Below are 235083 nucleotides of genomic sequence, written 5' to 3'. Positions count from 1 at the left end.
TTTCATGGAAATCTGAAGGTAATTGAATGTAATTGTTTAAAGAATTGAATTATTTAAATTATAGGGTAATGCTTGAAATAAAATGACAATCTGTGGCAGTTTATTAATGTTGGTAGTGGATGGAGAGCAGTGGAGCACTGTGTGCCATCCTGCCTGATGTGAGGCTGCAGGGCTGGGCGTGCCAGGAGCTGGCGGCTGGGGAGGGACGATGGCATGAGCTCAGGATCTGGCACACTCCTGTGTGGGTGGAAACCCTCCGGGATGCTCATCCCTCTCTGGGAGAGCCAAGCCATGGCCTGGTTTGTCCTCCATTTGAAATGGCCTGAGCAGTTCAGCAAGAGCTGGTGGGTCACTTTCTCTTTGAGGGTGTTTCATAGATATGGGGGGTAACAGAGATTACTGTGGGGATCACGGCTGTTGTCCTACCTGTTCTCCATTGCCACATTGATGGAGATGGGCTTCTGCAACCGCAACCAATGTTGTTAGCAAAAGAGGAGCCCACAGCAGACAGCGGGGCAGGACTTTGGTGTGGCTGTTGGTACTTCAGATGTGACTTTAGGTGGCCAAGGGTAAAATTTATGTATGTGGCACAGAAAAATACCCAGCTGGTCTGGAAGCAGGCAAGCAAACCCCTTGCACCAAGAGACTAGGCAAGCTAGGGGTTAATCCCGCACTGAAAACCTCATCTCCAAACCCTGTGCATCAGGCTGCCTCCCAGCTGGTCATTAAAGCCCTGGTCCTGCACCCCTACCTTGCCTTGTCATTGCCTGCCCCAAAAGCTTCAATCCTGCATTTGGGATCTGTTCCTGCTCAGAGGAGACTGTGAGGACAAGCAGCAGAGGAAAGGGTTGAAAAATAATCAGTAGAAAATAGGTGAAAGACAAACACCAGGACACTGATGAAAGAGTGTGGAGGGGGATGGAGGACACAATGAAAAAGATTTGTGTTTTAAAAAAATAATTTTGGAGATTGATGGTGGCTCATGGTTCAAATAGTTGGAGAAGCAGCAACAGGAGGCAGGAGACTTCAGTCATGCTCCTTGCTCTGCTATTGTCTGCCTCTCTGTGCAGAGATCCTTCATATTTCTTTGCAGTATTGTCTTCATTTGCAAACCCTATGCTACAGAGGAAAGTGTCTGAGCATTTTTGAGGCTAGCTGACACCCAGAGCCTCAGGTAAACAAGACATTTTCTTTTCCCCCACTTTATCACTTTTTTCATTTCTGTTAGTAAAAGAAGCAAGTGATTACATCCCTCAACCATGTTTCTATTGTTTGGAGGGCAGATTTACCCAGGCAGCAATATAAAGTTCCCCACCTCCTCCCTCTCCCCCCCTGCCCTGTAGTCAGGCACATCTTTCTGCATGTGGGAGAGTGGTGTGGGCAAGCCTCAGGCTGGAAGGGCCAGCTTTGGGTTAAAGCCACCAACAGGTGACTATGGCCACTCACTTGGGCCCTGGCGCTTGCCAGAGCATGCCATGAGTGTGCAAAGAGACCCTTCCCCTGAACTGCCCTGGACAAAACCTTCCCCTCAGTCCCACCTCTGGTTCATCTCTCTTTGCCCCTCACACCCATCCTGGGGTGCCCAAGATCAGGAAATGAGCCCTGCATTTGACTTAATAGCAGATGCAAACGCTTTGAACCATTCTTCCAATGCTATCTCATCTGCCCGTGCTTTTGGTCATAAGTTAAGCTGCCCTATAGACCAACTGTATGTTTTAAACCAAAACTCAAGACTCTTTAAATTAAATTTTAAATTCAAGGCTGTCAGACAAGCCCTGCAAAGAGCATAGTCCAAAGAACTCTACAATCCTTAACTGAACAAACTTGCCCTGAAAGCAGTGGGGAATTGGCTGGTTTGAGACCTTCAAAATTATGCATGGCATTAATAACAGCAACAAAAAGAAAATTTTCCAATTCCCTCCCCAACACTTTGCTATTGTGCTGCATTGTATTAATATAATATTTTTTTGCAAGAAGTCGCAGCCTATGCCTCAGCGCTGTGCTGTTGTGCCAACCCGTTACATCAGTAACGTGGTGTGACACAACCAACAGCACTGGATCTGACAAGCCACTGCAGCAACGCATCTGCTCAGGCAATGTGAGATGACAGGGGTGGCTAAGACTCATGCTCAAAATTTCAAACAGCTTAAAAGAGAAGACAGGGTTTTTCAAAGATCCTGTCATGTTTTCTCTTAATGACTAATACTTTTCCCTATATATGCTATTACAGAACACAAACAGGAATTTGCATTGTGCTCCAGTTCCCGTTCCCTCCATTTCACTCTGGTGTGGGAATCCATAAGTGCTGGCCCACTGACCTTGATTTTTGTCAAAAAAAAAAAAGAAAAAAGAAAAGAGGGGAAAAAGGGGAATTATAGATCTTTGCCAGGATGAAGGTTGGGCTGAAGAGTGCTTGGGTGCTTCTTTACCCGTTGTGTTTGCGAGTACCAGGGGTTTCATATACCAGTAGCAGAAGACTGAAGACAGTTTTTCCAATTCTGTGCTGATAATACATATTTTCACCTCTACTCTGTCTGTCAAGTTTATAGCAATGCAAGAAAAAAAAAAAAAGAAAAAAAGCTGTCTTGCTGCCTTGTTTCTCCTGGCTCTACCAAACTTTATTTTTATTTTCTTTGAAGGTACAAAGTTTTTCTCTAGCCATGATTTTAGGAAAGAAATAAACACCCCAGCCATCCTCCTGCCCATATTCTTCTTGCAAAAGACCAGTGGTGTGAGCTCAAGCATCTCACCTTGCTGGCAGTTGCTGGTGGGCAGGTGCTTGTCCTCCTTCTTGCAGCCAGGGAAGGGCACTGGCAAAGCCCCAGCTCTTACTGGTACGAATGACCCGGGATCTGAGTTTTCTTGCTTTTCCTCTTTTTCCTCAGTAAATATAACAGGCTTAATGCTCATCTCATCTTCTGTGTTGACAAGCTGAAAGTAACTCCCCTAAAACCTGTAAAACCAGGCTAGCACAAAACGGGTGTGCAAGAACCACGAAACCAGTGACTGCGGATGCAAGCCCGTCTGATGAGGCATTCACAGGACTGGAAAGAAAGAGAGGTGAGGAGCACATTTTGGCTTGCGATAAATACCAAGTAACAATATATGTGAGCATGTGAAGTGGGCAGTGGGGAGCTGTGCAACACTCTCAAACAACTGTGACAAACCCCTTTGCTGAGATAATTTGATCTAGCACAGTCAGTGGAGCATAGCAGGATTATTATGATGGTTATTTATTATATGCATTTCAGATTTTTTTTTTTTTTTTTTTTTTTGGTAGTAAGGGCTGCTATTGCTGTGCTAAGGGCAGACCTGGTGCCTTCTGTGAGGAGTGACTGGAAATATAGTGAAAAGCCACAGCTGCATCCTGCCAAAATGCCATGGCATGGCTGCGATAACTGATATTTCTACATGTTATGGGTATCACTGCCTGGGCATACCTGTAAAATTACCTACACAGCCAACTCTGTGTGTTTGTGTACAGGGGTGTGTGTGTGTTCTTGAGCAATGCTGTAAAAGCACACCTAGTGTTGCTGGCAAAAAGATCCCAAGCACTATTCCCCTGATTTCCACGTAAATTATCCAAACTGAAGTGACTGGTCCTTCCCATCTGTGGCATCACGTAAGCTCAGCATCGGGCCGGGCTGCTGCAGGAGTGGGACAAAGGGCTGATGCTACAGTCCGGTTTCCATGGCAACAGAGGAGGGGTAGTGAAACCAGAAATGTTGCAAACACCCCTTCTGCTCATCGCAGCCCAATGCATGGTATTGCAAAAGATACTGCTATTGGAGGGGTGGGGGTGGGGAATAAGAGCCCAAATGCCTTTACCTTTCAGCTTGCAGAGTTTCTGAAATAAAAAGAAACATCAATTTTTTTTCTCGGTGTAGCTGCGAAGAGAAAGGAAACCCGATGCACAGGCCTCGTTTTCTGCGTGTAAAATGTGTGTGTTCTTTAAAAGGCAGTGGTTGGCTGCTTTTCCGGACATGATGTGGTTGAAGCTGTCATCGTAATGGAAATTCATTGCTGTAGCTATGGTAAATCGAGTTTTCTGCCTGTGCTGAATGCATTAGTCTAATGAGATGTTTGCAGCTGGAGAGCTGAGCTGCTGGAGACTTACACTGAGCTAAGAGACAGGGAGAAGATGGCTTTTGCTGGTGTCTGTGTGACTGTGCTGAAAGTCCTCTGCCCTTTGGGTCCCAATGCCCGGGCTCTCTAAAGACACTGCTCAGTGTTATAACCTAAGCAATAGGTAAGGGGAAAGCATGCTTCTTCTTCTCTGCCTGATCTTTGTCATTGAGCCTTGTTGGAGCAGTTCTTGTTCTGCTTGTCTGTATGATAACTTTACAGCTCCTCAGTTGGAGACTCTTCACCAAAGCGCACTCTTACTTAGCCCTGGAAGCAGTTTGTGTGAGGAGAGGGGCAGCAGAGCAGCGTGTGCCGCCGACTTGTGCTGTGTGGTGGAGGGAGCTTCTCTCTGTGTGTGTGTGTGTGTGTGTGTGTGTGTATGTGTGTGTGAGCACTAGTTGATGAAGACTTCTGACTACAGAGCACTCAGCATGCAGAACGGCTTCGGGCTTTTCCAAACCTGAATCTAAGCGTGGGGTTTTTGCTGCCAGGTAAATGCCTCTTCCATTTTAAAAGCAACTTATTTTGCAATATACGTAGCAGGCAGTATTTATATCACAGATTTTGAGGTTTAGTATAGTTCATAGATCAATGAGTTTAATTATAATCTCATATCTTCAAATCAGATGCTAAATTGAATTTTTTTCCTTAATTGAAAACCTAAGGGAGTGACACTGTTTATATGCTGGGTTTTTCCTTCAAGGCTAACAGGCATCTAGGTTATGAGAGATGCCGAGGAGCATACTTTAGCAGAATTGTTTATGTTTGTCTTTCCAGGTGTTTTAAAGGTAACTTTGCGAGAGGACTGAGCACGGGGATGAAATGCATGTGGGCACCTGTCTAGCCCTGCCAGTCCCTGCCTAGCTCCCCGAGGCTCCGCTGTCTCCCCAGCACCAGCCCGCAGCCCACCACTCACTGCCAGAGGGTGAAGCCTGGCGTGGTTCAGTGAGTAACTCAGCCTTTGAGATTTGGGCACTGCTTCCCTTTCCATAGCTGGTGAATGGCTGTGGGCATTGGGTTTCTTTGCCTCGGGTTCTTCTGCTGGCAGCAGTCTGGCAGAAAGAAGTTGGGTTTGGTTTTGGTGCATGTGAGGGTTGTGGCAGGAGTGTAAAGTTAATCTGGTGAGCTGCAGAAGGAGAGTTGTTGGAATTCTCTACTTGGTGGGGGATTTCTGTTTAATCTTGGGTTTATTTCACAAGGCTTCTGAGGACACTTTTCTCAAGGATAGACCAAGGGCTTTTCAGATTGAATAAAGGCACAATGAAAGGATGTAAAGGAGGGCTTAAATAGCAAATACTTGGAAAGCGTGGGGATGTTGTTATTTGTGGGAGCAGTGCTGGAGTCTAAAAAGTGTCTTTGTGCTACAGGAGTACTTACAGCATCCTCCACCACACTGTGCTGCCTGTCCCAGGTCCAGCTAAGCACTCTGGGCTCAGTTAGCCAGGGGTGCAAATCAGTGAAACTCCCTTGGCTCCAGCCTCATCTGACACCAGCTGAGGATATGGCTTGGAGATTTCCAAGTTCAGGTTTTGTGATCTTATTTAGATGAGGTGTGTCCCAGCCCTCTCCAGCTGCAGGTGACTTTTTCTTTTAATTCAGATGTCACACTGATTTTCCCAATAAGGCAGAGCCTCTCTGCCCCCTCATAAAAATTATTTAGCTGATGCACGTGTTCTTCAGATTAGAAAGGCTGGCAGGGGCACGAGCTTCTTAATGATGGAGTGTGGAAGAGGAACAGGAAAAAAAATCTACCAGCAGAAAAAGTAGATGTGCTGAATCGGGTCAGAAACTCCGCAGAGGATATACCTTGATAAATGCTTCGCTGATGTAGCATAGTATCTCTGATATTTCTGTTATTTTGTATATTGGAAATGTTTAATGAGTACTTTCCTATATTTTGTGGAAAAGAGTGGGTAGAAAGAGGCAATCAGCACCTTGCCCTGAGGTTTCTCACCTGCTGGGAACACATGACTGTACAGGTGCTTGATGGTGGCTACAGTGCCTAGAAGGAAGAAATTGCAGTAGTATGCTTTTCCCTCAGCCATTCCCTTATCTCTGTACTTGATACAAAAATTTGTGGTTTTGATACATATATAAAAAAAAAAAACCCTTTAAGAGGGAAACAGCATAGAGCACCCCATTGTGGTACGTGGGTGAAACTCTAAGCTGCTGGAGGCTGAGATGTGACCTTACACAGATGTCTCCCTGACACTTTTCCTCCCTCAAATTTAAGGTAACATTAAACAAAAGTAAAAAGCAAGAGAGGGCACAGGTTATAGGGTGAAGCGGGGTGTGGGATGGTTGGCCATTCAGAGCCTGGGAACAGGAGACAGGCAAGCCCTGCCAGCTGGCCTCCTGCCCGCTCCCTCTCCCAGTCCCACTGGGATGAGGCAGCTGAGCAAGGGGCTTGCTGCTGGGATGCGGGCTGCCCTCGGTGGGGACATGTCCATCCTCCTTGACCCTGGCCATACCAGGACCTTTTTGGCACTCTCGCAGGCTGCCCCAGCGCCCAGCTCTGGCGGGAGCTGACCCGAACACCACCAGTAGAAAAGGGGATGATTTAACATATTATTTAACACCAGCATCACCACTTCTCACTGGGCTCTGACCAGAGGTATCCAGGGGCTCCTTTCCTACAACAGACTGAAATCACATCACTAAAGCTAGCCAATATCCCTAGCATTAGTTTCAGAAAATCCAGATTACTTCAAACCAGAGACTGAGGCACAGTCTCCTCCTGCAAGTGGCAGGGAACCCATGCAAGCCTAGCAAATAAATACAAGGTATACAAGCACGGTTTGGGTAAGGAAGACCCTCAGGAAATAGTTGGTGAGAGTAAGACAGCAATGATTTTTGTTAAAAATTGAATGAGGCAAAAATGTTTATATTGATAACACTGAAGTTAGCAAAGCCCTGTTATATTCAGGGGATTTTAGTTCACTTTCATAAAGCATATTCAGTGACATCATGGTGTTTTTTAAAAGAAAAATATAATGAGGAGAAAGAATACCCCAATTCCCTAAAATCTTGCCCTACTTCTCTCCCTACAGCTTTAAAATGGTGCAAAGGAGGAGTCAGTTTTATTTACATAAAACACTCCCATCTGAGTTTTCCAGCTGACCATTAAGAGCAGCTACAGCATTTAACAGGTGACGGTCACAGCCAGGCTCCCTGCAGTGAGAATGAACAATGATTGGTTTACTTATGCAAAGAAAAATATTCCAGGCTCACCTTAATGGGAAAAATTATGTGTATTAATTCTGTCATAACAAGTTACCTCATGAGAAATTGGTTTCCTGTGCAACGGAATCAAAATTTTCTCTTTATTTTGCTGTATATTAAAAAATACCTCATTCAAAATCGTGTGTCAGGGGATTACATACTGCTCTGCCAAACAGAATCATGATATATGGGTGCTGTAAAGGTACTGGCTAAATTTGCTATTGACCAATAAAATTGAAAATAATTTATAATCTAAGCAACACCTTTGTACCAAGTCTTCCTGTTGATGAGAATGAAGGAATTGACAAAAGAAAAGGTGATGTGCAGTGCGGTGAAGGTGGAGTTACAATTTACTAATTAAAGATCTAAATTTCTGATATTAGTTTTTTTAATAAAGCCTTATAAAGATGATGAAACTGTAAGTTGTTCATTAAGATTGACTGGTCCTTTTAGGAATTTGGCCCGAATAAAGACTTGCCCAGAGAGAGTCTGGATGTGTAATTATGTTCCACTGAAGGATGAATAATTCCTCTTGAACTGAACACTTTGCTGTTGCCCTGCAGTTTATCCTGACCCCATCATTAAAGGTGATTCTCATCGTATGGTAGAAATGGTGCTATAAATGACAGCCTTTTGATCTCCACTTGTTTGAATTTGTTGCTCTGTTCAGTTCAGGTGTGGGATGCAAAGGATGGGATTTCCTTTCTATCCTCCATTGGCAGCAGGGCCAGGAATATGCCTCTGGTTTCCTGCTTCTCTTACCTGGCACGTACGCGGATGCTGGCGTGCTCAGCATTAGACATGTCAGACCTACAAAAGCTTTTGCAGCTTTTGCCAGCTGTTGCTCTTGTTGCTTCAAATTTTTATATGTGTGGGACTCCCAAGAGTATTCCCGAGCATTTCCTAGATTTACAAGAGGTGTGACTGAATTTGAGCGTTTAGGGTTGAGCCCTAAATCGCTTTTGGTTACCATACTCCTCGCAGTGGATCTGCTATCGTGGCACACATGGACCCTGGGTGCTCACGAAGCACACTGCTGCAGCTGAGGGCAGGAGGGCAGGGGACTTCACTTGGCTCAGGGCAGGGGAAATCCCAAGGTTGCACTCCTCCATTAACCCTACCCTAAATGCATGACAGTGAATGCGTGTTTCTCCACATCTGGAACTGGGACTGCACCCAAAGTGGTGCCCAGCTCCATACACCAGCTCCCCCCTTGGCACAGGGTGTTGGGGAGCAGTCGCAGTTCAGTTGTTGGAGCTCTGCCAGCACCTGTGCAAGCCTTGCTTTCCCAGGGAGACCTGCAAAGGGTTAATCCTGAACACACGCAGCAATAGACAATTCCTCACAACATCCTACTACAACTTCCTCCGTGATCTCAAGCAGCAAAAGTAATTTGTAAAATATCGGCTATATTTCTCTTTGATGTGCTCCTTGGACATGAGCAGTATGTGTGCATGTGCCTTTTGCTGAGGGACTGGACTCTGAGAGCTGCTCTACTTCTCTGTTTTGTAAATACCTTTTTTAGGTATGATGATTGCTTCCATCTCTCCACACTTCTGCTTGTGTGTTAATGGTGTGAAGGAAGTACCACAAAATGTGGCATGTTTTACTCGGTGGGCAGGTGCAGGGGAGGCATGAGATGCTTTCTTCTTTCATTCCATCTTCCTGACGGTGTCATGCACTTGAGGTTTCAATACAGAAGCTAATTGTGAGTGCTTTTGCTTTCAAAACTGATCTAGATTTAATGGCAGGTGAGGACACACTATCCCCACACCCCAAGCCTTGCAAGGCAGACTCCTGAGAGCTACTTTCTCCAGGGCCAACAAGGCTCATTGAGGGCTGCAATGAGCATTTCCTACAAGGAAAGTCCTCCCAAAACAGCTTCCCAGAGGAAGATGTTGCCCTGAGATGTCTCCAAGCTGAGCAGTCTGGCTGGCAGGCAGCTGTTCGTGTGAGCAGCTCTTGGAGGCGATGTGCATTAGCCTCCTTCCACTAGCAGAAAGAAGCTGTCACGTCCCCATAACACAGGAGAAATTCTTGTTAACCTGAAATCCTCTGAGCAGCATTGGTCCCCAATGATTTCTTTCTGCCTGTCTGCCAGGGAGGACACCACAGGCAGGTAAGTTTTTAATCCAAGACCTTGTCTTGTGACACAGGGAGATCTACTGAGAATTATAGTCATTGTCACCCTGAGATGCTCCAATGAATGTTTAGGCACTCCATAAACTCATGGTCAGAGGGAAAGTGTCACTCAAACACTGAAAGACTATCAACCCAGGAGAGGGGAAAGGTGCGAGTGTGGGACGACCACTGGTCCTGTTTGTTGGGTGTCCTGTTGCCACCTCCCGTTCCCTTGCCACAAAATCAGTTTCTCATGTACCCTCCTGCTCCCCAAGTGCCTCCCACTGCTCCCTGGCCCCCAACGCAGCCTGGATTTGGGGCAGAGCAGGCACACCTGAACCGTGAGGACAGCACTGTACCCTGCAAGGGATGGTGAAGACTCTCCTGGGGATGCAGCAGAGGGGCGCAGCTATGCTGGGATGGGCACAAGCAGGTTTAGGGTGGGGGCTCCGTTTTATAGAGTCATTGTGTAAAATGATCTGATTTCCAAAGTGTATACAGACATCTGCACCTGTGGGCACCGTGCGGAGAGAAATGTTTGTCAGAGGAGAGAGCAAAGATTCGGGAGGGACCTTCAAACCTGGCCAGAGACAGTACTCAGAAGAGATTTGGAAAGGAGAGGTAGTCACTGAACAGGGGAAAAGCTCTGGGTCTTAGCTGAGGAGGGCAAACCCAAAGGGCAACTTTACAAGAGGGGATTCCCTATTAAGGACAGAGATTGCTTGGTATTTTTCATCTCTGCTATTATTTTTGTTGGGGGCTGAGCTGCCGCCATGACTGGCCATTGTGGGCTGTCCTGCCAGGCAGCCAGGCAAGCATGGTGGTGATGCTGGACACTTTGGCTTGGCTTGCACCTGGCTGTTCAGTTTGATGCCTGCATGCCCTCACTGCTGCGCCCGCAAGCTTGGACAGATGCACCAGCCCAGAGCTGACACGGGGATGCTGGAAAGAACTCCCGGGTTTGTTGTGACTCCTACAGAAAAGCACCACAGCATTCCATAGGGACGCAGCCCACCAGAGTGCTGGGGAATCTAATGGTAGATAAGGACTTTTAATATATGTATCTGCATTTTTCCATGAGCATGTATGTGCACAGGAACCATCCTATTGAACTGTGCAATAGAGATAGAGAATTTTTCCTTGTTTTCCATCTGAAAGAATAAGAAAGTGAATAAGTGTTAATTATTACAACCAGAAAGAAAAGTCTTGTAGAGGACACATCCATTTGGCATGACATCTAAAAATCTTACACGAGGAACTGAAGAAGGACTTCAGTAACACCATATGTGATGCATTTTTAAGATCTGTTTGTTCATAGGTGTCTTTCCTCTGCCTCAGAAAAGCACAGACCTGGTGAGGGCTCTTGTTTTACAAATGCCCGGTTCAGGTTCTCAAGAGAGTACCCATGAAAAGAAACGGCACGAAAGGCTTCCCACACCTTTTCTACACCAGGTGCTGTTAAAGAAAGGACTTACATTTGGGTGCCAGGAAAAGAGGGAGCTTCAGGGGGTGGTCCATCTTTTTAAGGTGAGCATGTTCCCTTCCTGCAGCTTGGGCAGATGCCAAGGAGGCGGTAAGTGAGTGACCGAGGACGGTGCAGGGCTCTGCTCTGTCCCAAGGGGACGGGAAGGACTCCAGTGCCACCAGCAGTGCAACAAATAGAGCTTCATTGCAGATGTGTACTAAAGACACGCACAGAGTAAAAATAAATAGAAGAGAGGATGTCTTCAAGAAGCTGTTTATGATCATTATTTATGTATGTGAGGAGACTCAGTACCCTTTCCCCTGCTGCCTTAAAAAATGTTTATAGCATTTATCTCCCGATTTCATCTGGCAGCCTCCATCTATTTCCCCATAAACGATGAATGAGAGATGTGCCTAGTAACTGTCTCTTATGGCTCAGTAAATACTTGAATTTATTTGCATATTAAGTCAGCCACGTTTAGATTGCGCTCGCTAAATGCAGCAACACGAAATACTACACAGAGGAGACTAGCCGGCCATTAATGTGCTGAGGATTTATGTGAATGACTCCCTTTATCATTAATGGAAGTTATCTATACAAATCGCCTTCCAATGGGGGAATAGACCATAATGTATGTAAATACATATTACTCACTGCCGTTTAGTCATTCAAGAGGATGCTTAGCAGTCTAAAACACCGCTCTGGTGCTGATACTCGATCCATTTTCCTTAAAATATGGGAAGAGAGGGTGCTGCCTCTGTAGGGTGTGTGTTACATCTGAGCTGGCACACACTTGGAGGTAGCTATGGTTCCTCAGGTCACGGAGGAGAAAAGTTTTACAGGGTTGAGTCCTTGCTGAACCAGTGTCCCATGTGGGAGCGGTGGCAGCTCTGCTGGGTGGGATGCAAGAGCTGGGAGAAGATGGGTTTCTCTGTCCCTCGTGAGCTTCCACTGGGGCTGGGTAAGCATTCCTGGTTTCCCACCCTCCCTGCTGCACATACCCATACTGCTGCCTTTCAGGAGGAGTTGCAGTGACCCTTTGGTTTTGTCAGGCTTGGATCTCCTGCTGTTTACTCTCTTGCCTAGGAGGCCACATTTGTGCGGGTCAGTGAGCAGAGTGGCTGGGCTCTACCCATGCATGTGGTGTATTATATGTCCCTTCCCCAAAAAAAAGGATGTACCCCCTGCAACACCGGGATCTTTGCTGCCAGCTGCCTGGAGCCCCTGGGAGCTGCTGGACTGGCCCTGCCTTGCTGTGGAGGCTGCAGACATGGGCAAGGTGTGCTCTGGGGAGAAACCAGCTTTGCTCTCCCTTGGCGTGTCTGGTTTTTGCCTTTCCCGTCTGGGTGAAAGGCAGTGGTGTGTCTGAGGGGTGCAAGTCCTGTTGCACCTTCAGCTTGGCTTAAAACCCTTTCCACAACCAGGGCAGGAAGGGTCCATGGTGAAGGCTGAAGCTGGGTGTCCTCAGCCTGCCTTGGGGCAAGAGCCCTTTTGTTACCAACCTGCCACTCAGCCCTGTCTGCTCCCTGAGGTGGCTGAGTTGAGGAGAGCAGCTATTTGATTTACTTATTTGCAATTGTGTGTCCGATTTTGGGCTGGGAACTGGGGCTTCTCTCTGGCTTCCCAGCAACACCAAAGTGAAGGGCGGTGGCTGTGACAGAGTTTCACAGTGAATGTTAGAGGGAGCCCATGGTGCTGATACTGAAAACCTTCAAGTCTCAGTGAGGTGGAGCTGTGCTGCGTCTCAGAGGCATGTCATAATCTGAACTTGCCCTTTCTACAGCTCCCTGGGCGCAGCTTGCCTCCTGTGGACCTTTGCTCCATTAACATGGATGGATGTATTGCCCCAGGGCCAGGATGGGAAGCCCCACTCTTGGCTTGCCAGTGAGGGCTGGGACTGGAACTGGGACTGGGTGGCGAAACTTCAGCTGCAGTTGCTGTCCTCTTGTCTGTCTTGGCTACAGGAGAGCAGTGAGCTGAAAAAGATGTTCTTAGGTTTCTAGCCATTCTATCCTCCTTGCCAGTGCTCCCCCTCAGCCACAAACCCCTGTGCAGTGCTAGGCATCTTCTTTTTCCTATCGGCCAGAGGAAACAGAAGCCAGGCAGGAGAACAACAAAACCTCGTGCTCAGAGGGCAAGTTCTGGGGTCATCTTGACCCTTGCATGAGTGCACATGGCACTGCTGCCCTGCTGCTCAGGAGGAACCTTGCAGTCCAGGGATATTTATCACTTGTTGTTTTTTTCTTGACTGTGTTTATTGGACACACATTAATGTGTTTTGTTCCTCATGTGATTGCTGTAGTTGTATTAGGACACTGAAGTTAAGCCTGTGCAAATACCCTTTATGCCCAGAACATGGGATTTCTGGGTGATGCTAAAGTAAAAACAGAAAACATAGCTCTTCTGTTTTTTACAGCTGACTAGATGAAGATATATTTGCTCTGAAACAAAAGAGCAAGTGGTTAGGATAATGAGACTGATCACAATGTTAGTATTTCAGCCTGCTTTCCATGCAGTCACAGCTATTGCTCCAAATCCCCATCTGATGCTGGAGGTGGACTCAATACCCAGCATTACATTAGGCAGTCTCATGTCCTTGCCAGCCCGGCAGGGTACCCAACACTCCTCATCCTGGGCTCAGTGCTGGGCAGCAAAATCATCCCTCATCCCAGATCCAGCTGAGAAGACCTAAACCAGCAAAAATGCAGATTTGCTGCCATAAGAGACTTATGTGCCAGGACATTTGCTCCACGTAGCACAGCTGAGTGGGTAGTGACATGTCACCCCATTCCCGCATGGTCACAGGTTTGTGTGCTTGCTACACAAGCACTCAGGAGCTCATGCATGGCAGTGCACCCTGCATCAGACACAAAGATGTGCCAGTGGCCCTGCTGGTCCTCTGGGTTTGTTGGTTTTGAGCTGTGTGGTATGGGGGGAGACTCCTGGGAGAAACCTTCAACTTCAGAGACATTTTTATTAACAAGAATATTAGAGATGGTAAAATTCCTGCAATCTCAGGTGTTTCAGAATTTATATTAAATTTACCTGCCACGTTTGCTATCTATGATTTCTAATTAAGTGAGGTTGTTAAACTGGGAGACAATATTGCAAAAATTATGATTGATCTTTTATCCTTACCCATTATTTTTACACACTTAGCAGTGGCAGTCTCTCAACAACAGGGACAGGCGCTGAGCTGGTAAAGAAACTCAATTACTTGTCACTGCTGGAAATGAAAGATCTGCTCAGGTGAGCTACCATTAACCTTGTGCTAAGGATTTTGACTTTTCATCAGCTCAGATCATGTGAAGCAACAGGGTCTGTCCAGGGAAGGACTGGTGTTCAGTGGTGGACTTGGCAGTGTTAGGTTAATGGTTGGACTTGATGATCTTAAAGGTCTTTTCCAACCTAAAAGATTCTATGATTCTGTGTTTCTATGATGCAGGTTTTTATTTACCTGGGTGGGCAGGAGGCTGCCTCATGCTGAGAAAAAAACAAAGGGTGGTTGGGGTGTGCAGTCTGGAGGGAGGCACGCAGGAACATCTGTCTGCAAAATGGGGATAGGAGGACTGATAGATGCTTCTGGTGGGTGATTAATTCTAATTAATTTGGAAGCTGGGGAGTTCTCCCAAACTCATTAATGTCTAGCTCTGCAGAGACAGAGGTCTTATGCATGGGGACATACGGGAGGGGGTGATGAGCCTAGCGTCCTGCCTGGGTGAAAGCTTCAGTGCAAGCAGGGAACTGGGAGGGGAAAGACATGAGGCTCCAGCCCCTCTCAAGTGCCCTCGGGGACTCAGGGCATAGATTGGCAAGTGCAGCTGACAGTGAACCCTGCGGGAGGATGTGCCAGGGGAAATGGTCCCCAGGGACAAAGAGGGGGAGAGCTTGCCAGAGCAGGCAAAAATTGCTGTGCATGCCCAGCTGTGTGCTTCAGGACATCACATGAGGTGGTTTTCCCAACCATCGTGTGAGATTATAGAAACACATGATCTATAGGTCCAACGGTGAACAGGACCATGCTTGCCCCTGAGTTATTTCTACCATCAGTGCCAGCACGTGGATACACGTGTATCTGTGGGGGCACTCCTGTCTGGCACTTTAACAGCTAAGTGAAAGTGGAGAGGGACTGGAATGGAAATGGTGGTCTTGCCATATGCTTAGCCTGTGTCCCAGGCTGCAACTGCAGCCTTAATTACTGTTTGATTAAGAAGTGTTGCTAATCAGAGATATTTTAATGATTACTGTTAGTAAGTCTGGGAAACAGTGCACTACTTTTTTTTTTTTTTTTTTTTTGTGTGTGTGTGTGACAGAGAAATAAATGCCAATAGAATAAATAAATAATGTCAGCCTCTGAAAAGGTCATATTTGCCTACAGTCACAGCCAACGTGCCAGTTTCTTATGCTAATTTTGGGACAGTGAAAAGCTTGACACTATGGCCCTGCTGCCTGGTGATTGCTAGAGAGGGCAGCTCAGGCTGGTCAACAAGGGGTATTAAAGCATCAGACGAGAAATGATGTGCATGCTCCATAAGGGAACACAAAATTACAGGAAAGCACAAGGAAAATGAAATAAATAAAGGCTGAAATCCCTCCAGGTACTCAGGAGGCTCCATTCATCATGTGCTGTGGATGGCACCATGCCACAGGCTCTTGCAGGCTCCCTGCAAGCATGGAAGATCTCTCCGAATAAAGTACGTTAAAATCATCTCTTCACAGAGATGATAAAGGAGCTAAGAAAGCTTGAGGAGAAAAATAGGATAAACTCTGAGTGGGGAAAATGGCTTCAGACAAAGAATTTTCGGCATAACAATGACATGGGTGGTGTTGGATCCATATGAATTACAACACAAGAAAGTAAATCTGACTTTGGGCTTTAAGTTGCAGAGGGAGGAGTCTGCAGTGTGGCACTTTGCCTGTTCTACTGTGGGCATCTGAAACACACCTGATGCACTGGTATTTAGAGACTGCCTTGGATTTCCAAGAGAGTTACAAGGAGCTTTTCAACCTGACATTTTCTTTCCTTTGCAGTTTCACAGAGATTTAATGAAGAGATATATACTAATTGTCTCAAACACCATATTGCCCCAAAGAGCTTATAATGTGTTCCTGAGTGATGTGGTCACACACAAAAAAACAACAAAAAAAGATGACTTACCTCTGTCCAATATCCCCATCCCCTATGCCCAAGCAGGCAGAATGAACTGTGACCTGCAGATATTTTATCTGTCTCATAATCACTTGTGCTTTCTCACTGGCAGAAGAAAGGGATTAAAAGCTGAAACATTTTATTGAACAATTCTGAAATGATTCTGCAGGGGAGAGATGTACCTGGGACCTGGAGGTGCTTATGAAGGCTTCTAGGTTCAGGAGATTTGTGGGATGGGGGAGCAGACCAGACCACCCTCTTGACCAGGGCTCATGCAGGCACACTGAGCACTTCTCACTGAGCACCCACTGTGCTCAGGAGGTGGTGGAGGTCTCCCTTCCGGAGGGAAAGTGGGTGCCACCAGTCATGACTGTGTGTTGCTTCTCTAGTGATTCATGTACTGGGACAGTCCTCAGACACAAGTGGCTCCTGGAGCTGCTGCTGCCACCAAGCCTGAAAGCCTCTGTGCTAAATCACAATATGAGGCAGAGGATGGCTGTTGTCAGGCTCAGACTGCTGTGTGCCCCCCAGTCTGGGCATGGAAACATTTCTTCCTTGGCAGCCTCAGGTATTTCCATAGAGCTGTGATGAGTTGTCTTTGCTACTCAAATTGTTGTCCCAATTAGAGAGGAGAAATGTAGCCAGGAATGGAAGACGTTGCCATTCTCTGCTAGAAATCTCTTGCCAATTTTGTGATACAGATACAGAAAATACAAAAATAATGACATCTTGAGATGCGTTGTGGGGAAAAAAATCACCATGTGCAGGGGACGGGTAACCAATATGAGCTCTTCTCTGGTCCCAGAGAGTGCTGTTTTGGGGATTTAAGATTGACTGCAAGAACATATATGCCTTCTTCTAGCATTCTCTGTTGTTCTCCCAATTAGTGTTGGAATTATATGGGGGGCCAAACTCTGTGATTAGTTTCTATAACATGCCTGAAAGCCTCTTGTTAGTTGCCCTCAGAGCTGGTGTGCAAGTGTGCCTTCTACTGACAGGCACTTGCAAACGCAAACCAACTGTAAATTCATTCAATGGGACCTTTTATCTGGGGTGTGTTTTTTAAAGAACAGTGAAAGCAGACAATTTTGCAAAATATATAACCCAAGGTACGCAGACAATGACACACAAGCCAGCTGGCTATTGAGTTTCTAGGTGATGAAAACAGGGTTGTTGCCAAACACAATTTAAAAATCCAGAAAACAGGAAATGGTGGTTCGTTGGAGGGCGAAATGGATCAAAACAGCTCTGAAAAGCGAAGGTTATATGTTTATTTGAAAAATGAATTACAGATATAATCAAATGGGGGCAAACTTTACTCTTGGCTGCTGCATGCTTTAGTAACCAGCCCCAGTTAGCAAAGCTTTGCTCCCTAGTCACAGTGAAACAAACCTTGCTAACTTGCCACATGGTGTTCCCACAGTTCAGTCTTAGGTCTGGGATATTCTACAGTTTCCCAGCATGTTTTTATTCCGGATGTGTCCACTCTGCATGTTGAGAGCCACCTGCAGCCTCCCCGAAAGACAGATCCAGTGTCCAGGCAGACAGCAAGCCTGTGAGTGGCCAGAGCTCACCTTCCCAAAGAGGGGTGTGCCAGGGCAAAATCACAGCTGCTGGTCTGAAACACCAACAGCAACCTCCGTCAGCCTATCCAGTGGTCACTTAGGCACCCGAGTTTTTCTTCTGGAGCAGGAAGGAGTAGCAGTGGGGTGACTGTCTAGTTCCCAGGCAGTCCTGGGTAACATGAAAGGTTCTAGTAAGTGATATACATGCTTTTCTTGTTCCTGAACTTAACGATTAAATGAATATCCTTTTATTTATGCTGTGCAATTATAATGTTAAAATGTGGTTTGAATATAAACACATCTCTCGTGCATGGAAGTGAAAGCTTTGAGCATTTTCAGAAGCTGTGGTCCCTTAAGTCTCTAAAGACAGAAACGTAAGAGCTACTCTATATGCCAGAAAAGGATGAATCTTTTATAAGTATTATTTCTCAAAATGTAATATAAAAGTGCAGCAGGTCCCTAAGGAATAAGGATAACTTTATGTGAGAAATGTGTGAAATTCCTGCCCTCTGTCTAAGAAAAGATATTTCCCCATTGACATTTGTAATATCGCTTCCTCAGATTTAGAGGGTTCATTTATTTCCTGGGACAGATATCTGTGGTTGGCATATCAGCTGGTATGCACGATCCAGTCCAGTGTGTTGGTGTTGGAGAGAAATCATCCCAGAATCAGTGGCTGGCTATTACTGGTGACAGAAAGGGAGGCACAGTATGGGGTGATGCAGAAGAAGGGGGACCAGACACAGTTTCTAAGCCCCCTGGGGGTTACCAGCACACTGCTGGGATATTATTTGTGTGGGATAGAAGAAGTAGTGGACTGCACCTTTGGTGCTAAAACTGCCTTTTAATGGGAAAAGGGAGTGTCCCACCTCTTTTTCCAAAGTGGGCACATTAGCCCTTGTGATTTCATGCAGTAGACATAATTTGGCACAGAAGTTTTATTCCATATTGTGGGCTCAAGAAAGATAGGGAATGATGGTGGTTGTACCCAGGACAGAGGTTGTCTCTGTGTTAAAAATGTATTTACTTGGCAAAGTAATTGAGGATGATAGTATGTAAGCCATAACAAAATGCCTAGAGTAGCACAGGAGGCAATAAATGCCAGCAAAACATATCCGGACCACCACAAGCTGCTTATCATGACAATTTTCTCTTTTCCATTATAAAGTTTGCAGGTATTTCTTATTAAACCAGTGGAGGTCCATTGGATCTGGGGAAGACAGGCTTTTTTTCAGCTTGACCCCAGTTTCTGTGCTAGTGACTCTTTCTGCTAATCCTAGATGGTTTCAGGGATCAGCCCAGGTCGTGCAGCCCAGGTTGGCTGCGTTGCGACAGGCATTGGGAAAGGCTGGGGCTGGGTTCAAGCAGATTGCTGTCCTGTCAGTGTTTTGCGGGTGGAAAGTTCTTTCTCATCCCACAGTGGGTTTAAATCACAGCCATTTCAATGTGCAGAGCAGAGTCACCGAACCAGTGCCCTCATATCCAACATGTGAGGTCGGGATGGAGTTGTCCTGTGATGAACACACACAATGTGGGAGAGCCATGACAGAAGACAATGAGAGGCTAGGACCTCACACTGGGTAAGAGTCTGACATCAAGGGGCTGTCTCATCGTAACAGAGGACCCCATTTTACAAATAGAAAAGAGGGGCAGCTCTCAACCTTCTCTGCTCTGCTTGATATTAGCATCCTCCCTGGCTCTCATCAGGGCTGCTCTGTCCAACTATCCCAAGACAAATCGGCAGCTCAGGCCAACCTTAGCCATGTGGATGCAAGCTGTGCTGTGCCCCTGAGCCCTGGAGATGGACATTAGTTCTGCTCCTCTTCTATTTAGTAGTATAACTGTAGTTAGAACGAATCCTGTTTGGTCCTGAGTGTGACAGGGACTGGAGTTTCATGCTCCCATATGCTGGGGAGTGTCTAGCCAGGGATGAGTGGGGCTGGGGTGAGTTTGCCTCTTTTGCTGCTTTCCAGTTCTTTCACCCTGATGCAAACTCTTTTGCCGCTTTTCAACAAAAGTTTTGTTGCGCCTTGCTCTTTAGTGCAGTGTTCACCTAAAAAAGAATTTTTATACATTGTGTTTTCCAAAAATTCCCAGCCAACTCTCATTGCAGTGTGCACCAGGCAAGTGAGATAAGCATCTCAAATCCTTGCACATCTGCTTGTTTGTGTCACATTGATGAGAATCTCTCTGCTATTTCTATTTGCTGTCCTCCATTACCTCTATAGAAATGTGTACAAAATCCGTCCTCGACTTCTTCTGTCCCAAATGCACCCCAGAGTGATTCTGTGTGGTGAGAGGGCACATAGGATATAGAAAAATTAGAAGTGTGGGACAATTGCCTCTTTTCCCTGCCCACCTCCCACCATCTGACTTGAATACATTGACCTTCTCTGAGTTAGGTACCTGCTCCTTCTTCCTGTTACATACAAATGTCACCTCTTTTTTTTTTTTTTCCTGCAGGAAGGGCAATGCATAGCTGGTTCAGGAAAACACTGGAAGCAGTTCAGGGAAATTATCTAGATATTTGGATCCTCAGAATCATAGAATCATGGAATAGTTTTGTTTGGAAGGTACCTTTAAAGGTCATCTAAACCAACCATCCTGCAGTGAGCAGGGACATCTTCAACTAGATCAGGTTGCTCAAAGCCCTGTCCAAACTGACTATGAATGTTTCCAGGGATGGGGCATCCTTCTTTGAAGTGAGCTGGAAGATTTTTGAGGTTTACCATTTATGGAAAACACTGGTTGAAGAGGTCCCATAAATGTAAAAACTATAGAAAATGGGGTAGGTATGGGGATGAGGGGCAGGAGGGAAAAAGGCAAGCAGTAATAAAAGAAAAGGCCAGAGTACTGCCAGACAAGTGAGAGGGAAAAAATATGAGTATTAGCCAATTACAGACTCAGCTGGAGAACTGAAATGGCCATAATATAAATGTTGCTCATTTCACATTCATTTGTTCCAAATCTTTGCCCCTGAAAATTTAACAGAGAGCAGAAAGGATCTGTGGCTTGTGGGTGATGAAAGCAGCTGGTTTTTGTGCAAGACACAGAAGATGAGAAAGAAAGTAACTGCATTCAAAAGAGAAGTTAGTGCTTTCTTTGCTGGTCTGAAGGTTGTAGATAAATAAGATACTGCTTTGTGTGCCTGTAGTTCAAGGAGGGTTAGCTTGTTAACCGTGCAAGTTCCCTGGTAACAAAGCTAATGGCGGGAGGGGACTTCTGGAAAGCAACCTGTAAATTACACTGACAAAGTGTGTGATCAGAAACAAAGGCGTCTCAACCAGCAATCGCTTGGCTGAATATGTGAAACGGGACTTGCTACAATACAAAGCACAATTTAAATTTAATTGCTGGTTCAGAATCACAGCCTGAGTTTTACGGGCTGAAGCCCTATCAGTGCTACAAACATTCGTGTATTTAGGGAAAGATTTTTCCCAGTGTCATCTAATTAATTAATAACAGATATCCTGGACATCTTTGCATCTCCAGCATTTGGGGTTTGAGCAGGGGAAACTAGAGCTGGAGGATCTTGGTGTTGGAAGTCACGTCCGGTAGTTCAGGGAGAAAAGAGCAATGTGCTCTGCATTACAGTCCTCCTGGTAGCTGGAAAAGTCATTTGGTCCTGGACTGCAGATGGCCAGAGGCAGGTCAGCAGGGAAGCGCGTGGAGGTCCTGTGGGATGTATCTTCAGCTGATTGCAGTCTGGAAAGGCAGCAGCCCTCCGTTATACCTCCCTACACCCAAAGAGATGCTGGTGTGGGATGCAGCTCCCCATCTGCGTCCTGAGCAGGAGCGTAATGGCCTGTGGAGGCAATGGGGGAGAGGACCTACCTCCTCTGGAAGCTTGTCAGCGCCAAGGGGAGGGCGCTCAGATGTGGTGGGGAAGGTGAGGAGATGAAGTGGAGGTAGGCTGATAGGAAAGCTTGGCAAACAGAGATTGCAAGTCTGCAGGAATAACTACTTATATAATAAATACCAAACTTGTAATACTCAACCCTCAGCCCCAGCTCTCCATCCTGCCTCTCTGAGCTTGCAGAGGCAGTTTTGCACAGTTCCTGCACGGCTCCACCAGGAGTCGCCTACATTTTACCATCCTCAGGACTTCAGGACAGGGGATGTTAATATGCTCTTTTTAGCAAACCGAAATGTCACCTATGCATACCCAGATGCTGAGGCAGGAGATTGCAGGGTAGTGAGGGGAGGGACTCAAGTTGTTTTGCTGGGACTTTGTCTTGCAAATGGGAAGCCACAGTCTGAGGCAAAGACCTGCAAGAGGAACTCCACCCTCTCCTACAGCTCATCGAGGTGGGAGACTGAGTCTATGCACTGTTTTTCCTGTTTCTCTGCAATATCAGAAGAGGTGCTATTAGCTCCGCAAATGAGAGAGAGAGAGAGAAGGAAGGAATTGCCTTTATTTTCTCCCTTTTTTGTGCGCATTTGGCTTGACCACCTCAGAAGAGCAACCCTTGCCACTCACATGGCCTCATCGCATCCATTTTTCACATCTTTCTTTTGGTGCTCTGCCTGCACTCGCTCGCTCTCCGTAACGTTTCATTTCCTCAACTCCCCACCACAGGCTACTTGTCTGCAACAAAAATGTCAGGCCAAATGAAGAAAGGTAAGATCAGGAGGCGAGGCTGGCCTCAGCTGCTCCTAGGGGTCCCATTCTCACCAGGGTTTTCAAGTTCTTCTGGCTCATTAAGCAACCCTGAGTGAGAAGGGGCACGCAGCTACTTCTCTACCTGCTGTCACCAGAGTGCTATCCTTCAAAAGAACACCTCCTCAAGGACAGCACTGTCACTTCTGCTGAATTTAACTTAAAAAAAAAATAAAAATCAGGCTGTGAGATGACACTGGGAACCATTTTTCCTTTCTTTTGCTCTTAGAAATAAGGAAAGGAGCAGACACCATCAATACTTTTTGTCTCGATTTTGAAGAATAGTGTGCTATTTCCTACCAGCTCTCTGCCCCTTCATTAAGGCACCCAGATGGTGAGAGGGAAAAGAGGGCAGGGTACAGCACTGGATGCTGCTTGCACGATGCCTGGGCCTTTATTACGCCGATGCAATGACTGTGAAAATACCAATCACAGATCTGCAGGACCTGCTCTCAGCAGCTGAAGAGCAAGCCTGCTGCAGGGCCCCTTCTGAAGGGGCTCTGCCACTGGTGAGACTGGAGCAGCCAGCTGAGCACCCATGGCAGAGACACTTGCTGAGTTTCTGCTGCACTGGGACATGTTTGTGAGAGTAAATAGATGTTTTCTTATTTGAATCCAGTATGATTTGGATCCTCTGGCAAATTATTTCATAAAAACCCATGCAATTGGTATTGTAATGTAACCTTCAGTGCATTTTACAGCTGGAGACATGCAGATAAAAGGGGCTGAAACTAGCTGCAAAGAGAAATATGCTATTTCCTGAGATGTGAATAGCCGAGCAGCAGTGTGCCAGCCATGTCTGGACTGGCTGCTGCACCTCCTTCAGTACCCATGAAGCAGGGGACAAACTCAAACATGGAGCAATTAAAAGAACAGCCCTAGGTAGTTTCCTGAGCAGAGGAAAGAAGGATGTTTTGTTTTCTATAGATTTGTGCCTTGTAACTATTCTGGTGTCTGAGAGGGTGTCAGGTCTGATAAGAGCTTTTCCCAGGATAGAAGCTTTTATATTCTGTTTTCTGCTCTCACTGTCTCATAAAACAGATGGCCAAAAATGGAGGGGCACAACTGGGGTCTCACATCTCTGTCTTTTACACATTTACACTACACCTGCAAACTTTTGTACCCCTTGCTTTTGTGCCCCATCAGGTTTGTTTGAAATAAGTGAACAAGCCCAAAAGTCATATGAGGAGTGAAGGAGAGCATGAGTTTGTGAATACATGAACTCTCATTCTGCAGGAAAGCAGACTACAAAAATCTACCACCTTTATGCCATGCATGTCTCAGGCAGAGAACAATGTCACTGAAGGAAAATTTGACCATCTCACCCTCACTGGTGCTGCCATCTCCCAAGGCTCTCTGGCTCACACAATGGCTCTGAGGCAAGGTAGACAGAGTCTATGCAGTGACTGATGCTGGTATATGTTGTTTTGGATACTGCTCCTACTTTCAGTTCTATCAAGGAGAATTAAATCTCTACTGTGCTGCAGGGAGATAATGATATATGGCTACCAGCTCTAACAGAAGATTACAGCTCATTAGAAATCCATGTTTTTACAGCCCAGAACAAAAAAACCCACATTCACTCCTCCTTGTATCTGCTTACAGGCTTTGCTGTAGCACTGCTACATGTGCAAAAACTCACAAGCACTTCTCTTTAATACCTAAGGATCAATATCCTTGGGAGTGGCTCCAAGCAGAAGAAAAGGTGTTTGTATTTTCTCCAGTCTTTTCTAAACTGCTTGTGAGAATGTTTAAAACATGGGGTAGCTGGCAAAATTCAACTACTCTAGGAACTAAGAGGGGTAACAAATTATTTTGTCCAAATGAGAGGTACTGAAATATTTTGCCCACTTTTCCTTGAGAATCGACATGTAGCAGTGGTTGGGGTATGGGGAGCCTGAGGAGCCTGGACACTGCCATCAGCTGGCCTTGTCCCGAGTGAGTTGCTTTTCATGTATGGTTATCTTCCTGGCTCCTGGAGGGGATGCTGTGGGACATGTGGGAGAAGTGAGACACTGAAAGGGTAGGAAGTTCCTCACTTGAGACCTCACAGGGAGGCTGGAAAAAGCCCAGGAATCTCAAATCTTTCTTACCTGTGAAGCTTGAATTTCCACTTCCAAAAATACAATGTGTTCTGCAATGCAGTGTACTATTAACCAGAAATATCCTGAACATGGGATGAGACAGAACTGGCCATTGAGGGTAAGCATGAGCAACCAAGTGTGGGATTCACCTGGGCATTCTATATATCTAGATATGAGCTTGATAATGAGCTATATCCTTGGCTCGTTCTGTAAACGGAAGAAACATATATACATAGGACATGATTAACCTCACCCTTATGTTGGTTATGAAGTAGACAAGTCAAACCCAACTTTTAGAAATGGGATTAGTTCTGGATTAAGACACATAAATACAGGTGTCTACAAGGAAGTGACAAAGCTCCCATGATCATCAAATTGCACCTGGTCAGTGGACCCTAGAGCCTCTGAGCCCACCAACAACTACATCTATATCTTGCCAGTTGAATGGCTGCACACCTTCAACCATATCGGCTAGATCTCCACTGATGGAAGGTGGTGGTCTCTACCATGGAAGGTCACACATCTAGCACACACAGAGACACCTCTGTATAAGGGTCTGGATGTAGGCATTTAGGTGTCTTAATCTGTTATTGAATATTGACTATAGCTAAGTCTGTTTGCCTAAAATAGTCATCTAATGCCACTTGAGATGATCTGAGGTGCCCAAGACATTTTAGCAGATGTGACATGAGGTGTAAGAGAGATCACATCTGAAAAGACTGGAGGCACCTATACTGAGATGACGGACAAACTGGGGTTTGAAATTAGGTGGAGTGAATTCCATTCTTGGTTCCCACAGCTAGCACAGATATTTGTGTTGTTTCTTTATCGATTGGGAAAATGGGCTTTTCTACTCAGATCCCATTGGCTGGTCAGTCTCAACGATTCTATGTAGAAATTCTCTTCCTGGGGCCAAAATGGGCAAGAAAGTCCCTCAGAGAAGCAGGAGCACTTCTCACTTCAGTCCTCAAGGCATAGGCAAGAAAAGAGAAGAGCTTTGCGGAAGAACTTCATGCTATGGCTGAAAAGTTATACTAACCTTTCTTTAAGCAGTGGTGAGATGGGTACTCTCCATGCAATGTCATTAAACAATCACATCCAGAAATGCAGAGAATATTGATTCAATGCTTTTATTAGCAAAAATTCCTACTGTCTGCTTCACTAAACACTTACCTTTCTTGTAGTATGTGGTGCTGTTTTGATATTCATGATGAAGACATGTATAACACCTCACATCCCTGAATACTGCCCAAGAGGAGCACACAGGTATAAAGCTTTGCTTCCAGATCACGCAATGCTTCTCATCTTGCTCACCTACTCTGCAGGCCATCACCTCGAAGAGGTCACAGTCAAAGGACTGCCCTGCAGTTCACAGAGAAAGAAGGGAAAATGGTCCTGTTACTGCCTGAAAAGTATCCCTTCACTCCCATTTAATAATAAGATATTCTCCTGCAGAGTGTGCTTTCCTGAACAACAGCTGAAAGAAGGACAGACAAGATTACAAGAAGTTTATAACTTTTCCACATTTGGCTGTTGAGTATGTAGATCTAGGAGATGGGAAGTTCTGCAGCAGTCAAGAGTTGGAGGCAGGGCTGCAAGAGCTGGCAGGGACTCCTGGGTCAGAGTCCTTCTGCAGTTGGGACCAGTGGCTGTACTGGGAGTGAAGGGATTCTCCTTCAGCTGCACTTTTGCACCTTCCTTTGACTTGAGGCATGAATTGCTTCCCTAGGCATCATCCCTGTGCCAGTTCAGGCACAGGTTTGTGTGAGACCTGATGTAAACTGAGTTTAAATGATCATCCTCTGGAATTACTGATATAAAATTTAATGTGATATTTTAACTTCAGCCCTTGCAGTTACTGGAGCGCAGGTTAAAAGCTGCATTTATTGCAGGCATTTATTTTTATTAAGAATGGATCTTTGCAGTCCATCAAAAATACTTGTCTTGGGAGGAAATGCACTGTAGCTCCCTCCACTATCAGCTATAGTTGTTAATCATAGAGCACATACACCAACACATGATGCAGGGAAAGCACAGTGAAAAGCATGGACTGTTAGAAATATCCTAAAGGCCATGTTTTTCTCTCCACCCCTGGATTTCCACGGGGCCAGTCTGCTGTTCACAGGGTGCTCCTTAGGTTCCTCTGAAGTCATGGCAGAACTCCTGCTTCCCAGAGGAGACAAGACTTGACCTTTCCTGCAGCACTCACGCAGGTGGTGGGGTGAGGAGAAATGTTTCCCCACTGCCTCCTCTCTGGGATCTGATGGGGCAATGTGGAAGGCAGGGCTGGAAATTAAATTTCCAGATGGCAATGTTTGAGAGACAAGTAAGGGAAGGTTATCCTGTAGCTTGCCCTGCATTAAGTGATGAGAACCCATAAATGTAAAGCATTTTCCTGCTGTTATTTTTAAACTGAGAGTAGGAAAGTGATAGACCCGAGGTCAGACTGAAGCTGCACCATCCTTGGCTGTCCATAGCTAGTGCCTTAGGAAAAGTACAAGGACAGGGCAAATGTATACTAATTTCCCTCCCAAAATACTCTTCCAGGCTATTTGTACTACAGTGATTTCCTGAACTGAGGAGGTGCCTTTGTTAGTAGCCTGTAATTTGCTTCCTTGAATTTGCCCTTAAATTGCATCAAGTTCTCTTAACTTGCCTTGAAACCACCAAGCTTTCCAGAGGCTGAGTCATGGGTCAAGCACAGGCCATGGCAGCAGTTGGAGGTGCCCCAGGTGTCCTGCCGAGGTAACACCCTGACTTTGTCAGGAGGCAGTCAGATGTGCCCTGCATCCTTTTGTCATCTCTGGCCAACCTGCAATTTGGCTGCATGTTTTTCTTGCCTGCTGTCTTCCTCCACTGCTGGGGAGCACGCTTGTCTTCCAGGATCTACAACAGCGTAACCCAGTAGATGTCACCAAAGGTGCTCTCTATTTCCTTTAGCATACAAGAAAGGAGAATCAAGTCACAGTTGGGCTTGTAATTAAGTGTAATAACAACAGCTTGTATACTGCAGTTGACTTCTTGTCTTAGCTGTATCAATTCAAATACGTTACATTGAGATCATTTTGTGCACAGTCCAGTTGGGTCTTGTGTGTCAGCATGCGGCAAGGAGTTTTAAGAGGTTTTGCCAAAGCACAGTGTCACAAGTGTTGAGAGCAGAGAGGATAAAAAAAATTGTGATTGCTAATATTTAGTGTGTTTCCTGCTCATCACATGTTTAATACTTCACCAGTTGCAAAAGAAAGCAATGTTTCAGTCGTAGAAGTGCTCTAGGTCAGCACTCCGGGAGCTGTTAACTCTCAGGGTTTCTGAAGTGCCACCAGCTACCTTTACCAACAAAGGAGACTAAGACAAAGGCAATGAAGTGTGGTGGTCAATGCAGGCACATAACCTCTGTTTCACAGCCTCATGGCCACCAGTGGTCCCCCACTGTAGGAAGCACTTCTCTTTCCCAGGCAGGGAGCAAACCTGGACTGGGCTTGACTTCCTTGGCCCCTGCGAAGCTCCTCCACGAAATTTTGTGTTGCCAGGCTTTGATTAAAGCAGACCAAAATACAAAGCCTGAAGCACTGGGGTTTCATAGTGGGGTTTTGTGACAAATCCAGTGTAATCCTTGCATTTCTCTTCCCTGCTGAACTCTCCGTCTGTAGCCAGCCAGTAACGTAAAGTCCCAGGGACGTTTTGTTCTGGGAGGTGGAAGAAGCACCGGGGGTGTCCCTTAGAAAGCACTATGGGGAGGACAGCGCACACTGACATTAAAGACAGAAGAAAAGCAGTGATGCTCAGGATAGACAGAGGCTTTCCATTTGACTCCTGCTGTGGCAAGCCTGATGCTTTAAACCCTGAAAAGTATACTCTCTGCAGTCACATGAGACTTGTATTTGGTAAAAATCAGAGCCCCATGGCAGGATTTCAGGTGGTTCCCAAGCTGGCTGAGCATGACTGGAGAGTGCAAGCACAGTGGCCCTGGACAATACAGTAAATTAGGCACTGCAGGTTTGCTTTGATCTTATGTTAGACAGTCAGTTTTTGCATGAGAGTTTTAGAGAGTTGATGATGAAAACTGTACATTTTATAGTCAGTCTGTAAGTCCTGTCGTATGTAATGGATCAGTCTAAACTGAGCGGATAGCCCTACTGTTATTTAAAACCCTAAATTTTTAATATATCGCAGATAAATGCATTTGCTGGAAGGCAGGGCTGGGACCTCTCTATTCTTCTTATTCTACAGCATACTGTATAAACTACTGACCTGATGAGAAGTGAGTTGCTTGTTAGCCAGTCATGCTTACAAACTAGACAAAACATCCTTTCCTTGGAAGCAGAGAAGTCGCCAGCTGCAGACACTTGTCGCCAGAGGCTCCTATCAAATGGTACCCTTCCCACTCTGTGGGTGAGCAACTCCGATTTCATTCCCAGCAATGTCAGCTCTGATCAGTCTGATCACACTGGGTTCTGAAAGTGTGAGATTTGAAGTGTAGTGAGAAATTTGTAGATTTTATAGTTCGTAGATTTTGTAAAAACTTGTAGTTGTCTGTGGTAATAAAAAAGCCTTTACTTGCTTTATGTTTTTTGAGCTCAGAGGATGCTCTTGGACCACATCTTTAGTCTTTTCTCTGTAGCTGAGAAGGCTATGAGTCTGTTCTATAAAAACGGATAGCAAGGAGTCTTCCATTATCACTGGCCTGAGGGAGCATGAAATTGAAAACATCAGCCATTGCAAGGTTTATCATAAAAGCATGAGAATTGCTTAGACCCTTATGTCTAGCAATGTATGCAGGCAGGACTGGGACTAGTATTCTGCCCACGTGCAGGAAAGCATATGCCTGGACAAACCAACATTTGAAAATGTATTTCTGCAGTGTTTTTTTTATTGACCTTTGTTAGCACATGACCCTTGCCAGAAGCTGTGAAGAATGCTGCATATTCCCTTGGTACTCTGTGTATGGTTGTATATTATTTTTCTCTGTTAAAACATGGACAGAGGAAAATGGACCAGATTTCAGTCCATTACCCCTGCTCAACATCATCAGCTGCATGGAGTTGCAGTGAAATAGCAGCTTTTGATGGAGTACATCCAAAAGCCCACTACTAACATGCATGGTAACAGATGCTGTAAAACTGCAGAGAGTAAACGTTTGGCAATTCTGCTCTAACGTGGCTACCTTGTGTCAGCAGCCACACGGTTCAGTTCAGCTTCTCCACTAATGAGTGCTGTGCATGAAGCTGAAGGAAGTCTGCTGTGGAATTGGTAGCGCTTCCAAGGTGAGGGAGAGAGGATTTGCAGAGCCGCAGAATTCAGGAAGAACATCAGGTCGGCAGGGACCTCAGGAGGTCATCTACTCCAAATCTCCTCTGAAAGCAGGCACTAACTGATGGATGTGAGCTCATGCCTTCATCACACTCATCTGCAGAATGTAGAGTTAAGGTGGATTCACCATGTTGTGGGATCCACCTATTAGACATCTGCAATAGAGGCCTTGTCATCTCAGCCAGCTCTCTGTACTGTATTCACTGCCCATGGAGAGAAACGGGCATGACAAGGGTTTTGTCCCACTTTGGAAAAGATGAGCCAGCTGCAGTCAGGTGAATCCCACCAAGGAGTGCACACCTGTAGCATATTTCTTTCTCCTTTATGGCCGACGGTAACAGGGAAAATGACAGCATAAGAAAACTGCCTGCAGATGAAAAACCTAAAATGAAAAATAAATAAAAAGCACTTTTTTTTTTTCTTTTTTTTCTTTCCTTTTTGGTTGATCGGCAGGCCTGGGGCAGATGAGCCACGTGCCGTGCCTGCCCACCAGCCTGGCCCCTGGGGAGATGCAGTCCCCCAGAATGGCGGGGAGGAAGCGAGGGCGGCCCCCGCTCCAGCCGGCACCCATCAAAATGGCTGTTCACAACCTCTACTCGGCACCGGCTGGCGCTTTGCCAGTCGTGAAGATCCCAAAGAAGAGAGGGAGAAAACCCGGGTACAAGGTAGATATGTGATTTTCACACTCCTTCTCCACCTCCTGGTGGTTTTAATACATTTTCTCCTAGAATTTCAGGTGAAGTAACAGGAACAGAAGCAAAATTGTGCAAGCGTGGGGCACAGCAATGTAAAAAAAGTAAGAGGAGACTGTTTCTCTTCTACCCGAGCTGGTGAAAAATAGAGGGAATCTATTTTTTATAAAGTTACAGTTATTTTAGTTTGAGTTTTTTGAAAATAACTTGCCTCTCACAATGTTTTGTGAGATGGCTGTGGACCTTGTGGGAAGTGTTTCTCTCTCATTTATCACTTTTTTCTTCTCTCTCACTAACTGTGATTAGAAATGAAACAAAACGAAAGAAAAAGGAAAGGAATACGGGGGAGTGGGAATAAAAGGAGTAAAATAAAGCTATTTTTGAAAGGAAAAAAAAGGAACATTTTAGAAAGTAATGACGTTTCACTTATTGAGGGGAAGGTAGTTTTGGTTATTTGTCTTGCTCACTTTGGGGGAAAATCATGCCCAGGTCTCAGTGTGGTCCTGGTGGGGAGGCAGGGCTACAGAAAGAAACCCTGAGCTCCTTAAGCCCTTTACATGCTGCCGGCGGGCTGGGGCTCTCCCACCATACACCATTCCCTGCCACCTGGCGGGCTCAGCACCAGCAGACGTGGGGCCACTGGCATGCCTCAGGCCAGGCAAGAACAGGACCACGAAGCTGAGGGGTGGGAATTTTATTCTGGGGAGTGAAAGTGAGTTACATTGTAGTGAGGGGTCTTGTTGTCAGTAGATTGCTCTGTAATTTTCTCCATCTTTGTCCCCAGCCAGGTAGGGGCACTGTACATTTTTGCTATGCCTGTTCCTTTTTTTTTAATGGGAACAGGTACAGATGCGCAGTCTGTCACACAAGGAGGGCAAGTTGCTCACTGTTAGAAAATAATAGCTGCTTAAATTCCTGATGTCAAAACAGAAAAGCGAGTAACAGAAGTGGTGCAGGCACAGGGCCTGCCCCAGCTGTCCCTGGAGAAGGTCTTGGCCCCCGGTGTTGCCCTGGGTCTCTCCTGGTGCATGGGAAGCAGCAAGGCCCCATGCACAGTGCTGCCGGCTGAGCCTCAGGCACAGGAACTCGGGTTTGGGCTTTATCAAGAGCAGGCTACCCTTATTGTTGCCCTTCTCTCCTTTTCACCCCTTGCCAGACCTTCTTTCTCCCATCGTCCCACCTCCATCCTTCCTCTTCTCTCTTCCAAGCAAGCCCTCCTCACCACCTCTCTGCATCCCATATCCAGAATCACCTACTATTCTGCATCCCCCTGTGCAACACCTGCTGCAGAAGACGTCAGTACCCCAGCCCTTAATGCTTTCTTCTCATCTTCTGCCTTCTCCCCTGTCTCTTCATGTTCTCCCTACTTCATCCATACCCTTCTCTGCTATGGGGGCATATTCTGAAGTGCTTTAGTGTGTGCTGAAAATAGACCTTGCATGGCTAACAAACACTTCCAGCCGCAGTTTCCCATTTCTTCTGAAAAGCCTTAACTTTGGTGACTTGAATGATATAACAGCAGCGGCCAAGCAGAGCCAACCTGACAGCAGGCTCAGCTGTCCCTCTTGGGAGTACCTCTGATTTTTATAGTGGTAGGCAAAAATAGAACTGCATGTCCAAGCTAAGAGTGGGGCAAATACTCTAGTATTTTGTAAAATGTGGACTATGGAAAAACTTACTATTTTTCACTTCAGTATTAGGTTAAAATTCTGGGACAGAAACATCTGAATTATTTTACTTGAGGTACTTGTTATTGCAAGTTTATTATTTATTATATTTCTTTTTCTTTATTTCAAGTAAAAATTTAAATTTCTATCAATAAAGCTGGGTTACTTGTAGGCTCTTTTGATCAAAACAATCAAAATCTGGGTTAATACTTTGGAGATATGGTGAAATTGAGTCCCTGAAATGATTAAGTGATTTCCCAAATACCATAATGACCTTGTATGCAGAGTTTCATCAGACCTGTCCCTTCTGCCCCTGCTTGTCTTATGACCACCATTTCTTACTCCTGCATTTACATTTAATTTTTAATTTGATTAAAAAATATAATGCTGGGGAGTATGTTCTGTTCCACCAAAAATGCACCCATCCATCTGTGAAAAAGCCTCTCACCAACCACCACATATTTGTAAGTGGGAGAAGTGAAAAGGGAGACTTAGATTTCCTAAAATACTGTACTAACATTGCACTTCAGACCTAGGTGACTGAGCATTTGACTGCTATTGTCTCTTCTTCTTCTACGGGGAAGCTTTTCCCCTGGCTGGGTACCACACATGCCTCCTCCCCGTCCCCAGGGATTTTTCAGGGAGACGACACCGTCCCTCCTTTGGTAGTGAATCTGCAGTGATGTTACTTCTTGGTGAGTGACAGCGAGTAAAAAGGCATCCCTTTATAACTGATGGTTTGAGTTGCTGGAGCTGACACGTGTGAGCTGTAGCATCCGTGGCATCTGGCCTGGTGCTGTTTATTTGCACTATAGGATTTGTACAAGGAAGTGATGTTTTCTGTGAGGCGCCTTTGTACGCTGTGTGCTCAGCTGAAGTGAACCCCTTTCCATCAAAAATACTTCCCCAGCGTGAGTCAAAGATTGCATTTTTTGATGGGGAACTCTAGCTTGATTTAATTAGCTTGCTAATTGTATGACTTTCAGATACCATGAGACTTAAACACATTTAAAAAAATGACTCCCTGCCCAAATGGCAGACGACCAAATTCTTTATAGCAACCAGATAGCTGAATTATTACAGAACAGATGGAAAAATACTTCTGAATTTTTAGCAAACTAGGAATTTACAGCCTAGATTTAAATTTATTTTGACTGAGATGTGAATAACAGATACTTTTAATCACATGCTCTTTATAGCCAGATGACCCATCGCCTGTTTTCATTGATATTAAAGCAAGTATCTGTGTCTTCCTAAGATGACATTTCATCACGCTTCACCACCAAGCAAAGTCCTTTTCCTCGCTATCCTGTTTATTTTTTCACAGCTTTGGTTATAAAATTTCATCAGCTGTTTTTCCAAAAACTGTTTTGTACCTGATGTGGAGCTATTTGCCATAAAATGTTACATTTTCCCTAAACACAATATTCTTCCTGACTGTCTAAATCTCTAAGAAAAAGCCTATTCTGGCAGCCAAGGGGGAGGTTAGTAATGGATCTGTTTTAATTCTCTGGCTGTAAGTGAGAGGCAGCCCCGAATAGCTGCCTAGAAAGCCTTTTCGAGGGAAGGCTTTGTTAGCATCAGGGGGGGATTTGCGGTGTTAGAAGACATCAGAGTGACATGTGCATGGGGCAATGCTGCAGCAAAGACCTCCACATCCCTCCCAAGAGGGCAACAAAGTGACCGCCCCATCTGAGCAGCCCAAGGGTAGTTTGTCCCTTTGTGCTACTGCAGCAGCTCCTGCCTGGGGAGGTGGCCACAGCCCAGGGAGAGCACTTGGCCAGGACTTTGCAAGCTTTTGCCAGGTGGAGTGGGCAGTGAGAGTCACCCTTGCATAGGATGGCATGTAGAGTGACAATTTCCATTACGGGTATAGGATTCCCCTGCTGCCCTGGAAGTCACTATTAATGACGACAAATAAGCAGTCAGGATTTGAACACACTGGGATGGAGATTGCACAGACAACCTTAAAGTGCCCTGATTATTCACCAGACCTGTGATATAGCTTTGGATTTCAAGGTTGCATATGTTCCTCTTAAGGTTACCTGCCTCATTCACTGCAAAACACTTAGGGGATGTAGAAGGCCGAGTGCAGACTCCCCTGCATCATTTGCTGTGAGGAAGAAAGTTATTGCATGACACAAGAAGTAACAGTGGAAGTGTGTTTTGCCTTTACCAGCACAGAGCTGACTCCTCTCTGCTCTGGCAACTGAGCTGAACCCTGTCTTGCCTCTTGCTGAGCCTCCTCACCCACAGCCAAATGCACAGAAAGTGTGAGGTATAGCCAAGGACACCAAAATATATACTCAGAAGCTCTGTGCCTCCCTGGTGCAGGTTTAATGACACCTTTCTGCCCAGTCATTGGAAGCCCACACGGCAGGACCTGTCTGGCCCAGACACTCACCTTGGTGCACATCCGTGTGCACATCTGCAGGGGCTGGAGGTGGTTTTTCTCTCCAGCAGCAAAAGCTCCCATGGCCAGGAGGTGCCTCTGCCTTTCTGGCTGGAAGAACGCAGGCCCACAGGGATGGGGTGAACACCAGACTTTTCTAGCAAATGTTTTGTCAAGGCAAGGAACAACCAGTACAGGGGAACTAGGATCCATAAAGATGAGGACCTGTGATCTAAGTGGCTTAAAAAAAGTACAGGGAAAGTTTGCATTGTGGTGCATCTTGTTTCTTTATTATACAAGCTGGCAGAGAAGTTGTACAGAAGAAAAAAATAGCTATCTGGGAAATGTTCTTTCCCCTCTTTCACTTTTTTTGGTGCGGAATGACAGAAATACCAGCTAGATGAATCCTGACTGCTCCAAAGGGGTGTGTAGATCCTAACAGAAGCTTCAGGACTCAACAGGGTCCTCCTCATCTTCAGTCACTGCATACTCAGACAAGCCTGCAGCTGGCACAAAAGCCCATGCTCTCTCTGTGTCTAATGCACTGTGACTTTGGTGAAGTAGACACACTTATTTCCTAAGTCCCTGATCAGCTTTCTCTGATCTCTTTTCCATGGTAGAAGGTCCATAAGAGTGGAGGGGTTGGTCGTACATCTTGTTTTAAAGCAACCATTGCCTTTTATATCTCATGCTGTGTATATTAAAACTTATGACACTTGATATTCAAAAGTTGATCTGAATGCCTTACCACGAGGATCTCCCAAAGTGCTCTGACAGATTTTCCCTGTCTCATTTTCTCTCTCCCTTTCTCTCTTCTTCACCGCTTTTCTTCACTTTCATGCGTATGTGCTCTCTACTGCCAAGCTCTCAGTCAGTCAGCTGGTTGGTTGGGTTGGCTTTTTCATAGAGAAGAATCAGTCCAAGAAAAGACATCTTTAAATTAAATAGCTTGAGAGTTACACTTAGTGATATTCAGGGACTACCCAGGGTTTCGGTGGCCAGGAGGTATTTAAGCCGTGTTTGCTAGTGTATTGTCCCTTGTAATCAGGCATTCTTTTATTATGATCTAATGAAGGCACATTCTCTGCTACCCCTAATAAAATGGCATTTATCTGTATCCAGAGGCTGTAGAGCACATACTGTTGCAATTAAGTTTGCAGTAAACTGTTCACTAAAACAACAAACTGTCAAGAAGGGGCTTCCAAGCTAGAGAATTTACATAAGTCTTGCCCTCTGTTTATTTACTCTTGAACATAAGCCTTCCTGGGCCTTCAAGAGCCAAGGAACAGGCAGAGAAAGAGGTCTACCGGGTACTATCTCACCTCCACCAGGTTGATAGCGCTGATGCACACTGAGGTGGTGCATGAGGCTCAAGGGCTGGAGAGGGGACTTGTGTGCCTGTGTTTGGGATCACAGGGCTGTGAGCCAGTAAGGACATTAAGAAGCCAACATGAAAGTTAAACAGAAGTTATTAGGTGTGCTGTCTCCAAAACAGTATCTATGTAGATGTGTGCATGTGAGTGTGTATATATATATATATATACAAGTATGTATATACATCTCTATAAATGCATATACTATTATATCTGTGTATATAGTATATACAAACACACATATGTATATATGCATTTATACATATATTTATGTGTATACATATTTTTATATATATATATATGCATATGATCAAAAGCAAACCCAGAAGCCTACCATAGGGGCTACCCAAAGTTTCACAGTGCCAGCCCACTTCACTGTAGAAAAGTGAGTCATCAACATGTTGCTACAGAAAATAACAAATCATGTTGCTTCTTACCATTTCACATGGGATAAACCTCAAACTGGATGGGAATGTTGATTTTTTAATCCTTGTTTTCCTCTGGTTTATTTTAATCGCTTGGAAAACAAACCAACAGCACTTTGCTGCTGGCCTTTACTGATCACAATCTAAAGGCAAGGCAACCCTACAAAAACAAGACAACACAGGCAGGTGAGGACTGACACTAGGCAGGGGCCAGCTCAGGGTCCCTAGTACCCTATGGCTGCCATACAGCAGGAGGCCAAATCCATAGTTTGTCTTAGATTCACTTATTGAATATTTTCTCCCTTGTTCAGGGGAGGGGATGCAGTGGCACCATGTGGATGGAGGTGGTGCCTGGCACTTCTGAGGCAGGTGGGATACAGCCTCTCCCCCAGGCATGAAACAGTGTCCTCCAGGGGATGGTGCCTGGATGAGGAGCCAGCTTTTATTTCCATTTGGGTTTATCGTGCCCATCTTTCCGCAGAGGCTGCTCTGAGGAAAACTCTAGGAGCAAGTTCAGGAAGTGCTTGGTGGAGGTCAGGGAGGCAAAAATTACACCCATCTCCACAAAGATGGCCTTTCTGTTAATTCTGATAGGTACCATCCCAGTACAGGCTACCATGCTACAGAAAGCAAGAGAGACCCTGAACTCTCTTTTAGTGAAGCCCTTGCTGTGACGATCCTGTAGTTGGGGAATGATACAAACTCCTAAAGATTTAGTAATTAAAACCTCGCTTGAATGGCACCAAGTCCAGCAGTCCTCCCTCTCTGTTCCTCAGCTTTCTGTTTTTACCGTTACACTGAAACAGTGATCATTATGTTAGACAGTCGTAATCATAATCACAGACAACATGAATATCCAAAATTACTTCTCTCCACCAGGACTTGCTCAAGGTTTGGTTTGTAGGTAGCGGTCTGGCTTCATTTCTACCTCAAATGAACTTTGTACATTATTGCCAGCTGAGGCGTAAGCTTTGAGAGAAGTGATACTCTGAAGATTTAACAGGACTAAATATTTCTTTTCATTCTTACACTTGTCACTTATAACATTTTCATATTTGGCCATTGAAAAACAACAACAGAAAAATCACCTGCCAGAAGACCATATATATATATATGTAAATATATAAACCATTCAGCTGTGTGCTTGGCTCTCTGCTTTCACCCTGCTTCCCTTTGTAGCAAAAAGGAAAAACAAGAGTGGTACCTTCAGGTCACATCAGTCACGTCAGCCCTTTATAATTATGAGGGCCTGATCATCACTTGACTGGTGAGACGCTGCCAGGTACTGGAAGCGTAAAGACATAGTGATATTGCAACGTAAATTCCCATCATGTTTCACTTCTCCAAGCTGCGTTGCAGGTCAATGAAGATTACTGGGTGCAACAGTGCAGCAGTTTGTATTTACTACCCGGCAATAACACACTATGGACCACGGTCTGATCTTATTTACATGGGTGTCTGCCCGAAGTAGCCTCTTGGTGCCACTGGATTTACACAAGATTTACACCCCTGTAACCAAGAGCAGAATTTGAACCTAAATTATGATGTAGTTAAAGAGCCCATGTTTCCGAGTTGAGGAGAATTGTTTACACCCACATGAAATGGGTCGTAAAATGCCATTGCGCTGATTTGTTAGAGTGTTAGACCCAATTTGCTCAGGTGTAAATAACTACCCAGTGGGTGGCATAATATTTGCATCCTGTAACTTAAGGCGTTGCTGTCTGCGGCAAATCAGTCAGGCTTCAGGCTCCAGTATCCTCCTGGGAGCAGAACGGATGCTTCTGGCCTGGAGAAAGTGATGCAATAGCAGATTGCTAATGAGTGGGAGTTCATGGGGCATGACATACATGGAATAAAATTGGAATATCTTGTGTATACTTTCATTACCCAACTGGTTATTTTTTGCAGCTGAAGTCTCGCGTCCTGATGACTCCCTTAGCAATCTCTCCACCGAGAAGCACACCAGAGCCGGATATTAGTTCAATCCCCCAGGATGCAGCTATGATACCCAACTCGGCCACCCCACAGGCTCTCACAGGTATCCAGCCTCACGTGTTCCTTGGCCAGGGGATGAGCAGGATGCTGTGCTTTCCAGAATAGGCAGAGGTCATGAAAATGGGCGTTTGCAGATTAGGCTGGAGAGCAGTGACAAAGAACAGAGATGTCCTGCAAGACTATATTTTGACTGCCACGTGTCAAGTTTAATGAAGATGTCAGACCCATTCCTCTTGAAATGTGGCCATCAACATCCCATGAATGCTGCCATTTTATACCCAACACTCACCCCATCAAATGTGTTGCAATGACCAGACTAAACCCCAGTGTGAACATGATGCATCTGTTCCAGCTGTGGGGAGAAGGACAGAGAAGTCATGGTCTGACTGTAGTCAGGGTTACCAGCACATAAACCCCAATGCCTTATCACAGCAGCAGACCTGGTCATTTTTGACTAGGGAGGAAAAACACAGCCTTATTCTTTTTTTGCTTATATTACCAGAAGTAACATAGGTCAATGTTTTTAAACTGATGTAAATGAGAAGAAAACCAACAAGGCAGTTGATTTACCCTGAGATTTCAGCAGAGAAATGGATTAGATAACATTAGAATCTAAACACAACACATAAATCCCATTATTTCTTAGCTGGGATGCACAGAGGAGAAGTTTTCCATCTGCTCTGGTAGCAGAATGATACTAAATGTAGTGATGATGGTGACAATAATATATTTTATTCTCATTTATCCCTTCACATGCGAAGACTGCAAAGTGCTTGGCAAGCATCAGTCAAATGGCGTTTCATAGCACTGCCCTGAGAGGTGTTCCCAGTGCCGCTTTCCAAGGGGGACAAGCAGGCACAGTCCACCAGCCCCACTACATCACTGGGGTGGCCGCAGAGGCAGACGTCCGCGGGCTCTGCAGATGTGACACCCCGCCTCTCCATCTGCCTGTCCCTGTGCCACCGACACCTTTTCTCCCAGCACCTTTCCCATGATGCGTGTAGGCTGCCACCAGACCAGGGTTTGCAGGAGGTGGAGGAAGGCTTAAGCCAACTTTTACCTCCCTATCTGTGCTGGAAAGATCCATAGGGGCCCCTGCTCCCCAGGGAAGGACGCAGCATGCTGCCTGCAGGCTGCAGAGTCTCTCCTGCAGCTGAGCCCTGGACAAAACCGGTGGGTTGTCACAGCAGAAGCCACATCCTGCAGATTTGACGAGGTTTGGTACGGTGGCACACCAGGAAAGATGCACCCTGACAGCCCTTTGCAATTCATGCATGCTGCTGCTGTCTTTCAGTGCATTATCCCTTTGTTTGTTTGGCACTTGGAAGGTGTAAAGTGTTATGTAATGATAAGTATGATTGCTATTATCCTCCTGTTTACCCAGGATAAACTGCTTGAGCCTCTTCTGCTGTTCAGTGAGGGATGGGATAGCAGAGTGCACTGTGACAGTCGCACTAGATTTTCATTACAGTGATAACTGTAAATTATTTCCAACTTTACACAGCTGTCATCATGTCCTCCACTCTGCTTGATGTTTTTTTTTGTCACATATCTGATTTCTGTCAGAGGATAATGTTATATTGTCTGAAAGATGACAGCGTGAGCACACTCAGCCAGCTATTATAATATGTCTCACTTTAGCCTGACTTTAGGCTGTGTCTTAGTCACCCTTAGTTACCACAGCGTTATCTCCGCTTCCTCCAAGATGCAGTTAGTCTCAGCCAAGCTTAAAATAAGTTTATGCTAGCGAGAGGAGAACACTGATTTTTTGGCTATTGCCGGCAGGCCTGATGGCAAGTATTAAAATTGCCTTTGCAGGCAATGTCATATGAGAGGAGGCATGCAGGGCTTGGCTGCGGAGAGGTTGGGGCACCCCTCGCAGACTCCCTCTGTGGCACAGTTGCATGGCTGTGGTCCCAAATGGGGATTTAGCACTACACATGATGTACAGTTTCCCTTGAGGTGATGCTGGGTTGGACATGAAGGGTCAGAAAGCTCCCAAAGACCAGAGTCTCTGCCTTTGCAGTGTGCAGCTCAGCACAGCATAACCCTCCAGAAATTATGCTGCATTAAGGTCAGAAGCAGCAAGGAACCAAAGTCTCCCAAAACTCATCTCAGAGCAGTGCTTCTCAGAGGGCCTCTCAATGAACCAGTCTAAAAACACAAGAGAAAAAAACCAAACACAACACACACCTCAAGCTGGAGTTTATCCATTGCTGTAAGGTCACCCCTGCTAGTCACGGTCCTGCACTCCCTGGGCAATTTTTCTGGTCTCTAGCTTCATAGAGAAGATAGTCTGCAAGACAGCAGACCCCAGGCACACACAGGAGCTTCTTTAGTTTTATGTAGCTTATCCTCACCTGTGACACTGAGCAAGGCCTAAACTCAGCTCGCTTCACTTAGGCAATGGGTGATCAGTGCAAGGAAGAATAGCAGCAATTCACCGGTGAATGGAAGAGCTTGTGACATAAATAAAAATGTATAGGATTTGCTAGGATGCTCTCAGGGCCATTCTGTAATAACCTTCTTGGGATTTTGTGTCTACAGTCTGCATTTACGTCAACAAACAAGCGAGTCTGGGGCCATACCTTGACAGAAAAAAAGTGCAGCAGCTCCCAGAGCACTTTGGGCCCGAGAGACCGTCGGCAGCCCTGCAGCAGGCTGTTCAGGCCTGCATTGACTGCGCGCTCCAGCAAAAGGCAGTCTTCTCACTCATCAAGCAGGGCTACGGAGGCGAGATGGTGTCAGGTAAAGCATTTCTGTAAAGGGTTTGTGGCCAACCTGGGAAGTGCTTGAAATCTTAACCTGATCCCCAGTCCCGACCGTCCTAGCTGTCCTGTTCACATCAGTGGGCTGGCAACCACCTTTGAACATGACTTACGCCTTTGTAAGATGAGCTGCTGCAGGAATTGCCTTGGTGTCAGATCTTGGCAAAGAGCATCGCAGCAGTGATTCAGAGGAGGAAAAGGGCTAGCTCCAGAGCGCCGCACTCATTGCTCTTTGAAACAGTGCTGAGACCACGCCTGTGAGCTGAGTTTGTCATGCAGCTGTACAAGGATGAGCAGCACCACAAGCCTGCTTTATGGCACATGTTGCTGCCATGTGTTGCTCTAAAGGAAGCCTCGCACAGAGTTCAGCTGCTGGTGTGTCCTCCGCCTGCAGTTCATAAGCCAAATCCGTTCTCAGGTTAGGAACTGCAAAAGTCCCATGGCAATTCCCCATACAGCAGGTCTCTACAAATACATCAGAGAGAATCAGAGATCAGAGGGAATTTCCCAGGGCCTTCTCATCTTCCTGCAGTGACACTTTTTGCTGTGTCCTCTTGAGTCTCCCGTGTCCCATGCTGAATCCCCTGGCCCGGCTCTCAGACTGAACATGAACTTTTCTTTTAATAACAGCAAGAGTTTTATGTCGCAACATTGTTTTAGCACATGGGGATGCACTAAGAATAAAACAATTATGGAAATATGGGAACAACACTCTCCAATGAGTTGCCACAGATGAGTCAGGCATGAGCACGAAGCCAAGGACCTCAAGTCCAGTCAGTTTATCAGGGACCATGGCAGCTCAGCTGTGCCGGTGGGACTCTCTTGTGTGGGAGCCCAGGCTCTGGCCCTCTGTGCAGCATATAAATCGTTCTTTCTCCCTCTCCTCTGTTTCTCTCTAACCACAGGTGTGTCTTCCCTAAGGGACATAAGAACTACTGTAAGAATGATCCAGATTTGTTCACAGAAACACAAAACTGAAGCATTTTAGTGCACAGCTTCATTTCTGCCTGGTTCTGTGCTGCATATATGATTTTCATTACAAGCAGGAGAGTCATGTTGTGCACCAAGCCTGCCAAACCCCTTTAGTCTCACTTCCTTTGAGCTGGCTCAGCTTCAGGTAGCTGAGCTAAAAGCACCTGGTCAACATTTCTCCAACTTCATGCCTCTTCTAATCATCGAGGAAGGGTGAATGCTCTCCTAGTCACTGTGTGGCTCCGACATTGCAGCTGACCCCCAGCCCAGCAGCAGCACAGACAAATTTTGTCATGTGCTTTCCAATCTACCCATGGCTTGTCTCACAGATGTTCAACTGGCTGTGGAGCATGATCCGTTACAGCAGCTTAGGCCAGCGGGAAATCTCTGAAGTTATCCCAAAGATTATAAGCCTACCATTGCAATTTATACTTGCTAGTAGTGACTGGAGGCTGTAGGACTGGAAAAAGCCTTCCAGGCAGTAGAGTTCAGGCAGCCATATCATGTAGTCCTCCCTGCAAACCTGTTGACACCTGAATGTGTTGTGCTACAACTGATCCTGGTGGGTCTATTGTGACCCCTCCACCTCCCTCATGGCTTGGCCCTATGCCCTTTTGATGCCTGGCTAAATATATTCCCTGACAGTTTTGTCCAGGAATTTTAATTGCTCTGCACTCACTCTTGAATTCAATCTTAGATATATTTCTAGAGAGCAGTCCTCATCCTGCTAGGCTGAAATACACAGTTTCTTTCAGGTCCTCTCTGCATCATGAGGAAGATTACTGGAGCAGTGGAAGAAGTGCAAGTGTCTTCCCACAGCCCCATGTAGCAGAGATGGTGATCGCTGCAGTGCTACAGGGAAAGTTTCTGCTCCCTGAGCATTGCTGTCACCTGCCTGTGCACCTCGTCAAGTGTGAGTTCACCCTTCTTGAGCCTGCATGACCTGAATGGTGCCCATCAGTGCAGCTCAGGTTTCCCCAGGACTTTATACAGTGGAACTGAGACTCCCTTGCCTCTCCTGGAAATGCTTTGTTCAATACTTCCTTGAAATATATCTGACTTTTTTATTGCTGTGTCACCTTAGTGGCTTATGGGCATCTAGTGAGCCTGTCCTATCATTTCTCCTCCCATCAGGTCATGTTGAGCCTCCTCAGAAAAGTTATGGATTGCTATGTACTTTCTAGTATTTCTTCCACCATTTTTTATTATTGCAGATCTCAAGACCAGCCAACCCTTTGTGTGCAATCTCCCGGTTCCTTCTGCACTGATAATGCCAGCATGGACCACTGCTGGTTCCTCTCCAGTTCATGGGGTCTCCAGCCAGCAGAGCCTGTTGTTGTCTCCTGACCCACCCTTCATATGCAATCATTCTCAGTTTAATGAAAGATTGCTCATACTTCACTGAATACCAGATAGACTGCCAACCTTCCCTTGCTTATAAATGCAATTAAATCAGTAAATAAAGATCCATGATGAAGCTTGTAGCTCTCTCTTCAGACAACCCTGGTACCTTTTATTCATTCACAGCCATGTCTTTAATTCTTGTCTCCCCATTATCTTTTAAAACTTTGGGTATTGCTGAAGTCAGCCTAATAGCCCATCACCGACAGATCACTTTCTTTCCCCTTCCTTAGACCAGGGTATCATAATTGCCTCCTTCAAATCATACAATACAGTTTTCAGTTGGATGCATATATTAGAAATCCTTGCACTGCTGGCCATGCCAGCCAGCATCTTTCAGCACTCCAGGGGGAAGGTGATCTGGGTCACACAAACTCAGCTCTTTAATCTCCTCCAGTTTGTTTTGTACTTCTGGTGGGGTAATTATGTAAAATATTTTAAGACATACAAACACTTGTGCAAAATCTTCTCCCCTGCTCTCATTTTCCCCCCTGCTATGCATCCCCAGGGATTTGAATTGCTCCTGCTTGTTTTCCAGTTTCAGCTTCTTTTGAGGGGAAGCAGCATCTCCTGAGCCTGCTGGTAGTGAACAGCATTGGGTATGTCCTGCGCTTCCTGAAGAAGCTCTGTCGCAGTCTCTTGTGTGACAATCTCTTCAGCAACCAGCCTTTCCAGCAGTACAACACCGTGTCAGAAAGCCCAGAAGTGTATGAAAACAGACGGATGGAGGCAGGTAGGCTGCTTGATCAGCTTGGGCTCAAGATTTCATTGGGCTGAAGAAATGACTGTCTCTTTTTGGGCCTGTACTGTATATGCTAGAGGACTGCAGATATCTGTAGGACCATTCCAGAGGGAGGCAGTGGTCTCATTTGCCGTATTTCCCCCAGTGGCTATAAAGGAAGCTTTTGGGTGAGAACCACTGTGTTGAGGAGCCCCAGCAGCAAGTGGGATAATTTTTTTTATTATTTTATATCTGTTTCTTTTATCTCTTTTCCTAAGGAAACAAGGCTCATATGATCCCACTGTCCTTGTTTCTGTCAATTCTGTCGCACAGCTTCTGGCTTCCACAAGTGTACCTGGTCCCGGGGTAGAAGCCTCAAAGGGACTACGTTCCTTCGAGTTTCAGGCAGGCAGGAAGGTAGAGGCAGAATTTCTCTCTCTATCCAACTCAACCTCCATATTAGACACAAGGATCCCCACTGACCACTAAGCCTCCTCTGCTTGCAGACCTGCCGCAGAGCGTTATCTGTCCCGGCTCCCCAGACCTCTCTGCTCGTGCACTGCCTTGGCTCATTGGCTGCAAGGAGAGGTGGGAGGCCGGGTGAGTGTGTGGACCCCAGCCCACCCTTCAGTGTCACTGTGGCATGAATAGGAAATCACTGCTGTAACGGGTATGCTCTGACCCAGCACTGCCCCAGCACTTCATTACCTGTGTGCTTCCTGGCTTGCACACTGCTCATTTTAAGGATCACCTGTAAAGCAGCATGGTCTGCCTTCACTCTTGACTGGGTGAGGAGAGAGAGCTGCTCACAGCAATGCAGTTTTGGGTCAGTGCTGTTAGCATAAATCTAAGTTAACGTTATTAGCTGTAGCGCAATCAGCCTGGATCTCGATCTATCCCCTCCACGCATGAGCATAAACCTAAATGAGAGTTGTGACTGCTAAGGGGTTTGCTTTGCTGCTTGCAGGAACATTTGTCCTAGCTTAAAATGCCTGTGGGCCCAGCAAGGTCCCTGCCTTAGTGCCTGACTGTGTGGGGTGAAGCCTGGGGGGGCTGTGACATGGGGCAGATGAACCCTGGGATGGTGGTGGTCTGGAGAGGCACCTGCCCCAAGCAGCACCAGGCTCCCAGGTGGGTGGCCTGCCTGAGCTTCCTTCCTGCCCACCCTCCAGTGTGTTGGGATGAGGTGCTGGCTCCCTGCAGCCCCCGTGGAGCTGGGACATGCCTGCAGCCTCCATCTGCAATAAGTGGCTGGAAAGCCCCCCTGGGGCCCTACTATGGACATTGCAAAAGTTTAGAAAAAAAGAAAGTTGAAAAGTTACAGCCCCGAATCTCCGTTGCACCTGCAGGCTTCCTCCTGATTTAAATTATTTTTCCTTCTCTTTTATTAACAACACTTGGGTGTTTGGGGAGCACACTGCCTCTTATGCATCCAGTTTAATGGCAGATACATGCTGGCAGCTGAGAAAGGTGTTTTAGTGTCCACAATTATGATCCATGAATTGCTGGTTTGCCAGGAAGACCCTAAGTGTGTGCTTTTCTCACCAAAGCTGGGAGTCGGCTGTGTACACAGTGCAGAAATTGCCTTTTAGTGCAAAGAAATCCTGCTACCTCTCTTAGACATAGGGTAGGAAAGGCAGGAACCCAGATTCAAAAGCAATAATTTTTTTCATTTGGACTAGGACATTTGCAGCAACCTGAATGTTTCTGAGAGGTCAAGGGATTTCTGTAGCACTGAGTGCAGCCCAGGAGGCCTGGCATTTGCATTTTCATTTGCATTTTAATTTGCACATACATTTGCATTTACTTTTGCACAGCAAGTCTGTATGTGATGGAAGGCAACTCCACAACCAGAGTTTTTACAGTGGCTGTTACACTCTGAGCATCTCCTTCCCTATATAATTTCAATGTAGATGTCCCTGACACCATTCCCACTGGGTCTGACCAGCCACTGTGGAAAGGGCAAAATACTATTTTTGCCACAGACCAGGCAGGAGATGTGGATGTAGGGAAGGCTTCTCTTCCCTGGCTCTCCTACTGCTTAGGGGCAGCTATTAATTGCCACCCCTGGAGGCAGCATGGGCTGGGCAGCCTGGGCTAGTCAGGGCTAGTGTTGGCCTGGGCTCTCCTCCCCTCTGCCTGGGAGTGTGATGGGAGAAGAGACAGTGGCTCTTGGGGCTTTTATAACTCCATCACCAGCAGTGCTGTGGTACAGTGGAGAAAGTGAGCTGTGAAATAGCTGAGGGCAGCAGTTATACACAGAGTTAAAACTCCTGCATCAGGGTCCAGCTTGCTAACCCTGGGATCTGATAGTCACTGGCCTGCTAGGCAGAGAGCCGTAGCATGGGTCAGCATGACCTGCAGAGAGATTCGGGTGCTTCCCTGTCAAAGTGGAGATGTGGGAGAGGTGATGGGGGAGCCATCTGGTCCCGCAGTGAGGGAGGTTGAGATGAGCAGCGCCATTTCCAGAGCAGCTGGGTGCTCAGGTGTGTCTCTGAGCTGGCAGCCCCAAAAGGGGACGCTCCTTCTACCAAAGATGAACAGAAATGGAACGAGACAGTATTTGAGGACACTTTCAGCACTCTGCTGTCCACTGACCTGGTGTACCAGATTTGGTGAACCTGGGTTGCTCTGCCGAAGCCTGTCCAAGGGTCTGGGGGTGGCTGTGGGGAAGCTCATCAGCTTCACCAGCTAACCCGCTGGCTGCATCACTGCAGGCCCCAGGATGCAGGCTGGAGACATGGGGCTGGTTTCAGTGCAGCCAGGTAGTTGTTTGAAAAACCCACCTACAAGATTACTGCTCGGCACCAGAACACACATGGAGCCACATAGAGCCCTTGAAATGGGGAATTTTGGACAGGGGAAAAGCTGCCTCTTCGCCAGGGCAATTCATGCCCAGCTCAGGAGCTGTCTGTCCGTGGCTGTGCGTCAGAGGAACTGGAGTGATGGCCTCACACCCTTCATGCTGCACTCAGCCGGAGTCGGGCAGATACATAATGTTCCTGTTCATCATGTCAGGCTGTATTCAACAGCTATGTTGGCACCAGTGGAATAACTCCAGTTTTAGGCACTGAGGCTTGAGCCACTGAGTCTATGTTTAATGCTGCATTGCCTAAATCTCCCTCCATCTCCCCGGAAGCCACAATTTCTTTGCAGTAAGGTCAGCACAGGGGGGACCTCTGCTGCACAGAACAGAGACAGGGTTTCCCTGTAGTGGCAATAATAAGGAGGACAGTAGGAGCTCTTCTCACAGATGAGTCTGCGAGGGTGCCTGGTGGGACAGAGCTTGCATGGAAAGAGCAGGGCCATAATAAAGCACTACAGGTAGCCATGCAAAGCAGCCACATTTTTCATTGTTTCTGTTCTCCAGCTTGTAATCGAGATGTTCTTTCTTTTAAAATCATGTGCTTTTCAGCCCTTGTGCATCAATGAATTTAATGCATGTATTGACTTCAGTGCAGTTACTCTTGATTTACACTAGCAGAAGTGAGAGAAGAAGCCGGCATCGTGTCCAGTCATATTAATCCACTTACACCATACAGGAGCCACCTTTTAACCTTGCCCTGAAGCACATGCCCCTAAGCCATTATTCACCTGTGCTCACAGCAAAGTGCCAGATGCTAATGGCTACGTACAGGCCAGGTGGGATTTGTTGATGTATGCATATATCACTTACAACGATGTTTTACACGTCTAAGTATGCACTCACTGGGCTGTACACAGCACTGGCCTCTGCAATGACCCTTGCTGGCTATACATTACCCTCCCCACACCTGAGCCCCTGCGCTTTGCCTGTCTTGCCAACACCTCTCACCAGCATACAGTGGCCCCACACATGGAGCGAGGGTCCCTCTCCAGCCCTCCCCCAATATCAGTGGCTTCACTGCCTTGTCTTGGCACATTTGGGGATATACCCCATGGCTTTTTCTCAGCTCTGAGGGGACTTTCTGGATCATGAGAGCAATTTGCGTGGAGCAGCTGAGGGATGACTTCCAGCACTTCACCCAGGAAGTGCCTGGCCTCAGGTCTGCATCACAACCAATCCTGAGATATTACCTGTCCCCACAGCACCTGGGTTCAAAGCATCTTTGGACCTGTACCCCAGAATTTTCCATGAAAGTGGTAGTGCGGTTTGAATTAAAAGGATGACAAGATCTGGGTGAACTCTGCAGAAAATACTGTGAAGTGTGCCAGAAGCTACAAGGCTGGGAAGCCAACAGAGATCCTGTGAAGTGTCTCCCTCCACACCTTCTGTGTTCAACTTCCATTAGTTGTCCCATGCTGAGCTAAAGTAGGCTTGTATGTGAGCATGGGAAAGCAACATTTCTGGAACACCTACATAGTGTTGACATGCACCTATGCAATGTTAGACTCTTATTTTTCAGAGGAAAGCATGTTTGCTATCAAACTTCTTGCCAACCTGGTGGTGGGCACAGAAATTAAAGTAGTTTTTCATAATGTGGGAAGTGTCAAACTTGATAAGCATCTTCTTTCTCCTTTCAGTTAATCCTTTCCTTGCTCTTTCTATCCTGAACCTTGGGGTTTGGTTATTTTGTGCCGTTAGACAATTGCTGTGCTCCATGCAGAGCATGGCTGCATGTAGCTGCAGCAAATTATGCAAAGAGTCCTGTGGCTACCCTGTATCTTTGTCCTCATCAGGGGGAAGACAGGAAAGTCTGTGAATAAGGTCCCCAGCCTTATTCCTCTCCCCACAGCCATGTCAAATTTGTATGCATAGATTCCATATGGTGTCCCCTACCACTGTCCACAGGAGAAAAGCACCTCTTCCCATGGTAGTGGCTGGAGGTAGGGCCCCGTATGGAGCAGAAGCACAGTAGTATGTAGAGGTACCCCTATGCTACATCAGTACTTCTATATATAGGAAGGTGGGCTCTTCCTATCTACAAGCGCTTGAAAAGCTGGTATGAGAGGTGCTATAGCAATGCACTACAGGAGTGTGACTAGTACGCAAGACACTAGGCTGGGAGCTGGATTTTGCCAGAGACTTTCCCATTGATTGTGTGGGCAAGTCACCCTTCCCTGCTGTGCCTTTATTTGAGCATCTGTCCAAGGAGGGGAATAATCCTTGCCACATGTGCAAAACCCTTCTAAAACAGCTAGGAAAAAACCTAACGTGATAGAAAACCACATATTATTACAATCAATATTTTCTGTTCCAAGCACCAAATAAACAGCAGCTCAGAAATTTCAAGCCCTGAGAGGGCAAGAAAAATGTTGTCTTTCTCCTTTCTAGTACTGTGGCTTGTTTAATCTTGTCTTGTTGCATGCTGTGAGGAACAGTGCTCCTGGCTTCTAAGCATACTCAGAATAAATGGCTTTTACAGCTATCAATAGCCTCAGCTCTTTAGCATTTAATTACCTGCAAAGGCCATTTATTGCCTCATATATTCCTCTACCATGAACATTATCCTTTAAACAATAAATAAAATATTAAGGTCACTCTTAAAGAGGGAGCAGAAAACTTCACAAGCCATCCAATCACAGCAAAGTCTAATATAAAAAGTTTGTCTGGTCTTTGGGGCATTTGAATTGATGGCAGAGCCTGAAGTAGAGCAGGGAAAGGGTGGGATGGCTGCAAGCCTTCCTTCCTTCCTTCCTTCCTTCCTTCCTTCCTTCCTTCCTTCCTTCCTTCCTTCCTTCCTTCCTTCCTTCCTTCCTTCCTTCCTTCCTTCCTTCCTTCCTCCATCCCCCCTTCCCTTCCCTTCCCTTCCCTTCCCTTCCCTTCCCTTCCCTTCCCTTCCCTTCCCTTCCCGTGCATCCATCATCAGTCTGGCTGCCTCCTCCTCCTCCAGACCCACCCAGCCAGCCCCAGGGCAGGGTGTCCCACCGAGGACTCCCACACTGAGGTCCTGTCTGCAGCTGGAGCACCATCTCCTGGACTGGCTTCCCGAAATGAAGTGTCCAGGGTGGTAACTCTGTGGCAGAGCAGAAAGAGAGGCAACTGCAGCTGGAGTTGCATGTTGTCATTCAGAAATTTGGGAAGGGACAGGAACAGTTTAGGATGATGCAAGAGGTAGGAAGCAAAAGCAGAAGGGTGAAAGAAAAGAGACAGTCAGGCAATGCTCCTGTGCAGAGGTTTCATGAGGGTGGTAGTAGAGGCTTTAGCACTTAGGCCCTTTAATCCTAGACCAGAAGAAACTAATGAAATGTATACTAAAGGCCAAATCCTGGCAGGAAAAAAAAAAAAAAAAGATGAAATTCACCTGTGATATAAATTGCCTGGATTCTGTAGAATTGGCAGAATTGGATAAATTGACCCTCTGACCTTTAAGTGGTGTGATTACTGTTTGCTAACTCCCAGGTGAAGAAAGAGACCCTTTCTGTTCCTTTAAGTTTATGAAATTGTATCTCCTTGTGGATGCTAAGCAATGAAGCTATAAGCAAATATCCCTCCAGCAGTCAGCCCAAGGGAAATCCTCCTTTACACCTTCTGCTGGGCTGTTTTACCTCCATGGTCTTGAGGGGGTGCAAGAAAATCCATCCCTTTTGAAAAGCTGTACCCCAGGGAGCTAGGTATTCTGCTCCCAGTGGTGGATGAGACAAAACCCAAAGGCCCTTCTGTCCTTCAGCCCAAGATGTGGTCAGACCCATGGCACAGTCACTGGCAGGGCTGGAGATTGCCTGAGCTGCAGCCATGGAGGTTACAAGAGAGAGCTAAGCTATGAAATGGAGTTTAAAGAAGGAAAAAAGATGCTTTATTTTTCCATATCGAAAAGTATGCATAACGAAAGTGAATAAAATGATAGGCATAAATGAATGAAGCATGATGGATGAGACCATATCCACTACAGAAAAAAATACCCCTGAGTATAAGCATTTAATTTAAGCTTTACATGTGCAGTCACATGGATGAAGCATCGACACTCTTTCAGTGCCCTGGTCAGGTAAATCATATGATTGTAACTCTGTTTTAGCTTCAGTTTTAACTCTGCTTTATCTGGTTAAGACTTTTCCACAGAGCTATATGATTTTTTTAGGAGATGTCTGAAGTAAGGAGTCCAGGCTTTGATTTTAAATAGTTTGAAGATGAAACAGGAATTTCCATTCCTAAATTTTAAAAATATTGATACAAATACCTGTGATCCGATATACTCATATTTCAAGCAGTCAGATCAGCAGGCCACAGGCCAGACCTGATGATGAAAAACCTATGTCCATCCAAGTGCGGTGTGCATTAGCCAGCATGACCCACCAGATTTTTCATAGATGTGAGGGTGGAAAATACATGATCCCCAAGTTCCTTACCTTGTTCCAGTTCAAGCGACATTAGATAGTATCACCGGGGAGCTGCATGCAATGTGTCAGTGTATGCTCTGACAGCCCATGAAAACTGTGGGCAATTAGATGCGTAGCTCCTTGCTGTTGGCTTGTCCCAGTCAGGGTAATAGTCCCAGTTCAGTGTAATAGGAAGTGCTGTCCCAGTCAGGATAATAGAAAGATTGATGAGGGCAGTGGAAGGAGCTATGAGAGTTAGCAAAGCCAGCATTTACTAAGTAAAAGTCAAAAGAAGAAATGTTTCGGAAGAGAGATGAACAGTTGCTCTTGTTTTGTGAACCCAGATGAGAGGGCCCTTGCTTCCAGGACTGCCTGGTACATGGCACCTACAGCAGAGCCTGGCCTTGCACCTCCATGGGAGGCAGCAAACCCAGCTGAAAGGAGGGAAAAGGGAGTCTTGTGTTTAAACTATTTCCATTTAACAGGTTTTAAAGCAGATCCAGAATTTTTTTTCAGGGGATGTTACTGATTTTTACTTGGATATTCTTCTAGTTTTTCTCCTCCCCCCATGCTGATCTCTTTTTTAGCCTTCTAGATTAAAATATTTCAAGGGTCTTCATCCTTTATCTGTCTTTATCTACCTTCTGTTTCTTTCTATCATTTTCCAGTTTACTACAAAATAAATGGAAACACACACACAATGACATTTCCAGTTCCATGGAAATAAAACATCCATTTTTTTCTTGAAAAGTCTTGGTTGTTGTTTAATCAACAGGGCTCCCCAGATCCTTAGGATGTATTTGTTTGTGGTAATTATAGAGAGTACATCAAAGTGCCTTTCAGAAAGTAGTAACGCACAGCATCTGCCTGAAGAACATTCATCTGTTGGCAAAATGAGTGCAGAGCAGGAGATTAAAGCAATTAAGAGAGTAACAGAAGTGAACTGTTGGTGGTGATGTGCAGTGTGGTTTTGTGCTGGGATGGTGCTGGCCACGGGCAACAATGAGAAAGGTAAGGGTGTAAGGTGAGGATCTGTGCCACCAGCAGCTGGGCAAGAGAAATACGTCCCCAACTCTCACTGAAAATAAGCTGCAAATGGAGGTTTGGGGAATCAGTTACTTTATGGTGAGTTTCTTCATGTAAGAGGTAAGGCTACAGAACTGATTTAAACAAAAAGGTGGCAGAGGCTTCCTAGACTTCAGCAGAGAAGCTAAAGTTAAGGAAGATGTGAGGCTGGGGGTGAGTCCTGGGATGAGGTTCTGGGGCAAGCCCAGCTTCCTGGTGGCACAGCACAGTGCAGCATTCCGGTGTGAAGGGAAACTGGCTCTGTGGGATCATGGGGAGAGGAGGGGATAAAAAGACCTGCCAAATGGGAACTGATGAGTTCCCAACTCTGGGACTGAGATTGGCCAGGGATGTCAGAAGCATCAGGAAAAGAAAGGATTTGGGAAGGGGAATTAAGGCCTTAGGGAGCAGTTCATTTGTATTTGTATGGCAAAAGAAACCACAGAAGAAATATCAGAAAGTTCAACTGAGCTGCAGCACTGGGCAGGAAGAAATGAAGCAAAGACTTTATAAGACTTATGTCTATGTATTAACACATTCACAGGCTGATTATTTATATGTACTCTACCTAATTTCTGGATAAGATTATTAGTTGTAACGGGAAAATGCATCTTATTTTGCAGTTACTGCACTTTTCTCCAGACATCTCACTTCTTGTGTCTCAAATTATTTGTTTTTCAAACAAAAAATTGCTGTTAAATATTTTAAGCCACTACTAAGCAATATAATTCAGGGAGATTCATCATGGTGGTAGCAGAACAGAAATGCACTAAGTACTTCAGCTGCTTAGAATCCCAGTGTATAACACCTTGAAATTTTCAAATAACACAGTCATTCTCATCTAGCCTATTCTATACACAGTTTTTTGTAACCTTTATCAACACTGATTTATAAGCATAGAGTACATTATTAAATACGTGGATAGAAAAGCCCCTCTAGATACTGCTAGAAGCTGTAGACAGGTTGATCACAGCCTCTCCCATCTCCCTCTGCTAGTGCGGAACTATTGTTGTGCTAAGACACAAACCTATACAACCCTGATAAATCTCCTTTTCATCATGTACAATTTGGTATAACATAAAGTCAAGGGAGAAGAGAATGGAGGAGCAGGTCTGAAATCAGGAGGAAGAGACCAAAGGAATACTTTTTGTAAAGGCTAGATCCCTGTGTCACTGAAATCCCTTTGCCGTCACTTGTGGGTATGCAGTGCCCAAATTTGCCTATGCTGTAAGATAGGACTAAAACCTCTCCACTGCAACACAAGACATTTACTCAATCATCCCCAAGCACTTAAAAAAAAATCCTCCATGAGTTATTTATACACACGAGCACCTTTTATTATTCAATCTAATATATTTGTCAGCAGCTAGCTTGTGAATTTACTCTACCTTTTTACTCAGTTTGGACAATAAAACAGACAACAGTGTTGATCTGTTCCCAGCTGGTTTCATTCCCTGGTTCTACTGCATTAAACACAATGTGGCTGTTGTCTGGGCTGCAAACACTCAAGGGAAATCGTTTAAATAATGAAGAAAAAAAAAAAGCCTATGCTGAAGTCCTTGTAATCAGGACAACATTGGGTTTTGGAAAATTCTCTAAAAAATTTAGATTCTTGATGCTAACTGACTGGCAGCTTCTCCTCAGGGGATTCGGCATTTCAGTTACTGCAAAATAATTTTTAGTAGCTAGGACACAGCGAGATGATACATGGTGCAGTAAAGCCTCAGACTAAACCCTGGAGAATTCACTTCAGGTTTTATCTCCACAGTGTGACCATAGTTTCGGTGTTCATAATATCTACATTCACAACTGGATGAGGCTTATTTACATTTTCCTCTTCTGACTGACTACTACCCCTGCTTTTTCTCCTCTGTGGATGCAACTGCGCATTCCTATAACCCAAATGCAGAAGTTATCCTGTAGACTGAAAAACACCGGCGTGACAGCCCTGAACCACTGTCAGCCAATGCCCTGGGCTGCCTGCTCACTCGCTGCCTCTCTGCAGCAGCCTCAGGGATGCTGTGGCTCCTCAGGGACATGTCTCCATGCCACTCTGTCTTGGAGAGCTGCAAGCAGCTCAGCTCTGCTGCCACGAACCAGGTGTTGCTCCCTGTAAGATTTTCCTTGCCCAGCCAAACTGTGGCAGCCATAGGCTGGCGCGGAAAAGGCCTGGTCCTTGCCCGGCCCTGCAGGGTGCAGATGCTTGCACCAGAGAGTAGTGTTGACAAGGTGTAGGAACACCTACTAAGGGGTAACATCATTTTTGTTGTGCTCCATGTCTGGATGGGAGGTGGAGCTAAAAGGAATGGTTTGGTGTTGTAATCCCAGAGTAAATCACAGCAGGCAGAGCTGGTAAATCTTAATCCATCATAGGAAACTCTTATCTTTAGATAGATGCATGCAGGCTCAAGCTACAAGGAAGATAAGGTGCATGGTCCATTTCTGACTGGACAGAAATGTGTGAGGCTGTTCGGCAGACAAAGAAAAAGTTACTTTTTAACCTTTTAAGAGCTGATGTTAAAACAGAAGATAGCAGTTCAGAACCAAGGCATATCTTTCACACTCTTAAATACTGTTTAGATCTCTCTGCTCTCTCGCTCTCTGGCTTATACTAAAGTGAACTCATAGTTAAACTCACCTGAAGTATTCCCTGCTGCATTTTTGCGTTTGCTTTTTTTGTTCCTCACTTTTATTTTTCCTTCCATGAAGGCTGAGATGCAGGGTTTCTAACATCCACAGCTGCTTAAGACTGTCTCTTCCCACTCACCCTCACTGCCTCCCAGACAGGGCAAATGCCATCCTTGTGTGAGGAGCTGGAGCCAAGCTCAGCAACTATAAAATACAGACAAAGATAAAACCATACAAGGACCCTCTCAATATGTTTTTGACAGTGTGGCTGGCTCCTCTCAAAATGACTGGGAGATGAGAAAGGGCTGGTCCTGGCTGGAGGAAAGGAGAGGTCTGAGGAAGCTATGATATCATGCTGCTTAAAATATGGAGTTCACATGTGGTCAACCCATTATAGAAAATATATGGTAGCACTTAAAAAGGTACAGGGAAGGGTCAGAGGGCAAAGTCCATCACTAAACAATATGAGGAATAGGAGACAACACAAAAAAGGAAGAATAAGGGAGGAGAAGAAAGAAAGAAAGAAAGAAAGAAAGAAAGAAAGAAAGAAAGAAAGAAAGAAAGAAAGAAAGAAAGAAAAGAAAGAGAAAGAAAGAAAGATTGACTGTGAGGAAAAGAAGTTAATGGGGAATTTAATTAGAGCAAATACAAATGATCGAGCATTGCATGTGGTGGAGTAAAAAATTATAAAATGATACGAAAGTATTGGCCCAGAAGGAGGGGCAGTTGTCCCAGGAAGCTACTGGTGTGTAAAAGAGGACCTCCCTGGTTTGGGGATCAGCGTCTGGTGTGCTCAGAGGTGGGGGTGCTCGTTTTCATTGGTGCCCTGCGCAACCTTCACCTGGATGCAGCCATTCCATGGCTGTGCAGGGAATGGGGACCCTAGTCCCAGTTCACTGCCTTGACCTCAGGTTGTGCTGTCCAAGCAGCAATCTGGGAACAAACCCGGAGAAAAGCATGAGGTATCAGGGAAGGGAAAGCTGAATGAATGAATGAATGAATGAATGTATGTGTGATATGGATGGAAGGGGAACAGCCTGAGGAAGAAATGGCTACGTAGGTCAGCAGTGCAGGAGAAGGGAAAATAGAAAAGGGAGATAGGAAAAGAGCTGGCAAAATGGGAAAAGGGTGATGCTGCTGGTGTGGGAAAGCAGCATTAGAGTGAAGTCAAGATGGTGGGAATATGACAAAAGAAGCAGTAGGAAGAGATCATGGGGAAGAATAGAGGGAGGAGGAGGAGGTAGATATAAAGGAAGGAAGCCTGAGACAGGTAAAGGGAGAGAGGGATATAACACAACAAGTGATGTGGGAGCAGCAGCAGGTGAGGAAAGTGGCACAGGATGTGATTGGCCTGGGAGAAGAGGAGAGAAAGCAGACTAGAGAGTGTCTCTGAAGAAAGAACTTTTATCTATAGGAGACATTTTAGCAGAATCAGTTTGTTTGATATTTTTTTTAAGATTAAAAAAAAAAAGCAAGAGATTAGATCTGCTCAGGAAAACATCAGCTAAGGATCATGTTTCCTGGGTATACACTCTTCTTCATTTCCTGCTTGACTTGAAATTGATTTTCATTTGCTTTCCTAATGCACAATGGGAGACATAATTTTTTTGTCTTTCTGGAGAGTCTCTATTCCCAGACACTACCAAAGGTCATTCACACATGCAGTATGCATCCATGTGGCATGCTGTAGTGGCATACAGATACAGCCAAGGCAAAAGATTTAGTATGTCATAGAGGTGAGACAAGTATTTTTCTTCATCCTAATGGAGAACTGGGGTGCAGAGATGACTGATGACCTGACCAAGGTCACTCCAGAGGTCTGCAGCACAGCTCAGATGTGAGATGCAGGTTCTCATGCTGTTTTAACTCTCAGCTGACCCATCTTCAGGAATTTGATTAGGAACCATACAGGTTACTACTTTAAAGAAACTCAGTTAAAAAATGTGCATTTTTAAATTGAGAAAGCAGTTGTTTGGGTTTTTTTCTCTTCCCCTTTGCTTCATTTTAATGTGTGCTGGATGTAACAGCCTTGGGCTTTTCAATCCAGATGCCTGTAGACCATTAATGGAAAGGAAAACTATGCCAAAATTGCTTGAGCATCTCAGGGTGGTGAAGAGTTGTAACAGAGACTACTGTGCTCAAAGGAACGGCTCGAAGCAGCTTTCTCATAAATCCTGCTTTAAAAAATTGTGTACTAATTTCTCACTAGTGTGTGCCCTTCTGCTGACTACCTAGAAAATAAAATACAGGAGTGTGACAGAATACAGAAGAGCTAAGCTACAGATTTATGAAACTGTTGCATTTTAAACCTCAGTAGAGAGTTATATTTTCTTCTATCGTCTTAGAAAACATGGTTTTCCCTAATTGGCCAAAGTGGGATTAGGAGCTGTGAAAGCTGTACACTTTACAAGGCCTTCTGGGAGGTTACAAAATGCAGATATTTTCATGCATTGGTGGTGTCCCAACCCATGCAGCTTCTCTGTGGTACAAACTAACAAGGAGCTGAAGAAATATGACCACAAAATGCTTCCACAGTCTTTTGTAGTTTTTGGACAGTGGAGCCCGGCCCTCCCACTGCCTCCTGTGCCACTGTAAGGGGTCCTGGACCCCTCACACGAGCCTTTGCCACAGTCCTTTCCCACCCTTTATGGCTGCTTTTTGGAGTGAAGAAGACATCAGTCACAGGATTAGAGGACAGTTCATGTGGGACCAGAAGATTGGACCAGACCCCAGGAGGTCTCTGGTCCAATCCCTTACCCAAAAAGCAGGGTCAGCTATGTGGTCAGACCAGGCTTTGTGCAGTTGGGTCTAGAAAATCTCCAGTGCCAGAGCCTGCACGGTTTCTCCAGGCAACTTCTGCCACTGCCCTGCTGTGCTCAAGGGGAAAAGGTTTCTTCTTGCATCCAGCCTGAAGATTTAATTTCAGTTTTTGCCTGTTGTCTCTTGTGCTCCTGCTGTGCACCACAGTGAACAGCCTGGCTTCATCTTCTTGGTGACCTCCCCGTGGGTTCTGTGGGGCTGCTGTTAGGTTCCTACCCTCAAGCTGCCTCTCCCCCAACCTGAACAAGCCCTGTCCCCCAGCCCCTCCTCATGGGGCAAGTGCTCCCAGCGCCAGGCATCTTAATGGCCCTTTGATGAACTCATGCATTTGTCTGTATCTGTCTTGTATAGCAGAGACTAAACCTGGATGCCAGGTTAGATCCCTGTAGTATTACACTTTTTACTGGCCTCCATTAACTGGGTGCCATTAACTGTCACTCACTAAACCTGATTATCCGACCAGTTTCTCACTCATCCCAACCATAATGTTCTAACTTGGTTGCAAGAATATTGTGGGAGACACAAATCCAGTTGCTTTATGATAGAAGGCAACCAGGTTGATCAGGTGTGACTGATCCTGGATGAACCCATACAGTCCCCCATCACCTCACCTCCTCTGCTGCTGGGAGGGGGATCATGATGCCTTCTCCTGCAGATGTCTTCTCTGCCCTAAGGTGTCACTGGGGACTGTATCACCCCTCAGGGGCATAATGGATCTCTCTGAAAGTCCCCTGCACCAGCCTGCCTTTCTTCCTCCATGTGGGTCTCTCCTGAGGGTGGGTAACTTGTTGCAGGGCATGGGCTCATAGAAACATGGTGCTCAACGTGCATCAGCTCCTCAGTTTTACAAAGCAGCCTGCAGTCAGCAGGGAGCACAGAGGCTGACCAGCCCTTTTTAAAACTGTGTAATTTAAAACCTGTAACCACACATACTTGAATGCAGAGTCTCCTTTTTCCTAATCTAACTGTGACCTGCATTTCATCATGAGCTTCTTTTGGTCAGGAGGAGGTGACTTTGATGAGTTGCTCTTGTAATCTACTGACTGCTCATGTCAACTTGAAGATCAGGAGCTCTGAAAAGGCTTGCTTAGAAACCTGGTTGCTTGAGATGATCCCTGCTCTCCCCTGTCCAATGAAGACATGAATATGACTTTTCAAATTCCCAGAGCACTTGTCACTGGGGCATGTTTCAAACAGTAATAAATGAAGGCTCCTGCTTGGTCTGTGGCAATAGACATCATTACTCCCATTTTGGAGCCCAAAGTAGAGACATGTGGAATAAATTGATCTAGATCAAGGGAAGAGTCTTAGGCAGGGTCAGGAACAGAACTGACAGTGTCTGGCTCCTCGACATAGTCTCGTACACAACTCACGGGTTTCCTTCCACAGGGAAATTTCACCCACACATGTCTTATTTCACAAAGACTACTGCGAGAGTCTGACATGAGTCAAAAAATCCCTGGTGCCTGATCACAAATTTTGGAGTCATTTATATCCATAGTAATAAAAGTTGTATGCTGTTTATTTAGCAGGGCTCTTTTAATGTGCTGTTTGTTGTTTTGATAGTCTGTGTCTTCTTCATATTGTAATCATATTAAAAGAGAGTTCTTTTCCTGGAATAAAGAGGTAATGATTCACAAGAGGGATAATTATTCCATGCAGTGCAGGCAGGATGCTGCAGAAAGAGCTGTCTTCTTTATGCATAAGAGGCTTTTATTGCAAGTGTTCTACACAGTAATTAAATTCCTTTGAATGAGGAGGCTTGATTGGATTTTCTTTGGTTTATTGGGAGGAGTCTGAAAAGCAAGGTATTTAGCTCAATTGCTATACAATTTTGGCATCTGTTGAAGGTTAGGGAGAAAGGTTCAGAGTGCCTGATTCCCATTTCTCTTATGCTAGTGTTACATTAGCTGAACTCTGTTGAATTCAATTGAATTACACCCTATCTGTATTTGTGTGAGAATCAAGCACAGAAATCCCTGGCAGAAAACAGCAGGATACCTGAATGCATGCTCTAAGAATCCAAATTATCTAAAGCAAAAAAAGTCTTGCTAAAGGAACATTACTTGCAGTTGCAAAAGCAAGGGCCCAAAAGCAAGGAAACTTCACATTTACAACTGTCCTTCAGAGCTGATGTTTGCCTTATGGAGAGTCCAGCCTTGGCCCAGAATGGGACAAAGTTTTAAAAGACAGCAGCAAGAAAATGAAAAGCCAGTCAATCATGTAACAAAAATCTGTGCTGTGGCTTGACACACGAGCCAGGATGCTGGCATGACACAACTCTTGAGTATTTGAGTTGTCAAACTAAATCATGTTTGTTTAACATCAACTACTGTACACAGCTGCCAAGGTTTTGGGTTTTTTTCAAAGGAAAAGAGTAAAAATGTAAATTAAAAGGGAAACTATTATATACAGCCTCAACATCTATTAGCAATGGGATTTGAGTCTTGTAGCATAAATTACAGCATAAATTCTTTCTGTTACTCAGTAAGGCTACACAACACATCAGGGGGAGACCATTGCTCAGGCAGGGGAGGAGATGTGCAACACCACGGGAGTAATTTCACCCTGCTCAGATGTCTCTGGAGGAGAGTACGCGTGATGAGAAAAGTGGCATTTTTAACAGCTCAAAGAAACATCTTGGGGCAATGGGAGGCACTTTCCTAATCTAGGGTCTCCCTGCCTGCCAGATGTGATCACCTAGTTTCACACAGTGAGAGTGGGAATCTCTGAAACACAGGTTGCCTGTATTTGTAGGGATTATGTGAAGGTTTGGTTGTCAGAGATGTTTCGAGGGGCTCTGCTTGTATCCCAGTGGTGGTGGTCATGGTGGTGGAGGAGAGGATCCTGGGGCTGGGTGAAGGGACTGCTGGTTTTGCAGGAAGAATGGCAGTGGGAATGAGGAGAAGGAAGAGCTTTGACTATGTTTTGTGAAGACAAAAAAGGCAAGTATGAAGAGCTGGGCTATTAAGACCTGTTGGGAGGAGACTGGGACTGGCTGGAGGAGGACAATGACACAGATACAGAGATTGCAGTCCAAACAGTGAAGCAAGATGGGCCTGGACCTAGGTCTGAGGGGAACTGGCAAAAAAAGTCTGTGTACTGCAAATTATGGGGCTAAACCTGCTTCATGCCTGTGCGTTAGACCCCTAAGCAAAGTGGAATATAGGTATCTAAAATAGGTCTGTAAGTGCAAATTCTGGTTTAATGGGAGAAGTCTGAAAAGCAAAGTGTTTATCTCCTACACGGTGTACAAAGTACAACGCAGAGGAGGAGAACCAGAGCAATGGTTTGCAGTCATCCATGATGCTGGCACGTGTGTCTGAACCTGAGACAGGTCTGGGTGACTCACTCACACATCCCTGCCTGTGATAAACCATGGGTGTTCTTGTCAGCCATCAAGCCTCTTCTCCTTGCTGGCTACCAAGCCTGATGGATGTCTGCAGCTGAGGATATTTTCTGATTAATTTTAGTAATTGCAGCCAGAACGCTTTGGTTTATTACCTTCACTGCCTTCTACTGGCTGCCAGGTGTTATGAACCCAACAAACTTCTGTCCTGTTGTCCTCCTCTGCCTTCTTCCATTTTCATGTTTTTTCAATGAAAGACAGAGCAAACAATAGCTGCACAATCCTCCAGTCTCAGTGGTATATGGGGAACACCATGAGACAATTGGGATCCACCAGTCAGTGGCCGAGGACTTTATGAAGAATATTGCTGTAAGCTGCTGCGGATGAGTCACATCAAGCCATAGTTTCCCTGCTGTGACTCTGCAGACTTCTGAGTGGTTGTGCTTCCCTTCATTATTTGTTAATTCCCATCAAGGACCCCTCCTGGAGCCAGCTGTCTGTACAGAAAGTTGGAAACGAGGTTAAACTTTTTGCCAAAAAAAGGGAATTTTAGTGAAAATATACATATAAATTTTTTTCAAGGGCCAAATTAAAAATGGTTATGTTTTACTGATGTTTCTTTTGTGTCTTGGCTTCCTGAGCAGAAACAGTTATACCTGAGGACTACCTGACTGATCCTGTGAACATGAAGCGATACAGCATGGATCCTGCCGATTCTGCCTTTGGTTGCATGGGCTCCATGTATGCCACGCGGCAGAGTCCTGCAGATGGACGCCCTGCTGGAGGCTCCTCTTCCTCCTGTAGCCATCGTCCTGCCCAGATGTCTTCAGGGGGATCCTCGTCTACTGCCCTGCGGCAACAGAACTCCAGCCCGACGAGGAATGGGGCCTATCTTGAAGGAAACGGAAGTGGTAATATAACCATTTAGTAATGTGTGTTGCTATGCTGGTGCCATGCTGGAGTCTTAACTCACTCCCAAATTCCCAGGAAAATTAGTGAGGTGGCTCTAGGTTCACATCCATCCAGACCACTCACTCTTCCATTTAGAAGGAGAAATAATAACCTATGTAAACACAAAATCAATCCGTTCATCATTAAGTAAAAAGGTGAATGTTTTCTAATGCTGTTATTAATTATGTAAACATATGTATTATGTATAATTGTGTAGCAATCACAACTGTTATTATCGACTTACACATATAAATATTAATATATAAGGCATTCCTCCCAAAGATTGATACTGCCTACAGGCAGGTACCTGTTATTTGTGGGACACCAGCTATGTACAAGATATGATGCAGAGCAAATCCAAATATTAGTACCTACCTCAAAGCATTTTAGCAAAAGGTTTTGCTTTCTGGTTGTGTGATCCATCTTGCCCCTTTAATTATGAACAAAGACAGATTTTACTTGAAAAAGGCTTCCCAGCAAAACATATTTTTAGAAATCATCCAGCTTGCTTCTCAAGGCTCTTTTATCCTTCAGGAAGCAAAGTGAAAAGAAGTTTATCTGCAAATTCAAGGGATGCTATGGGAATCATTGCATTCAATAATGCATCTTTTCTCTCTTTGTAATTTTGTCCAGTTACCCTGCTAGGATTTATGTTTGCTGGGTCGGTCACTCTGCCCATTAGCTATATTCCCTATTAGCCATGACACTTTTTTTTCTCTAGAAATGACTTGGGTTCATCAAATGGGTTAGATAATTCCCTGAACTTCCGTTAACTTTGTCTTTGTTTGCATTTTCCAAGTTCTCCATTAAGAGGTCTTTATCAGTAGTGATTCCAACAGTGTCTTCACCCTTTACTAATTATTCAAACTTCGTTTATGCATTTTTCATCTTGAAGATAGATCTAACAAAGGACTTGAGTGTCTCAGCCATTTTTAAGTCATTAATTTCTTTCCCTTCCTCATTTATTAATGGAATCTACTGTCATTCTACTATTATTTTTTTAAAAATCTTGATATATTTGCAGAAGCCTTGCTAGTTCCCCTAGCCCCTTTGTCTACCATTAGCTCTTTATACTGTCTTTCTGCCCCTGCATTTCTCCTGGAAGCTGCAAGTGATTCTGCATATTGTTGCTCAGTAGCCACCCCAGGACATCTTTCTTGTAGCTGCAGATCTTTGCATAATTCCTTCACATCCCTCACCTCCCCAATGCCTGTATTATTTCTTGTCATTTCACTATTTAATATTTTAGAATACTATTCTTCCCAAATATGTATTACCAGTATTTATACTTGTATTTATTTATCTAAGTTTGCTTTCTATAATGTTCAGTACCTACTCAAAACCATCACTCACTTTTTGCTATTATTTTCACACACTTGTTTCCCTAGTTTACCCTTGCGTTACTCTATTACACAGACCACACATAAGTGTTCAGTTCTCATCATTATTTTTTTCGTTACTTACAGAGTCAACTTTACTCAAAAGCAAAGTGGATAGTATAGAAATGTACTACTGCAAACAACTTGTAAAAGCTTGTCACTAAGAACTGGGGGCCTCAGTTACAAAGAAAAGGAATTGAAAAGCCCTTTCTTTCAGATCTTGTTCAGTGCCTCTCGGGTTGGCATAATCAGGTGCTGGGAGGACAAGAGGCTTACTGTGCACAGGAATCATTTTCCTCTCTCCCACTGCTTCCCTAGAGCCTCCTAGCAGAACTGGGACCCTTTCGTCAAGCTTTTTAGTTGGCAGCTGTGAGAAGCTAAGATTTAACAATGTTGTTGCTTGCTTTGAAAATCTTTATCATTCTGCTTGGGATCGGTCATTATCTCTTTGTATAGGGGTCAGAGCAGTTCAGAGCAAAGGTCTGCCTAGCCGCGCATCCCGTCTCCAGCATGAGACAGCAGCACACCCCCAGGAAAGAGATCAGTCCAGAGATGATGGTGCTTCCCCACTACCCTCTCCACCTTCGGAAATTTGTGGCTCAAGGGTTTCCTGAACCAGAAGTGGTGGATTCATATTTAGTAACCCTTCATAGATTTTTCTTCCCTGAATCACCCAATGGCTTATTGAATACTTTGTGCTTTTTCAGCATCCACAAAATACTGTGGTAGAGTTCCTGTGCTTAAAAATTTGTTTGTGTGGAGAAAAGCCTTGGTATCAGGGGTTTGAATCTATATTCAAGGGACTGAAGTATAAAATCAGAGGTCCTTAGGCCTGCTTATCCTAATGACTTTCCTTTCTTGTTTCTGACTGTGAATGCCACTGTTTCCTTGTGTTAGAAAAGTCATGCAGTGGTCATGCAATAGTCTTTGCAGATTCCTATATATCTCTAGCTTGAAACATATTAAAGCACTTTGAGGAGCAAAGAGGAAGAGATTGCTTTTGGACTGGCACCTGTGATACTTGGTTGTCTTTGAAGCAGTTAGAGGTGACTTTAAGCTGCTACATATGACACTTCGGGTTAACAGGACTCATCCCAAAACCACTTAGCATTGACATGCATCTGACACTTGCAAAGACTAGCTCATCTGGGACCTCAGGGATATTTGGCCAGCTCAACAGTAAAGGCTCCCTAAAACTGACAGTTACGCAGTGAACACAATGAAAACAGTTAATCTGTTGATATTGATGATTTATAATTATTAACAATTTATTAGTCCCATTATCATCCATTATAGATTAGGGTCTGCCATAAAGGTGCATATGGAGATGGGTTTGCTGTCAAGGTCTCCGACAGGAGGAATAGCAATCCCCTGTGCTCTACCAATATGCACGACTACATCAGCACAAATGGCTAGTGCATGTCTGTGCCACCACCATCCATCATACTTACTCTGATCCACTCAGCTGCTTTCTGGAGCCTTCAGCAGAGAGTGTCCCACAGTCCACGGCAGGAGCTGGGTCCTCTGAGGCAGTGGAGAGGCGTTTGCTCTCAGACACAGCTAGGCAATTTTCAGTGGCTGTGATGTGCAACATACTGGCATCCATGAAGTCAAGGTGCCCACAGATTCATTACAATATCAGTTCTAGCATTAAAGAAACTCTGCTGTTTCCAGTCACAGCCTGGCTTCATCTCATACTCTGTGACAGTGTCAGCTCTGTAACACAGGAATTCTAACTGTAGAGTCCTACAAAGCACTGCCTGCTCCTCCTTAAAATTAGGGACTGTATTTCTTTGCAGCTATCATACTTTCACACACCATGCTGTTCCCACTTTTACTGGCAATCCCAGTCTTTTAAAATACACATCTTTCTGCAATTGCCTTAGTGCAACCACACTGGAGTTTGATTACTGTCTGCAAAATCTCTCTTGCAAAGGTCTTTGGAATCTGCACTTTCACTATGATGTTTCTGCGTGTTTTATTCCTCTTTCTAGGGATAATTTATATGCTGCTGAATCATAAGTGAGCAAAGATGAGTAAGTAAGTGGTGCATGCCAGTTTCTGTTCTTATCCTCTTCAGTTTGCATACTTACAAGGCAGGGATGGGCAGGACTCATTAAAAAGAGGAATAATTTCTCTCTGAAACCTCAAACCAATCCTCTTTACTTATGATAGTTTTGAAAAATAGCTTGCCTTATTTGTCATGGTGGGCAAATATCATGGAAAAAACCATAACCATAAAACATATCTCTGTGCATAGCAGAACATGTCTTTCAAGCGGAATGGATGAGATTAAACCTCAAAGCTCTCATTAATGCGATTGGAAGCTTGATGCCTAATTCTTCATGATTATGCTAAAAAATTCCAAACAAACAAACAAACAAAATCTAATTTCAGAAAGCCAGTTGAGGCTGCTAACAGATAAACATGTACTTTCCTGTCATCATTTGCCAAATTGAAGCTCTTAAATCAGGGAAGGAAGTCAAGGACATCATAAACCTTTCCAAGCCTGCTTACATAACAAACAAAGCCTTTATTCCAAGTATGAAGAATTGCATGTTCAACCACAATATAATAACCTTAACCTTGCCCTGTAGCTTATTATTTTTATGTAGATTTTATTATCCAATATTAGCAGTTAATTATTATTACCTGAGGGCTTTTGTTGAAGACGCAATCCTGCTTACTGATATATTTATTTCCTGAAAACGTTTGGGGGCGCAGGGTTTGAAGTTTTTCTTTTTCCAGAATAATGCTGCAAGCACCGTGTGGGGGCCAGATCCAGCACCTCCCCAAGGCGGTGGCAGCAGAGCTGCTGATGGCATTGCGGGGCTCATTGCTGGGTACCACTTATTCGTCAAACACAGCCTGCCTGTTAATTTTTGAGGACATTAACAGCCTGAAAGTTTTGATGCTTTCAGTGATCTGCTTGCTTTTTTTTTTTTTTTTTTTTTTTTCCCCGTGAAAAAGAGAGGTAAAGAAAGAAAAAAACCCCAAACAAATAAATATTTAATGCCAGCCCAAGGCCACATCTCATGCAACTGGATGCCGGGCTGCTCTTGCAGCGGGTGGAGGAGCACCTGCGATGGTGCATGCCCAGGCAGTGCACGCTGTGCCGGGAGCAGGAGCAGCCGCCTCGCTGGTGGGACAGGGACTCTGCTCTGCTCTGCTGTGCCACGGGGCTGAGGCCACAGCCGGGTGGCACATGGCATCTCCCGCAAGTGCTTGCCAGTGCAAATTGATGTGCTAAGCCCAATCTTCTTTCCACAGCTTTCTGCTGATCGTGGCTCATCAAACCCCTCTGCACTCATTAAATACCCTGTAATTGTGTTCTCCCACACGCATGCTTTCTGATGCCGCTCCTCTTCTCCTGCTTGGTGTGCCCTAGACTTTTAGAAAAGTGTCTTCTACAAAGCCTTCCAACCTGTCCTTGCTTATAGAGGGAGATGGTTTTTTTTTGTGAAATAATTCTTATTTCTCTGCATCTTTGAGGGTCTGCTACTTCTGCTTTCAATAGATTTGCTGCTCCTTATTATCTGCTCCAGTGCAATCAGAGAGAACCTTTTAAAATTTCATTCCCACCCCCTTTCCCCTGAGGCAAAGAAATCATTTAGGCCCGCAGCAATATTAAAGTTCATCTGTCACTCACTTTCCACTCTTATCTATCAATGACCGTACTCCCTCTGGGCTCTGTTTGTTTGCCAAGAACATATTTAGGGAGTCTGTTATTTATCTTTCCTTCTTTTGCAGGTTTAACTCCATTTTAGCATCGGATTTCCTTGTCATGCCTCTGCAGCCATTTGGGCATTAGCTTTCTCTCACTCCATCCTCCTTCTCAGTAAGGTCCAAGGCAAGAGGCAGAGGGGCAGAGAAAAGAAGCCAGACCATGTCTTTCCATCACCTTTGTCAGGCTTTGGCCACTAACCCAGTATTTCTAGCTGTTTCTGCACAGGCAATGGTCTCGACTGGGATGCCCTGAGACTTTTCCCTGCAGAGGAACCTCTTCACTCTCCTTCCCTAATACTGCTTCAGGCAGGAGGGGGAAGTGCTTCCCTCTGATTACCTAAATTTCCATATCCCATTCCATTAATTTGACAAATTTTTGCCACCTGTCAAAAACAGGAAATTGGATTTGACCTAGATTACGATCTCTAAAAATAATTATTGGTCGCGAGCACTCCCATCTCTTTGTAATCTGAGTATTCATTATCATCTTGATTAATTCTGATGACAGGATGGCATAGGATACCCCGGAGACACGAGACTTCCCCATTTATCTAGTTCTTAGGTTAAGTGTGAATACCTTCAGATAAGAAAAAATGTATAGTACTTGCCCTTTTGCCATCAAACACTTTTCTGCTTACTATAATGTTTCAGCAAAGTGATGCTATTGAAACAAACCCCATGCCTTTGTGTAGACATGAAATGATTTATTTTCTTTCATAAAGAGATTACACTTAAATGTATAAACTATGATGTTAAAAAGCCAGAGTAAATTAAACAACAAAGTACATTTTTAAAATAAAATAAAGATAAAGAAAAACAGATTGTTTCCAGACTCACCAGCTACTAACTTTTCCAACTGTTTGTCTGTGAGGTGGTGGCATCCCAGTTTTACTAACAATATTTAAAGGTAGCCCCTTACACACAAGTAAAATAACACATCTTAATAAAAAAGCAGCAGAGAATCCAGGACTTGATTCTGGGCAGGTAAATAAAGACAAAACAATATTTGAAGAGCTAGTATCTACACATAATTCTTATTTTTATGTTATTGTATTATACCTCAGGTAGGGATCTGAAAGGGTTATCTGCACCTGCTAGGGCCTGGAAGAGTTCTAGCCATGCAGTCTCTTTAGAAAGGTCATTTATACATTTGTCTTTAAAAAATCAGATTTATGCTATTGATTGCTAGATTGTGAAGGAGTGAATAGAATTCCCTTGTCATTTCAACCTTTTCTTCCCCTTTCCTTTCATTACAGATATTTCCAATACCTGTGAAGGCTCCCAACGGCTCTCAGGGCTCTCTGTTCCCCTTTGCCCTTTCCTGGCATTTCTGGAAGCAGCGGGTTGCAGGCAGGAGTCACTGGGCCGGAGGCTGCTCTCTCTGTGCCCAGTGTGAATCCCAGGCTGAAGCCCCTGGGCTTTCCTTACATTCATACAAATTTAAGGGAAAAAAATGTGATCCTCAGTAGTGGCACATCTCTCCCGACCATGTTATGACAGTAGCATAGAAACTTCTGCAATCCTTTAGGCACGGCCAAACCTTTCTCTCCCCCCTCTATTTTCTGGCTGGTTTGTGAAAGCCTCTTTTTCTCCCTAACCTTTGGTTTGAGGTGCCGATGTCCTGATAACTCCACACATCAGCTGGCATCCAGACCATCAGCAGATCAGGTAGGGGAGAAATACCCCTCTGGCTCCAAGACAAGTCTCAGTTCTTCCACTTGTCACTGACAAAGTTACTTGATGATACTGATGAACCAGGGGTTGTCCAACATTACCCTGCTCATTTTGCACTCTTTGTCTTCATCGTCTCATGCCAAAGGCTCCAGATGGTGTCTGTACCATTGTGTATTGCATTTATTCTGTGAGTGGAGCCCAGGGTCGTCTGAGTCCATATGAACACCAATCCTCGCTGTCTAATTAAGAGGACCTGCGGCTATTCCTTGTCCTTTATATCCAGAACAGTGACTTAGCAAATGAGAGTGTAATTATCATGATATTTACATCACATCCCATTATGAAGCCCATTGACCAGATTTGCACATTCATAGCTCTGCTGCTTTCTGGAGTTCATCCTTTGTAACTGCATTGTAACCTCATTACATTATACCATAAGATATGCATGGCAGCAAGAAAAAAAATCACCAATATGCACATAAAGCTGTTATTGGGCATATATGGGCAGAGCCTCATCTAATATTGATCAGCACAGCTCTACTGAAGTCAGTGGAATGACAATCTACATAAGCCCACACCCAGCCCACTACATTTACTCAGCACGCATTAGGATCATGTTTTGAGTCATGCATGGGAATTCTCATACATTTCACCTGTCTCTATAAGCTCAGTATTTCTCTGGAGAGCTCAGCTCTTCTCTCAGCAGCTCTGATTGCCCTCTTGGCTACCTGGGGCTTCTTCAGGACCCAGTTTAGGTATCTGTGGTCTCTCTCTACTTGCTCTCTTCTGTTCCTTTTTTTTTTTTTTTTTTTTTTTTTTGTCTTCTGCAGTGTCTGCTTGCTTACCATTTGCATCTCTCTCATTTAAAATTGGGCCTTAACAGAAAGACATGAGCAGATCTGGGCAAGTTAACATTTTATACACCTGTGTGCTGCTGCCTGCTAATGCAAAGTTTGCTTGGTCTGGATATAAACAAATTTAAACAGCTTCCTGTAACCTAGCATAACATAGTTCTTGTAACAGTGAAGCAGCATAAGTGGGGATGCAAATTATATTCATGTGGAGGCTGAGATTTATAATTCTGCAGAGACTAAGAATAAAAACATAAATGCACTTTCATTGCAATGTGCCTTTATTCACTTGATTTAAAGCTACAGCAAGCCAAAGTGACCTTAAATCATCCAAGGTTTATACCGTTAAAAAGTCACATGTGCAATGTTCATCTTCGCATGTTTTAGTAGCTTTCCGAATAGGCATTCATTGGGGACCATCAGCTTCGTGAGAGCCTAAGATTAGGAGGAGATGGGCTAGAAACCTTCCTTTAAGCTCTAAGATAAGTCTGAATATCTGAACACAAAGAAAAAAAAATGCTGTTTGCTCAATCCTGATTTTATCCTCTAGCCTTCACATTCAATGGCAAACTCCTTTGTTTAGTGCTGAAGCATCTTCTCTCCAGGTGGGAGGGTGGTGTGGTGTCTTCTTGAGCCAAGATCCCCGCTGCTTGCAGATCAGACAGCAGGGGCAGCTCGGTTTAAGAGCCTGGCAGCTGGCACATTTTTCCTTCCCCAGCAGGAACCTGAGGGTTTCATGTTTTTTAACGCAATTCACCAGCTGGGATCAAGTCTCCCAATAAGCAGTCAGATCGGAAACTGCTCCAAGTTCCCTCCTCTCCCCACCCCACCATCTCAGGCTGATACTTGCACATACAGATCCAATGTCCAATGTCACAGTGAGGCTGCCATAGTCCTGCACTCACAAACCAAGGAAACCTCTGTGTGCCATTGTAATGCGGTGTTGTGGGCTTTTTTGTACCAATAGCCTCAAGTTCTTCACCAGAACAACAAGATGCAGCTCGGCCATCAAGCAAGAATCCTTTGACCTGGACAGTGGATGACGTGGTTTTGTTTGTGAAGGATGCAGACCCTCATGCTTTAGGTCCCCACGTGGAGCTCTTCAGAAAACACGTATGTAGAAGGCTGCCCTTACCACTTCTGGGTAATTCAAGCCAAGTGCATGGTCAGTCCCAAGAGACAGCCAGTACACGTCATGCACCTGCCTCAGATAGCTTTGGCTGCTCTAGGCAGTGTTTGTGCTCGGCCAGGTTGAACACAAGGCCCTGCAAGGAGTTCAGCACCGCTGGGGGGTTTGGGCTGAAGAATGCTCACTTATTACTCATGAAGGTGGTAAAACACTGGAATAGATTTCCTCGAGAAGTGGTCGATGCCCCAGTCCCATCAGTGTTTAAGAGGCATTTGGATATTGCCTTTAATAGCATGCTTTAACTTTTGGTCAGCCCTGAAGTGGTCAGGTAGTTGGACTAGATGATCATTGTAGGTCCCTTTCGACTGAAATTTCTATTCTAGTCTAGTCTAGTCTATTTATCCTTCAATGGGGAGACTCTAACAATGTCTTCAGAAAATGCTCACTATTTGCTCCCCACTACGCCAGTGTAAATTGTTTCTATGCCAAGCCTAAGAGAAAGCACTGAGGATGTGGTGCTCATTTTTCATTGTCAGATTGGCACAAAAAAGCTTTGTCTCAATGACAATTTCTTCCCAGGATACCTATGATTCTTCTCTGAAGAGCATTTTTTATGTACCTCTAGATATTTAGCATTAGAAACCCAAAACAACTAAACTTTTAATCCTTTCCCCCTCAGTATTATGTAGCTACATAAACAAATTTAAGACCTGCTGACTCACTGGAGAATATGATAGTTGCTTTTTCTAGGCAATCTCCAGTGGTGAAAATGATATTATCCTTAATTAGTAAAGGGGAAGACTGTAAACACACATCTGATCTGGAGTTTCTTATTCTGCTGCTATATATGGAGTTGGCACCAATGCATCTAACAGCATCTTCAGCCTCCTCCTCCTCCTCCTCCATCTCTTCTTGACCATTTCAGCCTGGCTATGAAAATGGATTTTACCCTAAACATGACTTGTCTGAGTTCAGCTGGAGGTCATAGCTTTGAATGTAAGTGCCTGGATCTAGGTCTAAACAAGAACTCCCCAGCTCTGACTCTTGAACAGCACCTCAGGTTGCAAAGCGAAAGGGCTTGATCACCAGGTCCCACTCCTTGCCCATGTGCCAGCAGGGATGAGTGGGAATGCAGGACTGTGGACAAGAGCTGAGGGAGACAACTGATGCACTTCCAGCTACACCCTGGATGCAGAGTTTCCAGATACTGAGGAGAGGAGGTGGCTGAGGAGCAGATGAAACTGAAGAACACAGGCCTTGGTGTCTGCTCACCCTAGGCAGGTACTGAGGCCATCTGCCTTTTTGCAAACAGGTCGGTGGGATGGGAATAACAGAGCAGACACAGAGGTGTTAGGACCAAATCTGCAATTACAGGTCAGGTGCCAGCCTGCCTTCTGCAAAGTCAGATATGCCTTATAAACTGATAATGAAAACATGATGGCCATGTAGATAACCAGGCAGATAAACGAGTCACCTTCAGATTTAAAAGAACTTGCTTTAGGATGAGTTTTTGAGACTATCGGAAGGGGCTGTGCATCAATAGAAAACTCTTCATGCAAGGGAGAAAGAATTGCCATGGCCTGAGGCGTAAAGGTACATGCCAAGGAAAACCAACATTTAAAGTTCATCTTGTAAATATGGACATTGCAAAAGCACCATTTTTGTCTAGTTTCTACTTATAGCAAAAGATGGCACAACGTGCTCTTATTTAGCAACAGGGTAATGACACACTCCAGGCAGTCATGAGCCAGCTGCTCTGTGACCAAGAGATCAGGTTAAATTGCCCCTAAAGACTGTCCCTGTCATCCTTTGTTGAACACCCAGAACCCATGGGCTCTACTTATCATTGGTTTCCTTGTAAAATATGCCATAGGTGTGAGAACCTGGGTAAGATTACCACACAACTCAATTCAATTACATCTTTGAGTTATGTATGTCCCTGCAATTTTTCAGCCTTCAAATCTCATCTGGATTAGCATGGAGACCCCAAGGGTGAGAGACAAGTGATTAGTCCATTAACCTTAGCCATATCTTCCTCTGTGTTCAATCTTTCTATGAAGCAGGTGCATAATTTACTTAGAAGCACTTACTGTCATTGACAAGGCCCAGCTATCACCTGAAATCGTTGCACTGGCAATCAGCTCATCAGAGCTATGACACTGGGAGGGAGAGGGTGGTGGGACCACCAGGCAGAGGAGGCTGGGGGAGGTATCCTGCATGCAGGTAGTGCTCTTTCTCACTGCTATACTAAGCCATTTAGTTGTTGACCACAGCCCCTGCAGCCAGCTGCCCCAGCATGCAGTAACGAGGTGCATCCCACACCTTCCACTACTGCAAGTTGTTGCAGGATGACCTGGCTCTGTCTCTGCTCTTCCCACCAGGAGCAGAAGCTTTCCCTCTTGCCAAGACACCCAAGGAGCTTTGTCAGAGGCGGCTTCTGAGAATGTCCACCAAAGACCGTGAAATACCTGCTACCTCCCCTCTGCTGTTCCCTGCTCTCTCACCAGGGCTGTGTGCCAAGGAGAGCTGAGACTGTAGCTGATAGATCTTTTGGCTTCATGCAAAGGAGCTGTCAGCCTGGCAGGGACCTCATAGTGGAACTGCATGAGAGCCCCATGCAGTGCTCTCTCAGCAAGAGAGACTTGCTAGAAAGACTTGATGGAAAGACTGGGGGAAGGGAAATGGAAGAGGGGAAAGAGTTACACAGGGAATTAGCAGGTAGAAGACTCAAGCTGAGAGGGATCAAAGCAATGTTACGGTCTGACAGTTTACTTATGGCCAGTGATTGGCAAATGCATGTATGAAGGAGACAAAAACCTTTGAGTTTAATATAATTAATCCAATTTATTCAAATAGCAACCCGTCTCTGCCAGCACTAGACACCAGACCTGTGAACATGCATCTTTCTCTAGAGCTTCATCTCGAGTATTTGAGCACTGACCGCCAAGCTGCCACTCACTGCACTCCTGTCACAGGTGGTGGCCTTACCAGGGTTAGGGTCCATGAGATTGCAGAATACAAAAGAAGGGATCTATCTATCTATCTATCTATCTATCTATCTATCTATCTATCTCAAGTAGGATATAGGTCCTGAAGTTGTTGATTTTACTCAGAACTAGATGCTTAAACACCAATGAAGATAGGGACTTTTGTCTTTCTCATTAAAAGCCTCATCCTGGAGGACATCCACAGCCAGGTGCAATTCCTGTTTGCATGGCACACAGTTTGTTTAGGGGCTACTCTGCTCTTTGGACAGTATCCTCAGAAAAAGTGCTGCAAGAAGCCAGCACAAACAGATTCATTCTTGCAGATGAAATCACCTTCATTCCTGCAGGTGAAAGCTGTATGTTTATACCCCCTGTATCATGACCTTGCAGCTCATACATTTGCTGCTTCCATTCCCTTGCAGGAACATGGCAATGTTCTGCAATATTCTAACTTGCAGTGGGCCAGATCTCAATTCATGTGAAACAAGCGAATTGTGTTGATAGCACTGAATTTTACCAGCTCCAAATCTGGATCAAGATCTTCTGGTGGGACTATTGCAGACTTGGGGACCATGCTACAGAATCCTTCTTTTAAAAATTATTTTTTAAAAGGGCTGACACAGTAATACTGTAGAGAAGTCAAGCCAACAATCTGCACAGGGACATGGCTAATATGGGATATTTAATTGGATATGAATGCTCCCTCTGGCATACTCTTGTCATGGAGTTTAATTTTGACCCCTACACAGTAATAATAAAGAAATAATAAAATGCTGAGCTCAACATTTAGAAACAGCTGCCTCCGCACCAAACCCTTGACAGTGTTTTTACCCTATGGCATCACAGTTCCAGGAGTTTGTTTTTCTTTCTTATGCAAATATTAATGTAATACTTATTCTTACTTTATCTTATCTTCCTTAAAATAATGGGAAGGAGCGGGGGGGAGGGTGAAGAGAGTTTCTATTATGGATAGTGTGGGGGTTGCAAAATGAAGAGCATTAATTGATTGAGTTAATCAGAAAGTGACCTTAACTGCTCATCAGCTAAATCACCTACTGAATGGAATAATAATGATCAGGGCAAATGAGGATCCATAGTATTGCTTAATTAGTAGGTAATGGATCACAGAGGAAAGACCTGACCATCAAAATCATGGAATACAATATATACAGCACTAGTGCATGTGTGTAAGTATGCACACACCCACAGCACTAGTTATGTTTTAGCTCTGATTGTGTAAGTGTGGTGGAGACTGCGGGGAGGGGTAGTATTTTTTAGCAGTTGTTCTAGAATAGTCAGAAAAAACAGACAAGCTCAGGATCCAAGGAAGGACAGCTGAAATCTTCTGTGTTTTACAGCCCATAGTAAAACAGAGTCTGTTTCTCTGTGCACACAAGCTACTCTGTGCTCAGTACAGAACTCCGTCATTTCAAAAGGTTTTCAAGCCAATGAGTCTGGGATAAACAACTGAAGTTTGTGACAATTTCCTCCACTTACATGAGGGTTAAATTAAATTTGAACAAATTTTATTAATAAATGCAACAAAACAAGTAAGTTACTACTATCTTTCAATTTAAGAAAAAGAAACAGATATATATCAAGTGTAGTGGAGATATGTGAAACATGAAGATAACCAGGGATAAAGCTGAAACTGAGATTCAGAGGTGCACTATTAGCAGTTCATGAGGCCACATCCCTCCCTCCCTCACTCTGTCACTCATTCCTTTCTTTCAAGGCTGAATAGCTTTTCTCAGAATTGAGCTTAGAGTAACCCTGATTTTTAAAATAATCCTCATGTTTTAATTGCAAAATAACTGAAAACGTAGACAAACCTTATACTGCCTTGAAGAATAAGACGTATTATTTGAATGTTTCCTTTAGAGTTTCCTTCTGTCAAACTGCAGATTTCAATTTCTTAAATGAAATTTCAAAATGCATGACATTTTAGCTAGTTCTACTCTAAAAGACATGCTGTTTCTGATTCACCTTGTTTAATGTGTCAGGACAAGCACTGAAAGGGAGTTAATACATTTTTATTCTCTTTCTCTCTTTTGAAATCAGGAGATTGATGGCAACGCTTTGTTGCTGCTGAAAAGTGACATGATCATGAAATACCTGGGGCTGAAACTGGGACCTGCACTGAAACTCTGTTATCACATTGATAAGCTCAAGCAATCCAAGTTCTAACAACTTCTTGAACAACAAAACCTAAATCTAGATGGAAAACTAAAGGTAACATTTGCCTTACAGAAATGCATTCATTTGCAGATTGTTTTTCCTTCTTTTTTAACAAAGACTTTGTCTTTTTTAACATTTCTGCATCGTCACCTTTTTTTAATCCAGTGGGCTCTTTTGGGCTGCTTTGTGTTAATGATTTGCCAAAAAGTATATAATTACAATAATTATTTTGTATCATTAATATTATTATTATTATAGTAAGTCCTATTTTTGTAATCAGAAGTGAGAAATCAAAACCAAACACAGCTAGGCTATATGCTGAGGACTGCTGGAAGACTAAGCAAGAGCTCCTCACTTGCCATGGGTCTGCCTCGGAAGAGTAACTGCTGACCTGCATTGGCTGGGCTCCAGCTCCACCACTGACACTCAAGGGCTGGAAAAACGCAGCGTTTGGTCACCTGTTATCTGATGGGAACTGCCTCATGTCTTGCACTATCTGGAAAACTTGAATTCTTCAGTTAAAAAAAAAAAAAAAAAAGAAAAAAAAAGAAAAAAGAAAGTTTTTTTAAAAAAAGAAAATATGGGGAAAAGGTTTTTTTTGCAGCTAAAGTACTTTTTCCCACTAGAGGGAGCAGCCCTAATATATTTGAGTCTAGAGCTCTGATGCCATGGTGCTTTCTGTCTGATGAGTTTTGACCATCACGACTCTCCTGTCGAGCACATCTATAAACACCGACAAGGAATCGCAGGCTCCCAGCAGGATAAGCCCGTCACCGTTTACAGATAATTAATTCAAGAAAAGCCCAAATGCAGAGAGTGTTTCTGACAGGATGTTTCCCGTTACGCTGAAGAGGGGGTGGATGGCTCCCACAGTGTCTGGCATGCTCGGCTGTCGGCTCCCTTCCATGAGCCATTTCTGTCTGGCGTACAGTTAGTGGCACTCTAAGAAAAAGCAGAATTTCTGGTTTCGGCTTTGTTTGAGTTTTTAAAAAGCAAAGGAGCAGGGCAGGAGCTTTCCCCAGATGGAGCTGACAATACAGGGCATATCTCTGCACTTCAGTCGGTGATGGTCAGGTCCAGGTTGGACTCTGTAGCGTCGGTTCCTGATTTTGCTCTGGCTTTCAGCACATAGGAGATGTGCCGGGCTTTCCATCTCAAGTGGATTAAAAATAATGCTCTTCTGCCTCTCACACAAATACAAAAGGTGCTCATTGATACTCTACATAGCCAGGCACGAGAGGACAGGTCTCAGGCTCTCCTCACAAAGGGATGATGAAGGGACATGCCCGTACAGTTTAAACCCTTAGTGCGTGACAAGGAGTGGTAGCAAATGTTTGTAAGTCATGCAGGTTATTTTAGAGCTAGCCTCAACTGAATTGAGAAACGGGGTCCTAATAATATGCAAGACCTCATACTGTCCGACCCTGTTTATGCAGAACAGAATATTACCAAAAATACCTCATGGAATAGAATTCAACTTGATGCATGTTGCTAGACTAGAACTCCTACAAAAAGATGCCAGTTCAAGACCTAATCCTGTAAATCCTTGACAATATGAGAAACCATATCCTACAAGACTTCCACTAAACATTTGGGGACTACTCCCCCAGATTAAAAGAGTTGTCTGCATGTTTCCAGGACTGGGTCTTTACAGGACTAAAGAGCTTTCAGCAAATCCTTCCTGAATGATGAAACAACTTTAATAGGAATAGCCGAACAAGTGTGTTAAAGTCGTATACTATCCAGTGATGTAATATACTGAACCCTAAACATGCAGATGCTTGGAAGGTAACACCCATCTGCATCACTTTGCGTCCATGGTGTAGAGAATGGAGAGCTGTTCAGTCGGCTGTCTGGTTGACGCAGAGATGTGACTTCACGTCAACATGAAACCTGTACAGTTCATTTTTCACTCTTGCATCTTTAAAAAAATGAATCTAGTTAATCTTTTCGCCACAAAGATCCCCAAAATATGTAAAAATCTTGCTATATTAGTAATGTCACCTTCAGAGAGTCCTCAAACAAACTTCCCTCTCCCTGCCCCCCACCATGATTTTAAGCTTAGTTAACCTCTTTTTTTTTCAAAAGGTGATTTTAATCCCTTCACTTAGAAACTCACCTGGCTGCAGTATATCAGCAGTCAGAACTGGTTAAAATTTATCAGATGGCTTCAATGCTGGAAAATCCCACTTTGTCAAAATCAAAACTCTTCATGGAAGCATGTCACTTTCTAATGTAAAATTCTATTTAACTGAAACTACAGCTTTTGGTAATGTCAAAACACAATTTTGACATTTTGGAAATGGAACATTTTTGTTCCAAGAAGATTTTTGCATTTTATTGTATTTTTCTGGAGAATCTGTAACCTCACATTTTGTTCTGAGAGTGGGAAAAAACCCCCTACAATTACAGACTTTACCGAGAAAGTATGCTTCCCATTGAGCTCTGTGTCTCACCCTGCCCTACTCCAGACATTACAGCTCAGAGGGCTGTTAATACCAACACAGTATTTATAGACTCCTTAGTGGCAATGATGTTTCCACATTTAATATGTTGAAATAGTTTTCATGTATGTATCTGATGTATACAGTCAGTGGTACTATCTCATTTGATATGACACTTGTAGGTACAACAGGACTGTCCAGGCCATGATATTTAACATTCTGTTTTTCACAGGAGAGGCAGTTAGTGGATTCATTTTACATGTAAGTAATACTTAAAACAACAGTTTCTCACTGCATGTTTGTTTGTTTGTTTGTTTTTTTCCACTGAAAGGCAATTAGGAGGCAAACATTACTGCAGTAATATTGCAGTTATAACTAATTTTTCTCTTTCAAGTCTTGTCGGTGGGGGTAGTTAAGCACATCTGCTGTGTCAAAGGTGCAAGGCCATTTCCTCAGAACAAGCACTAAAGAGTCAGAACATGCATGTCAGCCACTTCTCCATTAGCTGCTGCTTTAGACATTGCTTGTACAAATTACTTTGCTTGCTATTCTGTTGGTAGCTCTGGGTTCAGACTGCAGCCAACCCAGTTCCATCTTTGAACTGTTCCCAACAGGTGGGTGAATGTGCATAACCTTCAAAGCCTCTTTTCTACTTCTAAGCATTCATAGTTGGATCAAGAGCCACCTTGGTTGCTTCAAGCAATTTCAATACTTTGTGAATATTCACAAAAAAAGCAAGCAGGCAAAGTCTAAGGATTTGGGCAGAGTTCTTCCCTTGCTCAAGTGCCAGGCATTAGAAGGACAGAGCCAGTGGTCCCAGGCTTTCTTGCATCTAGCATGGCTGACCAGCTCAGCCTCTGCTGCGACACAGGTCAGCCATGCTGCCTTCCCACCCACCTGCTGTCACGGCCGCTTCTCTCACACTGACAGATGCCTCCTTCCCTGGACAGACATAACTGAGTTTCAAGGAATGCCCGTGGGAATGCCTCCACCTCTCTGAGTGAGCCTACTGTCTTGCTTGGCAGGCTGAGGAGCACAGCGGCCTTTGCAGCATTAGCAGCTTCGCTCAACGTGATTAATGCAGGCAGACACCCTTAGGACTGGCATGTAAAGCATCACTCTAGCCCTTAAACCCATCACCGGATTTCTATATGTTGTCAGCAGTCTTCATGAGTTACACTTTTTTCCTTCTTAAGGAAAGGATGACAGTGAGAGATTAAGTAGAACATTATTAGCAAAACCAGCAATAACCAGCAAGACAATAAGAAAATTACTAATGAAGTTTTGGCGCAAAAAGTTGCTTCTTTTGCAGTAGTGGCAGGAGCACAAACTACCCTTCAGTTCAACCAATGCCACTCGGGCAAGGCAGGATGAAAGGACAGAGCAGGAGTAGGGGTACAGGTTTTTTCAGAGAGGAAGCAGCTCTGAAGCCTGGCTGTGACTCTGAGGCCACGGATGGCCTTTTCTCTCACCCTGGCACAGCCACCCCATGGCCCCTTCCCACCCACAGCATGCAGCATCTTCCCCTTCCCAGCTGCACTGTCTGGGGGCTGAGCAAGCTCAAGGAGGAATTTATCAGCAATTACCTTCCCAAAACATACCTCCAAACCTTCAGTTAATTAGCTAGTGCCTTATTTTTTTTCTTCCTCCTCTCTCTCTCTCTCTCTCTCTCTCTTTTCTTTTGAATGGCTTCTATTCTGAGAAAGACATCAGGAGGGGGAGACCTCAGCCCCTCCAGGAACCCCTTGTTGATCCCCCCAGCTCATCCCTTGGAGGAGCATCTCTGGGGTCACACATCCACCAGAATGTAACTGGTCCTGCCTTGGCACTGGGGAGGGAGGTGAGAATGAATTGCCCCCTTTTTATTAATTAAAATAAAATGCTTTTCGGGCACTCTCCCTCTCAGAAGTGCAGCCTCCCTCCTGAGGGCTGGTTGCTTGGCTCTTCCCATGCAGCAAGGAGGGAGGCAGAGGAGGTGCCCAAATGGGCTGCCTGCTGATTGCTGGCCCAGCGGGGTGGCAGGCATGGCAGGACCAAAACCACCCACTACCCTGGTTTGAAAGAGGTTGGCTGGAGAGAGGTGTCATGCCCAGGGTTTCAGTCTGGGGGATTTTGCTGTCAGGTTTTGTTCACAGGTTGCACCCCAGCATTTCAGTCTGCATGCTCAGTCTGTTGCTGTGTGGATTTTGTCTCTACATCCACCCTCTTGAGCTTGTGTTAGGGGATTGCTCTGCTGGCACAGGCTTGATGCTTCCACATCAACAGGCTTGGGGTTGCTAGGGAAATAAGTCATAATAAGCACTTTTGGGGGGCAAAAATTTCAGAGAAATGGCAGGTCGTCAAAAGTCTCCCTCCCTTCTCAAGCACTTCTGTGCACAGAACCTTACTGTGGCAGCTCCAGGATGGAGTCCACACATCATTACTCCCTGTTGCTGGCAATTGGGTCATACAGAGCCATACGGATTTTCCTTTTCTTACCAAGACATATGGTCCCAAATTCACACACCTTCAACAGAGAAAGCAAGCAAGTTGCTGTACACATTTCCTCAGATGCCTTGCAATAGTTAGGTGCCGCTCTCTAATCCATGCTCCCTTCATGGACAATTGGAAACTGATTCCTTTGGAAATCTAAAATTTTCCTTGAAAAATAATCACTTTTATTCACTGCCATGAGTTAAATATTATGGAAACATGTCTGCTAACAATTTGCTTTGTGTAATTTGTACTAATGCTAATAAGCAACAGCTGCAGAGCTTCCTGTTGTAAATTCTTTTGTGGTTGCAGCGGTATTATCACATCTGTACTTCACAAATCTGATAGACTCTAGCACAACTCGCTCATTCTGGCCCCAGCTCCAGCAAATCCCCGTGCCTCAGAAGTACAGCTATGCAAACGTGAATTTACAGTCTTTGTGTCCCTTGGCTCCCAGAGCCTCCACTCCCCACCAGGTGCCTGGAGCTAGAGGGGTGGTGGGGATGCGGTGGCCGGGAGGTCAGCCAGTGCATGCACGGTGTGGTCGGTGGGGATTGCTTTCAGCAGAGACGTCACTGACCGGCCAGGTTTACTGCAGTTCAAGTAGACAGGTTTTGGTCAGAGGCTAAGTGCAGGAGAAATGTGATTTATTAAAGAAAAAGAAAGAAACAGGAGTGTGCAATACACTGCCACCATAAGACTTAAGCTGAAACCCAAGAATCTTTCAACTGTAATCTAAAGAAAAATGTTTCCCTCACTCAAGACGCGAAATAAAGCATATTAGGCCAAACCCAGGTCCCACTGAGGTCTGTGTAATTTTTTCTATTGAATTCATAAGACCCAGGCTTGGCTCATAAACCAGATCAAGCTTCAGCCTTGTCCCACAGCAACTAGAGTCTAAAAAGCTCTTTCATCGTCCCATACAAAGAGCGAAGACAGCCACCGCTGGCCAGCTCCCTCTCCCCTGCTCCTGGGAGAGTCGCTAGCTTCCTGGTAGAGAGCTCTTCCAGCTGCACCTCTACCTGATCCCAACACCTTCTCCAGTTAGCTTTGTGTTTTAGCTACGAGTTTCATGAAGGGTGGTTTGGGTTTTCCACTTCACAGCAAACCAAAGCCCATGCGCTGAGGATTTGAGCCGTGCCACTAGGCAGAAACTTGCCCCGATTTCAACATGACTTCACTGGGAGATTTCCACACATTCCTGAGGCGAAGCCCTAGGTGGAATTTAAAAATAAAACTTTTCAAAATCAGTCCCAGTGACCCACAATTTTTGGCTCCTTCAGCATCCATGGCACTTCATCATACTTCAAACAGTTGAGTCTCTTGGTAGTGCCATAATCAGACAGGAATAGCTCACAGGATTTCAGAAAAGGCTCCATCTCTGACTACAGAGTCTTCCTCCTCTTGGTCTGTGGGCAGCTGCCAAAAGGCAGCATTTGAGGCTGGACAGGAGGGTGTGTGCATGTGTGTGTGTTGCTCAGAGAGGCTTGCCTGCATGCACAGACAGGCTGTGAAGCGAGTGAAATAAGATCAGGGCAGAGCAGCTATTAAGGATGGGCTTCAAAAATGGGCAAGTCCCAGGCTTCATTGGGGTTTCCATGGAGTTTGTGCCATGTCTCCAGGTTGTATTGCACTTTCCCTGTGTAGAGCAGTATGTCTTTATTACTCAGAGTTTTCCCTTGGTGTAATGTAAAACTGGGATCATGCTGCCCTTTTGTTTTTGAACATGAAATTTGGGCAACCATTTTCTTATTGTTAGGGATGTCTAAAAGAGTGGGGAATGGGAAAAACCTGAAGTCCAAGCAGTACAGGAATGAGGACATTACAGAATGGAGCAGTTTCATAGCTTTCAGTGTCTTTCAGATGAAACATAGGAGAAGGGGAGTAAAAGGACTTCTGAATTTCAGTGAATCCAAGCCGGTGAAAGACTAGTGATTAATTTTATCCCTCACTTTGATGGTTTCCCGATCTGTAATGTGTTTTATGGCCCTGAGCATTTGCTGCAGTGGCAGTATTGTGAATTGATCCATGTATCCAGGTTCCACTGGAACCAAATGACTGTCTCTAAAACCTATCTGTCTTCTTCATGGCTTTTCTAATGTGCTGTAGCATCCAGAAGGCTTCTGATCAGCTTGGTAAGAGTCAGCATTTAAAGAAAAATATCTTTTTTTTCTTTTTCTTGTAGAACAAAAACTTCAGAAAGTAGCTGTTGCCATAGCTGGGTAGCAGGTCAACATACACCAGCTTTTCATTTTATGTCTCTCAGAAACATAGAAAGCTTATTGCTTACCCAGTCTATATACTTAAAAGAAATCAACCTAACTTCCAGTCTTCCATTGACTCTGCTGTAAATTTAGAATTAAAATTAGAATTATTCCACCTTTTTACCAGTGTAAATGAGATCAGTACCTGATCTACCCTCTGACAATACTAACAGTTCAAATAGAAGCATGCTTGGCTGATGTTATCAAAACTCCCTGTCAGTATTTGTGCCACAACGACATGTAGAGATTGTGACTGGCACTGTGCAGGTATACTATGAGACACTCAACCTGCCCTAAAGAGTTGACAACGTCATGAAGCAAAAGGGACAACCTAAGGAGAAGGGTTTCCTAGAGGCAGTTTTCCTTCCCTGTTGCAGATAAATGCTGAAAACAGATAGAAGTCAATGGCATGAATTTCCCATAGCCATGTGAGGGGAAAATATCAGAACACTGAGCAAAAAGGAAGCAAAGCTTCCATGAAGGTGAACTGTATTACCTCCTTCCCAACATTGTTAAACCTGACCTTTGGTGAAGCCAGTAGTTTGAACCCAGACCTCCTGGTCTGAATCTAGTGCCTTACACACAAGACCATCTGCTCTCACTGTATTCCAGCCTTTCTCCCCGTGCTGTCCACATCTGTCTTACTCCTCACACAGCCCTTGCCTACATCTTCCTTATACATCTGAAAAACACCACGAAAATCGGCCTTTAAAGGTCAGTCCTTCACCCTGCCCTCATTCTTCCCCATCTCAGTCTTCCTCTGCTCACTAGTCTGTTCCTCTGGAACTTTCCAACCCTTTCCATTCCTATCCCACCACTGTAGTTGCTTCCATTTTTTCTCCTCTGTTCCTTTCTTGCATCATCTCTTCTTTTCCTTTCCATCTTTCAGTGACCATGTATGTCTCCCTCAACCCTACTGCAACTCCTTCTCTACATTTTGGCTTTTCCCTGGTCTTCATGTCTCTCTGTTTCCCTTCTCTCTTTCTCTGTGGTTTTCTGCAACCCTTTCTTTCCTTTCAATCAGGTGCCCTTCACAGGAGAGTCTAGTACCAGTTGTGCTGCGACAAAGACTACCATGTGCTGACATCTTTGAATTAGGTTCTCTGTATTTTTTCTGACATACTCTTTATCTCTCACAAAAGAACCTTCCACTGCTTTAATTCACCAGTATGAAAGGCACTTTTTGAGGATGGCTTTTAACTAGTTGGCTGATGACTATTTGCAATAAATACCTCATTAAAGGCTCCACATTTTACACAAGGTGAGTGCAGTTTTCCCCTCTACCTGCCACCTTTTCCTGTGCTGCCTCTTGATATTCAAGCTGCTTAAATGCTTATTGGTTTGAACAGTCCTAGTTACACTGCTCACTGGGCTGGATCCTTGGCTCGTGCCCTGTTGCTGATGGCCACGTGGACCAGGCTTGGCTCTGTGAATGGCACACCACTGGGCAGGTGCGAGCATTGATGTGTGCTGAGCACAGAGCCAACAGCATCACTCCCCCAGATCTGGATAAGGTCCAGCTTGCTTTCTGCCAGCATCAGAAAGTTGGTTGGAAAGAAGAGATGCCCATTGCTGATGATAAGGACAACAGGAGGTAGGAAAGAGCCATCCGGCTGGAGGAAGAAGAGAAGCGGTGTTAGCCAGCTGGGAGGCAGCGGTGGGATAGACAAAATGGGCAGTGAGGGAAGGCCATGCTTGTCAGCCTACATTAAGTGTTGTGAGAAAATCCGTGTGGCAACTGGCATTGCAATATTTACAGCATCATCCTTCATACTGAAATACGTGCAATAACGCAGGGCAGATTCACACATGGATGCACAAGTGTGAGTTTAGAGTAATGACTGTAGCTTCTGTGGGGCTACTGCATACTTCTACCAGTGGGAATGAGATCAGATTTTGGCTCTGGGTCTCTGTTTCCAAACAGTGTGAAGGATGAGAGCAGAACAGTTTCTATCCAGCTGGAAAGTGGCAGCCTTAAATCGGGCCACAAAATAGCGCAACTCCTGCTCACACTTTTTTTTTTTCAGTGCTGCTCTGAGCTCTCTTCCAACTCCTCAGCATTAGCTTCCAAGGCTAGTGAAGCATGTAGAGGGCTTTTTTGATGTATGTGCAGCTATCAGTTTTTGTATTGCTAATTGGGCTCAAAGTGTGTTAGCTTTGATTTCTAATGTTCTGTAATTTGCTAGATAAGCCTCAGTTTCTGCAGCAGCTCTATAAGTAGGACTGCTTTCATCACATCTTTCAGGTATTTTACAGTCTTGGACTTTTTATATATCTAGTATATATTAATCTCTCCCTCCTTGAAGGTGAATGTCATCTCTTTCCCAGTACTTAGGAACAGACATCTTGTAAGAGACATCAGGTATCAAGTGACTATATAGTTAATTTTTTCAAGCATATACAAAATCTGCCAGAGAGAAAAAAACCTGAATATGAAAAAAATTTGGTTACAAACAAGAGTTCAAACTTAAGCTGTCTTGCACTCAGTCACTCCCAAATTTATTACAGCCTATACCACTTACTCCTGACAGATGCAACATCTCCACATCTCACATCATTAGAAAAATGCATTTGTGACTGCTCTCATCCAAATCCCACAGGAGCTAACAGAAGCCTGTCCAGGACGTGGCACAGGCTTCTCCTCTGTGACTGCTCTTGAAACAGAGAAATCAGCTTGTGTATGCTAGCTCAGCAGGCTTCCTTCACCTGCCAGCATGTATACTAAAAATAGAATGTAAATAATGAGATTTCATTTTTAATAAAAATGTGCTGTCGTGATGAGATTATGGGTTTGAATGATGCTGACTTTAGTCTTAGGTCTTGTGACTTGATGTGAGGTGTATAAAAGGCTGATGCCTTTTGAAAGTCCTCGGCTCTGACTGTCCCCCTTGTTTTCATCATTCTGCCTGGTCCATACTCCATCCGGCGCTGCCATGCTGGCATCACCTGGCTCCTACTCTCTTCTTGATGGCAAAAGGCTGCTGGGTTTATTTCACTGGACGTATAACAATTTTAGTGGCAGCCCCATGGGCTGCGACACGAGTGATGCTGCCTGGGTGTCTCCTTGGAAAGAAAAGACTATGTCAACTCACCCAGTGCACCCACCACTGCCTTCTGAGAGTGCCTCTTGCCCCATCCCCAACACACAGCACCACCCAGCTTTCCAGGGTGTTTTAATCATATCCAGCTGTGTAAACCTTCCTAGGCTGCTTCTTTTCTGATGATGATATAAATCTAGACCATCCTCACCAGCATCAGAGAGAGGGTATCAATTTCATACTCACTGGTGAGAGAACAATCAAGATTTCTGTATTCATTTTTTACATATCTTTGCCTTAGCGCTGTTTTGTTTTGCTTTCTTTCAATAAGAGAGGAACATAAAATCACATTACCCTGCAGCACCTCAAGGTCCCAATGCAGTTCTGTGCCATTCGATGCCGAGCCTGCACCTTTGCATTGCTGCCATGAGTCGAGCTTTGTTTCAAGTTGACCACTCAATGTGCTTTTCTGGATTTAGGTAATTTCTAATTCTCTGAAGCCCAAGTAATTCTTTCACTTAATGTTCATTCTGCTGTCCATTCAATTTACTTGGCACCATATTTCAGCATCGCTTTATTTTTCTACTATTGTCAGGAGGCAATAAAACAATTTGGGCTGCTTAGATGCCTACATAGGCTTAGATTTCTTAATGCAAGCCTTCTACATTTTCGACCAAGAATTCTTACTAAAGATGACATATATGTTATATTATTAATTATACCAGGATTACCATATGATGTTAACAATAGTCAGGGAAAAGACATCTCCCCCTTAGTTCCACTTATTGGAAAGGCAATGCAAACCCTTTAATACTTGCTGTTTCTCAGCTATCAAAACCTTCCCTAAAAAATCATCTTCAACGGTGAACATTGCATTATATTGAATAGTTTTGTATTCACTTTGCAAATATGCAAGCAAGGGAGAGCTGAGGTAAAAATGAATGTGGAACTTACAGGTGAGAATAACATGTAAATAAAATGCCTGGAGTCCCAGGAGCAGCACAATTATGACGAACAGCATATTAGTATTGCTCTCACCCTGCCTCAAAGAGTTTTATTGAAGTGATTTGTCTTCAGCTGTGGAGGTGTGTGCCTTTCTATGTGTATGTACACACAGGTCTGATGTATGTACACAGATAAGCACCTGCCCACCATATGTACACCTCATACATATTCACGCATCCGAGCAAAATAATAACTGTCAATTTAGCATGTTCTGTATGGGTGGGTCCAGTATATTCATTCTTAAAATGTACATTGTTTCAACACATATGCAACCATTTAGCAAACATAGTGTCAAACTGTGATTCTTTTTTTATTACTTCGGACATTGTTTTTTATTATTTGTAACTTATTCCTTCCAGTGGATTCTCTGTCACTATTTAGAGGCATGTTTTAGTGTATAGCTGTATATTGACTGTTCCGTGTGCTGTATGCTACTGTTTGCATCTTAATTAAGCTGAGTATTACTGGTCTAAATGTTCTTAATTTTGTATAACAGACTTTTGCTTGGGTTTCACAATTCGATGCAGTATGTTTAAGAATGTAGTATGGAGGGGGACTAGCTGTGATAAAGTAAAAAGGTCCCAAACCTTCAGATTTATGTTTCATAGAAAAAGCCAGTACTTTCATTTATTGTTGCAAAACACTTTCTGTATTTTTAATAAAAAATTTGGATTTACTTGGTTCTATGTATGTTTTATCTAATAAACTGTATTTTTTAAAAAAGGGCCTGGTCTCAGTCTTTACACACCTACAGTGTTCATGGACAGACAAAGCATTTTTACCTACCAAATTCCCTGTGGCTTGATTCTGCAGCTCTGCTAATGCCAGCATTACCTCCTATCCTGACTGGTGCAGAGCTAATCTCACATTTTTATTCACATTTCTCTGCTATGCAAATAAGAGATAGATACTGAGGTGTCAGCCTGTTGATAAATCCCCACCGCAATACATTAGCATCAATGTTTATTTGCAGGGCAAGCAGTTTCTTTGGTTCTCCATTGAATTAAGGCTAGGGTGTCAATTTGAAGCAAGGGTACAACACACAGGCAGACTCCTAATCCCTCAGGCTGCATCTGCATGGGCCGACCCTGCTCTCATTTATGCTGATGTAAATCTGAAGTGGCTCAGCTGAAGTCATTACTGTTATTCTGGATTTACACTGGGGAGAAAACAAGAGCAAAATTTGTCCCAAGACCATAATATTTCAAGGTTGATCTGCCCACTTTACACACTGGCAGCTAGTGGAATACTCTAGCAATGTCTCAATAAAAAGCCTGAAGAAGAGCCAAAAAAATCTCAGCTCAACTACCATTAAAAAACTTCCCCTAGAAAATAAGAAATGCTTTCCCTGTTATGTAGAGTCAGCTCTAGCTATCCAAGAAATACATCGCATTGAATGATTCCCCTCTTTTTTGCCCTTTAATTACACTTTCCTCTATGATGCTATCAACACTACAGCATGATGAAGTTTCCCTTGAAGTCAATTTGCCATCCACGTCAGTGAAAGTGAGAATAGGCCCCTGGATAATAGTCTTTGGGCCCTATCTTCCTATTGCTTTCTGTAATCAGATAGAAATCAGCTGCAAAGCCTAACATTACAGAAAAGGTAGATGAACATATCCAAGGGACTCTACTAAAGAAAAGTGTGTTCAGGTCACCCCTTGATTTCACTGATTCTGGCCCCTCTTTATGAATCTCAAATTTAAGGGAGACTTAAAAAAAAAAAAAAAGTTTTAAAGTTATTCCTTCTTATGCTATTCCTTCCCACGCTAAGACCAAAAATGAAGTCTTGTGAGATATATAGCAACCCACTGGCTGTTCATCCCCAGCTGTGGCTTGTCGCTTGCACCTCCATTCAAGGGATAGGAGAAAGAGCAGGAAAGTATGTCCCGGTGCTGAGTGGCCAAAGGCCTTGGCAGACTCAGCATGAGACCCTGGGCCAACTCCTGCCAATGACCACAGGGTCCTCCCCCCTTGCATGGGTTCTCTCATTCCCGGTGGGTCACTGCATTAGGATGAGCCTGACCTCAGCCATATACCTCCCTTGTGCCCCTAAACAATTGACTGCAGCATTTTGGCTCTCTGGCTAGGAGAAATTTGCCTTTGTTTCACCAGACAGTTCTTTTATGTCCAAACTTTAAAGCCCAAAGGAAGTTTTCCTTCAGATTGAATATATTTAGGCAGCTGACTGAAGTAATTTAGAGCTTGGTTTCTAAGGTGAAGCAATTTAACTTCATTGTTGGTTTATGTGTCTGCAAAGTGCTCTGTTGCCTTAGTTTGAAGCTTAGACACTGTGTGTAATAAATACAGAGGGAAGGGAGAAAGCTTCTTCCTTTGATTATAAGAAGTCTATAGAGTAGACTGGACTTCAGGAAGCCAGCACTGATCTTGAAGACCACTGAATAACGTGGGCAATGCAGCAGTTTCATTTACTAATCTGTCTAAAGATGCCAGTTGGGGCTCACATCCCACCTCCATGAGGAATCCTACAAGGAAATAAGACATCCGCATTTCTGTCTTGCACAGCTCACAGACCAGGATTTAGATCTCAGGCAACTGATGAATATATATACCTATATACATAAATGTGCACGTATATATTTTTATATATACACACATGCATATATATAGAGAGAGAAACACCATTTGCCAAAACTGGTAGTGCAAAGCAAACAAAAGATCTGGATGCACTTTATAACTGTTATGTAAATATAGCAAGATCTTTTCTTCCCCCGATTCCTTGGTGCAATGGCAACAGTGGCCTGACTGTCCTTCCCAATATGAAAACTCATCCTGTGTAAGACCAGCCAGTCATACAGCTGTCTACCTCTCACACATCTGTCAGGAACCTATGGTCCAAGAGCCAGGATATGGCAGGTGACAAAGTTTTATGCAGCCCCCTGCACAGACTGTTTATCTGGTATTACCGGACAAAGGGGGAGTGTAACATGTAGGGTGTTTCAGCCTTTTGAAATCTCTGCGAGGAAAGCCTGCCCACCTTCGCCATGGTCATTTACACTGAACACGCCTGGGAAGGATTTTCATTTGACTGTATTTGGAGGAAAACTTCTGGTTAAAAATCATGTCCAGGCCAGATGAGTTATTAAGCTGGAAGAAGCTATTGGGAGGTAGGAGTCACTTCCCATGCCCTTGACTCACTCTGCACATCCAGGAGAAGGATCAGAGAGCTGCAGTTTAGCAGAAATTTACTCTGGAGGCAACAATGCGCACTTTTCCAACCCTGTAAATAATTCCAAGATCTGTCTGTGCGAGAGCTCTTGGGGAAAAGAACAACCTCCATTCATGCCCTGGCAATGAGACTCATTCTAATGAACACATCTATCTGCCGATGTGATCTCGACTGCACTCATGCCACCGATGGCTGAGCAGGACTTTCCTTCCCAGCTGTGGGTAGACCACTATGACATCTGGCATAGAAGCTAAGAGGAAGAACATATCATACATAGCCCTTGTAGACTTGTTCAGTGCCCTGTTAGTGCCTAGAGAGCATGAAGGAGAAAGATGAAGCCTGAGCAGGGGTGGAGAGCTGTGTCTGAGGGACAGGGTGACAGGAGAGTGGACAAAAGCCTGGAGATAAATGAGACTGGGAGCCGGTGGAAGGCTAGTGGTACTGCTGGAGACTGGGAGAAAATAGGAAGGATAGCAATTGTAAGCAAGAAAGGAAAATGCTGAAACAAACAACACACACACAAAAAAAAAAACCACCACAAAAAAAACCCAACCACCACCACCCCCACCCAAAAAAAAAAAAAAAAGAGAAAATGTGGGACAAGCTGCTGAAGGAACTATGGGCAAGGAGAGAGGAGACCGTGATGGTCTGTGAGAAGACAAGATGCTGGAGCTAGGAGGTAGGGTAAGGCACATTCTCTGAACCTGGCAATGACCAGGCAGAGATGGGGTTCACTGCAGGGACCTGAAGCATGGGTGAAGAGCTGTGGGCAGCAGCAACTGCAGTGGCGTAGGCTCCCCCCGCCAGCACTTCAGGGGTCGCTGCAGCAGGCAGCGAAGCCCTGCCACTCTGCAAACATGAGCTCCCCATGCCGCCGTGCTGGCCACGGCTTCCCCCAGCGGGGCTGGGGGCCGGGAGCATGGGCAACCCGCGGGCACCGCGGTGAGCCTCCAGCCCCTGCTGCTCTCTCCAGCAGCCCCTCTCCCGGCTCTGCTCAGACCTCAGGCCTTTCCTCTCCATTGCTGATTTTTCCATTTTTTTCTTGCATTCATTTTTATCCCTTTGGCTTTTCAAACTGATGGGAACTCTTTGTTCGAAAATAAGCCATCTTTTAAAATAGTGTTACTTCTCTCCTTGAACTTTTCCCTGTGAATGACTTGACATTAAGCTGATAGTTGCTCTTAACTAATTGTTAACCTATTAGTTGAGACCATAAAAATTATTGAAAGGCCAAGGCTAAAGCTGTTTAAATGAGAAATATTTCTACAGAACTCCCCCGAGATGAAATAAAAAAGCTCCTGCCGACAGAGCGGCTGCCAGTTTCAGACTAACGGGTTTGAAGATGATGTTTTGCTAACAGCAGTTAATCAGTAAATTCCCATTACTAATAAGGCCATCACTCTTGGCTGAAGCTGCAGATTACACATTATGTTTCTCAGTACTGAAGATAAAGTGTTCTTTAAATTTTGCATCTGCAAATGTAATGTTTAGTACAAAAAACCATCAGGAAAAACAAGAGGAAAATTGAAAAAGTGTCACATACACTCAGCATCAATTTGCTTCTCTGTCACTAAAATTACATATCTTTTTTGTTCCAGTATTTATTACCACCTTAAAATTTGTATTTAGGAGGGGAACGGAAACCTAGAGGGCTGAGTTTTGATCTCAGGCACTCTGCTGCTGCTGAGAGGCAACCTAAAGTCAGCCATAGCCTGATATAAGTCAAATCAGAACGTGGCCCAGTCGCTTAGGACAAAATTGAAAAGGAAACAACCCCTAAAGTTTCATTATAATGTTGCATCTTGATTATCAGCCAGATCTTTTGCTCGCTTACAGCACTGCAAACCTGGCTTCCTTCCACTGAAGCAATCATCATTCCAGATTTCAACTCTCTTACTACAGAGTAGGATTTTCACCATTAGTGTCCAAAGAAGAGTACAAAACTGTGTTTTGTTATGGTTAGAAAAGCTGGAGGCGCTTCTTGATTACCAGTCCCTTTTGTACTGCTTTCCTTGTTCCAGACGCAGCCAAATTCAGAATCAGTCCAGTTGCTTAGAAATGGAATATGAAAAGCACCAATAGCTAACTCGACAGCAGGGCTTTTTTCCAGTATGAAATGTTCTTTATCTACATTTCCAGAGATAGCTATACAAAAGTCAGCTGCTTTAGGCAAAGCTCCCCCCTCCAGTGCCAAATAATCTTTGCAGGGACACAGCAAACTCACTTTTGCTGACCATTTCATATGAAAGCATCTACATGCCTGGCACCCTCCCATGACCTTCAGCAGCATCTCCAGACATACTTGGATGTTGGTGAGAGCGGGACTTTGACCTGTGCTCTTAATTCTGCATAGAAATGGGTGCACACATCCAGGCAGACACATGCCAGCCACACAGCAGTGACCATGGGTTTGACTGTGGAGCACATTGTTCAGCTTCCATGCCAGGGTGGGTGCAGGCAGATGGCCCTCAGTATTGGTGCTGATGGGGGTGTTTCCCTGCTCTCCTCTTGGTGCTACTAAGGCTGTGCTCAGGACCAAAAATACATTTTTTTCCAGTGCTCAAGGGCAGCTCCTTTCTGGAGCATACACAGAACTGTGGTCCCCTGGGAAAGGAGAGATGGTGTAATGGCGTACAGGCGGCAGACAGGAAATACTGTGCTTTGGTCCAAGGGAAGCTTATTCCCTCACAGGGAAAAGGCTGAAAGACAACAGTTGTTTTGAAGGAGAAGCATATGTGGCCCAGGAGAATACAAAATATGTTGTGCACTCCATGGTATCCTCACTGTGGTGAGCGGTGCCTGTCAGAAGTAAAGAAGGGCTCAGGACCAGAGGGTCAGAGCCTGACACCGAAGTGTCTTTTAAATCCCCGGTGCTGTGTTTTCTTGGCACCGAAAAACGCGCCTGTGAATTTCTCAGTCAAGATGATGCCGGCTGGTGATGTCTGGTGTTTTCTTCTTCACTTTCCTTTCTGTTAACACATCTTCTGCTTTCTCTGGTATGTCTTAGAGCTATGTACAGTTTCCTGTTGGGTGGAACTCTGTATTTTTTGGCTGTGCTCTACTTTCTACATTTTCTGCTTTCCCACTTTTGCTTGCACCTCTGTATTCTTCCTTCAGCCGCTAACCTTGATCTAACATTACTTCCCTCTCCCTACTCTCTCCAGTTAGAACAGCTTGGTTCTTCTCTTACAACTTTGTATTTTCCACTTCCAGGTGCATCCTTCATTCAGGATCTCTGTAGATAGGAAACAGAATGTCAGCTGGGAGATTTCTGCCTCAAACTGGAAAATGTTGACAGGCATGAAATTCATGTTCCAGGGGGCAGGTTTAGAAAGCTGGGAACTCATTTTCTGTGACAGTTGTACAACATGAAAGGCTGTATGTGGCATCAGAGGAGGCCAGTGACCTCCACTGCAGTTCTTGATTTTTCTATTCCTGTTGCCAAGGATGTTCCCTCAGTCATGTTATCTCAGCTTTGCCTCAGTCCACCTGCCTGCAAAGGGGAGTCAGTAACAGTTCTTCTCTTTATGAATAATTTTATACATTATTTCTCACGTATTGGCATCTACCTGAGTCTCAGCTGCTGTAAGCTTAAAACAAGGCACAGCAAAAGTTGTCTTATATATAGACCCGTATACACATATATATGAATGCCTATCTGCACCCAGCCCCTGAGCAGTTACCACCACATACAGCAAACTATGCATCCCCGAGAGACAGAAGATGAACCTGGTTTGTATTTGAAATCTCCCTCAAGCACCCTGGAGGTGAGCTATGAGTTGTTCGGCTTTCCCAAACTGCTTTCTCCATGTGTTGCTCTGATAGAGCTTCAATTGGATGCATGCCACTGAAATTCTTTCCAGCATGGCTTCCTGAGAAAGGGACAGCATCTCCCTGTCTATATCCTTTTGACCTTCTCCCTGCTAGTCCTTAGACCAGTTGACACAAGTCAGTCAGAGGGTAGAGACTCAGGGATGCTGAGATCCTTCAAATTTTACCCATGGAGTCCCCATGCGAAACAACACCCTTTCTCTGTGAGGGAGCCGGCCTCGCTGTCATTATGACTGATGTCTCCATTGCCATGAACAGCTACTTGGGACAAAGGTCCCAAGCTATGATCCTCAGAGCTTTTTTTTAATGCTACCTCCACCAAAAGGTGACAAAAGGACCTCAGCTTTCACCACAGAAGTTCCCTGGAGACCCTAACAGCTTGGTTTTGGGCATGGGCAGGAGTTCCTAACTCCTCACTAGGATGGGAATTTGCACCTTACTTGTATTTGCAGGATACACAAAATAAGCATCCTTCTGGCTCATCTCACAGGGTCTCATCTGGCAGGGTTTTTTTAAGCTTTCTCCTCAGAGATGCAGATTTTAATCACCTCACTGGGGCTGAAAATTTATTATGGCTTGTTCCACATCTCAGCAAGTCATCTAGCCACCAACCTGCCAAATAAAAGACCTGCCACCATGTCACCAGGTTGTCCTGTAGAAGGACTGAACTCCTCTGCACTTTTGAACAACCAGGTTTGGTCTTTAGTTCCAGGAGGTCTAGGACTGTGAATCCTGATTGAAATAAAGCACTAAGCACCTCCTTCAGCATATAGAGCTCATCCACACCGGGGACGGCAGGCATAAAATTTAAGATGAGCCCTTGTCTGTAATGTTTCCTATCAGCAAGCTTCATGTGATCTCTGCCTTCACACACACACACACACACACACACAGATGAAGGGACTCCAGCATCTTGTGCAACAACCAGGAATATAAAGTCCGATCTTACTGTGCTGAATACCGTTATGAAATGGATAGCTTACAGATCTCCTCCTGAGTAGTTAACAGAATCATCTAAGCTCAGCTGAGTCTTGAGAAAGTCCTCATCTGAAAACAACAAAGCTACAGTTGACTGGAGGGAGGGGGAGGCAGGAAGGGAATAGTTTTTCTCTAGTCTTTTTCTTTCCTAAATTTCCATATCTTGATTTTCCATTTCCATACACGAACCCGTCTGTCTCCTGTGTTTTAATTATCCAGTTTGAAGTATTTTGACTTGGTCTTGATTTTATTGACTTGGGTATTTTTGTTGGCTCCACCATCCATCATCAGCAGGGACTGAGAATGGGTCCTTCACAGCCAAAACCATGTCCTATTACTGTCTGTGTGCAAGAAGCATCACCAACAGCCATGGGCAGCAGTGGTCTTCTATATTCTCCAGCGAAAAACTACCCAAAAGAGAATGCAAACTTCCAAGCCAACGTGTTATATAAGAAGAAAAAAACACCTCCATTAGAGCAAATGGATTACTCTGGGTTTCCTTTAGTGGTTACTGGAAATGTTAATGACATGACTGGTTGTTTCTTTTGCAGAGAACTGTGAAGCGTGGGTTTTCAAATGTGAACTGGTGCATTTTAAGCCAACTGTATAGCTTCATACACCAGCTGCAGAGACCTAGAACTGCAACCCTTGTTTAGCTCAGAAACAATTTCAAACGAGCAATCTGGGAAAAGACTCTCCAGTTTAAGAAGTAAACTGAATTAAAAAGCATGATTAATTGCTACAGCTTATTTAGCTTCAGATTTCTTTGCTTTGCATGCTTACCAGAGAAATCCCAGCACCTACATTTGGCGCTAATAAAAACTCTATTAATGCTAATTTATTTTTACATTGTAAATTTATTACCTAGCATTTCATGCTACAAGGCCATGTGGTTTACTGTCTGCAGCCTACCTGAAGGCTCCACATGGAGAATATTTTCAACTTTCAGACCCACCCCAACACAAAGTCCAGCACAAAAGAGGTTTCCAAATTCCACCAGACCTATGTTCAGGTGGTGAAAACAGTCACTAGGCTGACAGCAAAGATGCACTGGGGGAAGAGCCCTGCTGGTCACAGGAACCATCCAGGCCCCAGCTCAGTGGGTTTGTGAGGAGTTTTAGGTCACAGAGATGGTATAATGCCTGGAGCTGTGGACAGAGAGCAGAGGGAGAGGGAAGAGGGAGCTGGAAGCTGAGCAGTGCAAAGCAGGCAGCACTGCCTGAAGGCACCCTGAGCTGAAGGGAAGCATGCAGCAAAAAGGCCAAGTAAAAATTAGCTGGATCTCTTAACATAAAAAAATGATTTAGAGATTCATCCACAATTCAAAGTGTCAGTCATTTCTGAGGTTGCAATAACACTGTTTGCTTTTATTAAATTTTGCTTTCTTAAATTATCACCTCTGCCTGGATGCTGCCATTTCAAGAAGAGCAAAACCATCTTTTTTCTCTCTCTCTCTCTTTTATTTTTTTCCCCAACGTTCCACAAAACCTTTCACCTCCAGCTAGAGAGGAGGCCTGGAAAATTTCAGCCTTCTAGGTGAAACTTTTGGATAGTCACAAGCAAGTGAAAACAGGGAGATATAACATAATGGAAACACTTTGGCAGCCTTAGCTGTAGCTGTCACCAATGCTCCAGCCTTAATGAAAACTTTCCTGAAGTAAGACTGGGGTAGATGCATTAACCCAAAGAGGGCCTTTCCTGACCTCACTGTGGTTTTCAAGCAGGCTGAGCCCCCTGAGATGGAGAGGGCTGCTTGGGCAGCCACGCTCTATATGGAAGTCTTGCCTGTGTAAATGAGAACATTACTTCTGCCCAGGGTTTAATCCCCTCCACCTTAGTCTGGGAGGCCATGATGAGTTGCCCAGGACAAGAGATTTCTGCATTGCTGGTTCGCAGAAAATCCTGTCCAGTGCTTCCCAAGCACCGGCAATGCTGTTCTGGACAGCTTCCCTGGACCTGCTGTCCTGCTGCCCGCCAAGTTTCCATGGAAAGGACACTCGGCCTTGCCTGACAGGAGACAGAGGTTGTGTGTTAAACAACTGGACTCCCAGCAGGGCCAGAGACCCAAACAGTCCTCAGCCCTGGCTCTCTCTCACAGGGCAGATCTGCACCCTGCAAGATCAAGATCATGAGCCTCAGTGCAGCCTTCTAGCCCAGTGGGAAGGGCTGTACCAAGGCTTCCCCCACCACAGCTCTGGCCATCACAGCCCCAGCCAAGAGGACTGAGCTGCACCATGTCCAGGGCTCTGCATTTTGCTCTGGATGACCAGCTGGCTTTTCTGAGAAAGATCCATGGTGTATTATCTGCATTGTCAGATGGTTTTCAACACGTAGAGGCAAAATGTGCTTTAGGTTATACCCCACTGGCAATCCACACCAACTGTATGGTCTTGAAACTCCACAACACTATCCCAGTGGCTTCCAGCGAGAGCAAAACCCGACCAGCACTTTACTCACCATCATTTGTGACTCTCTTGCCTGAAAGTCTCATTCAGATAAAACCAAGATGTTGGATTACTATTTGTCATTTAAAATCATTCATTTTGGGCCCAGACTTTTACAGCATTTCAGTGATGCCCAACTTCAAGGTTTCAAATAAAAGGGCTTTCCTGATCACTTTGCAAGGTCCTGCACCTGGGTCAGGGCAACCCCTGGTATCAATACAAGCTGAGGGATGAACGAACTGAGAACAACCCTGCAGAGAAAGGCTTGGGGATACTGACAGATGACAAGCTGGACATGACCCGGCAATATGTGCTCACAGCCCAGAAAGCCAGCAATATCCTGGGTTGAATCAAGAGAATTGTGGCCAGCAGGTCAAGGGAGGTGATACAGCCCCTCTACTCTGCTCTTGTGAGACCTCACTGGAGTCCTGTGTCCAGCTCTGGGGACCCCAGTACAGGAAAGACATGGACCTGTTGGATCAGGTCTAGAGGAAGGCCATGAAAATGATCAGAAGGATGGAACACCTCTCCTTCAAGGAAAGGCTGTGGTTGTTCAGCCTGGAGAAGAGGAGGTTCCAAGAAGACTTTATTGCAGCATTTCAGTACTTAAGGGGTCTTAAAAGAAAGATGGGGACAAACTTTTTCACAGAATCACAGAATCATCTAGGCTGGAAAAGACCTTGAAGACCATTCAGTCCAACCAGCAGGGCCTGTAGCAATAGGACAAGGGGCAATGGTTTTAAACTAAAAGAGAATAGATTTAGACTAGATATAAGGAAGAAATTTTTTACAGTAAGGGTGATGAAACACTGGAACAGGTTGCCCAGAGAGGCTGTAGATGCTCCATCCCTGTAAACATTCAAGGCCAGGTTGGACGGGGCTCTGAGCAAACTTATCGAGTTGAAGATGTCTGCTCATTGCAGGAGGGTTGGACTAGATGACCTTTAAAGGTCCCTTCCAAGCCTAACTATTCTATAATTCTACGATTACTTTATTATTATGTATCTAATTGTCTTATAATGTGTCTAATTTTAAGAGAGGCCTGAGGGCTTATTCTGAAGAGAACTAGCACACTTTGCTGCTGCTGAAGTGCCTGAGAGGTGAAAGACCTCCGTCACCAACATGCCCAAGTGAGGGGTTTAGGCAGCTGCCCCATGAATGTGATGAGGACCTTTTCCTCTCCCAGGGTGTCTTCTCTACCTACACATTGCATAGGGCCCTGTTGTCAGTCTTCAGGAACCACTGCAGGAGACCCACAGTGTCACAGCTAGAAGGGATGTCATTACAAAGCTGGGGTAGGTAGGCACAGGCCTGAGCTGAATAAGGGATGAGCAGCCACAACTGCTGATTTTTGGTCCCTCTGCCATCAGAACATAAAATTTTGTTCCACCTTTCTGGGACAAAAAGGCTGCAGCACAGACAATTCGTACACATACAACAGCCTCAGGGCAGCCATCATGGCCAAAGTAATAGCAGGCATTTTTTTTTTTTTAAATTGGGTAGCTGGCAAACTACTATCTTGTCACTGGACTGGTAACCATGTATGCAGTCCCAGAGCCTGTCAATGAAAGGCAGAGCAGAAGGAAATACTGTCCTTCTGGCCCTGGGACCCCTGAGCATCACTGAGGTTTGAGGCTGGTTGGTTGTATTTTCATACGTGCATGTACTGCATATTACCTGTATATCCATATAACTCCTGCATCTCTATAAACAGATGAGTACTGATCTATATTGATGTACATAGATATTTTGGTGTCTATGAATCAGGAGTGTGTCAGACTTGTGGTGACAGCTGCTAATTTTGCTCTGTAAATGCAGTTGATCATTGATTTGGAAAAAAATAAGCAAAAAACAATGATCATTTGTGTGTTCCTCATCCTCTCCACTTAAAAGATGGAGGTTTCTGGCCCCACAGCTAGAGGATTGCCAGACAAACAGTTGATTTTGCATCCGATATAACTTAGGCATGGAAAAGAATGGGTAAAGGATCCTCTAAAAGCAAATCTACCATGGGCAGAGAAAGTTTCTGTTGTGTCAGAACTGCTTGACAGAAGGCTGCTGCGTTCCCCGCTCCACTGCTCATTTCTGCCTCCCCTCCTCCTTCAAACCCCTTCCTCCCCCAGGATGAACCAAACAGCAACAGCGATTTTTACAGAGCTAGTCCAAGTCAGGGCTAAAACCTTCCAGGAAGGGTTAGAAACAAGTAGCTGGGGCTGCTGGCAGAGTTTAGAGGGAAATGTAAAATAATAACAAAAACCAGTTAGCATCTGTAAAAGGCTACTGTTTAACAACCCTACCTGTGACCAGGATGATACTAATATTAAAACCAGGAATATCACTGATGGCATGTGCCTGGAAAACATTACATTTAAGCACAAAGGCTCTTAAAGGATCAGTTCTCAACATCTCTCTGACATACAGCTATCAGGGCACTCAGATATATGAAGCAATTGAAAGGACACATGCTGTAATTACAGGGATATACAGATATGCACATTTCAACCTTAGCTTCAGAGCAATAAATCTTTGCTAGGTAGATAAATCTTTGGTTGGTAAGAGAGGACTCTTGCAGCTGGTTCCTGTAATGTAAACGTGCTCTTACATTAAGAAGCTTTAACAGTGAATAGTTCCATTGATTTTGGTGCGGTTCCTTGCAAAAGTGAAGGTTGTAAGGCTTCTTTGGAAGAAATCTGTCCAAGACACATTTTTTTCAATGTATTTCAGGCACATTTCAGCAAACGTTGCTAACTTTTCCAAACTGAGGGTTCAGTGTGTTCCTTTTTCATTATTAAACCAGTGATCTACAGCAGACAGCATTTTTCTACTGAGTAGTCCTTGATACATTTACTGCCAGCAGGTAGGATATGATGCCTTTACTATCACACAAGGGACTAATCGTGCCAGTACCATTCTTTCTCATGTCCTGTATTTACTGCACTGATGGGTTAAAAATAAATGCACAAGGGTCACAAAATGCCAAAAAGTGAGCATAAGTATCTTCAGGGTTTACCACTGTATAGTCAAAGGATTGAAGTGATCTGGTTTTTATTCATGCAAGTGGTTGCCTTACCCATGGCAGAATTGCCTAGAAGCTCCAAGTCCATTTCAGACTGTAACATCTCTCTGACTGGCACTCAGTGGAGCAACAGAAGACACAAAGACCACAAATATATCCAGATGTTTTGCCAGTCACTGTCAGCTAACAGCTGGCTGGTGTTCTGGAAAACATAACTCTGAATGTTAGTCCCTTTGTAAACGTGTCAGCCCTTTAAAAAATCCTCTGTCTCCAAAGTCCTGTGGCAATGGTATCCTCAGGTTAATTTGTAATGCTAAAAAAATCCTCGTACTGATTTTTAAATTCCTTTCCTTATTTGAAGGGTAAGTAGCAATATTTCACCTACTGTTCCTGTGCCATTATTCTGTGCTTCTTTCTTTGCAAAGGATAGTCACATCCTTCCACCTCCCCCTTTGCATGGAAGCTTGTTCACACTTTCAACCATTTTTGTTACCAATCCTTGTTACCCATTTATTTCTCTCATAGTTATGCTCAGGTAAGCAGGTCTAGCTCAACAACAGCATGGACTTTTTTCCTAATATTTCCTCAGCAGTCTATATGTAGGGGATGCCATTCGTCTTAAAGCTGTGCCAATGAACTCTTTGGCGCTAGGATTGCTTTTCCTACTCTTTAGACAGTCTGTCACCCTAAGGGGCTTAGTCACTGGTAGGGGTTATTTGGGAAACATAAATTAACCATTAACCAGCTGAATCCTCCAAGTCTAAGTGAACTCAGCAAGGTTTGAGAAGTTCAGGTGACTTGCAGGATTGAATCTTTTTGCTCTCAAGTACTTTTCCAATTAAGCAGTAGTTCAGAAGAGGCTGTGGGATTTGGATCATTATAGGTGACAGTCCTTGGGAGCTCTGAGGAAAGGGCCGGAGGGAAAAATCCCCTCTCTCACTTGAGCAATGAAGTGACTCCCTTGGAAACCACTCCTTTTAGTGCCCTATTAGTATTCTGACACACTGTTCATCCTATTAAAAATTACCTTGTCACCGGTGCCTTTACTAACTGTCATAAGCATGGATGGGGCATTAACAGGCAATTCATTAGCTCTGCTCTGTTCCAGCACTCTGAAGTTATTCAGGGCTGCTGAGGAAGGGTTTTTTCTATATGGGATGGATCCTGCCCTAGAAACATCCTTAAAGATGCACGCACCTTTATGTTCGTGGCCTGTGGGTCATAGCATTATTTTCCTCAGTGTTGCCCCCAGAGTGAGATCGGATACGTTTCTCCCTTTAGTCAGAAAAAGGTGGGAAAAGCCAGGAAGCTACCAGGACTGTCAAAGTCACAGGCAGGACAGGATATCAGAGTGAGATCTGGAAGAGAAAAATGTTTTGAAGAAACAGTATCACTGCTCTTCATCCCAAAGATTTCTTGTACTTTTTTGGAAAGGATTCTTGGAGAAAAAAGGTGCTGAAAAGTGTTCCATTTGACTTACTTGGAATCCCATTTCATGAATTAACTATTTTTTTCTCTCAAAGATAATGGTTGTTGGTATTTAGTTAATTAATTTTAATGAAGTGAATTAACAGTAAAATTAATTAGTTGCAATAAAGTCAATTTCATGCCATAGATATTTAAAGCAGGAGTACAGCTAAAGATACAGAAACTTTATGGCAATTTAAAAAGAGAAAGTCCCAAAGAAGCATGCAGGAACTACTGTTTAAAAATCTACACCCCCTTTGTGATTTTATTAGAGCTGTGGAAATAACTGGTTTTCTCTGTTCACATTTGAAATAATAATAATTGTTTGGACGTGAAGAAATACTCATTTTGAGTTTATTTTTATATTTCAAGTTGCTTTCTACATCCAATTTAGGTTAATACTGTTCCTAAAGTGAAATTTCTTCTATTTGTTTCTCTATTTAAGGTTGTGGTGCCTTGCACACCCCACCTGACTCAAACCACGATACAAGAAGGCTTATTTATACATCTTCCTTGGGTTTGTTTTTGTTTCTATGGAATAAAATCTGTAGGAAATCTACATATGCCTTTTTACTTGAGAAAAGGAAACTTCTTCAGTGAGGCATTCTTTGTGCATAAATACTTTAGAGAATAGAGTACAAAAGCAGTTACATAGAAGTGTGATCCAGAGTCAACTGAAACTCCTGGAAATCTTGCTGTGAACTGCAATGGGGAGTCCTCTGCCAAAAACACCATCTCGGCTCTCTAGCTGTAACAGACCATACACAGGGGAAGCAGCCTTCACCCTCTGCTCTACAAGCTCAACACGAAAGCAGAACTGTGGAGAGATCATCTTGCCACTATGTGGGATTAACAGAGCTAATCCAAGAAATCATCGCATGCAAAGGATTCTTTGGATCAGATAAATTCTCAGTTTGGGATCATTTCCTTTAAAATGTGCTCTGCTTCCCTTTCCAGCGTCTGCATTTCTAGGTGCAGACAAAGCATTTTCTGAGGCATCATTTAGCCATTCACAGTCCTGCAAAGGGGGAGGCACAGGTTTACTCACAGTAGAGGTAAATGTCAATCTACAATGAACTCTGGAGTTCATAATAAAGAACAGTTGAGAAATCAGTTTCCTGCTCTTTACCTAGGGAACGAGGAACACTGCTTTGGGACCTGGCTCCTCGCTAGACATCATAAATAACTACACACACAGTAGAAGAAAAAAAGCTTCTTAATTTATTTCCATGAGTTAAGCACATACTTTAGGAATAAGTTAATCACTCTGTTGTTTCCTGTCTCCTACCAATAAAAAAGGACTTATTTTAAGTATGATGCATGCTGGTCTACAACACAGCCACTCAATTTTTACAAAGAACTGTTGGATCATGTTAGGGAAGTTCACTAGCACACCAATTCCTGGTTTGTTAGAGCTGCCAGATCCTGCGTGCTGGCTTCCTGGTGGGGAATCACAGCCTGGAGAACAGAAGCCTGCAGGAGAGGTATCACATGGCAGGGACCTCGGTGGTATCATTCATTTGGAGATCAAGCATGCCGTAGAGCAGCCCTGCAAGAGATTCACCTGCTTGCAGTGGGTGTAAAACCCAGTAGCTCCACAAAAGTTGGTGTTACTGTGTTGAACACGGCCACCTGAACCTGCAATCCTGTGCAGTGATTACAAAACATAGCAGCACTGGTCTCAAAACATTTGCGGTGGCATTTCTGCCCCTAAATTACACACACTGAGGCAGCCCTTAGCTCCCTTGAAACGCCTATTAAAGATCTCGGAACAAGAAGGGGGCCTCAATTCCTTTGATGTGAGTAGGTTCTTCGGCAACTTTGAGAGACCTATGCTGGGCCCAGAGCTCGTACAACCCACAGGTCCCCGCAGGGCCCAGGACATCACCCACGGCCACGGCCTGCGAGGGCTCTGAAGCCCGCCGGGAGCAGTGCCCGGGAGTCGCTCCGTGGGGAGAAGCGGCCCGGGGGGCGGTGCGCCCCAACCCCAGCCATGCCCCGGCTCCGGGGCGGCCATTTTCTCCCCGCCCCGGGCCCCGAGGGGGCGCGGCAAGGCCGCGGCCCGCCCGCCTCGCGGGCTTCGGCGGGAAGAAGAGGCGCCCAGAACTTATCTCCCCGGGGCGGCCGGCAGCCCCCACGCCCCGCCGGGGGGAAGCCCGGTCCGGCGCGGCCATCAGGGGCTCGGCCGCCCACCCCGCGGAGCCGCCGTCAGCCGCGGCCAGCGGCGGCCACCTGTCTGGCCCGCGGCTGACACCTTGTGGCTGCCAGGCCGCATGTCCGCCCCGGGCGGCGGGCGGCGAGAGGCGGCGGCGGCGGTTCTCCTCCGGCTGCGCGGGGACGAGGGCGGCGGCGGGCTGGGCGCGGGGCTCCCCCCGGCCCGCCCGGCCGGCCCGGGGCAGGCCAGGCCAGGCCTCCCGCCCCCCGCCGCCGCCAGCTGGCCGCCAGGTGGCGCCGCAGGGCGGCCGGGGCGGGCCGCGGGCGGGGGCGGCGGGAGCGGGGCGGGGCGGGCCCCACCGCGCCCGGCCCGGGGTGTGGGCTGACCCCTCCCAGGCGAAAGCACGTTCTGCAGGAATGTCTAAAAAAGCATCCCTGGTGCGGCCCTCCCCCTCAGCCCCAACACTGAAAGGCTCCGCTTCGTCTTAAATTACTGAGCATCAGGAATGTCACATGGGAAAGTGCCCGTTGTGTCCGCGACGACACGGGCGCGGGTTTGAGGCCTCTGCCTGGTGGGGTGTCCAAACCGCTGGCTTTTACCCTAGCTTGGCTTTGAAGCACACCTCCCCGATCCTCCAGTAGCCATCCGTACCACGAGGCATCCTGGAAGGTGTGGAGATTTCCAGAGCTAACGTTAACCACAAAGAGTGTGGCTTTTTCAGCAGACAAATAATATGTGCTTTGAACAAAAGAGCCTGGTTGAGGGCTGGTGGTGCCATCCTCAGTCTCTCTGATGTCTTTCTGAGAGCTGCTGGTCCTTCTTTTCCTTATTATTTACCAGCAGCATCGGTAATTAAAAAAAAAAAAATTTTTTTCTCCATGGTGTCATATTTATAGCTCCCCATTTTGCATTCAGAGCCCAGGAGCGGTTCGGGCTGTGGTAATGAGGCCGGTTGGCCGTCCCCGGCCCAGCTGGGGCGAGTGGCAGAGCCTGGCGTAGCCGGCTGGCACATTTCAGAGACATTACAAACTCAGGTGATTGCCAGACTCAGAGGTGAAGTTACAGAGGGGCCTCATCTGACTTCACTCATGCAGAGTTTTATTAAAGGACTTTGCGTCCATCAAAATGATGGAGCATAGGCCAGCGTGTTGGCTCTGCAGGCTAATTAGTCTCTCAGACCTTCTGCTCCTCTGGAAGTCCCAGCCCGGCTGGGCAAGACAGGGCTTTGTGTTGCTCGCGTCGAGTGGCCAGGTTCCACATCTGTGGTGCTGGTATTTCGCTGGTCTGCGGGGCTCTCATTTGGCCTATAAACCGCAAACATCTGCTGGGGTTATGGTCGGCTTGTTGGCTGATTTCAGCAGGGGTGGTGACCTGCTGTACTAGTCGATCAGTTCTGGAAGAGCAAACTGGATGCAATGCAGAGGAGTTTGAGAGAGCAGAAAAAGCACTCAGCCAGTCAAAAATAAAAACTAGGTTAAAAAAAAAGAGCTGTGGAAATGGTAAAATGCTGCAGCTTAATAGCCTAGGCAAAGCGCACTCTCATGCTCCAGTGTCCTTGGCATTTCCCACACATTATCTCTCTCAATGGCTAGATACTATTTTTTAGTGCGTGTTGACAATTGAGCACGTTACTTTGTCAACCCAATAAGACAAACAAAAATCTGAACTCATCTAAGAGGAAGTAAATGTGACTCATACCTACACTGATAAACTACACTTAATTTGATTTAATCAGAGAATAGTTTATTTTAAAGTGATATAATAGCAATCAATTCGCCATAACAGCCCAGATCACAATGACGTCTTCTGCTATTAATGTGGATGTCATGTGCTTCTCAGAGAAATGTCACCATAGTTCGGCAGGCTGAGGAATGACTGGATGATCTTCAAGGTCTTTTCCAACCTTGATGATTCTGTGATTCTGTGATAAAAGACTTTGTTCTCTGTCACAATGGTGTCAGATGGAAGAATTTTGCCAACCCTTCCCTCTAGTTACTTTGGATTGACACAGATGGAAATGAAGGCAGGACTGGACTGTCAAAGCTCTCAGTGCTCATTCTCATTTCTTTAAAAACTAAGTCCCTTCTGCTGCTCTGATTTGCCTCTTTCCTATGCAGGGGTAGATCAGGACTGATTCTGGGGGGAATCAGTGGATTTGCATTAGATGACAACAGATCTGGCCTTTCTTAAAGGAAACATGCATAGTGCTTTCCATGTAAACTCGGTTTAGAGTCAGGAGTTTGGGTGAAGAACTGCCAAAGCGACTTATCCTGCCAGTTATTCTACAGTCTCACTGGGCATTTATTTCCAGGGCAAGCAGGGCAATACATGCCGAGGAGGAGTGATGGAGCACAACTCAGTGTAAATAATACGTTAGGTTTGATCTGGACCCATTTCTGCTGGCAAAACAGACTCTGTTCAAGAACTTAGTCCATTTGGGAGTTTCAACAAATGAATGCATTTTGTAGTGCACCCTTGTAAACTGCTTAGGGATTTTCAAAGTAAACAAATACGAGCAAAGATACAGTTGCTGTTCCTCAGTGCCTGGTAATTTCCCATGAGCATGGATGGCCGAAGAAAGATCTCTTTTCTCATGGTTACATACCCTGGCGTTTCAGGGATGTCACTCATTGGACTGCATTATAAAAAAAACATTTAGTGAGTCTCCCCTTAGGTTTGCATTCCTGGAGAAAGTCACAGCAGCCCAGACTTCAACCTAACTGCCTCTTGAGCCCATGCTCATCGTGTTGGGTGACCTCCTCAAGTCTCCTCAAAAGGCATACAAGTGCCCAATGCCTCTGGGAGTGCTTGAAAAGCCCAGCTGGAGTATCCTCTGGCACATGTCCATCTCACAAGAACCGGGGCTGGACAGGAGCAAGGTGAGGAAACTTCTATGAAAAACAGTCTACAATCCTGTGAACTTAATGGAGGGTGAAAAACATGATAACTTTTTTTAATCAGCCACTGTGTATATTAGAGTACAGGAAAAAATTTCCTTTAAATTCTAGGTGGTGGGAAGGTTATTGCTTTCTCCTGAATTTTCCTGGATTTTCCTGTGAGAGCAAATGTGTCTGACTGATAGCGTGTGGCTATCAGACACAAGGAAAATTATCTAATTTATAGCTAGTATTGAGAAAGCTACCAGCAGCAGAATAAAATAGTTCTCCATATGGTACCGTAAAGCTTCCAAAAAATATAGTTAAAGAAAACAATAATGCTCGTAGAGAGATTCTCCTTTTGTATATTGAGTAAGGGGTTACAGTGACAAGGCTGGTAAAGTCTCACAAGAAGGAACGTTGTCTTTGATTGTCTTATATGAATTTATAGCTTTTATGTACAGGATTACAAGTATTAGATGCATCTTTGTGCTAACAGGGCTCATGTTTTGAAGTACAAGAAAACTCTACAGTTACATTCTGTGGAGGCTTCCACAGTTTGCCAAATGGAAAAACATTTGGAGGTTTGGAAAAATCTTGCACATAAATTACTAAAGGCACGAAGCGCCTGAAAGATGGATGAAATCAGAAGCCAAGGAAAAGCAGCGTGTGTGCCAAGGAACAAAAAAAAACATGTAATGATTTCTTTTAATGACTCTCCTGCAAAATGGAGAGCAAGCTTCCAGGGCATGTCATATTCTCATAAAAGCAGCTTGCCTGGGTGATGAGAAATACCCTGTAAGTGGTCAGACCAAGACCCAATTTTTCATCCTTTCTGCACGTAGCTCTCCATTGATTATGTTAAGTGCTACCCACTAGTTAAAAACACAGCAAGCTCATTGTCTCTGCCTGTGGCAAAGGGCAGCTACACACTTGCTAATTTCCTGATTTATGACACCCTATAGAAGGAATTGAAAGTGGGCACATGGCGGGGGACACACACACTATTAAAACAGAGGGAGATCAGGAAGTTTGTGATAAAGAAGAGGCAGGCTCTCATCTGACATGTAATCTCTCTTTTGGCTTGAAGTAAACCTGCTCCTTCAAGGCTATGCCATCAACAGGGCCTGGCTCAGGTTTCAACACTAAATCTGAGTCAACAATCTCTAATCTGGACACCGGGCTCGGGATCCAGGCTCAAGTTGCAGTTGGAAGCAGACAACAGGGACACGGGGAGGTGGGGGCCAGGGGGGAGTGGGGAGAGAAGGAAAAAGACAATCTTTGTTTCTCATTTGATTGTCCACACAAGGCTGAACTGAGGTCATGTGTCTTTTTTTTTTTTTTTTTTTGTCATCTCTGAGATAAAACTTTGCACCTCTCTGGCCTTGAAATTGCCTTCCTGACACTTATATTAAGTACAGAAGATATATGTCCGAGAATGGGGGACATAAGTTTGTGGAGCAGCTCAGATTTGGAGTTCTTTTCATCTTTCTGACATGTGATACCGTGACATAAGCTGCCTGCAGTGGGGTTGCTATGCAGATATACAGTTTCTGAAAAGTTACACCAGGAAAACTAAAACCTACCGATGGATTTAGCATTTCACAAAGAAGCAGGATAAAATGTGTGGTAGTTAGACTCAAAAGCTAAAAAAGGTGAATTAAACTTTCATGAAAACAATCTCCCTAAAAAAAAAGGATCAATAAGTATAAAAGTATCTTGTTGCATTCCTAGCCTTTGGGCCTCTGGCTTAATCCCGCTACTGTATATAATAAAGGAGATCCTGTGTGTTTAATGGCAGGGACAGAAAGAAGGGGGAAATACTTGGGTACTGTTCCCCCTAATTTCACCCTCTTCCCCCCTCTTTGTTGCTGCCTTGCCATGATTTTATTTTGAAAAATAAAGACTAGAATAAAAAATATGTTGTCTGAGGCTTCCAGCCAAAAATGTGCCAGCACTTTCCCTTCCCACCCCACCCCCCCCAAACTCCTTAGGCCAAAAGCCTTAACAAAAGCTGTTTTCTGTTTGGAAGATCTCCGGGTCCTTCGCTCTCTTTCCTAACCCCTAACACAGGAAATGATTTTATAATTCACGTTATTAAGGAATTCGACTCATGCTCCCCCCTGCTCCTTCCCACCCTGTTCCCTGGATGTCGACCGACAATAAGCCTGTGGGCTGGCACGCATCCTCTCTGACCCGTTTGTGTCAGCTCCCCTACCTGACCCTGCCCGTAAATCATCTCACCGGACCTTTCTCGCGGGCGGGCAGCAACCAGCTTTCCCCAGCATCCAGCCGTGCTCCAGCGCCTGGGCGCCTGCTTAGGCTTATGCTTAGAAAGATACCCGAGAGCTAAATAGTGGGCTGCTCCCAGGCCATGTCCTCCCCACCCTGAACACTACATTTCACGTATGTGGTAATGCCTGTCATGGCAAAGACCACACTAGCAGTTGGGAGGCAATAATCCATCTCCCTTGGCAAGAACTGAAAACCACGTCTGCTGAGGTACTCCAGGAGGAGAGGGCAGGTAATGTGAAGGCCCCACATCACAGAGCAAATGTGGGGCAGGCCTGCTGGTGCTATCCTGCCAGCCTGGCACTCTCCCCTGCTCTAAAGCCGACTGGGTGATGCTGCCAGTGCTGTGGCCCCAGGGACCTCTTGGGCAGCCTGCCCTCCCTGCCCTGCTCTGCTGGGGCCCTGGCAGCATGGAGGACTGCAGGGCTGCAACACGCTGAGGTGGACCCTGAGATCTGGCTGAGGGAAGGCTCCCTTTGCTTCAGAGATGGGCTCTGTAATGGGTCAGTATCTACTGCAGCAACTCCAAAGCCATGTTGGGAGCAGAAACAGACATCCTTGTTCCAGGAGAGAGCCTCACGTGCTAACTTGAGGGCTGTGCTCCCTCTTCCTGGCCTTGCGGATGTCATATTTGCCTCTCTTCCACGAGGAGTGAAGAGTACCCCTCCTGCCTTTCTTGGCGTAGCTGGTGTCCCAGTGGGCGGGCCAGGAGACATTATATTTCACTGATCCTGGCCTGGGACATGGGGAGGGATGAGAGCCTCTCTCAACGCCTTCTTTTGTGTGGGACTATGGAGACTCGATTCCTTCATCTGAAGAAGGGGCATGAAGCTGAGTCTCCTAGCTCCTCGGCAAGACCCCTAACCACAACGTTTTTCTGGAAACAAAGGCAGCATACTTCTTCCTCAAGCCCTTTTCTTTTACTAATAGGTCCAGCAAGGTCCTTCAAAGAAAAAGTAGGCCTGCTAAGAGGTGGGAATTGCAACACATCTATCCTCAGCTATCTTACCAGCTAATAATAACCAAGCTTTCCTTCCCAGTTTGGGCAGCATCCCACCTGCAGCGTGGGCTGCCCGGATGCCAATGAGCCCCACGTAGGAGGTGCAGGCAAGGCTGCACCTTCTCCTGTGACAGCCAGGTGCTTGGGCATTTGATGTAGGGACACACAACTTTTAGATGCTTGCATCATTTGAAAGGAAAGTTCCTGGTCAGTGCACCTGGCTGCCTCTCTGTGTCCTATATGTCCTTGGAAAATTATTTCAGTAGAGCAGCAGGTGAAGTGGCTGGGACACACACCTGCTCCAGTAGAGAGGTGATGCTTTAGACACCAGGAAACAGCAGGAAACATCTTCAAGAAAAGAGACACAGTGCCCAAGTTATTTTTTTTTTGCCTCATGGCTAGGTCAGTTCCTCAAAGCATCACAGAAGTTCAAGTCCCAACAGGTCTTGAGTGGACAATGTGACAGGCAGAGGAGCATCCCTGTGTCTGAGACCCCATCTCCCTTGGAGGTTCTGCAGTGCCCTGCAGCCAGCATCCATTGCACCTCTGAGGGGCCATGCTCCCACTGTTGCTGAAAGAAAACAGCCAGAAGCTGCTCTTCAGCTGTATTTTTCATGGCTTTCTGTGTTTTGCTGGTGCTGTATGGAAAATATCCTAGGGTTGCTCAAGGTAGCATAGCATTTCTATGCCCAGTACCACATAAATGACAAGTTGAATGTGTACAAGCCTATGTAAAGCTGTTCTACCCATTTCAAGACTTTTGAGCAGTTATGTGGAACAAACTAGGTTCAACTCAATTCCCAACTCTCTCTCCCTTTGCTGCACGCATGTGTGTGGATACTGTTCAAGTACCACTTTCCCTAACTCACATATCCCAAACATCAAGTCAGCTTTGGGTGGGGGTGGAGGCAAAGCAACTTAAGAGGCCATTTCTTTTTTGAGTTATACCTCTGTAAATCCAGAGCACTTTCAGGGGAATCAACCTGTATCAGCACTGGCAAATTTGTTCTTAGTTTGAGCACAGAATGTTTATCATAGTTGTTATTAAATGATGCCTTTACATATTCCAGGCCTATTTTTAAAACAAAGGCAATGAAGTTAGGGCATCCAGTTCTATATATGGACACTCCAAATGGCACTGAAATGCCTCATGCATGTGTTTGGCTGAGTGTTGATTTGGGTGTCCAAATATGGACCTTAGAATGGGATATCTCACTTGGATAAGCATTCTTGCAAATTTGGCGTGCAGCGCTTATTTGAACAAAGCAAATTTATTTCTATCATTTAACATGGAAAAAGCAAGAAATGTTTTCATTTTGAGGGACCTTCTTATTCACGGAACTGGGCCACTCAAATACTGACAAGTGTAGTAGTTCTGAAAAAAAGAAAGCCCTCAAAAGCATCTAAGACAACACAGGAGGAAATTAATGCAGAATGTCCACAGCACGCAGACCCCCTCTTATTGCAAGAGCAAAATTTTCATTGACATCAAGAATTCAGTGCCAGCAGAAGGATCCATGCAGCCTGACCACAGCAAACTCCCCCTCTGCCCCAGCGATGTGAAGAGATGCATGCAGGGCCAGCTGCTTAGAGACCTCAGGCAAAGCTGCCTCTCTCTGCTTATGAAGACAGTCTCTGCATCTCAGAACTGTATGTGTGCAAGAGCTGGAGTGATTGCTGCTGCATGCAGGAACATTCCCCTGTATCTCCCAGTGCATCAGGATTTTCTTTGTCTCCTTGATGACGAGTTCTCCAGGAAAGAGATTGGTTTGACTATTAGGTCTCAGTGCATAATAAATAGTCAGCAGCAAGGAAGCACTGTTCTGCAAGCCTTTGCTGGGTTCCCGTTAATTGCAAAGGACATTCTTCCATCCTTTGTGTAATTCCATTCATTTTGTTGGCATCGTACAAGAGATGGATTTGGCCTCAAAAATAAAGCAGGTTTCTTTTGCATAATGTATTGTACCATTTGGTCTACATTTTGCTGAAGGTTTATGTGTACTCGGATATTTCTCCCCAGATATGCAGCTGGAGATATTTTTAAAATAGCAAACAATGAACTGATTCAACTGTCCAAAGCAGTTGTTCAGATTCTGAATTTCGGGCTAAGTTTTTAAGAAAGTGTACGGTAGGCAAATTTTCAGGAAAGGTAAGGTAAGTTTGTGATCATTGGAAATGTGTGAAGCGAGCTCCAGCCTAGATTGCTTTCTCTACCTCTGCTGTCCTGATGATTTTTGACAAGCTGATTCCATTTCTGGAAAAAGCAGCTCACGAGAGAGAAAGATTTCTCTAAAGAGTCTGTTGTTTTTCAGAAGAGTGAAAATGTGTGCTAACAATTCTGGACCACTGACAAAAGCAAAATCAATACACACGGCCTTCATTTTACAGCCAAGTTCAGATGAATAAATAGAGATGCAGCAAGCTGTTTACTAGGGAGACAAGCTTTGCTCTACGTGCCCTTCCAAGCAGGCATGCTTATGCTGTTGTTGTTTGCCTTACATGGCTGGCTAATGAAATCAGTCAAATAGTTACAGAGCTCACTGGACATTTCAAACCCCTCCATCAGCAGCGCTGGCTGTGCTGGCCAAGAGCTGGGAAGCAAACTCTATTGTGTGAGATAGCTCAGGGCCTGCAGTTCTGTTCCTGTTGCAGAGTTTTGGGGGCATTTGGGAGGATTTTGTTTCTTTGAAGAACCTAGGTTTGATTTCAGGGGGAGTTTATGCACAGAAGAACCCCGTCCTTACAAAAGGCAGGCAGAACACACTCCATACACAGCCCCAAATGCAGCACTAGCAAACTGCGCTTGCACAGATCCCCATGAAATGAATGAAGCTGCAGAAAGTACATCCATGCAGGGCTCTTCTCTAAGATCAGGACCTAACTCTGCACTGTGCTAACTGCAGGGATTTTTTTCCCCCCACCTCTTAAACACTGCAGAAACTGAGAAGTGGCAACAGAGGCATGAAAATGGAAGGGATATAGATACAGCCTTCAAAACCACTTATACATATTTTTCTGAGACTTCAGACTGAGTTTTGTTTGGTCTGTGAGCAGGCAGGTAGAGAAATGAATAACCACATGCACAAAAAGGAAAAAAATAATAATAAAACAACAGCACATTTAAGTGCATTTTTTTTTCTTGGAGATTTATTTTGTTTTAATAAATCTGACACCAGTCAGGGAGAGAGAAAAGCGTTGCAAGCCCAAAAGGAAAGCAGAGCACGCTGAGGGTGCTTCAGATTCTTGCTCTCTTGAAGATGTTTCATCAGTATTTCTTTGAGCTCTCTCCCCAGACTCAGGAGTTGTTGGATTTCCCCCCTTTTTGTTTTTTTGTTGGGTTTTTTTTGTTTTTTTTTTAAAAAGCGAGCTTACTCGCCCGGTGTGTTTTCCAAGCTTTCACAGCTCTAATAAATAAGGAGCACCTGTAAAACAGTAGCTTGACTTAAGTGAATCTGTACAAAGGAAAATATAGAAATACAGTATATACATAGTGCTCATAGTGCACCATCACTACAAGGCTCTGGTTCAACTGACTCTGCTACCCTGCTCCCAACACCGCTGACACAGTCAGAGACACTGCTCCTGCAAACTGCTCCTCACTTCCCCGCAGCAGCCTTATAGAAAAGGTGTACTCTGAACACTCAAGAGTGAACAATTGCTTTATTCGAGTTAGTAAACAGTTACACTGAATCACAAGGTGATCTGAAATTTTTTTAAGGTTTTTTTTGTTTGTTTTTTTAAAATTTTTTGTGGGGTTTTTGTGGGGTTTTTTGTTTTTTTTTTTCTTTCTTTTTTTTTTTTTTTTTTTTTTATTTGTCAGAATGGGATACTCCACGACTCTCTTACCAATTCAGTGCCAGTATAACATGCTCTAGTGTACTTTTGGACTCTTGGCTACAACTGTACAAGTGCACACAAGTAAATTCTACCCTGTTATCCTCCACCCACTGATTGAGGATCGAATTGCACATTTCTCTTAACCATGACAGGAGAAAGCAAACAGTGAAACAGAATCATGGGGGATCTTTCTCACTTTACCCTTGTTTTCATTGGTTTGTCCATACCATTCTAATTATCATGAAAGGGCTATGCATATGGAGAGATTGTCTCACTGCCTTCCTGGATCACTGAAAACCATCAGGGTTGAAATTTCATCCAAGTCTTTCGTGACGCCCAGCAAATATTCCCCTCAGATTATTTTACACCTTGAGGGAATTTTGGTCTTTAGTTCAACACTCTTGCTCTGTTCCCAAATGGGGCGCTATTTAGGGGAATTTAAAGAGAAAGCTGAGAAGAATAAACATTTACTGAGTTCTCTTGGCATTCAGTCTCTGAAAAACCACAGTATAAACTATTCATGCTGCTTCTTACATCTGTCAAATCAAAAATTAAAAGCCATAAAAGTGTAACACTGAAAATATGGCATTAGAAAGGATAAAGGTGGCCTTTGTAAAAATAACAAGGAAAGTATATTAGCCAATAAAATATTCTAACTCTTCATTTAAAAGTGCATCATGGGTAGGACAGAGATGACTCTGAAGCGTTGCTACTCCAGTATTACCCCTTTCCCCCATCAAAACTTGAATAGGTCCAAAACCATACAACGCAAATCACGATTCTTAGTGTAGCAGCAAAACCACAGCAGTTTTTCAAAGGAAAAAAAAAAATAAAAAAAAAATCTGTATCATTGTCCAGTCTCAAATATCTGAACTTTGAAGTCAGAGAGGGAAAAGTACCTATGTTGGTCCGTGTGGTTTTTGAAACCAGGGTGAAAAATCCCCCCCAGCAAGAAACCAAGAGGAAAAAGTGTTCCTTGGAGGAGAAGAGGGGTGGTTGCAGGAATGCTGAGCACACTGTGTGGGTCCACGATGTGCTGTCTTCTGGGTCAAAGGCACCCGTGGGACCGAGGCTTCCTCGGAGGGGGTTCGTGACAGGAAGCTGCTTTCTTTGCTGGACTTTCAGCCAGAGGGGGTGGTGAGCGGACCAGCTGGTGTCATTCGGTGGAGTGACGTGGTTTGCTCTGCTCCCTTTCTCCATGCAAGGTACCCTGTCGGCGAGTGTTCCTGCAAAGCAGACAAGCAGAAGTGGTCAGGGTGAGTGGCAGGAGGCTTGCTGCAGGCAGGCTGGGCACCGCCTGAGCTCACATCACACGAAGTCTTGTGCCAGGTGGGCAGCCAGGCTGAGACACAAGCCCACCACTTTGGTCTCAGCTGCCCCTCCTGCCACAAGGGCCGTTGGTACACACAACCTCCAAGGTTGCTGGAGAGGAAGATGGAGGAATTCCTGCGATAAAAAGCTGGAAACCGATATAATAATAGTTCATTCTTTGGGTTTCATAGAGCGCCTTTCATCCTACAAGAGCACGGGTGAATAATGATACTTTGCAATTATACAGTACCCTGCACCCCTTGATCTCAGTGTGCTTTACAGAGCTAGGATGTACTGCTCTCTGCATGGCACAGGTGGGGAAGTGGAGTCAGAGAAGCATTTGGTCCAGGATCCCCCACCACCTGGGATGGGGATAGGACGGGGAATACTACATGTGCAGGGCTCCCCAGGGACACCTCACTGCACGGGCTGGTGTGTGGCTCCACAGCGCTGATGAGTCTCACGGAGAAACTGGAATGGTACTCTGAGATTGCTCCGCTCTCGGGTAAATACACATCTCCCACTAACAGAGCTGACTCTGTAGGTACTATCCATGCCATGCACGCAAACTGAAGATGCCCCTCTTGGCTCTTCCCCAAATCTGTAGTCATACAAAGGAGAGATGTGTGTTTAACACAACAAAACTGAGCTGCAATGAGGGAGGTCAGGCTGGAGTTCCCCACAGCCTTCTTGGTCTTCTCTTGGGATGGTCTGCAACCGGTGTTGTACCACCACCACAGCAGCTACAGTGCCAGGGGGTCACAACCAGTACAGCATGGTGACTGACACTGCCTTGCATAACAAACACAATTCAATAAAGGCATCTGAGGCCCCAAATCTCAACTAGGCATTACTCTCACTGAGGTAGACTGCTACTGAGATCTGATATTTTCAATGTTGAATGAATGGATTTCCATGGACCATGTGTGAGATGAGAACAAAACCCCCCAGAATCTGCTAGAGCAGGTCACAGAATTAGGCAAAGAATTTAGCTTTCCAGTTGTTCCCTTTTTCCATCCTGGTCCTCATTTCCAGGTCCATTTTTCTTCTGTTATCTGACCAGCTGTTCTGACTGCTTTTCTTTCTTTTCTCAATTTTTAGGGCACAAAAAGGATGCATCTCACAGGATGTATTCAGACAACCCCCTTCTAAAGCCCACTGGTGCTTTGACTGGGTGAACAATATTGGAAGCAAACACAGCTGTATTGATTTGAGGCCTTCAGAAAGCTGCACAATAGCTCCTCTAAAATAAGGTAAGCTGTCAGTGGTGAAGGACAAGGTCACGAAAATTTTTGAAATCACATTTTTGAAAACACAGATCATCTTCTCATCAATCTAATGCAACTTAACAACACCCCAGTGCTTCTAAGCTCCCGATGCCTTAGTGTATCTAGGGGCTACTGGGTGATACACTATGGTCTCATGTGCTTCTGCTTCCCTTGTCAGCTGATGATGTAGACTGCCTAGCAGGGACAGTCCTCTCTCGCTACATAACATGATTTGGACTCTGCCTCCTTGGATGGGATCTGCTGTTCCCTAAACATTCGGACTAAAACTCTGAAGTATTATCGGCCTTAATCTTGGTGCTGGGTCACATTTTCCTTCTCAGTCTGCTTCACAATTTCCCCTTCACTCTGGCTTCTCTCCGATTCCTCTCGTCACTGTGCTTGTGTCCCCCTGCCAAAGCTCCACCCTTCTCAAAGCAGAAACTGGAAGGCACATTAAATATGTTGACCAGCATAAACTCCCAGAGCATGGAGACCACTATATCTAGGTTAAGGAGTAACATTTGGGCTTTCAGGCAATGTGCCCAGCAGGATGAGCAGATTTGTGTGTACAGAGAGCTGTGGACATGAACTAGACTGAGAACTGGGATGTATCCACCTACTAAGTACTCCCCATAAAGTACACAACTGCTTTCTGTCACTTTTTGGCTTGAAATCTTACTCTGAGATTAACTAAAAAGGGAAGCAGAGAAAATAAAACCTGTAATGTCTGTATGAAACCTCACTCTGCTCTAGGTATTCTGCCTGCTCCTCTCTTTCCATACCTCAACGGAAATGAATTTCCATCCCTCACTAATCAGTCTCAAATGGCATGGCATAGCACAGACTGATAAGTGATTTGGGAGGGAGGGCATAAAGAAGTTCGCTAGCTCTCAATGCTTTCTGCCTGAAGCAGAGAGCTAGTTTTATAAGTCCTGTCTATTTTCCCCTACTGCAAATAGACTCAGTGTAACAGGGTGTGCAGATTGGAGAGAAGGACTTTCCCTGTTGATTGGTTCACATGGCAGTAATTGTGTTTGATGAATGCATCTTTGTAGCAATCGAGTGACAGCATAAAAACCCATATCAGGCATAGCATGAGAAGTTTTATAAAGAAATGAGAACATGCTAGTCATCACCACTTCACAGTCAGACATTATACACCTCGTGCCAACGCTAGCGTGCATGACCAGCACCATAAAGTCAGCTATTTATATCACCCCCAAAAAACAAATTACTTTTTAGGAGAGCAACATATGCTCTTTACCCCAGCTGAACTTGCCCTCAACACACATCAAATATTGCTGATCAGATAGAAAAATTGCATCAGCTATAAAAGAAGAATTTTCATAAGCATAAAGCCACGGAGTTGAGCTTATGTGAGTTGCACTGTGGTGAGCATGCTGGGTTTTGCCTGCTTTTTGAAGCTAATCAGGGCTGGTCTGGTCCTAGGTTGGAAGACCACTAGAAGTCAGAGGTGGGCTGTAGTTCCAACCCCAGGAGGAAGCAAGGAAAAGATGACAAGTAGGAAGGCTCATTTCTGCCCATCTGTCAGTGAAGGGGGGACAAAGGAGAATAACTCAACTGGATGATGACTCAGCTCAAGCAGGTAACTTGGAGGTTCATCTGTGTGGGCTCAGATAGCTCCCCTGAACAGCAGGTGAGAGCCACACTGATGCCCTCTGTGGCTGTTAGTCATAACCTGAGCAATGGGAAGCTATGAAACAAGCTGCATCAATGCAGAGCTTCCTCTTTGATTTATGCCCTGACACATGAGGATTTAAATCCTTGTTCAAAACAACAGAGTTAGAGCTTGGCAGGACAGTTTGGCAGCTAGGGCAAAGCCTCCCCAGCAAGCTTCCCTACTTCTTTTCTGCAGGTAGCAAGCTCTTTCCAGGTGCTGCTGCAGACCTGCAGCCTTTTGTCCTGTGCAGCCCTTGGGATTGTTGTGGTGGGAAGCTTGGCCCTGCTTGGTAGAGCCAATTGCTAGAAGTGCTCCTTGTTCCACTCCTCCTCCATGTCTCCATGCTTAGAAGCTGGGTGGCTCAGCTCTGGGGACATTTCCTTCTCCTGCTCCCCCATACTCAAGCACTGATCCCTGCGTGCCTGCTCCCAGCTCTGCCCCATGAGCCAAGTGTTGCCATGATGGCAGCATGCTTCTGCTGGCAGTGATAGCTGCCAGAAATAGCTGCTTGTACCCCATGCCCTCCCCAGTCATGTCCTACCTCCTCAGAGGGGCCATGTCATTGACATGGCTTTGGGCACATGCGTGCATGCAGACACACACAGTTTTTTCCATGGTTGCTTCCCCCTCATTCTGTGCTTCATTGAACATTTCTGTCTCCAGATTCACATCTTATTGTTCAGAAAAAAATTAGAGACTGGGTGGGGAAGGCTGAGGCAACCGTTGATGTGGGCTGGCATGGCAGAGTTTCCATCATTTAGCACAGCACTTAATTCACCCGGACAATGAATGCTGATGTGCTAAAAAAGGCCTAGTTCATCTGGGACATGCATGGCCCTAGAGTAAAGGCACTGCAATTATTTTCTCAGGGAAACTGCTCTGAAGATAAACCACAAGAGTGCAGCTAAAGTCAGCATGGGAGGAAGCTCAGCCCTGGAAACACTCTAGAATCATCTGTTACTTGTAATAGTTCTGTAATTTATTTTAATTTTTTTTTTTTTCAGCAATTCCTAAAGCAGTTCAAGCTTCTTCATTAAAACCTTCCCCTTTGAATATTTGATGATTTATCCTTCCATGAGTTAACTGAAGGGATGCCACATTGCAAGAGTCAGGGGAGGCCTTTAGCACAAATGGGATAACAAGCGGGGTCCTTAAGCACCAACCCTTGATTTTGAAGGTGGTGTTTTCCTTCTGCTCTGGTCTTGTGAGCTATGGATCCTTCTCAGCTTTGGGTCAGATACGCAACTCAAGGTCTCCTGCCTACTGAAACATGACCTGTAATCTGAGTAGACATTATGACTTCAAGGGAAGAAGCTTGGGATTTTCCCTCCTTTTATGCCTAGGCAGAAGAAGTGGTAAGGACAACTTAGTCATCCCCAACTCTGAATTATTGAAGGGATGCACCAGACACCATGCTTGCAATTGTATCCAGTCACCTTGTAGTCAGGGAGATACACGAACTGGAAAGCAGAAGGTCTGTTGTGTGCTGACTCCTGCTCCCCTGCATCTTTGGGGAAATTTCACAGAATCACAAAAGACCAGGTTGGAAGGGACCTCAAGGATCATCTGGTCCAATCTTTCTTGGCAAAAGCGCAGTCTAGACAAGATGGTCCAGCACCCTGTCCAGCTGAATCTTAGAAGTGTCCAGTCTTGGGGAATCCACCACTTCCTTGGAGAGATTTTTCCAGTGGCTGATTGTTCTTGTTGTGAAAAATTTTCCTCTTGTGTCCAATTGGAATCTCCCCAGGAGTAACTTGTCCCCATTACCCCTTATGACTTCTTGTATAAAGGGAGTCTCCATCTTCTTTGTGGCCACTCTTTAAACTTTCACCAGTTTACATCTATGTTCAGGCCCTTGTTGGTACATTTAGTACTGTCTCTCACTAAATCATTCAAAGTATGTTAAATTGAACCCTGAAACTATGATATCTAGTGAAGTTAGGCACAGGGATGTATGTCACCATGCCCTTGTTATGTAGCAAGGAAATGGTGGAAATACAGTTCTAGGCTCTCCTTCGTGTTCCTGCATGGCCCAAGGGAAAATCACCTCTTAAAAAGAGGGAGCAAATGAATCACCACTCTGGAAGAGACCTTGAGAGTCACCAAGAGATGAGGGGTCTGTGCTTCGGAATTTATCAGGCAGCCAGTTCACTGAAGAGAAACAAGACAGAAATGAAGCCCTCTCTACCTCTTTCAAAAGCACTGACAATTGTTCAAAACCCAGATATCTAACAGCAGAGTCTGCTCTTGACTGCTTTGGTCCAGCCCCAGGCTCCATGGTAGGGATACAGCATAAGGCAAGGGAAAAGGAGTCTCCTCCCTCTGTTATACATTTCCATAAAGACGGTGCTTCCCCCAAAAACCAGTCTTGGCCTGGGTAAGCATGCAGCTCTTCTTTATAGCCAGTGGAAAAAAGGATTCCCTAAATTCAGCAGAGAGCAGCCACATACTTGGGGAGAATGGCCCAGGCTGCTGTAAATTCTCTCCTGTACCACAAAGCAGCAACACAACTCCACCATGCAACTTGCTCTGCACAGACCCAGAGGACATAGCACCTCCTCTCCCCTTCAGGTTTGGATTCTCCAAGGCAAAACAGTTGCCATCAGGAACTCATGCTGCAGCATTTTAGATTTCCATCTCCTCATGTTCCCATCTCTGTCAAGCTTTTTGTCAGAGCAGCTCCCCACTGAATTGCACTGCGTTCTCCTTTCCTCTTCTTGTGGTACAGGTAGAGAAGAATGGGGGTTCATAAACTTTAACCTGAAGGGACCAGGGTCCTCATTCTCCTTCCCACACCCAGGGGTGCTCCAGAACAGGCACTGCATTCAGTGCTCTGAAATACATGTGGGAAGAGCCTCTCTATCCATGAGCTTTGGAGGAAAGCAGAAGATACCAGTCTTGGTAGGCTAAGAAGAACATATGGGCTCAGTTACCCAGATTACAGCATCAGTGCTGCTGTCATGTTTCTCTGTCATTGTCCTCCTTCCTTCCCCACCTATAACACTTTCTACTTTTCAAAGTAGCAATCTCCCCAGGACTTCTCTAGATATTCTTTTAATATAATTTTTCACCATGTCAAAGAAGTTTCTCATGGTTTAACCTTTTATAGAACAATTGCTCAGCAAGTTCATGAAATTCCAATTTCAGTCTGAACTAAAGACAAAACCAATGTCAACCCGGCCCTCCTGCCCAGCCCCATGGCACCATCTTTCTCCAGGTTTTCACTGACAGGGGTTTTCTGGTTTACATTTTGAGCATTTTGAGGCATGTATGCAAATCATGCAAAGAGGAAAAAGCCATCATGGTTCTAGACTTCTATCTCAGCTGTAGCACATGCCACTTCTGGCCGTGTCCCCTGTGGCAGACCACAGAGCCTGCCTGGGCCAGATTCTGCTTTACACTGGGGTAACTGGGTGTATCTCCTCAACAAAGCAGCCCATTGGCCTCCAGTTCGTGCAGTACCAGTGTGTTTGGCAGACCTGTAAATAGTTTGCTGTGCCCCACTGATGCTTCATGTGCAGATGTGGCAGAAGATATGATTCTCCTTTTAAAAATCCAGATGAATTTTCAACTAGTTCTCACATTCTGCACTGGGATAAAGCTGAAACTTTGAATGATCCTTTACAAAAAAATAACAAACAAAAAAACCACACAACATAAAAACTAAACCAGAAGGAAAACCAAATCCAGACAGTTTCTACTCTCCTTTCCTGAGAACAGGCAACGACTGTGATGTGATAACCCTTCTTTAAGCTTCCGATTTTGTCTGAATCAGAATAGGAACTTCAACTTGAATTTCAGCAGCCTTCTGTGGGCCCAAACCACTAGGCTTTTGGCTATTCTGAGGTGCTTCTCAATTTTCTTATCCAAGCTGATGTCTCCAGTAAAAGCAGCTAAATAGCCAGAAAAAGGCAGATTAACTGTGGGTAGCAGTGTGACGGAGGGCGAGAATGGGGGTCTTTCTGAGCAATAGCCCATAACTCCCTGTGGGAGTCCTCCTCCTCACCTGGGTTAAGCCTGTGCCTGGCTTTATCATCTGAAACACTATTGTGGGCCACAAAAAATCAACCAACCAACAAACCCCCCCAATAACAATAATGATATTTTTTTTCAGAAGCAGCATTGAATCTTTTTAGTTAAAAGTTTCAGCATCCCGTATCATGAAACAATCAACGTTTCCCATAAATGACCCCTCCATCCACCACCATCCAGGACTGCATGCCTGGCACTGTCCCCATGAGGTTTCTCTCTGGTTTTCACAGCCCCCATCCCAGTTCATTTCAGCCTGAGCAAGAGAGGGTGAAGACTCATCCAAAGGCAAGTGGATATGCTCAGGTAGCCAAAATGTCAGGTAGATTATACTGTGGGGGAAGGAGGAGGAAAAACCCATCCAGAACACGTAAGGAACAAGCAAGTGAGACCTGGATAGACCTCAGTGCAGTGCCATGCACTTTAGGGCACCTCCCTTATCCCCAGCACTGCTGGACACTGAGCAACCTGTGTTGGACCCAACTGTTGTTTTAGGTTTTCTCTATTTCCCACCTCCCCTGCCACCTCAAGAAAACAGGAACAATATTTTTACACCAAGATAACTGGTTCAGCAGTAATTGGTTAAATGCTTCAAATAAAACTGAATTATCATTTAATTGACCTTTCAAATTTAGGGTAAGAATTCAAGTTCTTGGTAACTTCATTGTGTATCTTTTATTTTCTATTCCTGTTCAAACATCTCTCAATTGGAGAATTCCTGTGGGAAAGGGTTTTTTTTCCCCCTCCTTTTGGATAAGCAACTTAGAAGTGGCAGCACAAGTGGTCCATGAAAGCTTATAAATATTTGGAGTGTAAGCAGGCAACACGAAGTTTTACATTTAACCACATGCACTGCAAATAAATAGTTGAAAATTGCTGTAACCATAGGTTTCAATATCAATTGGCTGATGATGGGATGCAGCTCTTTCCAGAGAGGTTGAGAACTCGATAGTTATTTCACTCTGCACTACCCAATACCTAAACCCCCTATTTTTTATTTTTATTTTTTTTAAATGTGTCCTTCCATAGAAGATGGTTACATTACACAGACTGAAAGTCCAAAACTGGGACTGGAAGATGAAGTGCAGCAGAGAGTGGGGGCATCCTCTCGACAAATGCAGTTCAGCCTCTTTGCCTTTAGATAATTTGTTATTGTAGGTTGGCTTGAGTTTAAGACAATAATGTTTCAGAAACACTCGGAAAAGCAAGCCAGCTGCAGGGAGGATATCGTTACAAATTGAGACACATGTTGTACAGGAATACCATTCTTTTCAAATACCAAAATCGTGTCTGGGGAAGTAAAGCCATGCAAATGAATCAGAGGCAAGACCTCGGTCTGTAACATGTTGAGGGCCTTCAACTTGCATTAGAGGCACCAAGTGCTGAGTGCACATAGTACTGCACAGGATCAAGCCCAGATATTTAATTAGCTCTAATTTGCATGGTAGAAGCAAATGTTGTATAGTTGAGGGTTCTGCAAAATGTCAGAGGTTACTTCGATTCATGACTCTCACGAGATGATCGCACATGCTTCCAAGCACAACCTCTGGTCCTGGGAGGGAAATGCAACTCATTATCAAAATAGTGTCAATAAGGTAATGATTAGTAGGCCTCAGCTGTGAGGCCTTGACTGATGGAGGCACCCAGGAATATGCTTAACTTGCCTGTTCTGCTCTATGGGACCTAAAAATAGGCAAAGAGAGACTCAGCAGGTAATCTGGAAACAAAACGTGCTTCACAAATCTTGCTTGTCACAGTCTGATTTGTTCCTGATTTCTTGCTTAAATAGTTTACTTCTGCTTTGCCTGAATCATACGCTGCTTTTTTAGCAGGAATGTATCTTAAAATCTATTGCTCACTGCTTGATTATGTCCAACTTTTTTTGCAAACACAGTCCTTAAAAGTGTTATGTGCCTTTCTGACCCACTTTCAGATACTGCATGTAATACTGAGAAATAATTTATAAGCTCCTCACAGTTGTTCAGAGCTCCCTGCTCCACACCGAAGTTGGCCATGGTTGTTTCAGGGTCAAGCTTCACAAAGGTTATTAGGTGCTTAGCTCCTTATCGGATTTCAGTGGCAATCAGACACATACTGTCCGGGATCTCGGCCTCTGAATGTAAAGGCAGTCATTGTCTCAGATGAGGTTTTTACAAGCGTATCTGTCTGTTTTACTATGGTATTTGTTGTTAGGGTCTCTGTATTTAATCATGAGTTGTACCTTTTTTTTCCTCATAAACTTTTCCTGAGCCACTGACTTTGGTAGCTTGACAGCACAAGAACAGACTGATGGAGAGCTATAATCTCCTCCTACACCCGTTTTACACTTCACACTTTTGAATGCAGCTGACTTTACTCTGCACCAACTTAAATGAGAGCAGCATTAGGCCTTATATGTATGAAAGTGCTTGGTCAGTCTTTAAAGCCTGACAAAACAATCATGAGTAACTCATTGTTTCAATACGAATGTGGGTTGTACCAGTTTAGGCAATGGCACGGCTTAAGATGCTTATTTCAGTTCAAGTAATTTTCATTTCACAAGATGATGAAAACTAATAAGGGCAAGTAGGCACCAAAATTATCTCTGAAGTCAGTGGTCCCAGATCTTGGGAGCTGTCAGGTAGGCTACAGCCTCCAGGAACTGCAAACTTTGCAGATTACTGTGGGTCTTTCAGTTGTGCAATGTTATTTTTTGCTGGCTGAAGTTCTGGCCATGTATTTTATTCACCAGCAGCCCTAGATGCTCACTACCTTTGCAAATCAGACTAGGTATAGTTATTTTCTAAACTGGGTTCAAGAATCAGATTTTATACTTGAACCATATGCCCTAGGAGGTTATATGGGTTATATGGAAAAACAGGAGGAACCCATCAGAAATCAGCACTTGTTCCTTTGATTTCAAAGAGTGTGCAGTGATCTACGGCAGCATACCACGAGCCTGCTATTTACTGCCACTGAGACGGAAGTTAGCGCTCCCACACCCCAGCAGCAAGATGTGGGAGCTGAAAGCTACCCTGGAAGTATGTCATTTTATACTTCAACATTTTGAGAACAATTTTTTTTTTTCTTTTCCCCCCCCCCCCCCCGGGAAATCCTTTTTCAGATTTAATATATCTAAGAAGAAGCTGCACAGGCAATTTTGAAAAGTAAGATCACTCTGCTAGAGCCAGGCAACTCTCAAGGGCAAAGCTTCAGTTCCAAGCAAATGTGTTTAAGGCTTTGTGGTGTTAACATTGTCTCTTCTCCCCCTTCGGATAAAAGGAAGATTTCTGTAGGGTCATGAGAAGGCAGGTGAAGGAAAACTTCTGAACCAGAAGAGTAGGTGTTAAGTGTATGAGCCCAATTACTCTGCTGATTTAAATTAGTTTAGCACCAGTGGAACTATATCCAGTTAAAATTAGCTAAGGCTCTGGCCTATAGTACTGTGTCAACAAAGATGATTAGCATAAAAATGTGCTTAAATATATAAAAACTGTTTTCAAGTATACCTTCAAATTCTATCCTGATCAGACCAAGGGCAGGGTAGGATGCTGGTAGATAAACGCTACAGTGACAGGGGAGTGATAAAAACTCTTAAGGCAGAAAGGGAGGTTAATAGCTATGCCCCTTGCCTCAGGAATCCTGACCAGAGCAGGAAATCTTGTTCTGGACCATTATGGGCAGGGGAGCTCAGTGGGATATATATTACTTCTGATCTGAACTGGAGCGTTCTGCATGTTGTCTATTTTTATGACTACAATGTAAGGACTAGACAGCTGGGGGTCTGGTCCTATAACTCAACAGATGCTGACCCCAGGACATATGGGTTGGCTCGATAGGTGGCCGTACTCCTACTATTTCCATTACTTCTGGGAGAAATTCTGCTGACACAAGCAGAAAAAATCCCTGGTTACCCCAACATAGGATTAGTCAACACACACACACACACACACACACACACACAAACAGAAGCTAGTTGTGAGTTTAGCATGTGCCACTTAATTTTCTAATTTAGTTTACCATAACTATCATGTTAAATCCAAGCAGACCTTAGTGCTTCCTAATTTATTTGCTTTAGGAAACCTTGACACCAAAACTGGAGGGTTAAAACTGATCCCGCCTGGACATAAAGCATGTAGGCAGGCAATACTAACACTGCTAATTTTAGAAACTCACGTTGCTCAAACTTTAAAAAAATAACACTCAACAGAAAATTCTTCCTAGCTTCATTCCTTTTTCATAGTAGGACTTCGTCACCAAGACATCTTTTGCTGGTTCTTCAAATTGCATCAAGCTAGAACAGCTTCACAGTCCACATCCTGATGGAGAGACTAAACTTTAACATCAAGGATTATGTTGCTGATTAGCACTTCCAATAATCAAGTAATTGGTACATTAAATAATCAAGAGTTTGGCAACTTGCCTGAAGAGGTCACGCTTGCATTGATTCGTTTTTAGAGTCCATGTTGCTATTACATGAACTCAATATGTCTGTCCAGAACTCTAGCGTAAAAATATTTGGCTAATTTCCTTCTTTTCATACAATATAATGGGAAATAAAGTCCAGGAAAAGTTGTACATTAGGGCAATATGTTCAGATTTTCCAATTAGGGTAGATGGGGAGAAAGAGAGAAAACGACAATTCTCTGGATTTTTTCTTCTCCCAGGTTAGCATGGCCAGTGCAATCAACAAAAACCTCCAAAAGCCCAAGTCAACATAGTTATTAGTACAGCTCCTATCCTCTTTGTATTTTAGTAGAATTTCTGTAAGTCTGGGAGTGTCTCATGAGGGATCCTCCCCACAACCAGACTGCCAAAGGAGCAGGGTTTTACCTCTGCCCTTCCCCAGGCCTGGGCAGGAAGACGTCATGGGAATGGCAGAGGGCAGGGCTGTGGCATAAGGGCCTGTACTGATGGTCTGCTCCCCCTGCTTGTCCCCTCTGTACAGACACGGGCTGACTAAGCCCTGCGTAGCCTTCACAGACAAACTGCTGGGAGTCTAGAAATCTAAGCAGCCCCCTTGCTCCCCTGGACTGGCTATTACCAGCACTAGTGAAAGAAGGGCTCTGCATGAAACCAAAGGGTCCTCACCTCAGATCAATCATCGGAGCCAGGCAAATCACTTGTGCATGCCTTGAGAGGCTCAAAACCCACCCGCATTTCACTGAGATACCCACTGGAATGAGATGGTTATCACGCTGTTTACTTCTGCAGAGTATTTTGGGTATCCTCTTTCCCTTGAAGCACACAAGGATCCTGGTCTCAGACCTCATCTGCATAGAAGCTACTTCTTTTCTTTTTGTGGAGAAAAGAGGGAATGAACACAGACTAACTATCACCATGCCATGCTATGCACAAACCCCAGAGGCATGGCAGACACCTTGCCTGGGTTTGTTAACTTTCAGTGTCTATGGAGATATCTATGTCTGTGCCAGTCACCCTAAGTTTCCCTCACAGCAGGGAAGAAGTAGGGACTCCTAGGGCACAATTCACAGAATCACAGAAACACAGAACCGTCTAGGTTGGAAAGAACCATCTAGGTTGGAAAGAACCTTGAAGATCATCCAGTCCAACCATTCTAGCACTGACAGTTCCCAACTACACCATATCCCTCAGCCCTATGTCGGCCTGACTCTTAAACACCTCCAGGGATGGTGATCACCTCCCTGGGCAGCCCATTCCAACGCCCAACAACCCATTCTGTAAAGAAATGCTTCCTAATATCTAGTCTAAACCTTCCTTGGTGCAATTTTAGGCCATTCCCTCTTGTCCTATCGCTTGTGACTTGATTAAAGAGACTCATCCCCAGCTCTCTGCACCCTCCTTTCAGGTAGCTGTAGAGGGTGATGAGGTCTCCCCTCAGCCTCCTCTTCTCCAGACTAAACACCCCCAGTTCCCTCAGCCGCTCCTCGTACGACCTGTGCTCCAGAGCCTGCACCAGCTGCGTTGCCCTTCTCTGGACACCCCCGAGTCATTCAATGTCCTTTTTGTAGTGAGGGGCCCAAAACTGAACACAGGAATCGAGGGGCGGCCTCACCAGTGCTGAGTACAGGGGTCAGATCCCTTCCCTGTCCCTGCTGGCCACGCTGTTGCTGACACAAGCCAGGATTCCATTGGCCTTCTTGGCCACCTGGGCACACTGCTGGCTCCTGTTCAGCCGGCTGTCAATCAACACCCCCAGGTCCCTCTCTGACTGGCAGCTCTCCAGCCACTCCTCCCCAAGCCTGTAGCGCTGCTGGGGGTTGTTGTGGCTCAAGGGCAGCCCCCGGCATTTGGCCTTATTGAAACTCCTCCAGTTGGCCTCAGCCCATGGCTCCAGCCTGTCCAGGTCTCTCTGCAGAGCCTCCCTACCCTCGAGCAGATCAACACTCCCACCCAACTTGGTGTCATCTGCAAACTGACTGAGGGTGCACTCGATCCCCTCGTCTAGATCATCAAGCTGTCTGAGTTGTTGACTTCAGGATGAGCTCAGCTGTCTCTTTGAAGTGCCTGCTTCTCTAGGTTGACTTTAAAGAGAGTTCAGACAATTAGCTCAGCTGTGTCTTCATTCCAGATGTCTACACTGGGTCAGATTAATCTTGCCTGACAACCTGAAAACTTCTGTAAAATAACCCTTACACTGATACAAAAGAATATATAAAACTCTTGGTGAATGGGAAAATGGTTATTCCTGAGGATAACCACAGTGTCAGTTATTGACATTTAGAGAATACAAAAAGCTGAGGAGAATAACTGAGTGATAATGCATCCTTCTTGTCTTTTCAATGCAGCTTGTTCAGTTTGCCCACTTTCTCTGTCAAATATTATCTGTGAAGTCATGTATAATTGTGTCAACAGGCAAAAATACACAAGTCAGTGAAGACAGAACTCTCTCTTGAGTTTTAAGGCTTTGGCTCTGGATGATGCTACACTCTTCTTGTGATCGGGACCTTGGAGAGGTGGCATTACTGCAGCCTGGATGGTCTGGGCAAGCATAAAGAGATGCTAAGAACCAGCCTGTATTTGACTATGGTATCAACACACAAATGTGTGAGTCTCTTAGTGATGGCTTGAAACAAACCACAGCTATGGGGAACCTGAGCAAGGTGGAAAGGATGGGTTAACCACGGCTCCCCTAGAATTAAATAAAAGGGATACAGTCAAATAGTGTCCTTCTCACTAGACCAAATCACAGCCCCTAGGTAAAAGCATGTCTACATTTATGAAGAGACAATCTTTCAAGCTCCAAAGGTGGCACACCGGAGTTTGCAATAAAGATCTTGCTGCTGAGAGGGACATATAGTCCAGCCATACCTCAGGGGTGGGTAGGGGGATCCCCAATACCAGGGCCTAGGAGCATGTAAAGATTTTAAATATTCATTTGACTTCTGAGTTGTTGTATATATTGATTATTAGTCCAAGAAAGTTATACTTGTCCTCTATTCTTACAAATGTATCTTTTAAATGTGTCAGCACATGCCAAGAGCAAAAAATAATGGTTCTGTTCCACCAAAGAAAGTAAATAAATACTGTTTGTGATCAAGAGAAGTAACGTTTCCGGCACTGCAGCCAGCACAGGGAATGTGGCATTAAGAAATGAAAAGGGAGTCCTGACTATACTTCGGTATCTTTGATGGTGCAATTAGCCTGCACTGATGGAGCAGGTAGATGTTGCGATGGCCCAGATTCCACAGCCTGTGCTGCTATCTCTGGTTGTGGGTGCCAAGCCCTTCAAGGCAATATTCGTACTGCACCGCTGCAGTCAATATTTGTGCTACCAGGGACAGGGATTTACTGGAGGCTACAGGATATTCCATGGTTTGTAATGAAATCTGGCATGTCATCAAGCCACATCCGGCAAACCGTCAGTATTTTACTGCTGAACAGATTTCTTGCAACACCCACCATTTTCCCTTTTCCTGAAAGAAGTTCTCCACGCTTGTGAATCTAAACAAATGCAATTACATTTGTTTCTTGCTCACAGGTTTGAAGCACCAGACATACATTAAACTAACAGTTTTACAAAGGCGCTGTTTTATCAGAGGGATTCAGTAGGCTGGGAATAGGGAATGTAGGGTGGGGGGGTTCTGACACTGGAGCACTGCCCTTGGACAAGCCAGGGTTGTTGGTGGACTTACCCATATCTCTGCCTTGCGTTGTAGTCCTACCAGGCACAACACACACATAACAACCACAGGGCTGCGGGAAACCTCAACTGCTTTTCTAAGGTGGGAGACTTACATTAAGGCAGATAACTCCATTAAAAGAGTAAAGTCCCATGGCACAAGTCTTGCTGAGATAAGCTATAGCGGGCAGGTCCCAAACAGCAGGCAGTCCCTAAGCACTGATACCCAAGGAAGGAGAGTTCAGGGAGAGGGGGTTTGGTCCGCGGAGAACAGCCCAGCTGAAAGCCAGGGTGCAGTCTGGAGGCAGACCGAAGTAAGATGGTTGGAGATGACCATTTGGTAAGTCAATTGGATCTGAGCTAGCAGGAAGCAGCTGCGTTGCCCTGCTCTATGCTATGCTGTAGGGCAATTTCAATCATCATCATGAAGGCTTGAGTTGCTGCGTAACTCAGCTGGAATCAGTAAGCAGATTAATGGCCCAGACCTAAACCATATCCTAGGCAGAAAACTACTGACTTTGACGTACACAGCACAATAACTTCACAGCCAGCACCATCACGAAATGTTCTGTGAGCAAAAGTGTAATGAGGCTGCTGATGGATGGAGTACTGACAGGTACAGATGCAATACAACACAAAGAACAATAGTGAAACAGAAATACCAATAGTTTTCTGAAAGTGCCAATAAATCAGAATCTGTATATTTTTTGTTTCACAGAGGCCACATCCACATGAGTTTGACCTCATACCTGAAAATACTCATTCTATTCACACAGAAGTCAGTAGTGATTACACAAACCTTTACTTATTCTGATTTCGAATTCGGAGACACCTCCTTTTCAATGGTGGCTCCAGATCCTCTGGCCCTGTGCTGAGTATTGGCGTTGAGATAATGCATGGTGCGATAGCAGTCTTTTCTGCTGGTTTTGGCACAGGCTGGATCACGCAACCTGTCTTGGGCAGCATCCGCAAAGCATATGCATGGTCCTCGTCTGCTGGATTGTTAAGGTTCGGGTCCTGTTTGTCTCCCCCAGTAAGGGACTCTTCCCCAGTCTTCTTGCCAACATCTCCCTCGAGGTGGCAGTTTGATGCGCAGTTATTCTCCTTAACGGACTCCAGCTCGCTCACCGCCAGCTCCTCCGCAGGCTGGGGCTTTTTTGGCTCCTGGGGCTGCTCCGGGTTTTTGGAACCCTCCGTGCTCTTCGTGCCATTCACAATGACATTGCACACTGCTGCACCAGCTTCCAGTCCTGGTGTGCCGGAGGCCAAGGAGACAGGACAACAGTGAGCTCCATCACTGCACGGTAACATTTTTGAGTCAACTGGGCTGCAGTTGTCCCTGCAGTCGCTGCAGTTCCTTTTGTCCGAGCTACCAAAAGCCAAATTTACAACACTGTTAGGTTCACGTTCAACTTTCACTTGGGCGTGTAAAGCCCTGTGGATAACATTGTGCAGCCTAGACCGGTGGCCTACTGTTAGGTCTATCACACCGTCCTGTGGACCCTGTAGTACACTGGGGAAACCAAATTTACTGTTCACTGGACTACTAGGTCTGACAGTCAAGTCAACAACTTCATTTTTACTGTGCTCCTGAAGCACTTGAGCTTGATTTAGGGACTGGCCTGAGCAGCTCGGTGATGAGTCAGAGGATTTGGATGATCCTTGCTTTGACTCTCGAGGGGATGAAGAGCTATTGGTTGGCTTTGCCCCAGGCGTCTCGCTGGAGGTACTCGGAATGAAGCTTTCGCCATTGCTGGAGAAGCCATTGGGGGGCTTGGAGTCGTTGATGTGAGGGATGGGGATGGGAATGGGGATGGGGACGGGCAAAGGGACAATGACCGGATATGGCACTAGTAGAGTCGGGGGTGGCACCAGCGGGGCAAGGGATGGCAATCCAAAGTTCATCATCTGTGGCATAGGCATAGGACCATTTGGCATCATGCTGACAGGGGGAAAGGGAAGACTAGGCAAAGGAGCTCCGGGAGGGGGAGGCGGCAACAAGCCGGGAGGATTCCCAGGCATGGTAGGTGTTGTGGGGGGATGGATATGAGGGGAAAGCATCGGCCTGTGCATGGGGCTAGAGGTGGGACCCATATTTCTGGGACCACCTGGTGGAGGACCGATTCCAGGAATCATTGGATTTGACAGAGGGCTGTTAGGATTTGAGGCATGGTGAGGTGGCCCACGAATAAATGGTGGACGGATTTGCTGCATAATTTGCTGTTCCATGAATATGGGCAGAGGAACTGGCCCACGGTTTGTCATCACCATGGGAGGACTGCGAGGTGGGACACCAATTGGAGGCACAATGCTAGCAGGTGGCTGGACAGAAACTGGCGGAATATTTGGATTCTCACTGATGGGAATAGGTTTGGGAACTGGCGTGGGGATTTTAGTGACAGAGCAGTTGGCAGTGTCAGACGGAGAGGCAGTGGTAGATGCTGATGGTCCAGGACCTTGAATTTGGCCAGCTGCAGACACTGGGGATGGGGCTTTTCTCCGAGCATCTGCTAGCGGTATATTCCAAGAATCTGGAGTCAGCAGCTGCACCCCAGTGCCTTCTGCTTTATTTTCGACTGGAGGATGTAATGTACTGCACAGTCCAGCTGGAAGATTGGCCTGTGTCTCTTTGTAGAAAATGTCCATTTTGTACTGATTGAGACATTTTGCACTGCAGAACTGAAGCCTTCTTTCCCCGTCCCCAAAATCCAGATACTCTTTTGTGTGTCTTATGTGCTTACACCAGTCACATACCTACAACACAGTAATAAAATCAAATCAGGTAAGAAAAGCAATCTTCTCTTCATAGTGTTATTTTAAAAGTCATTTTTCAGTTGCTTTCTAAATGCATTATTTTTCTAGCAGAAAAAAAAAAAAAAAAAGAAGTTACGTTTGTGAAAACTATGCGCTTTTTTCTCCAAAATATTGGTGAATTGAATGTCACTCCCTTTTTTGGCTCCCATGACCTAAATTCTACCTTATACAGTACATTATATATCTTAAATCACAGAGAAGAATCCTCAGCTGGCATAAGCTGTTATAACAGACATATGTAAGTATATAAAATCTATATGAGTATGGCTGTGGTTACTCCTCAGTGGTAATCTAAGCACACCTGTACCATCTGAGATGCCATACTACACAAGGAGTGTAACTGGAAAAGGACTCAGAAAGTTGCTGGAAATGAATGCAAATCGTGTCTGCTAAACTGCAGCACACTGTAACATTTAGTATTCTATTAAGGATATCAAATAGTAAGTTGGAAAGGGTGTGGTATTTTAAAATGGCATCACAAAGCAAAAAGCATCATTCATCCTTTGCCCTTCATTCCAAGGAGAAACTTGGAAATAGTCAGGACATTTGTGTAAGGTTCAAATAGTCCTAATTTGTGATGTTTCAGCAAGCTGGAATTATTTTCTGAGCTGTTTGCCCACTCTTGTGTACGAGTCACTTTGAGTAAAACTTCTTGGCAAGCAAGGGCCTATTTAGCAACTTTTCAAATACTACAGCAAAAAGTTTGCATTGCAGGCTCATTTTTGGTTTGTTTCTCTGCTTTCCATTTAATCCTTTCTGTGTTACTATTGGTGTGGTGAAGGCATAGCCAATTTTTTTTAAAAGTAAGGCTGCAGAACTAATTAAGCTGTGAAAGGTTTTCCCAGTTGTAAACCACTAGACACCAAAGTTCAAAAAATAGTCATTCTAGGCTTCAGAATCCATTACTTCAGAGAAATTATTGTGATTTCATTAACACATTAATTTTGCAACACCAACAGCTCTCACAGATGGTGAAGACATGATCTACAATTCAAATATGACTCTTGTTTGCACAAATGCCTTTCCTTCATATGGCATTTTAAACAAGAATTAATATGAGTAATCTTGCCATAGCTATAAACAGATAAACAGATGTCAGATTTTTCAGTGCCTTACTTTTTTGACAGAATTTTACACACACAAAAAAACCCATTTTTGTCATTTACATTACTTCTCAAAATACTCTGCTGACAGAGATTTTTGGTGCTTTCTATCAGCATGTTGAGCCTATGACCATGTCAGAATACATCCTGGTATTGTTTGTTCTGCCTTTTCCAAATAGTCCGTATTAGCTTGTTTTGAAATTACTGTATCTTTTGCACAAAAAAAAGAAAAAAAGAAAAAAAGAAAATGATTGTGAAAAGACTGCATTAAAAGGATAATTAATTTTAATAACTATTGGCCATATAAACAATTCAAAACAACATATGTCGGGCATCTGATTACCCATCTCATTTAACTCTCAGCTTTCCTTTAACATAAACAGTGGTGACATTTTTGAGTTTTCAGTAATATATCTTTAATATATATATATATATGTGCACACACACACACACTATATGCTATGGCTATTAGCCCATTTATCTTAACTCTGAAAACTTTTGGTTATCCAGTCAAGTTGCTATTTGATTCCCTCTCCTGCCTTCCCTCCCCATTCACACACTCCACACACACTCCCTCCCTCTCTCTACCGAGAAGTTTTCATCCCAACATTTAAATCAAACTAAATAATTATTTGAGAAGTAACAACTATTGTCATGCCTGAAGTTTGGGAATGCAGGGTTCAGATTTTTAGCTTTGGCACACGGACACAGGGCCACCCACATGAGATAAAGCAGAGGGGGTGCTGGTGCTGCTCAACGCGTGCGGCATTAGGAACGGGTGTATTTCCAGCCCGATGCCCCATGCAAGGAAGAAAATTTCTTGGTATATTTACAGACAAGTCCAGCCCTGCATGGAACACACGCTGACGATGTAGTGCCCTAAAAAATGTGGACAAAAAGCCTGTCAAATGCACAGAAGAGTCGAGATAAACGACTCTGCTGCCACCAGCACATGCATTGCCCCAGGCATTGGGCGGATGGGAAGCAGGAGTGCACTGAGCAGAACAAAGCAGGGTCACCCCCACTTCCAAGGGCTCCTGGGTTTTACTAGGCATTGGCTTTCCCTCTGCTCCCTGCAAGAAGGCTCAGTGGCCATCACAGACAGCACCGGAGCTGGGCAACCCCTCACCGCAGGTAGTGCAAACATGCAGCAGTGGGCACTGAACCATCCTGGGTATTTGGCATGGGTATGGGTTTTGCCACCCACCTGGCAAGTCAGCACAGGATCATCTGATGGAAACATCTTAGAACTGACCTCCTTAAATTTTCTGGCTTGCCACTGTTTTCCAAGCAGACAAAAGAGGAATTTGTGAGTCTATGCTGTGAGTTAATAAGGTACTATTTATCTCAGTAATGATGCTGAATTTACCTTAAAGTAATTTTTGATTGAGAGCTCACTGCTGTAGCCACAAAATGTTATCTATTTTGCATGTATGGAAACAGGATATACACCACTGTGCTCCTTCTGTCGCTTGTTGGGTACGCTCTTACCCCAAGAGCTGTTCATAGAGGCAGGGTGTCTCCATATGTACCCCAAGAGCTGCACAAAGAGGTAGCAGGAGCTCCCAGCTGGCTCCTGGGGCAGGCTGGGGCAGGCTGAAGCCCACACTGGCCCATCATCCACAAAAACAGTGTCTGCTTGCAGGGGAAAGATGAGGAGACCAGCCTCGGAGATGGCTGCTGCAAGAAATGAGGCAGGACTTCAGATGCAGCTGCTTCCCTGATTTAGTCCTAGGATGCTGCACCTAAGACTTGCCCTTCCTTCAGGGCAAAGGAAGCAAACCAACTTACAAGCCTGCTGCCAAAGAAGCACTTGAGAAATATGAGAAAGTAAACCCAGCCTCCTTATCGTTCTAGGAAGAGTCCCCTCTGTGACTTTAATTAAACAGACTGAAAGAAAAATACAGCCCTCAAAAAACTTGCGGCATCTTTTCTAATAATTTAATTTTATTAGTTATCAGTTGAAAAAGTCACTGAAATACTTTAGTGGTTTATTGCTGTATTGATTTGTTTATCTCAAGTGGGCTCCTATGTCACTCCTAGCTAAACAAATATTTTCTCTTCTGCAGTAAAATATTTAGAAATCCTTCTTAGAAATTCTCTACTGATTTCTCCTGTTTTCAATAATTCACTGAGGTACAAGAAACTCTGAAGTCTGCCTGCCTCACTCACATATTGATCACAGACCGCTATGTATATTTTCACACTAGATAAAATTAATTAAAGCCACAGAAAATAAGGCAGAATTCTGTTCCTCTGAACATCCTGGATGGACCCAATATCTAACAATTATCTCATTGATTTTATGCAACATCTCAAAGTGCTGAAGTTAACATCAGTGAGAAATACCTATCTACTACATCCATGTATTTCATTATTTTCTTTCTTCATTCCTCCTTACATAAGCAGTCTATGCTGCTTGTTTAAGACACAAGTATAAAATGTGCATGTCATATGCAGGCAATGTGACACCTTACAATACCATACTAAAAGGTAGAACAACAGTCCTTACAATAAGGAGGAAATTACTGGAGGAGAAAAAATGTCACTTAAGAATTAATGAATCAAGTCTGTCTTACAGGATTGATCATTTAAGATGAGGTCAATGAATTTATGATACAAATGGCTATATCACTAGAGGTAATAAAATGGAGCAATATCATTCATTTTACATCTAACTAATGACGTGCTCAGAGTAATTACAGACTTCTTCTAAAAGCCTACACAGATTAGTTCAGATGTGATAGGTGAAACATATATATCTTTCCGTTCAATAAAATAACATTTTCTTATCTGTAAAACACACAGCCAATGTCTTATTTTTTAAGTACTTGCATTCCATACAGAACATCATTGTTCTTCATAATCGGCTCAAAATCTCTTTGTTCATTTAGTCCTTCTGCTTCCCTTTTCCTGCCTCATCCTTCCTCTTCACCGTACAGCCAAGAGAAAAGCTAAACTGTTGCAGAGTGCTTGTTAATGCTGCGCATTGGCTTTGGTAGTGCTTACGCATGGGAGTAGCTCTCTGGGTTTCAGCAGGATTAGTCACAAGAGTTAATGCTGTGGGATCATGTTTGGAGGGCCTGACCCAGCACCCGTGGAAAACAATGGAGAGATTCCTCTTTAATGCAGTCAATTGGCTTTGGGTCTGACACTTAATGCCAGCCTCCGCTCACTCTGGTGAGCTGGTGGGAACCTTGCCCCTGATCTCAACAGGAGCAGAGGCAAGGCTGGGGATTTTGGAAGGAACTGTGGCAGAAAAGCCCATAGCACAAGTTAACAAAAGGAATACATGGGAAGAAAATAAATGCTGCAAGGCTGAGTTTCAGACATTTCCTAACAAACACAGGCGAAGTAACCATTTTGTACATTTCTACCCAAAAGGAGGTGGGATTGACTGGTAGTGGTGTGCCTGACAAGGAGTGTGAACATTCCCAAGATAAAGGGTCAGACTTCACAAGGTGCTAATAGATCCCCTACGCACCTTCAGCTCCCCTGAAAAATACTCATAGTACTGCTCCTGGGCAAGCACACTTCACACCGTGAATGCCAGAACACAAACCCTGAATGACAGAAAAGATCAGTAATAAGATAACTGCCTATCTCATTCAGCTGTAACGCAACAACCCTCAAGAAGATTAAATTTACCTAACTGGGGCATGTCCAACGCTAAACAACAGAATGAACGTTTCCTTCAGTACATTTAATGTATTTATATTTTAGTGGCGTGTTGCCAGTGTGCTACTTATAAGCTCAATGACTTGATATCATTCATCCGCTTTCCTGTGAAACATGCAGCAATCTACACCAGGAGTTGACTCAGAAGACACTGCATCAGCAGAAACACTACTCGTACCCGATATAGGAACACCAAGGAAGCCAGGACCAAGGGATCCCGTAACACTTGAATTTCTCTAATACAAAGAGGGTGAAAAAGCCATTCCTGTTGGCATCCATATCTTTATTTTGATAGAAATGTCCAAAGCACTGTCCAGACGTGGCTATGAGGTTGCCCCATGGGCACAACACAGGGATCCTGCTGCGCTTAAAAGGGCCACGCTCAGGCTTTAGGCACAGGGTAATTAATACTTTAATCAGCTGTCAAATGCAGGCACAAAGTTCATCCATTAGTGCAGTCCAACAGCAACCTCTGAGCGAGTATCAGACGCTACTTCATTAAGAAATACATTTGCTAAAATCTGTCTGTGGAGGTATTTACATCAGCCCAAGAGGAACCAGAAACGAGTAATGTGCAAACACCACCTCTGCAATGCCTTATAGACAGCACTTTGGACTAATATCAGCTCCCTGGTAAAGCTTCGAGAGAGGACAGAAAAGGGTCACTAGGGCAAAGACCCTTTTTAGCTTCTCCAGCACCACAGGGAGACTAACAAAGCCTTGCTCAGGAAAACGCTGTTGTGAAACACCTTGCACAGAGGAGAGCCACATAGTCTCCTGAGGACCAGGGTCTCATCAAGAATGTTGAAACACAGGACTGAAGATTATCAAACCCTCACTTCCTGGCATAAAATCCATGTATTCAACTTTGTTAGGTAGTTTCTACTCCCTTTTCCAACTGTGGTATCCAAATGCTGTCTCTTCATACATGCTCAGGCGTATGTTCTGGCTTCACAGACGTCACTGAACATTTCCTATAGCCCATTCTGGCCCTGGCTGCCTTTGCTTTTAGCCCATGCTGTGTCTCAGGCCCTTCCCTGCAGTTTCCGATGCTGCCACCCCTCCAGGATGTGTGAGGCATGGAGGCAGAGGCTGCCACCCCATTCCAAAAGCTGCAAGGCGAGGAGACAACCCCCCTCCCCCTGCACTCCTGCCTTGCAGCCAAGCCAGAACCCAACACACCAGCCGTATGTTTTTCAACAAGGGCACAAGTTTTTTGAAGCCTTCCAAACATTGGATGCAGCAGCAATCTAGAAATTAGTGGCTTGAAACACACATACAGAAGTTTCTAATAAACAGCCAAATGAGTCACAACTAGTGCTCTTACACACAGCTCACTCAGATAATTTGCAGATCACCCAGCACCTGCCGCAGCATGGCACCAAGGCACCTTGCCCCCTGGGCCACCTCGCACAGCTGTGAAGCACTCCCAGCAGGATATCTGGGGAAAATTCAGTCTGTTAGAAGAAAAGAAACCTAGATATGTGTGTCCTGATAGACTATATGCTAACTATCTTTAAAGGGCAAAGAAGTGTGAAACCTCTCCCAGCTGTCCTTGCCAGCTCCCCCAGCTTGTTGGGCAATGTGGTTGCCTGCTCCCTCCCTTCTTTCCTCCATTTATCTACCACCAAGTCTCCTCTTCGGAGCAGGTCCCCAAAAATGTAATGATAATTCCTCAACACATCCCCTCATAGATCCCGCCCACAGTGCTAAATCTTGCACACAGATCCATCTCTGCAGTCTGTTGCATGGCCAAGCACGGAGAAACTTTAGGGGAAGAGATGTACCTCAAGTGTTCATGTATTCGACACCTATGAGCACAGAGAAGCCGTGGCCCCAGTGGGGCTCTGGGTTGGACTGACCCATCCTGCAAACATCAACTCGGAGGTCTGTACCAACTCATCACCCCCTGCCCTGCTCACCTCCTGAGGGTCTCCCTTCGGAGCTGCCCCTGGGGAAGCAAAGCCCCCACTGGGCTGTGGAGGTGCCATTCAGCACACAAACACATGGTGATTTGTTTGACATAAAGATTGTTCCAAGGCACTGGCGTTCCCTTTTAGCATTTCCTGACTCAGAAAAGGGATGAATATTAAGAAGTGCAAGGCAGGCACCCTGCTGTGCTGATTGGGAAAGTGAGCAGGTGAAGATCTGCAGAAGGACATGGCCATGCTCTGCTCAGATGCATGAGGTCAGTGTGAGGCAGAGGAGGGGAATATGTTCCACCCAGACCCAACAGCAAATGGCAAGCTCCTTTGAGAGGTTAGCGATAATCAGCATAATGGAATTGAAATTCATAATTTAAAGGCTTTTTTGCTTATCCTAATGCTGTTGTGCTTTTTTCCCAGCTGAGTTGCCACAAAAAGTATTCAGCTGCCAGCACCTTGCACCAAGAGATGGAGTGGGTGCAGCCTTGCCAGAAGCTGCACAACCTGCTGTCACTCACTAAGGTGTCCTGCCTTTCCCTACCCGATCTTCCTCCAAAATGCCCACCTTGGACCTGCTCAAGCTTCTTCCCAAGATGGACTGGGTAGCCCGGGGCACGGCCAGTGTCTGAGAAGCGTACACAGGGGTCTGCATGTCCAGCACCGCAGCTGCTTCATGCTAGCCCATGGGTAGACTGTCCTCAGAGAGGGAGGGCAGTTCACAGCTTCTACTTTCAAGACAAAAGTCCCCGCCTCAGCTGTCATGACTGGGAACTGATGCTCTTTCACTACCAAATGTCAAACAATACTAGTAACAGGCATAATGCAAAGTGTGGCTCTATGCAGTGATCCAGCCTCGATCACCATTTTCGATGTGCTTGTTGCAAGACATTCAGCATGTTTATTGTGGCAGGATTTTTCTGTCCAAGATGGCTTGTGATAATTTTTTATAATGATTGTTCCATTTGAATGGAGCGATTATTATAAAAAATTTTAAAAAATCATTCCAGCTGAAACCTGCTGCGAGGGAACCCCGAGGCAGGCTCTAACACACTGTGAATGTGGTTACAATATAGCTTGTAGCGATGCTAGGTGTGAAGGAAAACAGATTTTTACAATGTTTAGAGCTTTGTGCAAAAACAGTTGACAAAACAGAACACTGCAGTTGCCTACAACTTCAAACCGTCCTGGACAAGTTTCTCTCTGTTTAAAAGAGACCAAAGCTTGCCTGGTTGCTTGCTTTTCTTTTCCCTGATGTAACTCTCCTAAACTTCTTGTCCTCATGAAAATCTTTACCATAGTTTTCTGAGGAGCAAATACTGACTTTATGTCATTTAAATGCAAGACCCACTCTGTCTCCATTTATCATCCTAATTATGCAAAAGTCTAAGCTACATGAAGCATAAGGAGAAATAGAGCTATTTGGTAATTAATGGCTAATGATAAATTGATTTCATTTTTTGAATCATTGCAGTTGTCATCCGTGGTATTTAAAACATAGTCTTTTCAAAGTCCTTGTGTTCCTTGGTGTTGGAGGGCTTTTTAATGTTTCCAACCAAAAGCAATGAATGTAAGTTATGCTAATGCCCTATAGAAATCCAGGTTGTGTCTTGCTTCATCAGAGTGGCTACATATTTGATTTTGTATATAAACAGCTGAGCTCCATGTTTTCAACTTCATTCTGAGGCTTTGAAACCACAGGAGGAACTTCGGATCTGAAACCACTGGTGAAGCCCACAATACGGTGGGCAACACTTCAGGGAAAATGAATGTAGTGTGAGGTGTGGCTTGCCAAGAGGGAAGTTCTTCTCCCCAGAAACCTTCCTGGCTGAAATAACACAGAATGGGACAACAACAGCATTTAAACCTTAAAATCCTTAATGTGGGGTTTTTACACTTGTACCATACAAGAGCTGATTACAGGGCACATCCACACTGCTGTTTCAGTACTGGCTAAGACCACCACTCCAGCAGTGACATAAGTCCTAAATAAAATTAAGATGATTCAGAAGATGAAAGGAGGGCAAGAGCAGGAGGGAGAGGCGGGGGGTTTACAAGCCTTCAGCAGGACAGACAACCTGTCTCACCAAGGCTCACATTTCAGAAATGCCTAAAGAACATCTAAGCCTCATTGCCCTTTTCAAGGGTAATGCAGGCTCTGAGAAGCCTCATCCCATTGTAACTCAACAGGCCTTTGAGCGTAACTACGTTATGTAAGAGGCTGTGGGGCAGAGCAAACCTTGCCTCAAGCCGTCAAGTCTCAAGTGCAGCTCTGAAGCTCCCATCAAGCCTCAAGCTCATCAGATGGCTGCCATAGATCTGCAAGCAGTAGTCCAGCATTTGCATGGTGCTGTGCCCACAAAAAAAGGCCAAGGGGCAGTTCCAGACTTAACCTGGTCTGAAAGGAGACCATGCAAGTGTGCCTGTGGTGTCCTTCTTGGTAAGCCTAATTCAAGGATGCGTGGAGTCCGCTGAGTGTCTGCACCATGGCCCTTAGCTTGTGGGTGGCAGTGGGAGAAGCCAGCTTGGCAGACCAGTGGCACAGACATATTTGCTGGTCAGGCAAGCAGTTTCAGGTTATGTGGGTGCTGGTCACCTTGAGCTCTGACACTTCATTTCCAGGCCAAGTCTTCCCGTGATGTGCATTCTCAAACTTCCCCTGGTTCTGAAATGATCTGGGGGAAAACTGAGCAGCCAGAAGCAAGAACTACATTGAGGAGGTGAAGCTGGGAGTCTCGGTAAACTACACAATGTGCCTTTCCACAACAGGAGTGTCGTGGTTTAAACCCAGTCAGCAGCCAAACACCATGCAGCCACTCACTCACCCTCCCCTGCCCAAGGGGTAAGGGAGACTCATAGGTTGAGATAAAAACAGTTTAATAATTTAAATAAAATAAAACAATAACAATAATAGAAAGTACAAACAGGTAATGCACAACGTGATTGTTCACCACCCGACAACCGATATCCAGTCCGCTCCTAGCAGGCAATTCTGAAAAACCAAGATCCCAAAACCACAATCCCAGAAGCAAGAGAGAACACTCCCTCCTTCCTGGCCTCCCCTCCTTTATATACTGAGCATAACGATACACGATATGGTATATTTCATTGGCCAACTTGAGTCCAGTGCTCTGGCTGTGCCCCCTCACAGCTTCTTGTACACCTGCACAGGGACAGGACATGGGAAGCTGGAAAGTCCTTGACCTCTTAGCAAAACATTGGTGTATTATCAACATTCTTTTCATACCAAATCCCATGCTGAATCCAAAACACAGCACTATTTGAGCTACTAAGAAGAAAAATTAACTCTATCCCAGCCAAAACCAGGACAAGGAGGCTTTGCTTTATAATGCTTAAGCTGTTAGTGTCACAGTGAGAGCTTCTCTTCTTCCTAAAGATGTACCTCCTCAAACTGCTGCCAGTAAAGCCATGCAAAGTATCGGTAGCATTGTAAACACCTTGAGAACAGGACAAGAACTATCAGCTTTGAATATTCAGGAAGGTAAAAGAAAGAAAACAAAGCTAGCAGCTGGAAAAACATTTCTGGGGCTTAGAAGTACTTCCTCACAGTGTCCTGCCATCTCTTTGGGGCAGCAGAAGAAGGTTGCACTAGGAAATCCCCCTCCTTCCTCTCCCTCAGAGAGCGGAAATGCATTTCTTTCCTCATGAGGATGTTTACTTCCATGCCTTTGGAGAATCTCCTGCACAGTTTATATTTCCATATGCTTCACAAATAGCAGAGCAGCTTCTTCCTCCCTGGAGTGACTGCAGGGACCTAGGCTGAGAACTAATGCCTGCCCCTCTTCAGGGGACAGATGAGAGGGCCAGCAACAGTGCCATGCCGGGAGCTCCTTGCTCCTATGCAGGGGCTGCAGAGACAGGAGAACAGGACCGAGCATCGACTGCAGAAGCTGTCAACTGGTGCACCGGGGAAAGAGAACCTGTAGACACGAGGCTTTGCAGCACTCCCTGCGTCCAGCCCCAGCAATTAGGAAAAGAAAGGGAAATTGAGAGCAATTAACACTGTAAATGTTTCTATCAGATTCTTTTGAGAATTAGGATGCTGTTAAGTACAGGAAAACTTCAAAGGCAAAAGAGGAAAGGGCACTTTACTAGCTTCAAAGAGTATCTTGCCGAGAGACCAAAATCTCCCAAAATGAGAGGTCTTCACCCTTGAGAAACTCATGCTACCACCTGCAGATAACGTCAGAAGCGAGATGAAGATTTATATTATCTAATTAATTCACTTTTTTATTCAGTACCTGAATAAACATGTTCACCCTTTTTTTCTGAACAAAACTTTATTCTGGTCATATAGCAAAGTAACACTGTGAGATGGAAAATAACCCATGTGGCTCATCTGTCTAGAATTTATATCTAGTAATATCTTATATGTATTTTTTCTCCAATATATTTTCTTTTTAATATTCAAGAGAATATAAAAATAACAATAAAACCCCCTCCATTATGTTTCCAGTGGCTCATAGGTTGGTTGACAGGACTATAAATGTAATAATGAGGAGGTCTGAGGGGCAGGTTAATGTTTTTTGCTAACACATGATGCTTTTAGCCTAAGGCATTGCTGGAGGCCAATACCACTTCACCTGGACCAAAACCACCACTGAACAGCCATTAAATCACTCAGACTTAAATGTAATATTACTGGGTCTAGAGAGTATTACTGTCATCCAGATTTGAAATATCAGTCTGTAGAATAGCAAGTAGGAATGCAATCTGAAACCTTGAGAAATCTTTATTTACCTGTAATGAAGGCTTCTAAGTTCCAATTCTTCCTCTGACCTATGCCATTTTACAGTGGTGTAACTCTCAACAGATTTTTGTGTTGTTTTTTCTGATTTATGCTTGTACAAGCAAGAGGCTTACAGAATAGATGTCTCTGGGTGCTCTGGAATATATATATATATATGTATATGGGTTTTATCCACTTATCTATATAGGTCAGAGATCTTCAGCCTTTATTATTATATGTTAATCTTTATCATGTAATAATATTTACAGATCTGGACCCATTACGCTATATGAACCCCATAGCATGGGCTGCAGCAGAACCGGCTGCATCTCACTGTCTACCTGAGGTAGACCCCTTGCACACATTTCCCCGCCTTTCCCAAACATATAAAATCCTTGAGGGACTGCATCAGCTGCTTACTTGGAATAATAATGTTAGGGAAAGATTGACTTGGTTGGGGAAAGATTGACTTGACCATTAGTAAAAATGAATGACAAAAATCCAAACTTTCCAAGAGGAGCACTGCTGGGTTTTAGTCTATAGAGCTTTGAAGGGAGTCAAAACTGTTCCAGATTTGACTGTGTGTGATTCACACTTTGAGAATTGCTTGTTTCACTGCTGGTAATGGTACACACCACCCCGTGTCCCAGAATACGTTCACTTAAAGAGCAGCTCGCTCTCTCTCTGGAATCCACATTTGATTAGAACAACTCTGGGTCAGATCCAAAATATGCCTGGATCAAGGAACAATGTGTCACATCGGTTTCAGCCCAGGACTGAGACATGTCACATCTCTTGCAGATTGGGCATGGAGAGTGGAATTCATTTTCCCATTTCTTCTGGAGTTTGGGGCTGGAGAAGATGAAGCCAAGTGAGGGAAATTGCTCTGCAGTGCACAGAGGAAGCATTCTGCATCATTCTACTTTCTCTTGCTGCAAGGCACTGATCCTGGCTGAAACCCAGAACCCATTGGTACAGACCCAGCTCCCCTTCCCCCTTCTATGAGCACAGAATCACCAGTGGAGAGAAGCTTATTCTGAGCAACTGCTAGGCTCATTCTTGAGCACTTGCACATGGACCAGGTAAGACTGAAATTAGGGCCAGGGAAAAGAAGACAGCCTGCATATCCTCCAAATGGAGAGGAGAGTAGAGGAGAGGAAAAGAAGAAAGGGAAAAACAGAAGAGAAGAAAGAAAACGGGAAAAAAATATATTAAAAAAAAATTACTGTCTCTGGTAGGTAGGATTTACCATGACTATTAAGGTCCCTACCTATCTCAAACCACTGTTTTCCAGGATTTTAGCCTTAAAAATAATAAATGAGGAGTTATAAAGGTCTAAAACTGCAGCCTGGAGTCAAACATATGGTGAACTAATATGTGTGAAAACTTCCTTGTCTTCTTCTGCTAATGCCCCTCTTGTTCTACTAAGAACATTCCTGCTGTGAAGCTGGGCTTCCTCTGACAGGACCCGCCAGCTGCGAGGGTGGTGGGCCGTAACCAGCTTTACTTGTCACCAGTGCCTGAGGGAGGGACGACCAGCCCTTCACATAGCCCACTGCCCGCTACAGTGTTTTTGTCAGGCCTGAAACATTTGCTGGTTCTCAAAATGCACCTTCTTCTTGGTGATTTACACCTACCTCTTTCTAAGAAGGGTATGGATGTGGGAAAAAAAAAGTCCCACTAGGTCTTTCTTATTCAAATGAAAAGGTCTTACTTATTCCTCTGTTTAGAAAGTGCTTAGTACTGGAGCATACCTGACACCCAGCTATTTACATAAATCAAATCTATTTTTAGTAACCCCAGGATGAATCTGGGATAACTTCACTGAAGCCAGTGTTGTTTTTTCAATTTGAACCATGTAACTGAGAGTTGAATTTGGCACAAAGTATTAATTTCTCACCAAGGAGGGTTCATTACAGCAGAAGGCATCAGATGCACTATTCGGTAAAGAACACAATTACAGAGGACCCTTTAGCAATGCATTGTGTTACTGTAGATGGCACTCATTCCTTGCCTGTACATGTGATGCACGCTGTGACTGCATGGATTTTATTATGTAAATGCATCATGGCAAACCCTTTCATACTTAGAAGATCATGCAGATGATTTTCTCATTGCATGACATGTGAGAAAAGCAGCTATGTGGAAGCTGCACACCAGGACAAAAGAAATCAACGTATTTAAAGCCTCAACCTGCAAGTAAATCACAAGCAAGGCTCTCAAGAATGCTATGCTCTTTAGACTCCTCAAAGAGGACTAACTCTGTCTTGCTTTCTCCAGCCCTTCTCCTTCTCTAGGTCTTTCCACAAAACTACTTCTGACAACAATTTCACAGGGTAGAGCACTGCTGGAAATATTCCTTATCGAACCAGCAAAGGAAGACCAGTAGCCATCACATACAAAGACTCCTAACTGTTCAATGCAACCAAAGTGTTGCAAAAAACCAAAGTTTTCTTTAGATTTAACACCCACCCCAGGCCAAGCGCTCTTCAGTGACTTACAGCAGTAAAAGAAGGAAGATTATGTAGCTAAGGTGCTGACATGGGACTTGCCAGATTGGCATTAGTCACTCCCTGCAAACACAAAATTCCTGAGTACCTGTGGACAAGGGGAAGGGTAGTCAGTGAAATAATCCAGATAGCCCAGTTTTAGGTATTTACATTAATTGCCCAGCTGAGGTCTGGGGACAGAGGTAGGCATCTCAGAAGGCTAGATCATGGCAGGAACCTAACTAAGGCTCTGACCTGGTCCCATCCATTGCTGAGGGAGCAAAGAAAGGGTAAGCTCAGGCAGGTGTCTAAAGCTGGGAGGATGGTATGTTCTTTATTTTCAGTCTGTATCTTTGATCCTCCTTTTAAAATGGGGAGGCATGAGGTTTTTGAAATGTGAATTAGGTTGTCCTACATGTGTGTACAACATCCAATACAATCAACCATATACAGCAGGTGCCTTGAACCACCACCATCAAACAACCGAAGTGCAACATTACCATGGGGCTCTTTCTACACTGTGAGATCAGGAATCATGAGGGGCTTTGCCCAAGCCCTGACTTTAGGATTTTGTCCTCTGTGGCTAGGTATAGATGTGCACACACTTGCACACATCTTGTTATATGAAATGTTATATGGAACAGTGTGAAAGATGACTTATAACTCCCTGAAACAGGGCCTGAGAGAAACAGGCCTGAAAGAAATAAAATGGCCAGAGAGAGATAAGGGATGAGGTGGAGCAGAGGTCCTCCAAGCCAAGGAATGTCTCAAACACTTTCAAGTAGTGAAATTATAGTCACAGAGTGGACAGTGTGGAGTTTGGAGCTGATAAGGCTGCCTGGATAGCGCAATTTCTCTATTCTCTATCTCCCTCCTCTTCTTTTTCCCGTTTTCCCTCACTACCGTTAAGTAACACAAGCCATACTATATCACTTGCCATAACTCGTTATATACTTATCCAATTATTGTGTATCCAATTAGTACATTGTGGGAAGTTAACAAATGTCTGGACTTTGAGATGTGTCTTGCTGTTGTCCACTCTGCTGGGGATTTATGAATCTAAGTCACTCATCTCCCTTGTCTGAGTGGGATGTGACAAATGGCTTATTGCAGGATGCAATATAGTAATGGAGGAAAGGAAGACAGAGTTAAGTATAGCATATTTACTAGTAGACATGACTGAGAATATTGACTGTTCTTCACATCTAGCAGGCACATTTATCACCCTGTGATACAGGAGGGGAGATGACTGGGAGGTGGGGACATGCCAGTTAACCTCAGGCACTTGTCCAAGCACAACGAGAGATCTGAAGTATGTGCGAGGGTTGAAATTCCATTACAGGTTTTAAATAATTAAACACTACATGTTTGGGAGCTCATTCCTTCCTATTACTTTTTAAATAATTAATCTGTATTTACATCTATTGAACTTCATGGAGCTATGCACATAACAAATTTGAGTCAAGTTGCAGAAGAGAGATTTTTCCTGTCTGACAGCATTACAAGTGTTTTTTGTTGTATACAGTAACTTCAGCTATTAGGGATCAGTCAAAAACCAAATCCAAGCTAGATGCTGTACATCACAGGCACATGTGTAAGGGGTTTTCTATCAAATTATTCACAAGTGATCAAAACACTTAGAGAAACTGTAAATCCCCAGAGGAAAAAAATGTGCTTCTAACATCTTAGAATAGCAAAAAGTTATTCAAGTTGGAAGAGTAAACCAAAAAACTGCATGCATTGTTCCTGTTGAACATATTCATTATGTTCAAGCTAATGCTGACAGTTCCATGTAACCTGTAGTAGAGTTTGAGTAAAAATCCCACAAATTCCTGCCATTGACAATACTAATCTCAAAGCCTAGAATAACATATATAAGAGAGTAACTGAATCTAGAACACACAAAAAAATCTTTATCTAGAGTACTTCTCTTCCTGCAAAACATTATTCCCCTCTATTTGCTTCTGGTTTCAGCTGAACAAGCCATTAAATACTCAGCAGGTTTCACTTAACTGGAACTACATGTGATGCACCAAAGCGAACAACCAACATGGTTCAAACCTTCAAAACAATAACGCACTGAAACAGGCTCTTGAAACTGTATCTCTGCCCTGGGAAATGAATTTGTAGCAATGGCATCAGTATTACATGTTTATTGTACATGTGATTTCCAGCTCGAGTTAGCTTCTATTTACAAGTAAGCAGATATATATGCATTCACTTATGCAATTCTAGCTGGAATTCCTACAAATTCAGTCCAAAAGTCCAACAATTTTATTTCCTACTCAAACAGCATTACTACTAATAGAAATGCTGCTGGCCAAACAGTTCCTTCAATTATAGTAAGTGGAGCAAAGCTGCTTTCAAACTGAGATCTCAGTTACACCTGCACAGTTATTCTGGAAGTTAATTAGATTGCACAGGGGTAAATATGGACTTAATGTGCTCTTCAGAGGCCTCATAATGGCAGAAGACATATTAGGGAAAGAAGAAAGAAACCAACTTGACTTTCAAATCCCAGGATGGCTTTGCAAGGAAGGGAGAAAAACATCTGTACCTATGAACCAGTTATATGTTAGAGATCACGGAAAGCCAGTGTCACCTTGCAGGGGAAAGGTTCACTTAAAAAACATCTTGCAATGTTCTTATTTTGTAATTGTTATTTAAAAAAAACCAACAAGGACACCTAAATCAAGGGCAGGCATTGGATCCAATAATGACAACTCTCCTGTTTGCTCCTTTGACCCGTGCAGCTCTAATTCAGAGTCCTGAGGACAGAAGCCGCACATTTCTGAACAGCAGAAGACAAACAGGGCTGCAGAAGAAGGGACCACGAGGTCAGGTTTCAGTGAAAGCCAGGCTTGCATGCCAGGCATGGAGATCAAGGACTGACTAACTCAAAGCACAGGAAGAATCAGTGCTTCAGATGTCAGCTGTTTCAAGGATTACAGGCCCTCCTGTTTCTGGTGTCAAGGTAATAATCAGAGCAGCGGTCGCGCGAGGCTCCTCGCAGTGATAGCTGAACGTGCAGCTCTTGATTTGGATTCAGTTTGGGGGATTTTGTTTCCTTTTTAGACAAAGCCAACAGCGCCAAGTATTCATATTTCAAGGCTGTTTTAACAATCAAAACCCATCTTAATAAAAAAAGACGAGCAAGATTCAAAGCAGAAAATTATATGGGAGCTTCACATACAGTAGGTGGAGAGGCAGGATTCTGTGACTTTTTATCAGAGGTATTCGTTTAGAGATCGGTGCTAATGACAGCTTCTTAAAAACGCTGTGTGCCCCCCCCGCATTTGTGTTTTCACATAAATCCTGATTTTGGCATATTACTTTATTGTGGAGACATGTTCTGTGTACTGGATGGCTTATGCAAATTAACCAAATGTCCTATAAATTAGTCTTGAAATGCCTGGGATAATGAGCTGCTTGCATGGTGAGCAGTGCACAGTATTCAAAGAAGGACTCTTTACAGGTTGGGAGAGCGGCAGAACATTATAAATGTGCCCAGGCTGCACAACAAGGCAGGATGCTCCACTGGCATTGTGCTCCTCACCTCGAACTGCAAGGCTGACTGACTAGAATTGAAAAATGCAATGCTAGGAGATACCTAAAAATTGAAAACCCCAGTAATTATCTGGTAGGCAGACAATGTGCCCTTTGCTACTGAAGCCCAAGGCTGCAGATCGTCTTAGCTGACTTGGCCAACACATTTAAACTGGTTGCAGGCGGGGTTTTCTTCCCTGCATAATTTGGATTTTCAAAGGCCTTTTGACATATGTTATGTATGTGAATGGTATTGTATGCAGTGCTTTCTTTTGGAGATGTGTTGCCGCCTACCAGAAGTCATACCTCCCTTGCGTTCCTTACCTGAAATAGAGAGAATGCTTCAAAACTACACTACCAGTTGTATTTTAAAAATCAATGCTTTATGTCAGTTGCTGCTTTCTGGTGAAGTGCAGATTTAAGAGCAAGCTTTATATACAAAGGGCTGGTTCTCTGCTCCAGACTCAGGTGGTGCTGTCTGAGGTACATGAGGTAAACGATAATAGATCAGATGACAAATCAAAAATACACCACTTGCTTTTGGTGTGTACTTAACTGGCATTCCACCTCTAATAATTACATCCATATTGAATTTGTGTGTGGGCACCTTCATTTGCAACATCACAATAATTAAATGACATTAGCGTTCAGAAGCAGGTATGTGAAAAAGAAAGCAAAGCGCTATTAGCATTACTTGGCAACAATGACAGCCTTAAGGATGCCCTTAATGCATTCCTTTATTTCGTTATTGTCACAGAACTGAAGTGGGGAGGGTAAGGGAAAGAAGATGGACAATGGGAATGAAACCTGGAGAAGGGTTTTTTTTGCAAATAGAGCAATTACCTTGCCTCCCTTCCTCTCCTTCTGGCCCTTCCAAGCCCCACATTTTCTGCTAACGATCCTGTGGAGCAAGCCCTCAAAGGAAGCCATTTTATCTCTTCATCCTGCAGTAACCACTGTGTACTCCCGAGTACCCTGCCCTGGAAACTCCTCTGCTCGCTATTCACAGATAGCATAGGAAGCTCTTCGAAGCACACACCACTGCTATGCAAATGGTAATAAAGCTGACTCTGCTGTCAATGTTATTAGGATATGGCGAGTGGCTGGGCCAGCTGCTTGGAGCGTAAGCTTTGCGCTGACCATGGCTACTCTGATTCGGTGGCATTTTATCCCAGCTGAAAATTGTGCAGGCAGAAGGGATGAGGTAAAGGCAAAGCAAGCAGGAGGAATTCATCGCTGCAATTCCACATGAGCTTCAGAAGTGCAATTATGCCCACTTTATGAATGGGAAGCAGAGACAAAGAGAGATAGAGTGACTTGGCCAGGGTCATGGGGAATATCTGTAACAGAGCCGAGGAGTGAGCAGATACCTATTATGGCCAGGCACCAAGGCAATATTCTTTGCAAGAAACTCAGGGCTTGCATTCAGAATCACAAACTACCCAGTTTGGTCATACTGAAAAATCAGACTGTGAGCAGTGCCAGGTGACTGATAGGTTTTTAGATGGTAAAAATCACATTTAGTAACATCTGAGCCTTACAGCATTTAGGGAAGGGGACTTTTTACAGCTAACAGCACCAAGGAGCCAAAGACTACAGGAACTTTGAAAACAAGTAAGGGCATAAAAAATAAGTGATGTGACTTCTCATGGACCTGGGGAAGAAGAAAAAAGGAGAGATATTACTGGAGGAAGAGAGATATTCAGAAGGGGAAGAGGGACCTAAAGAAAACATTGCAAGGAGCAGAAACCCAAAAATAAAGGACAAAAATAATTTAAAGTGAAAGAATAGCAGATATACTTGGGTGAAAACAGCTCAGCTGGAGTTACACAGGGACAATTCCTGTCTCACTGCAGCTTTCAGTAAACACTCACTAGCTTGAGTGAATCTTGGACAGAGGAACATATTTGTGCTGGGGACAGTCACAAGAGGAGAAGCCTGAGAAGATGGGCTCCCAGTGCAAAGGGTCCTAGGCAGGTGAGGTGCAGCAGCTGAGCTCCCCTAGTGCTCTTTCCTTGCTCCCTGCTCAGCATCTGCAGCGAGTATAATGTTAGCACCAGCTGTTTCAATAATGTTTTAAACCTTCCTGCCCTCCTTTTCAGAGCTTCAACATGTAGATTCAAATCCCTGGACATTCACAGCAATTATTTTCTAATGATGCTAGAAGCAAAGCTTCCAGTCCTACAGCTTCAAAAACCCATGCCCAGCCATGCTCTGCTGTTGACCTTTTCAAGACCTAAATATATATGAGACACCTAAATAAGATAATTGGCCAAGTATAATGCTGGTGTAAGACAGAGGCCTTTTACCAGAAGTGACACAGGCCTCCTCTAAGCAGCAGAGAAGCTGCAGGAACTCCATCCTTGCTGATTTGCCCCCTGCGTTCAAAAGCTTCTTTGATGCTCGCTCCTCTCCTGATTTTGTCTGATTTTATTCATGTGCATCCCAGTGTTAGGTTTCACAGTGGATGTGCTTAGCTGTACAAACTGTGCCAAGTGAGCTTACTGGAATGGCAATGTTGTGCAGGAGAGAGTACTTTTGCAAGGGCAGCCCCAAATTCCTATTTTCCACTGTTGCATGAGAACAGCCTATCATACTGTATGAGATATAAATGTTTTGTGGCCTTGCAGATAAGCTAGATAGACAGTCAATCCATCATCATGACTCCGCATCACCACCACGGTGAAGGGATAAGAAGCGAAAGCTGATGGCTTCTGCACAACAAACAAACAAGCACAGAGACAGTGTTTGCTCATTTCAATGTGCAAAGCTGACTTGTTTAAATATGAATATGTTGCTTATAGCCAAATTTTAGTGACAGCAGCCCTGTGGCATCTATCACTGTTTGCACTTTTGCTAAAAATAGTTGCATTGTCTCTGGATTTTTTCATATGCCACATCTGCAGGTAGTTTTCATTCCCTCCACCCCATCTCTACCTGTTACTATTTCCTCCACACTTCAGGGTATATCATGCTCAGGAAGATACTAACCACGCAAAGTTTGAGTGGTTTCACAAACACCTGAAATCACTTTCCTGTCCTTATCAAAAGTCTGTGCCTTTTTTCTCTTTCTTCTCTCACTTGCTCTCTTGCTCTATTCATGCTTACATGCAGGGGTGCTGGGCACAGCTTCAAAATGCCCCCACCACCTTCACTGAAGAGTGAGGTTGTCTAAATGGGAGCACACACTGTCAAGACTGTGGGGTGGTTTCTCTCAGACCAGGTCGTGATACTCACTGCTTCTCCATTAACAGAAAAGTGAGCAATTTTCTCTTTCCACCCCCCCTCAGCTTACAGCACATTATAGATATGCTTTAGAATCGAAGCACCGGCTTAAGTAACCAACAGATCTTCTCCATTTCCAGGTTTTCACTGTATATATATTCAGACGAAGCATCTGACTCAAATTCAGGGTGACCTGCCTTAAGTCAGGCTCCTCCCAGAGCTCACCCGGGCGCTATATTTACAGCTATGAAAAGGAGCAATTCCCACCCAGGAAACAAGCCGCAGTGAGAAAACACACAATGTGAAAACTAAACACTTCTGTTTCACTCTGAGTGCCACAACCCATGCACTCTCCAAATCTCTCTTCTAAGACAGAAGTGTTAAGTTCCTGGAGGATCAACAAGGTCCAGGCCATTCCGAAGTCACCCTCTTTGCAGTTTTCTAACCCTGAGAGCACTGGAAGGTCCCCAGATGGATTTTGGTGCAGGACCACAGTTTTGCACACCAGGGATGTGGTACTTCCACGGCACTCCTGCTGTGGATCGTATCGATGTGCTACCACTCTGCCACGCAAAATGGGGTTCTGACAGTAAGAGGCAGATTCCCTGGACCACACAGGATTTTGCTAGCTAAGCACCTGGAAGCCCACAGACAGCCAGCAGAGACCATGAACTGCAGTGTCCATCAGTCCACAAACATTCAAAAAGGCATTTCGCCTTCTGCGCACAATGTATCTGCACTAGTAGCAATCCTCAATGTTTTATAGCAGAGCTATTTTCTCTGCTGTGTTAATCAGATTTGCTTTCAGCAGGTGTTTCTAACAGCACAGGGGGGGAAACTGGGCCAAACTCGTCTACATGATGGCTCCTCCTAGCACTCACACTGACTCAGCTGAGCTGGAGACAAAACCAGTGGGTTTATAGTAAATTCCATGGAGTCAAGCATGGCCTGCTTTCCAAGTAAGCAAGCAAGTAAGATATTGCAGCTCATGGAAGCAGGCTGCTGCGGTCTGCTCAGCCCCCACCTCCTGGCTGAGCGCAGAGGTGGCCACAGAGGGACAGCAGCTCAGGGACACCGAAGGGTGGCACTGGAGAGAAAAGCCATCATTTCTTTCACTGCAGCTGTGTGGTGACTTAGGGCAGCGGAGATTTCAGCAAGGTCTCTAAGGATGGATTTTGATAGCCAATGCAGACAAATATCTCCATTTGTGCGGGGAGTATCTCAGCAGCCAGGCCCTCTGGTTATTTTCTTTTGCCAACCGCAGTGATCTCGAGCTAATCTCGTTTGAATTTTGGACAGCTTGTACTCGTGCAGGATTCAGCCAGGCCTCACTACTGGGGAGACTTTCAGCCCTACTTTGTGCTGGAGGGAAAAGGGACCTAAAGCTGGACTGCCAGACTGTGCAAGCACATCAGCTATGACCCATCATTAAATGAACGTGGTGTGGTGAATAAGGATGACAGCACACAGCCCTGTGGCAATACACTGAGCACACCCACTGGAGAGAAAAGCACACTTGCTCAACACAACCCCCTGCAATCTCTTGGAAAGGAAGAAACAGGATATGCATAAGATAAGACTGAACACACTTTCGAGGCCCTGCACAGACCCTGTGCTTGGGAGGGTGTGCGTGCTCCACCCCAGGCATGTGCTCTGGCAGGGGCACCACACAGTGCAGGTGTGTGCACACCCAGAAGCCTCACCTGCCTGCTTCCCTTGTGGCACACTGTGCTGCCAGTTTAAAAAAGACTGGATCCTGAAGGATCTGGCAATTTACGTGAGATATGGTCCCAGAGATTTATTAATACAAAGTGAAAAATAAGTGATATGAGAAGCATTTACCATTTCTCTCTACTGAGTCAATCTCTTAGCTCTTTAATATTTTAGTTTCCAGCATCTTTCAGCCCTTATGACTTGGTGCTGGGCCAGCTGTAACACGATACACCAGCACAATGTCCTAGTGCTATCATCCAGCATTACATAAACCTATGTTTGGGACAGATTCTCATCCACTTTGAGACTCCTTTGCACCACTCTGGCAGCAGAAAGGAGACACAGGAACACATTACATGCACACCACCTTTTGAAACTTCTTTCTATTGGCAGAGTGATGTAAAGGCATCCCTGGGTCAAGCCTGAATCCAGCCCTTTGCTTAATGTGTTTAACAAATAAAGCTGCTGTTTGAATCCCAAAGACAGAGAGAGGGTCAGTAACCGAGTGAGCACCAACCACTTCTTCCCTTGGCAGTCGGGAATCCACGTTGTTAGAAAGTGGAAATGTATTGGGTGTGTTAGCTTCCTAACCACAAAAAAATCTCTCAGAAAATGAGTGTTTCCCGTCTTGTCTAAGGAGACATTAATTTCAGTGGCATGTGCAGTAATGTTCATTCAGGACTGGCCACAGGTGGTCAATTATTCCTCTGCCTGTCTAGAAGAAGCATGTTTATTCCTCATAATAAAAAGTATTAGTACAATACAGAGTTTATTGCTCAATTAGGAAAGTGACATGCAAAGAGTTACAGCGTCTTGCAGAGAATACAGCTAGAAACGAATTTTTGCAGTTAGAAATGAATTTTTGCAGCTGAATGAAATACCGCCCTCCTTCCCATCAGACACACAAAAACTACACAGCCAACTGACAGGTATTTTAGGACCAATATTTAACTAGCCTGTACAACTGAACAGTGCATTGCATATTAAGGCTCTAGACTATAACTGTGTTCCTTTCTCTGTTTAAAACATTTTTAATTGATCATTCAGGCACTGATCAACAACAACAAAAAAAAAAAAGGCACAGCATTTAATTTTGGTCCCCAGCATAAACAAAGCTGTGCATTGAGCAGAATTTGAGAACATTGTACACATGCACACTTCAATCACTTTGTGGGATCCACACTCACTGTTCTGCTTGCAGCAGTTACTATGCAGTGTCTGGGCAGTCAAATTGTTTTTAAATACCTAAAAGTAAACCTCAGAACTTGTTTTCTCCTATTGTGTCAGATAATAATTCATAATAAATGAACTTCTCTGCAAATACCAAGGATGCTGTTGTTAGCTATTTGGAGTATAACACAACATTAAATAATAGATATGGCTTTGTGCTTCTAACATTCTAATCTCAATCTCAAATTGCATGCAAAAAATTAAACAGCATCCCCATTTCAAAGCTGGAGACCAGACATTTTAACACAAACTTATCAGATACCTAACTTCAAGCATACAAGTAATACTCTGCTTGAACTGAATGGCTCTAGGTGCAAGCTTGAAGTTAGACACATGCAGAAATATGCAGTTCAACTGATGACTGTAGTTATCGAAAACATAGTTGTCATACAGAAGGTATTTATCTAGTTAATGAACAGAAATAGGCACATCTAAAGGTGGTTTAGCCAATCCTAAATCATCACCTAATTTAGATATTGAGTAAATCACACTTTAGATGTGCTTGCCTTCTTCTGTTAACTATCAATGGGATCTAGAGAGAGTCCAGCCCAGATGTCAAATGCTGAGATGTTACAGCAAGGCATATGAACCGAATTGTGTCCTAAACCAATGGGGGCTGTGAAACTGAGAAGAAACGTGGCACAGGTGAAAGCCAGAATGAAATGTTGACCCAGCTGAATCTCAGACAGAAACATGCATTGCCTCACTGTGAGTGCAACTGAGACCACCCAAATCCCACAGGAGTGTTATCCTGAGGGATATCAAGCACACAAGACATGCATAGTCCTTAAAATGAGAAGTAACCTTCAGCATGATGAAGGTTTCACTGAAGTTGTTAATGCTAGTTTGGTGCAAAGCAAACAGCATGGCAATAATTCAGATTACTATGAGCAAAATGGACTCTGTTTGTAAAGAACAGTTGTGTTCAAGATATTGCTACACATTGATCTGCACGTACACCCACCTGAAAGACCCCAGTCTGCAAATGAAAGCATGAACAAGAAAACTTCATGTAGTGAAACAGACACTTCTTCACAGAGAGAGGCAACAGCACATCGAAATCACACTGTGCAAGACAACATTTATAAAAATTTTGACAGATATCATCCCCCGTTTGACTTATGGAGCCATCAAAAGCTCACTTCCACAGAGCATTTTTGGACCCTTTAGTTGACTAAATCACCAATTTAGAATCTGTCAGACTTCATTATGCAGATTAAGAGTCTCTGCTTGGTTTCATTTGTTATGCATTAATAAGAGAGCATTGGTGACTGTATCCTCCCGCACAACCAAAGCCTTTCTGCCATTACATAGTAAATTTTGTTCTTTCTAGTGTTCGAAAAAAACCTCAACACAACAGCAACATGGCTTAGTTGCTATGCAAAGACTTAGAGCCACTGCATAGGGATCAGTTCCAGAGTTTGGTCTGATTTGAACCAAGTCAGGCAAATTACATCTGGATGTGAGGTTTTCCTGCTTGCCTGTTTTTCTCGTCTACAGGTGAGGCATGTGCTCAGGCCAGACTGGCCCTGGGATCCCCACAACCTTGTGCAATCCCGATGTGCGTTTACTGCTTTCCAGCTTGACACCTGGTGCAGTTAAAATACTCACTACCAACAGGCAGATTTATTATGAATGCTGGTAGGGATCTTTTTTCTCTCTCATTGACTAGATGTGACTCAAAAAGTTAATGGTAATTGCTCTCATCTTCATTTAGCAATGAGAGAGAGAGAGAAATGGGAGCAATTTGCAGATCTGAGAACAGGTCATTACAGGTGTGTTATATTAGTGTATTCATGAGCCCCCTGGGACAGCCATGCTGCGATATCCAATAACTTTCTTAATGTGTAATTACACACCATTGGACTATAATTGATTAATTGAAAAGAGAATGTAGGCAGATGCTAGGCCAAGGCTGCTGCTGTTCATTAAATGAATATGTCCTTGCTTCTTTTTAATAAGTTAAGTGAACTACTCAAAAGCAATTAAGATGAGAACTGAAATTCATTAGATTTTAAGTAATTATTGGTATTAAATTCTATAATAAAATGTAGAATTTATATTTTGGGGGTTTTTTCCCATCCCAAAAGCAATATAATACATGTCACTACTGAGATGTAAAAAAGGTGTCTGCTACAGACAGCAGAGAGCAGTGAGATATGTGCTCCTTGCAGACACATCTTCTTCGATGTGCTTTTAGATATCTGTGTGGCAGTATTCTGCCATCTTGGAATATCATTCCTGGAAGTCCTGCACAGTCCTAGGGATTCCCAAAGAGAGGGGGCCACACACTCATTATCCCATAGCACCCCAAGCCTCCCTGCAGTCCAGCTGAACAGTGGCCAGGCTCTTCTCAACTCTCTTTCCCACAGGGTGGATCTTAATTCTGAGAAATAAAAAGAGTATGGGTTCCTGATTGTCAAAATCCCACACTCTTATCAGTGTATGTTGGTTTTTAAGGGGGGAAAAGCCTTCAAACTCTTTTCCTTTTTAATGGGGAGGACAATACATGCAGGAAGATGCCTCATAAAAGTCACACTGGTCTGTGTAGGCATCTTTTCAGACCTGACAACACTTGTTCTCGTTAACACCCTGCATGAGTGATAGACAGGGTCAGAAGTGTAAAGGGACCTGAGCACCAGGGGACTGAGGCCAGTTTTATGGCCTGACCCTGCGCTGCAGGTATGGCCATTGCGAGATGAAGTGTGAGGGACAGCTCCTCCCAGGGAACTGCCAGGGTGCCCCATGGGCCCTACTGAGTCATCTGCACCTCCTGCACAGACCCCGAGAAGAAAATATTTATAGCTCTGGGTGATGACTTTGGAAATTTTATTTCCAATTTATGTGGAAGGAAATCTGATGAATTTTATTTCACCGCAGTTCACTTCCTTTGGAACAAAGCATATCTTTATTCTTTAACGTTCTATAAAAACTGTCTGAATTTTATTTAAATTGGTTATGAATGCCAGTTTCATAAAGCAAAGCCACGATTCACAACTGGTTTTCTTTCCAAGGGATAAAACCTGCCTTTTTTTTTTCACTTTTATAGAGGTTGGGGGGGGGTGGGGTGGGCTGACAATTTTTTTCAGGCTTTTTTACTTTAAGATTTATTGAAATCATTACTAAGAAGTAGCCTGATAAAAAAATGCATTTTCAGCCAACAGTTTCTTAACTTTTTACTTGTTTAAATTCCTGGTCAATAAAAAGATTGGTAGTTTTTAAAAATAATTTTTGAAAAAAACAATTTTTCAACAAGAACGTGTTTAATATGAAAATTTTATCTTCAGTAAACACATCAAATAAGGACAGCAAAGAGTAAAAATAGAGTAATACAACACAGTATAGCAGTGAGGAAAAATCAAGGTTGGAGAAATTATTCAGAGGTCACCAGTAATTGCACATTTATTAATAAAAATTTTAATATTTGTTCTGGGAAGGAAGATGACAGAATTGGAGCTGTAATGGGATTTTAATTATTTTCCTTTTTACCAAATGCATTTTACTTCTCTTTCAAAACAATAATGGGGATGTTAAAAATTAGAAAACCTGCCTCCTTCTGAGGAAAGGCAGGCTTGTGCTCACAAAGTGTCATATGTCCCATCCTAAAATAATGCTCTTGTACTGGTATGAAGGAAAATGCAAAACTAGAGACACTGGGGCGAAGTTGCTTGCTATTTCTAGCGTACCCAAGGCGAGTGCTGCAGGAAAGAGGATATGAATCGCTCTTGGCTCTGGGAAGCCAAACACCCAACTGTCCATATCCATGGTCTTTCCTGAATCTGCCCTCTTCCCACTGCTTGTTTTCCCATGCCGCCTGCCCCTCTCACTGTTACACCTTTTATTCCACCTCTTTAGCTCCATGAATTGTCTTCCTTAATTTGGTCCACTGGACCAAAAAGGCAGGGATTATGTAGAGCCTGCTTGTGCAGGAAGCTGCATCCCTGGCCATGGGGGAGCTTCATTCCTTTTATTCCTCTGTCCTGCCCGTCCCTTCCTTCTCCCCACACCCCATGCTCCTGGAGATTTTTTACCTTGTATGTTATCTGTTGGTGGGAACTGGCAGAGACTTATCCTCCTTGCTGTTCTCGAGGGTTAATGGCACTCCCCCACTGCCTCTGCAGGAGTGGGGAATCCCTCGACCTCCTTAATGCTGTAGGTCATGGTCACTTGCTAAGCTCAAGTATAAAAGGAGTGAGGTTTGGGTCTTATTTCCAGTAGAGCTGCTATCTCAGACTTGCTATGACAGGGCTGTATTTTCTATAAGTTCCTACAGCTGGTCTCTGATTGCAACCTTCAGTTTAAATATTATTAATAAAGATCATGTTTTGTACACTTCAAAGTAGCTGTTAGCTGGCCTACAGCAATTTTTAGTCAGAGAGGGGGAAGACATCTCAAAGCAGTCATTTGTCTTTTCTCATCTACAGAATACAGGGTGTCATCATTCAGAGCCCACTTAAAGTTAACGCGACGGATCCCATTGATTTCACTGGGCTTTGGATCAGAGGTTCTGAAATCCTAAACATGGTGAGAATCAAGAAAAAAATTTCTTTAGCACGATGGTCATGCAGGACAGGGGAAGGGAAACAGAAGGCCTGAAAGATCAAGGAAATCTCTCAAGACCCCCAAGAAGGTCTGCTGCGGCCTCAGGAATAAACCTCCCAGGTCCAGCCCATGCTGCTGTAACGTGAGCAATGTCCTTCACTTCTACGGGATAGAAAACCATATAATTAAAAAGCAGGGCAAGAAGGACACAGTCTGTGCACCGGGCGAGACAGTAGCCGCGTTTGTTCTAAAACAGTAAATAGATCTGTGTAGACAGGCACAGAGCCTATCGCTTCCCAGGGACAGCATATCGCGGGGCGGCTGGCAGACTGCAGCTCTGTATTTGGTCCTGCATTATCCCGGCGAGATACCTATCAGGGTGCAGCTGGTGAGGCGGCCAGCACCCCGTGGGTGCCTACCTGCGCAGGCAGGGACTGGGCAGGGAGGGTCAACCCAAGCCGGGTGTCGGGGCTCCCCGCTCCCCCTGGGGCCACAAATGTGCCTGTGGGCTGAGCGCTGCCTTTTTTCAGCAGATTCACCCAGCACCCATGGACTTCAACAGCCTTTAAGAGCGTTTGTAAGATGAACACCACATAGCCTTTTGTTCAGCCTGGCAGCAAGGACCAAAAAACCTTTACAATAATTTTGCCTGGTTTGTTGCCCTTGCTTGAAAAGAAACAGAATGTAAGTTTTTTGGTGGGGTTTTGGGGAGGTTATTTTTAAAATATTCTGCTATAACTCATGAACAATTTAGTTTTTGAAAATGAAATGTTACAGGCAATTAGTCTACAATATGACCTAAGTCTCACTGTTATTTCAGTCGCAAGAAAGGTTGAATTTCATGTGGCCAAGATTACTGAGGTTTTAAGAACATCAGTATCAATTCACTGCTACAATTGCTTTTCTCAATATTTTTGTTCCAGAGCCATAACTGCCATTCTGACAGCTCTCTGTGCCTGATCCAAAGCCCCTGAAACCAACAGCAGGCTCTCCGTTGGCTGTTACGGGTTTTGCACGGCCATTTGCTTGAATCACTGCCTACGCCACGGTGCAGCTGACGGAGCAGTACCAGTTACTCTCAGACTGTGGTGGCAAACTGAGCAAGAAACTGATGAAATACATTGGTAAACCACAAAAAAATAGCACCAGTCACAAGATGCAGCAAACGCTGAGTGATGCTGAAACAGTTGTAGGCACTGCCATGGGGGTTTACACTTAGCAGGTTTGATACCAGTAGTTCTACCACCTGGAGCCCCACAGGATGTCACAGGTCTCATCCTCCTCTCCCCTCCCACCTCTCCAGGGTGGGAAAATCACCTCCTGTCTGCAAGGTTGGTACCTTAAAGGCTAGATGTGGCCCTGTATCCCTCAGAGCTGCTGGGAGGCAGTCCCGCTCCAGTTTTCTGGACAAAAGCTCTGTGCATCCCAAAGTCCGGGCCAGGATGAAGGAAGGAAGTGCTCTTCCTCTCCCTCTGCCAGTTTTCACCAAACAGGGTGAAGGAAGAGCCAGAGAGAGCTACGAGGGAAAGAATCTTTGTTTTCTTTATACTCTCTGCTAAGAATAAGGAGGCAGCATGCGAGACAAAAAGGGTGGAGAGGCAAGACAGGGGATGAACAAAGCTAATTCAGTCCCCCCTTGAAGGCACTGTGATTATAAATGTACTGAGAGGCATTTTCTCTTAATGCTGAAGCACTAACAGGGAGCGGTTTTGCTTGACTGGGGCACAGGAAACAGGTCAGGTACTTTCAAAAAAAAAATTCAAACCTCACTTTCTGAAACAAAAACTCTCATGGCCTCCAAAGGATACCAATATGCACATTTACATTTAACTTGACAACAACTACAAAACCTACAACCTCATCTGACCACAAATATCCTCAGTGCATTTTAAAATCAGTCTTGTAGGTACGAAATCATTCCCACATTCCAGTACCATAATGCTGAGGTTAACCTGCCTGCATCCTTGCCACCCTGTCTGGATGCCCCACATGTGCCATGCTTCCTGGCCCTGCCTCTAGTACTGGAACATCAGAGCAAAGTGACATAACTTCAACTGAAGCATCAGCTGGAGCTCTGGCTCCTCTCAGCCTTGCCATAGCCTCCCCAAAGGCCTTTTGCTTGTAGGAGAACGTTTTGCTTTTCATGTTTCAGTTGTAGAAGTGTTTTCAGAGCTTTCTCTGCCTCTTTCTGTTAGTGATTAAAGATAACTGGCCACAGGTAAATTTGCATTAAATCTAGTAACATGCATGTTTTATTTTGTGTCTTTTACATAACAGCTTCCAAGCATCAGGACTACCTTATAATTTATCACATACTGGACTCACGAATTTATCCTCCCAGAGAAGAAGTACTAGGAGCAGACTTTTTGATTTCAAAGAGAAAAAGATCATGATTTTACTGCAAGAAAACCATGGCTTACAGCTGAGTGTGGGACTGGAAATTATTTTTTTTTCAGGGTGTTTATGTTTTCTTTGGTTATTTGTTTGCTTTACATGTAATCCCATAGCGGTGGGTGGTCCTCAGATCATCTCCATAAACAAATGATCTGGAAAGCAACCTGGTGTTTAATTTCCTTAACCCATCATACCCTCCTTTGCTCATACAGCAGCATGCCAATGTGAAACTCTGACTCAATATTCTGGGTAACTGTGGTGGGGGAGGGGGGTGGCGGGAAGGACAAACTGTTGGTTTTTCTTTCCCACTTTTGTTAAAAGGCATCCAAGCATGGCTCTTCCTACCCTGACTAACCTGGGTAGGTGCCAGATGGATTTTTCCTTTCTCTAGGCAATGGCTCAGGAATTTCACTCAGCTAGAGCTGGGGCTGTGAGCTTTTCACTGTCCTTTTCTCTCCAGCCTACCCTTTCTTCACAGTTAATCCCATCTCTCTCTCCACGTCCACTATTAGCTGGACTGTCCTGCTCCTTGACAATCAGCTTCCAGAGGACTAAATTCTGCCTTTTCCCTCTGGAAACAAAGAGATGTGCCTGAAAGAAAAGCTTCCAGCCACTTGTGGAATAAGAAATTAAAATCCTGAGGCAGCGCCTATGGGTTGGGTGAAGAGTGGATGGCTAGCCAAGACAGCATGCTGGCCTGGCTGTTTAAAAATAAATTTATGTAGTTCCCAGTATCATGGGATAAACTTAAGAAAACATGATTCTCAAAAATACTTAAAGGTTCACAAGGAAAATCTGATGTCCTCATTGACTAGAGCATCTGAACCACATTTTTTTCTGTGCTCTACAACAAATGTCATGACACAATGTATCTGGATTTAGTGTGGCAAATGAATACCCTAACTTAATCCCATAACTGCACAACGGCTTTCTATACCAACCAAAAACTTCAGTTGTCACTGCTTTTCTTAATGCACAGAACTACCGTAAACACTTCAGGGGTTTCTTTTGCTTAAATTATACCTCTTTCTTCCTCATATTTCCTATCAAGCTCTCTCACAAAAATACCCCCAATTATCTCCTCTTCTGAGGAGTAAGCAATGAAGAAAGCACACAATTTGTAATACTCTATGTTACTATGCTTTCAAATCTCTCCAAGTACTGAGGAGTCAAAGTTTGCTGCGTGTGCCTGTGATCTGGGATGTTAAAATTCAGCCAGTGTAGCCCGGCTCTTGCAGGAGAGCCCTGGCAGGCAGACCCAGCAGCAGCACCCCAGCCCCTGGATCCTGCCTGGCAGCACCCTCCCAGCACAAGCATGTCCCAAACAGAGGAGCCCGTGCTTGCCGGAACAAACCTCGGTGGAAAATGGCAGCTGAACCCTAAAGCAAAGAAAGCACTTTTGAGCCGAAGCCTCCGATTTCACCTGACAGGCTATTACAGTACTTATGCTCAACTGCACTGACAAAACTCCAAGGATTTCCCAGTTCTCAAAAGCATAAACGTTTCAGTTTCTCTTTCATTTAAAAACTCTCAGCTTTTCAGCCAGCATCTGACTTGCACTGTTAGACTCTGGGTACGTTTTTACCATTGGGAAGATATTTTTTTAGAGGAAGCAGCTGTCCCTGCTCTTTTCTTTCATATTTTATTTGCCCCCTCTTCTCCCAAGGAGACAATTCCTAGCACGAACTTAGGAATACTGACTAGCCTTTAGGAGAAAGATGCTGTCTTAATGGCCAGTTCCTGTGAAACTCACTTTATGCTTGAGCACATTTTAATATAGCATTTTTTCCTAAAAAGTAAAAATACAGAAGGAAAACCACAACCTCTCTGTGAAACACGCATCATCTTTGACAGATAACACTAGTTCCCCGCCCCCAAAGCCTAGGCTCAACATCGTATTTTCACTGAAAGTTCCCAAAATATATCTTTAAAGATAGCAGAGGTACGTATTCATTATATGTCTACTTTTTTTTTTTTCACATACAAATTGAGTACAGATTACATCCCTGCCAATTTTGTTTCCAATAGCATAGGAAAAATAAAACTATGACAAATTGCTTTTATTACTTCCTTAAACAAGACTTGAAACTTGTCCAGAAAAGCACATGAAAGACTAACTTGGATGACTTGAGCTGTTGCCAGGTACAGGAGTGATATAATAAAGCAAAAACTTAAATGCATATTAGTAGAGTAATAATTAACTGGGCATTAAAAGAATGCTTGATTTTAATAGTACAAAGGGGGTTAATTGGTTCATTGATTGCTTGCACTAAAAATAAAGCAGATTTTCAATTGAAATAATACATGACTTTTATTGTGCTGTCTCCCAACTCTAGTTCTGAACTCCTCCAACACCAAGAAGCCCTGCTGACTTCAGGGCCATCTTGGTGTGCTGCAATGGTTTATCAGGCCTAATTTGACCAGTGGCACAGTAATTAAGCATGGCCTTGAAGAAACAGTTTCACTTATTTGGCACAAGAATCATGACTGAACTGGGGAATCACTTTTTGTGATTGTGTTTCTCCCCTTAGGATCTAACTCTGCTGCCCCTGAAACCAACAGGAACTTTGCAAGGGGTTTAAGATGAAGTAAGACCAGGTCTCATGGGTCACGTCACTTTTGCCTGGGGAGAATTATACTGGGAGCAAGCTGACCCTTCCGAGTGACACTTGTGGCTCTAAAATGCACTGTCATTACTTCACCACGGAATGGCTCAGCACAGGGGATGCCTGGCTGGTAGGAGAGCCTGTGGGCCCACTAGAGCAGGTGTGGCCAAGACGCATTGCACTCTGGCCAGTGCAGGGAGCAGGGACTGGCCACCGCGTCTGGGCTCTTCTGATCAACTGCCTGAATCTGGGGGCTGGCTTCGGCACTGGGTTACGTCGGCCTATCAGCTCGACTTTGCTGTATGTTGCACCTGGGACACCAAGATGAGTGTTTGGCTCTGCATCCTCTATGGGGGAGGCAGACACGGGTTTTAATGCAGAGGAAACACAGCTTGCTCCTCCACCACCACCCGCCTCTTCTGTAGTTATAATGAGAAAAAAAGTGTTGTTGTTTCAAAATATAACCCTGTGTTCTGGCTTTCCACAAATATTTCCATTTAGCCAAATGATATATTTTACTTAAGTATGGCCAAGAAGAAAGGCAAATGAGAGGGAGAGATTCACCAATTTGCCCCAAACTCCTTTTTCGAAAGCCATGTGTGAATCTCTCTGAAATGTATTACAATTCATTCTCTGTTTACTTTAGGCAAACAGAAAAACTCATCGTGGAGCACTCATTTTCGCAAGCTAATCAAGAACATTAGGTCCCCACAGATTCATTAAATAGAAATATAATAGGCATTCCTGCTTGCTTTTAATCTTGCCTAGCTGCAAATGCTAAAATGAACAGCGAATTAACCCTGCCTTGGAACAGAGATCCTTTCACAGCTGATATCATCTCTCTTATGGCTTGTAAACACTCCAGGCTCCCTGTATGTGCTTTCCCTGGCTTTCACTCTTTCTGGAGAGGAGAGGAGAGGGGAGGGGAGGGGAGGAGAGGAGGGGAGAGGAGAGGAGAGGAGAGGAGAGGAGAGGAGAGGAGAGGAGAGGAGAGGAGAGGAGAGGAGAGGAGAGGAGAGGAGAGGAGAGGAGAGGAGAGGAGAGGAGAGGAGAGGAGAGGAGAGGAGAGGAGAGGAGAGGAGAGGAGAGGAGAGGAGAGGAGAGGAGAGGAGAGGAGAGGAGAGGAGAGGAGAGGAGAGGGAGAGGAGAGAGGATGCTCTCGCCTGCATGCAGCTAGGAAGGTGGACAAATAGGTGAGCTCTAAAGGGAGTACTGTGTGTCAGCAGAACAAAACGCGCTGCTGCCACCTGAAAACAAGGCAGAGCTAAAAGGTGGATGGGAGAGTGAGTTCTGGGGCGCCTCGGGGCTGGGGGGGGCTTTTCGTGCATCACCAGCTGCTCCCTGCATGGTTCTCCCTGATTTACCGTGCAAAACAAGGTAGTATGACAAGGCCATTCACGTGCTGACATCAAATATAAGAGATTTTTCAAGCAATTTGAGATTTTAAATTGTTCACGGATAGCAGAACTAGCATTAGAACGCTAAACAGGAAAAAAAAAAAAGCCTATCATATTTCATAATGTATGTCATAATGAACAAAAAGTCTTTAAAAAAAAAAAAAAACGGTTTTCACTGTGCTAAAGTAACAATCTAGACTTGTTGTAAGTATGTTATTCTTACAAGTAGTTCGCAGTTATTCTTGAAGGCAAGTCTTGGAGTTTCCTTAGCATAGTGCTGCTGGGGAAAATTTTCAGCATGTCCATCTTCATCTCTAGCCTGAAGGGAAATATAATGGCCTATTTAGGGACTTACAAATAATGGAAGGAAAAAAAATAGCTAAAAGCATAACAGCTCAGATCATTAAAACAGACGGGAATCCCAAAATACAACATTATTAAAAAGTTTCTTTAAATACGCAGTACACCTTTTAGATATGAGAACTTGGGATGCTGTTTTCTTACATAGCTTAGGTTGAACATGCAAATTCATTGTGGTGTAATAATTAGAACAACAAAAGACAAACCAAAAATGAAATATTTGAGCTGGAAACTGTGAGTAACTCAGGGTTTCAATTTACTCCATTTCATTTTTTCAGGATTACATTATAACGTACTCGTTTAAACTTTTTGACATGCTTAAGCAATCCCTAGATTTGTATTTTCAGTTTAACAGCAAGGCCAAAAAAAAAAGATTTCATATTCATAATTTACATGTAATACTACTATAGATAAATGGATTCCCCCTCCATGTTTAAGTGAAGCTTTGAAAGGAGCATTCATCTAGCGAGAACAATGATCCTTCAGTCAAATGCGGTCAAAATATTTAATGACAAAGATGCATTAAAAGTTACCGATTATTTGGAACTATGCTGTTAATTAAGAAAGCTGAAGTTTAAATGGAGACATTACCAGAGCCCATTAGCAAACCTGCTTGCATATAGTATTTTTTCCTTCTCATCTACAGCGTTTTCTGCTTTCAAGTTAAAGCAAAAGGGAGAAGCAGGTGAAAGGAGGAGTGTCAGCAATACACTCATTACACTGTTCATTTGAGTGACACTTGCACTCCGTTCCGCTCCATCTCATCTGATCCCTGACTGTTCGTTCTCTCCCTCTCGCAGCCTCCCGAAATTCACAGCTGAGCTGTCTCCCTCACATATGGCTTGCATATAATTATGCACATTCCATTTTACACTGCATTAAAATGATGAGCTCCTGGCTCCCTGCCAACCTATTTAAATCAGCCCCTGCCCGAAGAAGCCGGGGAGAGGAGGAGGGCAGAGGGGGGGCGACTGGAGGAGGGGGCGAGGGGAGCAGGCAGAGGCGATGGGGTGAGGAGCAGGTAGTCTCGCTCCCCATCCCTCCAGCTGCCCTGTGTACCCTTCTCCACAGGGCTGGGGCGTCCAGGGATGCCCGATGCAATGCACGCACATCTCAGCGGCTGCGGCAGCGCTGGCATATTGTTCCCCCCTCGCATGGCGTGAACTGCCTGTCGTCGTGTGTCACACTCCCGGCGCCCAGGCTTTTTCAGTGTTGGCATTTATGAAAGATATTTACACCTTGTAGGCTCTACGGCTTGTTTGCCTCCAAATAGGCTTCTGCCTCTCCCCGGGGAGATGGGGCGGGAAAGGGGAGCTGTGGGTTAACAGCAGCAGGGATTTTTAGGAAAACATAAAGGGGTTGAACCTCATCAAAAGTCCCTTGACTCCAGTGGGCTTTGACTTGGGCCTCTCCTTGTCAGCTGTGGGGTGTGAACAAACTCTGCCCAATCCTTTTTAAAAGTGCTAAGTTTGTCCAAAAGTATGTTTCAAGTAACACCTAAATTGATGATTATTACAAGAAGCGGGAAGTGGGAAACAAGTTTATTCTGTATGTTTCCTAGCAGCTTATAAGTATTTTCTTTCACTGCCCTCAATAGCTGCAGGGTGGAAAATGTTTAAAATTTTTTCTTCAAACCACAAGGAAGAGGCAGATCATTCCTGAGCACCTGAAATCACTTATATATTGACAAAAGTTTAAATGTATTCTTCTAATTATTAGTTTGAAACTGAAACCTCTCTCACACAACAAATGTATCTTCCATGCTATGTAGAATACAAAGTTGAAATCTGACTGAGTTTTGTAAAAAAAAAACCCCAATTTTCATTTGGAAAACAAACTTTGTTCTTTCCTCTCCTCCATGAAGGAATATGTGCAGCTTGCTGAAGGTCTTCCAAGTCATCTAGGAGACAACTGGGGGATGAATGCCTTAAAAATGCCTTGTACAAATAGAAACAGACCTGTCAGCTCGGGATCACAGGTGCCAATGGGATGCTCAGTGACACAGAGCTAGTGAGCTGTTGCATGGGGCACAGGTGTTACATAGGGTTCTGAATGCTATCGGTGCCCCTAGACCTCTGAAATTGTATCTTGGCACTATTCTAGACATTGTGCACGTGACGGCTGGCACATTGTAACCTGACAGTGACCCTTTGGAGCATTATCTTGGTGCACGCACACACCTTGTAAAATGAAATGGATATCAGGGTGTTTGTAGTGCGTGTGTCAAAAAATAGAGACAAATGCCACCGACTTTGAGCTGCTTACCAAAACTACCATTTAAGACAAAGGTTATTCATCCCTGCTGATGGCAACATGCCCCCCCTCCTACTGATGCAAACGTTATTTTATTTAACTTTGGCTGTCACCAAAATTTCCTTGCCTCAAAGCCAGTCTAGTTAACATACTTCTATAATTTACTTGGTCAGCAAAAGTATACCTAGTTTAGCTAGCTGGTTTCCATTGTAAATAATACCTATTCTCAGCAGTCACAGCTAATTCTCCAGTTGCTTTACATTAATTCATTACTACCATCTTTCAGTTGTAAATAATTTGCAGAACACTTGTACAATCTTCAGCACTGTTCTAAGCGTATTAAAGAAGTGGCTCAGTGTTTATCTCACCGTGGTAATATTGTGCTGTGCCTGTATCTACACCAACTCACTCTCCATCACTGCTTCACACCAGTAAGCAACTGTCTGAACTCCCCAGCATCTCGACCTCAAAGGCAGCAAGCTGGCATCTACAGCTTTTCCATCAGGCCTGGCTGCCATGGGATGTATTTTGCCTGCTCTTGTTTAAAAGGAAGCAACTGAAAAAAAACCAAGCCAAACCCATGATCTCTGATTTTTTAAAATGCTTTGAAACTGCCAAAATCGTTATAGAAATGCTCTCATCAAAAAATGTATGTCCAAAATGCTAGATGCAATTGATTGCATATATGCAATATATGGTACAACTGCTCTCACAGCACATTTTGTTCCAGGACAAAAAAGGCTTCAGCTCCTGTTCTGAGGCCTGGGATCATGGTGAGCTCTGCCAGTTTTATCAGTGCAAAACTGCTGCAACTTCACTGTGGCAGCGTCTCTCTTGGGATTTACTGAATCTCCTAATTCAATAGCCTGTACTGGCAGGCAGCCGCCTTCCCGTCAGCTGCATGGGATCCAGGAGGGAAACTTGCCCATCGCCAGCCCATGGGACACCAGGCTGTACACTCGACAAAACCAGTGGCACTCGCACCACCCTGGCTCCTCCTGGCAGAAGAGAGCACGTTATCCAAGAAGCAGTGTTGGCAAGGAAGATCTAGTGAGGAAAATGCAGTTGACTTGGTGGGGCTGTCTTGGCTTGGCTGTAAGGTCAGTCTGATGATGGGCTGCGCAGGAAATCATGGCCTTTAATTGCAGGTTAGATATCAGGAAACCCTTCTTAATGATAGGTACAGCAAAGTGCTGGAGCAGATTGCCTAAGGAGACTGTCAAAGCACCATCACTGGAGTCTTTTAAGAGCAGATTAGGCAAACGTTTGTCAGGAATGACATGCAGAGAGTAGCTCCTGATGTGGGAAAGCTGGACAGATGAGAACATCTCCCTTCCCAAGTCCCTTTCCCCTCTGCTTTCTACCATTGAGCTTTTAAGGAAAATGTCAGGAGGGTAAGGAAAAAAAAAATTAAAAAAGGAACAGAATACAGGATCTGAAAGGACCTCTCTGAAAATAGCACAGCATTTGATGTTCAGAGATATGTGTACTCATTAATAAGTGCATCATGACAACTATCTTTGGCTACACAAACTGTGCTATCTGTTCATAAGCCAGCCAGCCTATATTTGTGAAAGATGCCAATAGTTTGGAAACAGACTATGTATTAAGTCAAGATTCCCTTTTTTAATGAGACGAAGGAAGAAAAATCTACTGCAGAATCTCCTCCTCCCTGAAGTGCATGGATATTTGTTTCACCTTATTCTGAGAGAAAAATTATCTTGATCCAGAGGATTTCTTAGCTCCAGTGTAAGTCTTTTTATGTTTTGGGAGAGGAAATCTGTGTTTACATTTTAATATTAAGGGCAGGATCTTATGATAGTATAAGTCAAAAGGCAGGTTGAACAGAATAATTTATTAAGATGGAACTTGTTAATGCAAAGCTTCTACTAAAATGGGACAAAGTATTTGCAATGAAATCCTACTGCTTGGTCCACAAAAGTTTAATGCCACTTAACTGAAAACACCTAACATCTATTTTCTAGGAATGATGGCCACTTGAATAATAGAGAGTGACAGATACCTGCTTACTCAGGATAAAATTGCCACCTAATTTCCATAAATGCCCTTTAAAACAGATGAAACATGGGACCGTTACCCCCAGACATGTTAAACACTGGCTTTAGCTGAACATCTCTCACAGGACAAAAAAATGCTGCCAGAAGTTGAACAGAGTTGCTATAGAAGTGCAGATAACTGCATCGAGGCTCCCATCCCATGGCAATGAACATAGGAAGTTCACATCACCCTTAATACTATTGTCTCTGGAGGCTGGCCACAGATGGGCACTGAAAGATATGTTTTCATTTCCACCACAAAGGTTATCTCTCCCTTCACTGAAACTCGAAGGAAATCCTCGGGGAGACCCTAATCCTTGAAATTCTAGTTCCTGTGCATTTCTGTTGTCCCATATAATCAATTATCATGCTCTCTACATTCACTATACCAGCAACAGTAAAAATAGTACTAAACTTCCATCTGTTGAGTATATTCTTCCCAGAAATATGAACGTACTTGCTGTGGGCTGGGGCAGCAGCGGAGCCCGACGTCAGGGTGCCAGGTTGTAGCTCCACGCTGGGAACAGAGCAGGGCCAGGGACAACAGTCCGGAGAGGACAGCCCTGGTTCAGCAACCATGCAGTTATAGAGCAAGTGAGCCCTTGGCATGGGGAAGGTCTTCCCTCAGGGAAAGCTCCCACTAACGTTTGACAAGAGGTTTGCTCCTTCACAAGGATTTCAGGATTTTCCTCATTTGCAGAGTGATGGAATAAGCAGTATTTATTAGCTTGTTGCCTCTCTTAGCTGCACTCTATTCGCTAATCTTTTCAGTTGTAATATTTTGCCACTCCAAGTGTTTAAAGTCTTCTCAAGCTTTCTGAAAAAGTCCCAGGTATTTTGAAACACGTCAAAACAATGTTTCATAAAATGTCCCAAAAGTCAGATCAGTGAAAATAAAGGACCTAAAATCACATTGGTTGTTTATTGTACCACTAGCATTTACAACCCATTAAAACTGAGGTTATCCCCTTTGCCTGACCTCCTGTGACCACCCCAGGTTAGAGGTGACCACCGTACCCAATGTTTCCCAGCCTGGGGTCTCTCTGCCAGCAGTGACTCTCTGCACACTTGGTGGTGGTCTACAGAGAGCTTGCAGGTCACATGCTACTAACTCCCCTTGTTTCCAGCTGCTAAAATGCATTTAAAGACAGCTAAAAATACATTAAATACTTTCCTAATGTTATTTTTCCATGTAAGCAACTGCTGTAGTCACCACAGGAATGTTATTTGATCGCCAAGGGGAGGGGAAGTGGTCTACGAGACAATCTGTCTATTGGAGGTGATCTACAAAGTTAAAAAGAAACTGGGAATATGCCCTCTTAAAACTTCTATATTAAGTATGCAGAGAAAAACCAGAAATGCATTTGCTAACTTCTTTTGCTGCCTCCTCTCCTCTCCCCCACACACCACACCAATGCACAGATGAACACACATACAAACACACACATGCACATCTCCACCCATTATTTAAGTTAGGAACTGAAATCTTACCTATGCTGGAAGAAGTCACCAATGGATAGAAACTAGTGGAACAATATCAGTGTGACAAGCAAAAACTTGGGACTGTGTGCGTGGCTCTTCCCAGGTCCTGAGCAGAGAGCTTACTTCTAGAGACAGGTTTGTGCCATTCTGTTGCCCGGGATCTATCTACAGCTTTTCTTGAAATCTCTCCCTGGCACTCAGCTGCTCCTGGGTCCTATATATTACAGTACTGACTCCACAGCTGTGGGTCACTGAGAAGGAGCAAAGATGTCCCTGCAAAGATACCGCTAAGTAGAGCTTGAGGTTCAATTCCCTGCAGGCATTCTCAGCAAGACAAGGGACCCTACAGTTAGTGTATCTCTTGATAAAAACTGCTTATGCTTTACTGTTGTATGTCCATTATAGACAGTGATGAATCTAGACCCAGATTCTAACCTGTGTTCACATTTAAGTTGCTATTTCATTTCTACAACTGTCAGAAGCAAATACAAAATCCAAACACAACAGCACTAATGGCAGACTGGATTAGAAAAGCATTTTGAGTACACATGTTTAGGAGAAGGTTTGGTGTGGAAAGGCCTCCAGGGACCAGAGATCTGACCAGTGTTATTAAAACTGGAGAAAATGCATCATTCAGAATACCCTGCAATCTCCTCCATTGTGCTGACCGAAGAAATATTCCCTGACTTCAAAAATAAATAGTCACCAGGTCGAACCTGCTATTCTAACCAAAGCCAACCCACACCCCCTCACTGTCCCTTTCTGAACAGGTGTAAAACCTCCTGGAAAACAGGCAGTTTTGCTGAGAAAAGCTGCCCCAGAAAAAAAAGCGTTGCAACAAAGAAAGAGAAGGTGCCAATCTGTGGAATGATAGGGCAGTGTTTCTGAAATTATCCTCACCAAAGCAACTGAGGAATGTCACGTTCATTTTCTTGCATAACTGAAGTGCTTAGCACTGAGGGATATAGTGCAGTTGAGAACGGTCAGTGTTAGGTTAATGGTTGGACTAGATGATCTTCAAGGTCTTTTCCTACCTAGATGATTCTGTGATTCTGTGAAGCACACTAAAAAATCCAAACCAATATGCCTGAAAATCCGATAAATGGTTATTTATGGATCTTTTCTTTTTTTGAATAATCCTGGTCTTCCACAGGCTATGGCTTCAAATGGTCCAGCTTTAAGTACTAAATTTTTCACTCGGAATGTCATGATATAAAATTATTCACAGTTGATATTTAAAAATGCAAGCTGCAAACTCTATTATAAAGTAATATTATAAGTTAATCAAAAGGAAATACTAATAACAGCATTACCCTAGTGCCTGCTAAAGTAATAATTTTCATATTATTGCATTTAAAAGTCACAAAACTTACACCAAAAAAAAAAAAAAAGAATAATTCAGCGTTCTGGATTCTATACACCTTTTCCTCCCCTTCTCCCAGTTTTGTTTCATACACTTTATAGAAGAAGCCTGTTTTCCTGTTGGACTTCTCATCCTTCCAGGCAAAATCAGGAATTTCTTTTTATACAGCTTGCAATGCTGTACATTTATAGCTCCTTCTACCACAGTCGTAAAATACTTAGGAAAAATTGAGGATTGCCTTCAGTTTCACAATACATCCAGAAAGAGCAACTGAAGCAAAAATAGTGGTGTCTACTGCCCTGGACCACTCTTCTGTTTTTTATAGGAAGAGGAGTAACAGGATGGAGACATTAAATGACTCAGGCCCACAAGCAAGCAAAGGTGGTCCAGACTCAATCCAGTTGCTCGAGCAGGGAAATGCCTTACACTCTCAGATGAAAACTTCCCATTAAACCTAGTTTTCCCACTGCATTCCAGACTTACACACCTTTTTCTTCCTCTATTGCAGTTTCTACAGCTTTACCAGCTTCCACAGGACTGCGCTACCCTTTCCCTGACAGTTCACAGCATGGTGATATATGAGAAGTGTTCAGGTGGCTGCCTCAAAAGCTAATTTTTCAAACTGCACAAACCTTTACCCATATCATAAATTTTTAATAACCAGTTCTGAATTGTCAAAGAATAAATATGATAACAAACACATAACATTGAGATAATTTGAAATAAACTTTGTTTATTGCCCCTTTGAACGTTTCTTCAACAAGTCACAGCTGCATGGGGCCTTCATAAAAGTGAGCCTATCCTACTAATCTCCCTTCTGATTCACGACAGACCTGATCCAGAGACACTAATGGACCATGCTTGACAGTTATTGCAACATACTCAATACACAGCCTAAAATACGGCTAGGAAAAAAATGAAAATATACTACAGACTTCCCAGCAGATTCCATTTTTGTAATGGGTAGCTCACACCAGCACAGCCGATAAGCTTTCCCTCTTTCTTCACATTCCCTGCTTGCTATAATTTATGAGATAAAAGCGTTTTCCGAAGTATTCTGTGTGGTTCACTGTCAGGTAGCTCAAGTATCCCTTCTCATTGCTGCCATTTCTACAAGGGTTCCCCAGCAGATGAGAGACTCCTGTGCAGGGCAAGTACACATTTCCAATCAGCCTGCCAGAGAATCAGGGAGGCAGAAAAACAAAACACAACAGCAAGGGGGGAAAAAAAAATTTTAAAAAATCCTCAAATGTTGGTTACGGTTAGCTAAGGCTCACAGACCAAACAAATCATTGTGCCTAATGAATTTGTTTCAATGCATCTGCTTATTTCAAGCTTCGGAGTTGTAAATACCAGAGCAACAATGCAGTTTTTCTCTGATTGCAGTGTCACATATATGATTAATCATCTTGACTCAGAGCATATTTTTTTAAAGCAATTGCAGACTGGTTTAATGAACTCCTCTCCCACTGGCTTTTATAGACTAGTCATGATCAACATACCATTAAGATAAACCTTGCGCCCCATCCCTCCCCTCTCTGACAGCTTGCCTTATTTGCCTCACAACAGTCAATATCCAATTAAGAGGCAACGGATTTGATCAATACAGAAGGTAACAATAAGACTTAAACAGCTGGTAAATTCTACACGTACTCCTTCTTTAATTCCCATCTTTGTGGTATATAAACAGTTCTGCACTTTGAATAAATGAGGAGAAGGAAAAACAATGGCCAGATCTGGTTGGTAAAGCCTTTCCTCAAATGGGCTGTGTCTGCAAGCTACTCCGCAGCAATAAATGCTTGTCTGGGATCACTATAAGACAGGCAGGATACTATTCTCTGTATTTTCTGTGGCCTTTTAAAGGGTGAAAATAGAAATCTCTCCTTGCTTTGGTTACAAGTGACCTGCCGCTCGGGCCATTCACATGTGAAAATGGAAGGGTCCTAATATTATTAAAGCGATCATTTATGAGCTGCGTAAAGGGATGACTGGTCTGGAGAGGGGGAAAAACCCAATAGGAATGGAGCGTATGCAGGAGAATGGGCGAGAAGAGAGTGAAAAGAAAGGAGGGGAAGCTTTGATACAAACGACATCTTCCACTACCTTAATATCATCTCCCAGTCTTTCTACTGATGATAAATGGCAGCAATAAAAGGTGGGATAGCAGCAGTTATAAGCAGGACAAAAGCAAAATCTGGCTGCTGGTGAGGAGCATTCGTTATAATTCCCGACAGACCAGCTGGAGGTCAGGGACCGAGGTCACAATATCGCCACTGCCTTTGGGTCTAATACCAGGTACTGTACTTCTCCCTCCTCTCCCACCACTTTTTTTTGAGGCTTTTATTCAAAGTTTTACTTTCACAGACATTTTGCAGAGTAATAGGCTGATATAATCCAAATGAGATAGCTCTCCTTTTCCATAATTTCCACTCTTCTTTAAAGAAGTCATGACCACAGGGGATGCCATGCTCTTACTGACTAACAGGACACAACTCAAACACCTCTGAGCTTGCTCCCAACACTGACAGAGTTATTTCTAAATCACAGTTGTGTGCCTGTGTTTTCCACTGCCCACTGCAACCTTCTGTTACCTGGTGGGGTTCCAGTAACATATATCATGTCTAAAACCAGGAAACTGTCTGGTCAAACTTGTAAGAAAGTTCAGAGCACACAGATCTTTTCAGGCAATGGGAGGCAACCAACTATAATTTCTCTTCCCAACTCGCCACGGAATATGAAAAGACTCATTCCGAGTTTTTTCCTTTCTGTCACAATAAGATGAAATGTACTGAAAAACAGGCTCTGTCTTTCCAGTGTCCTTCACTACCATCTTCCACGGGAAGCAGTTGCGGGTGGGTCCTTGGCCAGGTTTCTGAGCCTGAAGGCATCCACTTCTAACTATTCCCAGCAGTTTACTTCAGGCCCCAGGGTTTCTCAGACTACACCTTTATTTTCGACTCGGTGCACTGTTACTACAGAAACAAATAAACAAAAAAGTTATACTACTCTAACTCTTAAAGATGGGCTTAAAAATGGGGATGCTTCCACTAGAAAAGGGAACATGCAGAAACACATTCACCACCTTTTTGTCTTCTGCATTGACTCAAATGGATTGTTTGCCACTCTCGCCCCTAACCCGATCTGCCTGGCCCCTTACCACATGGCAGAGGCTTGAGTGTTTTGCCACATCTCTTGTAATCTTAATTTGCTCTTTCCTACTTCTCATCCACAGCTCCTGTCTTGAAAAGCATCCCTTGAGGCCGCACCAGACTCCTGCACATTCCCAGCTAGCACTACTGTCTCCTCATACGTACGCATGAGTATGGCCATGCCATCCTTACCATTTCAGTGTTTCACTATACAATTTTTAAAGCTTCCATGGGTTTATTCCAGCCTCTCATGTGCTGGTCCCCTATATAAATCCTACTTGCCCAACACCTTTAGCAAATACTTAGCCAATAACCTTGTTTACAGCTCTGGCCTTTAATGTTTCCTCACTGTCCAATGGCCTATTTGGTGTCACCTCAAATGTATACCCATTGTGTTGCTGGGCCCACTGAAGTCCAGCTGGTGGCCTGTGCAATAGGTCTGCTGCCATAGGTCTGTCCCACTTTCCTCAAAGATGGAGCTACTGCTTCCACAGGGAATAAAAGGGATGGAGCTAGGACATTCCTCTGCAAAGCAGGTACCACAGCTGTCGAAACTGCACCCCCTGCACAGTGAGCGCTCCCGGTTTCTCCATTCAAGGGCTGGGCTTGAAGCAGCCAGGTGGGCTTTCCAATATTCAGAGAGCAAAGTACTGGTGTTTCTCCACTCCCAGGCTGTAAACTGAGCACTTGCCTCTTCTATCGCCACTGCAGAGACTTATCTATTTCATTTTAGGACAGAATCGAAGTGACGTCTCTGTCTAAGCAGAGTCTGGAGAAACATGCAGAAATGTGGCCTTTGACCTTCCAGCCACTGTGCACAGCTCCACAAATTCCCCATTGTTTGACCGAGATGTAGAGGTCTCTATCTTAGTCACAGTATATATTACAGTAGGAGGCAGCAAGGCTTGAAGGAAACTGATACTTTTATTACTACCACTACATAGAAGTACAAAAGCATCAAGCAAAGAACAAGCTCTAAATAAACACTTTGAGCACATTCTTACTCTACTGAATATTGCTGGTATCTGAAAAACAACATAATTTTCTACTCCATATATGATTCCATCAAAATCCAAGACCCAGTTCTCTTGCTTGCATCCAGACCATTTTGCATTGGGTATCAGCTTTGCAAAGTGCAGTAACAGTCTTGACCTCTGCTGTACTTAGTGCACTTTTTCAGCCTGTGCCTAAAGCTTCTCTAAAGTGAAGAAAGAGCCCGCTTGCCCTTCATGCAAGCACTAGAAAAGCTAAGCTTAGGCAAAGGTCTGAGATAGCAAGAAAACCACTGGGCTAGTGACAGACCTTCAGCCTGACATAAGACCGAGGCCAATAGACAGGAAAATCTGCCTGTGTTTCCCAGTACTAATAGCAGGAGGAGCACTGTGGCAGTGGCTGTTATTGTATTTTCTTTAGCAACAGGCTGGTCAAAGAGAAAAGAAGCTAAGGAATCCTCTTTTCATACTCAGAGTGTGAGTTCCAGGAATAGAATTACAATTTAAATTAATTACATCTAACCATGTAATTAACGTTCATGTCAGTTTATTACAAGCATCTTCATTGTCGATGCTGTGAAATGTAACTTAGTGACTTTTTTTTGTGGGGAACGGGATGGAACAACCATTTGTCTCACTTGCATTGTTTATATATTAATTGTTAAATTGTTCCTAATATTATTAATCTCATTATCCTAATTACATGTGTTCTGTCTTTTTACAGTAGCATTCCTTCCAGAATTAGACTACTTCATGCATCTCCATTGTTCCTCTCTCTCGGTTTAGAAACCTGATGGGGAATCACTGGCACCGAAGAAAGGGGAAATGAATATTGAGCATGAGGAGCTGCAACATCAGCCGCTTAGCAGGAAAGGGAAATCTATGAGTGTTTTTTAACAAGTGGCACACTTCACAGCATACACTGGCAGAACATTTCACACGGTGGAAGGCGAGGTTTAAAAAATTGGACCACTATCATCCTTTAAAAGCAGCCAGGGTCTCTTTCTGAAAGTCTAGGTCATGTGCCTGGCACTGCGTCATATGGTGTCTCTCTTCCGCCATTTGTTTATTTGCTTCTGGCAGTTTTGGCAGTGAGGTATCGGAGTGAAATGCACACCACTCCATACATATGGTGGGAAGAATCTAGTGCATCAGTTGAATGCATACTGTACTGTATACACATTCTGTTTTATCTCTGAGCACAGCTGTGCTGTAAAAGCTTACAAAATGTGAAGCCTTCTGTGCAGCAAAAACATCGACAGGAGAAGCTGGCCTATAACTTATTAGGTTGTGACACAAGCCAAAAAAAGCCGGAGTTAAAGCTGACAACTCCTGGCATCATGATGAAAAGCACAGTGGCTCAAGTTAAAAAGGGAGTGTCAGCCCTAACTTCATGTTTTGGGTTTTCGCTGCCATGGGTCACAAATAGCATCACTGGTTTGTTCTAGGACAATAATTCCCAATCCTGGTGCATGGCTTCCAGCTAGCAACCAGCAAGCAAACATGCAAATCATCCCCCCGGTGCCCCACTGCGCTTGCAGGCAGCCTGCACTAGGAAGGGATTCAAGGAGGAGGTGAGCAAGAGCCAAAAAGCGGTCATGGCTCTCTTCCTCGCTCAGCACAGTAGCCTTCAAGCTGTGTTCAGTCCTGTGTCTCCTACTCCCCCAGCTCTTTGGGCCAAAGGTAGTGGAAACATATGGTAGGAAACTCTCCTGTGCTGGCTGGACCAGATGTCTGGTAGATTTTTTTTTCCACACCAACCTTGAAACAGGGACTCTTTATTTTAATCTGAGTAAGGACAGCCACACTGGGTTAGATCTAAGGTTCCCTAGCCCAGGCTTGTCTCCAGCAGCAGCCAGTATCACCCTCTTGAGCACAATCTGAGGAGAAATGGGCCACCAGTCCTTCCAGGGGCACAGGACCTGCCACAAGGGCAGTGGGAGTAGGTGTGTGAGAGGTTTGATAAGTGTGATTGAGTTTGATAAGTGAGTTTGGCCTATATGTCCACTGTTCCTGGACTTTTTTTTGTGCAGCGCTGAGAGAGGTGAGGTTGTAGTACATCTCCTTTCCTACCTACTGATGGACTCCGTCTGTGCATGTATGTGTAGGCAGAGGAAGTGTGGTGAGTAAGCAAAAGAGGGGAGGAAAACACAAGGTGGGATGGCATTTTTACAACACAGAGAAACTGTCCTAAAAAGAAAGCCATGACTGGAGACATCGTGTTTCCTCTTGATCCCATAGGAATGAACACCTCATGCAGCTGAGCACTGAAGCTCTCAGGGCTGACCTGTGTGCTTCCTCTCTATGCTGTGAGGGCTCCCCAGCCAGAGGAAGCCCTGCCTAAGGTCTGGAAAAATATCCCTCCTATCTAGCCCCACCACTGCCTGAGTTGTTACCGGGTCCCAAAGTGGGCCTCTGGCTCCAGCAGCTTTCTTGGCAGCTACAGGTTGTAGAGAGCATAACCTCAGGGTGGGAGAGCACCCTGGCATCCCATGGACCCTCAGCCAGGGGAACTGCACTCTTTTCAGCTCCTCACCCAAACTTACTTCTCTCAGGCAAGAGCCCACATGATCCCAAGGGGAAGGGGGAGCTTAACCATTCTGCCAACAGGAGCTGAGGGAGAAAGGCATCCCATGAGAAAGCCTCCACCACATCCCTCAGTTGAGATGGGGCTTCCCTCCTCCGACACAGCCATTACGGCACCTCCAAACTCCGCTGCTCCCTGGGGCTGCTCAGAAGGCATCGGAGGAGTCCTGTGGCAGGGCACTGGCCCTCAGCCCACTCCCACCGCAGTCCTGCACCCCTGGGGCTCTCTTGGAAGGACAACTGCCTTGTGCAGCATGTCATCGCGGAGGATGAAATACAACCCCCGGCTAAGTTTAGCTTGTCTGCCTCGTCTCGTGGGAGGATAGTTGCACAGCTCTGCTATCGCCCCACGTCCACCACCTTCTCCCCAGCCTTGCAGGTGACTCCCTGCCTACTCCACAGCAAAGGGGAAGGGGGACATGGCTCTCACTTTCAGGGGGGAGACAGACAAGAAACAGCAATTTAAGGCTCAGACAGACAGTTTTTCACATGTCCTGTCAAAGATATGAAAATAAAAGAGAAGCAAGGAAAGGGGAAAATAACAAATTCTTGCCTCAAGCATTAATTGTTGCTGATATTAGTTAATTTTCAACAACCAAATTTAATTGCATCTCCACACTGGATAAACCTTCTTTTTCACATATTAAATACATGGTAGGCTCCTCCTTAAAACCAGGCCATGGTCTGCACTAAAAGAGATAGTATCAGTGAAGGGTAATCAGTGTTTGGAACATCTCTTACGTAAGATATTGAATGACAAGGATTTATCCACTTTAAAGAAAAAAAAAAAAAGATGAGAATGAATATGATATTAGTCTATGTAGGCTGCTATATTTTTATGTTACACAAAAAACCCCTGTATTTTTGTTACAAAAAAAAGTGGCTACTAACTATCCATTAACTATCCATTGTTTCTTACAGTACAAAAGCTAGAGGTTCAATAAATGTGTAAAACCAGATGAAAGAAAATACTTATTTGCAGAACAAGTCACCAAGCTGGCTGGTGTGCAGGCCAAAACTACATGCGAAATCCAGAAGGAGTGTAATGCATTCTGGAAGGACACATTCATTCAGCTATTAAAACAGTAGAAGTGCTCCCACACTAGAGTAGCTTCAAGGAACCAGTACAGAAGTGGTCTCGATGTAAAGAGCCAGTAGTTTGGCCTGTGGGGTGCAGGCTAACTTCAGCTGGAGTTCTAGGACATTTGTCCCTCTCTGCATTCAAGCTCTAGGAACTGACTTCGGAGATGTGAACTCTGGATCTGTTTTCAAACCTTGAAAGTAAACTATGGAAATTAGTTGGGGCTATCATTTCTACCTCCAGAAAAAGGTAAATAAATTGTTTCTGAAACTGGTGAGAGACTTCAGAGACAGGGTTTGAATTTAACATGCACAACATGGACACCTGGTTACACTACACACTGGCTGAGAGATGGAAGGGCAAAACACATATGCATATCTCCTGATGGTACTGGATGTGGTCTATCTTTTCTTCTTACACATGCTCTAGGAAGGGTTTGTCATTGAAGGGCTTTTGAAAGCCAGCTGCTCACAGCTTCTCTGGCCTTCCAGGTGTCTATTCACACCACAAAAAATTTTCTGGGTGTGGACAATTTTCCTGTTGTGAGAAAGCATAGCACTCTTGAAACTCAACAACATGGAATATCCTGACTTGGGCCAAAATGAGATAACTGGACTTGAAATACATAAATATCCACATGGAAACATGCAAATATAACGAGGAGTACAACAGAAATAAATTTCACTCTGATTCCTAATTTTTCTTTCTTCCATTTTTCCTGCATTTCTGAGTTCAATTACATAGTTATCCAGGAAACCACCTTAGGTTATACTCCTAGAGATACATGAAGTAACCAGAAATGTCATCACTCTCATGATGCCTTTCAGCAGGAGTTTAAATCTTTCTCGATCTAAGGAATGCAGAGCTGCTCAGAGGAATTCAAACAATTACAGATGAGCATCCTAGAAAACACCACTACTGGAATGGGAGCTTGCTAAAGTAATACCAACTACACAGACACTTTCCATATAACACATGAGCAGGAAGGGAAAGGGCAATTATAAATGTTAGGAAATTATTTTCTCTAGACCCCCTGCAGGACCTTTAATATTTTCTTTACTAAACCTGGGATTTAAAAAAAAAATACTAGCCTTGGACACATTTTTAACAAACTTTGATACTACAGTTTTACTAGCTGTATTACCCAGGTCTTTCAAAACCACCTTCAATAGTTCCATTGGTTTTCAGGAGACCCCCAAATCCACACTCTCTTGCTATTGTCAGTCAGATGCTGTGATAACAGGTAGAATAGGGAACATTTATGCAGCTCTGAGATATAGTGATAGAAAAGAAGTAAAACCTACCAGCTGTGCCAAGATGTGCCATTGCTGTTTAGACAGTTCAGAGGAAAAGATACAGCGGCCTCACGATGTGTCTATCTTTGTGGATGAGCATGAAACTCTAAGTTTAGTTCCACCGCTCATGAGAAGCAATTGGAAACTTGAAAGTCAACATCCTAAAACTACAACTGAGTTGCTTCACAAGAGGGTGGAGCTGCCACACGTAGCTGAGGCTGGTCAAATGCTGCGAGAGCTCACAAAAGTCTATGTGTTTTTTGTTCTCTTTTTGAATCACTTTTCATCCCTCTTGGGCATCAAGTACTGGCTGCTGTAGAAAGATCACTGTGGGAAGCAGAAGATCTTAAGAACAAAGCTCAAAAGGGGTTTTCAAACCACCCTTGTTGGATCAGCTAGATCAGACCAACTTCCATTTTTTCCACATCCTTGCTTGTCTCCCCACACACCAGGGAAGACCTGTGTTATTCTACAGATTGACTTAAATGGAAAACAGAAGAACAGGAGGCCGTGTCTAGGCCTCAGCAGGGAACCAACCTGAAATACTCAGAATAAAATTGACAGGCTTGATGGCTGTATGGATTTAAGCAACAGCTGGAATCTGATGAGTCTCAAATCACTTCCTGAGAGAAAGCTGATCAGGAGAATAAATCTTTCATGGCTTACATTCAGTTAAGAGCTTTCACATCATTGTGAAGCAGCTAGACATCCATGCACAATATATGCTAAAAATAACTGGGTTCCAGGTTCACACACCGAGGCTGAACACACAGACTTCTGGAGTTTGTCTGCCAGGCTGGGTACTCGCTGGTAGTGACTAACGTGAAAAAATAACCAACACTTCTGGAAGAAGACTAAACTCTAAACATCCCTCTGAGGATATCCTCTCTTGATATGCAAAGCATTTGACACTTCCTGCATGACATCCTTGTCTCTGAATTGGAGAGACATGGATTTGACAGATGGACCACTGGGTGGATAAAGAATTGGCTGGATGGTCACACTCAAAGAGTCAGTGGCTCAATGTCCAAGTGGAGAACAATAATGAGTGCTGTTCCTCAAGGGTCGGTACTGGGACTGGTGCTATTTAACATTTTTATTGGGAGACATGGATTGAGTGCACCTCAGCAAGTTTGCCAACAATACCAAGCTGTGTGGTGCAGTCAACATGCTGGAGGGAGGGGAGATGCCATCCAGAGGGACTTTGACAGGCTTGAGAGGTGGGGCCATGAGAACTTCATGAAGTTCAACAAGGCCAAATTCAAGGTCCTGCACATGTGTCAGGGCAATCCCAAGCACAAACACAAGCTGGGCAATGAGTGGATTGACAGCAGCCCTGAGGAGAAGGACTTGGGGGTGTTGGTTGACGAGAAGCTCAACGTGACCCAGCAGTGTACACCTGCAGCCCAGAAAGCCAACCATATCCTGGGCTGCATCAAGAGAAGTGTGGCCAGTAGGTCAAGGAAGGTGATGCACCCCTTCTACTCTTCTAAGACCCCACCTGGAGTTCTGTGTCGAGCTCTGGAGTCCCCAGCATAAGAAGGACATGGACCAGTTGGAACAGGTCCGGAGGAGGGCCGTGAAGATGATCAGGGTGCTGGAGTACCTCTCCTATGAAGACAGGCTGAGAGAGTTTGGGTTTTCAGCCCGGAGAAGAGGAGGCTCTGGAGACACCTGGTGGGACTTTTTAAAAGGGCATGTAGTGATCGGACAAGGTATAATGGCTTTCAACTGAAAGGGGGTATATTTAGATTAGACATAAGGAAGAAATTCCTTAATGTGAGGGTGGTGAGACACTGGAACAGGTTGTCCAGAGAAGTGGTGGATGTCCCATCCCTGGAAGTGTTTAGTGCCAGGCTGGATGGGGCTTTGAGCAACTGGTGTAGTGGAAGGTGTCCCTGCCCATAGCAGGGGCACTGGAATTTGATTATCTTCCTTCCAACCCAAACCATTCTATGATTCCATGATTCTATGATAACCAAGCATGAGGCCCCTTTATACTCATTACATCTGATATGCAGGAGATGGGCTGATTTCTAAAAGCTGCCACTCAACAAGAAAGGCAGCAAATTTTTATGCCAGCTACTTTTAGCTGCAGACCAGAAAGTGGCAGAGCCGAGCCCACCACACATGCAAAGGTTTTCATTCCACAGGCCCCCAGGGCACAGAAGCTGTGGGGCTCTTAGCAAATCTGAAATAGCTTTCATGGTTGGAGATCAAGTCTCCGCAGGCGGAGAGGCAAGTCCTGAACTTCTGGAGCAAAACAAGCTGACAACTAATAGGAAAGACAGCACATCTCTTAGGAAAAGCATTTAAATGCCACTGATTTTATGGTGCTAATATTTGAGATTAAGCAACAACTAAATCTAGAGTTCTTAAAATATCTGAACTAGAAAAAAGGCAATTGTGGCTGTATTTTTATAAACAGGCTTACATACACCTGCTTTTTTGACACTAGATGCCTATAAAATGACAGACTGAAAAGTGGCCCTCCCAGTTTTTTTGTTTTTTTTTTTACAAAACCCAAAACAGAAGTAAGAGGAAGATCATGTAAACTTGAGTGTAAGGAGAAAATCGCAACAGCTCTTCTGGCCTTTCTAGCAATGAATAAGCAGCCTTCCTCAAACCAGCCCAAAACTGCATCTTTTGTTCACATTTTTCCTCAGGGGAAAGTTTTAAGAGGGACCAATTTCATGCAGAAATTTCCCATTAGAAGTATGTCACAACAGTAATTAAGACACGACAGAAGGAGATTATGATGTGGGTTCTCCATCTATACGACCGTACCAGAGCCAAAAGACTACGCAATTCCCTCTCGCAAGGTCGCTTGGGCTTGGATTCTCAGAAGACCTGGTGTAGGTTAAGAAAACAAAGCCCATTGTTTGCTTTTCTTTAGGGAAATCGGTTACTTAATTTTGTCCCATGATCTTGGAAATCCCAGCCTTGGGGAGAGGAGCAAAGGAAACATTTTCCCTTATTCCAGAGCCATGACAATGACAGGACTGGCCGCAAATGCCCAGCTGCATCAGGGCTGCAGAAGTGTGGTGCTCCCCATGGGGCAGCAGGATGCCCTCCTGTTCCCTTCATGAGTGCTCCACGGAGGAAAGGGCTCATGTGATGCAGGAGCACCCACCTGGCTTGCACTGTGTCTTTGTGGGTGCCTTTCCTCTCCTGGGAGCACACATCTGTCCAAATGCTACAGCGTTGATCAGAAAGGAAAATAAAATGGCAGAAGCCCATCTTTTCCTGATATGTAACCATGTGGTGGTGGGAGAGGCTGCTCACTGTGAAAGTGTGGCCAAGCTGCAAATTCACCGCAGATCTTCAGCTGTCAGCTGGTCAGTTCACAAACAATTACCTTAAACGCTTGACCCATGCCGTGTCCCGCATATCCATCATGCAGTGTCTGCCGTCTGAGACCAGTCCTGCAGTACCGACACAAGCTTGACTCTCCTTTTGACAGTTACTACATCAGATACGCTCGGCTTCGTTTTTCATTATAGCAGTGGCTTTCTGAGGGTGGATAGGGTTGTGCTTTTCTGTCCGTCTTACAAAATCAACCTGTGATTCAAAAATTAAGCTGTGCTCTTTTGATGTTCTGTCACTCCTTGTACTAAAAAGTCTGTGTGTCAGGCTTTCGTAACCATTACCCTGATGATGCTAACTGAGGTGGGAAGTCATCTAGTCATTCTCCAGCCACACTGACAGGGACAAGATATGCCTGGGTCAACACAGGAAGCATACAGAGCATGCAGTCTCTTTGTTAAACAAGAAGTGCCATTTCTAAATGATCGCTTTCTTAACTACAATCTCATTTTAAGTGGAGGTCACTGGCCTCTATCCTCCCAGGAATAAGAGTACTGTGATAAAATCAGCACCAGGAAGGACACAGGATTAGAAACAGGGGGCAGGGAGCAAGGATTTAGGAAGTTAAGAGGGTGTTTCTAAATCTCGGAAAATGCTCACTTTCCCCAAACAAAGATCTACCATTGGGGTCTTGAAATCTGAAACTCACAACAGGAACATGAGCTCCGTCAAACCAGACGGGTTTTCTGCAACTCTGACAAGGAATTTGGTGCAACAGCTCGTGAAAACAGGTGGTGAGTGTCCAGTTCTGACTTGGAAGCAGTGGACTACTGTAAAATTCCCATCTTCCCACCCCTTGATTTAAGAATTTCCGTGTCAAAATAAAATGGTCAGCTCAGCAAACAGACTGAACTATGTTGTAAAATCCCTGTCTTTTTAATTAAAAGAGCTGTGAAATACACAACGTGTCTTTAAGATTCTACAGTGTTCGTAATATAAAAGAACTGAAATATTTGCCATTATCTTATCAAAGTATCAGGCCTGCAGCTTACAGGAATATTTTATGAATGGCAAACCAGAAAGACTTGCTTTTTCATTCTTGGGTCACATTCACAGCGGTGCAACAGTAAAGAATAAGCCCCTCGCTCTTTCGAAGAATTGATTTGCTTCATTAAAAGCCAAGCCCTCTTACTCTTGCCAGCTGAAATAGCTGCCTTTGTATCCTTAAGTGAAATCATTAAAAAACATGTCAGACTGAGAGAAATGTGTTTTTCCCAGGTATTCCTGAAAGCCATTCAGTACTACAAGTCAGCACTACGAAATTATGCTGCACCACTCCAAGCATTTGTTTCTCTTCCCAAACAGAGCATCATTGTTCTTATTTAAAGAAATAATCCTCACAAAGCTGAAATAATTATTCAGCCCAAACAGCCCATAGCAAGAGAAACAGTCTTTAGACAGCTGTCATGGCTCAGTCTTCCGGAAGCTTTGATTTTAATGAAACTCATTAAGGAAAGAAATTAACAGAAATTAACAGGAAAATATCATAATTTGTCTTGTTTCAGAAAGCTTGAATGGAGACAAAAGGCTCTTTAACATGACACGTAACGTGACCAGTCAAAACTCTCTGCATCGCTGAGTCTCACACGCTGAGTAAATAAGTCTGAAGTTGCTTATGTTGCAGCTCCACAGTTTGGTGCAGTGAAATGAAAACGTTAAATGAGAATACCCTGTCTTTGGGCACTAAGGAGCCTGTCTCCTAGCATCTGTACACTGTGTGCTCGTACAAGCATGCGGGAATGTTCAAGGTAATGAATATGCTACCTGTAAATATCCTAGGGTAATGAAAGATGAAGGGTAATAAACTCTCTGGAGAATGGAACCATCTTATAGATACTTCATAACAACTGTTCCTTTCTGCAATACTACTCAAAGGAGGGGATACAAAAAAAACCCCAAAACCACTTATCTTTTCAGATACATATTAGGTATCTAAGTTATCTTTGATTTCCCGTTCAGAAGCACAAAAAGAAACATTCACTGTGGTTTTTAATCTGAGTGGAATTGACAGAGGAACATGCGGTGCTGTAAGCAGCTCAGAAAGGCAGAGATAATAACATTGACATATCTTGGTTTACTGTCCTCAGCCTCACCTCTGGCATGCTCTCCCTTGACCAAGCCGCCTACTCCCAGCAGAGTCATGCACACCCACCCACCCCAATATGAGACAGGCATCCGCTCAATGAGAGTGGCTGGGCTAAAATCCTGCCCTTCTGAAAACAAATGAGTTTTACCTTCAAATTTAGACTTCAGAGAGTTGTGAAAAGGAAAGGAACAGAGTATGTGCTCAGAGGGAAGCAGAAGGGACAGCTGGAGAGACAAAGGGGCATGGAAACCCAGAGACCACATCTATAAACTAAGATTTTCCCCAGAGTCACTCTTTGCTTCTCATGAGGACCAGTTATTTCTGCAGACATGCAGGGAAAAGCTACTGAGAATCTGTTCAAAGCACATAAATAAAAGCATTACCTATTTGGCATTTGCCCCTTGTCTCTTGCAGTGGTAGCCAGCTCTCGAGGCAGAGCCATGCTATTTTGCCATCATATTACAAATCTACTGGCAATTGCAAGGGAATAACAGGGACATGGTTACTATCACTTCATAGCTCAAGGAATATGTATAAATATATGTTAAAAGACAACGTAATGATTCTGGGAGAAAAAGTCTTAGTAATATGGAATTTAAAAACAGTTTTCTTCTGATTTCTTGTGGAGTTCACAGTAAGCATCAGTGGCATATAAAAAGTGCCACAATACACGAGGGCAGATACAGAGAGCAGGTACAACAGATGGGAAGAGTCAAGGGAGTAAGCAGAAGCTGGTGGCAATGAGAAGAGGAGGATGGACAAAGGAAATCAAGACAAGTAGAAATGCTGCTGAGAAAAGTAAAAAGTGTTGAGCCTTCAGACAAAGGAATTTTGGAGAAACAGGCAACAGCAAAATGACTCCCATTCAGTTTACACAAAGCCTGAATGATAACACAAGCCATAGAGGATAGGGCTTTGGAAACTGGGTCCGATCCAAATGGCCTCAGACAAGCTGCACCCGTCTAAACTGGAATCACCTGGATCTTCCTGTATGCCAGCTGACTAGGAAACATGTTCCCCTCTTTGAGTTAGATAATTCGCACCTGATGTTCATCCAAAATTGTACACTGTTCCTAATCAAGAATATCAGTAAAATCCCTCATAGTAACAGGTCCATGCCTAAAGCAATGGCCCACTTTGGCCCACTTGTGAATATAGCTGTTCCAAAATAAATAGTTAATCTATTAAAATAACTCAAGACAAACTGAATGACCAGAATTCAACCCCACAGCCTACACAGTTAATACTATATACAAGCTGGGAAAGTTAGTTGTGAATTTTTACTTATTCTGCTAAACTTTCTTGACTTCAAGGAGTTGAGGAAAGCTACTGAAATTTATTAAAAGATAGAGTACCTCCTTACAGTCTCTCAGACTATTTATTATATGCTTTTGTCTAGTAATGCCATGAGGACAGACTAGGATTAAATTAAACAAACCCTCTTGCAATGTAGGGAAATGCCTGGATGACCTCCAGGAGGTTATTTCTGCCCTAACTACTTTTATGTCAGAGCCATTTTAGGAATACAAATGAGTGGAGAGATTAAAGATGGATGAATCCTGGACATCGGACTGCTGTAGGTTCACCAGCTCTTTCTGAACTAGCAACAGTGACTTCTTGCAAAAGGAACCCCCCCATATTATCTTCGTTTCACCTATATTACCTTCTCCCTAAGTCTGAGACAGCACTGCATTTCTCTTTTATTGGCACTCCTCCTCATGCGATACATCAGACTGTTTACTTAGGCCTGAAGACTATCTTACGTGTCCTCTACCACACAAAAAAAATCATACATAAATGATTCAGAAGTACATGTTTTATCCATCACTCCTGTTTAAAAACATGTAAGCCAAATGCTAAACACTTCACTGCCACTCAGCTCAGGCTTCCTATTGACTTCATCCTGCCTATGAACAGACCAAAGATGACCTGACTTTCCCAGACATGGATGTCTAGCTGTAAGCCCCACCACAGTTCCTGAGAGATGAGGTGTTCACAACACCTAGAAAAATCAAATCGTTATGATATACCTCTTTGCTCTTTGCTTCGGCTGTTGTGGTAAGAAGAAAATATTCCACCAAAATTCTTTTTCTGTCTTGATTTGCTTTCATTTATCCTGGCATGCAGTACACTGTGCATTTATAACATTAATTTACAATAGTTATTTCAATATTGCTTGCACTTCATCAAGTTTCCTTTTATATCCTCCCTTTTTCTTATTCCAAGGAGGGCAAATATAATTTATTCACCTTTTTTTAAAGGAAGCCTGGAATCCTGCTGAAGTCCTTTGCAAACCTCTCACTGGCCAAGGCCTCCACAACTGAAACACCATGTTCTTCTCTTTCTCTGTAATTCCTACCTCTAATCCGTGTGCTGCTGGAGTGACCATCCCAGCAGCATCTCAGTGACTGTACTTCAGAAGCGCCCCTATGAATTCCACAACTACCCAGCAAGGAGAAGAGTGCCCACAGGACTGCTCCATCTCCTGCTTCACGAAGAGGTCAGCACATTGTGCTCAAATGCAGATACGGACAGGGGTATGTACTGACCTACTTCCATCCCTCCTCTCTCATTTACAAATCCCACTTCAAGGACGACTGAGAGAGGGACCTGTATTTCCATCACCATTCGCTCCTCCATAATACTCAGCTGAGAGAGCCTGTCTATTCCTTGAGAAAAGCCAGAAACTCCTATCAAGAAACTTGTATCAAGAACATGGAGCCCCTCTACATCAAAGCAAAACCCCTCCCTTCCTATTTATATTGGAAACTTCAATACAGCCACCTCAGCCTCTGCCATCACTTTGGCTGTTATGGAAGACCCTGTCCCTTGCTTTCAGCCACATTTATTTTAGGTACCATGACAGGAAACAGCAGTCAAAATTTTCCATTGCTCTAGCCTGAAAAAAAAATAGTTTTTTCTTCTGCATTATAAAGGAAGAAAAGCTTTGAGAACTTAGTAAGCAGGTTTGTTGATGAAGTACTTTAAATATGAAACAGAAAACATCCTTCTCGTGATCCTTTTCATGAGTATATTTATGGGACATTTCTTAATTCTGGAAACAACAGCATGTGGCTGCTGCATTTACAATCTTCAGACCAGATTTTCCACTAGTTTCCACTTCAGTTTTATAGAAACATAATTCAACCGATTTCTATGGGACTACTACATTGTAAAACTGGGTGATCCCATGAAGAATTTCTTTCTCAGTATTTTTATCATCACTTATTGCAAAAATAGCAAGATCAAACATTACACGAGAGGCAATTTTTCAGCGGGTATTACACACACTGCAGCAGCCCATGACAATTTACAAGTAAAACACAAGTAAAATAGAAATACTCAGAGCACTGGTTTCATTTATGCCTGGTAATTTGTGTGTGTGTGTGTGAGTGTGTTGTGGGTGCAGGTGATGCTGGTCATTTGGGGATAATTTCTACAAAATCACAGACTCGTATTATACCTGGCACAAGGCTTGTGTCACCTCGGGAAATGTGTTATGACTTAGTGGAGGCTCACTTTTGACACTGACATTACTCTGGTGGACCGAGACCTCATTTCATGACTAGACCCTATCTCACATTGGAGCATCTGTGCCTCAGCACTGCCAAACATGTACATCCTTCCTGATAGGCCAGTCAGAGCCAGTTAAGCCTAGCAAATGTGTTTGTGCACAGCACTTTAGCAATACAGCACGCGTGAAACCGCTAGCTTTCTTCCATAATATTTGCAAATTCTGTAACAGTTGATTATTTATACATTAATCCACAGACTTCATTTCTTCCACCTTATACCCATCCATTGTCAATGTAGTGTTGTTGCCACTTGCTCTGTTAGGCACGAATAAATGCATCAGAGCCGTGTAATTTATGCATGCTATTTTGTCAAGTCTGTTTGTATGGAACCTGCTTTGGAGAGGCAAGCTGCTCTGTACTCTGGGGCCAGAAATAGTTTGGTTTTTTTTTTTTTTTCCTTTGGTGCCATGGATCAAGGTAACTTCAGAGCAGTCACCAGCAAATCTCTGATGAGATGGAAATTGCAATGTTCCATGTTTTATGCCATTTCAGGTAGAGATGATTTGTGTGCATCCAGAAGTATGACACTGATATAACAGAATAAAACCGTAGTTGACATGGATATTCAGGGGATGCCATTATCAGGGAAGCCAAAGGACCAAGGACAAAGGACTGATTTACTAAGTTAGAATATGACAGTGCATTTCTAGGTTTTAAAAACGAGTCAGGAAACCGAACTGCCTGCCTTTCCCAGGAAGCAGTCTTACAAGGCAGACAGCTTGTTCCACTTAAACGCACCCCACTGCAATAACAGTATTACTTGGGAAAGGAAGACACAACATACAGTCTTTTCTTAGTGCTTTACAATTCTCAGGTCAAGTGCTAATACATATTACAGAGCTCTCTCTGGCAAGTATTGTTAGAGCTGTCATTAAAGACCTCCAAAAGTCTTAGCTGTGCAATTGAAAATGTTTCCAAATCCTCTTATCCCAAACATAACAAATCTCGCTGTTGTTAAATCTGATGTTTTGTAAATTTGATACTACTTGGCTTATTTGAGGGGGCTGGAGAATGTTTTTTGTGCAATAACACAGATCTCCAGGAAAGGAATAATGCGTCTCTGCAGCAAGGGAATAACATGGATCTCTGGGAAGGGATTTATGCAGACTGGTGGGAAAGGAAAAAATCAAAGACCACCTCCAGTACAGTACGAAGATGATTCTAGGATTAAAAGGCACAATAATGCTACCCAATTACAGCTCTGCCTGGGTCATGCGCTATGCGTAGCAGAAAGAAGCAAGATGGCAGATACCCTGGGTTATTTTAATTAATTTAATCATGTGACTAATTGGTCTCTGCTGGGTTTCTGTGGTAACTGCTTCCTAAGTGCTGATGGGCAATTGTGTTAAATGTAGCTTGGAAACTGCACGTAGGGTGCAGTGCCTTCTAGAGAGCAAAGGGAATTGTACAGCTGTGCGGGGAAGGTGCTCCTGCTGGGGCACTGATTATCTCCAAGCAGAATGTTTACAGCTGTACTGTCCTCTTTGCTCCTCTGCAAGCACGCTGCCCGAAGGAACACGCTTATTTGCAGAAAACGTGCTAGACTTTCTTCCTCTTGGGCATGAAAGTAGATTTCCTGTAGGAATATGTGAAGGCACATGTACGCGGCAGAGCACGCGCTATTTGGAAACAAAGGGAGAGCAGCTAGAGAGCCGTGCGTGCAAAACTGAAATGACTCCTGCCTGCACAGTGTGAGGCCCTAGAAACCAGAATGTCTTCTTAGCGGTGGCGGCGTTCGAGGGTAAATCCATTACTGAGCCCCGACACAAACAATGTGCAAAACTGTTTTTTTCCAACTGCTCCTGCATCTCTTGTATTATTCATGAAATCCCTAAATCCACACGGGTCACAATTAGCACGGCATACTGCAAAATGGCACAGAGCTACCTTCAAAATTGGCAAACATGAAAATGACTTGTAAAAGTCATTGTTTGCTTCATGGGTTGAATTTCAGATTGCCACGAACAGGAAGTTGTCATCCTGCTGGACCCAAACTTACAACCACATCTCCTCACATGATTAATGTAACAGTACAAATGGAAAGATGATTAATATAAGCAATCTACATTCCAGTAATCACAATTGCACATAAGAAATTACTGTTTAATGGGATAGTAAGTTAAACCCCATTAAGAGCACAGAGAAAAAAACAACTGAGAATCTCCTTGGTACCTTTCACCAGAAGAAAACAATCTAAGAAAACATCCATAAGACAACACAAAACATGCCGCAAATACAGAACACAACATGGAACAGTAAATGCCATACCTTATCCTAACCACGCCAGTGAAAATGCAGAAACAGGTTAGGTAATGTAGGAAGACACAGCCAGAGAGAGGTTAAAAGTTTGGTAGCTGTATTGCAAAGGCTAGAAAGGTTCCACTTAATATAGCAAGGGAAAGGACAAAGCAGAATGGTGAAGAAGGAAAACTGCATTACCTCTCTGCCCTGGGCTACTGGAGAATAAAGAGCTATCCAGCCTATGTGTGGCAAACCTGGGCTTTATTTTAGTTAATATAAATTAGGTTAAATTTAAAATACCTGATACAGCTTTATCAGCAAAAAGTGATAGCTGTAGATTACGAAGTACACGGACAAAGATCTAATTCTTCCTCTTTCTTCCTGTTGAATTGCCACCATTGGATTGTAGCTTGGGATTCAGTTCTCACCCTACTGATGTCAGTGAAACTATTGCCCCTGATATCCACAAGATCAAAATACCTTATTTGCTTTGAAACTGGTGGTCGGTACCTTATTGTATATTCTGTTCTGCAATTTATATTGAGTTATTCAAACCTAAGTTCAAGGCTGAAGAAACAAAAAAAAATCAAAATAACCACATTTGCAATTACCTCTCTTTAGGAAACCAATTTTAGGAAACATTTTACAAACTATGCAACATGCTCTAATAACTCTAGTTCTGTTTTTTGGAAAAGTTAGGCATAGTGAAGGTGCTATACATTACATTTTATATTGAAATGTCCAGATATAATGAATTAGAGTTCTACAGGACACTTCTTTAAAAATAGCCCTTACTATGTGAGATTGAACACAACCTCACATATTGATTTAATCCTTTTATAAAAAGTCTTCAACACTTCTTCAACAATAAATACTAGAAAATACTGACATTTTCAAAATACTTCAAAAGAGCAGTGTGGCCACACTGCTAAGTGCATTATGAATGTTGAAAATTTTTATGAGAGATTTGAGGATGATTGAAAGTGAGACAAAACATTTTCATTTTAACAATAATAATGAAAAAACTTTCCAGTGACACTGTAGCAAACCTCTTGCTTCTCCAGACAAGAAATAAATGAAGCTATTACAATTCCTACACTGGACCAAAATTACAGCTGATGTAAGTAGCCCCATTGATTTTAATAAAGCTACGCCTGCTTACACCAGTTATGTATTTGGCCAACCAAATGGGACACGTCAATTTAGATTTGGTTTATGTCATGAAGCCCTTCACGCTTGCTATGCCATCATGCAACCGCTCTGATTAGGAAGATGGGTCTCGCCATAGTGATCAGCCCATTTGTTCATCTCGTCTGGCAAATTGCAGCTGACAATAGCCAATACCTGAAGGAAGGAGTGAAAAATATCCTATAATCTATGCAGTTATAGGATGCATCTGGGGCTTACACTGGCAGGCAATATCTCTGATGAATGAGGTTTGGTTTCCGTTGTTCTTTTACTTCGCTGAGCTATACATTTTGCTAATAATCATCAATTTTATCAAACCTATGCAACTATACTATTTAATTTCAGGCCCAGTTCAACCGCTACTCCAGAGAGAGCACTCCTGTTTATTTCAGTGGCTCATGGCTCAGGCCTTTAACTATTCTTTGTGATAATTTAGTCTAAAAATGGGCAGTGCAATTTGGGGAAGTAATACTGCCTGCTGATTCTGAGTATGCTATCCTTTCATTTCTGCAGAAGTCAGAGATGGAAAATACACAGAAGACAGTGTATGTGTTCCCTCTGTCAGTGCCAGCTTCAGTATTTACTAGTGTTTGCTCGCCCCAGCTTAGTTCGTCCAAAGCAAAGCAACTCATTTCAGGCCACAGTTCCAAGTGCTAATGCATCAGAGTATTATATATCAAAACTGTAAAAGATGAACTAACTTCTCTCCAGCCTTCTCCTCCTTCTCCACAGGTTTAACACCCTCATATTCCCTAAATCACCTTTGACTTTGCTCATTCCTTAACCCCACCCATCCAAATCTCCTCCAAATCTTGCCACTCCTTGCTCTATCCATGTTTCAGCAACCACCCAAATACCACCCTATCTATGGCCATTTAACTACCATTACACCCACACAGCCCAACTTATTGCCCTTACCTATCCTCAGCTTCAGCTTCTTGTTCAAGCTTCTGTCATTCTAGTAAGGTATTTTTTCAGGTTATTTGTTTGTTTGTTTGTTTGTTTTCCTGTAGACATATTAACATGCTTTCAGCAGAATACAAGTAATTTAGTTGGGGTTTTTTTCATTATTTCTAATTCCTCCAGAAAATTATTTTCTGTCCTGTCTGGTATCTGCAACTCCTCCTAGTTTAGTATCATCTGCAGAGTTTGTGAACATGCTCTCTATTCTCTCCTGGAGATCATTAATGAAATATGAAACAAGACCAACTTCACGGAAGTCCCTCTGGCACTTCTCTATCCACAACCTGATACGCTGCTCTTTATCACCACCCTTTACTTTATTCCTTGAGCCTGTTTTCAGGCCACTTGACGGTGTTCATATCCGAAGTAATTTGAATTAATCTGAGGGTAAGATTTCATGAGATGCTATTTCAAGTGCTTTACTAAATTCCAAATCCATTAGAACTTCTAATTTGCCTCCCTCGGCTGAATTCTGTGCGTGTGTGTACATACTAGCTCTGTTTGCTTGGCAAAACCTCTGTACTCCTCTGTTACTCCTTGCCCATATGGTATAACTGCAGAAAATGGGGAGTTGGTTGACTGGGTTTGTGCATTAAAGTATCTGCTTTTTGTTGAAAAATTCAACTTTTTTTCTATAAAACAATTAATTTTTCTGTAGCAAATTGAATTAAAAACTTCTGTAGCACATATAAAAACATTCCTCAGCATTATAAAGTAATTTTTGTGTTGGCAGTAAACTCAGGTCCTTTGGAATACAATCAGCTTCTTATTTAAATGTCCAACTTCATATGAAAATGTTGACCGAAGTAGGATGCTGTGCCAAAATATGTTCATTGTTTCCACGGAGGGCATCAAACTACCCATAGACATCAAATAACACATCAAAAATAAACAACCTTATCCATAAAACGTGATCCTGAGTCCAAATAAACTAGGTTCACCTAAATATCTTTGTCTAAAAGTGTTATGTATAAAAATTATATCCCAGCTGTTCTTTATAATGTTACAACCTGCCAGGTCATGCCTAACTGAAAGTTACTTTATTCTGCTGTTAAGCAAATCAAATAAAAATTACTTAGGAACTCTCAGCTTCATTTCCTATGCTCAAGAAGAAAGCAACCTTCTTATATATATATATATATATATATATATATTTTATTTTTTTTTTTAAACACCATACAAATGACTTCCAAATTTTCAGGAACAGTTGCTGGTTTTAATGATATATTGCAGATCCTTGTCAATATCTCTGCTGCTTCACACTTTTATTTCCTTAGGAACACTCGGCTGAGTACCATCTGCTCCTGGTGATTTACTGCTCTCGAGTTGCAAGTTGCTCCATAACTTCCTCCTAAGAGACTTCAATCTCTGTTATAAGGCCACACTCTGATTTCCTGTGAAAAGTGTCCTTGGAACAGGAATTTCCTCATCATCCTCTGGTGGTGAAGATGGATGTAGAAAATTTAATTTAATTTTTCTGCTGTTCCACTTTTTCAGAAGGGGCTGGAGTCATGGATGGGTGGCCTGTGGGTGTGGGAGACTTGCAGGTGGCTTTTTGTTTTCTACAGAGACACTTCTCTTACACCTTCTACGGTGCCTTGCACATATGGCTTTCAGATCATTTCCTTGTCCTTTTATTTCTGCACTTTATCTCAGGGACCTATGGTTGTAACTGACTTGACTCTGTTTTCAAATTTTTTGAAGGATGAGTTTTGTCTTAAAAAAGCAAAACATTTTCTATTTCTGGTACAAGTGTGCCTGGGACCTTGATGGCATTTCCATAGTTTAACAACACGCTTCCAATTTGGAAAAAAAATGTTTTTTCCTCTCTTGCTGTGTAAAAAACCACAGAAACAATAAGAAAACAGACCACATGCAAAATAATGAAACTGCCCGTACACAATGTACAGGCAAATATGCAGAGGGCCTGATCCGGAGCTCATTACAAGCAACAGGACGTCATCCACTGACGCCGATGGAATTTGGATTAGGCCCAAAGGAAGCACACCAAAAAAGCAGAGGGAGGTTTTTTGTCTCAACTTTCAGTTACAGTAATCATAGGTGTTGTTTGTAACAGTAGTAGGTAACAAATTTTCCAATAAAAAGTGTGATTTTTAAGATGACAGTGTCCCTTTAAGCTTATGCACTTCTTCACATAACTATGCCAGATTTACTCTCCCCTTTCTACTTTTTCCTTGCTCAGAGGTATACGTACCATCTGTGCATCTAATATGGTGTTCTTAAATAGCCTCCAGAGTGATTCAATGCTTCTTTTTTTTTTTTTCCTTTTTTTAAACTTTCTCTTGGTTAACCCTTTTTCTTGGTATTTTAGAGTCTTCTCTTTCAGACCTCCCAGTCCTTCCTCTCTTCAGGATGAAGTAACCATCTTCCAACACTGAAGTCAGGAGTACAGCTACCTGTTTTTAATGGTTGGGCATTACATGAAACTGAGTGGGAAGCTGCCTTATCAAGGCACTGATATTGATAAATTCCTCCTGCAAATGGAGGCATGAGATTGAACCATTTGACAACAATCAAAGTTCATAGAATGGTTTGGTTGGGAGGGACCTTAAAGATCATCTAGTTCCAACCCCCTGCCACGTTCAGGGACACCTTCCACTGGATCAGGTTGCTCAAAGCCCTGCCCAACCTGGCCTTAAATAATTCCAGGGAGGGGGCATCCGCCACTTCTCTGGGCAACCTGAGTTGACCATTATTCACTACTACACCATGAAATTTTTCAAACCCGTCTCCTCATAAATACCTCAATGTTGGTTTTCTTTCTAAATCTCTAGATTAAGCTTTTAAGACTTATATTTAGTTCTAGGAACTCTCTTCCACCTGATTCAGTAGCACTTTGCACTGTGATTGCAAAAGCCTGGGAGCTAAATTAAAAATAATAAAACTGAGAGTGGACTGTTGTTTGATTTCTAACTTAATGGATTTCCCCTTTGATTTGACAGTCTGAATTTCAGGGTAGGGAAGGGTCACAGGCATAGAGGACACTGCATCGCTGTTTTCCATCAATGAAATATGAGGAAAATTACGGCATTTGGCCAGTGCTAATAGGGGTAGCTGTGTCCTTGATGGCCTCACACACTCGCCAGTAAAGCTGTGCTATCATACCCCACTGAAGATCCTTCCCCTCGCAAAGCCCAGATAAGAGCCAGAGATATGCTCTGCTCTGTTTTTAAAGTAAATGGACTGCAAGGGAGGCCCGTCTCCCCAGGCCCAACCCATGTATGCCAGCCAGAAGAGCTGGCTCCTGCCTAAGCATCTCCACCAGCCCCTCTGTTCAATGGAGGCAGAGTCTGGCCTCCTGATTCTTAAGCAGGATGTTAAATAAACCAAAACCATCTGAAGCCACACACACAACCCTGCCACCCCCAAAACCATCAGATACTTTATGACTGTTTCTAAAAATTATTAAACAGATGAGTACATTTACTTTAGATACAAAATTGCAACCAGGCTGACAACTTGCAACATATGTTTACTTTCAGCCCAATTTAAATTCAAATATGTGAGCTGTAAATGCTTGCGTTTTTGACAGAGCGCAGCCCATCACTGAACTTAGCTGGCCAGCAAAGAATCTTTTATTATCGCAGGAACAGTATCGTACAGGAAAGATATTTGACATCTTCAGACTTTTGCCCTAAAAAACCCTCTTCATTCTTCCAGCAAGTTTAACACTGGCGCATCAAGCACGGCTTGATACATGGCAAGAAGCTGACTTTAACAGCTCCCGATAGTAGACTTCCCTGTTCATCCAGCAGCTTATAAATTATATCCATTTGGCCTCTACTAGCCTCACTTAGACTCACGAGGCCTGATTCAAGGTTAATGTGTGTAAGCATTTCTTCAGTCTTCTCATAAATGTTCCCAGAAAATGTTTGCAAACAAACCTAAAAGGGATGAAACTTTCCTACCTACACGGGGCCAAAAGATACATGATGTGATTTACTCCCTTGGTCTGACTCAGTTTCATCCTTGAATTTGTCCCAAGATTTCTATGCATGATGGAGAGGGGAATCACCACTTAGAATAAGACAGTAATTAAATACAGACTGTCAGCTGACAAGAAATACCACAGTTCCACTGAACTGTTGCCTCACTTGCACAAATTAATTCACCACTAGCGAAGTGTGACAGCAACGCGTGTTCCCGAGAAACTCTAAGACTAGAAATGACCTTCCATCTCCAGCTGGGCCCTTCAGGTTTTCTACTGCTGCCCACCGTGGTGTCCCCTGCCTGGGCAGGATTTCACCCCGTTAAACTATGCAGTTGATTGTAATTTTCCATACATCCTTTTAGGAGTGCGTACAGAGGGTCTCATTCACAACATTGCTCCTAATCCAAACATATTTTTGAAAACCATATTTGCTTAATTGTGGTTCTTAAATAAAAATATATAGAGTGAAAAAATACTCAAGTTCCTTTTTCAATATTTCCCTAAGTTAATAAGCTGACTGATAAGTGAACAGATGCATTAAGGCAATAATTTATTCAAATGTCATGATATTTTTGAACAAACATATTATTTAACAGGCATTTCATTATTTGCCCAGCTCGTATTAGTATTAATGATTGATGTGTTCGTTAGGAAAGGGAAGAGTGGCACCAAATATAATCTGTGCAAATTAGATTCACTTTGGAGATCTACCCTAAATTTTTGACAGAATAAAGACTGTTCTTGATGCTCATTCCATGTTGATCACATGGAAACAAAGCTGGAAGGTGACTTAATTTCATATGAAGCCAAGGCAATGTGAACTAATCTAACATAACCTGAACCGAGACATGGAACGTAGGGGAGAGCAATGATTTTTTGAGTGATTGCCTAGCTCACATAGGTTGGAGCCAAAGGGGTACAGAAGTAGAGTAAGCACCCATGTGTATTATATCTGCTCATTTTCTGAATGCATCACTGTTATGTATCTAAACTCTTTATTCAAAAATCCCTTGGTGATGTAAAAATGTCCTGGATACAAATCATGAAGTCTTTTGCCAAACTTTTTAACAGAGCAAATGTCTGGTTTTCCCCTAGTGTCTCCCTATGCCTTTCAAAAATTCATCCTAAGTGATTTAAGACTTCAGTAAAGCACCTTAGCAAACTCTAGAAAAATACCTACTGGCCATCCTTCTTGCTCAGTCACTCTGGTAGGCAGCAACTTCTTTCACATCTCCAGTATCAAGGTGTCATAACATCTATTTAAATCCAAATCATTACTCTAAACTGTGTAGACCTAATGTGCAAAAACCTTAAAAGTATTTCTAGCCAAGTCCTAATGCAATTAGTGGTGTTTTGTTGTAACATCTGTATGTAAACAAAACCTAATTCTGGCAAGAAGGAGAGATGCAATCGCTGAAGCTCTCCAGAACTGATGCAAGGACACCTTGCGTAAACTGGTCGCTTCGTTTGAATCAAATGCCTGCTGTCCAAGAGGCAGCAGATTCTCAAGCTGTAATTAGCATATTCATCTTGATATAACCAAAGTAGCCAGAATGCAACACGACTGATGTAATGTGACATGGTGGTTAAAATTAAAAGTGAACACGCCTTTTAATTGGATTGGATACCTGCTAGTAATTCAGACAATGGGAATTTGATTCAAATTTATAGTATTAAATGGCAGCAGATGGACAGTAAAATGTCCATTGAGTTTGCAAACTGACAAGCATGCTGGGTTTGCCAGATCCCTTCATTAAGTCACTGGTGGCATCAGTCAGGTGCTGATGCATTTCATCGTTAGCAGTGTTAATACATTTTGCTTTGCTTTGGGTGAGCAGTGAGACATTCTGACTGATGGCCTCAGTAGGTCAGTTTAGTATTTAATTTGCCTCTTCTAATCATGAAAAATCCTAGTTCTGTTTTAGGGAAAGAGTTCTATGAGGTTTCTGGGTTTAGTATCCAGTAAGTAAAAAGGCCAGCTGATGACAGCTAGACAATGATGCCAACTCTTCTCCTTTCTGACTGATGCCACCACCCATCTCTTTCACAGCTCAGGACTTGCTTGACAGTGTCTATTCCAGATTCCTGGTCACTGTCTGTGGCTTTCTACTCTCCGCAAACTTAAAAAACATCTTCTGAGGAAGGATATTTTCCTTCCCCCTCCTTCTCTAGATAGTTCCTCAAAGAAATTTGCAATTGTGCCCCACACTTGAACTATTTCTTCTGCAGACTCAGCGTCTCATCTGCATTCACTCATCAGCACTCATTTATATCTCAACATAGCAATCACAGCTATGGAGACGTTTGTCGTCTTTTCCCCTTCTACCTTCAAGCATTTGCAAGAAGCCTTATTAATTTCCTACTGTGGCAAATACGCATATGCACACATGCAGATGTGCACATACACACAGAAGCACACATAAATACACATGCATACATTCTGCGCAAACCCACAGCAGAAGAAGCAACTTTGTGAACCATTTATTAAATCCCACTTCTCTACAGTTCCACAGAAACAAATATGGACGATTTCATGCAAACCAGGTAGGACACCTGCTCTACACTGGCCTTTCTGAACACCTAATTGATGCAAGCTAAATCTCTAGGAGAAATAGGTTTTCTATTCAGAGCCCCATGTGTTTCAAAACTTACTATGGAAAGGGAGTCTAAAGAAGGTGTAACAGCTAAGCTTTTTTTTTTTTTTGGTCAGGGGCATCATTTGCATCGAGTTGCTCTAAGCAATTTTCCTAATTTCCATGAACGATGATCATTTTACAAATTAAATTTTGCACATGCATAAGAAAGAGAAGAAAGTACCTTTTTTTTTTTGCCATTACTCATTGACTTAACAGGGAGATGGTTAAATGTTTCTTATGCACTGTTAGGCTGCACAATTAAGCTTGAAATCAAGAGAACTTTCTCTGACAACCTTTGGTAATTATTTTGGGGAATGATAGCTTCTGTTTACTCCTAGTTTTTAGTATGTGTTTGTATATACATGTCCGTATTAATCACATAGTGATATACATTAATTAACCAAAAAACTACTCAGGCAGGAGTACTAAGGCTTTATGATGTTGTGTGCACTTTATCATCTTTAAAGATAATCTGAAAATGTAAGGAATTGCCTAATGCAACAGAACTCAGGAATAAATAAATGCATATGATTTCTTACAGTCCCGTTCGATTGTTCACACTCATTCTTGATATGCAGATGAGACAAAAGAGCATAAAGCCCACTGCCTGTCTGCACTACCGACTCACACACGGTGCTGCCCATCAGTATCCTGTATGGGCAGAAAAGAGCCATCATCATTTAGATCTTCATGCTGCTAAACAGCAGTTTACTTTTACTTTTGATTTATGCCTTTTTGTTTATTAGTATAAATTAATTTTGATTGCACTGTAAACAAAAACATCTATCATCTTTTTTCCTGACTGGGAAGCAGTGTGAAGCAGGAAGAAGGTCAAGTATAAAATACAAGCTGACAACCTTGTAGTCACTTCGTTTCCGATGTCTTAGTCAAATCAAGTAAATTATCCTTTAATGTATCTGTGAACAGAGTCTATAACCTCTGTGAATTGAGTCGTCATTCTAGGCTTGGCTATTTGGTCATAATAAATTTGTTTTCTGACCCATTGAGTCAATAAACTTAATTTCAGAATTAATCTTTTCAGACTTCAAACTCACTGGATTCAATTATGAATCCAATCGCTCCCTTTAAATTTAATATTCTGAAACTCGGTGGTCTAGTGATTTTTGGCCTTATGTCCCTCTATGGTACTTAACTTTATATTAGTTGGCCTATAAAATTACATCTCTAAGGAAGGGAGCATCAGAACAGCTTCAAATCTTAAATTTTCAGTTACAAACATCAGTAGGAAATGCTCTGTTTTCCTGCAACACTTCCTTTTAACCGGTATTGTTATGCACAACAGGTTATTGTTATACAGTAGTTCATTATGTATATGTGACTGCGTACTAGACCACATAGGAGCAGGAATGCAGATTTGGGTTATTTTTGTCTGGGGGTGGTGGTGGTATTTTTAGTTTTTTTCTATATTGGATCTAGTCTTAATACTTAGCTTTTTGCCTAATGGGGTGAAACCCCCTATTTTTTCTTCATTCATTTCTGGTAATTTAGATAAAACTACACTCTGTGGGGAGACCCCTTATAATTTCAAAACATATATTTCTATTCTTGCAAGGCATGGTTGTTAACAGATAATTTTAAATGGTCACGACTGCAGGATACTCGGGACAAAATTTGCATTTCTTTACAAGAAGAGCAATTTACAGTTGCACAAGCCTTTTTCCTTATAAACTCCCTGTTCCAGCCATGAAGCTCCAACCCTAGCTATGGATGCAGAGGGGGCAGCGGCACCGCTTCTGGAGCACAAATGGACACAACTCCGCTGGGACAAAAGGCAGGAAGGACTGATGTGCACCTCTGACTAAACTGCTTGGGTTCAAACACTCCCGAGGCCAGCAAGATACGAGCTTATTCCAGTGCATTGCTACTCTTGCGAAACCTGCTGGGGGAGAGAGCCAGGAAGGAGTTAGAGGTTGGAAGCAGTTGGTGTCCGGCTAACGTGGGGCTTTTTGGAGCACTTTCGTTGCTCTCCAGGGGCACTTCAAGGTGGTGTCATACCAAGCCTTCTCCCAACTGGGAATCTGTGGGCATGCATCGCTTCAGCGTGCATTTGCCCCGTGTGTGCGAGAAGATTTTGTTATTAGGATGATGACAAAAGTCCTAATTCTGAAGACAGCAATTGGCGTTCAGGGATGGATAATTTGCAGCATTACTTAGTGCCGTTTTGAGACATTAATGATGGCTTATTCTTTACTGTTTAAACAGTCCTATCATTTTAAGGAAGTGCTTATTACAGCACTTCTTATCTAGGGGAGAGAGGGAAGACTGCTTTACACGATCCATTAGGAAATTCAAGCCTTAAATGAAGTGACCACAAAGTCCTATCAGGTCCCAGAAATGCAGCAGCTGTACATATTTAATGTAATACAACACTATATTGTGGCAGAGATCCGCTGTTTAAAACATACATAAGGCAGGTGAAATGTGACTATTTTACTCTGCTGTTTGAAAAACGAGAAAGTGTAGAGTGGCATAACTTCTCAAATACATAAATAAGCATTAGACTCATGGAGAAGACAGGTACACTGTTGGACTAGTAATAACAGATTAAAGGTCAGCGGTTAAATATGAAAGTATTGCAGCCCTGTTCCTTTGATCTCGTTCCTCGAGACTGCTCTGTTACTAACAGGTGAAGTTCAAAACAAGAAGCATGAGAGTCTCCTGAATTCTGCCATACCTGTCGTAATTTAACAGCAGCATTTCCTAAATATTCTGTCCCCTGATCATCTAATGCCAGAAATATACATGCATGGGGCAGATTCAGATTTCCCCTGCTGGGTCAAATCCTGTGCTATTCCAGATTCCACAGGTGCAAAGAGGAAGAAAATTTGACTCACTGGCTTAGCTTTGAAGCAGAGCCAATGCAGCAACCAAAATGTTATCAGTTATATGTTATCTCACCATGTTTTGCCAAGTCCTCCCATACTACATTTTGTTAATTTGCAACCTCTTTAGTGAAGAATTGGACACTTCACTGGAATATGATGGTATAGAAGAAGATTAGGAACATCTATTGTTATTTAGATATATACAAAATAATGAATACAGAGAGCCTTCTGGATGGAAATATTTAGCATCTTTTAGCTTCCAGAAGAAGTTAACAGAGGGGTAGGAAAGGAAACCCAGGAGAATGAGATGCTCTAATTCAGCCTTTCTCATAATACAAGGACAAGGAGGACTCCAACAAAGCACACGGGTAATAAATTGTAAGTCAGGTAAAAGGGAACCTTTTCATATATTGCCTGACTGATAGAATTCATGGCTATAAACTATTACTGAATCCTACTACTCATGGCTTAGTATAAGGTTGAAGTACACCTATGCATTATGTTAACATGTATTTATTTTCATTTAGTAAGGTATTTAAACTTCCTATTTCAGGATTTAAGCTGGAGACGAAAGAGAATCCACCATGAACTGATTGTTCTTTCACCTGTCTCCTCAAGGTTTCCTGAATCATTTGGTACTCATCTCTACTGGACACACAGAACAATCTAAGTAGGATCACTGACAATGCCTCCATTACTGTGAACTACCTTACCCATGTAAATTTGTGAATGAAAGTCACAGGAGCATCAGCGGATGGTGATCTGGATCCTGTCACCCCAGAGCATCTTACAACTGTAAGGCACATTGAACTGCATGTGCATAAATGTGCATGTGCACACATACACCTACATCCATGAGAACTTATTTATGAATGAGGAGCATCTAAGAAGCATGTATTTCCCTCCTCTATACTTTTTCTAGAAAAAAGGATGTAAACACCACTCCTCACATAAGACTCACATGACTTTAACTTGTCTGTCTGCTCCAGTAGACATTATGAGCTTGATTCTCCAAGACTGCCACTAAAATTCCACTCTACTGATTTTTGCAACCTAATTCTTCAGGCGTTTTTTTCCTTTTTTTCCTTTTTTTTTTTTTTTTGGCAGGATGATGTGACCCAAATTTATAAAAGAGGGTGATCTGCTATATCATTGCATCTTGAATCTAGGATCCATATGTACTTATTTATTATTGCCACAGATGTAAAAGACCAGATTTAGAGACCTGAATTCAGTTTGAACTTGACAGGCTTTGAATGTTCTGTAGCATCAGGGAAAATGGCATCATTTAGACAACCAAAATGTATAGGGGTTTATGAATAATAAACATTTCTAAGACAGTGAAGGCTACCCAAAGACTCACACTATTAAACACCAAAAGGACACAGCTACTTTTTAAACAACTAAAAATACTGGAGTGTTCCTTCATTATTTTCCTTTAAATGACTTATCGCACATTCTGCTGCAGAAAAACAGCTGCTGAAGTAACCTAGAGGGCATTTTCAGGCACTGTACTTCAGTGATTACAGCAATTTTTGTAGACATTCAATATTAGGATTGCATTCTAATTTTAGCCAGAGTTAAATTTAGATTGAGTAGGAGGGGTTTTCACGCTACTCTAGATGTTCTAGCACTGCTTACCCCAACCCAAAAATTGTATAGTATCTGAATTTTGTAGCAATGATAATTTATTAGTAATGACATACTTTAAAAGAATGAAACTAGAGCTCATTAGCAGCATTGGGAAGATGTCTGCTATCATGATGGGACCCAGATTTTGGCTCTAAAAGCATCTATCCACTGGCCATGGTCTCAATGCCATGGAACTTAGTGACACTCTCATATGTAACCCTCCTCTACTCTATTTCCATGATACCTCCTCTTAATGGTGTATATGTAGCCAATATCCTGAGACTCTAAGATCAAACTAGGACTCATGTTAATGTTTATTAGTATTTAAATTCCCTGACTCTCTCAAAACCCAAGCATCGAGCTGAAGGAAACTGAAAGAAACAAGGTTAGTAAAGGGCTGACAGTCCAACAGACAATACAGATGGAAAGTGGAGGGACTAGGTGAAACAGAGAAAACAAAAGAAGTGAGCTTCTATTAGATGCTAAATGAGACCCAGGCTGGGCCTGATTAAAGCTACGTCTATGTGGGTTACATCTTTCCTTATTTCTCTTACCTTGTTTCTCTTGAAATATGCTCTTCGGCAAGCTGCAAAGCACTTCTCGCTGCAGAAGCATTTCACTTCACTTCCCATACTCAGGGAATAGCGCTTGATTCCAACTTTCTGGCACCAGGCACACATTATTTGTACATTTGACACATCATCTTCTACAACAAAAATATAAGAACAATGTTTACATGAGATGCAAACACCTTCCTCAGACATCTGCACACTTACTCTTAGATACAACCAGCACCGGCTCATCTTATTTCTAACTTCCTCACTGTCTGAGAGCAGAACTGTGCATGCCTGTGATCACCAGCTTCATCCTCAGGCAGCTGGTGACCTGTGCCAGCCAGGCTCAGCAGATTGGCAAAGCTTCTAAGATGGCTGGAAAAGATTATTAGCTTAAAAAATGGTGCATTGCTGGAAAGCTCTGGAAATCTCGAGAGCTCTTTAGCATGTTTAAAAGCACACAACTCTTTATTAATCTAGTAACCAAGACTAGAAGCTTAATGAGTACTTGTGCTTTGCTCTTGTTACTCACAGCCTGTTGTAGTGAGCCCCTGAGATGTTCTGCTCGGCTAGCTGGTGATAAAACACACCCAGGAGGTACTGCACCAAGGCAGGTCTCTAACAAGAGCCCTCTTCTACATAAGAAGGAACATGAAACACCCCTTTTTCTGCATTGTTTCAAAATAATGACTAGCACACAAAATGGGGAGCTTTCGTGTGAATATAACAGTCTCAGAAACACAGACTCGAGCAAGAAGGAAGATGCAGCACTGTGGTAAAGTCTGCCAGATTACTTTCCAGTCATTATGCTCTCAACAGTCAAATTTTAAGTCAGGCAGAGTTCCCGGGCCTTTTTTGAGCTCTTCTTAACATGTGGTACGAATGTGGCATGTATGTTGTCTGCCATGTAAAAAAAAACAAACCAGGGCTTATTACTAAAGTGCTCTCAATACCCTTGTGTGGTCATCACTCCCACCCCTGCTTCACAGACAGGGGCAGTGAATAGTTAAGCCTCCTAAACAGATCAAGACAGCAAGTTAGCAGGAATCTTTCTGATTTAAAACTTGAAATTCTTCAGTTCTTATATCCAGTCTATGATACAGTGTGACCTTTCAGTTACAGACAGCAGCCATTGTCTAACTTCTGGAAAAAAAAAAATCCCCAAAGACTAATTGTTAAAGCAGCTCCTGGTCCATGAGCTGTGGAGAATTCATAGCTCAGAGAGTCTGTCATGCAGCCATCCCATTTCCCTATAAAGGATTTGTTTTTGAAGCTACGCTGTCATCGTTCTGTAAAATTATTGGCAAACTAATTTTTAGCAGAGTGATTTGGCTCCTTTCCCCGGCTATCATAACTCAGAACTACGTGCTGCGTTTTATTCACCTTAACGGAATAAATATTGCCAGTTTAATAACTTTTTTCCTTCCACAAATTGTATTATGATTTATAGCTACAAATAAAATTGTACAATGTAAAATAATGACCTTTTAGTTTTAATCAGACTGTCTACCCTTAAACCTATATTTAAGGCTAAGTTATAACACAGATTTGTGTTTAATGTATTTTATCACTTACCCTTTAGAGTGGGATTTGCCAATATTATAAAAGCTTTCATATACTGAATATCAAGGGAAATAAAAAAAATTTGGCCAAAACTATCACTAGCCATCTACAGGGTCAAGAAACCTGCCCCTGAGCTGGTTGTAACCTCAGCCAGGCACACAGGGTACTATTACAGTGGTGTTGCACAGTGCCGTCACAGCTTTCTCTCAGCTTTTTCTCCGGACCAGTCCTGGCCAGGATGCTAACTACTCTAACACAGCCCATGAGCTCGTCCCCCCATTTTTGTCCTGAGCCATTTGAAGTACTAAGCTTTTATGAAGCCCTGACTCAGCTGCTTTTGCACCATAATAAACCAATTACTCACAGACTGAACTTGCCCCTTTGAATATATCAGGACAACAGAAGATCCTGTGAACCAAAGGAAACAAGACAGCAACCTCTTGTTTCAGGTAACAGCAACATATATTTTCCTGCCAATAAGCATTTTATCTCTGGAAAACAGAAGATCTACCAGCGATAACTTTCTAATATCCTTCACTTCTGATGAGAGCAACTGTCATAAATGAAAAAAGAAAATTACAGAGCTGAAAGAGAGTTCACTGGCAAAGTAGGTGCTGGAGTAGCTCTTTTTGAAGCAGGTTGGCTTGTCTGGAGCACAGTTTTTAAGCAGCACAGGGGCTTTCATGTGTGACTTCACAGGGGAAACACCTCAGCTATCATTTAACTCCTGTTCACTGACACACATGAGCTGTCATCCATGAATGATCAGAAAGACCACACAATTTTCCATTTTCAATTACACAGCAGCTACAACAGCTGTTTACATGGAAAAGCCACCTTACACACTTCTCTGCAGGAGGTTATGCAGGACAGTAAGGCTCAATCCACCTCCTTCTGCCAAAGACTTCCTCTAAGATAGATCCTGGCAAGAAGAGAGGATAGGGAGAGGCACCTACTCTGTCAAGATGTTGTCTTCTCATGCCTCGACCAGCAGAACTTCACCACCACCTCACAGAGAATCCTTTGAAGCAGCATTGCTTCACTCGTGGTCCATGGATCTGACAGTCAATAAAACAGCAGAAAATGGTCTACAAACTACTACTTCCAGCCACTGTCTGCACTTCGAGGAAGAGACAGCTGATATCCACGAGGCATCATCAATATTAATCAAAATGTTCATCATTTTGAAAGAAGGAGGGGAGAAAGGGAGGGAAAGAGTCTGTTCAAATACAAAGAACTTTAAATTATTTTTCTCTTCTACTCCCTTATCATAGTCATCAAAGAATGGTCACATGAAATACAATCCTTTTAATAGTAACAGTAATAATAAAACTATATGCTTCTTCCATTTAATAGACTCAAGAACACTGCCACAAAAGGATTAGCTGAGCAAGGCTATGTGAAACAGCCAGGAGACAACAGTACTTCAGAAGGGGGTTCAGGGCATGTGCCTCCTGGAACAGGACACTAACATGTTACTTTTTAAGTCATCTTTGCTCCCTCGGTGTAGGTTTGCCCAAGCCAATTTTTTATGCAACTCTTAACTTCTTGTAATGCAGTTCATCGGGTGAAAAAAGAAAACATCTAGTATCACATGACTAATTCCCTACAGATCATCAACAAGAGCCCTGTGCAGCCCAGTGGGAGGAAGTCTTGATCTAAAATCAAATCAGAAAGGATTGAAGGACCCGTTCTTGGGACCTGGGATAGGTACAGAACCATGCCCTGCAGTCTGTGGGTGTGGATGACAGTTGGGGACAATGATAAAGGTCCAAACCTGATCATGTGCTTTCCTTCTTGACACTGGTTGCAGTAGAGGTCTGACCAGACATTGTGAAAATGACTAATAAGGATGTTTTCTTACAGTGTATTAAGCTTAGTGACCGAAAAAGAGGACTGCAACATTAATGGAAAAGTAATAGTCCATGTATTTCTACCATTACAGTCCACAGCAGTGTGAAGTAATAAACTCAAAACATTAAGACTGTGAAATAAGAGGAGTCAAAGTCTCATGATTTAATTGCTGTCTTTTGCTAAACACAAACTAGAATAATCTGAAACCAGAAATTTGCATCTTCCATTCAAGATAAAATTCCTCTCGGTTTTTCACAGACCTCTGTTTTATAAGGCCAGATTTTTTAAAAATCACTTTACTAGACTCTTGCCCTTCTTTCAGGAAAATGAATTGAAGCCCCATCCCTAAAGCACTCAGCAAGAACCTGCTGCAGCAAGAACACAGGGAAGCAGGGAATTTCAAATCTAGTATTTTGAGACTTTTTATCTGTCTTGAATCTTTATTCTAAACTTTTTCTGATTAGGTCTGCACTAAAAAAGCTTCTCCACAATAATTACATTGGTATACTACATCAGCAATGTTCTCCTTTGCTCACAAACTTTCGCTGGTAGTCCAGCTTAGCATATCCACTTGAGTAACATGAGCTCATCCTGACAGCATGACTATGTCCATCATGTGAGCTCTCACTGGAGCAACTCTTCTGATGAAGATCATACACCATCATTTTCAAGACTCACACAGCTAGGCTGACACATGTTTGTAAAGTGCAAAAATAACATTTGCAAGTGCTGGTACAGATCATTTTGAAGTGAAAGAAAATATTTTTTAACAACTGTATTTTTTTCTCCATCTGGGCTTGCAACTTTATGACCTGCTCTTGCAATGTGCTTAGCATGTTCTCAGATCTGTCACACTTATGACAGGTAGCGTGGGTACTCATACAGGTGAGACAAAGAGGAGTTGGCACAGAGACAACTGAATAGTAACAGGAGAGTTTTCAGCAGAACATCCGTACCGCTGTCTTCTATAATTACACCAGGTAAGAGAAATACATATTCTTTCTACATAGAGTACAAGATCTGAATTTCCAGCCTCTGCTTTTGTGAGTTCTCAACTCTTCATAGGGAGAGATATTGTGGGAGTTCTAACACTCTGTTTTTCTGCCCCTGGGTTGTGTCATTACAGGTGGAAGAAGTACTCCCTGCACCCACTGCACAGATACTATTCAGATACATTTCCTTGTGGTTTTTAGCCTGTGTATTTTTCATAATGAACAATGCAATAAACACAGAATGTTTGCAGTGTTAAATCATGTTCCCAAAGGGAGTAGTTTGTATAACAAGATAAAATTATCACATTATAATAACTAAATATGCATCAGTCTAAAGCATGCTTCAATTAATCATCAAAAGTTTGCACCACCTCTTTAGGTCTTAATTAAGCAGAATGTTTGGGGGTTTTTTTCTTTTCAAACCAGTGCGAATGAGCTGCAGAAAATTGTTCCTCTTACACCCAGTGAGCAGCAGTTTACACTAATCAATCTTATATGGAGCCACAATTTGCAGAGGTGGAGGGGAAAGAAGGAAGGCAACAAGTATAATAGAGTAAATCCATCACACAGAGCTCTGTTCCTTTATCTAAGAAAACCAGTATGGCCTACAGTGTTTAGCAGGATGATCCTAAAATCCCTACAATCCTGGAGTTAAATCCTGATCACTTTAGTAACTTTTAGGCTGCAACATACTACTAATACAGTTTGAACCAACTGATAAATATTTTCAATTTTAACTCCAGTTTCAAGAATTTGGGTAAAACTAAATGCAGCTACAGCTCTAATCCTGTAGATTATGATAATCCATGGGCAGGTACTCCAAAACCTTACTTTCCACATTTCCTTGCAAGAAATTCAGCAGGAGATACCCAATTCTTCTGGCAAGAAGAAAATACCACTCCTGAAGGTGCAGTACTGAAGAAGTCCTGTTGTGCAGAAGGAAGACCAGGAGGGCACAGGGTTTGGGACTGAGATCTCAAAGGGTATGTCCTCTAGACTGAGTGAGCCTGTGTGAAACGTGTACCTTGTCTGTGGTTGTATCTGTGATCTGATACAGAAAACATTTTGGCATCCCATCCTTCCTCAGTGTCTCCTCACTACCCATCACTTCCCAGCATGAGTTTCCTTTCACCACAGCTACCAGAAGCTGTATCTCCCCTCTACTGCTTTCTTCCATTTTCCTCTCTTTTTCTTGTTGCTGCATCTCACCCCCTCACACAGGCAGTTTGGAGCCCAGGGTTTCTTGGGGCAAGCTAGAATAAGTCCTTTTACCCCATGCTGGGAACTGCGCTCAATCCACTGTCATACCTCTTCAAATATTTCAGCTGCTTTCACTACCAGTTTCTAATGAAAAGCTGCAAAACTTCCTTTTCAAAGGCATTAGATCTTAACTTGACTAGCATCTGCAGCATTAGCAATAAGGGCTCATTGTTTCCACCAGGACCTGCCAGGATTTCAGAATGGTTAATTCTGAGTTATCTGCCTGCCGCTCCTGAAACCCCAGCTTGCCATTGAAGAAAATCAAGTGCCATGTATTCAGATTTTTCATCCCAAAGCAGTTTCTGAGGCTGATGATCCCAAGCAAGACAGAAGCACCATCACAGTCATTTTTCTTACATACGAGATGCTTTATCTGATTAATCTCAAACTGAAAAATGAACAAAACTCCTGAGACATTACTGCAAATTCCCTTGTGGTAGCACTTAAGTGCTGATCCTCTAAATAGATGGGGTGTGTGACAAACTTAAGGTACAAAAAGTACCTTGGAAAAAGTAATTGCAAGAGGAAGATTAAAAAATGGGGCTGATGATAGAAAGCTTGCTGCAACCATCGCTATGGAAAGACCTCAGGGTCTCTACAATGCATTTCCTTTTAAGGACCAGTCTCTTGAAGTTCACTACTCTGCCAATAAAGCAAAGTGTCCCAGCTCCTTTTAAAAAATTGTTTTGGGGAACCACGGCTTGCCTACGTTTTCTATGCATGAGTTGAGGCACATTCTCATGCATAGTTCAGTAAGGACTGAATGCACAACACAAATAAAAGCTGGCATTTAGGCAGGCTTTAAACACGCAAACAAAAAAGCACCTATTTCAGCTAATAAGAGGGGAACTCCCTGTGTATTTTGAATATATGCTATTAAAGCACATACACGGACTCTGTGATTTTCTTCTTAGCACAAAGAAAACACTTGGCCCTCCTCAGAGAGCAAAAGACATCAACAGTGGACTAGATGGGGCAGGCATCCTGGCAACCATTGGCATTTTAAAACCCAGGCACTAATAACCCTATGATCAGTGAAAATTAGATGATGTTTCAAGCTGAAAACAAGAGAAAGATTTTGAAGAGTAGTGACTATAAGATTTGTTGCGGTGGTCTTTATTAGAGAGCTAAACCTACAGTTAGAGAAATTGTAAGATTGTTCAGCAACTGAAATAAGATTTGGGAAATAGTGAAGCCAGATCCAGAGCATAGTAAAATGAAAATCTCAATATACAGACTTAATTAGATCTGATAATATGGTCTTTATTTAAGGAAAACTGCCACTGGGTTCTGCCTGGTATCAGACTTCTTGGTAATGCAGTCATAGAACCAATTCTTCAGCGAATTTAGACAGATGATCTTGAAATTAATTTTTACTGCCTTGCTAACTACCATTTAAATCATCTTTTATGCTTCCAGATTCCTCCAACACAATTTAAATATTGAGAGAGGTTACAGCAGGCAGTTCCAGAGTGCTTGTAGGGCAGGGACTCTGCTTAATCCCACGTGTTGCACCAAGTTACTCATGTGTACTTACATTTACAGAAAAATCCTGTAAACTTTAATTTTAAAGTTATGTTAAGCTGTAACACAGAAAATCACTTGTTCCTTTCTATACCATACCTAATTACTCGCTTTAGTATTTGAATATGACATTTCCTTGCCAGCTTAGGTCACAGGCCTATTTGACAAGGTAGTCAGCACTGGAAATGCTTCTGCTCCTCCCGTAAGACATTTTGCCTCACCAGATACAGTTCCTTCAGCCCATTCCTCCTTTACTTTTGCGAGTTTCTGACAACTTTTGGTACAATCCCAATCATTACAATTTGGAAATCACTGAACGAAATGTTATATAGAGACACTGACTTGTGGGTTGGAGAATTTAAATCCCTTTTCCTTTCCCAAATGTACTCCTTATCTTGTGAAAATCCAGGAAGGGAGCATTATTATTCCCTTGTGCTTCTTTGCCCCCTGGAAAGCTCAGTCAACTGCACGGTATCATCCTCTCTGCCTCCTCTTCCACCACATCCCTTGAGAGCAACCTCCCCTTGCAGGGCAGCATGGCAGTTCTTGTCTGGGACGCTTAGAACAGCAGATATGCTCTGAGCACCACTTGTAGGCAGAAGTAGGCAGGAAAGGAAAGGGTTTTGCCGACACCCATGCTCAAAGCTAGACCAAGCAGCAGTTGTACCTCCACTACTGAGGCACTGCCACAGGGATCACAAGAGAAAGTAAATCAAAGATCACTCTTAAAAAAAAAAAATAGGGAAACTGAGACTCCACAGCCTCCAGCAGGTGCCAGGGAAAGGAGACAGCATGTTCTCACCTGCCCTGAAAGAATTTTTTGCATTCTTCTTTGACTAGTCTTGATGTTAGCCTTCCTTCATCCCATGTAACAGCAGCCGTCCAAACTTGTCTGAGCAAAAGGGCAGAGTCACCCCAAGTGCCCTCTCAGATTTACTCTATCACTAAGGGCTGCAGAATAAGTTAGACTGTTTGCTTGCTGCATACTCTGGCCATATACCCTGCACAACTGTGGTGGGATTTTTATTTCTAGATCATTCCTGGCTATTGTACTTCTGTTCCTTGCTATTTCTACATAATTTTTTAGTTGAAAAAAATACTTTCTTTACAATGTTGTGAAGAAAATAAGAATCTTTTAACACCAAGCAGAACTAATCTTAGTATCAGTTTGTTGCAATGGGTTGTACTCAAGACTAACCCTGAAGATCACTCAGAATCTGCTGCCGGCACTAAACATAGCTACCAACCTGCTGGGCAAGGAGGACAGTTATCAGCCACAAAGAGACTATTACACCAACTCTCTGGAGGCTGCACTGACTTCTTACTTGTTTTCAGATGCAGGCCAGACAGCTGATGTTGACTGATAAAGTCCCGTTTGATTTGGGCACTGCCTGAGTGTGGACTATCTGCCTGGTGGTGCAGATCAGCAGAGTGCTCTTGCAAATAGTCTCCGGATCAGGCTTCCCATGACTGGATTTAGTATCTCCACTGAAATGTCATAACCTGAGTCTGTAGACAGTCAGTGTATCACACATGGCCCATGCATTTAACTCAGCCTTTTTTGGGTGTAATTCTGGGGTACAGCAAGGAGAGAGTGCCTTTATTGGAGCTGTTTATATTTGGATAGGTAGCAGTCTAATGTTTTTCAGGATTGGATAAGCAAATTCTTACCTAATATTTAATTTGACTAAAACAGAAAGCTGAACAGCTTGGAGATAAAATTTTAGTCAGACTGCTCAAAATTATTTCAAAAGAAAAAAAACCCACTTTACTGTAAAATGAGCAAGAGGGACAAAAAGGTAATTTTGATAACTCTTCAAGGTTTTAGCCTGTTCATACAAAACACAAATGTAGATAGGATGCTGTTCAAAGTTTTCCAGCACACTCAAGGAAGACCTAACCTGCCAAAATCTTCAGTGACTGCTTCCTAGACATAATTCAGAATCAGTACTCCTTCTTCCTGAGCTGGTAGCTGTTTCTGATACCATGAATCATATCTGCCTCCCTGGAAATCCTCTTTCCCCTAGCTTCCTGACTCTGTCTTCCACCAGTGCTTCTTCTACCTCTGCAATTGCTACATCAGTGCACGTTGCAGAGTATCCTTCCTATTTCTCCCTTCAGGCTTCTGTGAGCATTCCTCACGCTCTGGTCTTTCTCTTCTCCCTCTTACTTGTATAGAATCTTATCTGGAAAAATTATTCAACTAGTAATTAATTGTGACTGTTTCTAGGATCTGCTTATCCTCTCCAGACTATTGCTCTCCTGTCAAAATGAATACCCCAGCCTGTCTCTCTGACACTTCTTTACTGGTGCTGACCCTTCAGTTCCAGATCGATACAGCAAGAATTAAAGTCTTAATAATTTCTCCCTGAGTGCTCACTCCATATTATTTGCTCAATAACGGTGGACCACACCATCATCTCTCCTGTCCTTCAGGTTTGTGATTTAGGTATCATTTTCACCTGTGGGCACTCCCTTTTGAGCTATATTTAAATCTTGTAGATTTATCTCCTGTACAATATCTAAAAGCTTTCCCCATCCATCCACAAAGTATGGCCTCATCCCAATTCTCAGCATCTCGGTCATTACAGCGCATCACTGCTTGGTCTTCTCTCTGGCCTGTAATGTAACTTTGCCCTATGCACATCCACTCAAAATGTGCTGCAAAGATCCCTTTCTCTGCCCAGCATTTTAACCTTGAAGCTTTCCCTTGGACTCTTTCTGCCTCTCCCTCCTGTCCCCTTTCTTCATTTATCAACTCAAACAAATGTAAGATGCTTCTGTTCTTGTGGCAGGTCAGTCATAGCCTGTCTCTCCCCGTGTTGAAAATGTTGACTTTCAGCTTTAGCAATTAATGATGTGAGTCTTCTTCATTTGCCTGCTCAACAAAAAGAAGCACCTTTGTGCCGTTTCCAAAGACATCCTCTGTGCTTGTGAGGGGCTCTGAGAAAACATCCCCAGAGTTACTCTTGTCTCGCTTTGTATCACTCTGAAGTTTTCTGCTTTGATGTAGTGCCCACAAAATGGTGTCAAAGTGCAGTGCCAAGACCACTGCTTCGCACACTGGCTCTCCTGGCTCCTTTGTACTCCCTTTTCTACTTGTATTCACCAGTTGTTTCTTGCCAGGCTCTTTGGGGTGATCATGACTAGGGCACCTACGCCCTAAGATAAAACAAAACAATTACTACCAATGCTTATTGCAAATCCCACAAAGGTTGTGGTTCTCCTCCCCCTCCAGTCCTCCCAAACTTTGCTCTCTAAAACAAAGGTGAGTTAAATATGCTCATCTGCTCAGAAGTCATGGTAATCTAGCAGTCATTACTGATCATGGGATAAAGCCAGAGGAGGTAGAGATTATGTGTTCGTATCCCCTATGCAAGTAAAATAATACTATTCATTATGAATTAATGAATTAAAAACCTGAAGTTGTAAAATACTGATGAAAAGCCTTCCCTGCACATAACTGTCAGAAGTACGTTTGAACACAGGATCACACATGGTAGGTGGACGGGCAAAGAACAGAAGGCAGTTGACTTGGCCAAGGTTCCCCTGTGTCCACTTAACTACTGTTGCAGTAATTTGTTTTTTTTACTTCATAGTTCCATCTCCTCCTGCTTGTTTGATGTCATAAAAATCCAGCAACTGTGGCAGTTTGCACAATGCATGTTATAGCCTTGTGTTCGCGTACCACAAATTCAGCATTCTGGATTCATTCATGACTCAGATTGGAGGAGAAAATAGCTTGGGATGGCACAAGCCCTTGATTAAAGCTTTAGGGCCAAATCAACAACAGCTGAGGATCCAGCCCATATGGCCTGAGATCTTTAGCTGTGTAAAGGCTGCAGGAATGGGCCCAAATAGCTTTGGTAATTAGCAAATATCGTATAAAATAGATGAAAAGTCTTTGGCAGGGAATGCATATTGAGTAACATTTGAAAATTATTCATAGCATATTAGTATACGTCTTTAGAGATAAAACTAAATGGCATAAAGATAATTTGGGAGGGGCAACTGTAGTCTATCACATGACTGTCAACAGGCAAACACTTTCTTGGACTGATTAGTATTTCACAGTTACCTCTAGTCAATGCAACAAAGGGCAGAGGTGACCATCTAACACCTGGGACCCGATTCTACAAGCTGTTCTGTCTGTTCTGCAGAAGCATCCTCACACATCATGGGGACTCTTTAGCCAAGCTGTCTCCCTGGGTGCAGAGACCTACCATTCTTGGGTAGGTATTGCAGGTCACACTGTACTCCTTGGTGCTTCAATCACCCAAGAGCACCCAGAACAACACCCAGGGATGTCCATGGAAGCAGGACTGAGCCTGCTCCTATCTAAATTCACCAATTACCGCACCGTGTACAGCAGTAAACAATAACACAGCAATTAATCACCCTGGTGTAGTCGTAAGAGTTACTTTCACAGATTATGGTAAGCAGCATGCAGTGTGGAATAAATCATTTTTCACGCAAAATGTGAGGAATGGCATGTTATAAAATCACTCCTGATAAAAATCTAATGAAAATGCAAAACATCTCAGTGCAGTCTCCTGGGTAGAGTCAAGATCCTATTAAACCCTCAAGAGACAACGGTCAGGGATTTCAATGAGAATCAAGAGACATTTTTCCCAAGATGAGCTTGTTAACCTGATATAAAGATATGATATTGATTTGAAGGCTTTGTCTCTTTCACTGTTTCCTTCGTGGAGCCTATTTTTAATTTAATCATCTTCCATTAATTTATTTAAAGGCTTTATTCATCAGAACAAAATCTTTTTTTTTTTTTCTAAAAGAAGAGGTTGTTGAAGTGCTGAGAGAATAATCCAGCATGCAGAGCATCACAAGTGGCACAAGTCTGTTGTCATTGCACTTGCAATGTCACTTTTCAATAATACTAACAAAGTCACTCTCCCATTCCATTTTAAAATTCCCTACAACTGTTTTTTAAACATTTTGAAATCAGCCCTCTTACTAAGGCGTCATGATCTAGCAATCTTGGGCCGTGTCAATGACAGTAACCATTTTAAAATATTCATTAGGATTTACCTGCTGGTGGCTTTATGAAAGGTGGTGGAATTAATGGGACAATAATAGGTACATTCCCGTGATCCTTCGACCCTGCTGGTGAGTCTGAAAGTCCATTTCCTGTGGCAAGCCCTGGGTAGCTTGGGTTTATATTGTATGGTGAAATAACACTGTCCTCAGGTAATTTTGGTTTTGGCAAAGAATTTTCTGTAAAACACAAAGAACACATCGTACAATGTGACAAACGTATTTCTTAAATGCCCGTACGTATTTTCACCAATCCGCTCATTAAATTACTTGCCCTAATACAAGAAGAGTGCACAAAAACCCCAAGATATTTTCCCTTTTGAAAAATAGATACTTACCAGTATTCTTCAGAAATGCTTTGGTTTTTAAAATCAAACTCACGCTTTTTTTTTTTTTTTTTTTTTAAAAAGTGGGATTATTTTGTCATGCATATCCTTAGTATGCCCAATTTAATCAATGACACCCTATTCCCGTCCTTTACTTCTACTGTTTGCATGGTGATCACACTCAGTGTACTGTGACTTCACCAATGCAAGCATAATCTGAAAAATAAAAGAATTCCTAATTCTCTATCAATAATATTTGTAGTAGTAATGGAAAGGATTTAAAGAACAAAATATTGAAATTACAGCAAAGTGTGCATGAAATGACAGTTATTATTATAATTCTTTACTCCTAAATCACCTCAGGATTCTTATTTGTAGGAATTTCTCTAATCCACCTCAGTTAGCTATGGGGCAGGACTTGATTCTTACTATTTCCTCTCCTCCCATTTCTCAGAAAAAGAAACACACTTTTTTCCTTCCCATAGACTGCATACACCAAAAATTTCTACCTGTCACAGGCATTCAACATCTTTGTTTGGTACATAAAACATATGATTTCTATCATGTGTCTATAAAAAAAGTATGTCACAAATTTCATCAGGCACAGACTGGAGCCACTAATCATTTAATAAAAGATCTATTTATTAAAATATAGATAAATTAATCATATTTCTACAAAGGAACAAGTTTCTTCAAAGGTGGCTTAATGACATTGCATTTTCAGTGGAAAATAAATATTGATCCCCAATGTCACTGTAGAACTAACAAGCTGAAAACATTCAGTTTTAACACAGTTAGGTTGTTTCACCTTACCTCTCCTTTTTCCACCTTTTTTCTAGTCATCACTCCTTCAGAACTGATCTCTGTGGTATCATACTCATTTTAACACTCACTGAATACAGTGCTGTTGATTGCTGGCCCCCAGAAAGAAAACCCAAACTCTGCTGTCCACAAACGCAGTGAGAAATCACAGTCCAAGAGCATAAAAGCTGCTGCAATTTCCTCTCTTTACCTCATCTTTGAGGAACTCTTGCTGGATAAGTCGAAATAAGAAATCTCCTACTCTCCTCTTCACTCTGATGACAAGTCCCTACCCATCCTCTGTGACCGAGGAGTCAGAAGGCAACAAATGAATGGCTGAACAAGCAGACTGGATCCCATCCTTCGCATTTTGAATCACAAAGATCCAGCACTGTCCCAAACAAATTCTGTCCATGGAGAACTTCTACAGCGCTTGCAGAAGACAGTATAGTACAAATATGGATGAGGAGCCCTTTGTGAACATTGACACTTGTTCCTACACGTGAATATTGCAGCTCAGAATCTTTCAGCATTTTAAAATGCCTTAGTTCTGAAAGCAAAAGGGTTCCTGAAAGCCACACTGCTAAGAAAACGCTCCCTCTTTTTTCCAGTTGTGAGCAGTTTATTGGTACTACAGGTACATGACTTTCAACTGACTCACAAAAGGTATTATTTGTGAAGATATATTAGTAAGTGCCTACTAACAGCAGTTTTGTTAAGTGATTTCCCCTTGTATCCTATTGGCTTCCTCATACTAGAAGGCACTCTCCAATACTTTTACGTAAACCAACCACGAAGCAAGCAGCAGAACACGCTTCCCAATCCACGTCAATTCAGACAGGTTGAGATATTAATCCTTCTTTGCATGAACACAGAAACATGAAGTCTCATTACCTTTGAGAACAGAAATGTGCTGGCGGCTTTCCCCATCTGCTGAGTAGTTCCTGAATTCAATATCTTCTCCATCTTTCAATTCAACCTTATCATAACCATACCAGCCAAGGAGCTCATTCATAGTGTTTTCTGCAAAGTTCTGAAAGAGAAAAATTACCTACTTATTTATGTAATCAATAACCATTTGGAAGGAAGGGAGGACTGCATAAATCGAACCGTATCTGTGCTACATGAGGAAGTGTCAGGTTTGGCCCACCTCCTCAACAACTAATGTTCGTTTCATAAGTCAAGTGCATAAAGTGTAATGCATTTAAATCTCTGACTGGCACATGTAATTATGACAGAGACTCATACATCTGTAATTTAAAGAAAATGAAAAGGAGAGTTATTTATGACTTCTGCTCTGGCACTCAACGTCAGAAATATTTTAACATACATTCGTCACACAAACTTGTCTGTGTTGCCATGAAATATTTAAGACTGCAGCAAGAGAATAACAGAAAACCAGCAGTTAATCAATCTTACTGTGCTACAGTCCTTTCAGCTGGAGCAGGTCACTGACACAATTACAGTTCCTTGAGGTGCCCATGAACCAAATCAAATAAAATCACAGCACAGACGTTCTTCCTCAGAGTTATAAGCCCTTGCACAGTCAAACCACTTAAAAACTCTTCACCATGAAAGCATTTTACCATAACATCTCGTATAAACAGCTCTTATATTTGTTTAAGAAAATCTTTCTCAGTTTTGCCATATTTATTTTCAAACCAATTTCCAAGCAGCGTGTGGTTACATTTTATGTTTGTATGGAAATGCAAAATATGGAACATGACTGTCATAACTCTCGAATTCTATTAAAAACACGTCCTCTAGGTCATGTGGCAAAAATATTTCTGTAGATAATGCTCATTACTGGGCCAGGAGATTTAGTGGAGTAAGCTAAGAAATCTGCAGCCAGGCAACAAAGCTTTCTGAAACCAAATAGTGCCATGGAGCTCTACAGCTTACGGATTTAGGAAACTACCAAAGGAAACCAGCTAATGAATTACTGTGATGGCAAAGATCAGATTAAAGTAGTATGACAACTATAAAATGAAACAAAAGCACCACACACAGAGCCTTTCTATTTGGTCTCCACATCTTTTTATTATCACTCTTTCAGAACAAATTCCAAACTTCACTTTCCTGTAAGATCTTGACATCTAAAATAATGCTCCTGATAAGCACCATCTCCTGGGACTCTGGCTACTGGCAAAGGAATAAGGAGAATACGACACCGATTCAAAACAAATGGTACGTGTCAAATTTGCAGGTTGCTAGATTTTGTCTAGTAACTGCTCTAGCTTAATTTTTGAGTGGGAGCAAGTCTAATGATAGAACACAGCAATTCTTCAGTCATTTAAATAAATAAATAAAATTAATCAAATGATAATTGCTTCCGAATTCAAAGCTACAGCAGGCACTCTGTCCCAGAACGTCAGAGCCGCACACCCATTCATCACACCAGATTGCATAGGTGTTCCTGTCACTCAAGGAGCGCTGTAAAGCAGCTATAAGCAATAAACACGACCAATTTGTACTCTTCCAGGAGTATCATCTGTGCAATTGTGCTACAAACACACATTTCAGGAAAAGAAAAACAAAACCAAAAACCCACAGCAGACCCCTGGAGCATCAATTTTCTTTTGTTTTTTTCCCCCCTTTCATTTTCACTTGACCTCCTGCTGATTCTGTGGCTGTCCTGTGCAGCCCCGAATTGCCAGAACACATTGCATCGTTCCACCTCTACCTCTAGTGTCAGCGTTATGACAGCCCATTATGTCTGAACTATGTCACTACTAGAGTTTGCAACAATGAGTACAATGTTGCGTAATGTGGCTAACACCTACGCTCATTTCTACAATATGTATTTAAACCCTCATTTGAACGATGCAGTGCTGCATTTTAAATACTAGCAAAAATGGAAAATTTTTCTAAAGTGTTTGTTTGGTTGGTTTTTAGCTTTTTAGAAAACTTCTCTCTCAGTGCTGAAAGTCCCAATGCACTAACCCTGTCTCTAACCCATGGGAATCCAACAGCAGAATAACCTGGAGATGGGGAGTGAAACCTCACCACTGCAGCTCACACAGAATGATCTGAAGGGGTTCATGGAGGCCCAAATGCAAGCTCTGCCTGCTTCTCTTGCTTTGCTAAATTTCAACTATGGAGACGCAGCCTGAGAGACTAATCTAGCAAGGTAGAGACCGATTGACAAAGTCTTCCTGATTTAAACCCTGTGCAACCAAATTAATTGAGTAGCTCTGAATTTGCCTCCTGTGGATGCTTTGTGTTTTATTTGCACTGTTGATCAACACAGGCAACAACTAATTTCTAATTACTTGTCAAGGAATATGTAAGCAAGGCTGTACATATGTTTATTTTTCCTGAAAATTCATACATATATATGTCTCTTCAGAATCCAGTCAAAGCAATGGTTGGGTTTGCAACAGCGAGAAGTTTAACTACCTTTCAAGTCTCATTTTTACTATCCATGATGAGTGATGCACAAAAATGAACACTCAAAATGAAAAAAAATACATTTGATTTTGAAATTACCCATCACTAAGACTTGACTTTTTAAAAAAAAAATAAATCACTGGGGTCTTTCCTACTAACTTCAGTAAGATTACGATGAGGTTGCATATTAGCAGTAACAAAAGCAAGCACCTTTTTAAGACCATGACTTCTCAACAAGGATTCTTGGGTAAAAAAAACATTAAGCCATTCTCTTTCTTAATTTATCATACCTATTACAATGATGCTGATCACTCTTAATACTATTCTCTCAGTGGCTAACAGCCAGGGCTTCATTACACAGCACTTTATACACGGCAAACCAAGCGCATGATCCCATCTTCAGCAAGCTGGTAGTCAAAGCTGAGAAATGCTTTCTTCCACGCTAACTCTCTCACATAGATGGGCATCCCACGGAACTACAATATCACCTTCCCTCAGTCTCCTGACTACAATACCCATTTGCAGAGATGTCTAACATCCTGTTAGCCGAGATGATGGTCACACAGGTCATGTCTTTGCTGAAGTTGCTGCCCTGAAGATGACCACTATTATTTCATTGTTTCTGTGTATTCTCCCTACTTCCATTTCAATGGTAGGCCAAATCTACATGGATCCAAGATACGGTAACAAGATGGAATTTGTAAAGACCAGTGTGGCGGCAACAGTCAAAACACAAATGATGAAATGAGATGAGAATTTTTCTGTGTGAATGTGGGGGAGGGGGGGAAAGAGGCAAAAAAGTGCAGTTCTTGATGAAGGAAAGGAAGCAAGCCAATTAATACACAACCTGTACATGCAGAGCAGAACCTCACTGAAAGATGTACAAGCTTCAAAGGCTTAGTGAAAGGAAGACTGATGATTGTAACAACAGTGCTTGAGAAAAGCAAGAATGTGGGACCTAAGGTTGGAGCAGAAGAGCAGAAGAAGTGGCGATGAAGCAGGATAGACAGGAACCAGCTGAACTGAGAGATGATGAACCCGCCAAAGGCCAGGGAGAAGATGTGAAGATGAGTGTGGATGACCAGATGGATGATGTGCAAGTAGCTGCAATTCCAATCCTTTGCAAGAACAGGACAGCGGAGGCACTAAGCTAGTCCATGCCTGCTTTCAGACTCATTCCCCAAAAGGATGTGGAGGGTCTGCAGGATGGAGGCTGCCACCCCAACCCCACAGCCCTGCCAGAGGGCTGGGATGATGTGAAAGACCAGCGCACAAGGGAAAACCTTGCCCATCATCCATAAAATCCCAAGTCAGCAGTCACGCTGCTAAACCGGGACCCTTGAGCACTGAGCAAATCTCACTGAATCCAAAGGGAGCCCTGCAGATGTCCATGAATTTCACTGTAAAATTACAGCATGGACACTAACTTTGTCCTGTCAGGGAGGCAATGCTCAGTCCCCTGTGGAAAACCAGGAAACTGAGCCCTGGAGCTGCTCACAGCACGGGCCAGCATCAGAGCTGAGAAGACAAGCACAAAAATCCTGCCCTGCATCCTTCTGTGTTCACACCACCATGTCACGCTCGGCCTCTTGTGCACGCACCAAGCAGCCAGGTTCCCGAGGCTGCAGTGGACACACTGATAACCTCTACAGCTGCCAGCACGCCCAGGCAGTCGGTTAACGTCCCACTGGAGCCAAATCTCCTGTGCTCCTCCAGCTGACAGCACACCATCGCTGCTGCCTAACTGCCAGGGCATTCACTATGGCTGCAGCACAACCAGCTCACCACTGCCAAAGAAACTGGCCCAAAAATGCTCCAGTGGGCCCAGTCACACAACACTGCCAATGCCCTCCCTTCCTAATGGGCGGCAATTCTTTTTTTGCCCCCTGCTAAGTCCCAAACCACTTATCACCACTGTGGGGCAATGTGTAATTTGCATGTTTTAACTGTATGATTCCTCTATTCTTGTGCTATACAGAAATATCCTCCCTCCTGGAAGAGACAGGATAACTAATTAACTATTATGCTCATTGGTATTTTGACTTGAATTTGCTTCCTATTCATGGGAAGGATGAAGAAGAGTGTGTTGACTCGCCAGACTGTGGTTTCTCTCCTTTGTGAGACTGACTTATATGCTAGACAGTAAAAATATAGTCACATTTATTCCCGCTTTAGGATTAATTTCATTGTAACAGTACACCTGCAGCTTGATTTTTTACATTGCAATGCATCATTTTTCCAAATCTTCGCTAATTAATACATTCTGAAGCTAAGCCACGCTTCTCTTTCCATCTTAGACCTCTTGCCTTTCCTTCTCTATGAACCTTATTCACAGGGGGCAAGGCCTGGCTTCACCGAACGAGGCCTGGCAAACACGGAGGCAGGAAACGCAGGGGAGAATGAGTCTGTCAGACTCATTTTCTTCTAGGTTTTGCTGCTGAATGTTTATTTCAGATCTAGGAGGAAGCACAGTGGCTCCACTCCATTTCCTTGCCTGCATAACCCACTCAGTGCAAAGCCCCACAAATTCACTTTTCGCTTTCACTGCACCAAGAAAAGAAAAATGTTTCTATAGTCACAATACAAACTTGATTTTTATTTTTTTTTTTACCAGTCCTCACTTTCTTTGCTTATTTATGTTGTCGCCATGTTGAATTTTATGGTTAGACCTTTATGCTATCAGAAAGCAAGTTTTTTTCATGCTGTAATTTCCTTTGTCCTCCCACGTACACGTTTGGCTCTGTAACACCCACTTTGTTTGGGGAAGCACTATTTCTGCAGTGCACAGGCAGGTGAGGCTCCCTGTGCAGACAACGCAACTCCCTTTTGCAGCCATCCCACAAAGCTCCTTTTACACAGACTCCATAAAAAACCTCCCCCAACTCAATCTCCTGAAGTAGTACAACTGATAAAGTCTGTCTGCTTTTCCACTTTCCCAAAGACATTTTTTTGCTTTTCAGGAGAGAAGGGAGGAGTTTCCCTGGAATCTTCTGAGCGCTCCGAGCGATCTGGCTCACTCCAGGCACAGCGCTGCTATGCCTGCTTCACCGCTTTCTTCCTTCTGACAGTAGTACTTTTAAATGCCAAACAGGGAATATTGAAACACTAAACTGAAAGATCTTCTGATGAGTTTACTATTAAACTATAACAGATGGGGCTGTCTTAAGCTCTAGGCATCAGGAACCAAGGCCAATTTTAGATACAAATTAGTTATTGAGAATATTTATAGATGGTAAACTCCTTGGGCACATGGAGCGGCCCTGTGAAGTTACAGCGCAAATTAATTGCTCGCCTTTCAACTGACAGAGACACGTGGATACATTGTCCTGTTTGTTCGGGAGAACTTCCAGTGTAACCCAGTACTGGATGTAAGTTCATTTCACAACATTGCGGAGCACCCAGCTGTTCCTCCTGAGCAGCACTGCTGCCTGGCAGTGGGACGGCAAATGGACATAAACTGAGGAGGGATGGATGGGGAAGCCATCACCACACCTTGACTAGTGCTTTCATCAGTTAAGCTGTAAAAAGTATTTTGGTCTCAAAATAGTACTGGGTTCCCTGATTACGATAGCTTTGGATCTGTTAGGTGTTCTTTTATTCACCAGCAAGTGAGAAATGGCACTGAACTGAATTTCAGAACAACTATCTGCTCTTCTTCCAAAGCATGAAGCAAACAATGCTACCTCTGGAAGAAAAAAATTAAAAGTATCATCTGAAGGAGGAAGAGGGACAAAAGAAAAAAAAAATAAATAGAAAAAAGAAAGAGAGGCTGTGAAGGTCACAGCGAAACAAAACAGTTGCTCCAGAATATATTTTTCATTGAAACGTAATATCAGAAAACTCTGCGGAGTCATGTACTTTTTGCACACAACACTATATCAAATTAAAATTTGTTATAACCATCATGTACATTAGGTTAGCGATAACAAAAATGCAACTTAATATCTGACATAAGGAAAGAGCAAGCAACCTGAATATCCATCCAGTCATGTTAAAGCTGAGCTGTGACACTACTGTTGGAAGACACCAAACCAAGCAGTTAGGTGTCGTGATCTTTCTCGAGTAAATATCTGACTGTATCAAACAGCAAATCTTTAAGTAAGTCTCTGTGATGAGGTAATTTTATTGCTCATTCATAGTGCCTTACATTTGCTGTACTTAAAATAGACACTTGTACCAATGGCCTTTTTATTATCCGAAGGGGAAAAAAAAAAAAAAAAAAATCACATATACACCAGTCCTTTTTCTTTCTGCTAGCAAAGGGAGGCAATTTGATCCAACGTGGGCTGAAACCTGAGTAGGTCACTGTACACCATGATAAAATTCTCTAATCCCTGAGCCAAATTTCCCTGAGGGGGCCCTCCTACTTCTCCTTCACTTTCCAAGCTGACTTTTCCATTCCCTCTCTTGTCTTTTCCTCCCCTTCATCTCTTTCATTTCCCCTACCTTAAAGCCTTGATATCTGATCTGCTGCTGATACTCGGGTTACAGTTTTTACAGCTTAGGCTGTCTATTGCTGTATACATTCCTTTCTTTCTGCTCTGCCGTGATTACTTACCAGAGCTTATTTTACACTGGTCCAGATGAAAGCAGTTCAGATGAAGGGAAACAGTCAGCCTGTTTGAACATTACAGATATGAACCTACACAAGGGCACATTGTGCTCCCTCTGTCATTTCACTGCAAACATTTTGCACGGTGTAACCAATTTGTTACATTATTGTATTCCTCGGGTTTATGAAGAACAACCAGACATCTTAATGTATCAGTAAAGAAAAAGAGTAAATGATCACTTCAGGATTTTAACTTTCTCAACCACTCAAAAATTCAAAACACTTTCCCCCCTCCCCCCCCATTTCCCATTCTTGGATGATAGCAGCCAACTGTCCCACTAAAAATGCATAGCAGATATAGCATAGTTTACATTGAAAGGTGGCCTGTGTTTTGTGAAAGATTCTGCCATCAGCTATCTAACTCTCCACCAGAAATCACACTGGTTCAAAATGCCGTTTCTACCCACCTTTAATATTTAAGTCTGATGGAATCTTGAGGTTTCTAACCTTAAGCAGCTATCCATGATTTAAAAAGACAAACTCTCTACACGAAGGTTAACACCAGTGCTGAATACCAAAGCATTAGTTTAAAATTGTGTAATTTTTCTCCTTCACACAATGTTGTTTTTGTTTCTTCCTCACCCTTTCAGACAAACATCTGTTATACTGTAGAAGAACAACTATCTCCCAAACCGCTGAGTGTGCCTGCAGCCAAAGTAAACAAAACAAACCCAGAGGATCCAGCACAGTCAGCCTTTATATCCAGCCAGGATAACATTTCACATGTTTTGATTAAAATTAGCTAATTTGTAATTCTAGAACCTATGAAACTTAAAAGCTACAATCCGTATAGATCACATTAGGCGATGCTCTAAGGGGCTAATGCCCTATACTACAGACTTCTGCAGACCTCCAAACTATGTGGGATTACAATGAGCAACGACTCTTACTCCTCAGTGCCTGCACAGAGCCCTCTCTGAAAATAGGATGTGTCATATATCTCAGAAAGAATAATACCGCTCCTTGGAACTTGAAACTAGTACGTTTTGTTTCCAAAAAGATGCACCAACACGTTATTTTGTTCGTTCCCCTAATACTACTCTTGTCCACATTTCCAGTTGATGTGCACGCAGAACTGTGTACACGCTCATTACACAGGCAGCGGGAGCAGGAACGCCTGCCTTAGGCAGGAAAGGGCACCTAACCGAAATTAGTGGTCTGCAAAAGAGGGGAGAGGGGAGGGGATTGTGCAGTCCCGTTTAATTTTACAACGAGTGATCAACGCTCCAAAAAGCAAGGATATTTTCACCAGGCATCACACATATTTCTATACTCGCCTATATAGGTACAGATACTATGTGAATGTGTGACATTTTACAGGCAGTCCTCCAGGTACGATCAGCCTTTTAATAAATCACAGTCAAATTAAGTGTCAGCAGCTTTATCCATAACCAGACTATGCTGTTTTAGTCACTTTATCTGCGCATTAAACAACAACAACAAGTTCAGCTGAAGTCTCGCAATACATTGCTCCCAACTTTGGGGAATTGGAGACGTAAAACAAACAGACATGGATTAGACATGGAAAACAGGCGCAAAAAGTAGGACCGGTCAAGCCTGGAACAGCGACCTAATGATAAAAGAAGTCCCGAAATAACGTTTTTGTGCAATCGCAGCCAGCCTAACATCTGGAGCAGCCGCCTCAAGGCTACCTCCAGAGCACAGCTGGACTGGCACAGGTTCCTATCAGGAAGCTCAGCTCTCCTCACGGTAAACAGGCTTCCATCAAAAGCTGCCCTCGGACAGCCACCTTTCAGCAAGACCTCTGCCGCTGCGATGAACTGCGAAGCGGAGCACGTCAAGCAGAGGAGGCGGCGAGAGGGAGAAGGAGAGGAAAGGGGTCTCCGCGCGTAAGTGAGAGAACGTTGCGCGGCTCAGATCGTAACATTTCACTTTGACAATTTAATTACACAGTTGCAGCTGGCTACTGAAAAAGGGAGAGAAATACAGTGTTTAAAAGAGGTCCCTTTCTTTCCTAACTTTAGGGCTTCCCAGCTACCTGAGGGGATGGCTATGGAAAGAAGAAGAAAAAAAAGAAAAAAAAAAAAAAAAAGGCTCATCATTGGCACCCAAGGAGCTTAAAAACCCAACGAGGGAGAGTTATTTTTAAAAAATAAATAAATCAAAGCTGGTCAATGAACAGGATTTGCAGCCTGTGAATTCGTCTCTGTTTTCAGCCCAGGAGGCGGAGTTGAGACACATTCAGTGCATCCTACAAAAAAAAAAAAAAAAAAAAAAAAAAAAGAAGACAAGAGATCCTTTCTTATTTCATTTCCATGCACGGAGGCGGGGGGGCGGGGGGGACCCCCGCTCCCTTCCCCATCACAGGCACCTACCTTCATCTCCTCGTTGATCTCCCGCTTCACCGGGTGAGCCGGCTTCCTGCTCCTTTTATTTTCGGGAGGTCTCCCTTCTTTCTCCATTTCTGCCATTTTTTGCGCCTACTTGGTGGTGGAGATGAAATGGCTGCTGGTGCTCTGGGGGGGCCGGGAGGGGCGCGGGGGGGGGGGCGGCGGCGGCGGCGGCGGCTCTCAGTGGTGGCAGGCGGCGCCGCGGAGGGCCCGGGGGGAGCGCGGCGGCGGCGGTGGCGGCGGTGGCGGCGGCGGCGGGCGGGCGGGGGGCGCGGGCGGGCAGGGGCGCGGGTGCCCCGGCGAGTCAGCCATCTTCTGCCTCGCCGCCGGCCTGCATGGGAGCGGCGCGGGGCGGCGGGGCGGCGGGGCGGGCGGGCGAGAGGCAGCGCGGAGCGAGCCGGCCCCGCGCCTGCTGTGGCGCTGCTGGCGGGCTGCCGCCGAGGGGGCGGCCGAGGGAAGGGGGAGGCCGGCCTCGGCCCGCCGGCGGGCGGAGCTTGCCGGCACCGAATCGGCCGCCGCTGCCCGCCATGGGAGCCGGGGCGGAGGAGGGGGGGTGGCGGGGGGGCGCCGCGCCGAGCACCGGGCGGAGCGGAGCGGAGGGGGCGGTGCGCCCCCGCCCCCAGCCGGGATGGGGGAACGGGGGGGGGGTGCCGTGTACCCCCACGCACACGCGGGGGTCCGCCCGGCCTGGCCCCAGCGCCCGGGTGCCGCCGCCGTGCCCCCCGGCGTGGCCGGCCCGCTCCCCCGCCGCCCGGCCCGCCCCGCCGCAGCCATCGAGGCAGCCGGGGCTCTCCGCCGCTTGGTTACTCCCCGTTTTTCCCTTTATCCGCGCCGGGGAGGTGCGGATGAATGGTTTGGTGGGACGCGCTTCGGCGAGGAGGTGCTGGATTACAGTACACGCGGTGGGGGATACATTGATTATTCCTGGGTTGTGCTTTCCCGCTCCCTGGCAGTCCCTAATTACCCGATACAATAGAGTACGGTACGGGGGTGTCCATTGTTCCGTTAGTCAAAATTGTAATTGCACGGGGTTTCTCATTATGACGGCGGTTACACCTGAAAATTACTTTTTTTTTTTTTTTCATTAAAAAAAAAACCCGCAGTTGAAAGATAAACTGCGTTCCGTGTGGGTATGAGTAGGCTCCCCATAAAAATCTCTGTTTAGCCTGTCAAAGATAAGTTCGTTTTGCGTGCAACAATGTCTAATTTACATTCTCTGTTTCTGAAGCTTAAATCACTGACATTTTTCAGTATGAAAAGTTGAGCAGAACTCCTTTGCTCGTTTTGTGACTAAAATGAGCTTTGCTCGCCTGCCTCAGATGGCAGAGTGATTAGAGACACGGAGTACATTTTCCCCTGGGGCATTGAAAAATAGGAAGAAACTGGGATTTTGCGTAGTCTTAGCTGTTAGAGCAGTGAGCATCAAAAGGTGAGATAACAACCAGACCTCAGCCTGTAAAATCCTAGCGCCCATCCGCAGCAGTAAGGTCATGGCCGTTGTGAAGCGAAGGTGCTGCCACTCCCCTCA

General features: G+C 43.8%; 2 protein-coding genes across 3 annotated transcripts; one reads left to right on the top strand and one right to left on the bottom strand.

Annotated features, from left to right (window-relative positions):
* Positions 1-30165: 30165 nt before the first annotated feature.
* Positions 30166-76089, top strand: SCML4 (Scm polycomb group protein like 4). The gene is made up of 7 exons (XM_074923289.1): positions 30166-30366; positions 38159-38288; positions 40793-40993; positions 43925-44119; positions 61850-62116; positions 70754-70899; positions 75964-76089. The coding sequence occupies exons 1-7, from the start codon at positions 30166-30168 to the stop codon at positions 76087-76089; spliced, it is 1266 nt and encodes a 421-aa protein (XP_074779390.1).
* A 37597-nt stretch (positions 76090-113686) lies between these two features.
* Positions 113687-233702, bottom strand: SOBP (sine oculis binding protein homolog). 2 transcript variants are annotated; one of them, XM_074896117.1, is made up of 7 exons: positions 233541-233702; positions 224097-224235; positions 222070-222255; positions 209828-209979; positions 168394-168489; positions 131561-133515; positions 113687-115615 (listed from the first exon to the last, which is right to left on the bottom strand). In XM_074896117.1, exons 1-6 carry the CDS (start codon positions 233634-233636, stop codon positions 131563-131565), a joined length of 2622 nt encoding a protein of 873 aa, XP_074752218.1. In that variant the 5' UTR covers positions 233637-233702; the 3' UTR covers positions 113687-115615; positions 131561-131562. The 2 variants fall into 2 exon arrangements, with proteins under 2 accessions (XP_074752218.1, XP_074752219.1); XM_074896118.1 differs by lacking the exon at positions 168394-168489.
* Between the last annotated feature and the right edge of the window lie 1381 nt (positions 233703-235083).

Source organism: Athene noctua, chromosome 1 (assembly GCF_965140245.1).
Source record: "Athene noctua chromosome 1, bAthNoc1.hap1.1, whole genome shotgun sequence".
Classification (NCBI taxonomy): domain Eukaryota; kingdom Metazoa; phylum Chordata; class Aves; order Strigiformes; family Strigidae; genus Athene; species Athene noctua.
This window is presented reverse-complemented; position numbering and strand designations above follow the sequence as displayed.

Coding starts and splice junctions, on each gene's coding strand:
- SCML4 (XM_074923289.1), top strand. CDS start 30,166: ATGAGCCACGTGCCGTGCCTGCCCACCAGCCTGGCCCCTGGGGAGATG. Junction 62,117..70,753: donor TCTTGAAGGAAACGGAAGTG/GTAATATAACCA, acceptor TTGTACCAATAG/CCTCAAGTTCTTCACCAGAA. Junction 70,900..75,963: donor TGGAGCTCTTCAGAAAACAC/GTATGTAGAAGG, acceptor TTTTGAAATCAG/GAGATTGATGGCAACGCTTT.
- SOBP (XM_074896117.1), bottom strand. CDS start 233,636: ATGGCAGAAATGGAGAAAGAAGGGAGACCTCCCGAAAATAAAAGGAGC. Junction 209,980..222,069: donor TTTCATAAAGCCACCAGCAG/GTAAATCCTAAT, acceptor TTTTTGTTGTAG/AAGATGATGTGTCAAATGTA. Junction 168,490..209,827: donor CATATTTCAAGAGAAACAAG/GTAAGAGAAATA, acceptor ATTTCCCTTCAG/GCTAGAGATGAAGATGGACA.